Below are 288,358 nucleotides of genomic sequence, written 5' to 3'. Positions count from 1 at the left end.
TGGGGGAAGGGAGAAAGAGGGCAGTCCCTTATACCGCAATTATGGCCCTCTGCGAAGATACAGAGAGAGGAATCCAAAAGCATCACAAACTGATGTGATTAATTTGCAAGGAAATTGCTCCAAGAAGACACCCAGGAGCAGCTCCTGAGCTGGAGCTCTCGTGATTGACACCAGCTGAGCATCTGCCCCATGTCTACAGCCTGGTTGTGGTGTTGCCTGTGCGATATTTCCTTTCGACCTGAGCGAACCTGGAGCTGAGCGAATCATGGACTTTTCAGTTCCTTTTACTCAAATTTTTTCAAAGACCAGGTAGAGTTTTGGGGTGTTTTTCAGCCCCTCCTTCCCCCCACCATTAACTTACCTACATTCTGAAACAAAAGTCCAAATCGTTCATTACAATGTTTCCAGGGGGTGGATTCTTTTTCAGCTCACACGGTTTGTGAAGCCGGGCTAAATTCAGCAAATAGTGTCCATGCCCACCCCCACAACTGCATTATTTTTTGCAAACCTGCTAGATGGGGCAAAAGAGGTTCCTGTCTCCCTTCCTCCACTAAGCAAACCAAAGCCGGGGTGGTCAGAGCCCATAGCTGCTTTGAGCCGGGGGAGGGGGCGTGTGTGTGGCCCCAGCAGACATTGGTGCACTGAGGGCTCTGAGCTGAGACACACCCGGAGGAGGGGCTCAGAGAAGTGAAGGGGTTGTGCATCCAGTGTTTTGGAGGGCTGAGTGCTGCTCAGATGATGATGATCCTCGGGGAGGGGTGTAACGTCCTGGGGTGCAATCTTGGCAGGTTGTGTCACCGCTTGTCCTGTAACGCTGAGTGCTTTAAAATGCTCTGCGGTAGCTCCCTGCCTGGACGCTCGCAGCCAGCGGACAAGCGTGCGCTGACTGTCAGACTCCTGGGTGTCAGGACGGGGGCAGCTGCACACATGCTGAGCAGCAGAAATTTAAGCACTCTGGGGGCTTTATCCATGGGAGCTCTGGCACCAAGGGGATTTAAGTGCTGACAGGGTTATGCGGCAGCTGGGCAAGGGTTTTGAGGATCCAAAGTTTGGACTTCATCCCCTAAGCCCATTTGTGGATCTAGCCCCTAGGAGTCTCATGGAAAGCCAATAGATATTAGGTTCCTAAGTCACTTGGGCCCTTTTGAAAGTGTTCCCCTGAAACAGTAATTTCAGAGTCGCTTTTTTTCCCTTCCATGGACAGCAACACTGCTGGATTGTGTCCCCCACCCCCCACGGTCCCCTCACTGCCCAGAAACAATTGTCATGAGCAGATGCCCCGGGGAGGACTCTGAGCCTCTGCTCTGTAGGTGTTAGGGGTAGCCGGGCTGCTTACTCCCACTGCAGATAGGTCAGTGCTGATCTGGCTGCTACTGGGCACTGCCAGGCCAATGAGGACATGGCAGCCGAGCACCGGTAGCTCGCATCCTGCAGAGGGGAAAGGGGATAGGAGCTCATGAAGTGATGGCCCCCAATTGGCTGTCCATGGATCCTACCCTCTGACTCCTCTTCACAGGAACTATGGATCCTCAGCAGCACCCCCAGCAGAGGATGGGGGGGGTGGTGCGAGAAGCTTTAGGGAAGAAAGCAACCTTGCTGCGCGGGGCTGGTGAAGCCCCATGTTCCAATCCCTGCTCCGTTGCTGGCAGAGGGGGGATTTGAATACAGCTCTGCCCCAGTCTACCCACTGAGCTAAAGGCTGGGGCAGAGCGGAAGGCTGTGTGAAAGGCTTAGGCACCTGACTCCAGGAGAGGGTTCAGCATCTCACGCAGAGGGAGGGGCTCAGGCCCTGTGAGGGGCAGGGCTTTGGCCTCCCCTCGACAGTTCCTACTGGCTGACTGAGGGGCTCCCTGCTCAGCTCGCTGGTGTTCATGGATCAGACTCCTAGACACCCGTCTGTCCCCAGGCAAAGCAGGCCATATAGCTCTGGGCGCTATTGATCAAGTAATAGAGGGATGGACATCAAACCCCTAAGTATGGGCTTTTAAACCAAAGACCTTGCTGGATCGACCTGATTGCTTTTTTGGTAGCTGCGCAAAGCCATGCAGCAATGAAGGGAAAGGCCTGGAGTTTAATAAAGGATTTGAGACAGTGTCTTGCAAAATGGTCACCCTCAAAATTAATTCAGATCAGCTGGATATGAAAACTGGCTGAAGGACAGAAAACAGAGGCGACTGCCAAACTGCAAGCATCAGGGTGGGGCAAACGCTTATTGAGGGACCTCAGGGTTTGTTTCAGATTTGGTCTCATTAAGTGCCTTCATTAGTGATTTAGAAGAGGGAGCAAACAGCCCACTAATGAAACTGCCAGAGTCGATTAAATGGTGTTCTCTTGCTCATTGGCAGCCCCTCCCAGCCGGCTGATGTTAGCCATACGGGCAGAACAGAACACAAAAAGATTCAGCTTGGAAAAATACAGGCCACGGTAATGTAGGCCAGAAGTGGGGGAAGCTCCCTAAAAGTGAGGGGGCCACTGCTGCCCAAATGGTGGCCTCTCCCCCAGCACTACCCCTTCCCCTGAGGCCCCACCCTCGTGCCACCCATTCCCCGCAAGAACCCATCCCCTGCTCGCTCCTCTCCAGCCCCTCCTCTGGTCACTCGCCCTTCGGCCGGTACAAAGAGATGGGGCCATGGACCTCTTCCCCCCTCCCCCCCGCCCCATTCTGGCACCCCTGATGTCAGCCGCTTGCCCAACACCACTTGCAGTGAATGGGAGGGAGCAACCTGGACAGCAGCATTGAACTGAGACTTTGGGGAGCGAGTGGATGATCCATTCGACATGGGTTTCCAGTGTGATGGACGACCTGGGTTTGTACTGCATAGGCAGAAGCCCCGTGTCCTGGAGTGGGGTGGCAGCCAGCTCTCTCTAGATGGCTCTGGAATGGGGAGGGGGGTGCAGTTTTGTGGTTAAGGCACTGGCAGGGGATGCTAAACAGCTAGGTGCAATTTGAGGCTTTGTGCAGACTCTCTGTATGATGCTGTGACAATTTCTCTGCATCAGTTCCCCCTCTGCAAAGTGGGGAAAACAAAACTTCCTGTGTGTGTCTTGTCTGCTTAGACTGGCAGCTCTTCAGGGTAGGGGCTGTGTGTACCCGGGGACCCTGCTCTCGGTGGGCAGTTCTATTGCAAGACCAATAATACATTCAGCTCTAGGAGCCACATTCCCCGATGGATCTTGACAGATTGGAGGGAATTCATGGCAAAGCAGCTCTGCCGCTTAGGGGCAAAAGGGCCTGATCATGGACTGAGCAGAGGCTTAAATAGTTAATTATGAGTAGCTTGGCACACTAACCAGTAGAAGGGGAGCATCACCCATCTATCCAGAGAAGTGAATTTATTTCTGTACTGAAGGGTGGAAATCGCAAAGAGAGACAAGAATGGTTTCAGAGAGCACAAGTGGGTGGGATGCAAGTGGGTGAAATTAAGGAAGGGAAAACGAGTAATGACAGGAAGCGGTGAACATCGCCGAAATGTGAAAATCTAGGGAAGCTTCTGCTAGGGAAAAGGTGTGGTGTGTAGGGACCTCACAGCAAGTGAGCTAGAGAGAGACAGGGAGATAGGATAAAATTCTCACCCAATCTGAGTCGCTGGGAGTTGGGCTGGTTGAAAAATATCCATCTGAGCTGTTCATTAGTTTTGAGTTTTTAACAGAAAATTGGGTTGTCAGATGAACCAAAGTGAAACTAAACTAAAAGGGTCAGCTTTTTTGTTGTTGAAAAACTGAATGCCCTAAACGCAGGAAGTTTTCAGTTTCTAACCTCTGCTGGGTTCTGCTGGCACTTCATTGAAATCACCCTGCCTGCGAAATGTTTCCATTTATGACGAATTCACAAATTCCAGTGAAAAAAAATTTCTCCTCAGAATTTTTCTGACCTGCTTTAGTTTTGTGTTTGTACAGCACCTTGCACCACAGGGGGCTGGCCCATGACTGGGGCTCCTAGAGGCCACTGCCATACACATAATAAATAATAAGGCAGATGTGCACTTGGTTCCTGCATCAGACCCAGATCCCTGCTCTGTTCAGCAGGTATAATATCTAACATCCTGAAATGCTCAGCCGTATCTCTTTCCAACGCCTGTCTCCAGCCTGGAGGTTTGTTCTGCAGCTCTCTTAAAGAGTTATTATGTGCAGATAGTGAGCTCAGGAAATATCAAAGCAGCAGACTTCAAAGGCTCATGATCCGCACGGGTATGAAAGGAAGAGACAAAGCCCTCACATTGCCCCAAGTAAATTCAAACTAGTTCGAAGCAAGTCACTGGCTCTTTCACTGCATCCTGCCATTTATTCTTCTTCTCCACAAGTGTCAGAGCCCACTAGCTTCCTGCTGGTGAAAGATGTGTCTGGTGCTGCCACGGTCTATAACAAGGGCTGCATACTTGGGCTGGTGTGTGAATTGAAATGTGTCTGGTGTACTGGATTTGCTCTTGTGTCAGTCGGGAACAGCAACGTGGAAGGCAAAGCCTGAGTGAATATATAGCCTGGCACAGTGAGAACAATACTGGTGCATTGACTGAGACACACTCTTGTTCTGCAACAGCTGCATATGCAGGTAAAAGAAGTCAGGAAAGTGCATTTCACTCTGTCTTAGAGATGGGCCAAGACCAGAACCGTGAGCCTGAAATCCTTCGGGGGCTTTTTAGGAGAAGGACAGAGAGGGGAGATTCTAGTGTTGCCCCCCCGCACCCTGTCTCAACTTATCCCTACACCTTTGATTCAGTGTCAACACGCAATACTGGAAGACGGCGATTTTTCTGGTTTGCATTGTTGCCACAACACACACAATGGGGACACGCACACTAGAATGTTGTGAGATTTTTAGCCAAAGATGCTGGAAATCTCAAGGTAACATTTTCTTCTCTGAGGACCAGCATGTCATGAGCACAGCTCTCGACCCAACTCTGAGCCCTGCTTCCACCTCTGCCTGCGTTAAGTTCCAGGAGCACCACGCCCAGGGCAAGTGGCCAATGCAGGAGCCTCATCCCCCAAGCCCTGCAGAGAATGCTTTGGAAGAGCTCCAACAATCTGGTGCCATATCCAGTTTTTCACAGTACCCCACCTTGCCCAGCGCTATTGCAGGAAGCCGTGCTGATGGCAGCTAGTGCAAAGCCACCATGGGCCAGGAGACAGGCCTCTGAGCCATGGCCCAGGAGACACCCCAGAACTCACCCAGATCAAAGGAGGGACTCTGTGGGAGGGAGGCTGGATTCTGTTCCAAGCTCTGCCACTGACCTGATGTGTGACCTTTGGCAAGTCCTTTTCTCTGTTTCCCTGTGTCTGTCTTGTCTATTTAGAGTGTAAGCTCTAGGGAGCAGGCAGTATCTCTCGCCACGCCCAGCACAATGGGGCCCTGATCTCAGCCGGTGCCCGTAGGTGTCCCGGTGTTACCATGTGGCTGGCTGAGTGAGCAGACCTGAGTGCTCTGCCCAGCTCTGAGCCAGGTGGTGAGACAGCTTCTGATAAAGGCTGGAACGCGACTTGTCCCCTGCGCAAGCTCACACGGACGGAGGGACAAAATCACACACAGGGCTGGGCCGTCACTTCAGAAGCACAGCCCCTCTTTGGGGGCTGGGCGTGGGAAGGGGCCCCGTGGCGCTGGAAGGGTGTGGAGGTGTTCTGGTTCCCTATAGTCACTCCGGGAAATGAACCAGCTGGGATAGCACGTCTTGGCAGCTTCTTCCAGGACACAGTGTGCTTTGCCCCCATGGGAGCTCAGCTCTGCCAACGTGTACAGCTGCATTGTCATGGCAGAGCGCAGGGGAAGGCGTCAGGGCCGCCAGTCACTAGACGTGTCTCCCAGAGCCGGCAGGGGTAACTTGAGCCCGAGCATGACAACCTCTGCCTAGATAAGCCTCTTGAATTCAGGGCTTGCTTCATAGCAACTGGTGAGTCAGTGACTTGTTAATGCAGCTATTTCAGTGCAATGTAGACCTGCTCCCCAGTGGGTTTCGGCTGACTTCTCGCAGTGCAATCGCTGGAAATGGGGCATGGGAAATAAAAGTAAGTGCCGCGTGTCATGTCGAGGGAGCCTGACCACCTGGAATTTAAAAGGCATCTCAGTGTTTGCCGTACTGAGCTGAGACTTAATCAAGCTGAGCCAGTCAGCTTGCGACATCCACTTGAGCTTGATCTCCCATAGGTTTGAGTCTCTCACTTCGCACGGGAGGGCCAGGACAGCCAGGTCTGTCGCGGTGGCCAGCAATTGGAAGAGACGCATTTGTCCAGCAGCGTAGGGACTGCGCTGAGTCCGGCGAGAGCTGGGTTCTGACCCACTCTGACTGTGTGACCGCGAGTCAGTCATGAGACAGAGCTGAACTCCCACTGGCTCAGCTCCGAAATGGAGGTCGTAACACTCCCGCTTGTTTCCGTCTGCTCTTCCTAGGACCTCTCTAGAGCCTGGGAATGAAGAAGAGGAGGAACGGTCAACCTGTTTTTTGTTTTAATTCCCTTTTATCTCCAATAGCTAACAAACAGTGTGGAGAACGGATGTCCATTAGCCACCCTCTGAGCGCAACAGGTGCCCTGAGACACCCTTCCCCACGAGGTGCCCCAGCATAAGTAAGGAGGATGAGCCTTTACATTCCCGTTATTTCTAAGCTTCTAAAGAATAAGCACAGGGGGAGGAGGAGGGACACTTAGACCTCTCGATATGAATCACGGTGCACCTTAGGTTTTCAGCTTGCACTGTTATTACCTACCCCCTGGCCAGGCCTCCTTAGTAACCCAAACACTGCTTGGGCATGGTCTCTCTAGCACAAGGCTGCTGATTAGAGCCGGTCAGAAATTTGCCAACAGCTTTTCTGCCAGGGAAGCTGATCTGTCGAAAGTGCAAAACTTTGCGGAAGTGGATTGATGGAGACGAAGTTCCATTTGTTAGAAAAAAGGACCTTAAGTGTTTTGATGGAGGGAAGATGGAATGGTTGGACTTTCCATTTTTAAAGGACTTTGCTGTGAAATATTGGGTTAAAATATTCCATTTCTAAAGGACTTTGCTGTGAAATATTGGGTTAAAAATTTATTTTCTTAAATGTCAAAATTGGAAAGAAACATTTCAATGTATTTATATTGTTTGGGGGGAAATCTCAGTAGAAAATCCAGTTGGTGGCCAGTTCTATTACTGAGGTTTGGCTCATGGTCACCAAAAGGCCTTAAATATCCTACACCTCATGCCACCTTTATTTGGGTTCGGGTCCTTTGTACCAGTGCTTGGGCCAGCCGTCCTGGAGTTGCTTCCCTCACCTTCCCTTTGACTGGTCCCCTCTGGCAGTCGCATCTTCTCCAACTGATTTCCAACCCTTCTGAATAGCTGAACCTTCATCTTCCTGGCTAATGTGCAATTACACTATGGCCTTGGTGTCCATCTTCTGAGATGCACGTACAGCGCAGCCACTTGATAGCCAGGAGAGTAGAGAGGGGATGCCGGTACCACCTGGCAGCTCAGCAGAGGAGCTGCAAAGAGCACAGCAGGGCTGCAGCCAAGAGGGGTCCCTCCACTTAGTTTTTGGGAGGCTCTAGTGGCCTAGGTCTGAACGGCTAGTGCCTCCAATTCCATGGGCACCGCTGGCTTCTGTCGCTGGCCTGCAGGCTGGTTTCATGCAAGCTTTCCAACATATGAAAACTATCCTGCAGCTTGCTGGCCTGGAGGCCAGGTCTGCAAGTGCCAGCTGAGCCGTCGACCCGAAGTCCATTCTGTCATCAAAGGGCTCGCAAGCCCTTTGATCAAAGCGCGCTGGATGCTCCCCTGCCTCTCTTATCGAGCCAGGAGGTGAAGTTTGCCATTTTACCAATGTCCTAGCATATTTCCCAGTAATGCCCAGTGTTCCTGGTATGGCAATGGGCAGACTCTGCACTATTCTGTCTATAAGCGTATACATGATTTTAACTCTTATTTTGCATAGTGAAATATGTTTATTAGAAGTATTACAGCAGTACCTAGAGGCCCCAAATGAGATAGGGGCCCCATTGTGTGTGGCATCATGTACACACACACAATGAGAGACAGGCCCTGCCCCAAAGAGCTTACTGTCTAAACAGACAGGGCTGACCCAGGAGGAAGGGGAAACTGAGGCACAGAGTGACGCTGTGACTTGCCCAAGCTTGCCCAGCAGGTCAGAGCTGAGAATGGAACCCAGCGCTCCCAAGTCTTAGCCCAGGGCTCTGCTCATGGGGAAGGCAATAGCGCCTCCCTAAAAATTGCCATCTTGCTTCTCACAGATCGGCTGTACAGCTACATGAGAACACACGTGCTGCTGTGTCGTTGTCGGATATGCTGGGCAGCCATAAAGACGTTATATCATCATATTTATTATTGGGCTTATGGCAGCACCTAAGAACAAGGCCCCATTTCGCTAGTCTCTGTAGAATCACATAACTAGAAACAGTCCCTGCCCTGAAGAGTTTGCCATCTCAATAGCACAGACTAAGCCTGGTTTAAAATGGTCCTTTTCCATTAGCACTCTCACACCTTGGTCCAAACTGTGTAAACCGTCCTTCACAGTGCTGAGAATGTGCTTACCGGCAGCTAATCGTAAACTACCCGCCTGCCCCGAATATTAACATAGTGCGTGCATGATATGCACTGCACAGTGAAATCATCACCTTTGGCCTGTCGCTCTTGCAAAAACAAGCCCAAGAGATTGTTTTTTCCCATTGATTACCTCTTCGGAAACCCCAGCTCACAAGCATGACTTATGCAAAAATCCCTGGAGTGAAGGAATACATTTGCTTTTTAACATTGTAGTCAGATTTATGATGCTAATAATTGTTTCTTAAATGGGGTAAATCAGACTCAATCAAGCAGACGTGCCAGCTGCAGGGCACATTTTCTTTGCACCATGCAAAAATATTGAGTGTGGTGTTAATGGTGAACATTAATAATGCCATTAACCACAGACAGCATGGTGTTACTCATGCTTTTAAACCAGCATGCAGGGGCTGTTATTTCTTCAGGGAGATGGCTTATTGGATAAGATTCTCAGCCATGTCCTTTCTGGGATGATCTGCAACGCCACTCCATGACTCCTATGTGTATAAAAACAGAGACAAAAACATTCTGTTGTCTCCGAGGTCCCAGTTCAGCCCCAGCACAGGCTTAGCTGAATCAGGACCAAACTGCATAATCATAGAATCATAGAATATCAGGGTTGGAAGGGACCTCAGGAGGTCATCTAGTCCAAACCCCTGCTCAAAGCAGGACCAATCCCCAATCAAATCATCCCAGCCAGGTCTTTGTCAAGCCTGACCTTAAAAACATCTAAGGAAGGAGATTCTACCACCTCCCTAGGTAACGCATTCCAGTGTTTCACCACCCTCCTAGTGAAAAAGTTTTTCCTAATATCCAACCTAAACCTCCCCCACTGCAACTTGAGACCATTACTCCTTGTCCTGTCCTCTTCTACCACTGAGAATAGTCTAGAACCATCCTCTTTGGAACCCCCTTTCAGGTAGTTGAAAGCAGCTATCAAATCCCCCCTCATTCTTCTCTTCTGCAGACTAAACAATCCCAGTTCCCTCAGCCTCTCCTCATAAGTCATGTGTTCCAGACCCCTAATCATTTTTGTTGCCCTTCGCTGGACTCTCTCCAATTTATCCACATCCTTCTTGTAGTGTGGGGCCCAAAACTGGACACAGTACTCCAGATGAGGCCTCACCAATGTCGAATAGAGGGGAATGATCACATCCCTCGATCTGCTCGCTATGCCCCTACTTATACATCCCAAAATGCCATTGGCCTTCTTGGCAACAAGGGCACACTGCTGACTCATATCCAGCTTCTCGTCCACTGTCACCCCTAGGTCCTTTTCTGCAGAACTGTTGCCTAGCCATTCGGTCCCTAGTCTGTAGCTGTGCATTGGGTTCTTCTGTCCTAAGTGCAGGACCCTGCACTTATCCTTATTGAACCTCATCAGGTTTCTTTTGGCCCAATCTTCCAATTTGTCTAGGTCCCTCTGTATCCTATCCCTGCCCTCCAGCGTATCTACCACTCCTCCCAGTTTAGTATCATCCGCAAATTTGCTGAGAGTGCAATCCACACCATCCTCCAGATCATTTATGAAGATATTGAACAAAACCGGCCCCAGGACCGACCCCTGGGGCACTCCACTTGACACCGGCTGCCAACTAGACATGGAGCCATTGATCATACCCTTTGAGCCCGATAATCTAGCCAACTTTCTACCCACCTTATAGTGCATTCATCCAGCCCATACTTCTTTAACTTGCTGACAAGAATACTGTGGGAGACCGTGTCAAAAGCTTTGCTAAAGTCAAGAAACAATACATCCACTGCTTTCCCTTCATCCACAGAACCAGTAATCTCATCATAGAAGGCGATTAGATTAGTCAGGCATGACCTACCCTTGGTGAATCCATGCTGACTGTTCCTGATCACTTTCCTCTCCTCTAAGTGTTTCAGAATTGATTCCTTGAGGACCTGCTCCATGATTTTTCCAGGGACTGAGGTGAGGCTCAGTCTTTGCTCTCTGTTCCGCAAAACTACCGTGCATGGATTGCGTGCCTCGGAGAGTGTCCCAGGCAGGCTGAGGGCACGCAGAACTGAGTGCTGATGATAGTTAAGTCTGGTAAGGAGGGCTGTGTCTAAGCTGCAAAGTTCGCTTCTAGGTGAGGAGACTGTAGAGCTCAAGGCGCCAGGGTAGAATGCAGTGCGGTCCATAAAGAGCATTCTCAGTCCGGAGACCCGGCTATGGAAACAACTTACAGAGGAGATCTGGTGAATCCAGAGTCTGAGCGACGTTAGGAAACATTGCAAAACTTTCCTGTTTCTAAGGGCCTTTCCACCATCCGAATGACACGGACATCCCTTCTGCCTAACCCTTCCCCCGAAACCAAACCCCTAACCCCAAGCAGAGTGTTTACCCCAAAAAGGGAGAGGAGGCAGAGACTCCAGGAAGCCCATTCGGGACTTTGCTGGTGCTCTCTGCTTTGCATGGACAGTGCTCAGCTGGTACAGTGCTGGGCAGCGGGAGAAAACACCAAGATTCTCCCCATTCCCATGCTGCAGTAGTTAAGGCTGTCAGCATCACCACCAGAAAGCTATCCTGTCGGCACGGGACTCACCTCGTCACTCAAATTCTCCTTGCAGGCTGACGCCGATGAAGGAGGTCACGCTCTATTGTATTTTTGACGCTGTGTCTCTGGGGTGGTTGGGATGGGAAACTGGACTGTGTCTAAAATGATTGTTAACCTAGGAATAGCGGATGGGAGGGCACAGCCGCAAGCTTCCTACTAGGTTATCACTGGGATTGCCCATTGCACCTCCTCGCCCCAGCCGGGCCCTCTGCCCCACAGCAGGGGACATCCCCAAAGGGACATGGCTCCCAGGCCCCCTGGGGGGTGAGCGTGTGTTGTGTGTTCCCCTCAGTGCCTGAGCCACTCAGGCTCTTGGTTTGTTACAGCCCACAGCTCTTCAGCTCACGCTGTAGCAGCTCACACGAGGGAAGTCCCCGTTGCAATCCCCAGCGGGTCAGCCAAGATGGCAGCCGCCACAGTGACAATCCTCAGTGCTTCCTTCTCAGGAAAGGTGGCTAAATCTATACCAGGGACTCCACAGTAGCACTGCATTGACCCATCACCGCCAGGCTCCCTTCCCAGGCACCACGTCCCTCACCCCCATCCTGGCAGGCTCCCTGCCCCCACCCTTAATGAATCTGGACCAACTTCAGGGGCACATCCTCCGGTGGTGTCAATCAGCACAGCCGTGTTGGCGTCTATGTCGGCGGCAGGGATCATTTCTCTGGGGGGGGAGGGCGTGGAGAGTATTGCCCAGGGGGCCCTGGTCCATGGCTGGGCCCCCCAGCAGCTGCCGCCGTACAAATAATAAACAAGAGGGATATCCACAGCGCTCCCCAGCCTTGCCCGGAGCCTCTAGCCTGGCACCCGGCTGCTGCGCAATCTCAGTAATTGCTCTCCTTACTCCATCTTTCCAGGCGCTGTGGCTAGCGGCAGGAGCTGTTCGGATCTGCCTGGCGAATTCGTCTGGGGCTTTTAGAATCATCTAAGAGCCTGATCCACAGCTTGCGGAAATCAATAGGGGTCTTACCATTGACTTGACTGGGCTCTGGATCTGGGCCGTAACATGCCTTGGCCAGACCTGGGTGAATACCGACAAATAAAAAGGGTTTTATTTGTGCAAATAAAACCTGCCACTCCCCTAGGAAAATACACATGGCTCCTTTGCTCCACTTGCCACAAACATTTGAAGCAGCAGGTTGTCTGTGCTTACCGAGAGTGCTTATCCCCTAATGGGCATGCCTCCCTACTTCTCCCATTAGCCAGCAGCTGGGCGCCACGTTTACAGGCTAAAGGACAGCGCTGAGGAGAGCTAGGAGGTGCAGACCCTGCTATGGGCAGCTGTGCTACAGTCCCCAAAGCCCTCCGGCTGTGTTAGGTTTGCTGCCTGTGTGGCTTTGATATCGATAGGCTTTGGACCAGCCCTGGGCCAAATTAAAGTATGGGCACCCTAGGCCTGTGCCTATGGGCCCCCGCTCCCAAGGTTACGTGCGGGAGCAGACACCCAGCTTACTGGTTTTTTAAATATAAGTCTCTCGCCTTTTGGGTTGAAGCATGACCTGAGTGTAAACAATGCATCAACGTCTGCCTGAGTCTGCAGAGAGCCTGCGACACTAGCCCTGCGAGGGGTGAACGGCCCCACCCATCTCAGTGGGGGTTAATTCCAAGACCCAGCACTCCAGAGGGACCCCACAACCACCAATTGTTGTGTTGTGAGTGTGGCAGGAAAAGGAGAGAGAAGCAAACCTAACTCAGCCACCCAAGCAGATGCACCCCATTCACTGGGGTAAATAGTGCATGGTGGGGCCACTGCTGCCTCTGCTTTTCATGGACGGGGAGTGGGCCCCCCTGCTGCCCCCAGAGAGGAGGAGATGGCCCCATGCCTCTTTCCCGGCCTTCCTGGGAAAAGAGGGAGGCCCTGACACTCCATGTAGCGTAGGCTGCTACGGGGTGGAGCCAGAGGGTCCCATGTATGATGTGCCTGTGATGGGTTGGCTCACAGAAAACCCCTTGGGAACTGCCAGCTGATATGCTGAGACTATCCCTGAGCCTGTTTCCCCCGACAGCTTGGGACTTCAGTGCCCTGCCTGGTGTGAGCCAGACATGCCAGCCTGCTGCAAACCCAGACCCAGGTCTGACCACTTCTAGGGTGACCAGAGAGCAAAGGTGAACATTCAGGACAGGGGGTGGGGGATAATAGGAGCCTATATAAGAAAAAGACCCAAAAATCGGGACTGTCTCTATAAAATTGAGACATCTGGTCACCCTAACCACATCCCCCAAAAGCTGCAGGCTTAACTGAAAACAGCTTAAGAAGCGTGCCTGTCTCTAACACGCAGATGCCCAGCTCCCAATGGGGTCCAAATCCCAAATAAATCTATTTTACCCTGTATAAGCTTTATATTCATAAACTGTTCGCCCTCTATAACGTGATAGAGAGATATGCACAGCTGTTTCCCCCCCCCCCCCCAGGTATTAATACATACTTTGGGTGAATTAATAAGTAAAAAGTGATTTTATTAAATACAGAAAGTAGGATTTAAGTTTCAGAGTAACAGCCGTGTTAGTCTGTATTCGCAAAAAGAAAAGGAGGACTTGTGGCACCTTAGGACTAACCAATTTATTTAAGCATGAGCTTTCGTGAGCTACAGCTCACTTCATCGGATGCATGCTGTGGAAATCGCACAAGACATTTTATACACAGACACCATGAAACAATGCCTCCTCCCACCCCACTCTCCTGCTGGTAATAGCTTATCTAAAGTGATCATCAAGTTGGGCCATTTCCAGCACAATTCCAGGTTTTCTCACCCTCCGCCCTCCCACAAACAAACTCACTCTCTTGCTCGATGAAGTGAGCTGTAGCTCACGAAAGCTCACGCTTAAATAAATTGGTTAGTCTCTAAGGTGCCACAAGTCCTCCTTTTCTTTTTAGGATTTAAGTGGTTCCAAGTAATAACAGACAGAACAAAGTGAATTACCAAGCAAAATAAAATAAAACACACAAGTCTAAGCCGAGTACCGTAAGAAAACTGAATACAGATAAAATCTCACCCTCAGAAATGTTTCAATAAGCTTCTATCACAGACTGGATGCCTTCCTAGTCTGGGCACAATCCTTTCCCCTGGTACAGCCCTTGTTCCAGCTCAGGTAGTAACCAGGGGATTTCTCATGACTGCCACCTCCTTTGTTCCATTTCACCCCCTTATATAGCTTTTGCACAAGGCGGGAATCCTTTGTCCCTCTCTGGGTTCCCACCCCCCCTTCTCAATGGAAAAGCACCAGGTTTAAGATGGATTGCAGTTCAGATTACATGGTCACATGTCACTGTAGGACCCCAAGCCTTCATTCCTCCCAGCCTGACTTACAGGAAGGCCTGCCTGCAACCAGAGCCATCCACAGTCAATTGTCCTGGTTAATGGGAGCCATCAAGATTCCAAACCACCATTAACGGCCCACACTTTGCATAACTACAATAGGACCTCAGAGTTATATTTCATATTTCTAGTTTCAGATACAAGAGTGATACATTTATACAAATAGGATGACCACACTCAATAGATTATAAGCTTTGTAATGATACCTTACAAGAAACCTTTTGCATGGAGCATATTCCAGTTACATTACATTCACACTCATTAGCATATTTTCATAAAATCATATAGAGTGCAACGTCATAATGCCTAGGGCCCTGGATTGCTTTAATGCAGCCCTGCAGCAAGCCCACCATCTCCTTCTCTCCTAATGACCCCATAGTGAAGTCACGCGGGGTACAGCCCTGCTCTCTGCTCTTACCATTATATGATTCCGAGGCAGGTCGCGGGTTTGCATGTGCGGTTAGTTATGTCGTGCTAGAGACGTGACTTGCGCATGCAAATCTGGTTGGGTTTTTTTTTGCGTTTGCTGACAGGTTATTGGAAAGGACTTGTGCTGTTGCTCCCATTGACCTCAATGGCAAACATCTCCTGGACTTAGCATTTGGGGAAAGGCATAACTTGGTAATCTATAGCGTCCCAGGGAGAAATCTAACCACAGCAAGCACAGATTGCTACAAAAGGGACCTTTCTTCCTGTGAACTGCTCGCCTCTGCTCTCTGACAGGTTCTTTCCCTGTCTGCAGAAGGGGAAGTAGCAGGTGTTTGTTTTTCTAGAGCTGATCAAAAATCTTCCACCAAACTTTCTCTCATGGAAAAATGGCCTTGTTGTCTACAGGGAAATTTCAGTGTAAATGGCTGTTGTCAATGAAGGTTTTTTGGATTTTTGTCAAAAAACAATCATGGTTTCTGGCCCAAACATTTGGGGGTTCGCTTGCTGAAAGTGACGGGGAAATTGTCTTTCCAACCAAACCCCAAAACATTCCAAGAAAATTTTCAACCCAAAATGAAGATTTTTTTTTTCCTTTTTGTCAAATTTGGGGGAGGGCGACCTTTTCCTAATGAGCTCTCTTTCTCCTTATCTAGATCCAGGAAATAAAAATAGCAAAGCCACGTTCTCTCTTTTCGGCATCAAGCAGCTAGGGGACAGGGGAGATGAATTTTCTCCTTTTCCTAGGGAAGATCTTTCCACCCATCCCCAGCACGTACCCACCCTCTCTCTCTAGGAAACATGGACAAATTGGAGAGAATCCAGAGGACAGCAGCAAAAATGATCAAAAATTTAGAAACCAGGACCTATGAGGAAAGGTTAGAAAACAGGGCATGGTTGATGTGGAGAAAAGAAGACTAAGGGGGGACCTGTCAAGTGTTCAGATATGTTAAGGGCTGTTTTAAAGAGTACAGTGATCAATTGTTCTCCATTTCCACTGAAGGTAGGACAAGAGGTATTGGGCTTAATCTGCAGCAAGGGAGATTTAGATTAGATATTAGGAAAAACTTTCTAACTCTATGGATAGTTAAACTCTGGAACAGGCTTCCAAGTGGGGTTGTGGAATCCCCATCACTAGAGGTTTTGAAGAACAGATTGGACAAACACCTAACAGGGATGGTCTAGGTTCACTTGGTCCTGCCGCGGCGCAGGCGGGGCTGGTCTTGATGATTTCTTGAGGTTCCTTCCAGCCCTACATTTCTGTGATTCTCTGATTCTCAGTACCATTGAGCATTTCCTTAGCATACCTTCCCCGGTGTCTCTGAAGAAGCATTCCTCCTCGATGATCCTCACAGGACACATCCACACTGGCAGGTGTAATTCCCAATTTGGGTGGCTAAACATAGCAACGCGGCCATGGCAGAACAGGAGGTGACTCGGGGTGGCCACCTGCATATGGTCCCCTCCGAGATCCTACATACGTAGGCAGCTAGTCTGTGCTACCGTGGCCACACTGAGGTTTTTAGCATCCTTGCTCAATCAGAGCTCGCACGTGTCTGTCAATATGAGTTGGGAAGGACGCCGCCTGGCTGCAGCGTATGCAGGGAGAACGGGGCACGGGCAGAATTACTGATGGTGCTTCTCGAATGTGTTGGCAGGAAGGTGTCCCAGAATTCGGCCTCCCAGGAGGCCCACAGCTTTGTGCCAGGTACTGGGGCAACTGGCTGAGATCAGAGTCCTAGTGTCCTTCCTTAGCTTTCAGAGGTGCTCCCAGGGGGCTGCTCTCAAGCTAACCTTCGCCCTTAAGGAACAACTGCTTCCATTCACATCCTGGTATCAAAACAGGGGCAGAGAGTTACATGGGCCCGCGGTGCCCGGGCTGCAGCAATATTCAGGGCTGGGGGCCCAGCACCACCAATGTTTGAAGCTGGATCTCTCCCCCAGCCCTGCCTGGAGAGTCCCCTGGATCCCACCTGGAGCCCCACCCCCACCCCCCCGTGCTTGCCCTGGGCCCTGGAGCGTCCCTGTCTGATTAAAAGCGGGCGGCTGCCCTGCCACTCCGCGCGGCTCTCCTTTGCCTGCACTGCCACCGAAGGCTAGGCTGCACCTCGAGAGCAGGCTGAGGCAGCTGGCTGCTGCTGCCCCGGAGGGCGGGGAGTAGGGGCGAGGGGCACACATGATTGGCAGCCCTCCCCTCCGGCCGCACCCATCGGGAGGAGACGCCGGAAGAGACCTCTGGACCTCACTCACCTGAGAAGCTGCTGGGGCTTCCTTGAGTGTCTGACCCTGTGATCCTGCCCCCCCCAGCTTGCAGCCACAGGGCAAGGGGCAGCCCCCCTGCCCCCCATGAAGCTACAGTGTGGGGCAGCAGGCTGCAGCAGGGGAGGAAGCCACATTTGATGGCAGCCCCCTCCCCCTCCAGCACCCAACCACCACAGGGGAGGTGAGGGGGCTCCCTGGACCTGAGCACCTGGGGCTTGGGTGAGTGGAGTGACATCCTGCACCCCCGCCCTATCCATAGTCACTGCTTCTGCCCCATGCTGGGCAAGGGGCAGCCCCATCCCCCACCCCCAGTGAGGCTATGGTGTGGGGCATCAGTAGTGGGGGAGAGAGTTGGGGGGAATCCCCCTCTCTGGCCCTAGCCCCAGGGCAGCCTGTCTGCCCCCAAGCTCCTCATCCCCAGCCCTGACCCATCCCAGAGCCTGTGCCCCCAGCCAGAGCCCTCACCCTCTGCACCCCAAACCTCAGCCCCAGCCCTGAGCCCCCTCCTGCACCTCTGCCCCAGCCCAGATCCTGCACCGCAACTCCCTTCCAGAGCACATCCCCCACACCCACTCCTCCTGCCCGAGCCCAGACACCGCACCCCAATATTAACTTCCCAGAGCCTACCCCCTGCCCCAGCCTAAAGCCCACACCCAAACTTCCTCCCAGACCATCTCATGGTCACTGCCTCCCAGGTTCCCCTCCACTTTTGCTTCCCCTACTAATTCTTCCCGGTTTGTGAGCAGCAGGTCAAGAAGAGCTCTGCCCCTAGTTGGTTGCTCCAGCACTTGCACCAGGAAATTGTCCCCTACCCTTTCCAAAAACTTCCTGCATTGTCTGTGCACCGCTGTATTGCTCTCCCAGCAGATATCAGGGTGATTGAAGTCTCCCATGAGAACCAGGGCCTGTGATCTAGTAACTTCTGTGAGTTGCCGGAAGAAAGCCTCGTCCACCTCATCCCCCTGGTCCGGTGGTCTATAGCAGACTCCCACCACGACATCACCCTTGTTGCTCACACTTCTAAACTTAATCCAGAGACTGTCAGGTTTCTCTGTAGTTTCATACCGGAGCTCTGAGCAGTCATACTGCTCCCTTACATACAGTGCTACTCCCTCACCTTTTCTGCCCTGCCTGTCCTTTCTGGACAGTTTATATCCGTCCATGACAGTACTCCAGTCATGTGAGTTATCCCACCAAGTCTCTGTTATTTCAATCACATCATAATTCCTTGACTGTGCCAGGACTTCCAGTTCTCCCTGCTTCTTTCCCAGGCTTCTTGCATTTGTGTATAGGCACTTAAGATATCTCACTGATCATCCCACTTTCTTAGTATGAGGCAGGAGCCCTCCCCTCTTGCGCTCTCCTGCTCGTGCTTCCTCCCGGTATCCCACATCCCCACTTACCTCAGGGCTTGGGCCTCCTTCCCCCGGTGAACCTAGTTTAAAGCCCTCCTCACTAGGTTAGCCAGCCTGCTTGCGAAGATGCTTTTCCCTCTCTTTGTTAGGTGGAGCCCATCTCTGCCCAGCACTCCTCCTTCTTGGAACACCATCCCATGGTCAAAGAATCCAAAGCCTTCTCTCCGACACCACCTGCGTAGCCATTTGTTGACTTCCACGATTCGACGATCCCTACCCTGGCCTTTTCCTTCCACGGTGAGGATGGACGAGAACACCACTTGTGCCTCAAACTCCTTTATCCTTCTTCCCAGAGCCACGTAGTCTGCAGTGATCTGCTCAAGGTCATTCTTGGCAGTATCATTGGTGCCCACGTGGAGAAGCAGGAAGGGGTAGCAATCCGAGGGCTTGAAGAGTCTCGGCAGTCTCTCCGTCACATCGTGAATCCTAGCTCCTGGCAAGCAGCAGACTTCTCAGTTTTCCTGGTCAGGGTGGCAGATAGATGACTCAGTCCCCTGAGGAGGGAGTCCCCGACCACCACCACTCGCCTCCTTCTCTTGGGAGTGGTGGCCATGGAACTCCCTTCCCTAAGACAGTGCATCTCATGCCTTCCAATCGGTGGAGTCTCCTTCTGTTCCCTTCCCTCAGATGTATCATCTAGTCTACTCTCCGCATTAGTACCTGTGGAGAGAACATGAAAACGGTTGCTTACCTGTATCTGCGTTGCTGGTATATAGACGCTCCCCTTTCTTCTTCTGGAGGTCACATGATGCCAGATTTCTTCACCGTCCCTACTGTGCAGCCTGCTCTGAATCTTCAGAATGTTGTGCCCTTAGAAGCATATCCTGACGTCTGTCCAGGAAATCTTTAGTTTCTCTTATGCAACGCAGGGTCAATACTTGTTTCTCCAGACCTTGAACCTTCTCTTCCAATATGGAGACCAGCTTGCACTTTGTACAGACAAAGTTGCTTCTGTCCTATAGAAGAAAGACAAACATGGCACAACCTGTGCAGGTCACAACAGCTGAACAGTCCCCATCCATATTACCTTCCTTCTGTGAGCTTCCTCAGGTGTTGTAGTAACTACTCAGAGAAGCCTGCAAGATGAAAGCCTCAGTGGGCTCTCCCCAGGCAAACTCCCAGGCAAACTCCCGCTGTTAGCCTCTCCACTGTTTGCCGCTCAGCTGGTTCGCAGCTGACTGCCTTTTTATAAAATATCTAGGGGCTCCTTTCCATCAATACAACACAGAACCTGGGACAATTACACACCACCCCTGGGCGCCTCTGAGAGACAATACTTCCCCTCTTGCAAGCACAGAGTCTGAGTGTAGAAAAGAAACCCAACTAGCCATCAGGGGAGAGTTCATTCAGACCCTGCTTACATATAGGTGAAAGTCTTGCCTGTAGGGTCACTTCAATTCACAGGCTCTCACTGCAGATGGTGTAGGTCAATATTGCAGAGGGTCAGAGACTGGACCAAAATAAATGGAGGACACTGGCTACAAACAGAACAAAATCACAGCCAGAGCACCTTGTTAAGGTAACTTTCACTCCTAATAGTTATAACGTCTTTCCAAAGCCAAGGATTCCTTCTCGATTTGTGAGACTCAATCCAGTCATTGGTGTTTATAGCTCCAGGGCCAGAGAAAATGGAATGCAGTGACACATCCATGCTCTGGAATGCATTGTCGACGTTATTCTTGCTTAAAATTAAGTGCCTAAAGAATATGAAAGTATTTTCATTTTGCTTTCGGTTCTCTTCTATCCCCAACCAATTGTCAGATTTCTAAAGGAACATCAATTCACTAGGGCTTTTTCTCCCCCGTCAAACAGATAAGCTACAGCACTAACCAGTGTGTGGAGAAAAGCTTGTTTCATTCTAGTTCAGTATTGTGGTAATATCCTACACGATAAATGGTTTTGCTTTAAAACGAGCAGATCTCGAGTCAAACTCACTGGGGAATAAACTTGTGCTGACAAAGAAACAACCTGACCTAAGAATGTGAAATTATATAAAATCAGCATGAAGTAGCTGTGGCTGGAGTTTTAGTTTAGTCTGATGTCTGGGCCCTAGTCACAAAGGAGGCACAATAATGCTTGGGGCTGTATAAGTAGGGGCATTGCCAGCAGATCGAGGGACGTGATCGTTCCCCTCTATTCGACATTGGTGAGGCCTCATCTAGAGTACTGTGTCCAGTTTTGGGCCCCACACTACAGGAAGGATGTGGAAAAATTGGAAAACGTCCAGCGGAGGGCAACAAAAATGATTAGGGGACTGGAACACATGGCTTATGAGGAGAGGCTGAGGGAACTGGGATTGTTTAGTCTGCAGAAGAGAAGAATGAGGGGGGATTTGATAGCTGCTTTCAACTACCTGAAAGGGGGTTCCAGAGAGGATGGCTCTAGACTGTTCTCAGTGGTAGCAGATGACAGAACGAGGAGTAATGGTCTCAAGTTGCAGTGGGGGAGGTTTAGGTTAGATATTAGGAAAAACTTTTTCACTAGGTGGGTGGTAAACACTGGAATGCATTACCTAGGGAGGTGGTGGAATCTCCTTCCTTAGATGTTTTTAAGGTCAGGCTTGACAAAGCCCTGGCTGGGATGATTTAGTTGGGGATTGGTCCTGCTTTGAGCAGGGGGTTGGATTAGATGACCTCCTGAGGTCCCTTCCAACCCTGATATTCTAGGATTCTATGATTCTGTGATTGGGGACAGGAAACTTGGGCTGGAAACACCTACAGCATCATCTGTATTATATGTGTATTACCATAAAAACATATCACTAGCTTTCATTTGCTAGAAATACGAACTGCCTGGGTGGAGCGCAGGAAAATACTGTGTACTGTGTCCTTGCCTGTAATGCCATTAGAGCTTTGACACGAAAGAGAATCATTTAGTAGTCTACAATCCACCAGCGTACCCTAATTCTGACCACTTGCTCCGGCTAAACAAAGTTGGCGCTTGAGCTGATTGTACCCAGTTGGTTATTTCCTCGAGTCTTTAATAAACGGGGTAGAAGACGCATCACGGGCAAAGCATCGCTCCCTGAACTCGCTCAAGCCACTTTAAAGAAAGGAGTTTTGTTGATTTTTAAAAGCAATCTGAGTAGAATGACTGGCTAGACACCGATGACCCACGGTGCAGGGTCTCTTTTACAGGGTCGCAAGCTGGGCCCCGAAAGGCATTTCAGACTAGTGGACAGTTGTGATTACCTGGGCCTCAGGTTTTTCGCTGCACCTTTTAAAGCAGGGACTTCATTGAAAATAAAAGCCCCACAAGGGCTGGCGGTGGGGTTGTCTCACAAGGCCCCCTTCTGGCAACCTTAAAGCTGAGCGAGGGATACAACAGCCGAAACTCTCCTGCCCTGCTTGCAGCTGCAGTTGCCCCCGAGCAGGCCTTCAGCTCCAGCCCTGCCTCCTCTCTCTGGGGAAGTAAGGCACCAGCGGTGCAATCCAGGATCAGCCCTGGCCCTCAAGGAAGCACCAGGCTGCAGCTGTGGGTTGGCTCTGGCCAGCGAGTGAAAGGGAGGGAGGCCCCTGGCACGAGCACCTCCACGGGTAGCCAAGTTGCTGTGGTTTTCTGCTCAGTTCCCTTTCCCTAAGTTCCAGGCTGGAGCCATTATTTTTCTGCATAGCCCCCACATCCAGCCCTGGCACCGGAGACCCCAAGCTGTATTTAAAAGAGGGTTGTTCCCCCCCGAGGCCAGTTCGTTTGTAGTCTCTGGAAGCTGCGTGCCTGCCGAGCCCTCCCACTGGCCTGGAGTTCAGGGAAAGGAAGAGAAGTGCTTCTCCTGTGCCTCACAGGGTCCGTACCAGGCACTGTTCTGTGCAAATCTCCAGCACGACATTGCCAGCAAAGCACGTTCAGGCCTGCCTCAGAAGCAGAACATTTGCACCCAGACCCACAGGCCTGCAAACATTCGTGCTGGCGTTTAACTCGCCAGGCTGCAATTAGCCCTGGGAAACCAAAGTTCAGCACAGCCTTAATGCCTAGTCTAGGCAAAAAGTTCCCTTCTAGCTAGAGGGGACTGTCTTGGGACTGTCTTGCCTACATTGTCCTCCGGTGGTGGCTCTCTGGTCCTAAAGCAATGCAAGCTACTCAGGGTCACAGCTAATACAACCCTGTATCGGTGGCTGTTACGTTAAATTGGTGCCAGTAGTCCTCCTGCTGCTATCCCATGCTGCACTGGGAACTGCAGAAATGACCTGGTTCGTACACTGCAATGCTCTGGCACCATCTGGGGTTGCACGATACAACTGGGCAACTCTGGTGCAGAGACATAGGCCAGCGCTTTGCAGGACGGGGGTCTGAGTCTGCAATCCAGTTTTGTACATTACAGATATTATCCTCTTCCATCCCCATACACTGGTATCAATTCCTGAGATGGAAAACTGACGGGGGAGGGGAAACTCCTTCTTCACCGTGACAGGTTTCAGAGAAGCAGCTGTTAGTCTCTAAGGTGCCCCAAGTCCTCCTGTTCTTTTTGCAGATACAGACTAACACGGCTGCTACTCTGAAACCTGTCACGATGAAGAAGGAGTTTCCCCTCCCCCGTCAGTTTTCCATTTGCTCAAGAAACTCCCTGGAAAAGCACAGGAACAGATCTGTACAGACACATGCCTAGAACCCTGACCAGGGGTATTCTATTTGCTACCCAAGATCCATAAACCTGGAAATCCTGGACGCCCCATCATCTCAGGCATTGGCACCCTGACAGCAGGATTGTCTGGCTATGTAGACTCCCTCCTCAGGCCCTATGCTACCAGCACTCCCAGCTATCTTCGAGACACCACTGACTTCCTGAGGAAACTACAATCCATCGGTGATCTTCCTGATAACACCATCCTGGCCACTATGGATGTAGAAGCCCTCTACACCAACATTCCACACAAAGATGGACTACACGCCGTCAAGAACAGTATCCCCGATAATGTCACGGCAAACCTGGTGGCTGAACTTTGTGACTTTGTCCTCACCCATAACTATTTCACATTTGGGGACAATGTATACCTTCAAATCAGTGGCACTGCTATGGGTACCCACATGGCCCCACAGTATGCCAACATTTTTATGGCTGACTTAGAACAACGCTTCATCAGCTCTCGTCCCCTAATGTCCCTACTCTACTTGCGCTATATTGATGACATCTTCATCATCTGGACCCATGGAAAAGAAGCCATTGGGGAATTCCACCATGATTTCAACAATTTCCATCCCACCATCAACCTCAGCCTGGACCAGTCCACACAAGAGATCCACTTCCTGGACACTACGGTGCTAATAAGCGATGGTCACATAAACAGCACCCTATATCGGAAACCTACTGACCGCTATTCCTACCTACATGCCTCCAGCTTTCACCCTGACCACACCACACGATCCATCGTCTACAGCCAAGCTCTATGATACAACCGCATTTGCTCCAACCCCTCAGACAGAGACAAACACCTACAAGATCTCTATCAAGCATTCTTACAACTACAATACCCACCTGCTGAAGTGAAGAAACAGATTGACAGAGCCAGAAAAGTACCCAGAAGTCACCTACTACAGGACAGGCCCAACAAAGAAAATAACAGAACGCCACTAGCTGTCACCTACAGCCCCCAACTAAAATCTCTCCAGTGCATCATCAAAGATCTACAACCTATCCTGAAGGACGACCCATCACTCTCACGGATCTTGGGAGACAGGCCAGTCCTCGCTTACAGACAGGCCCCCCAACCTGAAGCAAATACTCACCAGCAACCACACACCATACAACAAAAACACTAACCCAGGAACCTATCCTTGCAACAAAGCGCGATGCCCACTGTGCCCACACATCTATTCAAGTGACACCATCATAGGACCTAATCACATCAACCATGCCATCAGGGGCTCGTTTACCTGCACATCTACCAATGTGATATATGCCATCACGTGCCAACAATGCCCCTCTGCCATGTACATTGGCCAAACCAGACAGTCTCTATGCAAAAGAATAAACGGACACATATCTGACATCAGGAATTATAACATTCAAAAACCGGTAGGAGAACACTTCAACCTCTCTGGTCACTCACTAATAGACTTAGAGGTGGCAAGTTTGCAACAGAAAAGCTTCAAAAACAGACTCCAACGAGAAACTGCTGAACTGCACTTAATTTGCAAATTATATATCATTAACTTGGGCTTGAATAGAGACTGGGAGTGGCTGGGTCATTACACAAATTGAATCTATCTCCCCACGTTAGGTATCCTCACACTTTCTTGTCAACTGTCTGAAATGGGCCCTCTTGATTATCACTACAAAGGGTTTTTTTCTCCTGCTGATAATAGCTCATCTTAATTAATTAGTCTCTTACAGTTGGTATGGCTACTTCCACCTTTTCACGTTCTCTGTATGTATATATATCTTCTTACTATATGTTCCATTCTATGCATCTGATGAAGTGGGCTGTACCCCACGAAAGCTTATGCTCAAATAAATTTCTTAGTCTCTAAGGTGCCACAAGTACTCCTGTTCCTTCTTCATCGGAAGTGGTGAATTACATCCCCCAGTGGCAAACAGTTACCTAAAATTTCATCCACTTAATTTTTTATTGCCAGCACTTCAAACCCAGATCTCCCTGGACGCATTGAAACAAACAAAGCAAATTAAAGCGTGAGCTGAACTGAGCTTCTGCTGTGTTAACTGTAGCTGAACGGGATCGGTAAATTGCAGGCAGACTCAATGGTATCAAAGCTAGTGTTGCAAGCCAGAGTTGCACAAATAAACACATTTCTTCAGTTCAAAGACAGGGGGTCGGGGACTTTGGCTTCTGTATTTTTGTTGTTTTGGGATGGAATGAGAGCAATTTCTTGGCATCATTTTTGAACAGGATATTAATGCTATAAAGGGGGGGGAGGGCTTCTCAAAGGCAACAGTTACAGCCATGCTGATGTTGGCTTGGATCACAGTCTAACTAATGATTTCTTCTGCTCCATCCTACTTCAGCAGGAATTGTGCTTTGCAGAAACACATGGATTTAGCTAGTCCTAGTCATGCACCAAATAACCCAAACCAGCTGAGCGCAGAGGGTTAACCAAAGCTGGCACTGATACAAATTAACTCATGATCACACAACCTCCCTGCTTCTCTCTTCGTTGAGCTTCTGAAACATATTTCGTTGCATTGCTCCATCGGAGGCTGGAAACCTACATTTGAAACACGGATGAAAGGGTTAAATGGCTTAAAGGTGATCTGCAAAGGTCAAAATAATGGGCTAGTGCCCTATTTTACATCTTTATGCATATACAGGAAGCCCAAAAGTTTTTAAGGCTATTTTTTCCCTGTTATTTATTTATTTATTTACATTAGAAACTCAGGCCCTGTCTAGCCTGGAAGACTCTATGAAGCCAAGAGAATGGATAGAAGTGATTTTCCAAGAGAGAAAACTTTTTAAAAATGCCTTCTCTTTTCAATTGCTCTTCAGAGCTTTGGGTCTTATTCTCCTCTGCTAGCCTAGAGTTAAAGCTGAGGGCTTGTCTACACCGCCGCTTAAGTCGAAGTAACTTACATCTCTCAGGAGTGTGAAAAAATCACACCCCTGTGCAACGTACCGTACATCGACTTGCAGCAGTGTCTACACCGCACTATGGCCAGGGGAGACGCTCTCCCACCGGCGTAGCTTCCGCCTCTCGTTGAGATGGAATAATTATGGCAACAGGAGAGCGCTCGCCCATTGACTTAGTTCATCTTCACCTGATGCGCTAAATCAAAGCCACTTCATTGATGCCACGGTGGCCGATTTAGCACGGTAGCGAAGACAAGCCCTTAGTGTGACGGTTCTCTTCCGTGATCTCAGACTTCTCAAAGACCACACATGATGTTAGCTCTTTACCTGACTAACTGCATGCTGCGGGCAGCCCCGTTTCTCAGGTTAGCATGGTATTAGCAATAAGCAAGCTGTGCAAAAATAATTTTTTTCTGGCTGGCTGGCAATTCCAAAAAAAAAAGAGGAGAAAAAATTGTTTTGAGTGGACATGAAAGCGAATTTTTTTTAAACATTTCCGCAAATCCAGAAATTTAAAAAACGATTTGGGGGTCACTCTGAGCATTTCAGTCACGCTCCAGTGAAATAGTTTGGTACATTTTGAGTTTTTTTAAGTGTATTTTTAAATGAAATCAAAGGAGATTTCTAAGCAAAGTCATTTCAAATCAAAATTTCTTTTCAAAAATGTTTCAATTTTTTCAGCTTTCTGTGCTAGGGTTTTTATTTTAACCAAAAGTTTGCGGAAACTGACATGAATTCACAAAACGTTTGGCCTGAACCTGCATTTTTTGCTAAAAAATAAAAGTTTTGATTGAAAAAATTTCTCCCAGCTCTGTTAATAAATTCATTGCGGCAATTCATTAAGGCAGTGAGTGAGTCGTAGATTATAAGGCCAGAAGAAACTACTGTGGTCATCCAGCCCGACCCCCTGGTGACAAATGGGCTGCCACTAAAACGGTTGCAGCTCACATACAAAGCTGTGATTTTGTTAAATCAATTTCCCCAAACGGAGGCCAAGAAAAGTAAGTGGTGGGGGGACAGGGGGAAGAAAAGACAGCTGGCCCATGCTAGTCAGATGTCAGTCGGTGACTGTAGAGTCTTGTCAAGCTAAAGCTGGCAGCCTCGCCCTGGCGGGCGGGAACACCTTTCTCCATGGACGTTCCCATCAGGCTGGACTGGGGAGCTGGAGGCAAGGTCAGTTAGAAAGGACATGTTGCCCTATCTCTACCAAGAGCAGGATGGGCAGAGGCTCTGTCTGATGAGCAGGGACTGGATCCAGGCTGGCTTAGGCACATTGCCAAAGGCTGAGGGTTGATGCTTTGCTGGCATGGCACCCATTAGACCTGCAATGTAGAGTGGAAAATAAGGAAAGGAACAGACACAGTGCTGTTGACCAAAGCCATCCATCATAGGAGCCCTCCGGGTTCCAGAACTCTCCCTCATCCATGTTTTGCCATCAGCTGTTATGGAAGCCATGGCAGGAAGGTTCCAAGTGTCCTGTGTCTCCTCATCACCAAGGCCTTGACTTGCCTGGGAAGTGTTTACATCTTGTATGCTCCAGGCGCACCTTCTCTTTGAGGGGTCTGTGCTTGGAGCAGCACAAGCTCTGGGTACCAAAACAAGTCCAGGAACATCACGCTCTCTTAGCATGGCTGGTCAACTAAATGCCTTCCCAGAATGCCATAGGTCTGAGGACGACAAAGTGTCCTGAAAGCAGGTGCTGGTGGGGCGGGAGTGTGTGTTCCACTATCACAACAGCACTTGTACAGCTTAGAGATGCCACCATCCTGAGGCAGAGGAGACTTGATAAGCTTGATCGGCGGTAAGTTTTCAAGGTTACTGTACGGAACTGGGTAGTGTGGATGGGAACTACTGCCCTCTGCTGGGTAAATTGAGAATTGCTCAATTGCATGTCAAACCCTGTACTGTTAATAGCAATTTCCCACCAACATGCAGTTCCAAGCCGCCGTGGTGTGCAACATTGTGAGAATTACTTCCTCAGGGCCAGTGGTACATTGCTGTATCTTTATCTCATCCTTTTGTGGGGAAACTTTCTGCTCTATTACCAAACTCTTTCAGCTCTGTCTGCCTGGATCACTTATCTTCCATGTTTCCTTTCTTGCGATTGGTATTGTGCCTTGAATATATTCCTTTAAAGATGCAGTCAGTGAGGGCTGTAGATGCAAGGTTATATACAAGGCCAAAGTGCCTTGATTTTGGATAGATCTGTTTGCTCCCTATTAATTGAGACAAATAGGAGAGCGATTGGCATTGCCGTTGCAGCACCTAAGCTGTCTGCTTGTGCCAGACCGATGACAAAGCAAAGGTACGGCACTACTGAAAGGCAGCACTGAACATCCCTTAAACCAAGCACCACATCCCACGGGCAGGCGTGGCACGCACATCTGGGAGAGAAGCCTTTGATAAACTCACAGCAAATCTAAGCCAGAGAGAGAATTACAAGGCACAAATACACCCTCCGGGCCCAACTCCCTTTGAAAGTCAAAGGGCTTTGGGCACCTGTCTCCCATTTGTGCATTGGAAAATCTTCCCCATAACTGTGAACCAATTTGAACTGTGCTGTTAACAGTAGCCGTTGGGTGGAGGCCAGGATGTGAGGACAAGACCCTACTATGTCTCTCAGCTTTTATCACCTTTGCTGTCCGGATTTATAGCATAGATTGGTTAGCAAAGGCTTTTTACAGGCTATTAGAGGAGCAGGCACCAGCATTATTATTTGAATAAAAGTGCAAGCCTGCAGGTCATTATATTGCTCTGGGGAGATTCTGCTGTTTGTTGATCAGCAATCTTACTGTTTCCTCCTTGATGGATAAGCTAGTTTCTAATAAAGAAGACCGATTCGTCCTGGCATATCAGAACTCTGACTATGCGTTTCTAATTCGTGCCCTCTGAAATTGCAAGCAGCACCTGGAAAACATTTATCATTCTCCTAGGCACTGCACAAATGATGACTGGCTGGGGGAAATTACATTGTAATCAAAATAGGGTGTGCACAGCTGGTTGTTCATTGGTTTGCTACCCTCAGGGATGTCAGTTCCAACCCAGACTAGATTAGATCAAACTAAAAAGCATCCCAGTTGCATAGCTGTAAAGGGGCCAAGGATCAATGAGTTTTCTGATTTCAGCTCCGAGCTGCAATTTCTCACATCCCACTGAACGACCTGTGCCAAGCGCAATGGACATCTCTGGCTTTTGAGATGATGCTGGCACTGAGTGAATGTTTACAAACTAAAATGGCCCTTGAGCCAGTTACAGTGGGTTTCCCCAGCCACCTTAAGACAGGTTGCTATAAGAGAAATGGAAGCCGATTGCAGCCCATTGGTCTACCTGGAGACAGCTTGTGAAATGGAAACAGTCAGAATCAGTCGCTCCGATTCCGAGTCAGTGGCCACGATTAACTGCTGAAAAACAGAGAATGGTACATCGATGTTTGTTGCTCTGTTTTATGAGTTAACTCAGGACTGCAGAGGTAGGAGCACATACTGTAACAGATGCACAAGATCGGAGGTTAAAGATAGCAGCTTGAAAATTAATCATGAGCTGAGATGTCAGCAGTGCAAAGATTCAGAGGCCATATGGCTGCTCCATGGGTTTGGTTTGCTGCACTATATCGTATACAAGCTCACGTTAAAAAATGCAAAGTCTTTAGCTCACTGTATTGCAAAGCTAACCTACACTACACACACACCCTGAAACAAACCCCAGAACAGGGGTCTTTGAAGTCTGCAGCAGATTGAAAGAACTAAGAAAGGGAAACTTCCATATTCATCACCATGCTGGCTTTGGAAGTCTTCCAGCTACTTACAGGCCAATATTTTAACCTTTTCATTGTCCGTCATAGCACTTTCGACTGATACTCTTTGGATCTGGGTCCTGTTCCCACCTTTGCCAGCGACACCTGAGCAAGTCATCGTCTACTTCCGGAAATTTATCAAAATAGCTATTCCAGGATAGTTACTTTGGTGTAAGCCCCCATGTGGACGTTTTAATCTGGAATAAGAGTGTCCACACAGGGAACTCTGAATGTGTCCTGCACCCTCAGACGTCACTTCGGGCACAAACAAGGCTCTGCCATCCCTCCATCCTAGACTGCTTGCTGTGATGTCCTGTGTCTTCAACCCAGGCCTGGGAGTCCCCAGAGAGCTGCCGCATCCTGGCCTCAACCCAATGGCTGCTGAAACCTGGTGGACTGCGAAGCGACTAGGGCTATAGCCCCAGCCAAGGCACCACGCAAGAGACCTCTGACTGGAGGGTCCCCTGGCTTCACCGATTGGTTCAACGACATTATTTGAGCCAGGAGGAGACACAGAAAGTTTGTCTGAGCAACAAGGCGGTTTCCTTTTGTGGCTGCATTGGATCCTGCTTGTGCCTGCCTCCCGCATCCAGCCCTGCTCCTGGTTCCTGCTCTGCTCCTGACTTACCCCTGCCTTCACTCCCGTTCCCACTGGGCTTGATCCTTGCCTCCCCTCCGGCCCGTACCCCTCACTCTCATCCTCGGGGACGTGTCCTGGCTCCGACCCCAGCTCTGACTTCCGACCCTGACTCCTGTTTGACTCTTGGCTCTGGCGTTTGGCATCTGACCTTGGCTCTGTCCCTCAGCTTCGATTCCTGGTTCTGACTCTGGCTGGGCCCCTGGCTCGGGTCACTAGCAGTTGACTCTGGTGCTGACCTTTGGCTTCATTCCCCAGCCTGTACACCTGCTCTGCCCACTAGACCTGACTGCCTACATCCCTAAGTCCCCTCAGTTTTCCCTCTCTGAGCAGCGTGCGATGAAGGGATTCTTTCTCTCGGCCCGTTCTGTGTGTTTCTCCAGCTGCCCAGCGGCATGCCTGCTGAGGCAGACGCTCTGGCCTCATTCATAACACGAGTTCATCTTACAGGGCAAGTTGTTACCGGATAATTATGCTGGAATAGCTATTGCAGTCAATGTTCTAGGGTAGAGAAGCCCTCGGTGCCCCCATCTGTAAAATGGGGGTCATCGTCCTTCAGTGGTCTGCACTAGCTACTTCAAATGTAACTGCTTTGAGGCGGGGATCGTGTCTTGCTCTGTGTACACGGAGCACTTAACGCAATGGGCCCTTGGTCTCAGATGGGGGCTTCATGCAGATAATTAATAATGTGCTTGGTGAGTGTGGCCGCACAAGCCCGATGGCCTGTTCCTGGGAATGAGGCAGCAAGGTCTGAATAGGCAGACTAGGGTTTTGGGACAGGCTGATGATGACTGCTGCCAGGGATTTGGCCCCAAATCTTCACCCACTATCCTTGCATGAGAACTGCTCCCTTCCACCTCCCTGCTCTTCTACCGTCCCTCAAGCCGGGAGCCTGCTGTGGAATTCAGCTCCGGGATGGCCTCTGTCTCTCTTTCCTCACACAGGAACCACTGGCCTATTTCCATGCCTCAGTAACATAACAGACGGGATGTGAGCCCTGGCACGGCAAGGAGGCGTGAGCTCACCCTCTAGCCTTCCTGCCATGCCTGCGAATGCCCATTCCACTGACTTTGCTAAGGCAGCGGGTCTTGGATTCAATTCGCTAAAGTAAAGCTTTCCATGGCATTAAACGCTGGCTTGGGGTCAGTCAGGTGTGAAGAAGATTCAATTAAAATCAGTAGGAGCAGCTAGAGCTTTCCTGCTAGAGGTGGGAAGAACACGTTAGGGGCTTAAATTGCCAATTACCTGTCTGTGCTGTAGGCATATGCCCAGCCTGCCTTCCCTTTATTAGGCTTATGTCTTTGCTCATCCTCATACTACTCGACTGTGACAAGGAGCTGATCTTCCAATGGACTAAACATGGCTGAGGGTTACTGAGGAGGAGCCCGAGGGAAGCTTCTGAAATTCGGCGTTGACCTGCACTCTCAGCCGATTCTTAGCATTTGAAGGGCAGCAGCACTAAGGGGCCTGTCCGAGAGCCAGAGCCCACGGTGCTAGCTGTTGTACAAGCAGGAACGAAGACACAAAGTGACAAACCCAAGGTCACGCAGCAGGCCAAAGCTGGGAACAGAACCCAGGTCTCTGGAATCCCAGGCCAGCTCACCATGCACTAGGCCATGCTCCCTCTTGGGTGGTGGCCTCCCTGCTAGAGCTGTTTATTCGTTCTGGGCCAACTCCTGACCATGCTGCGTACTGCGCCTGTCACAGACAGTTACCCCAGTGGCCGGGCCCAGTTGGACTCGACAGTTACCTTTCACATTTCCTGAGGCAAATCCCCCTCAGAACAGCCTACCGGGCGGCCTGTCCTCTCCCTCCTGTGCAAGGGGTGTGCAGTTCTGCCTCCAACTGCAAGCCAGACCACAAGAGATATTGCGGGTGGGGGAGTGCAGCTCTTCCCCAGCGTCTCAGCTGGAGGGGCAGGGTCCTGCCACACTGAGTAATCTGAGCAGCCCAGAGATACCTGGATGGCCAGGCAGCCTTGTTACAAGACAAGGTACAACAGGACAAGTGCAAGGACTAAACAGATAAGACAGGACGTGTTTTCACAAGAGCCAAGGGATCCAGTTCTGCACTGCCCTGCACCTTGTGTCGTCAGTCGCACCCCTGCAAAGTGGGTATCAATGGCTACCATTCTGACAGGCTCTCTGTTTGTGCCAGGGATGACGCCGGTTGCCAGGCCATGGAGGATCAGGTCCTACAGAGACAGCCATTGGGCTGACACCTCAAGAGAACAGGGGATAGGTTCTCTTCCAGGCTTGGGTGTACATGAGTTGGAATGGCTCCCTGGGTAATTCCCCCAGCACGGGGCTGATGCAGGCTGCCGAACATAACCTTTCCATGCAGTCCCCAGGGTGAGGTCAAGCTGGGGGCATGACAATTGTTATTCTGGTCTGCAGAGCACCCTCTAGGCAGCTATGAAAGGCTGTAGTAGGTCAGAGTATCCCATGGGGCTGCTCTAACTTGTGCCGGGGTCATATGGGAGCTGCCCTGGACTAGCCAGCTGAAAAGACAGCTTAATGCCACCTTTACCTTCCCCTGCCTGGGCTCAACTCCTGTGCTGAGTGTCTTAAGGGGTACAACAAAGAATCTGACCCTAGAGAACTAGTCAGTGGCAGTATTTTGGTCACTGGTCCTCATTACTTTATATCTAACAAACATATAGTAACTGGTAAAATTCGAACACAAATGTGGTAGCCCCTGGGTGAGATGTCTGACAACAGAGCAGTTTTCTTTTCAACTATGGACAAAGTAGATATGGTGTGGCCAACTTTATTATGAGTTTTGAGATGTTTGCTGTTTTCCTTAAAGCCCCACCTCCTGGAGTCATGTGATTAGATGACAATCTCAGTTTTCATGAGAAAAAAGAAAGTTTCTATCCCTGATGGTTGTGGATCAGAGCTGGAAAACATGCCCAAGAGAACCCGAAAGGCTCATAACCCAGAAGGCAAATAAAAAGAACCTCACACTTACTGTTTTTAAAAAGCTCATGACTGGCTAAAACAATCTCATGATCCGCGGGGCTAATGTTGAACAGTCAGAGCAGGTAATACCCTAGTTATTAACAGTATAGAAACCAATGTAAGGAGAATATTATGCCAGCTGTATGCATGGGCAAGACGCACTTCAGTCTGAGGTCCCAATGATATGGGCGTTCCACTGTACTATCAGTGAGTGGAGAATTCTGAACTCCCAGCGGGCCCCAGCGATCAGAAATCAGTCCTGCTGCCTCCAGAAGAGTAATCTGCTCTGCAGGAGGAAGGATTGCCTGACATCTTCCAGGTGTTATGGGAATCCCTGTGGGCCTCAACCTCCACTGCTTTGCAACCTGTGGAGTCACTTACACCCATACGGAGTCTGTTGCCTGCGTGTGTATGGAGAGTTCTGCTCTGGCAGCATTTCACAAGGACACGAATAATGGAGAATCGGGGCTGGAGCTGCAGCGGTGATGTATGCATTTCTCGTCCCCTCCCGCCCAGTAACGCAGAAACCCCTGCTACATCGCCCAAGCAGGTGCCATGAGACTGCTGGCCCAGCTGGCTGCGCATCAGAGCGAGAAGCTGTCGGGCAGATGCGAGGTGTGTCAGGGTCTTGCCAAGTGTAGACAAACCTAGTGAGAGTTCTGCCCCCAGCCTCAGTGGGAACAGGATGAGACAAGGAAAACGTCATTAGCAGCTTCTAAAGCCTCCATCAGCACAGTGTTCCAGAGTCTCCCAAGCTCAAGTTATCCTCACCCCACCCAGGAAATAGGACAGAGCTATATCCCCATTGGGCAGAGGGGGACTGAGGCACTGATCATAGAATATCAGGGTTGGAAGGGACCTCAGGAGGTCATCTAGTCCAACCCTCTGCTCAAAGCAGGACCAATCCCCACTTTTTGCCCCAGATCCCTAAATGGCCCCCTCAAGGATTGAACTCACAACCCTGGGTTTAGCAGGCTAATGCTCAAACCACTGAGCTATCCCTCCCCCTCAACTAGGGCCCATAGCACAACGGGACTGGGGCTTCTAACTTCCTTGCATTGATTTCAGTGGCAGTTAGGAGCCTAAATGCCTTTGGATCTGGGACTAAGTGATTTGCCCAAGGTCACACCTGAAGTCAGTGGCAGTGCAGGGAACTGAAGCCAGATTTCTATTTCCCATGACAGCACTTTCACCATGGGGCCATCTTTTCTCCAGCTTTGCACTCACCAAGCAACTAATCAGCTCTAAAGCAAATCATTGGCTTTAATTAGGGTGGCAAATTAGAATGCTTTGTAACCCTTATCTCTGTTTACCCGTTCGTGAGAAACACTCCATCCTGGTTGGGAAGCGCATCCTTCCTGCTTTGCATTCTGATCACACCCCAAGGAGCACGGCTCCGGCTAAATTAACCTCAAAGGAGTTCCTTTTGCTCGTTTGTTCTTTAGGTTTAACAGTAGCTCCTGTAATGTATTGCTTTGTGCTATACAGGTTTCCCTCTCTGGCAGTTAGCATGTATTTTCTTTATAATCTCAGCATGAAAGAAAGGGGAAGCCTTTATCCAGTCTGCCACCTCCATGCCAATTAGAAGGAAAGCTGATATTTTGATAGTGCAAAGGCACTGGGGTTTGGCATTTGATGCACTGGGTAATTCTGTTAATAGGATGCCCAGGAAGGCCCCGTCCTGCAGGCTGACCCATGCAGCTTCCTAGGACACAGGCACAGGGGTCTCAGGATTGGGACCAAAGCCACCTACCTGTTCCACCCAACACCCCAGTTCATAAAAACTGAGTCTGCAGAATCTAGCAAATAGAAAATCCCCTGTAGCCCTGCCAGCCAGACCATGCTGAATCACCAGTAGTACCTCTCGGGCTGAGATCACTGTAATCTGCAGGCAAGGAAAAGAAGTTTGTGGAGGCTAATTAAATACTTTGCTAAAGCCAGGCACACTTTGGAGAGGGCAGCACATTAGCCAGGGCTTGTTTTTACCCAAATATGTTCTTTCTCGCCGTTCCATAGTCGGTAGCACACCTTGTGATGCGGGGAAAGACGGCTAATTAAGCAGGCAGGGTGGGGGAGGCAGTTTACCCAGCGAGGAGAGCTGCACGGATGAAAGGGGTGGTGGGGTGGCCCAAGCAGCCCTGGAATGCGATTCCTTCCGAGCACGTGCTCAATGAGATGTAACGACGCTGACTTGGTGTGCAGCAGAATGTAGGAAGAAGAGCATGGAATGGATTTTGTTAACACTATCGAGCTGCTTGTGAATGATTTTGTGACTATACATATTGGTGACTTCTTTCTCAATACCCACAATACCCACAATACAATACAATACCCAGCTGGTGAAGTGAAGAAACAGATTGATAGAGACAGATGGGTACCCAGAAGTAACCTATTACAAGACAGGCCCGACAAAGAAAGTAACAGAACGTCACTAGCCGTCACCTTCAGCCCCCAACTAAAACCTCTCCAGAGCATCATCAAGGATCTACAACCTATCCTGAAGGCTGATCCCTCACTCTCACAGACCTTGGGAGACAGGCCAGTCCTCGCTTACAGACAGCCCCCCAACCTGAAGCAAATAACTCACCAGAAACTACACACAACACAACAAAAACACTAACCCAGGAACCAAACCCTGCAACAAACCCTGGTGCCAACTCTGTCTGCATATCTATTCAATGGACACCATTCGGGGGATGGATAGCTCAGTGGTTTGAGCATTGGCCTGCTAAACCCAGGGCTGTGAGTTCAATCCTTGAGGAGGCCATTTAGGGATCTGGGGCAAAAATTGGGGATTGGTCCTGCTTTGAGCAGGGGGTTGGACTAGATGACCTCCTGAGGTCCCTTCCAACCCTGATATTCCATGATTCTGTGATCATTGGACCCAACCACATCAGCCACACCATCAGGGGCTCGCTCACCTGCACATCTACCAGTGGGATATGTGCCAGCAATGCCCCTCTGTCATGTATATTGGCCAAACCAAACAGTCTCTACGCAAAAGCATAAATGGACACAAATCTGACATCAGGAATCATAACATTCAAAAACCAGTAGGAGAACACTTCAATCTCCCTGGTCACTCAATAACAGATGTAAAAGTGGCAATTCTTCAACAAAAAAACTTCAAAAACAGACTCCAAAAAGAAACTGCAGAACTGGAATTAATTTGCAAACTGGCCACCATCAAATTAGGCCTGAATAAAGCCTGGGAGTGGATGGGTCATTACAAAAACTAATTTTCCCCTACTGTTACTCACACCTTCTTGTCAACTGTTTAAAATGGGCCACCCTCATTACCACTCCAAAAGTGATTTTTCCTCACTTGGTATTCTACTGTTAATTGAATTGTCTCATTAGCACTGACCCCCCACTTGGTAAGGCAACTCCCATCTTTTCATGTACTGTGTATACATATACCTGCTACTCTATTTTCCACTCCATGCATCTGATGAAGTGGGTTCTAGCCCATGAAAGCTTATGCCCAAATAAATTTGTTAGTCTTCAAGGTGCCACAAGGATTCCTCATTGTTTTTGCTGATACAGACTAACACAGCTACCCCTCTAAATTCTTTCTCTGAATGTCACTGTAATTGGCAGTGAAAGTTGCTAGATTTGTCACTGGTCACTTTGACACTCATTTCCTCGCTACAGAAACCAAAAAGTCACTAAATTGAGCGATAAAGTAGCTCTTCGTTCCATGTATTTATTTACTGAGGGTGCCTCTTTGAAAGTCTGTTAAAAACACTTCAAATGTTCTGGAGAGATCACCACTTCTAACGGCTTCCCTCATTTGACAGCGGTTCTGCTGTATGTTTCAAAAGCAACTCCAAGCAGCTGCTCTGGATACTTTTCCATGTTTTATTACAATTCACACTAGTCAAAAGAATATGGATCGTCATGTCACAAGCTACTTTTCATTGTACCACACAGCATCTCCTTATCATTATGATCACAGGTACCCACTCACTAGGGTAATAACATCCCACCCTGCAATCCATAATCATTAGTGTGACATCTGTTGTATTTAATATTGAAGACTGCAACCAGGATGGCCTTGGCATGTGATTTTCAGAGGGAGAATTGAGAAATTAAAATGCAGAGATTAGATCTAGATGAATGAATACTGTTGCTCCTTTGGCCTGGGTGGTTAGCCAGCATTCAGGGCCTTGCAGAGTTGTTTCCGTTAGGAGGAGAAATTGATAATACGAGTCAGGTATTTCTTTGGTGAAGTCCTGTGTGCTTACAGAAAACATGCACAAAGTCCAGTTTGCCGGAAAGCTGCAGGAACAAAGAGCAGCAGTACCCTTGAGCAGAGATCCCCAAGCCTGCCTCTCCAGTGAGTTCTGTGTCCAAGAAGCTCTGTCTCTCTCCTTCTCAGGATCACACTCCTAACTGCTTCTCTGGCTTTCTGCTTCTAATGCCTATTTAGGCCAGATGTACACTAAAAAGTTAGGTTGACCCAGCCATGTCACTCAGGGATGTAAAAAATCCACACCCCTGAGAAACATAATTCAGCTGATCTCACCCCCAATGTAGACAGTGCTAGGTCAATGGAAGAATTCTTCCTTTGACCTAGCTACCAGCTCTCAGGGAGGCGGAAAACCCCTCCCGTCGCTATAGCGCGTGTCCGCACTGAAACGCAGCTGCAGTGTTTCTAGTGAAGACACAGCCAGATGCCCAAACCCATGCTCTTAGCCCCTGCCTTTGCAATTAGGGACATCCCTGTTAATCTACTTGGGTTAGTTTTCGTTCAGGCCTCAACATACCGCCCGTTTCCTTGGGCGGTGGCATCTATTCTTTCCAGCTATCTCACTATGTGAAGGGCTTAATTGCTCTTTCCATTTAGTCTGAAAAAAGGATGCTTAGCACACCCATCAGCTTCAACAAGATCTGTGAGTGTCTTTTGAGCACAGACTCACTTGATGGCAGGCATTCACACTGTCCAGCACAACAATGTGAAAAGATGCTTTGGTGGGACGGGGGTTATCAGTGGGCACTGCGCATTCTGCTCCGTAACCCTGCCCAGTGTGGCTGCAGGTATGTCTCTGCATGAATCTCCCATTTGACTTCACAATGAAGGGGAAACGCAGAGTCAAAAGAGCCACTCCTTACCCTGCCATAGTTTTGCTGTGATGCTCCCTCAGTTTCAGCTTTGTAAATACTCTCCAATTAATATGACAGCCGTAATCCTCCTTGACAGCCCGGTGTTCCGAGGGAGTTCTCGGCAAGACGCGTTGCCAGTGCTCATCCACTACAGCTCATCTGCGAGGTCTCATAAGACAAGGCACACAGGAGAGCAGTGATTTCACAGGCTCAGCATCTGCGGGACCACCCTGCCCTCAGATCAAGCTAAGCCCAGGGAGGGAGCATGGTAGGGCAAACCTTGGGAGCCCCCTTGCAGGTTGTGGCAGAAAGGCCAGCCTCAAGAGCGGGAGGCATTTGGGAGAGAAGAGTGTGACAGACCGAAAGAAAGCAGAACGCAAAGTGCCCTGGGATGGGATGAGCCAAAGAAGCAGCGGGGAAACAAGCAGCGTATTTCCATCCTTGAGCAAAGGGGGGTCTAGCACAAAGCTCTTGTCCCATCGCATGGCACGTGCGGCCTAACCTCTTCTCACTGGTTCTGTCCTTTCTGTTTGGCATGAAATTACACTTTCAGTCTTATGGCCGCCTGGCAGATGAAATACCATGGCAACAGCAGGCAAACGAACAGCAGGTATGATTGGTGCCCAGGGAGAGGATCCACTGGGGACCGACACCCGCGATCTGTTGTCGTGGCAGGTAGCAGCAGAGGTAATTGGGTGCGCTGCCCATGGAAGAACAGGAAGATCATTGCGCCTTAAAGTCCAGAGAGTTCGGAAGGACGCATAACATTAGCTCTAGCTAGGGTTGTACGTGGCAGCAATTCAGTAACGCTTAAAGCGCCCGCTGAGATCAGTGCCTCATTGTGCGAGGTGTTGCACACACACGTAGGAGACAGACCCTTCCCCCAAGAGCTTATGGTCTAACTCAACACGACATGACGTGCAAAGTCACACCATTCTCCTGACTCCTAGCCCAGTGTCTGACCCTCTGGACCACACTGCCTCTCCAGGATGTTACTCGTTGCCCACTAAGGTTAGAGGACAGCCCAGGATCCTCTTCTGCGTTTGGCAGACAGACCAAAGCACCTGGTGCCAACACCATATTTAAATCTAGTCCCAAATACAGTGCTTGCAGCTGGCTAAACCCTGATCAGAGGTTTTGGAGCAATCCAGAATAGGAAGCCCTGGCTGGGATGATTTACTTGGGGATCGGTCCTGCTTTGAGCAGGGGGTTGGACTAGATGACCTCCTGAGGTCCCTTCCAACCTTGATCTTCTATGATTCTAAGATCTTCCCAGCACTGGATCTACCTTTCAGGCAGGGAAAGATTTCCACTGCTGTGCACATGCTAGGAGAGGCACTGAGAATCAGGAGACTGCTCCTAGACCTCCCTAACGTTAGAAATTAGTGACTCTACCGTGTCCCTAATTGTATTCTGTACCCGCGATGTTCTGTGTTCTCATTGCCTTTGCACGGTATATGGTTGGAGATGATTAAACCAGTTGATACGGAATCAGTACAGAGTGTTTTAGTTTATCGCAGCAACTCCACGTGGCAAAGAAAAGGAAAAGAATGAGCCGGAACCGCCCCTGACCTTGCTTCAGAGGGAATATCACAGCTCATGAAGCTTCAAGCCAGAGCAGTGCAAATGGATCATGAAAATGATACAGATATGCAGGTTTCAGAGCACGTGTCTGAACATCCTTGTGACCAATCAGAGAGGGAAACATGAGAACGCTAGAGAGGAGGGAATGAATACAATGCTTACTGCTGGGGATATGAAGGAGGCTTAGACCCAGAGGAGCAAATTAATGAAATCACACTCTGGCTGCCTTTAAAAACAAATAGTCATTAACAGTAAACATCCAACATCATGGCCTCTCACAAGGGAGCACACGGCATGATTTCCTTGCAATGCCACTTGGCCCCAAGTTTGGTACCCATCCATCTATGCACTGACTGGAAATGTTACTTGTCAGAGAAACTCTGGCTAATGGGTAAACGTGAACAAAGAGAATAGCTGACTGAATCCCAATCAAATGGCTTTGTATTTTCCATGTCTGTGAGCTTTTCACCTCTCCTTTCAGCTCTGCTTACTCTCCATCAACTTTTAATGAGCAGAAACAAACGCTATGGGAAAATCGCAAATAGAAATAAACTCGCCCCAAAGGCAGACTCCACTTGGGTTTTAAAGAGGGATAAACAGGTGGTCCAGCTGATTGTATGGACTAAGAATAATGTGACAGTCTTTGGGGCTGAGACCATCTTTTTGTTCTAGGTTTACACAGTGCCTAGCACAAAAGGACTGGGGCCACAAATAAGATTGATGATGCCAGCGGGGACAATCAGATGCTTGTTATATGTGATTGTAAAATGTCGCTCATATCTGTGGAGCTATAGAAAAATAAGTGATATTTGGAGGCAAAGTAATACCTTGTATTTATATACTGTCTTTTCTCCAAGGAGATTAAAGGCTTTGCATTAGTTAAGGCCCACAACAATTCCTGAGGGGCAGCTAGTAGTGTACCCATTTTACATACGTGTAAAGCAAGGCAGAAAGTAGAAGGATGATTCAGTGGTGAGGGTGCTATCCTGGGATTCAGGAGACCTGGATTCAGTTCCCTGGTCTTCTACATGGTTCCTGTGCGACCTCAAGCAGCTCACTTGGTCTCTCTCTGCCTCAGTTTCCCATCTGTAAGGATAATCCTACCTCAAGGGGATGTGTGGGGATAAATGTATTAACGATTGTGAGGAGCTCAAATAGTGCAGCAACTGGGGCAAGAGAAGTACCTAAAAGAGAGGTTAAATCATTTTCCCAGGGTCTCTGTATGACTCAGGGAAAGGGAGAATCCAGGAGTCCTGCCTTTCAGCCACCTCATCCAATCATCAGACCTCCCTGCTCCACAGACAGAAACATTTCTTTGCCACACGCAGTTTTCCTTTTGGACGTGCTTCTTGGAAGCTCTCATGCTGCTGGATCACAGCGTGCTGGGTCTGAACGGGAGGATCAAAACATCCGGGGTCCTTTTTACACATGTGCAGCCTCCGAGGCCTGGCATCGGATGTCTGTCCCCAGCTAGTCCAAGGCAGCAAGCCAGCCTCTGAGTTGCCGACTGGAGAGTGTGTCCTAATTCCGTGCAGGAGAGATTGCCCAGCCAAGTTAAGATTGAGCCCAAGGGTGAATAGCTTTGAACTGAAGCCTCGAATGCTGAGGCGAGGAGAACGTGGGTGGATCATCACGTCACAGGAGATGCCTCCTCGAACGGAGAAGAACCTTCTCGGCCCATCCAAATACTGTGTGACACCAGAGTACAGGAGGGCTGGATTTCAAGGAACTGGGCCTCCAAGTGCCCTGATCAGCTTTGAAAATCTCACCGAAAAGCTGCACTGTGTAGGCCAGATTCTCAGCCCTCATTGACCTCAACAGAGCTACCCTGCTTCACGCCAGCTGGGGAGCTGCTCACCGGCTGCAATGGACGCTGAAGATCTGGCCCTTTGACTTCAGTAAAGTGGATTTCTAGGGCCTAACTCTGCTGCCTTGGTGCAGTCATCTTCCCCCACTGTCTGAAGCATAAGTGGTGTTATTCAGACAATCACATAGAATATCAGGGTTGGAAGGGATCTCAGGAGGTCATCTAGTCCAACCCCCTGCTCAAAGCAGGACCAATCCCCACTTTTTGCCCCAGATCCCTAAATGGCCCCCTCAAGGATTGAACTCACAACCCTGGGTTTAGCAGGTCAGTGCTCAAACCACTGAGCTATCCCTCCACCCATGCACGGCCGGTAGAGCCTCCCTTCGGGGAGACTAGCCCTCCGCCTCTTCTGTCCGTTCCCTGGGCTGGGAGCCCTGAGTGCCATCCCCCTCCCCAGAGGAGCCCTGGGCTGATTGGCGGCCCGAGCGCCTACCCACCTCAGCCAGAGGAGCCCCGAGTCCCCCCCACACCTGCCCGGAGAAACCCTGGGCCAGCCGCAGATGCAGCCACGCCGCATCTCCCCTCCCCTCCCCAGATCCCAAGCCTCCTGGGAAAAGCCGCAGCATGACAGAGTCTTTTCCCAAAGAAGAACTTGAGCTTTTGATATGCCCCATGCAGGTTCTGGGGTGGCTACGTAGGCAGTATGTGTTACTCAGCTTCCTGGTTCATCAATAATCTATCTGGAGTCCAGGGAGATTACTGATGAGCCCAAGAAACTGAATAGCGCATACCGCCTCCTCAGTCACCCCAGAACCTGCATGGGGCATAATAAAGCAAAAACTTCCCCTGCCAAACCCACATCCGGGAGTTGTGCAGCACGTGCCAGGGGAGACCTATTATACCCACCGCCCATGCATGCACCATGACATGCTGGGAATTTATGAGTCTCTCTCTCCATGGATAAGCTACTAACACATTATTAGTCATTAACTCGGGTGCAAGGAGGGCTCAGAGCTGGTCAGAGAACTGGGGCCTAGGTGCTCCTAGAAGTGTGTTTGGGTAGTTTGATACAGGCCAGGGGTGCAGTCAATGGGATATGGACTCCTAAGGATTTAGGGCCATTTTGAACATCTGCATTGAAGTGTTCCATTATCCCCGGTCACACGTGACATGTTAAATACAGAAATGGGTAATCCACAAGGGTGCTTCATAGCAGATCAGACGGCAGGTGCCTTTTAGCTCCTGAAGCTGCTGAGAAATGATTCTGTCCCGTCTCTCGGCGCGTCACCAGCTCACCGCCGAGGCTGAAAGCTGAGCAAACTGGACCCATGTCTGCAGAACGGGCACTGGTTTTGTTCCTACGCCAGAATTAACTCTTGGTGAGTGATGTGACATTCTCAGACAAGGGTAAGGAACAAATAACGTCACCAGCCGGAGAGCGAAGCCACTGCTGGGCAGCTGGCTGCTTGTTGATTGAGTGCTTGGCTTTTCAGAGGATTCTCTGCAGAGGTGAACGATCTCCGCGCCCCTGGAAACCGCTCAGATCTCCAGTTGCTCCAGGTTTAGAGCAGGCCTCCCTATTCCAGGGACTGCCACAGGTGCTGCCCAGCCCACTTGCTCGGGGGAATGCTCTCACAGGCAGGTTCTTCCCTGCCTCACTGAGCATCAGCCGCGGGCAGCCAGGGGAGAATCTCAAATGGGCCATGCGTCTTCAGGCAGCTCTTCCTGGCTGATGGCTTCCAGCTGGAGCTGAGCCAGGGACCAGAAAGGGGGTGACCGTGGGCAAATCCACCTAGCCTCTCTGTGGCCCTGAGCAAGGGTGGAAGAACCTCACCCATCGTCTGAAGGCAAAGAAGTGCACCCTCATCGCAGGAGACTTTCCATCCTCTGACCCCAGAAGGGCCTTATTTCATGTGAGCAAGGGAACAACCATCCGGGCCCCTGAAGAACCCTGCAGGAAAAAGAAGGAGCCACGGAGACCAGTCGTGAGCCACAAGGACCAGTCGTGAGCCATAGGGACCAGCTGTGAGCCATAGGGACCAGCTGTGAGCTGCAGTGACCAGTCATGAGCCGTCATGAGCCTTCTGCCATCTGCTTCAGAAGACACCATCAGGAAGAGGAGGCCTCAGGGCGGGATCAGAGGGCCGGAGTCAGCCAGTGACAAGGTGCTGGGCTCTGGAGAGCAGTGAAGGAGTCTGTGGCTGTGTCTCCCCTGGAGCTGGAGGGATAATTTGGAGCTTGTGGAGTCATACCCAGGCTAGCTCCAAGCGAGCTAGCGTGCTAACAGCAGCAGTGGCCCAAGTGCAATGGCGCATGCAGTGGGAGGAGCTAGTTGCCCGAGTAGGTATCTATGGTTTCCGACAGGATTGTATTTTGGGCAGCCAGTCCCTCCCTCCCCTCGCACTGCCGAGGCTACACTGCTATTTCTAGCATGGTGGCTTGATCAGAGCTAGCATGGGTCTGTCTCCTTCAGATAGAAATTACACCTCCAGCTCCAGATGCTCCTGCTACCTGTGAGCTGGATTGTGAACAGTGAGTATGAACTCATACCGCATCACAGTAATGTATAATAACAAACCTGGAGGGGAGCAGGTGCAAGCAAACCGGACAGAGAAACTGGCTGAGTCTCAACCAAAAAGCCCATGTTGATATAATCCAAAGACTGTTGAAATTATGCTTGGTAAAAACAGAAGATGTGGAACTGGAAATTAATGAACCAAAATTGTTGTGTCCGATATTAGGCCCAATTGGTGCACAAAATAATGAGGGGACGGGCAATTCCGCCTGTCACTCCCTTTCTGGGTCCTTAAAAGAATGAGATTTTGTGCGGAAAGGAAAAGAACAAAAGGAAGAACAGAGGGAGGCTACTGGAGTGAGCTTCACCAGCATGGCTGTCACCCCCACCATCTCCTGGGACCTGGGGCCTTCCTCACCCTGACCTTGAGAAACGTCCTGACCAGCCCAGCTGGAGAGAGGGGCCCAGGGACCTCATCACCCCACCAGCTCCAGCTGGATCCCAAACACCACCTGAGATGAGCAGCCTTTAACAACAGCAGCAGGGGCAGCACCAGTCTCTTCCCAGTGGGGGAGCTAAGGTTCACCTTAGCCTCTCCTTGCCATGAAGCCCCGACCCCTGCTCCTCTTCTCCCCCCTGACCAGGTCGGAAGCTGGAGTTGGACAGTGCAGGGCACTGGCTGCTTGCAGCCAGTAAGAGCCTACCAGGCCGGGGGGACCTGGTTCTGGGGTCAGCTGAGCTCTCAGAGAGCAGCAACTATGGGGGGCAGGGCCCAGGACCCTGGGCCGAAGCGGGTCAGTCCAGGCCACTGTGGGGACCCCTGGACCCTCCACCTGCCTTGGGCCCTGATGGGCAGGGATACGGGGAGAATACGGGGTGTTTCTTCTAAAACGCTCTCCAGCTCAAGGGCCAGGGAAGGAGGGATGTTGTTAAGCTGAAAGCCTCACTTAAAAACCTGTCAGTTAACACTTTACATTGCAAATGTTTTAACTGGTTTTCCTTCTTTTCCGTATCTTTAATAAAAGGGTGAAAAGATGTTTAATAATGTGTTTGCCATGGGCTGGAGCAGGCTGAGGGCTCTGTCTGTCCAACTGCAGACCTTCTTCACCACTCCTTAATGCTGCACAGGACCAGGATTATTTTAACACCTCTAGCCCATACATTCAATCTAAATTAGTACAACAGTGGGGCTGCCTGTCACAGCTCAATGGGCAGCCGGTGGTGCTGTGTGAAGGCTCGGACAGAGTTACCTTTTGCTGGATTTTTAGCCAATGTGGTCTCCTCTCAGTCTCCCTGATGGTACAGTTCTGATCTGCCCTGTAGTACGATAGCTGGGCACCTCCCATGCATTCATCTGAGCCACACCTCTGTGAGGCAGGGCGGTGCAGGTATCCGCATTGCACACATGGGTAACAGAGGCGCAGGAGAGGTGAAGTGACTTTTGCAGGGTCACACAGTCAGGCTGTAGCAGAGCAGGTAATTGTATTCCCAGGCTAGTGGCCTAAGCACTGACCCAGTCTTCCTTCCTGCTGCATTCAAACCCCTCCTGCCGGAATGCAGACCAGCATCCTTTAATAACTCTGTGTTTGAGTCCTCTCATTTGTGTGTTCACAGTCAAAACTGATAAAAGAAAATACATTTTCACACAACATGTAATTAGACAGTAGAACTCATTGCCACTGAATGTCATTGAGGCCAGGAAGTTAGCAAGCTTCAAAGAGAGATTGGACAGTTATAATGAACATCAAGAATATCCAGCATTATAAGAGTTAATACTCAAATTTTGGAAGGGTTATAAAACCTTGTGCTTCAGAGTTTAACTGAATCTGTAACCTTTAGGGGATAGAAAGAGACCTTCCCGGGGGGAAGGTTACCGCACATCTGCCTACCGCAGGGCTTTGTGCATCTTCCCCTGAAGCATCCGGTGCTACCCACTATTCAGCCAGATGGACAATCTGGCTGATCCTTTCTTGGAATTCCTGTGCAGTTGGTTTTATTTTGGCTTTGTTGTTGTTGTTTTTAAAGAAACAGTCTGTAAAAGAATAATGTGATAAGTTCACCTGTACAGCACCTGGCACAATGGGGCCTTAATCTCAGCTGGGCTTTCTGGAATACAAGTAATAATCAGGGCCGCCCAGGGAGGGGCCAGACAAATCAGGGCCAAACAAAGTGACGTTGCAACCTGACACACAGGGTCACAGCACCACTCACTGAAATCTGGTGGCCCGGCTCCCACAATGGGACAGGGAGTTGAGTCTAGCCCTGTGGAGCAGGAGCCAAGCTATTGTGCAGTGTGTGCTTTCCTTCCACCCCACCCCTCACCCCACCGTCCCGCAACTTCCCCTCCGTGGTATTTTTAAGGGGGGGGCTGCAGTTTCTGAGTTTGCCCTGGGTCCCCCACAATTTCTGTGCAGCCCTGATAATAATGTTCTTACTAGTCATTATTTTCTTGATTATTTTCAAATGCGAGTATGCTGAAAGTTCTTGTGCTATTTTGGTAATAATTGACTCACCGTGTAGTGACTCACTCCTAAATAGTCCACTTCTGTGGTTCAGTTTCATCTCTTTGATTTAGAGTAAGTCGAACTTTTAATATAGTGTAAAGATTATTACAAAAAAGTGAAACATGCCATCAATCCGCATATGAATTGGCAGGTTTTCTACTTTACAAATGATCTACTGGGAGCTTCCATTTATTTGACTCTGCAGAATTATAGACAACAAAATTATGAATAACTCTTTTGGCTTGAAAGTAAGGGGGAAAGAAGGAGCTTTTTGTAACCTTAATAGTTTTCCCATAAGATTTACATTTTCCTTAAATTTTGTTCCCCAGGACATAACTCTTAATATCATCTGAAAATGCTGTTTTCATCCCAAATTAAGATTGTATTGAAATCTTGCTGTGACAGCTCCATTGCTCTCAGCTGCTACAGATGTCACATCGGCTTTGCTACCAACACAACACACCTGTCTTAAGCAAATCAATCAGTCCTACCTAAAGTACTTCACTTTCTGAAAAACTGAGATAGGCAGAAATGTCAGACACAGCCCAACTGTCTGCAGGGGAAATTGGAAGCACGAGCCTACGTTTTAATTCTTAAAAGTGTTTTCTGATCAAATAATGAACGCATACACTTCAGAGAAGCGATGATGCTTTCCTGATCAGAAGCAGCTTTCTTCCAGAGTAATAATGATCCCATGAAGCTAAACTGTACAGTTTTTGGTGTTACTTAAAAAAACCCAAACACTAATGTAGAAGATAGGAATTGTGCGTCTATAAAAGTATAATGATAGGATTTTATACTTGGCTGTTATTTTAAATCCATTGTTATTGGTATGGAACTGATAATTGCCCAGGACTTTCGGAGTTCAGAGCTGCACATGAGTTTTTGGGTCAGGAAGAGGAAATTTTGGCTTGTCACAAATAAGCCATCTCTCAGCTCAAGACTAAACAAGGACCAACGTTTTCAGACCAAGGTTTCAGTCCATTGCTAGGTTCCTGGAACACTTTTAGCCAATTACCTATGGATTTAGTAGTTATACATTAGGCAGCAGGGTTTGAAATTTTTTAGCTGGAGAGGAGCAGAATGTTCAAAAGTGTCTAAGTGACTTAGGAGCCTAAATGCCATATTTTAAAGGGGCTTAGGTGCCTAACTCCTTTTGATTAGGAAATGTAAACTGAAGTGAGATTATTGCTCTGGTGTAGCTAACCCTTTCAGGAACCTCTATTTCATGAGTGTTTATTTCGGATGGAAATCATTCTCAGCAGTAAAAGTCAGGGGACACATGCGACCACATAGATCATTGTTGCAACCACTGTTATATATTTGCAACAAATCTTGTACAAAGGTTGTCAAGTAAGGTGTCTATGGAAAGGTTATGATTTACTGAATATGGTTATACTATTTGTATGCGTGTATCACTTTTGTATTTGAAACTATGGGTATTAGCTCTATACCCGGATTTCAAATGTTTGCTCCTGGGGTAACGCCCACAAGGTATTTAGCCTGCACATCTTGAAGGGACTATTCAGATTAAATGGTTCATCAAGGAGCATTTAAATCAAAGTGGAGGATGCCCACCTACCCTGAATGGACTGTCCTGTGAACGTGCTGTTGGAGGTATAGGTAATGACTTCTACTGTGACTAAGAGGAATCATGAATGGACATGTGACTTGCCCAGGTGACTCCAAACACCATCTTGTCACCTGTGATTTTCCACTAGCTGTGCTGAGGGCTTTGTTTGAAACAATGGGTTTCCCTCCACATGGCAGAAGCTATAAAAGGCCCTGGAAACATCTCCATTTTGCCTCTTTCCTATTCAAACCTCTGGACTATGGACTTATACTAATGGGAGCATTCTAACCAAGGGACTGAGGACCTTCCAATAATTTGGAAGCAACCAGAGACTTGACTTAAGCCAGCAGTTTATTCCATCACTGCTACAAGTCTGATCCAAGAACTTAGCAATTAATGAATGTATTTGATTCCCTTAACCAATTTTAACTCTCACCTTTCTTTCTTTCTTTCTTTCTTTCTTTCTTTCTTTCTTTCTTTCTTTCTTTCTTTCTTTCTTTCTAAATAAACCTTTAGATTTTAGATACTAAAGGATTGGCAACAGCGTGATTGTTGTGTAAGATCTGAGTTATATATTGACCTGGGTATGTGGCTGGTCCTCTGGGATCAGAAGAACCTTTTATTTGATTAAAGTGGTTTTAATAACCACTCATCTTTAAGTCTAGTGTTTTTGGAGGTGATACAAGGACTGGAATGCCTAAGGAAACTGCTGTTCTGACTTCTTGTTAGCCAGTGTGGTGAAACAGAAGTTTACTTTTGTTGATGATTTGGTCTATCTTATGGGAGAATAGCCATCAGTTTGGGGTGAGTCTGCCCTATTTCTCAGCAGTTTGTCCTGAATTTGGTATTCTCAGTTGTGACCCACAAAGGCACAGTTACAACAACACATTCATTTGGAATGCAGGCAACGTCGGGAGTGGAATGAACAAAGTCCCTGGAAAGGAGCTACAGTTTAGAGGGGTATCCCCAAGGTTGGAACCTAGCAACGTCACTGAGCCAACTAAATGTATTATGCTAACCCTGCGGTCATTGTAACCAAACCAATACGGCAGCTTGGGATGAATGCAGCCCAAAGAAAGCCCTTGTTAGTTGGAACTGATTTTGTTGTCTTGTTACAGGCATGGTCAGCTTCACTGGTTACAAATCACTTGGTTTTTCTTGTGTCCACTGCTTTTCTGCCAGCCAAACTATGCATGCTGACAACCGCCACGCTGCCTGAGTCCAGGCCTCCACCCGAAGGGGTGGGCATGTCTGGCTTTACCAGCAAATGCTCCGAGTGGAGAAACAGCTCACGCCAGTTCCCCGAACTAACTAAATTATACCAACAAAAGTACATTTTTGGAGCTATAACTACATCTACAGTGGGGCTTTTGCTGGCGCAGCTATGTCGGGTTGGGGGGGTGCGGTGGTTTTCATACTTCTGACCTCATTATGCCACCAAAACTTTTAAGTATAGCCCAGACCTAACTGTGATTCTTTAAGTGCATTCTGGGAAAATCGATATGATTCTGTACAGGTTCTTATATCGCCCTTGTCACCACAGGATCTGACCATCTTTCTGCAGCGCAATAAGTAACGTGGCTAACAGCTGTCACGCCTGGATCATTCGCTCTCCCAGCCTCTCCCCAGAGGGGGGGATGTGTGTGCAGTGGAGTGTTTTGTTCTGTTGAATAACTTGCGTGTTCCTACTGTTCTGGGTGTGAAGGATCAGGGGTTCTGAACCAGGGGAGCACGCGGACCCTGGTCACCAGCCAGCAGCTCACCCAACCCACTGGAGAAGGGCATAGTGGACAAAGTTCCCGATTGGGAGAGGCATCTGGCCCCACTGATTGGCTCGGATGCTCTACTTAAGTCAGAAGGAGGCTCAGGAAGTTGTCTGAGCAACTTGGTGAATCTGTGGGTGGCTGCTACTGTGGACCCTGACTTGCCTGAAACCTCAGCCTTGCCTTCCTGCCCTCCTTATCCCAGCTTCTCCTCCACTCCCAGTTCCTGCCTGGCTCCAGATCCCAGCTCCTCCCTCCTACCCCTGACTCCAGCTCCGGCTTGACCCTTGGCTTGACTCCTGACCCCTGGCTCCTGCCTCTGACCAGCCCCCGTCCTTACACTGTATTTGTTAGAGAGAGAAGGTCAGACCAGTGTGCCTGGCAGTGGGGCAGAACATAGCCTGGGTTGGGACGGTCCTGCATTCCTGGGGGAGTTCAGCTCACAGTCTGGGACTGGCTCCCAAGAGAGCTCGCTCTCCCCCACAAATGGTCTGTGCCCCTGAAGCAGAAGGTTCTGTGGTGCTGGGGGAGCGGAGTCGTCTCCTGCAGTTCTCGTTTCAGAGCTGGGCCCTGACCACTGAGCACCTTGAAGATAAGGACGAAGATCTTGAGCTTGACTTGCTGTTTTATGGGAAAGCAGCGAAGAGAGCAGAGGACACGGCTGTTCCTGACTGTGGGAGAAGGGAATGGTGTCGGGAGGACTTCAGCACATGGGGGCTCAAGCAGCCCAGTGGGTGGTGCACTCTGGGATGTCCTAACCCACAGAGACCTGGAGGAAGAGCCATTCAAAGTGATCACACAGACACAGGGAGGGGCACGGTCTCTCCTGCAGAAGAACAGTGTGACGGGACCAGCCCTACGCACCAGGCTAGGCTGCCCTGGTTGCTAACCCAGCTTTAAGCAGGTTGTGTGTGGGCGAAAACCACACTGAGAATCAACCAGATCAGTGTCTGGGGCACTCAAGGGGGCCAACTCTGTCTGTAGAGCCGACTCTTTGCTCCCCAGCTTTTGGGTCAGAGTTCCTCCGCTGTGCCTTCATATGGCAATAACTAACTACAGCACAGAGTAAGGCCGGTCCAAATGTTCTGTATTATTGGGTTACTAGCTAGGCATAAACGAAGTCTTGTTAACGACCCTTGTTTCTTTCAGAGTTTCATAAAATTTGGCATTGATTTTAAATATGTTCTTGTTAGGGTTGTAGGTAGGTTTCATGGAGAACCCCTCATCTTCTATGATTCTATGATCTCTTTTATAATTATTATTAACAGTAGCACCTGAAGACCTCAGCTGAGATCAGGGTTCCAATGTGCTAGGCACTGTACATACACAGAATAAGAGAGAGTTGTTATGATGAAGAGCTCACAATCTAAATAGACACAGGGTGGGAGGGGAAACAGAGGCACAGAGAGGGAAGTGATTTGCCCAAGTTCACCCATAGGTCACTGGCTGAGCCAGGGAAGGAAGGCAGGAAGGCAGGACTGCTGACTGCTGCTCCGATGTGCTGTCCATTAGACAGAGCCGCCCCGATAACTGTTATCGGAAGCCACAGCCCTGTGGTAGGGTCCATGCAGCCCTACTGCCTGGTTGCTTAGTGTGTGTCCCTATTCCGTGTCTTCCACTGTGCTAAATGCAGGTGACATACACTCCGATCCCGGGTTACGTGTACATGTCTGCTGCTGCCCGAGCTCTCTGGGTTGTAGGGGATGGAATACAGGAGTGTTTCAGGAAACTTAGCTAAGGAAAGGCTTAGGAGGAGGAGGAGTGACCAGGATTGCACGTGTGGTTTTAGCTCAGTTGTACAGAAGTTTTACAGCCCTGGGCTGATGTGCATGAGTTTCAGCAGAACCCGATTTCTGGTAAATCGGGTTCTAGCCAAACTAATCCCATAGCCCATCCTGGCAGCAGGTTGGGTGAGTTTTTCAGGTGGTTGTAAACTTCTTAAGAATAGGATAGCATGACTCCATCTTCGATGGCTAGATGGACCTTTGGTCTGACCCAATAGGGCCATTCTTATGTTCTTATATTCTGTTAAAGTGATTTTTAGAGGGCTGATTTATTACATAAGAACAGACATACTGAGTCAGACCAAAGGTCCATCTAGCCCAGTGTCCTGTCTTCCGACAGTGGCCAATCCCAGGTGACCCAGAGGAAATGAACAGAGCAGGTCGTCATCAAGTGATCCATCCCCTGTCGCCCATTCCCAGCTTCTGACAAACAGAGGCTAGGGTCACCATCCCTGCCCACCCTGGCTAATAGCCATTGATGAATGTAGCCTCCATTAATTTATCTAGTTCTTTTTTGAACCCTTTTATTGTCTTGGCCTTCACAACATCCTCTAGCAAAGAGTTCCATGGGTTAACTGGGTGTTGTGTGAAGAAATACTTCCTTTTGTTTGTTTTACACCTGCTGCTTATTAATTTCATTTGGTGACCCCTAGTTCTTGAGTTATGAAAAGGAGTAAATAACACTTCCTGATTTACTGATTTACACACCAGTCATGATTTTATAGTCATATCCCCCGTTAGGCATCTCTTTTCCTAGCTGAAAAGTCCTGGTCCTTTTAATCTCTCCTCATACGGAAGCTGTTCCATGCCCCTAATCATTTTTGTTGCCCTTTTCTGAACCTTTTTCAATTCCAATATATCTTTTTTGAGATGGGGTGACGACATCCAGGGCCAGATTAATTCTCCTGTGGGCCCGGGGCTGTTAGATTTTGTGGGGCCCCTGTCCAAGGGGATGCGGGCTCTGGGAGGGAGTTTGGGTGCAGGAGGGAGTATAGGCTCTAGGCTGGGGCAGGGGGTGGGGATGCAGGAGCGGGTCAGGGGGTTGACCCTTACCTCGGGCAGCTACTGAAAGCAACTGGCACAGCCCTCTGGCAGCGGCTCCTAGGAGGGGGGGCCAGGGGCTCTCCGTGGCGTGCCGCTGCCCGCAGGCACCGCCCCTGCAGCTCCCATTGGCTGCAGTTCCCGGCCAATGGGAGCTGCGGAATCACACACCCTCCCACCCCACGGGCCGCAGGGACATGCCGGCCGCTTCCGGGAATGGCTCAGAGCGAGGGCAGGCAGGAAGCCGCCTTAGCACCACTGCGCTGCTGATGGCAGCCGGGGCCCACAGGCCCTTTTAAATCACTAAGGCCCCCAGGGCAATTGTCCCCTTTGTCCCCCTGTCAGCAGGCCTGTTGCAGGGTCCCCCTTAGCCCAAGGCCCTGGGCTGCAGCCCCTAAAGCCCCTACTTTAATCTGGCCCTGACCACATCTGCATGAGGTATTCAAGATGTGGGCGTACTGTGGATTTATATAGAGGCAACATGATATTCTCTGTCTTATTACCTATCCCTTTCCTAATGAGTCCCCAGCATTCTGTTCACTTTTTTGACTGCCGCTGCACATTGAGTGGATGTTTTCAGAGAACTAACCACAATGACTCCAAGATCTCTTTCTTGAGTGGTAACAGCTAATTTAGACCCCATCATTTTATATGTATAGTTGGGATTATGTTTTCCAATGTGCATTGCTTTGCATTTATCAGCACTGAATTTCATCTGCCATTTTGTTGCCCAGTCACCCAGTTTTGTGAGATCCCTTTGTAACTCTTCACGGTCTGCTTTGGACTTAACTATCTTGAGTAGTTTTCTATCATCTGCAAATTTTGCCACCTCACTGTTTATCCCTTTTTCCAGATCATTTGTAAATATGTTGAATAGGACTGGTCCCAGTACTGACCCCTGGGGGACACCACTATTTACTTCTCTCCATTCTGAAAACTAATCATTTATTCCTACCCTTTGTTTCCTGTCTTTTAACCAGTTACTGATCCATGAGAGGACCTTCCCTGTTATCCCATGACAGCTTACTTTACTTCCTTTGGTGAGGGACCTTGTCAAAGGCTTTCTAAAAATCTAAGTACACTATGACAGGTTTCAGAGTAACAGCCATGTTAGTCTGTATTCGCAAAAAGAAAAGGAGTACTTGTGGCACCTTAGAGACTAACCAATTTATTTATTTACTCCTTTTCTAAGTACACTATATCCACTGGATCCCCCTTGTCCACATGCTTGTTGACCCCTTCAAAGAATTCTAATAGATTGGTGAGGCATGATTTCCCTTTACAAAAACCATGTTGAATCTTCCCCCAACAAATTGTGTTCGTTTATGTGTCTGACAATTCTGTTCTTTACTATAGTTTCAACCAGTTTTCCTGGTACTGAAGTCAGGCTTACTGGCCTGTAATTGCCAGGATCACCTCTGGAGCCCTTTTAAAAAATTGGCATCAAGTTAGCTATCCTCCAGTCATTTGGTACAGAAGCTGATTTAAATGATAGATTACAAACCACAATTAGTAGTTCTATAATTTCACATTTGAGCTCCTTTAGAACTCTTGGGTGAATCCCATCTGGTCCTGGTGACTTGTTTAATTTATCAGTTTGTTCCAAAACCTCCTCCAATGACATCTCGATCTGGGACAGTTCCTCAGATTTGTCACCTAAAAAGAATGGCTCAGGTTTGGGAATTTCCCTCACATCCTCAGCCGTAAAGACCAATGCAAAGAATTAATTTAGTTTCTCCACTAATTCAAAGAATTCATTTAGCTTATCATCCTGGAGTGCTCCTTTAGCATCTTGATTGTCCAGTGGCCCCACTGGTTATTTAGCAGCCTTCCTGCTTCTGATGTACTTAAAAAAATTTTTGCCATTACTTTTTGAGTCTTTGGCTAGCTGTTCTTCAAATTCTTTTTTGGCCTTCCTAGTTATATTTTTACACTTCATTTGCCAGTGTTTATGCTCCTTTCTATTTTCCTCACTAGGATTTAACTTCCAATTTTTAAAGGAGGCCTTTTTGCCTCTCACTGCTTCTTTTACTTTGTTGTTTAGCCACGGTGGCACTTTTTTGGTTCTCTTACTATGTTTTTTTAATTTGGGGTATACATTAAGCTGAGCCTCTTTTATGGTGTCTTTAAAAAGTTTCCATGCAGTTTGCAAGGATTTCACTTTTGGCACTGCACCTTTTAATTTCTGTTTCACTAACTTCCTCATTTTTGTGTAGTCCCCTTCTGAAATTAAGTGCTACAGTACTGGGCTGCTGTGGTGTTTTCCCCACCACAGGGATGTTAAATTTAATTATATTATGGTCACTATTACCAAGCGGTCCAGCTATAGTCTCCTATTGGATGAGATCCTGTGCGCCACTTAGGACTCAATCAAGAATTGCATCTCCTCTTGTGGGTTCCAGGACTAGCTGCTCCAAGCAGCAGTCATTTAAGGTGTCAAGAAACTTTGTCTCTGCATCCCGTCCTGAGGTGACATGTACCCAGTCAATATGGGGATAGTTGAAATCCCCCATTATTAGTGAGTTTTTTATTTTTATAGCCTTATTATTTAGACTTCTAGCATTTGTATATAAGCACTTAAAAAACTTGTCACTTTGTAGCTGTCTGCCATTACATGATGTAATTGAATGGGACTCTTTTTCATTTGACTGTTTCTCATCAGATCGTACCCGTATTTTATTATCTTCCCTTCTCTCATCCCTACTAGGACAAAGAACATCTCCATTAATAGATCCTCCCCTAAGGAATGTCTCTGTCCAAAACCCGTGTTCCTCCGCACCTGTCAGCTTTTCCCTGCCTTTAGTTTAAAAACTGCTCTACGACCTTTTTAATGTTAAGTGCCAGCAATCAGGTTCCATTTTGGTTTAGGTAGAGCCCATCCTTCCTGTATAGGCTCCCCCTCTCCCAAAAGCTTCCCTAGTTCCTAATAAATCTAAACCCCTCCTCCCTACACCATCGTCTCATCCATGCATCGAGACCCTGCAGTTCTGCCCATCCTGATAGTCTCTGATTCTATGCAATAAATCTGTTCCCCACATAAAATGCTGCAGCTGTCCAGTCTTCAGTTCTTGGTTATACCAAGTGTAAATCCATCAACTTCAACCCACTGCGTCCTTCCCACAAACCCACGGGGAGGCCAGGGAAAGGCTGCAGTAATTTACAGTGTTTCCCCTCTGTGGTTTGGCAGCTTTGCAGGCACCAGAAGCAGGACTCACGCTAGCCAGGGGCTACTGGGAACCAGGCTGCAGAGCTTAGGCAGGGTCCTTCACTGCCAGTGTATCCCACCAGGCCAACGCAATCTCGCATATTCGTCCCAGGATGTGAGCAGGCAGATCCTTCCCAGTATAAGAGTTTCATGCAATCCCACGATTAAAATCTGCAGGGCTGCATTCGAAGGCAAACGCAAAGAAAACTGAAGTGATGTAAGCAGGGAAGGTGCAAGAAGAGCTGCTGATTGAAACTTCAGGCGAGAAGCTGACGTAGAAGAAAGAATGCATGTACTTGGGAAGTTCCCTTACTACCATTGGAGAGAGGCAGCGAGAGCCCAGTGTGCATGGGCAGCAGTGGAAAAGGTGGTGGGAGAATTGTGGGGCCAACAACTAAGTAACAAACAGAAAGGAAAAGTGTACGCTGCATGTCTTTGTCCCTGCCTGCTCTGTGGTTTGGAAACAGTGGCTCTCACAGAGATGGAAGAAAAGAAGATACAAGTAGCAGAAAATAATATACTGAGGAGAATGGCAGGCCAGCAAAGGGCAGACAGAGTGCACATGGAAGAAATTAAGGGGAAGATGAACTTGGGAATCTTGATGATACATAGGCTGGAGAGCACATGTGTGAGGTGAGCTGGATTTGTGATAAGAATAGGAGAAGAATGACCAGCAAAGAAAGCATGGGAGGAAGAGGAGAGCAAGAAGGGACATGGAAGACTGAGGATACAATGAAAAGACTCTGAAGGGAAAAGGACTGGAACTCCAAGACCTCTGAAGACCAGGAGTGCCTAAGAACCATGGCCACCTCTCCCCCCGTGTAAATGGAATAGGAGTTGAGAAGTGAAATGAAGTGAGGACTGCATTCTGATCTCACTTTGCAGGAGTGAGAATCAGGAATAACTCCACTGATTTCAGTGGAGTGCAAATGGTTCCAGTGAGATCATAACCAGGGCTGTGAAATGAGGGTTATTCCTACATAGAGGGCAAAGTTGGTTTGTTGTTCTGAATCCAAATCCTTCCTGTGCTGCCAGATGCTGCTTAGGGCACAACGGAGGCTCTGCCATCCTGCCTAGCCTGGGCCTCTCTGTGCATGTCCTCTGTGTTTTGTCACTGTGGTGAGAATACGGTTACATTTGGCTGCCAGTTTCTGAGCATGAGGGAGATGGTTTGTGAGCTCCTGGGAGAGGAATTGTGTCACGCTGGTTCCAGTAACGATTGCAGGCAAGAACTGAAAACGGCGTCTTGTCCCAGTCTGCGTGTTCCATCCAGAGATATCGCCAGCTGTGGAAAATACCCACCAATGAATGACTATCTGTCTCTTTGCTTTGGTGAACTCTTTCACCTGACTTAATTGTGGGCTGGAATGCAATGCCAGCACCAGCTCATCTGGGAGATGACTTGTTTCCAGAAGACAGAGCAAGGCTTTCTCAGTGCTCCGAGCGACGGCTGGCACCACCACCCAATTCATAGCTTGATGGGCTCAGCTAAAGAACAACGTGACTAATGGAAACCCAGACACTACAGATGCTTTTCACATCTGCCACATAAATCCACCATTCATACAGCGGGCCTGATCCTCCACTCACTTACACTAGCCTGGTGCCAGGGGAGCACCACCGAAGTAAGGAGGTGCAGGGGATTGGAGTGAGGCACTCAGCTGATTTCTCAGTGGAGTCCATCACATGCTGTTATATACAGGAGGGAGGAAGCTGGTGATCCGGCCAAGGTGGAAGCTCGGAAGCTCAGGTAGGACTGATCACACTCAAGGATATTGATGCCCTGTCAAGGGAAATATTTACTGAAATAAATGGTCAAAAGATAAAAGATCCTCTGATCAGTACCAAAGCATCTCAGAAAACAACCTCCTCTCTGGTGAGCCTGTGGGCCGGACACACTGCAGCAATGTGCAGCAGTAGAGACGGGACCCAGGTCAAGCCACGCTGCGCATCGTGTCAGGAGCAGGCTTTGACACCTGCCCAGGCTTTTGGATGTAATATTGTACAGGCACGTGATGCTCTTCAGACTGGACACCTTGGATCGAGCCCTTACAAAGCACCAGGGACCGTGATGTGGGGGGGTCATGCCCATTGGTTGCTGCAGGAGTCAGGCCCAGTGATCAGAGCCGGAGACAAGGGTCAGAGCCAAGGGCCAGAGCTGGAGTCAGGAGTCAGGGCTGAGGGTCAGGCCTGGTTTTCCCCAGAGTGAGACAAGGTGGGGCAAGACTGGGATCAAGGCCAGAGCAGGAGTGGAACAAGGCTGGGAACGAGCAGGCAGAGGGGCTATTGCAGCCAGCGGTGAATGCTGGGAGCAGCTGCTGAACTGCTGCCGCTGGGCTTAGGAGCCGGTCTACTGATCCTTCCAGCCGCTCAGGCAGCCTGCTACAGGCCTGCTGCCCTCGTTAGGTTGCCTGGAGAGCGACTCTGCTGCAGGCCCTGATGCCTGACACAAAGGACCCTGTCAAAGTCCTTACTTCATGACCTGATGTGATCATCATGGGACAAGACAACAGCAGTGCCACCAAAGTCAACGAAGGGAAACAGGCATGAGACTGTAAGATCTTTGCGGCAGGGACTGTCTCTTACCATGTGTTTGTACAGCACCTAGCACAATGAGGCCCTGAGTTCAGCTGGAGCCTCTCAGCTTTACTGGAATGACAATACTTACCATTCAGCAGGTGCATAAGTGTTTGTAGGAGTGGAGCTGAGGCATGGGACTGAGCTCAGTCCAGGGGTAAGTTAGGTGTAGGGCAAGGTGAAGAGAAAAGAACTGTGGAGGGTTGTGAGAACAGAGCAAAGAGGAGGGCAGGAGGGCAGTGAATGGTAAAGAAGGTGGATTACAGGTCAGAGTTAAGGGGAAGTCAGTCTGGAAGAAAAGCATGGCAATTCCAAACTGGATAAGAACCAAACGGGGAGGGCGACATGAACCTGTCTCCTGGATTCCAAGGATCGCCTTGTGTCATAAATATAAAAGGAAGGGTAAACACCTTTAAATCCCTCCTGGCCAGAGGCAAAACCCTTTCACCTGTAAAGGGTTAAGAAGCTAAGACAACCTCGCTGGCACCTGACCAAAATGACCAATGAGGAGACGAGATACTTTCAAAGCTGGGGGGGGGGGACAAAGGGTTCTCTCTGTCTGTGTGATGCTTTTGCCAGGACCAGAGCAGGAATGCAGGTCAGAACTCCTGGAAAGGGTTAATAAGCAATCTAGTTAGATATGCGTTAGATTCTGTTTTGTTTAAAATAAGTTGTGCAGAATGGAATGGATATTCCTGTTTTTGTGTCTTTTTGTAACTTAAGGTTTTGCCTCAAGGGATTCTCTATGTTTTGAATCTGATTACCCTGTAAGGTATTTACCATCCTGATTTTACAGAGGTGATTCTTTTACTTTTTCTTCAATTAAAATTCTTCTTTTAAGAACCTGATTGCTTTTTCCTTGTTCTTAAGATCCAAGTGTTTGGGTCTGTGTTCACCTATTGGTGAGGATTTTTATCAAGCCTTCCCCAGAAAAGGGGGTGTAGGGCTTGGGAGGATTTTGTGGGGGAAAGATGTTTCCAAATGGGCTCTTTTCCTGTTATATATTTGTTAGATGTTTGGTGGTGGCAGCAATAAAATCCAGGGACAAAAGGTAAAATAGTTTGTACCTTGGGGAAGTTTTAACCTAAGCTGGTAAAAATAAGCTAGGGGGTTTCTCATGCAGGTCCCCACATCTGTACGCTAGAGTTCAGAGTGGGGAAGGAACCTTGACACCTTGCTATGGCACTGTGACTCCCCTGAGGGAGGCAGACATTTGCAGAAGTGGCCTTTAATTTGGGTGGCTCAATTGATGCATTAGGCCTGATTTTCAGAGGCACTGAGCACCCACAGCTCCCAGGCACCGTGGCTGGAGGACTGGGTGTTCAGCACTGCAAACAGACAGGAAAACCTCAAGCCTTTCAGGGTTTCTTTACACATCATAAAGCAGCGACTAAAACGCACAAGGTCAGTTTTTGTCAAAACCCTTTGCAACTCACCTTTTATGATGAGGGCCTTGTTGGACCAAGCCAATAGGTGAGTGACAGACCATGAGCGCGTGCACCTGAGCCAGTAATAAGCTTTCCTGCCCTCTCTCGTTAACATAATTGCCACCGTTTTTCTCCCAGACAGTTGCTTCACCCCCACGATCATTCAGTCCTTGCTCTCATAATGCTGGCTTTGCTGAAGTCGACAGTTAGACCAAAGCCCCAGCTTGTCACTGGCTGAGAACAAAGAGTTTGTCCCCACCCCCCGTAGGCTTCGAGATGGAGAATCAATGCTTTCCTGTTTGTCCCAGTTCAAAAGGAATCAGAGCTGGATGTGAGTTTGTAACATGCCCTCAGGGAGGTGAGCTCCCTTTAAAATACAGAGCAGTCAGAAATGATTATAGTTCTGCCATTGATTTACACTGTTGGCAAGGGAAAAAGCCCAAGAGAAGAAAGATAAAAATAAATGAGCGTTGTACAGAAGCAAAGCTTGTTAATAGGGAATGCAGGCCACATAGTTACAGAGAGATACTCATAGCCAGTTCTTTAGGAGATCACTGGTCTCAACTTCCTCTGACTGAGATTGTCAGCTCTTTGGGGCAGGGACCATTTCTTTGGTCTGTGTTTGTTCAGTGCCTAGCACGCTGGGGGCCTGGCCCACTCCTGGGCCTCCGAGGCACTATCGTAACACAAAATAAGAGTTTCAGATTACTTCATCTGTTTGAAAGTGCGGCCCCAGTCTGAACAGTGACTCTAGAGATGGTGTTGTGGGGTGGCATATTACTTATCATGAAAGACCTGATCGAGAAGAATGGTGAAACACTGGAGAGGGTTCAGAGAAGAGCCACGAGAAGGATTAAAGGATTAGAAACCAGGCCTGATAGTGAGAGAGTCATAGAGCTGAAACGCTTTAGCTTAACAAAGAGAACATTAAGGGGAGACTTGATCACAGTCTAAGTATCTACAAGGGGGACAAATATTTGACAATGTTCTTTTCAGTCTGTCAGAGAAAGATCTAACATGATCCAACGGCTGGAAATAAGGCATAGATTTTGAAGAGTGAGAGTAATTAACCATTGAACAATTTCCCAAGGGTTGTGGTGGATTCTACATCACTGACCATTTTTAAATCAAGACAGGATATTTTTTTAAGTGATCTGATCTAGGAAGGATTGTGGGGCAGGTCTCTGGCCTGTGCTATACAGGAGGGCTGACTAGATGGTCACAGTGATTCCTTCTGGCCTTGGAATCTCTTTATCTCTGATCCCAGACCCATTTGAGTCCGTGGAACAAATGGGAGGATCCCAAGGATCTGTAGACAAGGACTTTATTTTCTCATCCTGTCCCACTCCTGAAAACTGCTCTGTTTCAAGAACCTTGATCTGCCCTATTATTTCACTCTGTTAAAAGAGAGAGACTGGGGGAGATGGGGGCGGTGCTCAAAACCCTATATTGCATGCAGTTTGGTTACCCATTAAATCGAGGCGAGAGCAGTCTGTAACTACCATGGGGAGAGCAGCAATGCTCATTTTGTTATCCTAGGCCAGATCTACACTGGAAACTTGACAGGGCTTTTTTAATGACGCTTAGTGGTGGGGTAGACAAACCCCACACTAGGCAACACAGAGTTCATGAGCTAAGGTGGGCTCAGGGGGCCCTGCCCTGCTGCACCTTTGAAAGATGTCAGAATTGGAGGAAGGATCTTAAAAGGTCGAAACCCAACTCAGTTGATGGCAGACCAGTGAGCAGAGCAGGTCTTGAGCCCTCAGCTCCTGAAGCAAGGGCTGGCTAAAGGCAAACACTCAGCTGATCGCTGCCTGGCAACCCCTCCTGGAAGGAAAGGAGGAGCTGGTGTGGATCCTTTTGTGGTGGGACCGTACCTTTGCACCAGCCAGAAAGCCCAGCTGGGCCCACAGCTTTACAAAAGTCCTCTGAGGGAAGAGGGCTTCCCGACATCTCTGGGATGATTCATTTGGGTTTGTTCCTTTGCCAGCCCCTGGGTGGGGTGGACGATCTGTGGCTCAGGCAGAGGGTTGAGTCTCTTAAGACAAGACTGGCATGCTGAAACACCTAGACACATCACGGCAGCGGCCAGGGTGAGTGTGGGGCATGGCCCAGGGCCTAGAAGGCGTCCTGGCTTGGGAATTCCAGTGACACTCTCTCATGCTGGCAAAAGCCCTAATTAGATGCAGTTATACGGGTATTAAAGTGCTTTTGCCTAAATAGCTTATTTCGTTCCAGAAACTGGTATAAACTATGCTGGCCAGAGCACATTTGACAAGCTCTACCAGCAAACCTTCTCTAGTGTAGACTAGACCCCAGACAAACTTTTGCAACAACCTCAAAAACCTACGAGTCTGCCCCCTCCCGCCCCCCACCCCAATCCAGCTGCTCGCACTGTGGTGATTAGTTTTGCCATTGACTTCAAGGTGTAAAATTTTCAAAAGCACCTAAATAATTTAGGAGCCGACGTCCCTTTTGAAAATGGGACTTAGACACGTCGGAAAATTTTACCCAAAGTCCCAAGGAGTGGAGTGATGGTGTTCCCCCCTCTCTGCTAGTTATTGCTGCACTGTCCTGTAGGGTCACGTTCACAGCGGCGTTGTCAACAATCTGCCCCTTCCACCTCGGAGAGCGCTGCTTGAATTCAACCACCTGAATTGTTGGCGCCCTGTACATACCAGTACAGAATGTGGCAGGCTCCTCCTGGGGGAGCTCCGCTCACCTTAACGGGGAGGACTTTGGCCTCGCATGTTACCATCACAAAGTTACCAGAAGCAATTTCCTCCGACTTTGCCGTCTCAGTGGGGACGGTTCAATTCCTGCTTGGTGCAGATAAGTGGTGAAGAAACATCAGAGGCTGGCTGGATATGACAAACCTTGTCCTCAGACGCAATGGTAGGAACCTCTCTATCCTAGTCTTCTAATTCCATTCATAACCTAGCCGTGGCCGCTACAGTCTGTCCCTGCTGCTCTCGTTTTCATTCCATTTCATAAGATCCTCTTGTACCGCAGAGTTTGGAGTTCCTACGGCCAGATTAGGGAGCGATACCTCAGGGCAGCTGTAACATGAGCTGTCAAGCCCAGGCCAATAGATAAGCCTTAGGATGTGGCGGATGCCAGCGTACTCTCTGAGCGCTCCCACCTGCAGTGGAAAGTCCCGCCTGGCTCTCACGCCATATAAGTTTCTGCGTGTTCTAAGACCAAGCGTGTGAACGCAGTACACAGCCCTGTGTCAGCTTCACAGTGCCTTCTTCTCTCAAAGGCAACGTGGCGTCAAATACCAGAGCAATAATGCCAACACCAGATATGCCCCAGAAGATGTGTTTTACCTGTAAGCGGGCGAGCTGGAAGTGCGTGCGTAAACAGGCTCGGGCGCGTCTGGAATCCCTTCCAGGCACTTCTCTAACTCAACCCCATGTTTGCAGGTTTGGGTCCACAGTAGGGCTAGTAGAAACATTTGTGTATGACTTAGAGAAGTAAACGAGTGTGGTTAACCTGACTGGCTTCAAATCCTACTACTGCAATGAACAATGGGATCATTCCTGTAGCCCTTACTCAAGCGAGTGTGCCCGTTGACTCCAATGAGGCTGCTCGTCGAAGGAAAGGAGGCTGCAAGAAACACCTGGACTGAGCTGACCATGCAGATTTCATGCACATTTTACTAGTTTTTGATCCTGTTGCATTAGCTATATAGGGCTCCCCACCCCCGCACCCCACCACCCTGCATTGTGTATAATAATTTCATGTCTGCTACATATAAGTTGGGTAAAATGCCCACAAACTCTTCAATAACTAGCCCTTGGCATTTCAGCCTTTAGCGATTGTGTGGTTATTGTGTAATATGCCCATTTTCTGGAATAGTATTTAGAGGCAGCACTGAAGGGTCTGAGCAGTAGCAGATGGCGGGGCTTTGCAGGCCAGTTCCGACTGGAGGAGAAACCAATTATATGGAATCTAGGTATTTTCATAGTGTGACTTGTCGATTTACATTATAGACACCAGTCACTGAACAAAGTGGTCATAAGCAGAAGTGGTCATAAGCAACCAGAGGCGGATTACGGTTTTGTGGGACCCAGGGCCAGAGCAAGTGGGGGCCCTTCCCCACCCTTTCTGCCTGCAGTCCCCGCCCCTCCCCGGGGCTCCTGCAAGGGAGTGGGGTCAGGGTGCAGGGGCTTCCCCTACCCGCCCAGCGCTCCTGCCGGGGAGCACTGGGTGGAACGGGTCGGGGCGTGCGGGTGCCCATTTTTCCAGGGCCCCTCAGTTGGTCCCCTCATTGGCCCAGTGGCTAATCTGCCCCTGCAAGAAGTATGTAGGCAAACCCCTCCCTCTGAAATTTCAACCCAAATAGCAATGCCTGATTTCCTGGAAGCAACACTGCCCCCAGAACTGACTCTAGTTAGGGCGATCATGGCAGACAACAAACTCTCCTGCTGTTTGCAACAGCTCCCCAGAGAGACTACATCACAAATGCCCATACACCAGTATTTCTTCAAAGCCTGGCCACTGCTCTCACGCTAAGTGAAAAAAAAGCTTGTAAGACTGTGTGTAACAGGGCCTCCTGGGGACTCCCACCTCTTCTGGGTGCAGGGGCCATACACCTGCACAACTTGTGTTAATGGAGCAGTGCAGAGGTCTTCTGCACAAGGGTGGCTTTCATCCTAAATACATACTAGCTAAAGCCTCCAATACTCCTTATATCTGCCCCTCTATCCATGGAAGGGTGAGGGGAGCCAGTGTGACTCTTCTTGGCAGCCCCCTCCTGTATCAGGAAACCTGGTTACCTGCAACCCCTTACCCCTCTCTTCCTTCTCACAGGTCAGTCAGCAAGTCACGGGAAAAGACCTGAAGCACAACATGGAGGAGCATAATGTGGGCAATCTGCAGTCACCAATTCATTGCTTGCGGTCAGATCTGAGAGCCCCTGCTACGCAGAGATCATGGGCTCACGGATATAGGAATCTAACCCTGTCCAGCCAGATGCTGTCCCAATGTATCAGAGATTTCCTTCTACCCAATAGGGTGGAGCAGGTTTTATAAACATACCCCTAAAATCATAATGTGATTCCTAGATTTGGTGGACCGGCGGTGGCCAGTGGAGTAGGTCTCTCGGCTACGTGTAACACTGTGGGAGGGAGACTGAACATTAACGTTAACGAAGAGAGGGAAGAGCATCTTCGCAGGCAGGCTTGCTAACCTCGTGAAGAGGGCTTTAAACTAGGTTCGCCGGGGGATGGTGACCTAAGCCCAGAGGTAAGTGGGGGAGTGGGATACCAAGAGGAAACACAAGGAGGAGGGTACAAGACAGGAAGCCTCCTGATTCATGCTGAGAAAGTAGGGCAATCGGCTAGTTATCTTAGGTGCATGTACACGAATGCAAGAAGCCTAGGAAACAACCAGGAAGAATTGGAAGTCCTGGCACAGTCAAGGAACTATGATGTGACTGGAATAACAGAGACTTGGGGGGGGGTCACTCACATGACTGGAGCACTGTCATGGATGGGTATAAACTGTTCAGGAAGGACAGGTGCGAGAGGAAAGGTGGGGGAGTTGCATTGAATGTAAGAGAGCGGTATGATTGCTCAGAGCTCCAGCTTGAAACTGGAGAAAAGCCTGTTGAGAGTCTTTGGGTTAAGTTTAGAGGCGAGAGCAACAAGGATGATGTCGTGGTGGGCGTGTGCTATAGACCACCAGACCAGGAGGAGGAGGTAGACGAGGCTTTCTTTGGACAACTAACTGAAGTTTCCGGATCACAGGCCCTGGTTCTAATGGGGGACTTCAATCACCCTGACATCCGCTGGGAGAGCAATACAGCAGTGCAGAGACAATCCAGGAAGTTTTTGGAGAGTGTTGGGGACAAAGTCTGGTACATGTGCTGGTGGAACCAGTTAGGGGCTGTGCTCCTCTTGACCTGCTGCTCACAAACAGGGAACAATTGGTAGGGGAAGCAGAAGTGGGTGGCTACCTGGGCAGCAGTGACCGTGAGACGGCCGAGTTCAGGACCCTGACAAAAGGAAGAAAGGAGAGTAGCAAAATACGGACCCTGGACTTCAGAAAAGCAAACGTGGACACCCTCAGGGAACTGATGGGCAGGATCCCCCGGGAGGCTCATATGAAGGGGAAAGGAGTCTAGGAGAGTTGTCTGTATTTTAAAGAAGCCTTATTGAGGGTGCAGGAACAAACCATCCCAATGTGCAGAACGAATAGTAAATATGGTAGGTGACCGGCTTGGCTTAACAGTGAAATCTTCGGTGAGCTTAAACTCAAGAAGGAAGCTTACAAGAAGTGGAAACTTGGACAGATGACTAGGGAGGAGTATAAAAATATTGCTAGAGCATGCAGGGGTATAATCAGGAAGACCAAGGCACAATTGGAGTTGCAGCTAGCAAGGGACGTGAAGGGTAACAAGAAGGGTTTCTACAGCTTTGTTAGCAACAAGAAGAAGGTCAGGGAAAGTGTGGGACCCTTACTGAATGGGGGAGGCAACCTAGTGACAGATGATGGGGAAAAAGCTGAAGTACTCAATGCTTTTTCTGCCTTGGTCTTCACAGACAAGGTCAGCTCCCAGACTGCTGCACTGGGCAACACAGTACGGGGAGGAGGTGAGCAGCCCTCAGTGGTGAAAGAACAGGTTAAGGACTATTTAGAAAAGCTGGACGTGCACAAGTCCATGGGTCTAGATCTAATGCATCCAAGGGTGCTGAGGGAGTTGACTGATGTGATTGCAGAGCTATTGGCCATTATCTTTGGAAACTCGTGGCAATCAAGGGAGGTCCCGGATGACTGAAAAAGGCAAATGTAGTGCCCATATTTTAAAAAGAGAAAAAAGAGAACCCAGGGAACAACAGGCAAGTCAGCCTTACTTCAGGTCCTGGCAAAATCATGGAGCAGGTCCTCAAGGAATCCATTTTGAAGCACTTGGAGGAGAGGAAGGCAATCAGGAACGGTCAATATGGATTCACCAAGGGCAAGTCATGCCTAACCAACCTGATTGCCTTCTATGATGAGATAACTGGCACTGTGGATATGGGGAAAGCAGTGAATGTGATATATCTTGACTTTAGCAGAGCCTTTGATACGGTCTCCGACAGTATTCTTGCCAGCAAGTTAAAAAAGTATGGATTGGATGAATAGATTATAAAGTAGATAGAGAGATGGCTAGATTGTCGGGTTCAGTGAGTACTGATCAATGGCTCGATGTCTAGTTGGTAGCTGGTATCAAGCGGAGTGCCCCAGGGGGTCAGTCCTGGGGCCAGTTTTGTTCAAATCTTTATTAATGATCTGGATGATGGGATTAATTGCACTCTCAGCAAGTTCGCAAATGACACTAAACTGAGGGGAGAGGTAGATACGCTGGAGGGTAGGGATAGGGTCCAGAGTGACCTAGACAAATTGGAGGATTGGGCCAAAAGAAATCTGATGAGGTTCAACAAGGACAAGTGCAGAGTCCTGCACTTAGGAAGGAAGAATCCCATGTACCGCTCCAGGCTGGGGACCGACTGGCTAAGCAGGTGTTCTGCAGAAAAGGACCTGGGAATTACAGTGGACGAGAAGCTGGTTATGAGTCAACAGCGTGTCCTTGTTGCCAAGAAGGCTAGCGGCATATTGGGTTGCATTAGTAGGAGCATTGCCAGCAGATCGAGGGAAGTGATTATTCCCCTTTACTCGGCACTGGTGAGGCCACATCTGGAGTACTGCGTCCAGTGTTGGGCCCCGCATTACAGAAAGAATGTGGACAAACTGGAGAGAGTCCAGCGGAGGGCAACGGAACTGATTAGAGAGCTGGGGCACATGACTTGTGAGGAGAGGCTGAGGGAACTGGGTTTATTTAGTCTGCAGAAGAGAAGAGTGGGGTGGGGGCGGATTTGATAGCAGCCTTCAACTCCCTGAAGGGGAGTTTCAAAGAGGCTCAAGCTCGGTTGTTCTCAGTGGTGGCAGAAGACAGAACAAGGAGCAATGGTCTCAGGTTGCAGTGGAGGTCTAGGTTGGATATTAGGAAACACTATTTCACTAGGAGGGTGGTGAAGCACTGGAATGGGTTCCCTAGGGAGGTGGTAGAATCTCCATCCTTAGGAGTTTTTAAGGCCCGGCTTGACAAAGCCCTGGCTGGGATGATTTAGTGGGTGTTGGTCCTGCTTTGAGCAGGGGGTTGGACTAGGTTCTACATTCTGCTCTGTATTGATTTACCTGGGACTGAAGAAAATGCTGAGATGAAGTGGGTTATTTTTGAGTATGTAGAAACGAGAGTGAAATCTATTTATGTGGGTAACGGGAAATGAACCATTCATTAGTTGGTAGTGATGTAACGGAAATCTCAACGGGGGAGAAAAGGGAGCAACGTGTTGTTTATGGGGAGGGGTGCTGATTTTTTTTTCCTTCAGAGAGGCTCTTGCTGATGACATGAATTTGTTTGCTTTAATATATCCAGGTGGAAGAGTTTTCTGATACATTATTTAAGGCCTGAAAATAAATATTGGATGCTAGGGCTGTGCACGTGAAAGCTCAGAACAGCTCGTCTTCTCGCTCAATTATTGATGGTGCTTTCTGCTGACTTTGAGATGCTCCCAGATGCATGGGGGAGGCTCTTGGGTCATTGGCACGCCAGCTCCACTGCCCGCAGTCGACAGAACTCCTCACCCCACCGTGTAGTTGGGGCTTTTAGCACGGTGCTGTGCCTAGCACTTGGGGAGGCAGAGAATTTCCTTAAGATGATCATAAATGCTTAGCCACCATCACTAGCCTGCCCACTGCAAAATTTGTATCGGAAAGCACTGAAGATGATACAATAATTTAGTTACTGCGCTGGTTTAAATGACAGAGCAAGCTGTTTTCTAACCTAAGCAAAAAGGCAGAGGGCTGGCTATATGGTATAAAGGGGCAGAACAGTGAAGGAATTATAAGGTATGGGTTACCTGAATGCACGCATGCTATTAGAAAAGTTATATCAGTTATTTGTTACTAGATCATCCCACTCTTTTCACAAGGCCTGTGTCCAAAGCAATTGGTTCAGTGGTTCGTTCTGATTAAATAAAAAATAATTCCCAGCCACCCTACCATAGCGAGGCTCAAGCAATGGTTTTACCTTCACAACTGATGCAGCAATCCCAGAGCTCCCGGGGCTCTGAATTGCCAAGCCTAGAGGTGCCAGGACTCAGCCTCGGCAAGCCGTGACACAAATTAAGCACTGGTTATACAGGAGGTCAGACTAGATGATCACAGTGGTCCCTTCTGGCCGTGGGATCTACGAATGAACAAGCGAACATGCCAGGATGAAAGTGATTTGGATCCCAATGCTATAGGATTAGCTTCTTAGCTGGTATAAATTGTCTCAGTGCCATGGGAATTCATGATGACATGCCCCACATGGGGAAAGTCAGATAATTCTATGGGTGCCTTCCACACCTGAGGGTTAGGCTGGTCATCCATCAGTTTGAATAAATGACTGTACATAGGTCAGACAGTTACTGGGCTTTGTACACATGAAATTGCAGAGTGCCCATTTAGAAACTTTAGCACTATGGGTTTAATACCCTTTAAATCTGCCTCATTTGCTAGATGACAAAGTTGAGGTATAAAGTAGACAATGGCTTATGGACAAAGAAACTTATTTAACAACCCAAATGACATCTGAAAGGGGCACCATCGAAAAGTACAGGCCCAAAACGTGACCACTGATGTAAGCAGATGGATGAAGTCTTTTGGATTCTAAGGGTAACATCCTGGCCCTATTGGAGTTAATGGGAGCTTTGCCATTGACTTCACAGGAGCCAGGGTTTCACTCTAAGGGCTTGATTCGCCGCTGTGCTGTTCCACTCTTACATCCGTGTCACTCTACTGACGTCACTGGAAGTGCACCAGGATAAAACTGGTCTAACGCAGGAGTGAACCAGTGACTGAATAGCTGTCCTTTCTTTTTATAACTCAGACTATTGTATCATGAAGCATAGGTGCCAACTCTGAGGGTGCTCCAGGCTGGACTCACCCATGGGGAAAAATTAGTGGATGCTCTGCACCCACCAGCAGCCAAGCTCCTCTCACCCCCCGCCCCACCTCCTCCATCTCCTCCCCTGAGCGTGCCATGTACCCGCTCCTCCACCTACCTCCCAACGTTTCCCACCCAGCCGCCACCAAACAGCTGTTTGGCAGCGTTAGCACGCTCCGGGAGCGGGGGAGGAGCGGGAACATGGTGCACTCACGAGAGGAGGCAGGGAAGAGGCAGGGCCGGGGCGGGGATTTGGGGAAGAGGTCGGAATAGGGGCAGGGAGGGGGCGGAGTTGGGGCAGGGACTTTGGGGAAGGGGTTGCAATTGGGGAGGGGCAGGGCTGGGGCCTCATGGAAGGGATGGAGTGGGGGCGGGGCCAGGGGCAGAGGGGGGTCGAGGACCCATGGGAAAGAGGGAAAGTTGGTGCCTATGTCATGAAGAAATCAATAACCATACTTGCCACTGTTTTTGTGAAACCAAAACTTTTGATTTTGTGCTGCTTCTCTTTTTTCCTGTAGCTGCATTTACCCACATTAACAACTTTGTGTTAATTTCTGCTCTTATTTACACTGGTCTAAATCAGGAACAACTCTGTTAATTTCAGCAGAATTACATTTGAAGTAGATTAGTATGACAGCTCAGAATTTTGCCTAGTGTTATCAGATGTATTCAGACATCGCAGAAGGCAAATAATCCCGTTCCCCCTGAAACCCAGGGAGATCTCAGTGTTAGGACAAAATAGTTAAGGAGCAAACATTTTATTGTTAAGCTTCCAGGAAGGCATTGTAAAGAATGGGCAGTCAGAAATAAATCTATTAAAAAAAAATAAAAAGCTTTTTACCCTCTCCATAACTTGTCAATCAAATAAAATCAAATTTTGACTTGGCACAAGCATTCTTTAAAAAATATTCTTTCCACTTTAGTTTCTTTCCTGAGCAGTCAGCCAAACTGCTTGATTTACTGTGACCTTGAAACAATGAAGCATTGCAAGGCAAAGTCACTGATACAGAAAGGCAGCGTGTTTTAACATGCAATACGAACTCTTCAGGTCCCAGTCGGAAATAGCCAAGTGGTTATCTCTAATGGTTTAAATCTCATCCAAGCAGAACTTTTACAAGGCTGCCTTTGTTAAGAGCGTCATAAAAAGCACAATTTGTGGAAGTTTACATCACTGCTGTGTGGAATAGCACCTGGGATTACTATGTCAGCACCAAAGGCACGTCTGACATTTCACATCATTTTAGAGTGATATGCTTTAATTACAGTGCACTCTACCCTTCTGAGTTTGACACAGTCACTGACACAGGGCTATTGTGTTTTGGTGCCTAGCTCCTGCTTGCCTGACACTATGCTTCTTGGAACGGCAAGAGCTCTCTGGAATAGTCACAAAGGTTATCCGTGAGGGTGCTGTTACTGAGTGCATGGGGCATAGTATATTTCACGTGCAATGAACCGTTGCAAACACTTCATGATCTAAGGCCCAGTCCTCACACTGGAAGAACACAACACTTCTTGGAAGTAGGGTTGCCAACTTTCTACTTGCACAAAACCGAAGACCCTTGCCCCACCCCTGCCCCTCCTCTGAGGCCATGCCCCTTCTCTGAGGCCCTGCCCCCCAGTCACTACATCCTCCCCTCCATTGCTTGCTCTCCCCACCCTCACTCACTTGCTCATTTTCACCAGGCTGGCTCAGGGGGTTGGGGTGATGGAGGGGGTGAGGACTCTGGGTGGGGCCAGAAATGAGGAGTTCAGGGTGAGGGAGGGGGCTCTGGGCTGAGGCAATGGGTTGGGATGCGGGAGGGGATGAGGGCTCCACTTGGGGGTGTGGGCTCTAGGGTGGGGCCAGGGATGAGGGGTTTGGGGTGCAGGAGAGGGCTCCGGGCTGTGGAGTGGAGCCGAGGAGTTCGGAATATGGGCAGGAGCTTGGGGTGTGGGCTGGGGGTGCGGGTTCCAGGCTGTGGTGTGGGGCCGGGAATGAGGGATTTTGGGGTGCAGGAGGGGGCTCCGGACTGGGGCTGAGGGGTTCGGAGTGAGGGAGGGGGCTCCAGGCTGGGGCAGGGGGTTGGGGTGCGGGGGGGGGGGTGAGGGCTCCATCTGGGTGTGCGGACTCTGGGGTGGGGCTGGGGATGAGAGGTTTGGCGTGCAGGCAGGTGCTCTGGGCTGGGACCAAGGGGTTCAGAGGGCAGGAGGGAGATCAGGGTTATGGCTGGGGTAGGGGGGTTGGGGCATGGGAGGGGGTCAGGGGTGCAGGCTCCAGGCAGCGCTTACCTCAGGCAGCTCCCAGGTTCTCGCCAATGGGAGCTGCGGAGCTGGTGCTTGAGGTGGGGGGTAGTGCGCAGAGCCCCCTGGCTGCCCCTATGCCTAGGAGCCGGAGAACGAACATGCTGCTGCTTCCAGAAGCCGCGCAGAGCCACGGCAGGCATGGTGCCTGCCTTAGCTCCACTGTGCTGCTGACGGGACTTTTAACGGCCTGGTCAGTAGTGCTGACCGGAGCCGCCAGGGCCCCTTTTCGACTGGGCATTCCGGTCGAAAACCGGACACCTGACAACCCTACTTGGAAGGCAAACCTGCAGCCAGACCAGGGCTGCTCACTCAGCGGCTATGACTCACCCCTCCAGCAGCGCTGCCACCCCATCAGGAACCCTCCTGCTGCCTCGCGGTGTAACAGACTCCCAAGGCTCCCAGCCTGCTCTAGATCCGGTTCCCGTTCCTGCCACAGCCTTGCCTGAGCCCTGTTCCAGCCTGCCCTAGCCTTGTCCTTGCCCCACTCTGACCTTGCTCCAGCCCTGCATCTGCCTCCTGACCCCCAGGCCCTCAGACTGCAGCTTAGATCTTTGGCCTGCATCTGGACTCTGGCTACGATACTGATTAGGCTTGCTTATGAACTCTGACCTTGGTTCTGACCTGTCCCTGGACCCTGGTTCCAGCACTGCCCTTGGCCCAGTCCTGACCCTATGTCCAGCGTTGACCTTGCACTCCAACCACTAGGCCTGACTACCTGGAACCAGTGCCTGACACCTCTGCGCAGGGCTCCAATGTGAGAAAAGGAGCGATATGCTCCTGTGCATGACCCATGAGCTGAGCACCGCCCACTTGAGAAGCCCAAATCAGTTGCTGCTCTCAGGAGATCGTGCAGGTGTTCCAAACACGAGCCTGCGGAGTCGGCTGGCCTTCTCAGGTGTGGCTGCTCCTCTGTGGGTTCAGATTAATATGCAAGCAGTATAAACACAGGTCTCAGGCCCCAGCTCCTAGAGTGTATGTGATAGCATCGGAAGCTCAGCTGTCCTGTTTCTAACCTTCATGGTGGAGGAAAACAAGCTTGAAAATGTGATCCGTGTGTAACTGATATGGCAATGTCTTCCTGAGTCTGCAGGCAGGCTCCAGGAGCAGCCCTGACAGGCATCGTGGGAGCCACCTGGCCTCCACCCACCAGCTGAGAAAGTCAGACCCCCACAGCTCAGGAGATAGGTGCCAGTCTGGCTGAGATGGGCAGGGCTTCGATCCTCTGGTGGGCTCTGTAGGAATGATTCCCTCTTAGTGGTGCTCAGTGCCCCCACCTCATGGCTAGTGGCTAAGAGGATATCAGGCTGCTCCTCCTTCTAGGCAATGGGTTTAGGCCTCTCAGCTCAAGTCGTAGAGGCTTATGCTTTGGAGCTAGAAGTTCTGGGTTCATTCCCTGCTAACAACCCAACTGGAGGGCGGCTGCACAAGCCCCCACAGCCTGCATTTCAAGTGCTCAGTGTGTGCGGCCACATCGGAACACGAAAACATTGTGAAAAGATAGTCACCTCAATTCAATTCAGCGGCGGTCACTCACGCTAGTGGAAATAGGCCAAATCTGTCCAGAAAAGAAAAAAAAAAAAAAAAAACTTTACAAATGATTCACTTGTCTTTAGCTGGGACCCAGTCACCAGTGACCCTTGGATTTGTTTCAGCTTCTTCATATGATGAATGACTTTGGTTGCTTTTATTCTTTTATCCTTGAAATGAGCAGGAGGTTAGACCTGCAGGAGTGTCTTCCTGCGAGCTTATCGGGTGGAATTACCACCGCAATCCTTTGGAATGTCCTGTGTCTTATCTTGTCAAAGCACCACATTCTGTTGCCCTGGCGGCTGCAGGGGAGGGGATGAAAGCTCTTCCAAAGAGGCTTGACATTAGCTCCCTGGCCACAAAGGGCCAGCCCGCAGCCCGTAGGAATTCAGAGCGCTGGCTTGAATATCCCTGCCAGGCATCTGAACGGTCTGTTCCGTTGCCACCACTCAGTGGGCTCAGTGCAGGCCGCAGTGGTGAAATTCTCTGGCCCGTGTTATGTAGGAGTTTTGACCTACAGCTAGTCAGGCAGTTCTTGGCAAAACGATTTTTCATCAGAAATTGATGATTCATTGAAAGTTTTCACAGAAATGTAGCGGTTTCAATCCAACTTTCTTCAGGAAGGTTTCTCAGGTCCGGGATGGAATTTCTGGTCCAAAGCAGCAAGTAGGACCTATCCCAGCATAGCCAAAGGGTTAAGGCAGTGGTTCTCGAACTTCAGCAACCTGAGGACGCCCATTTTGATTTAAAAATTTTCGCGGATCCCCAAGCTGGCTTCTAATTTTCCTGGAGGTGCTCAACCCCCGCTCAGCCCCAGACCCCGCCCCCACTCCACCCCTTCCCCCCAGGCCCCACCCCCACCTTTTCCCACCCCCGCTCCACGCCTACCCCTCCTCTTCCCCACCTCTTTTTGCCCCCTCCCCTGAGCGTGTCCTGTCCCTGCTCCTCCCGCTCCCTCCCAGTGCCTCCTGCACGCCGCTGAACAGCTGTTCCCCGGCATGCAGAAGGCACAGGGAGAGAGGGGGAGGGGTTGATCAGCAGGGCCAGAAGCCCTGGACATGACTCCTGGAACCCCTGGAGTACCCTCGCAGACCCCAGTTTGAGAACCGCTGGGGTAAGGGGTGCGCCGGGATGTGATAGATCCAGATTCAAGTCCCTGCTCTGGCTGATTGGGAATAGGGGCTTGAACCGGGGTCTCCCAGGGAGCTGAGGTGGGGTGGGTCTCTCTTTTACTCAGGAATGTTTTGGAAGGGGCTCCTTTCCAGCCTGATGTTGAACGGAGACAAATGTTGAAACAAGAACATTTTCCCCAAAATAGAATTCTTGTTTTCCAGTCAGACTCAATGACCATCCGGGCCCTTCCTGGCCTTAAAACATATGAACCAACACTGTGCGCCCAAATCAGCCCCAACTAAACGAAAGGGAATTTTGTTGTATGGCCACATTTCGGCTGACTAGCTCAACTGGCTGCAGGAACCTGTTGTTTATTCGGGATGACTGGCCCTTAGCACTCACACGGCCAGGTTGCAACACTCTCTGTGTAACCGTTCTATGGCTGGAGTGGCGACCCTGTTCTCCCCCGACCTACAGCCCAAGGTGCTAGGGGTCACCGAGGCCATGCAGGGTCGCCTGCTGCATCTCCGGGTCCGTATAGAGGGGCTCATGGTTAACCTCATTAACGTCTATGCCCCGACATCGGGCCCGGAGCGGTTGCAATTCTATCAGCAGGCGTCTGCCTTCCTCGGCACCTTAGAGTCTCACGAGTGCCTGGTCCTGGGAGGGGATTTTAATACCACCCTCGAGGAGCGAGACCGCTCGGGGACCGAGCAGTGCCCGGCCGCCGTGGACACCCTCCGGGAGATAGCTGAACATCACTCCCTAGTGGACATCTGGCGTGACCACCACCCGGATGACACTTCCACGTTCACCTTTGTCCGGGTGGAAGCCCATCGGTCGAGCCACTCCCGGTTGGACCGCATTTATTTATCACGCTTCCATCTCTCACGAGCCCACTCCTCCAGCATTCGGCTGGCCCCATTTTCTGACCATCACCTAGCCACCGTGACAGCCTCCCTCTGTGCGGAGAGGCCGGGGCCAGCCTATTGGCATTTTAACAACAGCCCGTTGGAGGATGTGGGCTTCGTGACGTCCTTCCGGGAATTCTGGCTGGCCTGGGGAGGGCAGCGGCATGCCTTTCCCTCGGTGCGGCGATGGTGGGACCTGGGGAAGGTGCGCGCCCGGCTTTTCTGCCGCGACTACAGCTGGGGCACCAGCCGAAGGAGGGATGCGGCGATAGAGCAATTGGAACAGGAAGTCTTAGAGCTGGAGAGGTGTCTGGCCGCCAGCCCCGAAGACCCGCTTCTCTGCGGAGCATGCTGGGAGAAATGGGAGGAGCTCCGGGCCCTCAAGGACCATCGGGCCCTGGGCGCCTTTGTTCGATCCCGCATCTGCCTCCTTCAGGAAATGGATCGCAGCTCCTGCTTCTTCTATGCCCTGGAGAAAATGAGGGGGCCCAAGAAACACATCACCTGCGTCCTGGCAGAAGACGGCACCCCCCTCACGGATCCGGCGGAGATGTGCGGGAGGGCCAGGGCCTTCTACGCAGGTCTTTTCTCCCGGATCCGACCAACCCTAGCACTTGCAGAGTGCTTTGGGAGAAGCTCCCTACAGTCAGCATGAGCGACTGAGACCGGCTAGAGTTGCCTCTCACTCTGGCCGAGTTCTCGGAAGCCCTCCGTCGTATGCCCACTAATAAGTCTCCAGGCATGGATGGGCTGACCGTGGAGTTCTACTGTGTGTTTTGGGAAGTCCTCGGCCCAGACCTAGTCACCGCCTGGGCTGAGTCTTTGCAGAGCGGGGTCATCCCTCTTTCATGCAGGCGAGCTGTGCTCGCCTTATTGCCGAAGAAGGGGGACCTCTGCGATTTACAAAATTGACGTCCCGTCTCGCTCCTCAGCACAGACTACAAAATCGTAGCGAAAGCCATCTCGCTGCGGCTAGGGTCTGTGCTGGCGGACGTGATCCACCCAGACCAGACCTACACCGTCCCGGACCGCTAGTATGTTTGATAACCTATTTATGGTTCAGGACCTTTTGGAACTCGGGCGTAGAGACGGTCTGTCGTTCGCCCTCCTGTCCCTAGATCAGGAGAAGGCGTTCGATAGGGTGGACCACGGGTACATCCTGAGCACTCTGCGGGCGTTTGGCTTCGGACCCCAGTTTGTGGGTTTTCTCCGGGTGCTGTACACTTCCGCAGAGTGTCTGGTTAAGCTCAGCTGGACCCTGACCGAACCGGTCAGCTTCGGGCGAGGAGTATGGCAGGGGTGCTCCCTCTCGGGCCAGCTGTACGCTCTGGCGATCGAGCCCTTCCTCTGTCTCCTTCACAGGAGGTTGACAGGGTTGGTGCTGCGGGAGCTGGAGCTGCAGCTGGTCCTGTCGGTGTACGCTGATGATGTGCTCCTCGTGCTCCAGGACCCCAGCAACTTGGCACGTGTTGAGGCTTGCTAGGCCTTCTATTCGGCAGCCTCCTCCACCCAGGTCAACTGGGTCAAGAGCTCTGGCTTGGCGGTAGGAGACTGGCGGCAGGCGAGCTCCCTCCCACCTGCGCTTCAGACCATCCGGTGGAGCGCGGGTCCACTGCTCTACCTTGGCATTTACCTTTCTGCCACGCATCCCTCTCCGCCGGAAAACTGGGAAAATTTAGAGGGCGGGGTGATAGAGCGGCTCCGGAAATGGACGGGACTACTCCGATGTCTCTCCCTCTGAGGGCGAGCGCTGGTGCTTAATCAACTAGTCCTGTCCATGCTCTGGTACCAGCTCAACACCCTGGTCCCGGCCCCGGGTTTCCTGACCAACCTCCGGACATCGATTCTGGGGTTCTTTTGGTCAGGAACGCACTGGGCCCCTGTAGGGGTTCTCCATCTACACCTGAAGGAAGGAGGATAGGGCCTGAAGTGTCTACACACTCAGGTCCGTGTCTTCCACCTCCAGGCCCTACAGAGGCTCCTCTATGGTGCAGGCAGTTCGGCGTGGAGCACACTGGCGCACGCCATCCTGCGCCGCATCCGAGGGCTCCGATATGACCGGCAGCTCTTTTATCTCTGTCCGGGAGGTCTTCCGCGAGACCTCTCGGGGCTGCCGGTCTTCTACCAGGACCTCCTCCGGACTTGGAAACTGTTTTTAACAACCAGGTCCGTGGCGGCCACCGAGAGGGTAGATCTCCTCACGGAGCCCCTGCTACACAACCCCCAGCTCCTTGTGCAGGTGGCGGAGTCCCGCTCACTGCGCCAGAGGTTGGTCCTGGCAGAAGTCACGAGAGTCACGAGAGACCTCCTGGACTACGACCAGGGAGACTGGCTGGATCCCCTGACACTCGCCCGGCGCATGGGGCTCTCCAGACCTCACACCCCCCGGCGCGTACTTCAGGAAGTAAAGGCCGCTTTGCCGTCCACTGCTCGAGCTTACCTCGACCGGGTCCTGCTCGAGGGCACGCCCCGCCCACCCTCTACCCCAGGCCCGCTGGACCTTTTAATTGGACCCCTGCCCCTCAGACCCAATCGAGCCCTCACCTCTTCACTGCGAGCCGGCTGCATGAACTGCAGCCGGTACGCTTCCAAACCGCGCCAAGGAAACATCTATACACGCTCGTGCTCCACATCCTCCACACCCTCATCCTAGTGTCCCGCCCCGACACAAAGTGGCGAGACCTTCTGCCACCTTTGGAGGGTGAGCAGCCCCGGTGGGCCAGCCTATACTCCACCTTGGTTCCGAGGCCCTTCGGGGACATCAGTTGGCAGCTCCTTCATGGAGCTGTGAGCACGGGCACGTACTTGGCGTGTTTCACCCCCGTCCCAGATACTTGTCCCTTTTGTGGTGTGAGAGAAACCCTGGCGCACGTATATTTGGAGTGCGCCAGGCTGCAGCCCCTGTTCCAGCTCCTCACAAATCTCCTATTATGTTTTTGGTTGCATTTTTCCCCTCACCTTTTTATTTATGCACTCCCCATCCATGGCCTCACAAAGTCGCGGGATCTCCTAGTTAACCTCCTCCTGGCCCTGGCTAAAATGGCCATCTATAAAACCAGAGAGAGGAGGTTGGCCGATGGAGTTTCCTGTGACTGTGGGGCCATTTTCCGATCCTCGGTCCGTTCACGTATCCGGGCGGAGTTCCTCTGGGCGGCATCCACTGACTCCCTTGATGCTTTTGAGGAGCGGTGAGCGCTGTCCAAGGTTCTCTGCTCGTTGTCCCCATCTGGGTCCCTTTGTCTGACCCTTTGATTGGGGGAGAGAGTAAGGGACCCCAGCCCCAGCCATTGCTGCTGCGGACACCACCACCTTAGAGGGGTCCTTTCACACGTGGGTGCACGTGCCCCCCCCCCCGGATTGTCCACCCCACAGCCTGCCCCTCTTGTTGGGTGCTTTCAGAGGAGGGAATTGTTGGTGACACTCGGGCATGGCACCAGGTAACTCGAGGGGGTGGAAGACCACGAGAGTCGAGGAAGCCCCCCACTCCGGGCCCAGGCAAGCTTGAACACTTCCCTCCCCTGAAGCTAATGAGAAAACAATTGTGATTGGTTGCTGTGTTACACATTGCATATGCTGCTGTTTTTACTTTGTAAGTGTATTATGCAAATAAAAACATCTGGCCCGACCCTGTCACATTTCATCCTCTTTGCGCTTCCTTCCTGGGTCTTTTCTACCTACTGCCAAATGGGCTAAGCAGCCTCTTAGCTCTCCTCAGCCCAGCCCAATCCAGACACAGGTCTACTCTAGAGCAACTGATTGGAGTTGCAGTCACCAGAGTGCTGGATCAGCTGCTGTTGCCCAGCCGCCAAATTCTCTTACTTCACTTGAAAGAATCAGGCAGGGAAATTAAGCCCATTGCTTAGGACTGAAACCAAGAGAACTGGGTGTCACCCAAAACACGGAATTGTTTCTGCAGGCTGCTTGGGGAGACTGTTTGGCTGACAAAGGCCTCTGAAGTTGTTAATGGTATATATAAGGAGACCCAGGATCACCATCAGAGAAGACTTCTGCATCGCTGGTGTCAAGACTGATTCCCCACTCTGGCACTTCGAGTGCAGAAGGTGGGGCTCCACAAGGATTCTAAAAATTAATACTGGCCACTCCAGGCTTGTATTAAACTCCCAAGGTTACAGCTTCTCTCTGACCTTGGCTTGGTAAATGCTGCCACCACCCAAATGCAAAACCCCTTTTTGGAGCCCAGGAAGGCACACTTGGGAATTCCTTCCTGTGGGGTACTCTCAAGCCCTTTCACACCCCACCCCCCAAGGAAAAGCTGAGAAAGAAAACAAAGGAAATTAGCTGTTGCCACCAGCTAATTAAACAATATGCACAAACCTCTTAGGACACCAAAAATCCAATCCTGTTCTTTAAAAAGCTAAATTTTATTAAAAACAAAAAAGAAAGAAAATACATTTGGAACTTAGGCTTTTTGCTGGAAAGAAACCATTACAAAAATTAAGCATCAAGATCGCTCTCTTGAGGTTCAGCTTAAAGGTTACAAGCAAAACAAAAGCGTCTGGCGTTAGCACAGAGGAGTCCACAAGCCAGTAAGAAAAAAAAGAAATAACCCTGATCGCATCTTCCTAGACATTCCCTGATTACCTACCTATTTGGGGTTTCAGATAAGTAGGGCTGAGGTGATTTGATGCTTTTTCATTCCTGGTTTTAAAGCATTTTACAGCATAACTCCAGTGCTGTCCTGCTCTGTCCCCTCTCCCTGGAGAACAATAACAACAGACAAAGGGAAGGCTTTTTTCCCCCAATTTAAAAAGTTCTAGCCTTCCCATTGGCTTTTTTGGTCAGATGCCCACAGCCTTTCTTTTATCGGGGGGGGGGGGGCGGGATTTTTTTAACCCTTTACAGGTAAAGCAAGCAGCGAACAGCCACCAAGAGGGACTTTATAGCCAACTCGCTGGCTGGGTGTCCATAAAAGGGAGCTACCACTCCCCCCTGCCACCTTCATTTATCAAAAGAGGATGCAGATAGAGGGATGTGAGAGTCAGCCTCTGTCAAGAAAGTGCCTTCCTTCCAGCTGGTTGCCCGTGTTAATACAGGTGAGCAGGCACGGTGCTTAAAATATAAAAAAATACTATAAAAATATTCAGTGCTCTTGGAAAAATCCCTCCCTTGGTGTCTCCGGTTGGGCACCCAAAATTAGCTGACACATTTGCAAAGTTTAGCCCTCGTCTCTCGGTGTTTCAGTCCCCCTCCTGTTTTACAGAGATCGTGCTTTCCTATCTCTCCTGAGTGGTTTGCGGAAAAGTTCATTGACACATGGGCAGCACACCGATACTACGAGATACGGGCCATAACAAGGCCCACAAGGGGGCGGATGATGCTGTATCCAGAGCAGGGTTTGGTTGGTTTGTGGGAAGCCAGGCCTGGGGACCTAAGTTCTCTGTAAGTTGCATGACTGCAGAAGGCTATTAAGTGTCGTGCAGGCTCTCAGGGAACCCGCCCCTCCCCTGGTCCCAACCCAGCCCCGACCTGCCGCGGCCGGGGAACCCGCGGCCCCAGCCCCGGAGCTGCTCCAGCAGGGAGAGGCACCTCTCCCTTGCAGCCCAAGTGCTGCTGAGGGGAGAAAGAGATGGAGGGAGTCCTTCCCCGCTGTAGCCCCAGGGCAGCCTGCACCCCAAACCCCGCATCCCCAGCCGCACCCCCAGCTGGAGCCCTCACCTCCCTACCCCAACCCTCTGCCCCAGCCCTGAGCCCCTCATCCCCGGTCCCACCCCAGAGCCCGCACCCCCAGCTGGAGCCCTCACCCCCCCACACACACCCCAACCCTCTGCCTCAGCCCTGAGCCTCCTCCCACACACTGAACCCCTCGGCCCCACCCCCACCACATGAATTTTGTTATGTGCACCAATACGGAGGTGATGTGTGACAAAATTCATTCCCACATGGGTGGGAAAAATTAGAGGGAACACTGCTGGGGACTACACATGGAATGATGAAGCTGAAAAGAAACTCTGAGCAGCTGCCTCATTCCCTGAGCATTGTCCATCCTGTGCATTGAATGAGGCCTATGGAAAAAGATAATGTGTGATCATGTAACGAAAGACTGTCTCATAACGCATATGCACAAGGGGGCAGAATTAAGGTTGCACAAACAACTTAATTCTGGCATAGTTTAACTTTTGAGTGCTTGACATTGTGACCCGAATAATGCTTTTAATACAGTTTTTTCAATGTAATATGGTATAAAATGGCAAAGCAATACTATAACAGAAAAGGACAACACAAATCTATCCCTGATGATAGGAATGCTTTCACAGGGCCCATCAGTTCCCCACCTGGCATCTGCAGGTTTCCCATCAGTCTGGGAAAACCTCAGCCTAACTCCAGAAATGGAAAACATTCTCCCGTTACATCTTTTTATGAATTCTAAAGCTCAGAATTGCAATACATGCTGTAGGAGACGTTTGGTAGACCAGGGCTCTGCCTGTGTGATAGATCGCTATATTGCCTATAGCCTCCATTCCTCCGTGCTTTCTGTTTACTTTGTGAAGATAATATCACCATAAATCATCATCATACATCTCCTGATTGCTACTGTGACATTACGGATTGGGCCAGTGCTCCATCAGCTGTTTTTCCAACCATCATTACTACATGATATATGTCTGTGATCTCCCATGTATCCGCCAAGATTACTAAACCAATTCCTCACGCCCCATTTTATGTGCATCTGAGGCTTTAGGATTATTATTTTTTATCTTTCAACAATTAGAGGCTTTTGGGGGATGGATTTTGAGGGACATCTGTGCTTCTGGACAAAGCATGAAAGCAGTGGATGACTTCATCTATTTAGGCAGTAAACTGTCATGAAACAGGCACCGCGCATGCTAAGGAGAATTGGTTTAGCAGCCACAGCCATGAAGGAGCTGCAGAGGGTCTGGAGCCAAAAGAAGGTGAAATTATATATCAAAGTACGGATTTAGCAAACCTGCGTACTTGTGATCTTATATGGATCTGAACCCTGGGTGTTGCTTGCACAGGTCATCAGGTGGTTGGAGACATTCCATATGCATTGCCAGCAACAAGTACGGGGTTAAACGTGGTTTGACTTTATCAGTAATAGGGATGCTGTGACAGGGTGCTGGGTAAGGATTGCTTAACCAGCCCCCTGCCACACCAGCCCCAGTCAAGGAGAGTAGATTGGAGCTGGCTGAATAGGCCTTTGCCTGCCTGGCAACCAGCAACAGCTGCCAGGCTAATTAGCCAGGGTCTATAACAGGGCTGGGAGGGAGGAAGGAAAAGGAAAAGGAGGAGAGCTGGGGGGGAAGGACAGGCAGAGAGGGTTGAGTGGCTCTGGTCTGCTCCTTGTGAAGCCTGGCTGTGAAATCCTGTATATAGTACGGTAGTGGTGGGAAATAGCTATAAATAAAGTACACTGGTGACTGCATCAGCCTGAGGCATCCATGGCTGGTTTGAGAGGGCAGCAAGGGCAGAAGTTAGAGGGGCCCAGCTGCACCTCACTACAGATGCATCAGTGAGACCTGGCCCTGAGAGGACTGAAGTCGCTGTTGGCCACTGCTAGCTGGCCCTTTTTGGTGGTGTTGCCTGCCTCAGAGAGGAAGTCCCTGCATGTCGAGCTCTAAAGATCGGACCTGCGGTCAGGAGGGGACGCTACCCCGCTCTGTGATTAACCTGGCTGCACCAGATCAGTAATAACACTGGGAGCTCTGAGATGCCTGGAATAAAGCTGTACAGCGTGGTCAGGGACACTCAGCGCAACGGATCTCCGCAGTCTCAGTGGGGTAGGGGTTGGGGGGGGGTTTGCAGGCGGGATGTTAGATAGCACAGAGTGTTAAGTTACATGGGCCTCTTTCATCTCTGGAGCCAGTTTCGCTGATGTATATTTGGAGGAAGTGTCGATTTCAGTGGGCTTACTCTGTATTTACACTATTGTAGGGTGACCAGATAACTTGTGTGAAAAATCAGGGCAGGGGGTGGGGAGTAATAGGGCCCTATGTAAGGGAAAGGCCCTGGTACCAGGACAGTCCCTATAAAAGCAGGTCACCCTAACGAATTGAAGCTTGCCCTTGGGTTCATATCTGTCATACTGCATAGCATAGTCCCTTGCGGATGTTTGTCCTCATGCTAAAATCCGCTACACATATGTTTCCTATGGCAACTTGTATCTGCTAAGGAGAAGACCCAGGACTGGGTCAGCACTGAGCAGGGGTGTGCACAGGAATAAAAATCTGACTGCTTTTGGAAGGATACTTTCTGTGCCCGTGCAGCTGGCTAATACCCCCTCCGGCCAAGCGGCTGGAGGAGCTGGTTCTCCCCCCCGTGGCCCCAAGGCCAGAGATGTCATCTGCCACGCCGACCCCAGAGGAGTTCTGTGCCTCCACTGATGGGGGGGGGTCCATGCCCATGCTTGCCCCCCCCCCCCCCCCGCGCACACCCCGGTACTGAGTTTTGCACTCCAGGCCCAAAGGGCATACCTGACCTGTGGGAATTGGATGTGCAAGGAAACCAGGTATGGGGCTGCAAGAAATGGCCCCTTTCTAGCACTGGCCACAAGTCATGAGCGAGCTTGGAAAAGGTTGGCAGGACCGTTTAGAAGCTCACAGCTACAGAGGTTATTTCTGCTCACTCTTGGCTCTTTGTAACAGCACTAGAGCTGCAGCTGCTGCGATTCGAGGGTACTTCAGCAGTGTATTTTGGGAAATGGGGCTACAGCCTCGCTCAGAAACACTCACTGATTGAGGTCGTGTCGCATCCAAGATGGTTGGTCCGAAGGAGGATTACTGGGGAGGGAGACATCCCAGCAGTCAGGTCAGAATCCCTTTAGGGGGCACATGCTGTAAACACACGTATTATTCACTTGAGGCCTTTGGGTTTGACCAGGCTGGCTGTATCTCAATTCCAGCCCCTCCTCCGGCACAGGGTCAACACCCAAGTCAAGATGACCTTCTTAAATGCGAGTAGCTGCTCTTCTGTGCTTTGCTTTAGCAGCAGAGAGGGACACCAAAATGCCCATCCCATTACAGTGCCTGCACACGTCACCCTGCTACTGTGCAACTTCTCGCCTGGCCCCAATGTCATCAGTCTGTTCATTTTTGCCCTTGTTACAAATAATCATAGAATCATAGTATACCAGGGTTGGAAGGGACCTCAGGAGGTCATGTAGTCCAACCCCCTGCCCAGAGCAGGACCAATCCCCAACTAAGATCGGACTTGCAGTCAGGAGGGGACGCTACCCCGGTCTGTGATTAACCTGGCTGCACCAGATCAGTAATAACACTGGGAGCTCTGACATGCCTGGAATAAAGCTGTACAGTGTGGTACAGTGTGGTCAGGGACACTCAGTGCAACGCATAATAAATGTGGGGTCTTTCTGTTTCCCTTCTTGTTGTGAGCCCTTAGGGGTCATTTATTCCAGCTTTTCTCCACAACCAGGAGGACTAGAAACTGACATCTTTAGTGAAAGGTGATCTTCTCATCTCTGGGGCTTTAAGTAAAACACCAAACAGCGTGAGACTCATGATAAAATCGCGAGAGGTGGAAATGCTGTCATTAATTTGCTCTGAGCTGTGATCTTTACTGAAATGTCTGCAACAACGCTCTTGTATGTTTAACACCAACGAATCTGACATTACACCTGGCAGAGTAGGTAACAGCGACACACATTCTCCTAGCTCTCATAATGCTTGTCTATCCCCTTTGGAGTCCCGAATGGCTCTCACTGTGTTTGGTGTACCACCCACCTCCCACCCAGATCAGCAGCACGGCCTGGAGGAATGAAGGCCTGTCTTGCCTTTAACATGTCAATGCCTGTGTCAGCCAAGAGGGACTTAAGCTGTCACGGCAAGGGAACAAGTGCCAGGAATCTGAATCCAAGAGCTATGGGGAGAATTATAGAATCATAGGACTGGAAGGGACCTCGAGAGGTCGTCTAGTCCAGTCCCCTGCACCCATGGCAGGATTAAGTATTATCTAGACCATCCCTGACACGTGCTTGTCTAACCTGCCCTTAAAAACCTTCAATGATGGAGATTCCACAATTATTATTATTAGATTATTAGAAGCTAGTAATCAAGGCCAGACAGATATCAACAGAGCACCTAGGCCTCCGATTAGTGCTCTGATGTGTAAGGTCACTAAAGAGTCTGCAGGTGAAATCCTGGGTGGGACTTTTACCACTGACTTCAGTGGGACCAGGACTTCACCCTGAGCGCTCACAATAAACAGGCAGGACTGGGAGGCAGAGCATAGGACAGTGAGAAGTGCCGGGGGAGGGATGTCTCAGTGGTTTGAGCCTGCTAAACCCAGGGTTGTGAGTTCAATCGCTGAGGGGGCCATTTAGGGATCTGGAGCAAAAATTGGGGATTGGTCCTGCTTTGAGCGGGGGGTCGGACTAGATGACCTCCCCGAGGTCCCTTCCAACCGTGATAGTCTATGATTCTATGAGAAGTCACATCTGGTGCTCAGTATCACAGAACTAGGGAACAAATCCTAGAAAAGAGCCACTGGGTCCTGGATGAAGGAATAGAGAGGAGGCAGAGGCTTTCTCCCGTATAATGTGTAACTAGGGGCTATTCCAATGTTAGATCTGCAGAACAGTGTTCCTCTGAAAACCATACTGAGCACAAAGCCAGCTGGGATTAATGGCCAGGCTCATATGTGAAGTCGCTGAGGCTAAATGTGTAATTTAGGTGAGTAGGAGTTGGCCCCATGTGTACAAGTTCTTGAAATGCAGACTATGGAGGCCTGTCAGTACAAGAAGAGGGTTAGTTGTGAGCCTGACCATTCTTTCCTGGCTCTGCCTCCTGAGGACTGAGCCCGTGTTTGCATTGTGCAGCGTGAGGAGCTCAGGTAACCCCATGTAACTCAAGGCCTGGTGAAGGAGGCATAGATCTGAATACATTACTCGCTGCAGCAAAGAGCTTCTCAGATATTGAGCTGGGAGTTCAAATCATTTGCTTCACAGTGGACATGACTGTAGCTAACACTTCTGACAGATCATCATATTAAGTGGCCCTAATAATCTGTAACAGCTGTGCCTAACACAGGCAAGCATAATTATCAATTCAATTAACTACATTGAGAAATATAGAATAGCAGCGAACTTCATAAGTGAGGCGGGCTGTCACTTACCATGTGAAATGAACATGATCAACTGGGGTAAGACAAGACTGAAAACAGTCACCAATTTTGTTCAGACGCAGTTTTGATCCCACCCAGATCCAAATAAATGAGAAATTATCCCAGATTAGTCACTCCCTAGCACAATTAATACTCATTTGCGGTTCTGTTTCACTAAAGTCCCCCAAAGGATGCTGTGTGCACTTTCAGTTTTGCATGTGTGACCCGGGAACAGGGGAGATTTTTCTGGTGGCAAAACCTGGTTTTTGGAGATGGGAACATGTTTCTGAGGTGTGGCGTTTCCGGGGAGGGGCTGCTCTTTTAACCGAAGGGAACGCTACAGATCAGCGGGGTCCTGTCTGTGCAGCTCTGCCATCCACTTAAAGGCACACACATGCCCCCTTGCGCTCTTCAGTGGGTTTCCTGCAGCTGGATGGGACCTGCTTTGCCTGTCCCATGGGAATTGTTGAGATTTGAGAAAAAAAATCCTGTGCTGACTGACAGGGACAAGTCGAAATCTCGACATTTTCTGTAAATCAATAATCTGGAAAACCAATTGGAGTGAGTCAATTGAAACAGCTCTGATTCACAGACTCAGAGATACTAAGGGCAGAAAGGACCATTATGATCATCTAGTTTGACCTCCTGCACCACGCAGGCCACAGAATCTCACCCACCCACTCCTGCGATAAACCTCTCACCTGTGTCTGAGCTAGTGAAGTCCTCAAATTGTGGTTTAAAGACCTCAAGGAACAGAGAATCCTCCAGCAAGTGACCTGCGCCCCATGCTACAGAGGAAGGCGAAAAACCTCCAGGGCCTCTTCCAATCTGCCATGGAGGAAAATTCCTTCCCGACCCCAAATATGGTGATCAGCTGAACCCTGAGCATGTGGGCAAGATTCACCAGCCAGACACTCAGGAAAGAATTCTCTGTAGTAACTCAGATCCCACCCCATCTAACATCCCATCACAGGCCATTGGGCCTATTTACCATGAATAGTTAAAGATCAATTAATTGCCAAAATCATGTTATCCCATCATACCATCTCCTCCACTGGGCCTTTAAAAATAGTTTTGAGTATAAATTAATAAAAGTTGTTCAATGTTTCAAACGAAAAAAATAAAACTTTTCATTTATAAACGTTCAGAACTTTTTTTTTCCACATGTTTTAAACTGGGAGATGTATAGAAAATGACCCTTTCCTGCAAAGCTTCTGTTTTGACTAATCAGCATTTTCTGAGGAAAAATACTTGACTGGGAAATTCCTGATAAACTCCAGCCTTTATCTTCCCCACAGCTCTGTCGCCATTTTACAGAAGGAGAACGGAGTCCCGTGATACTGAGTTACTTGCTGCCAGTCAGATGGGAAATCTGTGGCAGATTAAGGTCTTCAGACTTGTGGGGCAGCCTCCAACCACTGGACCCTCCTGGCACATCACAGCTGGCACCCTGTAGCCGGCACAGCACAGACGGCTTTTGGCTAAGTGTAACTACTGAATTACCCTCTCCCACCTAAAGCTGGTCCCCTTTGGGTCATAGATGAAGGCCCTTGGTAGCGTAGCATAGGAAGCGTTTGCTGAATGTTGTACTTCTCTTTCTCCATAGAACAGTTTGCCCAGCATGCTCAATGACTGAAGTTAAACCAGGAGAGAATTTGGCACTCTGCTTCCGTATACATCTTTTGCTTTCTCTCAGGAGAATGGGTTTCAAAAACACTGGCACAAAGTAGCTAGAGAAATCTACAGCAAGTGTTGAATACTGTCCATCTGTAATGGGGCGCCTGCCCCACTCCAGGAGAGCAGGGGTTAAAAGCAGCCCTTGGAGAGGGCAGTGGCTGGGACCCAATTAGAAAAGGAGTGAGAACAGCTGAGGGAGGCTGGCTGGATAGCTGGCCCCAGGTGTGGCTAGCTCAATCAGGGCACAGCTGGCCCTGATAAGAGGGACTGTGACCCAGGAGACAGGAATCTCACTCCAGCCTTGGAGTGGGAAGGATCTAGCTGCCTGGGAGCACACGGACCTGAAGCCGAGCAGTGCTGCGGAAGGGCAGGCAGAGCTGGGGAGCTCTGGCCTGGCGAGTCCCCAGGCTGAGGCCTTGCTGAAGGCCAAAGGAGGTACTGGGGCTGCAGAGAGACAGCTGGACCAAGATAGGCAGCAGGTTCAACCCCCTTGCCAGTGATGAGTGGCCATTACAGATTGCAGTTTGCCCCAGAGAAAGGGGACTAGATGACGACTGGCAGTAGCCACTGAGGCAAGGTAGGTATAGAGGGTTGGGGGTTCCCCTGGGAGGGGAGACCCAGAGTGTGGGGGTACTGTGCTGGGCAGCACCCCAAGGGAAAGGGGCACCGAGGTCCAGGAGGGACACGGGGCCTGAGGCAGGAGAGACGCCGGCCAACAGGAGGTGCTCTGAGAGCTGGAATCAAGCTAATTCCTGGACGACCAGCAATGCACCGCAGTGGTGAGTCAGGGATCTGCTACAACATCCAAATGCAGACATACAGTCTCACTAGGTGACACACAGCCATTGAAACAGCAGTAGCTCCTGGGGCTCTGGCAAAAGGTGTTGGCACTTTCCCTTTCCAGTACATATTCTGCTTAGCTCTTCAGAACAAGATCCTCTGCACACCCCAGAGCTACTCTTTGTTCACACAGAAGTCACTGGGAGTTTAGAAGCCTGAGTAAGGTGAACAAGGGTTGGGCTAGAAACTGGCAATGGGCCTTTCTGTCACTCACCAAGTTCAGGTTTCAGAGTAGCAGTTGTGTTAGTCTGTCTTCGCAAAAAGAAAAGGAGTACTTGTGGCACCTTAGAGACTAACCAATTTATTTGAGCATAAGCTTTCGTGAGCTACAGCTCACTTCATCGGATGCATACTGTGTGTATAAAATGTCTTCTGTACTTTCCACAGTATGCAGCCAATGAAGTGAGCTGTAGCTCACGAAAGCTTATGCTCAAATAAATTGGTTAGTCTCTAAGGTGCTACAAGTACTCCTTCTCTTTTCACCAAGTTCAGCGGATTCACTTTGCCAGATAAGAAATCTGAGTGACGTGTAACTGCTGAGGACTACAGACTTGATCTAAAGTGTGTTGAAGTCTATGGCATTGTCTTCAGCGGATTGTGGGTCAGACTCCAAGGGCTAGTCTACACTAACAGCTGTGCCGCTGGAGTGCATCTGGTGAAGACGTGCTATGCCCACGAGAGAGCGTCTCCCCGTGACCTAAAGCTGGTGTGGACAGGGCTTTAAATGGATGTAACTTGTGTCACTCAGGGAGGTGACTTTTTCACGGTAGTGTAGACAAGCCCCAAATCTCTTAATCCAGTTCAGTATCACAATATAGCATGGGGCACAATTCATGTAGATTTCTGAATTTTTCTATTCTAATGCCTAATTTCAGGGTTAACAATAAACTGACATGGGCGCATTACAGTCATACCATTTCTTGTTCCTTTCATGCTATGCAGGGATAGTCTCTGAACAGGAGAGCCATCGTTCAATACCAGTAGTTTTCCCTTTCTCATTAGTGTGGAGCTTTCTTCCTATCTCTGATAAAATGGACTAATCTCGGCATTTAGTTCTAGATAGAACTGTCATTGAGCCATGGCATTTTTGCAGCTTCAGTCATTCTGCTGCCAGGAGAATATCCATCATGAACAAAACCTATTTTTGTTTGTGTAATTTAGGCTCGGGGAGGAAAATCAAGTCTGTATGGAAGGCAATGCCATTAACTCACATATTGCAATCATTCCAGCTCAGTCAACATGCTAAGCTGGCGAGCAAGGCTGGGGTTTATGATCTGATTGCTTACTTTATATCAGAGGAGGGGAAGGAAGACTTCAGATTGCTATTTAGCTCAAATACTTCATTTAAATATTACCGTTCCTTGTCAATCTCATTTCCTAAAGGGGAAAGGTATCCATTAGAGATCTATAATTCCAACGTGAAACACTTCCATATACAATTTCAGAACAAAAAGCTTCACTGCACACACTACTCTCCCTCTGGACAGAGGAGGAGAGTTGGTCACATCATTTAATGCACAGCTGGAAAGCACTCCGACACTATGAGGGGATAAGGGCGGTATATGGACCCCCCTCAGGCACACCTGAGCTGGCCAAGTCCCAGCCTGAGCTCCATTGCAGTGTGAGGCAGAGAACACATCTTCAGAGCTCTGTCTTCAGCCTCCAAAGACCGAATTTCTCTCTATAAATTATTGCCTGTCTGTATTCTAAACCAGCTATAATGTACCTGGCAAAGGTTCATCACTGCAGTGTCTGAGAGCCTCACAATCCTTAATGCGGCAAAGAGTCCTGTAGCACCTTATAGACTAACAGACGTGTTGGAGCATGAGCTTTCGTGGGTGAATACCCACTTTGTCGGATGCATGGAGTGGAAATTCCCAGAGGCAGGTATAAATATGCAAGTAAGAATCAGGCTAGGGATAAGGAGGTTAGTTCAATCAGGGAGGATGAGGCCCTCTTCTAGCAGTTGAGGTGTGAACACCAAGGGAGGAGAAACTGCTTTTGTAGTTGGCGAGCCACTCACAGTCTGTGTTTAATCCTGAGCTGACGGTGTCAAATTTGCAAATGAACTGAAGCTCAGCAGTTTCTCTTTGAAGTCTGGTCCTGAAGTTTTTTTGCTGCAGGATGGCTACCTTTAAATTTGCTAGTGTGTGTCCAGGGAGACTGAAGTGTTCTCCGACAGGTTTTTGTCTATTGCCATTCCTAATATCTGATTTGTGTCCATTTATCCTTTTACGCAGGGACTGTCCGGTTTGGCCGATGTACATAGCAGAGGGGCATTGCTGGCACATGATGGTGTATATTACATTGGTGGACGTGCAGGTGAATGAACCGGTGATGGTGTGGCTGATCTGATTAGGTCCCCTAGTGGTACCCCTAACTCACCCAGCAATATCGTCAATCTATCCAGCTAGACACTCAGCCCAGCAGAAAAGTCTGTCCTATCTTGGGGACACTCTTTCTGCCCCGCCACCCCCACAAACATGATACAGTTCTGTGGTGATCTGGAACCCTACTTTCGCTGTCTCCGACTCAAAGAATACTTTCAAGATAACACTGAACAGCGCACTGATACACAGATACCCTCCCACCAACAGCACAAGAAGAAGAACTCCACATGGACTCCTCCTGAGGGTTGAAATAACAGTCTGGACCTATACATAGAATGCTTCCACCGACGTGCACAGGCAGAAATTGTGGAAAAACAACATCTCTTGCCTCATAACTTAAGTCGTGCAGAACACAATGCCATCCACAGCCTCAGAAACAACCCTGACATTATAATCAAAGGGGCTGTTAAAGGAGGTGCTGTTGTCATCATGAACTACCAAAAGGAGGCTGCCAGACAACTCTCCAGTACCAAATCCTACAGGCCACTTTCCTCAGATCCCACTGAGGAATACACTAAGAAACTGCACCATCTACTCGGGACACTCCCTACACTAACGCAGGAACAAATCAACAAACCCTTAGAGCCCCGACTGGGGTTATTCTATCTACTACCCAAGATCCACAAACCCGGAAACCCTGGATGCCCCGTCATGTCGGGCACTGGCGCTCTCACTGAAGGACTGTCCGGATGTGTGGACTCTCTACTCAGGACCTATGCCACCAGCTATCTCTATGACACCACTGATTTCCTGAGAAAGCTACAATGCATTGATGATCTTCCAGAAAACACCATCCGAGCCACCATGGATGTAGAGGCTCTCTACACAAACATCCCACACACAGATGGAATACAAGCTGTCAGGAACAGTATTCGTGATGATGCCACAGCACAACTGGTTGCTGAGCTCTGTAACTTTATCCTCATGCACAATTATTTCAAATTTGGTGACAATATGTACCTCCAGACCAGTGGCTCCGCTATGGGCACCCGCATGGCCCCACAATATGCCGATATTTTTATGGCTGACCTGGAACAACGCTTCCTCAGCTCTCGTCCACTCACGGCCCTTCTCTACCTACGTTACATTGATGACATCTTCATCATCTGGACCCATGGGAAGGAAACCCTGGAAGAATTCCACCATGATTTCAACAGCTTCCACCCCACTATCAACCTCAGCCTGGACCAATCTACACGGGAGGTCCACTTCCTAGACACCACGGTGCAAATAAGTGACGGTCACGTTAACACCACCCTATACCGAAAACCCACTGACTGCTATGCCTACCTTCATGCCTCCAGCTTCCATCCCGGACACACCACACGATCCATTATCTACAGCCAAGCACTGAGGTACAACTGCATTTGCTCCAACCCCTCAGACAGAGACCAACACCTACAAGATCTTCACCAAGCATTCTCAAAACTACGATACCCGCATGAGGAAATAAGGAAACAGATCAACAGAGCCAGATGTGTACCCAGAAGCCTCCTGCTGTGAGACAAGCCCAAGAAAGAAACCAACAGAATTCCACTGGCCATCACATACAGTCCTCAGCTAAAACCTCTCCAACGCATCATCAGTGATCTACAACCCATCCTGGACAATGATCCCTCACTTTCACAGGCTTTGGGAGGCAGACCAGTCCTCGCCCACAGACAACCCGCCAACCTGAAGCATATTCTCACCAGCAACTAGACACTGCACCATAGTAACTCTAACTCAGGAACCAATCCATGCAACAAACCTCGATGCCAACTCTGCCCACATATCTACACCAGCGACACCATCACAGGACCTAACCAGATCAGCCACACCATCACCGGTTCATTCACCTGCACGTCCACCAATGTAATATATACCACCATGTGCCAGCAATGCCCCTCTGCTATGTACATCGGCCAAACTGGCCAGTCCCTACGTAAAAAGATAAACGGACACAAATCAGATATTAGGAATGGCAATAGACAAAAACCTGTCGGAGAACACTTCAGTCTCCCTGGACACACACTAGCAGATTTACAGGTAGCCATCCTGCAGCAAAAAAACTTCAGGACCAGACTTCAAAGAGAAACTGAGCTTCAGCTCATTTGCAAATTTGACACCATCAGCTCAGGATTAAACACAGACTGTGACTGGCTCGCCAACTACAAAAGCAGTTTCTCCTCCCTTGGTGTTCACATCTCAACTGCTAGAAGAGGGCCTCATCCTCCCTGATTGAGCTAACCTCCTTATCCCTAGCCTGATTCTTACTTGCATATTTATACCTGCCTCTGGGAATTTCCACTCCATGCATCCGACGAAGTGGGTATTCACCCACGAAAGCTCATGCTCCAGCACGTCTGTTAGTCTATAAGGTGCCACAGGACTCTTTGCCGCATCAAGGATTGTGAGGCTCTCAGACACTGCAGTGTAGCTCACGAAAGCTTATGCTCAAATAAATGTGTTAGTCTCTAAGGTGCCACAAGTCCTCCTGTTCTTTTCTCAGTAGCTAGTGTTGCTGCTGCTTTGGTAAGGGCTTCCCAGTGCCAGTTAGCACTGGTGGGGCGCATTGCCCTGCGGGGCTCACCGCAGTGCCGGGGGAACACGTATCTCACGCCCTCCGGCGGCATGCTGCAGTCTGATTACTGCTCCCGTCCCCCACACACCGTGTGCCCGGCCAGCTCCGCCAGCTGTAGGCAGCAGGGCGCTCAGGGGAGCTCTAGTTAAAATGCTGCCACCAAACTGAAGGGCTGAGAGGGACGAAGACCTTGGAGACAGGCCCGAGGAATGGCTGCCCGACCATGAGCCTGTGAACCAGAGCCTGGCCTGCACCCCCAAAGGGGCCTGAACCCGAGACTGTTCGGTTGTTGCCTGCCCCGGCCAGAAGGCTGCGGGCTATAGACTGTTTGCCTGCTCTGCCCTGCCCAGCCCAGAGCCCCACACTGTGGTTGCTTGCCCCAGCCAGGAGGCTGTGGGTCAAAGACTATGTAACTGCTCAGCCCACATGCAGGAGGCCTGAGCCCTAGACTGTGGCTATTTGCCCAGCCAGGAGGTTGAGACCATAGACTGTTTCAACCCCCACGCCCCAAGGGGCTGGAGTCATAGACTGTTGGTGTGCACCCCACCCAGGGACCGGGGATCCCTGCCACCGGGTGGTGTGCTGGGTCCTCCGGTGGGGACAGGAAGTGCCCATCGGGCAGTTGTGCGGCCGCAAGTCAGGCCACCCTGACAAATTTCCAGCCGATCTACTGATTTGCCGAAGCCGCCGGTAGGAGGCGGCCTGACCTTGATAGGGAGGAACCCTACAATGGGGCTTATCGAACTACTTCAAAAGAGCAAAAACTCCAGCTTTGCAATAGGCCAACATGGACCAGAACACACCTGGGGGAGGTGGTCCCTGGATTTCCCACTCAGGTCTCCAGGAACCCTGCGCTGGCCTAGTCGTATGCTCAGTATCCTGTTCGGGAAGCGAGCAGACACGTTTTGAGGAGAACGCAGCTTCCAGGAAATGTGTTTCCCCTGTGTTGCTGGCCCTTGCCGAGGCTATGAGAAAGCAGTACGGTTTAAATGGGACAACAAATGACGAGATTTCTTGGGTGTGATTCAGTATCCAATAAAGCCCTGGGGCTCTGAAGGTAGCAATGGGCAGACTGTTGCGTCTCTGGGCATCCCCATTTCCTGAAGGCTCTCGGCGTCGATCTGCTAAACAACCTGTGTGCTGCCGGTTGCAGGATCAGGAGCTACTGTGTTACTGTGATGCAGGAGTTAGGGCTGGTTGTGGCTTTTAGCCACTGTGCTATAGAACGCGACGTCCCTGGATGGGTCACTGGTAGTGAGGATTGAACCCAGGACTTCTGAATCCTAAAAGCACAAGTCTTTACTCCTTGGGATAAAGGACCTAGCCCCGTCAGCTCACTGGCTGGGGAAGGGGTGGCTCAGTGGTTTGAGCATTGGCCTGCTAAACCCAGGGTTGTGAGTTCAATCCTTGAGGGGGCCATTTAGGGATCTAGGGCAAAAATTGGGGATTGGTCCTGCTTTGAGCTGGGGGTTGGACTAGATGATCTCCTGAGGCCCCTTCCAACCCTGATATTCTATGATCCTATGAAGGCTCCTTGTCCCTCTCCAGTGTGTCTGAGAGCTGTGCTGGGTTAGCCTGGGTCACACCTCCACTGTGGACAGCAGAGACCTGCACCGACCCAGGCAAAGCACCAGAGCCTCTCGGCACCCTCCCACTCCTTTGCCCACCTGCTTAGCCCACAGTCTATAGCAGGGGTGGGCAAACTACGGCCTGCGGGCCGGATCTGGACCCACAGGGCTTTGGATCCGGACTGCGGGATTGCCCCCCTTGGTGCTGCAGGCCCCGCGCCGCTCTCAGAAGCGGCCGGCACCATGTCCCTGTGGCCTGGGGTGGGAAGAGGGCTCCATGCGTTGCCCTTTCCTCCAGGCACCACCCCCCGCAGCTCCCATTGGCCGGGAACAGGGAACCGCGGCCAACGGAAGCTTCGGGGGAGGTACCTGGAGGCGTGGCAAGGGCAGCATGTGGAGCCCTTTGCCCCCCCTCCCCTAGGGGCAACACAGGGACGTGGTGCTGACCGCTTCCTGGAGCGGCACGGCGTGGGGCCTGGGCCAGGGCCAGGGCAGGCACGGAGCCTGCCCTGGCCCCGGTGCGCGGCGCTGCCACCCCGGAGCCACTTTAGCTAAGCAGCGCCGGGCCGGAGCCCGAGCCCTTCCTGCATCCCACCCCCTAACTCCCTGCCCGAAGCCCCCTACCTGCACCCCGCACCTGTCCTGCACCCCAACCCCCTGCCCTCAGCCCCCTGCTGCACCCTGAACCCCCATGCACCCCAACCCCCTGTCCTGAGCCCCTCATACACCCCGCACCCCTCCTCTGCCCCAATCCCTTGCCCTGAGCCCGTTCCTGCACACCGCACCCCCTCCCGCACCCCAACCCCCTGTCCCGGTCCTGCATATCATAGAATCATAGAATATCAGGGTTGGAAGGGACCTCAGGAGGTCGTCTAGTCCAATCCCCTGCTCAAAGCAGGACCAATCCCCAACTAAATCATCCCAGCCAGGGCTTTATCAAGCCTGACCTTAAAAACTTCTAAGGAAGGAGATTCCACCACCTCCCTAGGTAACGCATTCCAGTGTTTCACCACTAGTGAAACTAGTGAAAAAGTTTTTCCTAATATCCAACCTAAAACTCCCCCACTGCAACTTGAGACCATTACTCCTTATTCAGTCATCTGCCACCACTGAGAACAGTCTAGAGCCATCCTCTTTGGAACCCCCTTTCAGGTAATTGAAAGCAGCTATCAAATCCCCCTTCATTCTTCTCTTCCGCAGACTAAACAATCCCAGTTCCCTCAGCCTCTCCTCATAACTCCTGTGTTCCAGTCCCCTAATCATTTTTGTTGCCCTCCGCTGGACTCTTTCCAGTTTTTCCTCATCCTTCTTGCAGTGTGGGGCCCAAAACTGGACACAGTACTCCAGATGAGGCCTCACCAATGTCAAATAGAGGGGAACGATCACATCCCTCGATCTGCTGGCAATGCCCCTACTTATACATCCCAAAATGCCATTGGCCTTCTTGGCAACAAGGACACACTGTTGACTCATATCCAGCTTCTCGTCCACTGTAACTCCTAGGTCCTTTTCTGCGGAACTGCTGCCTAGCCATTCGGTCCCTAGTCTGTAGTGGTGCATGGGATTCTTCTGTCCTAAGTGCAGGACTCTGCACTTGTCCTTGTTGAACCTCATCAGATTTCTTTTGGCCCAATCCTCTAATTTGTCTAGGGCCCTCTGTATCCTATCCCTACCCTCCAGCGTATCTACCTCTCCTCCCAGTTTAGTGTCATCTTCAAACTTGCTGAGGGTGCAATCCACACCATCCTCCAGATCATTTATGAAGATACTGAACAAAACCAGCCCGAGGACCGACCCTTGGGGCACTCCACTTGATACCGGCTGCCAACTAGACATGGAGCCATTGATCACTACCCGTTGAGTCCGACAATCTAGCCAACTTTCTATCCACCTTATAGTGCATTCATCCAGCCCATACTTCTTTAACTTGCTGGCAAGAATACTCTGGGAGACCGTGTCAAAAGCTTTGCTAATGTCAAGGAACAACACGTCCACTGCTTTCCCCTCATCCACAGAGCCAGTTATCTCGTCATAGAAGGCAATTAGATTAGTCAGGCATGACTTGCCCTTGATGAATCCATGCTGGCTGTTCCTGATCACTTTCCTCTCCTCTAAGTGCTTCAGAATTGATTCCTTGAGGACCTGCTCCATGACTTTTCCAGGGACTGAGGTGAGGCTGACTGGCCTGTAGTTCCCAGGATCCTCCTTCTTCCCTTTTTTAAAGATGGGCACTACATTAGCCTTTTTCCAGTCGTCCGGGACTTCCCCCAATCGGGATGAGTTTTCAAAGTTTTCAAAGATAATGGCCAATGGCTCTGCAATCACATCCGCCTACTCCTTTAGCACTCTCGGATGCAGCGCCTCCGGCCCCATGGATTTTATTTTGAGTTTAAATTATCCAGAGGTTACTCTCAGCAAGATTCCAGTGCCAACTTTGGGGGAACTAATTGCTCCTGATCAGGGTGGTGCACAGACGTTGTGCACTACCTGCATACCCTATTATACGCCGATATACTCAACCTAATTAGTTAATACACTCTCTGCTCTACATCGCTCCCTTGGTTCAGCGTCACGATCAGCTAATTCATAAGCTCTCCCCAAATTGCCAGGCTTTTATCTGATTTTGAAATGGCAGCTCTTTGCTTCTAGTTTTACCTTGATAGGGCTTTAAATTCCTGAATAGCACATGTCTAAAAGAGCATGCATAAAGGGACTGGATATTTCATGGGATTAGTAATGGGATATGGAGCCTTTTATCTCTAGCTAGATAGTTTAAATCCAGCCCAGGTCAATAGTGATTTACAGCCATGGATTCTCAGCAGCCTATAGGAAAAGAGCACGGTCGCCTCTCTCCAGTTGCTAGGCAAGAGGTATGCATCTCACAAATGCTGCAGCAGGGAGGCATTGGGGCTCTGTGGATAGGCCCCTGGACTGGGAGTCCGGAGCTGTGGGGTGTGAATGGGGCCTCTCAGTGCTTCTGTAATACCTGTAATTAACAGTCCAAGTCATGTTCTTGTGTACAGTCGCAGCAGCAGCGGAAGTGGGAACCCTCTGTCCTGCTGGTCTCACGAGCCAGACAGAAGCACTGTGATAGGATGAGGCTGCCGCTTGCCACCCCGCTGCTTATGCTGTGTGGAGAACGGAGGTCTGCTTCCCTTCCAGGGGCACTGCGTTCACCCCCCAAACAGCCCCAAAGGGCTTTATTAAAGAGGAGGATGAACGGCTGCAGGGCTACTCTCTTCCAATTGTGCATGGTGTGAGGCTCTGTGGGGTTAGAACTGCCCGGTGCAGTGAGGCCGAGGAGGTAGGGCATTGCATGGGAACTCAGGAGACCTGGGTTCTAGTCCCAGCTCTGCCACTAACTTCCTGGGTGACTTCAGGCAAATCCTGTCCCTCCTGCGTGCCTCAGTTTCCCTGTCTGTAAAGTGGGGTGATGATACTGCCCTCCTCTGTAAAGCACTTTGAGGCCTACTGATGAAGACGGCTCTATAAGAGCTAGGTATTCTCATCATTACCTCCGCCCCAGTGAAGCTGCCCAGTATGTGAAATCTGGAGAAGACAAGCAACAAGAGACCACTGGTGGTGTGTGGAAAGCCACTACACGCAGCCTGCGATGAGCTGACTGCAGACAGAGGGTGGCTGGGGGGAATGGAGGGAGGAGAAGGGTCAGGCTGAGGAGAAGGATGGGATGACATCAGAGAGAGCAGGGTGAAAAATGCAAACCTCATTCAGACTGAACCTCCAGGCCTTTTGTTGGCTCACCCATTAGTGCAGTGATCAGCAACATGCAGCAAAAGGAATTCAACCAATTCAAGGAACCCTTTCATTGGCTTTGCTGATTTCTGCCTATGTCTAAAAAAATCATTTCCCACAGTGGGAGTGGGAATTTATCCTTACACAGCTGGTTATTTAATGTCATACCAGTGCAGGCAATCGGCATTAATATATATCAGAGCAAAGTTCCCTGCTATCGCAGATCAATGCAGTAAGCCTCGGGCCAAGGATCTGAAATGAAAAGAGCATGATAGCCCCAGCTGTTAGGTGGATTGGCCTAGAAGTCCATTGTGTGCATCTCCTCTGCCACAGTGTTCACGGACAATGTTCATTTTGCATATATTTGCCACTTGGCAGTTCAGCTGACATCATCTCAAATTCATTGGGCTAGACAGAAATGCATACACTCCCACACTTCAGCGAGTATCCAGGCGGACATTTCCCTTCACCTTGGGGTACTGCACTAAAAATCTCAAAAAAGATTTCCCCGTGTAGTGCGTCAAACGATTGGTTTTCCCATTAGCCACTTTACTTAGTGGAAATCTTGTGTAATGTAGGTAATGCAGAGCTGGGATCGGAATCAAAAACGGTGGCTGGACGAAGAGAGGAGGAACTCGCATCCACAGGAGAGCGTTGTGCTGGAGACGTACGTTTTTCCTGTTTTCATGACAGCCCAGCGTAATCTCATGCAGAAAACAAAGCAGAAACCTCTGTTTGGGGAGCCTGGCAGTCAGAGGATGGCTCTTCTGTTGCCCTTTGGGAATAAATAGAGGGTTGTTTCTTATTAGCCACCTGCTGAAGCAATATTTGAACAAATCAATCCATGTTGACCCAGTATCAGCGATGCTAAGGGCACGTCTGCCCCGGAGCAGGAAGGGAAGGAGCCATCCAGGCTAGCGCTGGTGGAGCTGGGGCACTAAACATAGACGTGTAGCGAGGGTAGCACAAGCAGCCGGCCACCTGAGTACGTAGGCAGGGCCTCGGAAGGGATCGTGCTTGGGGGGGAGCCTCTCCTGCCACTCGTGTCGCCACAGCGACATTTTGATTTGTAATGTGTTCGCTCCATATGAGCAAGCATGTCTGTGTCTCCTCGAGCTGAGAGTGCGCCCCCAGCTTGAAGGCTAGATGTACCCCTAAAAGGCACCCCACGCACCCCGCAGCCCAAACTTGGATGCTCAGAATGGCTATGCTCTTTTTGGTACATGACCTCAGAGCCCAAAGCTCAGCCCCAGATCAGTGCATGCTGCCACCTGGGCTAGCCAGGGGATTTATTCAGCAGGATTCGTACCCCGCTCTGAGCCGCCTTGGGTGCACGGGCGGACGGCAGGAGGAATCTGGGCTGGGTATCATGGAAAACTGATGTGCATGGGTTCTCCTTCCTCAGGGCTGCTCTGCAAGCCTTTGATAGAGGGAGGGGATGCTGCTTTATCAGCCTGACCTTTCCTCTGAATGGTTTAACCCACCACAAGGGCCCCATAGGTGCCTGCTGGATCTGCAAGGCCCCCGAAGCTCTGGAGCGTGCACTGCTTCAGCCTCTCTGTTCTTTGGCTCGCACTAGTTCATGTTTAAACACAGAGAAAACGTTCACAAAGGCCAGGCCAGATGCCGCTTGTCTGCCACCGTAATGCAAACGCAACGCACGCTGGCCGCCCCCGCTCTGCTGCCATTAAAAGCCCAAGGGAGCTTAGCCGCTGCCCGCAATGGAGGAACAGGCTCTGTCCTAGTGAATGGTGCTTTTAAAAGGGGTCAATAAAGCAGCAAATTGCACAGCGTGCCACAGCGTTTACCAGGGCAATCACTGATCCACGGGGACACACAATGAATTTCCACGAAGGGGCAGGTCAGCCTGGTTGGAATAGATTCTTCCGGATCACTTGTTGGATTTGCTGCACGCATGAAGCTCTATTAAAAGTGCTGTTCTAGAGAAGTGTTCGGTTTCACTGCTCCGGAAAGCAATTTGCATGATGACATACCAGGATTCACTGGCATCGTGATACCAAAAAGTGAGAATGGGGCAAAACAGTCACGTTCAACACATTCCAATGCACGCCAATGACCTGATGGGAGGTTTGTCGTTAACGTCAACAGGGCTGGGGTTTCGCCATAGATATATAGTTGTGAGTATCTGGCAAATATTGGTGTGTGTATGGCTTTAGGAACTCCGTGTCGGTGCTGCACAGCCATCGAGCCATTAATGCAAAACAGTGAGCGTCTTTCTGCGCTCCACCTTCAAGTGTTTGGGTGGTATTTTCAGAAGCACCTGGGTGGTATTTTCAAAAAGTGCTCAGCACTGAAATCAATGGGGGCAGAGGTCTGTCACCAATAAGAGCTTTTGAAAACCCACCATTTGTGCCCAGTGATGCTGTAGCACCTTAAAATATTTAGCCCTATCCAAACCTTATGTCTTTGGAGTCCTCTGTTCCATTGTTAACTACATTTCCCGAAGTGGCGTCAGCAGCTCCAGCCAGGATAAGAAAGGGGCGGGTGTGCTCTTATGAATAACAGGCATATCTTAGTGAAACTGGCCCCTTCCCAATTAATACTTAGGTGAAATGAAGGCAATGTAATGGATTAAATCTATTTTCAATTCAATTTATTAAGAAGTTCTGCTTAAATAATTGATGGGCACCACAGGGAAACAGTGTTATAGAAAGTCCTCAATGAACTTTAGCTTGGCGTTCCTCTAAGCTTATTTTCAGTTTCTTATAAACACATGGCCTTGTTATAGCATCCGGTTTGAGCCTAATTGCTCCAAAGTATCACTTCCTGAAGTGTTCCCCACACGGGAAACGCAAACAACACGGTTTCAAAGGTGAAAAGGTTCTAAAACGGGGAGGCAGAGTATGGAAATTGAACTAGTCCAGAGCTCTTTGCCTTTTGGATTCTAGTGCTGAAACGCCTGTTTCCTGACATTATTGCTCAATAATATGGCTACTGTTGTTCCATACCTGCCAAGGTTAAGCACCCCTGAAAAGTGTCCTCAGAAAGGAAGGACACGAAGTCAGAAGCCAGGCCAAGCAGAACAGATACTGTTAGCACACATGCTGCCTTCTGATCTGGCTAACAGGCTCTTGGGTGGGAAGGGCTGCAGTACAGCACCATGGGAATATGTGGAACTCGGGAAGAAGGGCTCGTCTGGAGTTCCTGCTTTCCAGGTCAGTGTAGCTCACGCCAACGGACTGATCCAATGGCTACTGACATCAGTGGGAGCTTTTCACTTGGCTTCAGTGGGCTTTGGAGCAGGCCTTAAGAGAGTGTGGTTCTTGACTGGACCACAGAGGAGGATAAGAGTCTACTACAGCTACATGCGACAGGGGCTGCTTCTTTACCTCAAGCAAGCGATGCTCAGTTAGCTTAGTTAGTACTAAAGGTTGCAGCTTCTAACCCCACTGAAGGCCCAGGCAAGGTCTCATACAAGCTCTTTAGCACACGGCTGCCCATAACAGCAACAGAAGCAGAATCAAGCCACAGCCTCTTGGCAGCTTGTGGCCCTGCTAATTTTCAGACTGATTCAGGTAATAACTATTCAGCACTGTGGCCATTACAAGTCTGTCTCCTGACTGTGGTTTGATACGTATTTTCCTTTAATGTTACTAAATAGTCAGTGCCCTTGGCTAATGCCCCAAATCCCGTGTTTGCAAAGGACGGCTGTAATAACGGGGCTATCCACAAGCGGCAACACTTCGCATCAGCCCTTCATAACAAACAGAATAACAGCTGAAGTACATTCATAGGCGAGAGAAATGTATGAAATACACAGAATTCTGGTGGTGTGCTGTACATGGGCGTCTGCACGTGTCCAAGCAGGGCAAACGCAAGGCTGTGTTTGCCAGCTCTGATTCTAGCTCCAAACAATGCAGTGAGACCCAGGCTTATATGTGCATCAGATGACTGATACCTATTCACGCCCACCATGCAGCAGCAGGAGCGATCCATGTGGACTGCTGTGTTGGGGGCTGCATTGGCCAGAATATGGGTGTATATTTATACTTCCTTTGCCTCTATCTATAGGCTACGGCAAGGCACCTAAAATAGCCTTGCAGCCCTGCTCAGCCTAGTTGGTCAGCAGTCTTTGGTGCATGATTTAGTGATTTTAAATTAAATAGACTAGTTAAACTGTTTAATTTAAGAGTGACTTTACATTTTACTGGGTTCATTAAAGTAAACTTTGGTTTATCATAGTAAATCTCCACAGGTCTAATTCACAAAGTTCTTTAACTGAAATACCCCCTCCCCCATACACCAGTTTCACAGAGGAAAATTCCTATGTTGAGCCACATTTGGCCAATAAACTACTACATTGCCAGTCTGATATCCCTGACCTTCCAATGGTCCAAAGAGGCCAACCAGGAAGAATCATTAAGCATTGCCATGTAAATCCCCAGGCAGCCACATGGGGCTAGATTCGCCACTTGGCTACATTCACCTGCACTGCTAGAGTGGTGGGAACTGGCCGGAAAAGGCCAGTGGAGGATTCCCCGTACACAAGGGGTCTCTCCTCTGGTGTATAGCTGTGTTATGAGTCAGTTACCCCCCTGGCCCTGGTGCAGTGGGTGTGTCGGGGGAACGGGAGTCTGCGATGAGGTGTGGAGAAGCAGAGTTCTACTGTGCCGGCCCTCCGCTGCTGTAAGGTCACTTAGACGCTGGACAACAGAGGTGTAAATTATCACTTCTTTTCCACAGCTCTGATTTATGCCAGTGGTGGGTGGCGCAGCATTTCGGAGCTGCAGCTGGCGCCTTACAGCTTCCCATTCTCCTGTGGGTGAGGGGAGCTCGGATGCAGTTAGAGAACTGAGCCTGAGCTGTTTGTCAAAAAAACCCAGGATATCTGGCTCCATTCAAATATCATACACCAAAAACCTAGCCCCACATGACTGGTTTCAATTAGAGCACGGCGTGAGCTAGCTGTGGGGAAGTTTGCTTTGATAAATCCAAATCTACAGTGTAAGCTAGCTCTTAAATTAACTTTGCACTGTTTACATAGTTCATTTAATTAACAATCAGCGTATGATGCGCCAAAAACTATTGATCAGCTGGGCTGAGCAGGGCGGCAAAAGCTATTTGAGGTGACTTGTCTCAGCCACTTGTTTGGCAGTGTAGGGAATCGGTTTAACTATTCACTCCAGCTAAAGCATACTGTGCTCCTGCAAACAATTCAGTTAGGTGCATCAGGAGGCAGCACCAGGGACAGGAAATTAATAATCACAATGAACAGGAACCAAATTAAAATCAGGAAAAAACAAATGGGGGGGCAGGGAGGGAAAGAAGAGATATTTGCCACTTTGTGTTCGGCTTTAGACAAAGACCTGCACTCCCATTGGTCAGCTACTTCTGCTTGAAACCTCATTGCTTTTACTGAGCAACACACAGCGGCGGTCTATGAAAAATGCAAATGACCTTCGGGAGATGAATTTATCATATATGTCGTAGTTGCTCTCCGAGCATGATGACACCTGCGCAGATCGCTCAGACTAAGAAACACTCTACGTTGAAGGGCTCTGACTCTCATTTACACTAAGGCCCCTTTACAGGCTCTGGAAGCTTTTTCTTCTTCTCAATTAACCAGTCTTCCCCAAAATCCCTCAGGACGATGCTGTTCTCCCCCACATATTCCAGAGCAGGCCGGCCAGGTCAGACGTCATCAGAATTGAGCCTCCATCACTGCAGGATATTAAACGTGCGTTTTTTACTTATTATTCTCCATGTAGTAGAAAGAGGGCCTGAGCCTTGAGTCAGAGGTCAGTTACGAGGCCTGAGGCCTGAGGCCTGGGCTAAAGTACTAGTCTACACTTTGCTGATCTGAAGCAAAGTCAGTTTGTGAGCAAGAGGCAGGCCCTGCTCACAGAATCTGGCAAGAACAGGGCTGATACTGCAGAAACACACAGTCCTAAGTAGTGCTAGGGACAAGAATATACATAAGCAAGGGTCCCAGATCCACAAAGGTATTTAGACTCCTAACTTCTATTGATTTCAATGCAGATCTGGGCCAAAGTACCTTTCTGCCACTCCTTCAGAGACACTGGCCATACTAAGAAATCCCCAGACACCTAAACCTTTTCTATCAGGGGGTGGGGAATTCCATTTTATCCTATAGATTTTGGGCTATGTAGGTATGCAAATATGCAAGGGGGGGAAGGAGGAATGAGGAACCCATATAATCTTGGTCCGAGCACTCCAGACACAAGTGCTAGAGTTGACAGCCCAACGATGATACGGTGAGCCACGACATCGGCCATTTTTTCTGCACTGGCTCCAGAAAAGGATCAACACAGGGGCTTGAATGTAATGTCCCAGCTTCTGCGCTGGGCCACCCTCTGCCAGAGCTCCTGGAGGTGTGGACACATAAAGGTCGCAGGGGCCAGTACAGACCTCTTATTTGTTCCTTTTGGGACCAGTTTCTGCCCCACCCCAACCCCTGTCACTTGGGTTGTGCAATACCTTATTCTGAGAGCAGCTCTGTTCATTTCAATGGGACGCCTCAGACATTGAGGCCCTGCCCAGTAGCAGTGAGAGGGATGGAATCTGCCCCTTACCTGACGAGTTTCACTTAGCGTAAGGTTTCAGAGTAACAGCCGTGTTAGTCTGTATTCGCAAAAAGAAAAGGAGTCCTTGTGGCACCTTAGAGACTAACCAATTTATTTGAGCATGAGCTTTCGTGAGCTACAGCTCACTTCATCGGATGCATCCGATGAAGTGAGCTGTAGCTCACGAAAGCTCATGCTCAAATAAATTGGTTAGTCTCTAAGGTGCCACAAGGACTCCTTTACTTAGCGTAAGTTCCACCAAGATAGCTCCAGGGCTGGGGAGGCCTTTAACAGCCAAGTCTCAGTAGGGCTTGCTAATTCTGGACCTTGGTTTTGGGTGTCGAACTTGAGGCAGTTGGTACCTGAGATTCAGTGGTGTTGAGGACCTGCCTGGAAAATCTGGGTCAAGGTGGAGTCTCATGCTGAGTACAAAGTTAGGGTCTGATCAAACATCCATTGGAGCCAATGAGAGGTTTTCCACTTACTTCAATGGCTTTGAACCAGCTCAGAGTGAATCATAGAATCATAGGACTGGAAGGGACCTTGAGAGGTCATCTAGTCCATTCCCCTGCACTCATGGCAGGATTAAGTATTATCTAGACCATTCCTGATAGGTGTTTGTTTAACCTACTCTTAAGAATCTCCAGTGATGGAGATTCCACAACCTCCCTAGGCAATTTATTCCAGTGCTTAACAGCCCTGATAGTTAGGAAGTTTTTCCTAATGTCCAACCTTGCTGCAATTTAAGCCCATTGCTTCTTGTTCTATCCTCAGAGGTTAAGATAAACATTTTTTCTCCCTCCACCTTTTAACAACCTTTTACGTACTTCAAAACTGTTATCATGTCCCCACTCAGTCTTCTCTTTTCCAGACTAAACAAACCCAGTTTTTTCAATCTTCCCTCATAAGTCATGTTTTCTAGACCTTTAATCATTTTTGTTGCTCTTCTCTGGACTCTCTCCAATTTGTCCACACCTTTCCTGAAATGTGGCACCCAGAACTGGACACAATACTCCAGTGGAGGCCTAATCAGCGCAGAGTAGAGTGGAAGAATTACTTCTCATGTCTTGCTTACAACACTCCTGCTAATACATCCCAGAATGATGTTTGCTTTTTTTGCAACAGCGTTACACTGTTGACTCATATTTAGCTTGTGGTCCACTATGACCCCCAGATCCCTTTCTGCAGTACTCCTTCCTAGGCAGTCATTTCCCATTTTGTATGTGCGCAACTGATTGTTCCTTCCTAAATGGAGTACTTTGCATTTGTCCTTATTGAATTTCATCCTATTTACTTCAGATCATTTCTCCAGTTTGTCCAGTTCATTTTGAATTTTAATCCTATCCTCCTAAGCACTTGCAACCCCTCCCAGCTTGGTATTGTCCGCAAACTTTATAAGTGTACTCTCTATGCCGTTATCTAAATCATTGAAGATATTGAACAGAACCAGTCCCATAACTGATCCCCATGGGACCCCACTTGTTCTGTCCTTCCAGCATGACGGTGAACCACTGATAACTACTCTCTGGGAATGGTTTTCCAACCAGTTTTGCTTTACTAAATTCAAGATATACCATGTCTACCGCTTCCCCCTATCCACAAGGCTTATTACTCAGTCAAAGAAAGCTATCAGGTTGGTTTGACACAATTTGTTCTTGACAAATCCATGCAGACTTACTTATCACCTCATTATCTTTGCAAATTGATTGCTTAATTATTTGCTTCATTATCTTTGCTCCATTATCTTACATAAATTAAGCTGACTGGTCTGTAATTCCCCGGGTTGTCCTTATTTCTCTTTTTATAGATGGGCATTATATTTGCCCTTTTCCAGTCTTCTGGAATCTCTCCCGTCTTCCATGACTTTTAATGGCTCAGATATCTCCTCAGTCAGCTCCTTGAGAATTCTAGGACACATTTCATCAGGCCCTGGTGACTAGAAGACATCTAATTTGGCTAAGTAATTTTTAACTTGTTCTTTTCCTATCTTTGCCTCTAATCCTACCTCATTTTCACTGACATTCACTATATTAGAGGTCCAAACACCACCAACCTTCTTGGTGAAAACCGAAATAAAGAAGTCATTAAGCACCTCTGCCATTTCCACATTTTCTGTTATTGTTTTTCCCTCCTCATTGAGTAACGGGCCTACCCTGTTCTTGGTCTTCCTCTTGCCTCTAATATATTTCTAGAATGTTTTCTTCTTACCCTTTATGTCTCTAGCTAGTTTGAGCTCGTTTTGTGCCTTGGCCTTTCTAATTTTGTCCCTACGTACTTTTGTTATTTGTTTATATTCATCCTTTGTAATGTGACCTAGTTTCCACTTTGGGTAGGGCTCTTTTTTTTTATTTTTAGATCATTGAAGATCTCCTGGTTAAGCCAGGGTGGTCTCTTGCCATACTTCCTGTCTTTCCTATGCAGTGGGATAGTTTGCTCTTGTGCCCTTAATAATGTCTCTTTGAAAAACTGCCAACTGTCGTCAATTGTTTTTCCTCTTAGACTTGCTTCCCAAGGGATCTTACCTCCCAACTCCCTGAGTTTGCTAAAGTCTGCCTTCTTGAAATCCATTGTCTTTATTTTGTTGTTTTCCCTCCTACAATTCCTTAGAATCATGAACTCTGTCATTTCATGATCACTTCTACCCAAGCTGCCTTCCACTTTCAAACTCTCAACCAGTTCCTCCCTATTTGTCAAAATCAAATCTAGAACAGCCTCTCCCCAGTATCTTTCTCCGCCTTCTGAGATAAAAAATGGTCTCCTATACATTCCAAGAACTTGTTGGATAATCTGGGCCCTGCTGTGTTGTTTTCCCAACAGATGTCTGAGTAGCTGAAGTCCCCCATCACCACCAAGTCCTGGGCTTTGGCTGATTTTGTTAGTTGTTTAAAAAAAGCCTCACCCACCTCTTCTTTCTGGTTAGCTGGTCTGTAGTAGACCCCAACCATGACATCACCCTTGGTTTTTACCCCTTTTATCCTGACCCAGAGACTTTCAGCAAGTCTGTCTCCTATTTCCATCTCAACCTCAGTCCAAGTGTGTACGTTTTTAATATATAAGGCAACACCTCCTCCCTTTTTTCCCTGCTAGTCCTTCCTGAGCAAGCTGTACCCTTCTAAACCAATATTCCAGTCATGCGGATTATCCCACTAGGTCTCTGTGATGCCAACTATGTCATAGTTGTGTTTATTTACTAGCATTTCGAGTTCTTCCTGCTTATTCCCCATACTTCTCGCATTAGTACACAGACTTCTAGATACTAATTTGATTCCCCCCCGCCCCCACACAGTTCTGTCTTCTCTCCTTTATCCCTGCTATAACAGCTTTGGCCCCGGGTACACACCTATCTTGGTTCTTTGGCATGTGGCTTTATCAGTAATGTCACCACAGTAAGGAAGCATTCTTTTAGTAGAGTACCATAAACAACACTGATTATCTCATTTTCTCTTCCATTTGACAAGGGTCGTATTTCCTTCCCTACAGAGCTGTGGTTTTCTACTGCAGGAATAACCTTTCAGAGTCATGTCTGACATCTCTGAAGCTACAGCTAGTTCTCGGCTTGTCTTTGCAATTCTGATTTCCTTCCTTACTTTGGGGCAGCATCTTCCTGCTCCTGTTGACAGAGTTTATTTATTTATTTTTCTATTTCTAGGTTCTAGGTTCTTTCTACTTTTATTTTTCTAAGTGCCCCACTGTCTTTTTGGAATGCATTCTACATTTCTCCCTTGCATTTGCCATTGTAGTGTTGTATATTTCAGTGACAAATCTATTACACCAGAAGGAAGGGTTTCATGAGTTTGGACATTCTGTTTCTTTTAGCTCTTCTGTTATACAGAGGTAGCTAATTTGGAAGAGTTAATTACAGCCTAGGTAGCTGTATTTGGTTTTCAGCCTCAATCAAGCATGGCTACATTTTCCATGCCACCCTAACGGCTCGATAAATTCTAATTTGCTTAGACTGCTCTTAGTCATTAGCTAAATCTAAGTCTCTTGAAGGAAGCAAAATCAACTTGGCCCTGTATAAAACATGTCTAGTATCTAATATTTCATTTACCTTTGTAGTTTTAACTATGGGAGAGATTTTTCTCTCTACTACCTGCTAAAACGCTTCTAGGATGGGATCCTGCAAAGTACTGATCATTCTGGCCCCGGTCCTGCAAAGCACCTAAGATCATGCTTAATAGTATCAGTACATGAGGAGTCCCATTGACTTTACAAATACTTAAAGTTAAGCATGGGCTTAAATGCTTCACTGGATCACGGCCAGAGGACTCAAGATCGAGCTTTTGCTCCCCACCTATATTTTATTCTCGAAAAGTATCAAGGAATGCTGCGTACCTTGACGGCAACGTGCAATGGGAAAAGGGGACCTGGGCCCGCGTTTTGTTTCTTTGTGAAGAATAAAGACACGATTTTCTACACACACACACACACACACACACAAAATGTTCCCCTGCTCGTTTATTGCACTGGAAATTCATGTATTGCCAGCACACATCATAGAACTGAAACCTGATTAGTTTAAAGGGAAAGTGATTGGAAAAGGTTCAGAAAAGGGCAACAAAAATGATTAGGGGTATAGAACGGCTTCCGTATGAGGAGAGATTATTAAGACTGGGACTTTTCAGCTTGGAAAAGAGACGGCTAAGGGGAGATATGATTAAGATCTATAAAATCATGACTGGTATAGAGAAAGTAGATAAGGAAGTGTTGTTTACTACTTCTCATAACACAAGAACTAGGAGTCACCAATTGAAATTAATAGGCAGCAGGTTTAAAACAAATAAAAGGAAGCATTTCTTCACACAATGCACAGTCAACCTGTGGAACTTCTTGCCAGAGGATGTTGTGAAGGCCAAGACCATAACAGGGTTCAAAAAAGAACTAGATACATTCATGGAGGATAGGTTTCAGAGTAGCAGCCGTGTTAGTTTGTATCTGCAAAAAGAACAGGAGTACTTGTGGCTCCTTAGAGACTAACAAATTTATTAGCGCATAAGCTTTTGTGGGCTACAGCTCACTTCATCAGATGCATAGAATGGAACATATAGTAAGAAGATATATGGAGGACAGGTCCATCAATGGCTATTAGCCAGGATGGGCAGTGGTGGCTAATGTTTGCTAGAAGCTGGGAATGAGCGACAGGGGATGGATCATTTGATGATTACCTGTTCTGTTCATTCCCTGTGGGACACCTGGCACTGGCCACTGTCGGAAGACAAGATACTGGGCTAGATGGACCTTTGGTCTGACCCAGTAGGGCCATTCTTATTTTTGCACTAAGTATTGGAAAGTGGTTGGGTCTGGCTCTCACTTGTACCGAGGCCTTTCCACACCATGCCATTACTCTCCACCATTCAAAAACCATGAGTTTGGTCTCACAAGATCATGGCTTTAAAAATCATGAGTCTTAAAAAGCAAACCAGACCGTACATTTGGTTTCTTTTATTAGTATTTGCCTGCTGGTGTGGAGCATACAGGGTTCATGTTTTCAAGCTTTCCTCTGCAGCCATGAAGGTGAGAAACTTATTTTTATTTTTGAATGAAAGCTGAGATTCTCCCATAATACCAGGAGTTTGGGCTTTAAGAAAAACAACAAGCTGACAATGCTGCCACTGACAGTACGAAGGGGCCTTAAAGTGGGAATATATTACATGTACGCTCACTTTCAGACCCTATTACCCTGCTGGCGCCCCGTAAAGACGCCTTAATGTAAAGGAGGCTCTGCCACTTTATTTGTGTTTAATGCAAATGACTTGAAAAAACAGCTGGAAAAAATGCTATTTTGTGGGTCACCTGCTGCATCGCAGCCATGTCCCTGTAATCTCTCAGCTGAATCTTTTAAAGATCATTTCAGGTGGTAATCTTTGCCTCCCCAATCAACCTGACCACAGAATTAGCTTTCTAAGCCTCCGTGGGATCCCTTTTGAGTATACGAACCTGGCTAAATTTGACTTCAAACCTCACAGCTCTGAAAGAATGGGAGCAGATCAGGAAGACAGTAACTCCGTTGTCAACTCTCACGTTTTAACCATGAGTCTCACGACATTTGGTGTTTTCCTGAAAGCCCTGCCGGAATTAAGTGATTATGGGAGAACCCCAGCTTTCACTTTTTCTAGCCCCCATGGTTGCAGAGGAATGCTTGAATGCCTGACTGTGACTCTAACAGCTCAGAAAACAGAAGGTAAATAAACAGAAACCCAAACTTATTATTTCTAGACATCTCTTGATTTTTGAGCCTATCCTGTGATTTTTGTCATTTTAAACTGCTTGGGATTAGCAGTACTGTGCTAAGAGGGTGGATCCAGGCAGCCTGGCTATCAAGGTCAGGCAAGAAGCTACCTTAAATTTAGCTCTGGTAGCAGAGAGTAAGTTTCCAGTAATCAAAATGCCTCTGCAATCCTAGCGGAAAGTGTCGACAGTCCCAGATTTCAGACTCAATAGCTATCCGGGGGCGGGACAGGAGCATCAATGTCCGAATCAGCTCTAGCAGACACCCATCATGTACTGGGAGGAGAAAGCTACAGATGTTGAAAAGTCCTGCCTCCAACTCAGTACGCAATGCCTGGCTCTCCCTGATGGAGTGGAAAATCCCTGTCCAACAAGCGCTTTCTGAACAGATCCCAAAACCAGTGGGGCTAAAGATAAAGGAGAATAAATTCAAAATAGATACAGCCCACCTGGTGCTAAATGCAGATGCAAGATGACATCCATACCCACAGAGCAGTAGTTAGGTGCCTATAAAACTTAAGGGACAATCAACCTGATTGAGAGGCAGTACAGCCTAATGGACGGAGCACTGGATTAGCAGTCAGAAGACCTGCCATTGACCTGCTCTGTCACTTTGGGCAAGGCCCTTTCCCTCACTATTTCCCCTCCCACTCTTTGCCTGCCTTGTCTATTTAGATTGTAAACTCCGGCTTGTGATGTGTTTCCACAGTGCCTAACACATGAGAGCCCTGAGCTCACCTGGTGTTACTGCAACACAAGTAATGACTAATAACAATATGGTCTTTTCAGAGTAACAGCCGTGTTAGTCTGTATTCGCAAAAAGAAAAGGAGTACTTGTGGCACCTTAGAGACTAACCAATTTATTTGAGCATGAGCTTTCGTGAGCTACAGCTCACTTCATCAGATGCATACCGTGGAAAATACAGAAGATGTTTTTATACACACAGACCATGAAAAAATGGGTGTTTATCACTACAAAAGGTTTTCTCTCCCCCCACCCCACTCTCCTGCTGGTAATAGGGTCCTGATATTCACAATGATTAAACCTGACATCTGACCAAGACAGTTTGGGTTAAACTCAGGTTTTAGCTCTTACTTGAGGATGCATCTTACCTCACAGATGAGTGACTGGCATACCCACCCTCGGAAGTTTGAATGTCCTAATTCACCTTTTGCCATGATCCAGTGTGTTGAATAGCAAACACACTAATCTGTGTCACAGTTCTCGGAGAGCTCTGTCTGCCGGAAACATACAAGGAGATCATATTGCTAGGGGAAGAAGAGGTGGGGTAGAGGCACACCTCAAGGGTGGTCCCAGCCTCTGGTGGACCCCCAATCTCAAGGTCAGACCTGCTGCTCCTCCCCAGGGGGAGGGAAATCCTTCCTCCTATTGAAGAGTTGGAAGTGTTTTCCTCCATCTGGCCCACTATTTTTAATCCTAGTATTATGATTGTGTTTATTGTGTTCAGTGGCATAATGTCTCCATGGCCTATAATGTGCAGGGAGTAAGACTAGAGGATCTAATGGTCTTTTCTGGCTTTAAAAAATCTATGAACAGTCCCTGCTAACCTCCCAGATCCACCAAGAAAACATTTTGAATGCGAACACCACAGATCTCCTTTTAATACCGTCTTTTAAGTTTACTGGCCAAGGCAACAGCCTTGTTCCAGAGGGTCACATGCTCCTGGCAGATCCATGAACTAATTTTCATCAAAGGACCCTCTGCAACATAAATATCTGGAAGGGCCATTTGCTGCGGAAATACTTTTGTTACTAATAAATGCTGGGAAACGAAAAGATCTGCACTAGCACTGCTAGAATGGAGAAGTGTTTTCAGCACGGTTCGAGGGGGTGATGGTCTCTGAATCCTTACCAGCCAGCCCGAAAGAAGCCAGACTGTCACTCTGAGAGTTGCATACAAAAGTTGCACCAGTTTAACTAAAGTTGTGATTCTCTTTGGGAAGGGAGGCGGTTGGTTTTTTTCTCCTGTGAAAATAATTGATGAAAACTTTTATTTGCTTTGATTTTTTGGCGGGGGGTGGGTTCATTGTAAGTGTACAAGTGCAGACTACACAGATGGAACCAGTTTTTAACCAGTGTACGTGTGTCAATACAGGGGTTTGAACTGGTTTAACAACATTGGTTTTTAGACCCATTTAAGTAAAATACGTGCAACTGCTGTGTGTAGACAAGCCCACACTCTGCTTCCTGCTGCCCCCTTGTGTTTGTGTGTGTGGGTAATCCATTCTTCCCCTGCCCCTGCTGTGCTGGCTGGTACCACTACTCAGCCTTGCTCCCCTCCTCCTCCTGTTCCCCACACTCACCCTGGTGATGCAGGAAGGGGGGTAAAGTACTGGTCCCTCACTGGGCAGATGAGCAGGCCAAAAATGATCCATCCATGAAATTCACTAATTAACCAAAAGCTTTTGTAAGCCAGGAGCATGTTCACAAAGGGGTTTGTGTCTTTTGAGGTTTTTTTGTTTTTTGTTTTATAAAACATTTCTGCTCTTCCCCCCCAATATTGTTCCCTCTTCCTCCTTCCATTTTTCTATTGGAAAAAGTGGGGAAAGGTTCCTGTGTCCTCTCCCTTGCACGGAGGCTCGTGTGCACGGTTCCCATATCCTCTCCCTTGCACGGAGGCTCGTGTGCACAGTTCCCCATCCTCTCCCTTGCACGGAGGCTCGTGTGCACGGTTCCCCTATCCTCTCTCTTGCACGGAGGCTCGTGTGCACGGTTCCCCTGTCCTCTCCCTTGCACGGAGGCTCGTGTGCACGGTTCCCCTATCCTCTCTCTTGCACGGAGGCTCGTGTGCACGGTTCCCCTGTCCTCTCCCTTGCACGGAGGCTCGTGTGCACGGTTCCCCTGTCCTCCCCCTTGCACGGAGGCTCGTGTGCACGGTTCCCCTGTCCTCTCCCTTGCACGGAGGCTCGTGTGCACGGTTCCCCTGTCCTCTCCCTTGCACGGAGGCTCGTGTGCACGTTCCCCTGTCCTCTCCCTTGCACGGAGGCTCGTGTGCACGGTTCCCCTGTCCTCTCCCTTGCACAGGCGCTCCGGCATGCACGGTCCCTTGTCTTCTCCCTTGCACGGTCCCCCCTTCCTTCCCCTCGCAGGGGGCTCGCGCGCCCGGCTCCCGTGTCCTCCCCCTTGCAGCGGGGCTCGCCCTACCCGCTACCCCGGCCCCTTCCCTGCCGGCTCCACTGCCTGACCAGTCCCCCCCCGCGCACGTGGGCACCGTGCCGCCCGCTCCGCCCCCGGCCGTGCGAGTGGCCGCCGCTGGCGCCGCCCTCTGCCGGCCCCGCCCGTGACATCAGCGCGGCTCCCCCGGCCGGCCGGGGCCGGGCTGGCTGCGCTGGGGCGGGGCCGCTGCTCCTCCGCGCCGGGCACCGTGCGCCGCGGCCATCGCAGGGAGCAGCGCGCGGCCCCGGGTAAGGCGGGGCGCCCGGCCCCGTTCGCATCGCGCCCGGGGCGTGTGTAAACGGGGAGTGGGTTGCTCTGGAGTCAGGGAAGCGGGTGGGCTGTAAGTGGGGAGTAATCCGGGAGTGCGGGCTGGTGTAAACGGGGAGTGGGTTGCTCTGGAGTCAGGGCAGCTGGTGGGCTGTAAGTGGGGAGTAATCCGGGAGTGCGGGCTGGTGTAAACGGGGAGTGGGTTGCTCTGGAGTCAGGGCTGCTGGTGGGCTGTAAATGAGGAGTAATCCGGGAGTGCGGGCGGGTGTAAACGGGGAGTGGGTTGCTCTGGAGTCAGGGCAGCGGGTGGGCTGTAAGTGGGGAGTAATCCGGGAGTGCGGGCTGGTGTAAACGGGGAGTGGGTTGCTCTGGAGTCAGGGCAGCGGGTGGGCTGTAAGTGGGGAGTAATCCGGGAGTGCGGGCTGGTGTAAACGGGGAGTGGGTTGCTCTGGAGTCAGGGCTGCTGGTGGGCTGTAAGTGGGGAGTAATCCGGGAGTGCGGGCTGGTGTAAACGGGGAGTGGGTTGCTCTGGAGTCAGGGCAGCGGGTGGGCTGTAAGTGGGGAGTAATCCGGGAGTGCGGGCTGGTGTAAACGGGGAGTGGGTTGCTCTGGAGTCAGGGCTGCTGATGGGCTGTAAGTGGGGAGTAATCCGGGAGTGCGGGCTGGTGTAAACGGGGAGTGGGTTGCTCTGGAGTCAGGGCAGCTGGTGGGCTGTAAATGAGGAGTAAACGGGGAGTGGGTTGCTCTGGAGTCAGGGCAGCGGGTGGGCTGTAAATGGGGAGTAATCCGGGAGTGCGGGCTGGTGTAAACGGGGAGTGGGTTGCTCTGGAGTCAGGGCAGCGGGTGGGCTGTAAATGGGGAGTAATCCGGGAGTGCGGGCTGGTGTAAACGGGGAGTGGGTTGCTCTGGAGTCAGGGCTGCTGGTGGGCTGTAAGTGGGGAGTAATCCGGGAGTGCGGGCTGGTGTAAACGGGGAGTGGGTTGCTCTGGAGTCAGGGCAGTTGGTGGGCTGTAAATGGGGAGTAATCCGGGAGTGCGGGCTGGTGTAAACGGGGAGTGGGTTGCTCTGGAGTCAGGGCAGCGGGTGGGCTGTAAGTGGGGAGTAATCCGGGAGTGCGGGCTGGTGTAAACGGGGAGTGGGTTGCTCTGGAGTCAGGGCAGCGGGTGGGCTGTAAGTGGGGAGTAATCCGGGAGTGCGGGCTGGTGTAAACGGGGAGTGGGTTGCTCTGGAGTCAGGGCAGCGGGTGGGCTGTAAGTGGGGAGTAATCCGGGAGTGCGGGCTGGTGTAAACGGGGTGTGGATTGCTCTGGAGTCAGGACAGTTGGTGGGCTGTAAATGGGGAAGAAACTCCTGGAGAGTCTGGGCCAGTGTAAAGGGTGCGTGTGTATGACTGATGCAGTTAGTGCTGCTGCTGTGGAGTGAATGGGGACTGAAGTCCCTGGGGTCAGGGCTGGTGTAAACAGGGAGGTGACTTAGAGCACCCCCCAGGCTGTCAGCCAGAGGGGAGTGGGGCGCTCTGCGGTGGTGTGTCTCTGGGAGGGTCAAACTCCATGTTTTGGTCCATCCCCCCCAGCCTCCTGTCATGTGAGGCTTGTCTTGGGGTTTTAGCAAATGAAACCCAAGGGGGTGGGGGCGTCAGCTGGGTTTGGGGGCTGCCCGGGGGAACATTGCTTTCTCAGTCCTCAAAGTTCCCCTTTCCTGCACACTTCGGTGGCTTGTCCATGTTTTAAAGGAGTTTTAGTTCCTGGTCATTTGTGTCTGAAGCACGAGGGTGGGTCTCCTCTTGGCTTCCCCTGCCAGCCTCTGAGCTCAGGGACAGGATCTTCCCTTAAAGAGGGATTTGGGAGGTAACTTGCACTGTGGTGGTCTTGGGTTTATTACTGTCATGGGGAGATGGGGGAGGGGAGCAGCTGCATCGAAAGCCCTGCCTGTTTTCTGGGCTTCACACCAGAAATCTTCATTGGGGAAGGAGGAATGAGAGAGGTTTTCCCAGGCTCTGCTTGAGCTAAACCTGCATGTGGAAGTACTGCCAAAGAGTAATGCAGCATCATATTAAACTTTTATCACTGGTTAGCTGTGGTCTGGTTCAATACACAATATCACTTTGTTCCTGGTTATGCTCTACTTTGTGTCATAAAAATTAAGGAGAACTAAGTTTATTGGTATTCGCTGTTTAAAGGGGTAAAAGATTAAATAAGTTCAGCTAATAGCATTTTGAGTGCAACAGTAAACCAAGGGGGGGGGGGAGGATCTCCGACATAGTTTCCCTGAAATCAAATCCATTTACACCAGCCGAGGATCTGCGGGGGGGTCTCTAAAACATAGTCTTTTTCTTTATCAAAGGCAGTTTCTCTGTTCAGAGGTTTGCTTTGTTTTGGTATCCTCAGATGGAAGGGAGGTCTTGAATTTTCAAAGGATGATTTGTTTTGTTGTCACAGCCTGTGTGAGGTAACAACACCTTTATACAAAAAAATACTCTTAAATCCTTATTATTTCGTCAAATTAAATGGCATTGTATGGAGACAGAAACTGTATTAGGCTGTTATTGAGGTTCTTTGTATTCTCTTGGGAAACACTGGTTTTAAGTTGCCTCCGAAGCATTCGTTTGTGTAAAGGAAATGTAAAAACGTTAGTTTTCAGACAGGGAAAACGGGTTTCTCATACTTGTGGAATATTATGTTTTTGAAGGACCTAAAACTTCTGTAGGAGTGCTGGAATCTTAAACCATCCCAATTGCTAGCCAACGCCGTACGGATGCTGAGTGTGTGTGTGTGTGTCATCTTCCTCATCAATAAATGTTACGACAGCAGTTGTTGAGTAACTTAACTCTGCCAAACTTCTACTGTATATAACAGAGGAAGCTCTTTCCACTAGTTCTCTTAAAACACTTGTGCAGTCCTCCAATAGGAAAGTGAGCCTGATTTGGTACGTAGTCAGTTCTGTAGATCTGTGTCTTTTAGAAAACTAAGCTACATTTTTAACGTACATTGTAAAATGATGATCGTTCTGTGTGGAAGGTCCCTTAGCATTCATCTCCTGTGGTTAACCCTTTGTAGCTAAGGGGTGCTTTACAAATATTGATGAACAGTCTAACCCCAAAGAGAGAGAGGAGCCGTGCTGCCCAGTGGATGGAGTACAGGACTGGGAGTCAGGAGAACTAGGTTCTATTCCCAGCCCTGCCACTGGCCTGCTGGGTGACCTTGGGCAAGTCATTTCACCTCTGTGACTCACTCCCCTGTCCCGATGACTGTCTTGTCTGTTTAAACGGAGCGGTTGTAGCAGCAGGGTCTCTCTGTCCCTGTTTGTACATAGCACTGTGGGGCTTCAGTCTCAGTTGGGGTTTCGAGGTGCTGCTGTTACACACAAAGCCCTGGCTGGGATGATTTAGTTGGGGTTGGTCCTGCTTCGAGCAGGGGGTTGGACTAGATGACCTCCCGAGGTCCCTTCCAACCCTGATATTCTATGATTCTATAGTAATAAAAAGTTGACATTTTGTGAAGGCCCTAAAATGACTCAGGTTATTTCTGCACTTTGCATTTCTGAACAGACAAAGCAAGTTCCAAGTGTCTGTACAATAGTGTCTGGCTCTTAAACTGGCTCACTGTTCCCAGATATTGTCCATTCTGTTAAGAAACCCCAACCTCTTGTCAAGACCAAACTTCCTGTGATTGCTCCTTTGGTCAAGCAGGGCCTAGGCACGCTTTCCATCAGATCTCACTGTCATGGGAAGCTGCTAAGACTGTTGCCAGGCACATAATCATGTGCTGTTTGTGACTAATAATTAATTGCATCTAGTTCTCTTTTCGTATCAGTCGGACTACAGGAAACGCTGACTACGAAGGACCCTTCAATAACAACAGATGGTGCCGTAGTTCTTTCTAAAATGCAATGTGGATTTGGAAACAAGTGCTAATCCTCTCTTTATGATGGCTCTGACCCTTGTTATGTCTTACATCTGATCAGTTCAGGCCTAAGATTGAGAGGGCGGGTCTGATTTCTTGCTTATCTCAGTGGTTCAGTATTGGGACATCCCCAGTATCCCGGCTTTCTAGGCTGTTGCACTGAACGTGTCCGAGAAGCTGCTGTTCCATGGCTCCTGCTTGATCCTGCATTTCAGACAGTTACATTCTGCAGGACCTGCGTTAGCCTGGGAAATGGAGCCTTGCCCCAAGTTTTACTTGGTAGCAAGATGTTTCATCTCAGGAGTGACGTTTGCACTTCAGATGTTTGTGTTGGAGGTGAATAAATAACAGATCCTAAATGTGGAGTCGGATGGTGTGGGTGGAGCTCTCAGTCCCTCTCAGAAGTTTGGGGTGCACATTTGGAAGTTACCTTGGAAGCTTCCCCTGATCCTGGAATTTGGAAACTTTAAAAAATGGTTTGAAGACTTTAGTCTATTTCCACCCCTCCCCTTTGTTTCTCAGAACTCGATCTATTAAAACACCAAATTTAAAAATGTCATTCGTAGAAGGGGGAGCAGAAAGCCCCCTGAGAACTGTGGACAATAGACTTCTTAAGGGTCCCTGGAATAGCAGAGAGATGCCTACAGCTGTTCATCTGGTGGCGTTCCCTCCTTGCTCCTTAATTCCCTCCATGGCTGGGTGCTTTGCACTAAATTGCTGGGTATTCATATTGCAAGCAGTGGGAGTTTTGTATTCAAGGCCCAAAGCAAACAGTAAACGCAGGGACAAAGTGGGAACTGCTGAATTTTGTCATCGGAGCCTGAAGTTGTTGCCTGTCAGGGTGTGCTACCTGGCTACTGCTGCTTTGGGCGTGGGGAAGAGGTGAGGTCTGTGGGTTAGGGGTGGAGGGACAGGGTGGGGTAGGATTTGCCAAAGAGAGGTTACATGTTGTTGTGGTTATCTATCTAGCACCCAGACTAATACTAGCTGCTTTACCGATAAGTAGAATAGACACAATCTCTCCCCTGAAGGTTTCAGAGTAACAGCCGTGTTAGTCTGTATTCGCAAAAAGAAAAGGAGTACTTGTGGCACCTTAGAGAGTAACCAGTTTATTTGAGCGTAAGCTTTCGTGAGCTAAAGAGCTCACTAAGGGCCTGCACCAGAGCCCGCTGGAGTCAGCTGGAATTCTTCAATTCACTTCAGCGGGCTTTGGCTCCCGTCCTAATTACAGGCATGACCCGAGCAGCCCCGGAAAGAATGGGCTGCAATAATATGGCTGTGGGGCTCTGTGCATTTTTATACCTATTTCTTGATGATCTTATTATACATTAAATATGGTGCGTGCGCACTGCCCAGCCACCTTCCATGTTTCTGCTGACCCGCTTCCGTGGAGCAGGAGTTGTTCCACTTCCATCTGTGCCAGAGCTCCCATCTGATGACCATCCCTTCGATTCGATTACCACAGCAGTGTGGAGTGGGCAGGGATGGCTCTTCCCCTAACAAAGGGGGGTTTGTATAAGGACAGGCTGATCTTTTTTCATGTTTCTTGATGTGATGCTCCCGGAGCCGGCACACTGAGCCAAACTTCCCTCGTGATGCAGTGAGTCTGTCCTCGTTGGCTTGGCTGTTGCCGCTTCTGTGCGGCAGGGTGTCATGGAGTGATGTAGGCGTGTGGACGACGCTCCACACGTTGCTTGAAATATAACTTGCTTGCTAAATGCACTGGCAAAATGAGACTCCAGCTCTGTAATGTCTGACATTATTCCTCCTGTTTCTTCCCCAAGAACTGGAATCCAACCCTCAAGCCAGAGGGTGTGAGAATAGGCTGCCCCCATGACGCAGAAATGCTGGTCTAGGGGACAGGCCTTGCACAATACCCTGAAGGTTGGTTAAATGCAGGTTCTGTCTGAGGAAATCTCTGCCAGCTGGGTGAGGCTTACGTGTTGTGGGTGATAATCAGCTACCAAAATAAACGTCTCTCCAAAGCACCAATCTTAAAGATATATGTCGGTGCTTCTCTGTTGCCCTCATCTGCCAGTTGTTTGACCGTTGCTTAGATTTAAGAAGTTGTATCTTCTCCTTCACCCTTTTTGTTTGCATTGTGGTGGTTAGATCATGTTAACGGAGGGCTTCAATACAAGTGGTGAGAGAACCTCCTTCTGGATTAGTGCAGGCTTTGAGTTATTTTGTTTCTGTAGTTCTTCACCCAGGCCTGCAGTCACCTTAACCATCTGTGTCACTTCACTAGTACTGCTTGTGTGAATCCAGTCCTGTGCCTGAGATCCAATTCAACAGTGTGCTTAGATCTAAGGAAGTGAATAGGCCAGATGGGTGAAATCCTGGCCTTGCAAAAGTAAATGGCAAAACAGGCATTGGTTGCACTGGGTCAGGATTTAGCTCATTGACGCTGGTGGGATGGCTCACCTGCTTGAAGCTGCGTGGGTGCACAGGTGTCTTGCTTGAGGGTTTGCAGGACATTATACAGGGCAACATCTTCCATTTGTGTAAACTACCGTAGCTCTGGTGAAATCAGTGGGGCTGTGCCAGCTTAAACCCTTAGCTGGAGTAATCTCTCTGAGGTATGCGTAGAGGTTAAAATAGCAGCCTAGCACTGTCTTCCCAGAGAAACTTTTCTCTTAGTGAAATTACTTCTGATGCTGAAGAGTGGTTTGACTCCTTGATAAGCTGACAAGGTGGGTGAGGTAATGTACGCTATTTACCTCGCCCAGCTTGTCTCTTGTACCAACACAGCTACAGCATCCCTGAGAGGTTTTAATTTTTGGCCTGTTGATAGCTAAACTTCCTCTGTTTGCTGCTAAATCTTCTTTGTTTGTTTAGCCAAAGTGCACAATTGATGTGACTGGAGGGCCGAGAGTTGCTGTATTTTGGGTCACACACAGGAGGACTCTGTACCGTGTGTGGGGACTGCTTCAAAGCTAATGGGTGTGTGTAACCCACTGATCAGTGGGTGTCAACAGCATGCTCTCTGCGCCTCTTCCAAAGAGGATACTAATCTCTTACTGTTCTCAGCTTGAGAGCCTAGCTCCAGCTGTAGAGACTCCTGCTCTGAGTTGGGAGGTCCCTTGTCCAGTCCTGGGTGTCAGCCAAGATGGCAATTGCCATGTTTTCATTGACTTTGGATCCGACCCTCATGCTTTTGCCAAGTGATGCTGGTGTGATTCATGTGCTGTGGAGAGGAGCTCTTCCTCCTTGGGTGCTTCCAGCTTTCCGAGAGAGGGCTCACGTGTCAAAGAGCCATCATTTAGAGCGGCTATACAGGCAATTCATAGCCTGGAGTAGGCGTGCCAGAGAAATAGCATCATAAATTCTGTCTCCAGACTTCGAGAGAAATAGTCTGGTTGACTCAGGGGAAAAAAATCTACAAGCTACACTGAATAGCTCAGTGCAGATGTGTGGCTAACGTGCAGCAACTGTTAAAGCAACCACGCTGTGCCTAGATTCTCTAAAAATGGGCTAGAGAATAAGTCAGTTCTCTGATGCCCTGTAGCGTGATGGTTTGGCTGTCATCTGAACACTGTGTTTAGTTCAGGCTACCTCGCCTCATGAAATACATAAAGGATTGAAAAGGCTTGCTTGCAGAAAAGCAAATAGCATGATTAGAGCCATGGCTGAGTGTATACACTGTGTAATGAGATCATAAAATTGGGATTAATTAGCCTAGAAAGAGAACTTGTGTGAGGGAGGGGGATGTAATGACGGATATAATAACAAGGGCTCGCTACTCTTTCTTAATACGCAGCTAAAGAGATCACTCAGTGAAACTGTAAGCCATTACATCTGAAACTAGCAGAAGGAACCACTCTTCAAATACACCTAGATGGTGTATTATTAGGGGAAGCTATTCCTTTGGTCCACCACTTGACTGTTGAGGTATAAGTGTTGCCTACCTTTTGCATTGCTACTTAGGGAGTCTAGTAACATCAGGTGGAAGATGTGTTGAAGAAATCGAGAGGATACAGCTTGCAAAAAATGTATCCAATGTCTTCCAAAGACTTTAGTGGTGTTGAGATTGAAAGCTACGTATCTGCATTAGATTGCTGAAGTGCTACATATGGATGTAAGTGCTCGACACTGAGACACGACTCAGTGTTCTAACCTGGTCAAAAATTAGCTGGATGACCAAAACTATGAAGGGCAATGAGAAAGATGAGTTTAAAAGGAGCACAGTTACTTGAGACCCTAGGTGAAAAATAACATCTTTCAGTGGACATGTAGCTTGTCGATTGCAGAGCGACTTGATTCCAGCACTCGTACTGTCGGGCAAGATGGCAGGGAAACCAGGAAGAAGACGACGGAGCCAGCTAGGTCAGAAATCTCACCAGATTGGCTGGTATCCAAAGGATGGTGGAAGTTTTATAATTCTGTCGCAACTGTAGAAGATGGAAGGTGGTGGTGGACGGCCTTCATGTTGGAGATGTCGCTGGGAGGGATAGTGTGTGGGAGCCACTGCCAAATAGCTTTGGGATTTTTAAAAAAGAATCTGATCACATTGCACCTTTGAAACACTGTTGCTTAACCTCTTCCATGCCAGGATCTAGCAGTATGGGAAGGATAAGGGGGGGTGGGGGTGACCCTCTGCTGTAGGACGCTTGCAGCTATGCAAGCTGTTAGAAAATGCGGATACATGGTGCTTTTATCAGCAGATCTCAAAGCACTCTACAAAGGAGGTCAGCATCATAACCTCCCACTTACACATGGGGAAACTGAGGCACGCAGTGGGGGGAAGTGACTTGCCTGGCATCACTCAGCTGGCCAAAGGCAGAGCTGGGAATAGAACCCAGGCCTTCCAATACCAGCCCAGTGCTGTACACACACTGCCTCTGACTGGAACAAGGGGAAGTCTAACCTTGCTGTTTGAAATGGGCATAATCTTATTGCTTGCGAGATGCAGGAAGTAATTTGTTCCTGTCTCATGACTTTCCATAAGTGGGTAGGTGCATGAATTGGAAGACTCTGCTGCTTTAAAATAGAATTGCTGTTGTTTTTAATCAAATATACATTAGGATCGTACATTATGCAGTGATTAAACCCAGTCCTTGACGCTGTGCTTGACAACATAATTCTATTTTCACTTTAAGCAGAAATCGGTTTGTAAAACAAAAAATTTTTTTTAACCTGCTGGATTATTCAGATGAGACTGTTTAATCTAATTCTTTAATAATAGCATATTATTTTAAAAAAAAGGGAAAAAAAAGAAATGCATTTAAATATAACAAGAAGCCATTCATTAATTGTATTATAACATGTAAACCTTTCTGTGCTGAGGCAATTAGTTTATGTATGAAGTGCTACTTATGCAGCATTGGAGGTCAGGGAAAATATGAACATAACCTCATCTAGAAAAAGAGCATCTTCAGGCCTTTTTTTTCCAAGGGGGTGTTGCAAGTTGTATTGCATTCATATTTGGCACAAAGACTCAGAATTTTGAAAAGCTGATGCCTTTGAAATAAATAGAAAAAGTACATACCTAATCGCGTGTTCTGATGCTCTTGCTATATTTTTTCCCCCTTTGCCCCCAGTCTTAGTGCCTGAGCTTTGCAAACAGCAGGCAAGCTGGATATTGACCTACCTCAAGGCAGACCCTGGTTGAACTTCATGGAAAAGGGTATAATATTGTTCAACAACATTGGCGTAGAGAGCGCTCAGGGGTTTCTTGAATAAAAACTGGAACGTTAGGCAAGCTTTTCAGAAACGCTGGCCAACAAAGAAAAGCGCCCTAGTTGCTATTTGCCCGCGGTTCTCTACCCACAGTGATATCTGCGAGAACGCTTACCTGCTGCTGTAGCTCACTGGTGAATGGATGGTTCGGGTCCCTCTCTGTGTCCACTCCACAGAGGCAATGAGTCTGTCACAGCCCCAGCTCTTGGGACCTTTTTTCTGTGTAGCTCAAGCTGTAGCAGCTTATACTTTTAGCTCTGGCTCACATGGTGGCTGTCATTGTGGGTAAACGTTGACTTCTTGGTGACTGACTGCTGCTGGTTCACAACAGGAGGATCAGTCTCCAAAACCTACTTGTGGTTATTCCAGGAAAAATGTCATTCATTGTAATTGTTGCATCTGCTGGGCTTCCCAGTCTCATTTAGCTTCGTTAAGGGACAGAAGAGTCTGGATTAAACATCTTCCTATTGTCCCAACTGTTAATATAGTGACATCAATGGGGCCATACTGATTTGCACCAACCAAGGATCTGGCCCTGTGTCTTGGCAAGATAGCAGTGGCTGCTCAAGTAATGCCACGCCTGTCTGCTTTTATAGGGGGGCCTGGCTGCGGAGTGAAATGTTAATGGTGCAGTTCTAGGACACTTTACTGTGCAGCGTTTCCCTTTGCAAAGTATTTTTATGTGGTAGCTGCTAGCGTTGTTTGTTGCATGGCAACTATTTGAGGCCAAGTCACATACCCGATGATTGATTGATTGATGGGGTGGGGTCAGAGCAGGTGAGAAGGGCTGTGGGATGGGTGTGTACACATCACTTCAGGCAATTGATGATTATTTATATTACAGTAGTACATAGAGACTCTGAGACTGAGGCTCTATTGTGCAAGGCCTGTACATACACAGGGAGAGACCTCCCCCGCTCTGAAGAGCGGGCAATCAAAATAACCCATGCAGACAATGGGTGGGTAGGGAAACAATGCACAGAAGGGTAAAGTGTCTTAGCCAAGGTCTCACATCAGACCAATGGAAGAGCCAGGAGCAGAATCCAAGTGTTCTGGCTTACAGTCCACTGTTCTATCCACTAGGCCCTGCCGCTTCCCCACATTCAGCGCACATGAATGCTTTCAGCTGCTAATGCATAACTTAAAGAAATACTTGAACAGTAAGAGGGTGATCAGTCAGCTGGTAACTCTGTCTGCACCGGGAATTGCTGTCAAATGAGACTTCTTAAATTCTAAACAATGTTTAGTTTTGCTCTAATATTAGCTTATGTATTTGTAAGGAGCAGATTGCGATACACAGCTGTAATGTCGTTGCCTGGCTTTCTCTACAAGGGCTGGAATTGCTATCTACCATTTTCTTACTACATGTGAGTAAAGCATGAATACAACATCTGTATTCACCCCGCTAACACACCAGCCTTCAGGCCCTGGTTTTCATTGTCAGGGGCTGCGGAAGGTGATGTAACATCTTTCAATCCATGGAGGGGATAAAGGACGCAGACCGTGCTGGCACAAGAGACCTCTCTCTCCACTTCCGCTTCTTCCCCCTGCAAATCCTCCATCTAGGTGATTTAGAAGAGTAACACTGGTCGACTTATAAATGTAAGCGTGTCAGAGGGCACCGCTCTGGCTCTCGGTGGCTGTTTTCTCTTGCAGCATTCACCACTGAGGGTGTGAATCTGATCTATGTACCTGCAGTACCCAGAGGGTTCATGTATTGACATAAAGGACAGCCCTGTGTCTAATTAACAAGCTGCAGAATGTATAACTTTCAGAAATATGAATTACAGCCTGTGTTCTGTAGGAGGCAATAAACAATAAGACCTAAAAGTGCCTTCAGGAGCTGAAATGGCTTCTCTTTCTAGTTGTAGTAGATGCTTTCAGATACTCTTTTTTTTTTTCTTCAATTTTTTGCCCAACTCTCATTTTCTCTGTAAGCTCCCTCCTCTTTCCTCCCAACCCAAATACCCATCTTCTGAGACGCAAGGCGAGAGCTTTATTCTCAGCAGCTCAAACAGTTGAATTTGGTTTTAGTGGGTTTTTTTTCCTACTCAGGTTGTGTCTTGGCATTTTACCAAGTAATCTGACAACACAGCAACCTTTGGGCACTCCAGCAATAGACACATTGTCTTGCATATTAGAGCCTGTTTCATTGAGGGGTGACTTTGAGAATATTAGGGTTCCCCTCACATTTAACTTCCATCTGTCGACACCAAGGAGACCTCTGTTTGCTCTGTCCCCGGCAGGATAACCTCTCAGCCTGTGCAGCACTGTCCCTAGCATGGGACTTAAACTCACAACTCTGTGGTCCAGCCCGAGGGCAAAAGTGCTACCTATTCAGACACGCTTAAGAAGAGTATGTCTTAGGAAAAGGGATTTGGTCAACAGCATGCACGCTCATTAGTGAGCTGATCTATGGTTAAGGTTGAACTAGCTTCCTGTTAGGCCGGTGTTACCATCTCATGACTTGTTTTTGGTTGGTACTGTGACATTTGGTGGCCGTCTTTAAGTTACAGCTCCTGGGGTCAAGTGATTTCATTCGACATTGGTGAGGCCTCATCTGGAGTACTGTGTCCAGTTTTGGGCCCCACACTACAAGAAGGATGTGGAAAAATTGGAAAGGACCTGCGGAGGGCAACAAAAATGATTAGGGGACTGGAACACATGACTTATGAGGCGAGGCTGAGGGAACTGGGATTGTTTAGTCTGCGGAAGAGAAGAATGAGGGGGGATTTGATAGCTGCTTTCAACTACCTGAAAGGGAGTTTCAAAGAGAATGGATCTAGACTGTTCTCAGTGGTAGCTGATGACAGAAGAAGGAGTAATGGTCTCAAGTTGCAGTGGGGGAGGTTTAGGTTGGATATTAGGAAAAACTTTTTCACTAGGAGGGTTGTGAAACACTGGAATGTGTTACCTAGGGAGGTGGTGGAATCTCCTTCCTTAGATATTTTTAAGGTCAGGCTTGACAGAGCCCTGGCTGGGATGATTTAGTTGGGGATTGGCCCTACTTTGAGCAGGGGGTTGGACTAGATGACCTCCTGAGGTCCCTTCCAACCCTGATATTCTATGATTCTATGATTTCAGCTTGCTTTTATTTTTGTAAATGAAAGTTTCTGTTCTTTATGCTTGCAGAGAGAAGCTTGCAGTTTTGAACCAGGTGCATGTGACGTTGCACTCTGTATGATTTTATGAAAATATGCTAATTAGTGTGAATATAATGTAACTGGAATATGCTCCATGCAAAAGGTTTCTTGTAAGATATCACTACAAAGCTTATAATCTACTGAGTGTGGTCATCCTATTTGTATAAGTGTATCACTCTTGTATCTGGCACTAGAAATATGAAATATAACTCTAAGGCCCTATTGTAGTTCTGCAAAGTGTGGGCCATTAATGGTGGTTTGGAATCTTGATGGCTCCCACCAACCAGGACAATTGACTGTGGATGGCTCTGGTTGCAGGCAGGCCTTCCTGTGAGTCAGGCTGGGAGGAATGAAGGCTTGGGGTCTCACAGGACATATGACCATGTCACCTGCTACTGGAATCCATCTTAAACCTGGTGCTTTTCCATTTAGAAGGAGCGGTGGGAACCCAGAGAGGGACAAAGGATTCCCGCCTTGTCAAAAGCTATATAAGGGGGTGGAACGGAACAAAGGAGGTGGCAGTCATGAGAAATCCCCTAGCTACCACCTGAGCTGGAACAAGGGCTGTACCAGGGGAAAGAATTGTGCCCAGACTAGGAAGGCGTCCACTCTGTGATAGAAGCTTATTGAAACATCTGAGGGTGAGATTTTTGTCTGTATTCAGTTTTCTTACTGTATTAGGCATAGACTTGCGTGTTTTATTTTATTTTGTTTGGTAATTTCCTTTGTTCTGTCATTACTTGGAACCACTTAAATCCTACTTTTTGTATTTAATAAAATCACTTTTTACTTATTAATTAACCCAGATTATGTATTAATACCTTGGGGGGGGGGGGAACAGCTGTGCTTATCTCTCTATCAGTGTTATAGAGGATGAACAATCTATGAGTTTACCCTGTATAAGCTTTATACAGGGTAAAACGGATTTATTTGGGGTTTGGACCACATTGGGAGCTGGGTATCTGAGTGTTGGAGACAGGAACACTCCTTAAGCTGCTTTCAGTTAAGCCTGCAGTTTGTGGGATGTTGTTCAGACCTGGGTCTGTGTTTGTAGCCGGCAAGCGTGTCTGGCACAACCAGGCAGGGTTCTGGAGTCCCAAATTGGCACGGAAAGCAGGGGCAGAAGTAGTCTTGGCACATCAGTTGGCAGCCCAAGGGGGTTTCTGTGATGCAACCCATCACAGTGCACACTAAAGACTCTAAGTAGCCGGCAAACACAAAGGACCCTAATGTTTTTCTTACGATTTCTTTGGGAGGGGTCTGATGTGATTTTTTTTTTTGAAATGGTTGAGGTTGGCTGTGCTGTTAGCTTGATATTTTCAAGCATTCCTCTTTCAAACTTGTTTGGAAATGCAATGATCCGACACTTTGCAAGCTGCATCTCATCCAAAGATGGTGGTTTTTCTGGGACACTTGGTTAACAATCAGAAAAGGAGTTTTAAAGTTAAGCAGCTGATTCTCCTCTGTTATACGAGTGTAATTCCATTGAGTTCATTGGAGCCGCTCTTGAGCGGAGCATCAAGCCCATGTTGTCTTCAAAATATATCTGATGAGGTGGTGGTTTGTACTGTGGTTAGCGTATAGGGGCAGTAATTAAAGATCAAGGCTGCATTGTGCAAAGCACTTCAGATACACACCGTGTGTAACTTTTAAAATTCGCATTAACATGTCTTGATGTAGAAACTCCAAATTTGTTTTGTCTGCCTTACTGAGAGATGCCTCTTTGGTATTTTTAGGAGGCTAGTGGGGCAAGTGTTTGTGTGTGTGTGTAGTAACATGCAAACTAACTTGCGAGGGTACTGATCTTAGGTAGGCCGGGGAGTGGTTAATGGTGGTTACTGAGTTACTGTGCCTCTTGGGAATTAATCTACTGGTAACATGTTGTTTTGATTGTCATTCACACTTTTGCACAATATGGGAGCAGTATAGCAGTTGAACAGAGGTGTTCGGTCCTGTCTACAGTAGAAACTTTTAATTGGAAAAGTCCTATTATAGAGGCAATTTATATTGTAATATAAAAGAGCTTCTGCTGGTATACCTTATTTCGTTCAGTGAATGGGTATAAGATAGGCTTGGAAGGTTTGGAGTTTTATCAGTAAGTATTGATATGTGCTGCTATCTCTCTACACATGCATACTGGTGACCACTGAAATTTACAGGTAGCCAAAGCTAGAAAAACGCTGTTTGAGAACTTATTAGCGTTTGCTTTAAAGCTATTCTTTTTGTATCTTTTGAGGTGTGGTGCTGACAATTTGTTTTAATGGTTATGAAGCTTTAACTTCTTGAATCTCAATGTCTGCTGTCCCTAATTATTGTCCCCCAATTTTCTGCAACTGTGAAAATTTAAATGCTTTTAAATGCAGATCTTGTTCACTGAAATTATATATAAAATTTAATTCTCCCGCGCCTAGCTGTAGGGACAGAAGCACTCTCCTGGGCGTGTATAAGCTGCATCAACCCTCGGAGGGTTTGTTGGTATAGCTAAGGGTATGTCTGCGCAGCAGGTGTGAGTCATAATTGACGGCTTGGGCAGATGTACTCAGGCAGGCTCTGCTCGAGGTGAAAAGGTGTGTGGGGCCGTGGCCCGGCCCGGGTTGGTGCTTGGTCAGCTGCTCGTGCCATCGTGGCCGCGCTGCCGTTTTTAGGCGCCAGCTGGAGCAGAGCTAGTGTATGTGCGTCTACCTGTACTGAGAATTACATCTCCCAACTGCAGTGCAGACACACCACGATCCCACTAAAGCCTTTCTCGTGTAGACCTGGCCCAGGCCAGGCGAGGCTGGAGGAAATGACAAAGGATTATGTCAGGTTTCAGAGTAACAGCCGTGTTAGTCTGTATTTGCAAAAAGAAAAAGAGGACTTGTGGCATCTTAGAGACTAACCAATTTATTTGAGTATGAGCTTTCGTGAGCTACAGCTCACTTCATCTGATGCAAACTTCAAATCCAGACTCCTGGAAGTTTGCATCCGATGAAGTGAGCTGTAGCTCACGAAAGCTCATGCTCAAATAAATTGGTTAGTCTCTAAGGTGCCACAAGTCCTCCTTTTCTTTTTGCGAAAGGATTATGTGGCACTGGAGAATAGACTGGATCTCTTAACACATCATTTTCAGATAATCTGGTGTTTGAGGCTTTTTTCAAGGATGTGGAATGTAAGGAAAGTGTCTGCGTGATTTGGAGGAGGCTTTAGCTGGATTCCATTGGGAAAGGTTTCAGCCTCAACGCTTTTGGCCTCACTTTCTTGTGAGGTGATTAAGGGCGGGAGGCTGTTGTTAGGGGGTCGTCTTTCTGCTTTGCCTGGTTGTTAATGTGTTTGATTATTTTTGCCGCTTGGTGGTCATCACTTACTGCTGGGAGGTCAATGAAGTGGTAAGGCCCCTAGAACATTTTTTTTATTGTTAAAAGAAATCAATTTGGGATCTAGTGCTAAAAACTTCTAAGCTCATTTACATGGTTATTTTAAGTTTGCTTTATACTGCACAAGATGCCGCTGTACCTGAATCCTGGTGAAGATAATGCTTGAGGACGACTGGCCAAAGGAATTCATATATTTAAAATGTGGCAGATAAATAGAGAGAAGGTGGGTGAGGGAATATCTTTTATTGGGCTAACTTGTTTTGGTGAAAGACAAGCTTTCAAGCTTACCTAGAGCTCTCCTGCAAGTCTGGGTAAATATAGTTACATATTGCTATCTTCGTTTGCATGATTCTGACAGGTGCATACAGATGGAGGATGAGAAATAACTTTATAGCTATATTTTATATATATATTTTCAAAATATAGGTTTGAGGCTTAGTTATTTTCTCGTCTGCCTGCATTTGTCTAGGCACTTACGTAGGCTGCAGGGCCAGTCAGATCTGTCCATTAGAAATCATCTTAAACTGCCAGTGGAAATTTGCAGTAGGAGAATTCTCTGGGTTACATAATATTCTTCAGCCTTTTAAATTATTTCCTTCCCATCCTCTTTATGGTTTCAGACCACCCTTGCTCCACTGAATGTAACTGTGGATATTCTTCAGAGTACTGGCATTCTTTTGATGGGGCCATCGTTACCACAAAATTAAACCATACGTTCTAGTTGACTCAGAATATCTTTGAAGTGTAACCAGGGACGTTTGCTATGGTATATGTTCATTATGCTGGGATGGTTCCCTGTAGTGATATCACGTAGGCGACTGCACGTCGCAGAGTAACCCGGTATGAAATGGTCGCATTGCGCTCTGCGTATTCCCCAGACCATTAAATGTGTCCGCTCTCCGACAGTAAAAAGAAAAGGAGTACTTGTGGCACCTTAGAGACTAACCAGTTTATTTGAGCATGAGCTTTCGTGAGCTACAGCTTACTTCATCGGATGCATAGCATATCGTGGAAACTGCAGAAGACATTATATACACACAGAGACCATGAAACAAAACTTCCTCCCACCCCACTCCCCCGCTGGCAACAGTGTAAATGTAGTGGTTCCCTGCCTAGTCAGCCTGCTCTGACTCTCAGTAAGATCCAAGAGGCCTTTATTGGGAGGGAGACACTTGGAAGGCCGTTTGTAGGGGGCCTTATCTGAAGAGATATGGAAGTTTCTGTGTAGACAGGATTTCTTAGGTAATAAAATGTCAGTTGAATGACACAGTGAACATCTATGTTTATGGCTCACTCAGCTGAAAAATAATTCAGAAATGAGCTGTTCTAGCTTTGCTCACTGACTTACCTAAGCAGGTCCCACAGGCTTCAGCCAACTCACGATTAGGTTTACTTTTTTTATTGTTGCTGAAATTAATATTGTCTTTGTCATGCCACCAGGACAGGATGTCTTCAGACAGTGCTTTGTAAACCACATGCTGGTCAGTTAACAGCATGAGAAACTTCCCAGGTTTAAAAGGCAGGATTTCAAGAGAGACCCGCTTTTTTCTAAACTTAAGGGACCATTAATACTTATGCCTGTTCGTTGCTTAATATTGCAAGATCCTCCTTTCAGACTCTAATGCGAACTCAAATTCAGGGCTTTGCTTCACGGTGCATAAAAATCAGTTTACGTTTTTTCCCCCTGTAAAATAAACCTGTTTTAAAATGAAGTCTGAAATAATACAAAATATGTGAAGGCCCAATCTTATGATGATCTCTTAAACTATTTTAAATAAGACATAAACATGCTGAATCAATGAGCCCTCTCAAAAACTTTGAGTTAAAGGCTGCTTTTCTATATAAAGAAAATATCTGTCTTGTGCGGTCAAGCTTTATAAATAGACAGGATAGGTCATGTACTGTATTAAGAGCTTGATCCTGTGGGAGTCCCAGAGGCTGTGCTATTGGATGAAAGAGACAAAGTCATCAGAGGCATTGGGACCCGGCCTCTGATTTCAGGAGACACCATCCTGTATTTCATCAGGATCATCCCTTAAGCCCCGCCTGGTGGTTTCACGCTCCTGTTTTGTAGCTTTTGCTTGCCTAAGCACTAATGGGCTCAGTTCTCAAATTAATACTTCTGACTCCACCCACCAGGGAAACACGTTCCAAGACTCCGTTTGGTTGTAATCAGCTTGTTTTAACAGCTATATTCACCTTTCTTTAGAAAATAACTAAAGTACAAATGGAAAAGTTGACTAAAATCAATGATTTAAATTGCCTGGATTTAAATCAATCCGCCCTGCTTTGCTGTAGTTATAAACTGGGCTTTGATCCCAATTGAAGTGATCAACCATCATTCAGTTAAAAGAAAAGGAGGACTTGTGGCACCTTAGAGACTAACCAATTTATTTGAGCATGAGCTTTCGTGAGCTACAGCTCACTTCATCGGATGCATTCAGTGGAAAGCTTATGCTCAAATAAATTGGTTAGTCTCTAAGGTGCCACAAGTCCTCCTTTTCTTTTTGCGAATACAGACTAACACGGCTGCTGCTCTGAAACCCATCATTCATTTGTTTCATGTTCTTGACTTTAAATTTGTTTTTTGCTGATGTGTCAAAATATACATTGAGAAACAGGACTGATAAAATTTATTGCTAGATGCTGTTGCATGAAGTCTGTCATGCTGTTATCTTGAATTTTGGCAGTTTGCAGTGGCTGGATATTGCCAAGTTGGCCAAGTGAATAAAAATAATCTATTTCAATTATGAGTTCAAGTCCTGTGTTAATGGGAGAAGTTAAACTTTAACATTTGGACTGTTCAAACGTTCACATAAAGCTAGGAGAAAACTATTGGACTAGCTCCTGCGGTTGGAGAATTGTGAGAGCTATAATTAAACAAAATGAAACTTTATTCCTGCAACTGATCCTGTTGCCAAAAAACAGCAACTAACTTGAGGGGAAAAAAAAAAACAAAAGTCAGCCTTGCCAAATCATTTCCTCACATTCATGGCATTTCCTTTCTTTCTTTCTCTTCTCACCACCCTCTTTCCCAGTCAATAGCATCCTGACTGTAGCATTTAAAAACTGAAATCTGATCAGTGATACCCAGGGTGGAGCTGGCTTCAAAATGAATGTGCAGGGTTCTCTAGCTGGAAGTCAGGGTAGGCTCTGAACTGTGGAAATTTAGGGAGCTGTTCCCCTTTCCTCCAACCATAAAAAACAACATGGTTGCAAATCCTTTGTGAGAAGAAAACAAGAATTTCTATATACAGTGTCACTGGTGGAAGTGGAACTGTGAGCTAACTTGAAGTCTGTAATAAAGTGTGGAAGATATTCCTAATGAATCCAGTCTGTAAATAATTAATTGTTGACAACCTGCCACTCTTGTGAAGAAACACACAATGCAGGCAACTGGAACTTCTACCAGCAGGCCCTAGTGAATGATGCTTTGTTCCTCTGTGTTTGGGGAGATATTATTTGTAGCATTATCTGCCTCCAGAAGATACAGTTTCCTAGTATAGTACTCGCTGCCATTTTAATCCACCAAGGGCTGGATTAACTAGGGGAGAAGGTGTATTTTTGAACATGTTGGCTAATGTGTATTTGTTTAGGGTTGACCTGTACCAGCTAACGTGTTTAAAATGCAGCTAGGTCTGTCTACATCAGAGTAGTCTTTAAACATTAACACCTTGTTAAAATACACTTTTATCCTAGCCTAGGCAAGCCCTTGAAGATTGCCACAGTCATGCAAAAGCAGCTATTTTGTGCACAGCAGTTAGCAGGTAGGTGAAATGTCTGTGGACTGTGTATTTGAGAAGGTGTGTAGACTAAGGGCTTGTCTGTGCTACCCGCCGGATTGGTGGGCAGCGATCGATCCAGCAGGGGTCGATTTTATCGCATCTAGTATAGACGCGATACCCCGCTGAGCGCGCTCCCGTAGACTCCGGCACACCACCAGAATGAGAAGCGTAAGCGGCATCGTCGGGAGAGCGTCAGCTGTCAACTTACTGCATTGAAGACACCACGTTCAGGAGATCTAGGTATGTCGACTTCAACTACGCTATTCACGTAGCTGAAGTTGCGTATCTTAGATCAACCCTGTGTGGTAGTGTAGACAAGCCCATGGTGATTGGGAGAAAAGCCTAGAGAAAAACGTAATTGAGACTGAAAAAATGGTGCTTACACCAAATCATTATATTTTTTTAATGTTTGCCACAAAAGCATGTTTAAGAGGCAAAATTTGGCTTGTAATCTCCCTTCCTGTGTCCCCCGTCCCCCCCCCCCACACAGACAAGCCAGCCTCAGAAGACTTTGGATGGGCTATTACCAGCAGGAGAGTGAGTTTGTGTGGGGGGGGGGGCGGAGGGTGAGAAAACCTGGATTTGTGCTGGAAATGGCCCAACTTGATGATCACCTTAGATAAGCTATTACCAGCAGGAGAGTGGGGTGGGAGGAGGTATTGTTTCATGGTCTCTGTGCATATAATGTCTTCTGCAGTTTCCACAGTATGCATCCGACGAAGTGAGCCGTAGCTCACGAAAGCTCATGCTCAAATAAATTGGTTAGTCTCTAAGGTGCCACAGGTACTCCTTTTCTTTTTGCGAATACAGCCTAACATGGCTGTTACTCTGAAACCTTTCAGAAGAACTGTCTTCTTAAATGCTGGAGAAGGCATTGCCTGTTTTTTGCGACATTCGAGTAAAGCCTTGTGCAGATCTTCTCTTCGTCACCAGAAGTTTTTTTTTAAGAAGTTGACACTTGAGAAGGGTAGGTTTCAGAGTAGCAGCCATGTCAGTCTGTATTCGCAAAAAGAAAAGGAGGACTTGTGGCACCTTAGAGACTAACCAATTTATTTGAGCATGAGCTTTCCACTGAATGCATCCGATGAAGTGAGCTGTAGCTCACGAAAGCTTATGCTCAAATAAATTGGTTAGTCTCTAAGGTGCCACAAGTCCTCCTTTTCTTTTTGAGAAGGGTAATGATCGATACCTCCTTTCTCTGGGGGGGGTGTCTCTGCTCACTCCTCCAGTACTATGTGGTGTACCTTGGGTAAGTGTTACACTGAGAGTGACCAGGTGTCCTGATTTTATAGGGACAATCCTGATATTTGGGGCTTTGTCTTATATAGGCGTCTATTACTTCCTACCCCATGTCCGGATTCTTCACGCTTGCTGTCTGGTCAGTCTAGTTACACCTGCATACCACGAGGGGACTGTGGATCAGACCTCCGGCTGGGGCGAGTGGGTCCTTGCTATAATGCAGTCAGTGGAGCCGCCCTGCTTTAAATCAGCTGAGGGACTGGTCCTCGCTCCTCTCAGAAAGGTCTTGAACCAAAGCACGCAAACATCAATAAGACTTTCCCTGAACTTCCATGGCTTTGGGATCAGATACGCTTGCGTATTCTACTTCAGTCCCGCTCTAGGGTCTCTTGCTGAGGTGTTCAGGAAACTGGCTGCAATATTTTTGTGATGGGACTCTTGAGTAGCTGTATTAAAATTTCTGTGGACTTGGGAAAGACTGGACGCAGAGGCTCAGATGGCTGCCACCTCTTGGCAACATTGGATTCTTGGCACTGATTGTCAGGTTTGTCCCTCTACCAGACATTTCCCACTCTACGGGAAGTAGGGTCTTTACCAGGTGCAGTTGGAGGGTCCAGACACGGAGTGGAGGCAAAAACGCATCTCTCACTGAAAATAGCATGTACCGTGTACTTTAAAAAGCATTCTGTGTGCATTTGCACGTTATAATGAATACGCATTAACTAGCTTTTCAGACCCTAGCATCGGGTTTGATTGGCCAGGCAGAAAACTGGTATGTAGCTTGGTTTGTTCCTTTTAAAAAAAGGAATTGCTTAAATCTCTGCAAGCTTGTTGGAGACTGTCAAGTTTCTGTTCTGACATTCTCCTCGAAAAGCAAGGCTGAAATTCTCCTGCCGCCTCTCACCTTCTCTGCGGGCCTTTGAAAAACCTTAGGCCTTATTGACACATGCGCTTACCCTGACTTTGTCTGGTTTCATTATAAACCAGTGCAAACCCTTGTGTGGACATGCTTGCTCCGGTTTAGCTTAAACCTCTGCATAATCGATTTTAAGCTAACTTGACTTAAACCAAAATAATTATTGATGCGTTTGCACCAGTTGAGCTAAATTGGTTAATCACACCTGTATTTAGACTGGTGCAGCTTTCTTGTGTGGATAAGGCCCAACTCAGGATTGTTACTTTAATCCTTGGGTGAAGATCCCCAGACCTGAGTGATATTGAGTCTCACATTTGTTTCAGCTGTTTGTGGTGATTTCCTGCAACGGGACTGGGCCATCCAATCCAGCCACCTTCTTAAGCTTGTTTTAAAATTTCCAGTGCTTATCAGGATATGGGTGTGGACAGGCTGGTGAGAGACTCTTTTGAAATCTCAAAAAGAAAAGGAGTACTTTTCTTTTTGCGAATACAGACTAACACGGCTGCTACTCAGAAACCTGTTTTGAAATCTGCATTGTTGAAAAACTGCTTTGAAATCGGAAGATCTCCACAAATCTGTGGATAGAGAACTTTAAAGCTCCTTGGAAAAGCCTGGTCAGAGTGTGTATGGTACCATCCTTGAGAATGTCTGTCTCCTTTTTGTTCTGCATCAGAGCTGCTCTGTCCCTAGCAGAGGCCTGGATGAAACTCCCTTCGACACCTCTGAATGCTCCTCAGTCATTGCTAGGCAAGTGACTGTTGAGAGACAAAGTATTTGCTCCCCGTGGGAGCTAGAGATGTTGGCTCCACAGCAACGTACCTCAAGTGTCCTGCTTCAGTACTGCTGGCTAAGGTGGTCTTGACCACCTTGTTGTCCCAAACTCCCACGATGTAGGAACTAGGGCTGTTGATTAATTGCAGTTAACTCTCACGATTAACTCAAAAATTAATAGCAATTAAAAAAATTAATCATGATTTATCACAATTTTAACCACCCTGTTAAACAATAGAATACCAGTTGAAATGTATTCAATATTTTTGGATGTTTTTCTACATTTTCAATTATATTAATTTCAATTACAACACATAATACAAAGTGTACAGTGCTCACTTTATATTATTGTTACATAACTGCACTCAAAAACAAAACAGTGTAAAATTTCAGAGTCTACAAGTCCACTCAGTCCTACTTCTTGTTCAGCCAATCGCTAAGACAAACAAGTTTGTTTACATTTACAGGACCTAATGCTGCCCGCTTTTTATTTACAATGTCACCTGAAAGTGAGAACAAGCGTTTACATGGCACTTCTGTAGCTGGCCATTGCAAGGTATTTATGTGCCAGATATGCTAAACGTTCATATGTCCCTTCATGCTTTGACCACCATGCCAGAGGACATGTGTCCATGCTGATTGTGTTCTTTTAAAAAAAAAAAATGCGTTAATTAAATTTGTGACTGAACTCCTTGAGGGAGAATTGTATGTCTCGTGCTCTGTGATTGTACCCCCTTTCTGCCATATATTTTATGTTATAGCAGTCTCAGATGATGACCCAGCACATGTTTGTTTTAAGAACACTTTCACTGCGGATTTGACAAAACACAAAGAAAGTACCAATGTGCGATTTCTAAAGATAGCTACAGAACTTGACCCAAGGTTTAAGAATCTGAAGTGCCTTCCAAAATCTGAGAGGGATGAGGTGTGGATTATGCCTTCAGAAGTCTTAAAAGAGCAACACTCTCTGATGCAGAAACTACAGAACCCGAACCACCAAAAAAGAAAATCAGCCTTCTGCTGGTGGCATCTGACTCAATTGATGAAAATGAACATGCGTCGGTCTGCTCTGCTTTGGATCTTTATCGAGCAGAACCCATCATCAGCATGGATGCGTGTCCTCTGGAATGGTGCTTGAAGCATAAAGAGACATGTGAATCTTTAGCATGTCTGGCATGTAAATAGCTTGCGACACCAGCTACAACAGTGCCATGCGAACTTCTGTTCTCACTTTCAGGTGACCTTGTAAACAAGAAGCAGGCAGAATTGTCTCCTGCAAATGTAAACAAACTTGTTTGTCTTAGCAATTGGCTGAACAAGAAGTAAGACTGAGTGGACTTGTAGGCTCTAAAGTTTTATGTGGTGTTTTTGAATGCAGTTTTTTGTACATAATTCTACATTTGTAAGTTCAACTTTCATGATAAAGAGATTGCACTACAGTACTTGTATGAGGTGAATTGAAAAATATTTTTTTTACAGTGCAAATATTTGTAATATAAATATAAAGTGAGCACTGTACACTTTGTATTCTGTGTTGTAATTTAAATCAATATATTTGAAAATGTTGAAAAAAATCCAAAAATATTTAAATAAATGGTATTTTCTTATTTAACGGTGCAATTAATTTTTTTAATTGCTTGACAGCCCTAGTAGGAACGTTGCTCATGGCTTGTCATGTGGGCAGCACGCTAGTGGAGCGGAAGGATGGGCTTGTGTTTAAGGCGCTAGGAGTTATGGGTACTATTCCTCGCTCTGCATCTTTGCGCAAGCTACTTACCTTCCGTGCTTCTGTTCTGTACAATGCAGTTAATGCATCCCCGTCTCCTAGGGCTGCAGTGAGGGTAGAATGTTGCTCCTACAATGAGGGTCATCTAGATGATAGCAGTAGCTTTTGTAAGCTACGTGGACCCAGTGGCATGTGAGCTGTGGTTGTGTAGAGGTGGGAAATGGGGCAGCAAGTGGGGTGGAAAAGGGGGGATGTGGTGGTCCACATTTCAGAGGCTGGTATCCCACAGTGAGATGTCAAAAGCCAGGCCTGGGGCAGGGGAGGACAGGGTCAGAAGAGTGCAGAGCTGGCTCTCTCATATGTCATCTCTCTGGCCAGTTCTCGTTTGTGGGCTGTAGCTACAGAAAACCGACCAATGTCCCGGGGAGGAAGGGGGGTTGCATGACATGGACAAAGTGTATATTTTTGCTGAAAAGGTCTTGCTTTTGGACCTAACTAAATGAAATTTTAAAGGGAAACCAACTGCTTCAAATCAAACTTGTTTAACAACCGAACAAAACACAATCTCCTCCCCCAACGAATGCGATGTAACTTCAGCCTGCAGGTCCTAGGGATCTGTCCCTGAGCCCTCCTGACACCCACATTTTCCATCTGCAGGTGTGTCTCTCCTCTGCAGCTGGGTAAGACTTGCACTGGCCATGGAAGCAGACTACACAAAGGGCTGTCAAACACACAGAAAAAAATTCAGATAATTGCGGCACTGTTGTTTTGTATTCCGTAGTGTCTGGGAGCCCTTGGTGTGGACCAGAACCCCATTGTTTTGTGCGCGTTTGTAATGGCACCCTGGGCCAGGACACCTCTGTGGGCATTGAATTCCACCTCTAGAAGCATAATCCTTCATCATTTAAGCTGAAGGACCGTGTCCCTGGGCTTGGAAGCAGTAGCTGGCTCAAACCTCTCTCTGTGGACCAGCCACTAGAGGGGGACAAAGCCACAATGCGTTAATGTGGGTTTGTTACTTCCTTCTCTCATAGCAGATCTCTGGTATTAGCTGAACATAAGACTGGCCGTATTGGGTCAGGGCAGTGGTCCATCTAGCCCAGTATCCTGTCTTCCGGCAGTGGCCAGATGCTTTATTGGGAGTGAACAGAACAGGCCAACTTATTGAGTGATCCATCCAGCCCTGTCTTCTGGCAGCGGCATGTTACATTTTATAGCATACGTGTCCATATAAGGTATATACAGAATCTTTCCTTTTGTCCTCTCCTCTTCAGCTGCCTGGACTCAGAAATTACTGCTGAGCAATTGCAATGTGAAATCAGGTTTCAGAGTAGCAGCTGTGTTAGTCTGTATTCGCAAAAAGAAAAGGAGTACTTGTGGCACCTTAGAGACTAACCAGTTTATTTGAGCATAAGCTTTTGTGAGCTACAGCTCACTTCATCGGATGTGAAATCAGTGAGTGTTGAAGTAATTGTTCCCGTATTTCATATTGCTATTGAGGCGTGGCTTGGAAAGCCAAGGTACCAATTTAATAGCTCCGGGTATCATGCCTTTTGGAAAGATTCATGAAGAACTGGACATGAAAGTGAATCACTGCAGGAAACGTTCTAATGGTGTCAGTTAGCCAGGCAGTCCATCCGGACTCTGGCAGTGTTCAGCTAAACCCTGTGTAACGGGTCAGAGCTGTGCCCGTTAGCAATCCGGGGTCACTCACCCGTGAGTCTCTTCTCCTGTGTGCGTGCTTGGTGCTGTGATCCTGTAGCGATGGGACAGGCACCGAGTGCCTAGATGCTTTTTCATTTTCTATTTGCTGGAGCGTTTTCTGATCCAGAGGCTTTTCCCATTTGACCATGTTTAAAATGTAACCTTTTCCTGGTGGTGTATGCGTCTCAGGGAGTGGACACTGGGTGAATCGGAGCAGGCTGAGGTTTCTGGATCCAGAGGGAAATCTTCTACCCATCTCTTTTATACCTCTACCTTCAAGCCTCTATTAGAAGATGCTACACGCAGCCTTCAAAGCTCACTTCCATCGCCCTTCGACAGGCCAGCAGAGCACTTGTAAGCTAGACTAGAAGCATCTTGCTTTCCCCTCCCCACAGGCTGCGACGGAGCATGTGGCATATAATAAATCTTCACGGAGCCCATTGCCAGTGTATTCTGCTCCTTTAATTGACTGCACAGTAAACACATGTCGGCAGTTCTCCAGTGGAAAACCTGACACCCCTCCAAGTGTACATTGTCAGCCAATTCAGTAATAATTGCATATAGGCACTAAAACCCAGCACCCAGAATAGCTACAGGGGATATGTTAACCTTGTCCGCCCGCTTTTGGGAGCGAGTGATCTGGACTTTGGCTTTGCTAAGTAGTGCCGGCATTGTCTTGTCAAAGTTATTGTCGCTACGTAGCCCTGCCTACATCTGAAATCGACCGGTTCCAGAGCATCCCAGGAGAACCTCATCTCTGCCAGAAATCAACCAGTAGCTGGGTTTTTCTCATGGGGTTGGTGTGACTCCAAAGAGGTGGTTAAAATCCTTTGGGCTTGGCTGTTGGGGATATAGTGGAACAAGGAAATTTAAATGTCACTTGACAGGTGGCCAGTGACTCTTCCCCAGCATTTGGTGCGTGCAGCATTTCCCTCTGCGTGGGCTGGAGAGAGGCAAGCTCATCTGCACCCACATTTTCCCTGTCCAGCCTGATGGAATAGCCTGGCGGCAACTTTAAGGTGTGATTACCAGCATACATGGGAAAGCAGCAGCTGTTACTGTGGCTGTTAATAGGAGCCATTGAAACACGCACAGGTTCAGATTCCAGGATGCGAGGCATGACCAGGCATGGTGAGGGAAAGCTTAGGCCAGCATGCTTCTTGGGCAGAGGAATGTGCCCGGCACCTGAGCTGGGGAAGAGTGGGGGCGGAGTGGCCCTCTTTCTATAAATGCATTTTCACGGCAGCAGAAGTGAAGTGGCCTTTGCATCTTACCTCTAGCTCTCTCAGTTCGCTTACAGTGCAAATGGGGGTTGGAATGCCTTGTGTTAATAACTTCTCTGGGGAGACCTACACTTGGCATCCCGTTGGTCAGGTCGGAAGAAAACTTCAGAGTGGACAAATTTACCATCGCTATAAAAGGGCCACTTCCTTTTTAAAAATGAGCACTTCCTCCAGCGCGGTGGCTGGACATGGTCATGGGTAGCGCTCGATTGGCTGAGCTAAATATTTATTTATAGACTGTCAGACCTTCGGACTGTTTCTGCAGCACAGTGGGGGTCTGAGCGCTGTTGATCCAAAGGCATTGCTGGAATAAATCTGATTGATAAATGTACCAGAGCTCAAAAAATCTTCAGACACATGGTATCAGGAAGCTGATCTAAAAGATCAATGTGGCGGGAGGTCACTACTGAGATCTTGGGGGCAGCACCCTGCTCAGAAACCCCCTGTGCCCTGTTAGTGATTGGCTTGAGCATAGTCCCGACTTTGATATCAAGGTTTCACCTGATAGGTGTCTGGAAGCATATTTGTTCTGTAAACATAAAACAATTATTCTGTCCATGCCAACTTGTTAATGAATTACAGCTCTTCTTAAATACCCACTGTTGTCATCAGCCAGTTAGAGAGAGGTATGTGTTTGAGAACAGTAGTAGATGGTATGCTTATCAGAAAGACCTTATCTAGAGTTGTGGGGTAATAATTCGTATAAGAGCTAAGTGCTGTTGGCCTCTTCAGTAGATCTCAAAGCACTTTACAAAGGAGAATTTTCAGAGCAGCAGCCGTGTTAGTCTGTATTCGCAAAAAGAAAAGGAGTACTTGTGGCACCTTAGAGATGAACAAATTTATTTGAGCATAAGCTTTCGTGAGCTACAGCTTACTTCATCCGATGAAGTGAGCTGTAGCTCACGAAAGCTTGTGCTCAAATAAATTTGTTTGTCTCTTAGGTGCCACAAGTACTCCTTTTCTTTTTACAAAGGAGAAGTTAGTCTTCTTATCCCCCATTTCACAAATGGGGAAACTGAGGCATGGGGCAGGAAAGTGACTTTCTCAGGGTCACCCAGTAGCCCAAGTGGCAGAGCTGGGAATAGAACCCAGGTCTCCTGAGCCCCAGTCCAGGTCCCTGTCTCTGGCCACACAGCCTCCTAATGCTCACTCTAGCTTCTTACAACGAGAGTAAGATGTTTGATTCACTATTTCAGATAAGAAATGAAAATCTAATTCTGCCACCTTTTAATCGCACTGAGCTGTACCATACCCCCCAGATTGCAAACAGCCCCGGGTAGATTGCGGGGACAAAGTAAAGGTACAGCTTAATGTGAGTAAAAGGGGCAGAATGCAGTTCCTAGTGGAAACTGAGTGGCATCCGAACTTCTGCTCTCGCCTTGCTAGTGTTGGTAACGAGCGCTCATGCTAAGGAGGTGCTGTCTGTGTGTGGGGAGAAAATCTTGGATTGTAAGTCACTGCCCCTTTTTAGTCCTTCATTTTACCATCTCCTACAATAGCGGAAGGAAAATATGTTTTGGAGAATTCCTACATAGCTGGAATTTCTGTCCTTCGCTGTTGTCACCTCACAAGATATTTGTGTACAAACACACAGCTTCCAGTGTGTAATTAGAACTGGGCCTGTGGCATGTGTGTGAGACCTCTCTTGCTGAATCTCAGCTTGGTCTCTAGCTAAGATAACACCTTGCAGGGCTTCAGAGAGAGATCTCAATATGTTTCCCACCCCTGGGAAAAGAGGAAGATGGGTGGTAATTAAAAATCAATCTTTTTTGTGTAAATTGAAGGGCTGCGTGCGTGTTCGGCTGCGAATCTTGCTGCTCCTTTAGTGCTGCAAACCTCGTGCCCTTCTTTAGTTACAGACACATCGTGGTAGGTTGTGCTGCTCCTGGCCAGAGTTAGGTCCACGGTTATTGCGGATATTTCTAGAACTTCCCCTAAGAGATCAGCTCTCTCAGTAATGGCAGAGTCAGGCTTTTTCTCCTTGTATGTACGCTAGCTCTCAGCAGCACCGGAGCACTGCCCGGGAACTTTATGCTGCGAGGATGAGCAGAGCAAATAAAGCGCTAAGGGAGACTATACGCTGCTCCAAGGCTGGATCTGTTCGATTTAGTAGGTGTGCCAGGGAGCTGTTCTGAGCCTTGAACTGTGGCTGAGGCCCCTGGTAATTTCCGTTAGCAGCGAACTGCAGCGCTGATTGCAAACTGCGTATAAAGGGCTGCTTGAACTCCTTCTGTAAAGCAAAACACTTCGTTAGTGCTAACCGGTGTTAATGTGGCAATATGGTAGCAGACTCAAGGATTGGGAAATTCCAAACGCACCCTTTTTGCGCCTCAGGGTGGGGCTTTAAGGGTCCTAGGTTTGTGTCCCCTTTTTGTGCTGCTTTACTTGTAAAGAAAACTTGATTTTTTTTTTAAATAAATGACCTTAGAAATCATTGGGAGGGTGAAGATTTTCCCCTTCTTCCTGGCTTAGCTGGAGGACTCGTTGCTCTAATATTTGAAAAGATAACCTAATGATATCTTCTGGGCTTAGACCAGCTGTGGGAACTCCCAAAGGTCGGTGATGGGACTCTAGATGGGGAGGGCTCTGAGTTACTACAGAAAATTCTTTCTCAGGTATCTGCCTGGTGGGTCTCACCTACGTGCTCAGGGTTTAACTGATGGCCCTGTTTGGGGTTGGGAAGGAATTACCCTCCCCCCCCCGCAGCATGGGGCATGGGTCACTTGTAGGTTTAAACTACAGTAGAACCTCAGTTATGAACATCTCAGAAACGAAGGCTTTTCATAACTCTGAAATGTTCCAACTCTGAACAAAACGTTTGGGTTGTTCTTTCAAAAGTTTACAATTAACGTTGACTTAATACAGCTTTGAAACTTTGCTGTGCAGAAGAAAAATGCTATTTTCCCTTCACTTTTTTCAGTAGTTTACATTTAACACAGCACTGTACTGTATTCTCCTCCCCTCCCCCCCCCCCCCCCCCCAGCTGCTGCCTGATTGCATACTTCTGGTTCCAAATGGGGTGTGTGGTTGACTGGTCTGTTCGTAACTCTGGTGTTCATAACTCTGAGGTTCTACTGTGGTGTAAATGGTGGGTTCTCTGTAACCTGAAGTCTTTAAACCATGATTTGAGGACTTCAGTAACTCAGCCAGGGGTTAGGGGTCTGTTACAGGAGTGGATGGGAGAGGTTCTGTGGCCTGCATTGTGCAGGAGGTCAGACTAGATGATCATGATGGTCTTTTCTGACCTTAAAGTCTAACTGTTCTGCCTCAAGGTAGATGTTTGGGAAAGTTCTGGGTAAGCAACTGCTGGACTAGGGGTGGACGCAGAGACGTCCAGACAGGATTTGGCAACTTCGCATGTAATTACCCTATATTGCAGAGTTCCCAACCACTGCAGTTAGTTGCTCAGCAGTTCCCATCCTAACCCTCCTCACCTCGCTTTCCTAAATACCTTTTGGAGCAGAATTTACTAGCCTTGTTCTTCCCAAGGGAATTAAGGCTCCTTTCTTTGTGCAAAGTTTGAGGAATATCTTACTCCATTTTTGTGAGGTGGAAGGGGGAAAGTGGAGAAGGACTTTTATCCCACTTGAAAATCTTCGAGTGTTACTTCTCTTGAACAGAGCTGCTCTGTGGTCTGTCAGAAACACCGTGGAGCCCCAGTTCTGTGGGTACATCCCTGTGTGTCTGCAGAGCCCCACTGGTCAATGCGTGTCTGCGCAGATGCCGGATTCCTCCCTGCTGGGGCCCAGGTTTTACAGCAGGAAGGTGCTGTGAACGTCCCTCTTCTCACTGGCGATCAGACCTCCAGAGAGGCAGCATGGCCTAGTAGCTGTGGCCCTGGACTGGGATCCAGGAGGCCCATGTTCTGTTCCTGGCTCTGCCACTCCCTTCCTGTAGGACCTTGGGCAAGTCACTTCACCTCTCTGTGCTGCTGTTTCCCCTCCCACCCTCTGTTTTGTCTATTTGGATTATAAACTCTTTGGGCCCAGGACTGTCTCTGTGCTTGCACAGTGCCTAGCACAACAGAGCCTTGATTCTGGCTGCAGCCTCTAGGCATAACATAAATAAGCACTGCATGGTGTGATCCCTCTGTAAGATGGCTTTGATTTTGTCCAAGCGTAGGGCAACTTGACTTGTGTCGTGAGCACACCCCAGAGGCTTGTGGCCTGAAGCCAGGAGCTGTGTGCTCGGACCCAGCGTGTGCACAGCTTGGGGAAGTGCGTGCTGGCCAAAGCAGATGAAAAAGCAGCTGTTGGGCTTTGTAGATAGCTGCGGAGGAGAACTGCAAAACAATCCCTTACGCCCGGAATCAGAAAGGAGGGCCCAGACGCAGCAGCGTTGGCCCTGCTGTGCCCGTTGCCGTCGGTGAGAGTACTCCCCGTGAATGTGTGTGTTCCCTGAGGCGAGCAAAGCATACACAGCCTGGCCCGCCTCCCAGCCACCCCTTTCATATTTATTGTACATCTTAGTGACCAGCTGTGCAGCAGTACAAAGGAAACTTATTGTTGGCAATGCACCAGCTCATTCTTCTCCTGTTTTTGTTACATGTCTGTTGGGAGCTATTTGTAGTTATTGTGTTGGATAACACTGTTCCCTGCACCATGCTGTTCTGTCAAGGGGGTGCGGGGGGTGAGTGGAGGACTCTGTACATGAACATCCTGGAGAAATTGAGACTCCTGGTCCGGATGTTGCCCAAAACATTTGGGGTTGGAGAAATTTATTGCTTTAAGGGCAAACTGGATCGTTTTGGAGGCTAGGCAGTGAAGAAACCCTGATTATGGAGCTAGCGTTTTAATTCTGTATGTGGAAGAGGTGAGGCTGACTTCTCAAAGGAGCCTACGCGGGGGGCTAGGTGCCCAAATTTTAATGGAATTTAGGCTTAAATTTCCTTGGGCTCCTTTAGAAAGCCTGTAGAGGCCCCCGCTTTCCCAGGTCGCACCTGCAGTGTGCCTGCGCTCACCCAACCCGCTCGCTTGCCTGCATGCAGGGGATGGAATCTTGTGAAAATCTGCCCCCAAATTAGGCTTAGTCTGTAACTTTTAAAGCCGGCGTTTGTGAGTTGGTTCCTCTCAGCGACCTGCTGAAGCCCTGATCCTGTAACTAACTCATTGAAGCCACAGGGCTCAAACTGCTTGCACAGGAGGGCACGTGCTGCGCCAGGTACTTGCCACCCTTATGCTAGCTAGCACCTTATTCTGCAAGTAGTCCTGTTGGCTTGAGTGGAACTGTGCTGATTGGTACCAGCTGAGGGTCTGGCCTCCTTTCTCCTTATTCATGGCTCCTTACTCCTGCTGTCTGTCAGAATCTAGCATTTAGATGGAGATTTTTCAATGCTGCCTAGGGGATTTGGGATACCCAACTTCTGTTTGTTTTAATGGGCACTGGGAGGCCACATCCCTTGGGCTGAGACTTCTGAGCTGCTGTAAATTTATTTTTGTCTGCTTTAAAAATCTTGCAGCTCGCTATTATCTAGGCCTTGGGAGAGCGATTTTGGGTGCATTCGTACTCATCCAGCGTGGTGTCTTGCAGGGTTGTTGGCGAGAAAAGAAGTACCATGACAACGCTGCTCACCCCTACCGTGCTTAAGCATGACAGATCTTTTTTGTTTTTGTTTTTTTTCTCCCCACCCATTCCTGGCCTCCAGCGAGGCGTGAGCACCCGTCACATCTCCCAAGCACCAGTCCGGACACCCGCGGTGGACCTTGGCCCCGGAGTTGAGCCCCATTCAATGGACAGCATTAGTAGCAGCCACACAATAGCATTGTCCATGTGGAACTGGCTGCCTGATGAAGTGGACTCGCCTTGCGTAGCCAGTGTGGAGCTCTGCAGCCTCTTCTCGCTCTTTCTTTCACCTTCCCGTGTGACCCAGTGCCGTGCTGATGTAGCGTGTTAAGTGAGATTGCGTCTGTGGCTGCTGATTTTGATGAGCTTGGTCAGAGGCGTATACGCAAAGAGCCTCTTTCTCTTCCCCTCTGGAGGCCTGGTGTTGGGAGAACTGGAGAGAAGTGATGCTCCTACAAACCTTTTCCATTTGGAATTAGGTGGGAATAAAATTCTGAGATCATCTCCCAAAATTCATCGCGGGGGGGGGGGCAGTGTAGCACGGAACACCCCCCACCACACCCCCCAGTTAGACTTCCACAGAAGTCAGTTTGTCTGCAGACTTTGGAGTTGGGTTAGATCTTGGTAGGATCTAGTCTGTCACTTTGTAGCTTTCTCAGAACAAGGTACCGAGAAGCAAGTGCAGTATGTCAGTAGTGGCTGCCCTAGAGTCTTGGGTACAAGGCCTGCTACCTCTCTGCCATGTGACAGTGATCACCATGTGTGTGCATCTTACAGCTGTCATCAGGAAAGTCTTTGGAGGAAGGGATGTGGAGTGAATGACTGTGTTTAAACAAACCCGCTCGGCCTTGGGTTAGTGCAATGTGAGAAAAGATCAATGTCCTGGTAGGTGTTGAAACCTGATGTGCTTGAACTGTGACCTGATATTTTGGCTTGAGATATTTCTGTGCAAACCTCATCATTAGCATTGCGTCTGCTGTGGGAATTTTGTTTCTAGGAGAATTTTTGGCCTGGATGGCTTGTAGCTTATGAAGGATCAGCTGTGAAGCAAAAAACAAATGTTTAAAAATCTAGTATGTAGCAATTTTTGATCAGGTATTGCAGTAGGTTTCTAGGTGTGCAGAGACGTTTCTGTTTATCTCTTTTGTTTTAAAGCTTTGTTACTAATGTGGTACCTGAAATAACTGGGATTTATGTTATATGATGATGATGATTATAAGTAAGCGAAAAGGCCTTCTTACCAGCTGTATTTTTCTAAAACTTTTTGTATTTGCTTGTGTGTGGTGAATCTGGATTGTTGGCTGCCTGAGGAGGAAGCCCAATCAGCAGAAATCCTAATTACATCTCTGAACTCTCTAACTTACTTGAATTTAAAAATCATATAGGAAAGACACACTGATATTTTTTTCTGCAAAAATGATTGCTGCTTTGAAATCAGGACAAGCACGGTTGAACATCAGTGTTAGCTACAAAAGGGTTTGGCTTATGATCCTAGAGCTCTGTTCTTTTCTTCAAATGAATAATACAAAAGAAAATGTATAAAAACCTTCCCCCAAAAAAGTGCGTTTTAAGTTTTTCATATTGTGCCTTCTGCCTCTTTGACATAATAAAACTCCAGCCTGTAAAACTTGCAATTGGCTTTTTTCTGATCATCACAGTATGTTCTTTACTCTGAAGTACTAAAATATTAAGAGAGTACATTGAAACTGACTGTGACAATGCTAAATTATCAATTAAAAAATCCGGGGTCTGCTGTGAATTCATCCAGCGTTTAGGGTTATTTCTTTGTACATATCCTGTTAGATATAATGTTGGTTTGCCGATAGACAGAATGTATGCAGAAATCCTGCTGAATTCCTTTATCTGCTGAACTTCTCTTGAAACCTCCATTTCTATCTGCTGTAGCTCAATGCAACATAATCTCGCAGAGACTATCTGTTTTTACGTTAGGAATGGTTTGCCAGTATAGCTGTACTGTATAGCTCAGGGGTGGCCAGCCTGAGCCTGAGAAGGAGCCAGAATGTACCAATGTACATTGCCAAAGAGCCACAGTAATACGTCAGCAGCCCCCCATCAGCTCCCCCACCCTGCTCCCAGTGTCTCCCACTTACCGGCAGCTCTGCCGATCAGTGCCGCCTTCTCCCTCCCTGCACCGCCCGATCAGCTGTTTTGTGGCATGCAGGAGGCTCTGGAGGGATGGGGGAGGAGCGAGGGCACTGCAGGCTTAGGGGAGGGGGCAGGAAGGGGTGGAGTGGGGGCAGGGACTGGCAGAGCAAGGGGCTGAGCAGTGAGCACCCCGCGGCACGTTGGAAAGTTGGTGCCTGTAGCTCCAGCCCCGGAGTCTGTGCCTATACAAGGAGCCGCATGTGTCTCTGGAGCCCCAGGTTGGCCACCCCTGGTGTAGCCATACCAGCCAACCTGCCCAGTGGGGGCGCAGCTTGGACTGGCAAAAGCACTCTCACAGCTTTATTTCTTTGTACTACCATAGCGACTAGGAGCCGAAATATGAACCAGGACCTGTTGTGCTAGGTGCTCTACAAACCGAACAAAGAGAAGGTCCCTGCCCCCCCCGGAGCTTCCAACCTAAGTAGCAGTTCAGCGGGTGAAATATGCGATGCCGTCATGTGCTGGTATAACTGCAGCTATGCTAGCGATGTAGCTGGTGTAGGTGTCCTTAAACTAAAAAAAGAGTCCTCCCAACTGACCTGGCAAAAGTTTCTAGCACAGCCCCAAACTATGCAACCTCCAAATGATTTCAAAATAAATTCCGAAACAATAGGCTTGGCATTCACTGGCTCCCTCCCCCCTCCACCCCCCCGAGTAGGGTGGAGTAACTGTGGTGCAGTATTGCTGACCCCAAGCAGTCGAAACCTGAGATTTAAAACAATAATAAATGTTGGGTAGTTTTTATCTGCCTTCTGATTCTGGAGCTGTTAGAGGTCACATTTTCCAGCTTCCTCTGCAAGTGTGAGAGCTAGAAGACTGCTGAGATTTACATGCGGCAGGTAACTTCAGTAGCCAGGGCTACAAGAGAGACACTCAAGAAGCTGAGACTTGCAGGAAAGTAGCAAGAGCTGGAGATGTGGGTTGGGTGCAGTGTCAGAGTGGGGTGTGTTGGTTTTGTATGTTTTAAGCAACTTAATTTTTTCTCTAACTATAAGTGTCCTGACAGGTTTCAGAGTAGCAGCCGTGTTAGTCTGTATTCACAAAAAGAAAAGGATGAATTGAGCTGTAGCTCACGAAAGCTTATGCTCAAATTTGTTAGTCTCTAAGGTGCCCCAAGTACTCCTTTTCTATAAGTGTCCTGCTTCAGTTCGGTTTCTAGGTGTAGAGCTCTCCTGTACTCTGGGATGTTTCTCTCTTTTTAGAGAGCTCCATTTAAAATAATTGGAAGAAGCTATCCGCATCGCTGTATCAAGGTACTTTGTACACAGATAAGTCTCATCTAATTTTGGTTACAAGAGCACTTAAGGTCTCTGACCCACTGGCTCCAATGTCTGCCCCAAGCAGGATCTCTAAGGGCTTGTCTAAGCACCTGAGTTGTACCAGTATAATGAATCCCAGTCTAGATTCAGTGACACGGGTATCAGCACCTTTCCTCTGCCTGTAAACTGATGGAATGAGCTATATTGGGTATAAGGTACCTTTTTTTATACTGGTATAAACACATCCACACTATGGGTTGTATTAGTATAAGTAGATTCCTTGCACCCCTAATTGGTATAGCAGTACAAAAAAAACCACGTACCGGCCAGGCCTTGGGGTTTGAGCCTGCAGAAACGTATGCACCTCCGTCAACAGCTCCGATGGAACTAGTTGCATGAGTAAAGCTGTACACACATCCTTTCAGGGTCGGGGCCTTCGGTGGCCAGCCTTTGATCTTCTTCTTGGGGAATCTGTGCCATTGCTGCTGAAGGGAAAGTACCACGTGTCCTGCTTATTCACTGTTCCAGGACAGATGCCGCAGGCTGTGCCCCATCACAACAACACAAGTTAAAAACCCATCTACTTTTCTTGCAGCTTTCGCCATCTCTCTGGCTGGCTGTTGGTAACTTTTATGGACGAGGTCTGTGGTGGTGTAAAAATATTTTCCCGTAACAGCTCAGCTTTTACTCCTCTGCCGGATCCTGGGGTTAAGTCACCACAGTCCCGTGTCTGAGAGCGGAGTCTGTTGCCACAGAAGTCCTTGCGTTATTCCCCTGACACAGGAAAAGAGTGGGAGCCCCGGGGCGCACGCTAAAGGGCTCTGCAGCTCGGCTGGCACACCTGTTCACAGCGGATGGGAAAGGCCATCCAGTCAGAATGCAGAGGAGTTGAAAGGAGGTGCACTGTTGGGCAGGTATAAAGGACCGCAGAAGATGCTAGTGCAACAGAGCGTTTGTAAATAAACCCCTGGCGAATGGTTAGCAAAATGGTGAGGAATGCTAGTCCCGACGCCTGACAGGTAAATGCCTGTGTTGGATTTTTACTCCGCTGAAACAGGTCTCTTCGGGGGATGGATTATTCGTTCAGAAGCGGCCGGCAGGAAGCGGTGGGGACACAGCGGCTTGAGAGGTGCAGAACTCCAGGCGGGATGTGGGAGGCGACTCCTGCGGCATGAACTCTGCTTACGAGAGTGTCGGGGTCACGTGGCAGTGCAGGGGGGAGACTTGCACAGCTTTCAAGCGCAGGTGTAGGATACCCGGAGCCTGGCCCCCACGCTAAACATACACAGCTATGTGTTTAAACGAACTCCGTTGACTTCAGTGGGACTTAAGCATGCGTTTAATTGCTTTGCTGGATTCGAGCCTGAGTGTAAGACATGCACCTAACATTGACGCACTCGTTACCATTAACGTACTGGGTCTGGCTGAGTCAACACCATTTACCTTTCCACAACGCCTATCAAGCTTGTCCTCAGCTCTCTCTGCTCACTTCCTGTGGAACAGTGAGCCAAGCTCTCAACCCTCTTCAAGGCGGGCCGGGCCCAGAGCGTCTAAGAGATCTCCTGAAGCTGTGGGGTGAGGACTGTGAATAACAATTCGGCTTCACAAGCACCAACGGTGCTTCAGGCGAAAAGGGTGAAGCTCGTCTGTGCCGGGGGTCGGCCCTCGCGTGAGGAACCAGCTCCCACAGAAACCAGGGCCAACCCAGAACCGCTCCACCTTCCTCGTGAAGTGCGCATTTGAAAAATGAGCTCAAAATCCCTCCTGGTCATGCAGTTCTTGCCCTGCTGAGAGGATGAGGGAGAGAATGAACCACATGTGATGGGCATTAGTTGTGTCACTCAGTGCATGATGGGACGGCGCTGGGATACTACCTTGAGGAGAGTTGTCGGAGAACCTGTATAGACTAGATTGCCTTCTTTATTGGAAGGCAACTCCACAGAGCAAGAAACTCAAGCAAAAAATATTTTAAATGTGTGGGGTTTCTTGTGAACTTCAAGCACATTTTAGATGTTGCTTTAGCTCTGCCAGTCTGTATTCAGGAAAGACTGACTCTGGGATTTAAGCCCTGACTCGGCACGGCCAGTGCCTAACTTGAAGCACATGAATAGTTCCACTGAAGTCTGTGGGATCACAACTAGCTGCCCCCAGTTGCGGGCAGCCGATGAGCCTGTTTGTGCCCCTGTTGATATGAACCTGAGAAGGACCAAGGCTAAACAGTAAAATCTTGGGGCTTGTCGACATGGGGAGCTAAGCTGAATTTACAGCGTGTTTGTTCCAACGCTTTAAACCCCTGCGTGGAGACGCTGTTGCAGAAGTAGTGTCCATAGTTCAGTTTAGCCTGATTCACTATAAGCTAAAGGCAGCTAAAGCCACTTCACTTCTGACATGAGGGCATCCCCATGGTTCTAATGAGATTTGAAGCACTGTGAATTCGCACCTTTAGTTAGTTTGGCTTCACTCCCCTGGGAGTCCTCCTTTTAGAAGCGAGCTTGTCTCCATTTTCTTTTCCCATTTAAATCTATCTTTTATCTGATATCCTGGCCTGTGAGGAGACTTAGAAGCCCTTACGCTGTTTCCAGGGTCTTGTCAGGTTTGCTAAAGAAACAATGCACGCTTGTTTTTGACAGTGTACCACTGTTACTGATAGGTAAGTGCTGCAGGAGAAACCACATGGGTAAAGGCTTGTGTGCACTTGGAAACTTCCTGACATAGCTATTCTGGAATAACTCCCTGTGTGCAAGCTCTTATTCCAGAATAGTTTTTCAGTAAATTCCCAAAGGTAGACAAGCCCTTAGTCAACCAGAAGCAGACTGAAGGTAAACCAAAATAATCCTCACTTAAACTGAAATCAGATTGGCTGCTTAGACTTTTGCACTTGTTGACTACATCTTTCTAAAATTACAGCTTAAACTGGAACTGATGCATCTTTCTGGAGACAAGCTTTTGGGATTAGCCCCTAAGGTTTGAATTGGAGAGCTCCTCAGGCAATGCCTAAGGCTGAGGGGAAGGAGTGAAACCCAGAGAGGACTAAAACTTCTGCTCATCAGAAAAGCTGTGGAAAAGGCAGCCTCAAAGGTGCTGATTTGTAAATGGATCTCGTGACTCTGTGGTTAATGAGTGAACAATAATACTGAGCAGCATTTGCCATCTGTAGATGTCCCAACAGTTCACAAAGGTGGGTAAGTGTCTTCATCTCAATATATACAAGTAGGTAAACTGAGGCACGGATTGCCCAAACTGTTACACAGTCAGTCCCAACTCAGAGCCAGGAACTTAAAAAGCCAAATCTCCTGAGTCCATCATGTGCCGTAAGACTTTCAGCTACCTCTAGTGGAAAAGAAGCACCGTGGGTGGGTTCCCAGATGGCATTCTATATTTAAGGGGGGTTTCATGAGCCTCAATGTCGTACACCAGGCTGATGAGCATTGCTTGTTGCATCTAGCATGTGTTGATGGCACCTGGGAATCTTCGTGTTTAGAGTGGGGCTGCATGGGCAGAGCAGTGAACTTGGAACAAAGTCACTTACCCATAGTCAGTTAGATTCGCTTCCTTCCTGGCCCATCGTCGTGCGTTCACGAGAAAACACTGCTAGTTATGCCAACCAGTTAAGGTACTCGAGGCCCAGGTATAGCAAAAACATCATCTTGCAAATGTAACGATCAGTGTGGCTCACTTCAAGGTGCTGTTTTCAGAAGAGATGTGATTAAAAGTCATGTTTGGATTAGCTTTTGATTTAAACACATCTACTGTCCGTTGTCTGAATGCCAAATAGCCCTGGCTCAAATATAGAGGACAGTCCCTAGCGGTATTTGGAGTAGCTGTAGGTAGGGTGTAATCCACTAAAAGATAAACTGAGATCAGTACCTGGAATAATTAAATCGTATGTAAGAACATTAAATCAAGGTTAAGCTTTTAAAGAAGCTATTACTCGACTGAATTTTTTTTTCCTGTCTGATAATCCAAAAAGGTTTATTTGCCAGCAAGAAAATGAGAGGTAAATTGAGAACGCGTAGCGTCCAGATAGACCATCCAGGAGATGGGGTACCAGTGCAACCTGTGGACCAAGACTCTAAGAAAAAAGGGTCCCTGAGTCTATATCTCGACCACTCGTTTAGGTGTCTGGTTTTCAAAAGTGCTCGGCATCCAGCCCATCACCCCGTCCGCCTCCCACACCTGCTCGTTGTGCCTGTCTGAACTCGAGGTGTGTTAGTGATGGGTGATCTCTGATGGCATAGAGAAGGGCCCAAGTTCAGATGTCAGCCCAAACCCATCCTGGATGGTATGTAAAGTAAGGCTTGGCCTACACTTAAAAGTTAGGGCAGCATAACGATGGCATTTGGGTGTGAAAAATGCACACCCCCGAGTGACACCGCTATGCCAATCTCCCCTCCGGGGTATTTGCAGGTGGGTCGATGGATGATTCTTCCCATGACCTAGCTACCACCGCTCGGGAGGGTGGATTACGTACGTTGATGGGGAAAACCTCTTCCATCACCGTAGGAAGTATACCCCCTGCAGCTCCGTCATTGTGTTGCCATAGCCCCTGTAGTGCAGACACCCGCCTGAGACCGGAAAGCTGATGAGAACTGGTATTATTTCAGTGCTTTCAGTCAGGCCAGAGACTCTGAGGCCAGCCTTTCCCAGGGAGCGTCAGCCTTTCTGATCCCCTGGCAGTTGTGAGTTAAACTGTTGTGTAAACCCCCAAGGTGCTGTTTCTGGGCAAAGGTTCAGCTGGAAGGAGGCTGCGAGGAGCCGGCTGACAGCCGCTGCTCGTAGGTGGGTGCTGCTGTGGCAGTGTCTGTTGGCATTCATCTAGCTTGAGAAATGCTGACTGGAGGCCCGGTGCTAGCAATCTGATTCAGCAGAAATGTGCTCTCGGGAGGCTGGTGTGACACTCTGCTCTTCGCGTTCCTCGAGCCCGCTGCACGTTTGGCCCTTCGTTATGCTTGTGCCATGTGGTAGACTGTCTTTAGTATCCCTTAGCGCATTTGAAGGGAGCGTCACTAAAAGGAGCTCGCTCTCTCTCCCTGCCTGTCAGTGTCCATTAGTCGCTTGCCAGTGGGTTGCTTCCTCCATTGTGCCTAGTGTCAAAAGTAAGGACAACAGTGCCTTGATGAGGAACAGGCTGCTGGCAAACATACTTTCTTGGAATATGTTCCATCCTTTTGTGGGAGTATCTGACTGGGAACGAACCATGTAAGCGATTAGGGAGAACGGTCATTGATAGGACAGTGGGGGGCTTTTAATAGCTACGTGGGCACATTACAAACTCACTGAGGCTTAATGAGGATGGACATACTGGGAAAAAAATAGCCCAGAATGAAAGGGGTCTCCCAAACCCATTGGGATTGACCAGTGTGGTAGGTCTCTGGGCGGCGTAAGCGCCATAGCCACATGCTTAAAATCCTAGAACCATAGGGTTAGAAGGGACCGCAAGAGCCATCTAGTCTAACCCCCTGCCAGGATGCGGGGTTTATGTCATCTCTAAACCATCCAAGACAGATGGCTGTCCAGTCTCCTCTTGGAAACCTCCAGGGAAGGAGCTTCCATGACCTCCCTAGGCAGTCTGTTCCAGTGTCCCACTGTTCTCACAGTTAGGAAGTTTTTCCTGAGATTTAATCTAAATCTGCTCTGCTCTGATTTGAACCCACTGCCTCTTGTCCTGCCCTCTTTGGCAAGAGAGAACAATTTTTCTCCATCTTTTTTTTTATGGCAGCCTTTCAAGTACTTGAAGACCGCTGTCATGTCACCCCCTTAATCTCCTCTTTTCCAAACTAAACATACCCAGTTCTTCAGCCTTTGCTCATCTGGCTTGTGTTCCATCCCTTTGATCATCTTTGTCACTCACCTCTGGATCCTTTCCAGCTTCTCTACATCCTTTCTAGATAATGGTGACCAAAACTGGCCACAGTAGAGTAGAGCGGTCTGTAACCTCGCGTGACTTGCATGCTATGCCTCTGTTAATGCAACCTAAAATTGCACTTGCTTTTTGCAACAGCATCACATTGGTCACTCAGATGCTTAAAACTGCAGTTGCAAGAGCCCAGTGAGGGATGCTTTCAATTCTCTGCACAAACAGCTGTAAGGCATCCAGGTTTACAGTGACAGATACGATATGGGTGCGGCAGCAGGCTTCTTCTCGTCAGATGTCTAGTGTCTGTAGCCTTGGACTGAAATACACATTGTGGCCATTCTGAACTTTCACGATGCCAAGAAACAGCCTGAAGCAGGGCTCTTGTCCAAGCTCTGTGAGCAAAGACCAAATGAATCCCCTCAGAGGGGTGTGGAGGGGAGTACTTAACCTGCGAATCTTTGACCAAAAGGTTGTTAATGTTAAAGAGGGCTTGTAAGCCAAGGATTCAGGACACTGATTATTCAGCCATCATTGAAGTACTTCCCTGGCTACGCATACAGCAGGGGGTGAGAATTTATGACAATGTCTTTTTAGAATAATCACTGTTTCCGTAGCTTCAAGGCCATGCATGCAGGTGTGCATGCACCCCAAAGGGGCCGACTCTGTGCATTGTTGTTCAGGGTCTTTGCTAGTATCGCCAACAACTGACGAAACTGTCTGCAGAGGCTGTAAATGTCTTCAAAGATTAGACACCACAGCAGGAATTATGGCCCGCTGGATAGGGCATAAAATGGGACATCAGGAATCCTGGGTTAAAGGCCTTGCTTGGACTGATTTACTTTGGTGTTGGGCAAGTCAGTTAATCTCTGGGCAGGATATTCAAAAGCACTCAGCACTGCCCAAATGCTGTTCCTGTTGAAGCTGGAAGGAGTTCTCCTGCTGACCTCAAAGGGAGCAGAGTTAGCCATCAGGTGCTTCTCAAGAATCCCACCCTCAGTGTCCAAGTTTCCTTGTCTGTAAAAACGTGGATAGAGATACTTATTTTACCCTCTTCTTGTAAAGTCTTTTGGGGGTCTGTGGATTATAAATGCTCTATACTCAGCATTTATGTGTTCATTGTCAGTTGATAATTCCAGCAAATTCCTAGGGCAAATTATTAGCAGGCTAAGACAGGTGTTACTAGGTGGTGCTGTTATACTTAATTCTCCACGTTTCTTTCCTCTGTGTGTAAACAAATGGTTAGTCTTGGGAAGACATGCTGTGTATTATGCAAGATTCTCAGTAGAGGGAACTGTGCAAGCAGCAGAAAAGTTTGCACTCTGCCTTGGTCTCTTATTAGAGTGAATTCTTGAGGTGAGGTTGCTTCCTAGGAAGTGGGCACAGGAGCTTGGCTGAGGTTCCAGGAAGCAGTGGATTCCTGCATGCTGTTTGTGACTGCCTCTGTTCCAGGACTGCTGTATGTTTGTAAATAAAGCAACTTCCACTTAGGGTACACCCAGACTCCACGTCACTGACATATCCTCTGCTGGGGAGCTGACTTGTGAGGTCCTGGATGCCTGCTAATGCTCGGCAAAGGACAGTGCTGGTGTCAGAAGGGACAGTACAACCTTCCTGTGAACATGGAAGTTTTTGTGTATCCAGGGAATCAAAGCTGTGGCTGCCAGTGGTATTTAGGATTTCAGTACCTGCTGATCGGTATTGAAAACAGCTGTGGGCACTAGTGTACGCAGGCATCAGAAAGGGTTGTTGGTTTTTTTTGAGTATTCTATGTGCTGGGCACCTCCCCTGCAAGGAAGGTAGGAGGGCCTTATCCTGAGGAGTGTACAGCTCTGATCTGACAGGACTGCAAGTGAGGGTCATGAATGGACAAGGAGAGGAGGAGGATGGTCAGAGCTCCCCTTTCCTCCGTAGGGTGTGGCCACGCCTTCCTGGTTTGATTCCTTTCTTAAGAAAGTCTTCGTTTCGTGTTTGGTTTCTAAGGGGTGCGGCAGATGGGAACTTTCAGGGGGAGTTTGAATGCACCAGGTGAGGTGGCTTGGATAATGGGCAGGAGGGATTGCAGACATAGGAGGCGGCATGGAAGAAGCTACCGAGGTGCCTGTGGAAGGAGGAGGTGACAGATGGGCATCCCGGGTGAGACTGGTTGCAATGCCAAAGGAGAATAAATCAGAGATGTGAGCGGGGCAGGCTGATGCAGGGCTTTGAAGGCAGGGATATTTATCGCCTGGTGCCCGGTGGAAGCAATGACCCTAGCCAGTGCTAATAACTCTAAAATCATCCAAAGAAAATCCGTTTATTCTCACTCTGCACCCCCAACGTGTAGTTTCCCAAAGACCCAAGACTGTAGGAAAATCATGGCCTGGGCAATGCTAGGTGTGAGTTTTACTAGGGCATCCTGGTAGAGGGGGGGATAGCTCAGTGGTTTGAGCATTGGTTGTGAGTTCAATCCTTGAGGGGGCCATTTAGGGATCGGGGGCAAAAATTGGGGATTGGCCCTGCTTTGAGCAGGGGGCTGGACTAGATGACCTCCTGAGGTCCCTTCCAACCCTGATATTCTATGATTCTAAGTAGCAGCTCAATGAAAATCTTATAAAAAGAGGTTAAAAATAGTCGCTTAAGAAGTGGCTGGAGCTGGGAGGGACCTGTGGTTTCATTTTAAGCTTGAGGGATGTAGAGCTCTTCTCCAAATGGATCTGAATTCTGAAAGGGTTTAGAGGGTTTACAAAATTCAAGCTCCTTCTTCCTTTTAAACCCACCTCTCCCCCCAAAAACCATTCCAGAAACCACCTCCTCCACTCCCGCAAAGCCTCCCAGGTTCCATGCAGCTAGAGCCCTGTGCCGCCAGTAAGATTTCTGCAGGCTTCACGGCCTTGTTCAGAGTTGGTGGTGTTGAAGAGGATGATCCCATTTTTGAGGAAGTGGAAAAAGGGAGTTGTTCCCTCTTCTATTCTCTGAGGTTTCCATGTAATAGCTCTTCCTGTCACTTGCTGTGGCCATGATAAATCACACGCCCACCCACCAGCTTGGTTTCCAGTACGACTTCATTGTGACTGAAAATAGCTCATTGTTGGAATGAAACAAGTGACTTATCCTAGCGTTTCTCTGAAGCTGTTTCCACCTATTCTCCATGCCTGGAGTGATCAGGGGGCTCAGTCTGGCATCCCAGGCATGCAGCTGGGTGAATCTCTAGTGCTTTCTCTTGCATACCTTCCCCTTTCTCTCTCACGGAAGGGGCTGGTTTCCCAGCCTTACCGATGGGAACAGGCAGTGAGCTGCTCTCTGATGTGACAGCGATTGGTCACAGCTAAGCATGGCCTGCTTCTTTTTACCAAGACAAAGAATGTGTTCTCTGGGGGAGATGGACAGAGCTCTGAACCTCTGTGGCTGAATGAGTGAAATCCGCCCTGTTCCAGTGTTGCCTGATTTAGGATGTGCTAATATTAATTCAATTGATCTAGTTTATTTTAATTGATATTAATAATTATTAATATTAATTAGTATGGGTCTTAGGCTTGCCAATCTGGTTGATCAGAAGATAAAAGTTCTTGTTCCGAGTCAGGCTTCACAGAATTTACAGAGGTCCCTTGGGGGTATGACGGGAAGCTCACACTGAGACAGATATAGCCTTAAAGACTTTTTATTAAAATCAGTAATAGAAGGTAAGTGGTAAAATAACCAGAGTTACAAAGTTGCATCCGACGAAGTGGGTATTCACCCACGAAAGCTTATGCTCCAATACGTCTGTTAGTCTATAAGGTGCCACAGGACTCTTTGCCAAAGTTACAATTGCATTACTAAAAAAAGAACAGGAGTGCTTGTGGCACCTTAGAGACTAACAGTGAGCTACAGCTCACTTCATCGGATGCATTCAGTGGAAAATACAGTGGGGAGATTTATATACACAGAGAACATGAAACAATGGGTGTTACCATACACACTGTAAGGAGAGTGATCAGGTAAGGTGACAGATTTCAGAGTAGCAGCCGGGTTAGTCTGTATCCAGAAAAAGAAAAGGAGGACTTGTGGCACCTTAGAGACTAACAAATTTATTTGAGCATAAGCTTTCGTGAGAAGTGAGCTGTAGCTTACGAAAGCTTATGCTCAAATAAATTTTAGTCTCTAAGGTGCCACAAATCCTCCTTTTCTTTTTGCAGGTAAGGTGAGCTATTACCAGCAGGAGAGTGGGGCGGGGGGGAGAGAAACCTTTGTAGTGATAATCAAGGTGGGCCATTTCCAGCAGTTGACAAGTAAAAGAGTAAATGGACACAAATCAGACGTCAAGAATTATAACATTCAAAAACCAGTTGGAGAACACTTCAATCTCTTTGGTCACTTGATTACAGACCTAAAAGTGGCAATCCTTCAACAAAAAAACTTCAAAAACAGACTCCAACGAGAGACTGCTGAATTGGAATTAATTTGCAAACTGGATACAATTAACTTAGGCTTGAATAAAGACTGGGAGTGGATGGGTCATTACACAAAGTAAAACTATTTTCCCCATGTTTATTCCCCCCCCTCCCCCCCGCTGTTCCTCAGATGTTCTTGTCAACTGCTGGAAATGGCCCACCTTGATCATCACTACAAAAGTTTCCGCCCTCCTCCCCCCTGCTGGTAATAGCTCACCTTAAGTGATCATTCTCGTTACAGTGTGTATGGTAACACCCATTGTTTCATGTTCTCTGTGTATATAAATCTCCCCACTGTATTTTCCACTGAATGCATCCAATGACGTGAGCTGTAGCTCATGAAAGCTTATGCTCAAATAAATTGGTTAGTCTCTAAGGTGCCACAAGTACTCCTTTTCTTTTTGCGGATACAGACTAACACTGCTGCTACTCTGAAAATTGCATTACTGCTATGCAAAAGATATATACTATAGTATAGTATTATATGCAACAAAGCTTTGGTTAATATACTCACACCCTTCTTTGATAACCTGGTGGTAAGAGACACAGGACCAGCCTTGCGGTTCAGGTTTCTCAGTTCTTGAGTGAGGGATGCAGTGCTTAGACAAAACTAATGCTAAGAGCTATTAAAGAGAACTTAGGGTTTACTTGACAAACTTAAACTTAAAATCAAAACCTAATAAACAAACTAAGAATAAAACTTAGGGAGACCAAGCTTATCCTAGTTCCCTTGAAACTTAGTTTAAGAAAAACAAGTATAGCCTACCAATAGTAACAGGTTTCAGAGTAGCAGCCGTGTTAGTCTGTATTTGCAAAAAGAAAAGGAGTACTTGTGGCACCTTAGAGACTAACATACAAACCATGAAAAAATGGGTGTTTACCACTACAAAAGGTTTTCTCTCTCCCACCCCACTCTCCTGCTGGTTTGTATGTATAAGAACATCTTCTGTATTTTCCACAGTATGCATCCGATGAAGTGAGCTGTAGCTCACGAAAGCTTATGCTCAAATAAATTGGTTAGTCTCTAAGGTGCCACAAGTACTCCTTTTCTTTCTACAAATAGTAGTAGTCCTAGTAGATAGAATAAAATAAAATAGGAGTGAGTGAAAGTAAGTAAGATAGAGTAAGTGAGAATGGAGTACTCTCTCGAGGTGGGTCACCTCTTTTATAGGGCAAAGTGCCGTAAATCCTTCCTCCTATGCCCAAATTTCATTCCTCACCCACAAAAGGTTACCCCATAGACTAGTATATTTGTGCGTATTGATGACCGGTATATATGCACATAAGTTTCCTTGTGGTGTACCTGTTAAGTCTGTGGGTACAACATTGAACCCCCCCCCCGCCCCCATGCCATTCTCCATTGTCTGTTGGTCTAGATAAAAGGTCATAGACATGTGTGGATACTTATCTATTTAGGTAACAAGATATAGGTCAACTTCTTTTCTGGGTAAAAGGTCTTCATATAGATGTGCTAACTTTGCCTTCGCTTAACATACAGGATATGACCTGTAGGTCTCTTGCGTTACAGCCAAACTTACTTTAATATAAATCTATAAACCTATTACAATAAACCTAACTTAAACTATAAGAAAAGATCGATCTATCGATATATATATAATAAGCAAGCAGGTTAGTCCTATAGGCTACACCAGGGGGACCCAGCACTGCAGTGGTTCAGCGTCGCTTAGCCTGTATACGAACGTACTGTACCCAAAAGCTAGTGCAGAGACTCCCAAGAGAGAGAGTGGGGCTGTGGAATCCTCTGGGGGCAAACAGAATTCCTTACCCGGGGCTCCCTGGGGAAGGTTTTTACTGGGCTGTGAGTTTTTAGCCTTTGTTTGTGTATGGCTGCTCATTATACACCTGACTCAGCTGTATTTTGAGGGATGGAAGGGTACCAAGCCAGTTTTGGAAGTGCTGGGATCAGATCACTTGCAGGCCTTCTTTAAACATGTTGGGGCAGATGGCATATGAACACTTCCAGCTGTAGAGCAGTGTTTCTCAAACGGGGGGGGGGGGGGTCCCGATCCAAAAAGAGGTTTCCAAGCTATTGTAGGGGGGTCACGAGATGGTGTGGTATTGCCACCCTTACTTCTGTGCTGCTGCGGGTGGAGGTGTTGCCTTCAGAGCTGGTGGCAGGAGCGTGGCAGCTGCTGGCGGGGCACCCGGCTCTGAAGGCAGCACCACCCCAGCATCAGTACAGAAGTAAGGGTGGTGTGGTATGGTACTGCTGCAACCTCCTTCCCCACCCCCAGCAGTGTCCTCTATTTGAGAACTTGAAATATGGTCACCCTACTTTACACTTTTTGAAAGGCTTCAGTGCCTCTGACCTCAGGGATAATTGTTTATTTAGTGTGTGCATAGTTGTCTAGCCAAGCGATGGCATCTTCAGTGGCATGATGCAGTTCTTCTAGGCCACTAGGCCATTATCTTCTAGGGGTAATGATTACATGCTTCATTTAGTGCTCCTATGAGTACGTAGAGTAATTTGCTATCACTTTTTTTGGAGGGGGGTCGTCAAAGCCTGAAATATTTTCAAAGGAGGGCCCCAGCAAAAATAGCTTGAGAACCCCTGTTGCAGAGACTTTTTTTGCTCTGGGTGAGCCGTGCCCAAGGCTATTGTCCTTCTCCTGAACCGTCCTTAGCTCTTGAATTTGTCCCCTGCCCAGCTTGTCACAGAGCTCAGGGGAATAGCACGCTTGGTGAGAGCAGAGGAGTAGGCATCTCTGGGCTTAGTTTTGCGAGGGCATAGGGTAGGTTCCAAATGCCCTGGCACCATGTAGAGGCTCTAAAAGGAATGTTTTGCTTGGGCCAACTGTACTGAATTTTCTCTGATTTCGTTTTAAGCTAAGCAAGTTCAGGCCTGGTTCAAAGCGCTTGGAGAGGTAAGAGTGTAAACCAGCCAGTTCGGTAGCAAAGATACTGGGATCATTGCTTGCTTTCAGCTCCCAGCGACTACAGAGTCCGAAGTGCAGCATGAGACCTGGGCTTGATTCCTGCTCCCTAGTATTTCCATGACTAAAATGATAACTACGTAGCCTGCAGCCATACTTTCTCCATGCTGTGATCTTGTCAGAGCTCCTAAGCTAACCGAGATAGGGCCTGGTCAGACCTTGGGTGGCTGACTCTCCAAGGGAAAAGACAAATCAGAGGCGCACCATGATTGCATTCCTCAATGCATCCGTATTTTAGTCTCCATTTAGAGGCTTTTCTGTGGCACTCATCCCTGTAGTCACCGAGCAGCTCACATGCATTGATAAAGCTGTCCTCCTACCCCGTGAGGCAGGGAATTTATTTTTAAACCCATTATACAGATGCAACACTTAAGGTTGGCCAATACTGAACACTCAGGTCAATATAGCTACAGCGGTGAGGGGGAGGAAAAATCTTCATCTCTTCACTCCGTAGCTGTGCCGACCTACCCTCTGGGGTAGATGCAGCCAGGTCAATGGATGAATGTTTCCATAGACCTGCCTACTGCCACTCAGGGAGCTGGAGTTCTTACAGCAATGGGAAAGCCACTTGCGTCACACAAAATTCAGAGGGAACCATTGACTGTGCTCCTCCTGTCTAACCGCTCTGATACGTGGAGGAGTCGTGGAGGGAGGTCTCTCAACACTCGGACTCAAGGGGCTAATCAACACTTCTGCCACAGAGTTCTTTCTGTATTGTAGGTGAGAACTGCCTCCCATAGTCTACCTTCTTTGCGTCAGTGCTAAATATATGTCCCCAGGTTAGGGTTATAATAGATGCAGGGTGTGGAAGCGCGATTAAGAACAGCCTGTGGTTAGCTTCTCCACCCCGTCCTGCTGAATGTAATTGTCTCCTCCCGGTGCACCCTGATGGGCGTGGGGATGATTCGCACAACAGTTGTTAATTTATGCCTTGCAGCAGCAGATCCAGGCCAGATGCCTCTGCTCTTCTTGTTACTTTCCTGTTAGCTAATAATCGCACGTTGGCAGGCGCTAGGCCCAGTCTGCACACGGCGCAGGGACGGGGTGGGGGTGGGACTGGGGCGGGGAGGTAGCTCGTTCCACAATCTCTCACGATCCCTTGGAGCAAGGCGTCTGTTCACCTGGTGTGGGCACAATAAGGACCCACCCTCTGTTTCCTCTCTTGGAGCTTTGTCCCAGTTTCTGTGGCTTTTCTTTTTAACAGACCAGTTTCTGGAGTCGCACGTTTGCTGTAACTTCTATTGATTCAGTTTTTCACACTCAGGCCTTTGTGGGGTCACTTGGCATGAGCAGTGCTCCTTAGACGTCCCCTCTCTTCCTAGTCGGGAGGGATGTCCCCTACGTGCCTACCTGTCCCCTGGGTGCTAGGGATTCTTAAGGGGCCCTGCTCCCCAGAGCTCCTAGTGTTGTGGTCTCTGTAGCAGCGGGAGTCCGTAACTTCCCTTCAGGCAGTTGCTGCTAATGCAGGAGTCTACCTGGTTAGGGTTCTCCCTGCAGGTAGGAAGAGTGTCTCTCTCAATCGAGGCCCTAAACACTCCCCTCCCAGCATTCCTGTTTGCTCTTCCTTCAGAAAGATCAAGACAGGCGATTTATTGGTCCTGACCAATAACTTCATGAATCAAGTGCCATTTGTGGGTAGAACAGCACTCTTAAGCAATTCTAGGTCACCCCCGTCGCCCATGTTGTCAGTGTTACGGGGCACAGTAATAGCGGAGTAAGGCAGGACATCGAGACTTAGGTTCAACGGGCCAACGAGGAATTGGACATACGGCACTGGGGCCGTGTTCATGTTGTCAGAACAACCTTTGCTTTTGGAGCTCCCTACTCTGAGTGAGTGCCAGATCTCGCTATCTTAATGCTGGCTTAATGTTAGGATTTTGTGTTTGTGTTTTTAGGCCTTGAAGGAGAACTGAACCCTATAATTCGGAGGTAATCGGCTCATAAACCTTAAAGGCTCATCTGCCTTTGCCAGCAGAGCTGGGAAATTCCATGCCTGAACAGCTATGCACTTTGCTAGCAAACGTGATGTGCCCATCCTAGAATTTCTGATGCTGCCATACTTTCAGACGTGCCTAACTGTATTCTAAAACTAGATTTTTATTTCAAACTTTGAGAATCACATACTGCTAATGTAATGTGTGACAAGTGTAACACTTTTGTGTATTACCATAGCAACTACAAGTGCCAGTCCTGGCTTAGGACCCTGGTGTGTTAGGCATTATACACAAACAGAAGGAAAAAAGTCCCTTGCCACTGGAGTTTTTCTGTTTGAAATGAAGGTAGCTAGAATATATATATTTTTCTGAACTGGGAACAGTGTGTTTGTCCTCCCAGAATTCAAACAGCTAACAAGATTTTACTCAAACATTACTCCCAAAAATCCTCTTATGGGCCAAAGCCATGCTGAAGAAACTGGGCTCTTATGGGCCAAAGCTAAACTGGAGAGTAACAATTTCTACACCCATTTTCACTTTGTGACTCAGTCTCCCTTCCAGTCCTTTAATGCCCATGTGGCTGCTATCCTACCCCCTTTAACAAACCAGCTAACTTGCGGTACGGAGGATTTCAGGGACAATGAGGCTCAGTCCCAGCTCCCAGTCCCCTGCTCTAACCACTGACGTTTGCTAAAGCAGAAGTCCCAAAGGGAATGCAACTGCTTGCTTCGTGGTATGATAGGCAAACTTTCGATTGCACCATGGAGAGGGTGGGCAGCCCTGGTCTTTGTCCATTGTGTCAATAAGAGGGATGGAGAGGAAGAAACCTGGGCCTGTGGGCTGGTTGGAATCCTCATAGACCAACTTGCAGACACTTCTTCAGATCAGCCTGTCTATCCCTGTAGGTTCCAAGGTCTCTCAGCACCTTAGTAGTCACAGCTGGGAACAGAACGAGCTCTCCTGTTCTCTGGTCTAGAGAGAGCAAACTTTTTTTCATATATGCATGTGGTTCTGAGCATTTGCATTAGTATTCTGTCTCTTGATTGAATTCTTTGAATGTCAGATGTTTGACCTGTACTTTTTTTAATGGGGGCGGGAATAAAACTTGTTTGAGATCACCATCTAACAGGTGTTTAGCTAGCTATGCTGGGGTTCTGTCGCAAGTTGTTGGTCTAGGTGCAGGAACTGCTGGGTGATCTTCTCTGGCCTGTTATATGAGAGGTCAGACTAGCTGGCTATAATAATCCATTGTGTCCGTGAAGTCTATGAACCATGGTATATAATAATGAAACACAAACTTGTATTTCATTTGCTCTTTTGTCAAATGCGCTGTGACTGTGTGTGACAGACTAGCATGCGTATAATTGCTTTATTACTGGCTCTGGTGCTGTAGAATTACAGGACATGTGCTAGTTGACCTGGGAGGAGAGTGCTTTTTATGGCATTATAAACTCTACAAAGGACCAGGTTAACACTGCTGCACAGAGTATATTGCCAGAGATTTAGCCCTCTGTGACCCTGATGAAATTCAGTGATTTGTCTCCGAGGTTCTTAGTTAAGGTCCCCTGGCGCCCATATCTATGTTAACCAATGCTCCTCTGGCAGAATGAGTGTATCCCGGCTAATTGTACCATTCAGTGCCTGGGTAAACATTTTTGCATCAGCAGTGAGTGGAAGGCTTGTAGAGATGGTGGCTCTGTTCGCACAGTGTGGAAGACTGAGCTAAATTTGCAACAGGAGAGTCCAATAAAGACTGTTTAGAAACCAAGGCCGTGCACGGTGATGGATCGCCTGCCTGCCTTGGGCTGGGACGTTCAATCAGAAAAAGGCTGAAGCACATGGCTAGGTGTTCGGGGATCTGAAGGTCTCTTCCCAGCTCTGCTGTGGGCTGCGTATGACACCTGGGAGACAAGCCGCTTAGTCTCTCTGGGCCTCAGTTTCCCCATGTGTTGAAACTGACACGCTGCCCCCACCAGGCTGGATTAGTTGTTTGTGACAATGCTTTGAGATCCTCAGCTGAGAAGTGCAGAGTATTGTTGCTGCTTTAAATGGTCTCCAGGAAAATATTTTTCCCTATGACACCAGAGGGGTGCCAGGTGTTCGGTCTCAGGTTGCGAACGATAGAGGGTCATCATAACACTCCACATTTCAGAAGAGGTTATTGAGCCGGCTTATTCTGGATTTTATCCTAGGAATGTCATTCTGTGTACTACCCTTCTCAAAGTACAGAAAACACTGATTTAAATCAGGGCATTTATCTCCATTCAGTCTGTGCCAATCCCAGTAGGTTGTACTTTTACCCTTTAGAAATTTCAGCTTCCTTCTATTCTTCCAAAGCTCTGCACGTCCTTTTCCATTTCTGCTGCTGTGAATCGCGTTCCCAGGACTGTAAAGCACTCTTCTCTCTCGCCCTGTGAAGAAGCAACTTTCACTGCACTGATTTGAGGACTGCTCTCATAGAGGCCCATTGTACTGTTCTTAAGTGGAGGGTCTAGCCTGTACTTTTTTCTTTAGTTGGGATATTTGCCAAAAATCCCTTTTCCTATATTTATTCTGGCAAAGAGAAAATTGGTGGGAACAAGGCTGTAGCAGTAGGTGCTCCAAGTTCCTGACTGTTTTGTCATGGTTAGAAAGTCTCTCTGATCCCCTCCTGTTAATAACTTTTCCCTTTCTCCCATATCCCCAACCTCTGCTTTCTCAATGTCTGCCTAGAGACTACACTAAGGCCCCAATCCTGCGAAGCACATGCTGAATATAATGGGGCTACGCATGCTTAAAGCTTAGCATGTGTTTAGGTGCCATGGTGGATCGAGGGCTAATTCAAGAAACCTTTTTAATCGACCACCGTGTGTATTTTTTGTGTGTAGTTTGCTATTGAGGAGTTCACATACTTTGCATAATCTATATTGAGAATACTTGAACCAGTTTCCAGAATAGCTTTGTTATTTCAGACCTTGTGACAGAATGGATTTCACCAGTTTCTGCAATGGACAAGTGCAATTACACCCACCCTGGGTTTTATATAGCCACTGACTCAATAGTTTATTGGTGGTGAAGCCTGGATGATATAACTAAAACCAATGAGAAGGGGCCTTTTGGAAATCATTAAAGCAGTCCCACTAAACTCATGGAGGATGAATTTTCAAAGGTGCCTGATCTGTATTTAGCCACCTGAATATCTATTTTAGCATTGACTTTCAATGGGATTTGAGCAGCTAAATCACTTAATCCTACCCATCATTTTTATTTTGAATCATAATTCACTGAACTGAGAGCTTTAATCCTCGATTCTCTTTCCCTTTCCTCCTGGCTCTGGGAGGAGCTGGATGCCACTTGCTCTGCAATAATTTTGTTTTAATGTTTGCAGTTTTTTCCACATTAGCTGTGTCTGGTTGAGTCTCTTTGGAAGCGCCAAATCCTCAGACTTTTTTGGTCCCTTGCTTTGAAACTGAAATCGCAGAGAAAAGGGTTAGTCACATTAATAAAGAGCCCTAACTGGAAGTGACTTTCGGCTCCGGTGTTCAGTGGTGCCGTTAGGGAGAGGATAGAATATGAGAGTGTACGGTTTCCTTCTGGTTTACTCCAGCTCCTAGTACTGACAAACGGGAGTAGCACTTGTGCAATAAGACAGAGCCAGTACTACAGGCCAACATTTTCAAACCTGAGTGCCTAAACCGTAGGCCCTGATGTAGCATGTGCTTAACTTTAAGCCTGTGTTTAAGTCGCATTAAGTTGGTCAGGTATAAGCATATTCTTAAAAGCTTTGAACAGGGATGGAATTACTCATATACTTAAAGTTAAGCAAGTGTTTAAGTGTCTTGTGTAATCCATATTGCGGTACCAAAATGGATGTGGCCTGATTTTCCCTCCCAATCAGCCATTTCCATGTAGGAGCCTAACTTTAAGCCCCCAGGTTTGAAAACTTTGGCCACTGTATACCAAGACTTGAGATCCATGGCAGGCTGTCGGAGAGCCCAGCCGCCTCATCTTGGTGGAAGGAACAAGAAGCGTTTGAGGTTTTCCCAGATTAGTTTGTTCTGAAATTCATTACAGAATGGGTGAGGGAGTATGCAGTTATGCAACACCCATTCTGGCCACACAATCATGCTGGAAAGGCATAACAAGTGGGGTTCTGCAGGGATCAGTTCTGGGTCTGGTTCTGTTCAATATCTTCATCAGTGATTTAGATAATGGCATAGAAAGTACACTGATAAAGTTTGCAGATGGTACCAAGCTGGGAGGGGTTTCAAGTGCTTTGGAGGATAGGATTATGATTCAAGATGATCTGGAAAACTAGAGAAATAGTCTGAAGTAAGTGGAGCACAAGATAAATATCGGTCAACAGTGTAGCACTATTGCAAAAAAACTGATCATCATTCTGGAATGTATTAGCAGAAGTGTTGTAAGACATGAGAAGTAATTCTTCCGCTCTACTCTGTGCTGATTAGGCCTCAATTGGAGTATTGTGTCCAGTCCTGGGAGCCACATTTCAGGAAAGATGTGGACAAATTGGAGAGAGTCCAGAGAAGAGCAACAAAATGATTAAAGGTCTAGAAAACATGACCTGTGAGGGAAGATTGAAAAAATTGGGTTTAAGTCTGGAAAAGAGAAGACTGAGAGGAGACATGATGATACTTTTCAAGTACGTAAAAGGTTGTTACAAGGAGAAGGGAGAAAAATCGTTCTTTTTGACCTCTGAGGATAGGGCAAGAAGCAAGGGGCTTAAATTTCAGCAAGGGAGGTTTAGGTTGGACATTAGGAAAAACTTCCTAATTATCAGGGCAATTAACCACTGGGATAAATTGCCTAGGGAGGTTGTGGAATCTCCATCATTGGAGATTAAGAGCAGGTTGGACAAACACCTGCCAGGGATGGTCTAGATAACACTTAGTCCTGCCATGAGTGCAGGGGACTGGACTAGATGACCTCTTGAGGTCCCTTCCAGCTCTGATTATATGAGGATAACTGGCACAAAACAAGGCCCCGAACCTGCAGTTTGTTGTGCTTGTGCACTGTTTTGTATTGCAGTGGCTTGTGGGAGTTTTAGGCGTGGACTGGTACCCCTGTGGGTGCTGCTCAAACACGGAACAAAAAGACAGGCCCTGCCCTGGGGGTTGGCTCCTGGGCGCTTTGCAGGATCGTGGCCCAAGTCTCTGAGATTTTTCATGTAACTGACATGCATGTAAACCATGACGTTCTTCCTGTTTTCTGGTCAGGTAGTATAGCTCAACTGAAGAGCCTCCCTCTTGCTTAGTCTAACCATTGCTCATTTCCTGTTCTGCCCTGTGGAGAATCATGGGCTTTTCAGGTGTGCTCAGCTCCCGCTGAGAAGAACATGAGCTGCTGGGCGCTGAGTGGTCTGGAGGATCTGGCCTCTTGTTCAGACATCGAAACAGGGAGTGTTCGCAGAGCTCTGCTCCCCATCTTTTAAAAGAGACTCCGAGGCCACCTTTTCAACAATCAGTCAAACATGTAAGCAGTGCAGTAAGGAAGTGGAACTGAGTTGCACTCCAGAGGGGCGCTCCCATAGGCAGCGCCCGTGCTATGCCAGTGGCGAGTGACTGTCCCTGCTCTGGACCGAGAGTTTTCACGGCCGTCTCATCCCGGAACACTCCCACGTTTGTCCTTTGTTCACAGAAAACTTCATATTTCTGCATGTTAATTTGCTTCTCGGCTGTGTCACGGTTCTCTTTCCGTCTGAGCATTTCAGCTCTTATCTCAAGCCTTCAGCCTGCTCACTCCACTTCCAGCCTGCTTGTTGGGGCAGCGCGGCTCGGTGTGATTCTGCCCTGCTGTGGGCAGTCTTTGGAGGAGCGGGGAATGTGTCCTGTTGGGACCGCACTGTTGGCGCCAGGTTGTTAGGTTGAATTGTGAAAGGGGAGGAGAATCTGATTAGGAATCCTGTGCTTTATTCCATTAGTCCCTCTACTTCCTGCAGCTCAGGCTTTTTAAAATGAGTGAATTGGATTAAAATATCCTCCTTTGTTCTATCCTACCAGCTGCTCCAGAAACCTTATCGCTGGATGCATGGGAGTTCATATTAGCCTGTTGTTATATCTACAGAGAACCTGCATTTAACTTCATCTTCTAAGAAAAGTTTTTGTACATCTTTGAAGGAGAAAATATTTTTTTGTGCTTTATAAATCTGAGAATTAAGGGGACAGTATCCAACATCACATTATCCCTCCTTCTGTCATCATTCCATTGTTTGGGTGCTCCTGCTGCCAAGTGGGGAATTTACCGTTGTTCCTGTTTATTGATGGGTACAGGCATGGAGACACCATAGAGGTAGGGTGGTCAGGATTCATTGGGGCAGGCTTCCCAACCCCAAACAGGCGGTAAAGAGTTAGGCCCAGAAAATCATGAGTGGCTTGAAAATTGTGAGTTTTTAAAAAGTTATAAATTTGAGGCTATTCTAGTTTTTTGAACTTTTTAAAGGTGCACTTGAGTCACATTTTCAAACTTTTCTTTGCAGCCGTGAGTGCTCCGAACTTTTAGTTTTCATTGAAAATAAATAAACTGTACCCAGACCTGAAGAAGAGCTCTGCAAGTCCGAAAGCTGGTCTCTTTCCCTGGCAGAACTTGGATCCAAGATATTACCTCACCCACCTTGTCTCATCATCACCTGCCTCCTGGAGCTGGGGGTTTTAGGTGGAACATCAGTATCGTGAGTGTTAGCAATGCTGGGTGGGATTAAGGTGCCAGATCGTCAGCTGGTGTAAAACAGGGTAGTGCCATTGAAGTCTATGAAGCTATGCTGATTTACACCAGAGTCCTAAAGTTTAAGGCCAGAACAGACAGGAAGACAGACCAGATGAACTGCCGGTGTAGCACCAGCCACCACCAACACCCCCTCAGCTGTGAAACTGCCGGAGGACAGGTAAAATCAGGAGCTCTCATAGGGGAGGGATAGCTCAGTGGTTTGAGCACTGGCCTGCTAAACCCAGGATTGTGAGTTCAATCCTTGAGGGGGCCATGTAGGGATCTGGGGCAAAAAAAAATTGGGGATTGGTCCTGCTTTGAGCAGGGGTTTGGACTAGATGACCTCCTGAGGTCCCTTCCAACCCTGATATTCTATGATTCTAAACTTAAGTGTGAAGTAAGTCTTTGGGCTCCTTGCCAGCTGTGACTGGCTGTTACAGACACCTGGAGCCTCTGGCAGAGCATTCATGTCTTCATGCAGCCAAGGGCGTAGACTGCTGTTGGAAATCCACCCACTTTATTCTGTAAATAAGAGCTCCCTCTTCCACCAGCCTAGGGGATTATCTGACCCTTCTTTGAGCCCATCTCTGTGGAGTCTGAGGGAAGTGAGATTGCCTGGGCATAGCTGAGGGCAGGATTTTGCCTGTGGGATTTTTTCAGTGGTTGTGAGGGATCCATGGGGCAGAAGTAAATCTAGCTTGTCTAACAGCTCGGGTTGGGTTTGCAAAGCAAATCTTTTCACTTGTGAACTGTGCCACTTGCTCTGGAAATCATTGAAACACAAGAAACTTGGCACCCCTGCAAAAGCTATTGTTTATCTCTTCTCTAGTTAGAATTGCAACTGCGGTTGCAACAAAAGGGCAGGGGTGGAGTGGAATATATGACTTAGAAATCTGTTTTGTGTTATCAAATCGTTAGCAACAAATTGTTTTTAAATGATATATAACCCTTGACCATGTCCATCTAGTACTTCCCTGCAAAATCAAAGATAAGCTGCAAAGTTCAAAAAAAAAAGAAGCACATTCTATTCATTGCTCCCATCTGATGTATAAAGATGGCCTCAAAATCTTTGTTTTAGGGTTTGTCTACCTGGAGAAACTGAGGAAGCATTGCATTTCCATTGTAACTATTCCACTTTAGCTATTTCGGAGTAACTCCCTCAATAGCTACAGCACGATAAATTCACACTCTGTTCTAGTCCCCTTGTAAACAAGCATTTAGATTTGACAAAGTTGCAATGTAGATGTCAGTCTAGGATTTAACCTATTTCCTATATCCAGCCCTTCAAATAGTCTCTTCCAGCAAAGATTTTGAAGGAAAGCCCTGTTTAAAATCAGTTTTCTCCCTAAAAAAGTTGAATTTTGCACATCTTTATACATGGTACAGATGCTCCCCCCCCCAGCAAAGGTTAAGGCTGTGCATACGTTGTTAAATATAGTGGCAGCTGTCTAGGGGGCCAGGAGTGTGATTTAAAGTTACGAGACTAAAGATGTGGAGTTTGCCACTGACAATTGAAGGATGAAACCAAGGGCAGGTCTAGGACTTCGGTGGAGAGGCTACCTATGCCAACAGGAGGGATTCTTCCATCGGTGTAGGTACTCCACCTTCCCAAGAGGAGGTAGCTAGGTGTCAACTTAGTGCTATCTACTCCAGGAGTTAAATTGATTTCACTGTGTTGCTCAGGGGGGTGGATTTTTCACACCCTGGAGTGATGTGGTTATACCAGCCTACTTTACTAGTGGAGACCTGGCTCTAGAGTAGACAGCAGTCCTCAAATCTCAAGAAGATGCGGTGTAATCTCCTTCCCACAAAGACAGCATCTCTCCTGTTTCCATTGAAGAATGGCATTGCTAGATTGGCCAATTTACACATCTCCAACTGACGTTTTTGGAGTTTTTTTGGAGTAAAAGGCAAACTTCTTAAATCTTCCATGTCTCCATAAACTCTGTTGGAAGCCTTTAACTAGTAGAAAATTCCCCACCTGTATTCTAGCTAACAGCAGTCTTGTGACCTGGGGCATGTTCTGGTGTTGGTTTCCACTCTGACCTTTCATGAGTCACTGGCTTCAGCTTCCTTGCTTCTCCAGTAAGTACAGAATATGTGTCTCACGGGGGCCTGGCAGTTAATGCAGGGCCTGCATGACCGCCACAACATCCATGTGAGTCAACATCCATGTGCCACAACATCCATGCAAACCCCTAATGCAGACACGCAGTGCTGGTGCAAAGTGAGGATTGCACTAGTGTAATTCACCGGGGTGGTTACCATCTGTACAAGCACCAGTGCAGTTAAACTGGGCCTAAAGAACCTGAATGTAGACAGAACCTACCTCTTCATTGTAAAGAGACTTGGAGGTGACAGAATGGTTACTGGTATTTTATTTAGCGCAGAACATGAGTGTGGGGTTTTTGTTTGTTTGTTTGTTTGTTTTTTTTTTGCTTGAAAATTTTGTTGATGTAGGCAGAACTTCAAGAAGTCTAGCTTGAATAGCAATCTGGCCGTTACACAATAAACTCTTGAGATGAAGCATGACCAACTAATCACAGGTAATTTTGGAAGTACGGTGCTGACAGCTGAAGCTCCTCTATCTAGAAAATGTGGGTCCTTTATAAACTTAACAACCTGAAATTCAGTGAAATAAGCTTTCTGTGACTAGTCGTGTTACGTTGAGAATTTTTGTAACTGGAAATTGAAATAAAAACACAAACGGTCTTTAAGTAAAATATTGACTAGAATGAGCATTTCTGAGATTGTCATGACGGTATTTTAGAAAATTAATTCCCAACCATGAAACTATTCACTTTTTTCTCTGTATATTGCCTAAATTTTCACGCTTTTCTACATTCCCATACTTCTTTATCCTTGCACTTTCATCTCCCAATACTTCTAGCCAACTTTTAACTGATTTTTAAGTAAGAGAAACGATAAATAGAAAACCAGCCTTGCAAAGGGATCATCACATTGTGTTAAAAATTAAGAATTGCTTAAATAAGGCACTAAGTGGTTACGGCAGCATCAAGTCTGCAGCTGAGCACCATATTTTGACTTTAAAAGGTACGCCCTCATGTATATTTAGGGCAGCAAAGCAAACTGGACACAAGTAGGCTCTTCTCAGCAGTTTCTGTATTCATATGTGAGCTGCTTAGAGTCAGCAGAAGATGGAGTATTGTTTGATAAAATTAGGAAGACACTGACCTAGCACTTAAGTTCTGATGGATGCCTGGCCCCACCTGTCTGTCACAGATCCTGGGCTTCACAGCTTCAAAAATGGAATGGGGAAGTATGCAAGGAGAGAAGGGGAAGGCAGTAGCACTTTGCTAAGCTGTAATTCTGGGGTCTTAGTGTGGATCCACTGCTCCGGAAAAGGCATATTTGTTTTATTGAAAGCTCCTCCCACTGACCTGTTGGAACCAACCAAAAAAATAAACATATTTCTCCCCCTGCCCTTCCCCTCCAAAAAAGATGAACTCCATTCCACTGGTGCAGAGAGAAGTAGCCATGATGTTATGATCTATGTTCAGAGTAGATGATCCATTGCAAGAATAAGCGTGTTGTGAACAAAGGATGAAAGAATGAACAGGTTGGGGTTTTCCCATTCATTTGTACCATTTAGGCTTTGTCTTCACTGCAAAAATGATGTGGTCTTAACAGGAGTTCACTAACTTGCGAGAAAATCCCAGTGAAGACGAGGCAGTTGGACTTTTCTCCGAAGTTAGATTAAGGTAACCCTTCGACTCTGGTAGTCTTTAGTTCAACCTGCGTGAAAACTTGACTGCCTTGTCTTTGCTAGGATTTTAACGCTAGTTTACCAGCTCGAGGTAAGAACACACCTTCCTCCCCAGCGACCTAGTGAAGTCAAGCCCTTAACATAGATGCAACTATTGCCCAATACTCTCTCTGCTTTTAACTGAAGACGAATTAAATGCTGCAAAACTGCCACAATAGCCAGGCAAGTTAAGGGGAAAAATAAACCCCGTTCATGATTTCATTCTCCAGACTTTCATTTATACAACCAATCTCAAACTGTTGGCATTTGTTGTTAGTTCCTTATTTTAAATGCATCCCCTTTTTCTTTTGAAGAGGAGGCTCTTGGGCTCCAGTATCTTCCCCATTTCCCCAAAATGTTTCTTCATTTATGGTTTTTAAACCTAATCAGCTTAGGGCAGAACACAAATCTACCTTACTTGGCCATAACCTTGAGAGAAAGGGAGAGAGACACTACGGTTGTTTGAGAAGCGCCACTGTGGGCTCTCCATGCCCATGCGCCTCCCATCAGAGGCATGTTAGTGGTATCTGTTCGACCTGCACAGGCGCCCTCCGCTTCCTCCTGCCCCGTTCCAAAGCTGTCAGGCGAACTGCCCTCCGTTCCTCCTCAGCCATCTCAGCCTCAACTAGAGCTGTAGGGCATCTGCCTTGAGCCTGCCTCGGCTCCAGCGGCTGCAGGCTTTGCAGGTGCAGCCCATGGGGCCGCCTGGGCCTAGAGCTGCTGCTGAACCCCTTGTTCTGCAGTGTGGGGTTTGTGCACCCCATCACAGAGCTAGAATTCCCTTACTAGGTCAGGGGGATTGGAATTTGGCCCTCCACCCGGGTGTTGGGCTTTTACCTGGTAGGACTAAACAACTTCAGAAGTCTCCTAGACTGCTTGTTTCCATTGCAGATAGATCTAAACGCTCCACAATTTCCACCCAAATAGTATCAAGGTGGATCTGGATGTATTAATAAAAATATAAGACTGGCCATAGTGGGTCAGGCCAGTGGTCCATCTAGACCAGTATCCTGTCTTCCAATAGTGGCCAGTGCCAGGTGCTTCAGAGGGAGTGAACAGAACAGGGCAATTTATTGAGTGATCCATCCCGTCATCCAGGCCCAGCTTCTAGCAGTCGGAGGTTTAGGGACATCCAGAACATGGGGTTGCACCCCTGACCATTTTGGTTAATAGCTATTGATGGACCTATTCTCCATCAACTTATCTAATTCTTTTCTGAACCAAGTTATACTTTTGGCCTTCACAACATCCCCCAGCAGTGAGTTCCCATGGGTTGAGTGTGCGTTGTGAAGAAGTACTTTGTTAGTTTTAAGCCTGCTGCCTCCTAATTTCATTGGGTGACCCCTGGTTCATGTTCAAGGGGTAAATAACCCTCCCCTCACTTTCTCCACCCCATTCATGATTTTACGGACTGTCGCAGTCGTCTCTTTCCTAAGCTGAACAGTCCTAGTCTTTTCCATCTCTTCTCAGATGGAAGCTGTGCCATCCCCCTAGTCCTATGTATATTTTTAGAAGGGGCAACCAGAATTACATGCAGTATTCAGGGTGTGGACGTGCTGTGGATTTATAGAGCGGCGTTATGTTGGTTTTTGTCGTCTTATCTCTCCCTTTCTTTAATCGTTCCCAACATTCTGTTAACTTTTATGACTGCTGCTGCACATTGAGCAGATATTTTCGGAGAACTATTCACAAGGACTCCAAGATCTTTCTTAGGTGGCAACAGCTAATTTAGACCCCATCACTTTCGATGTTTTCTAAAATACATTACTTTACATTAAAATACAAAGCCAAGGAAAGTGTGGGCCCCTTACTGAATGAGGGAGGCAACCTAGTGACAGAGGATGTGGAAAAAGCTAATGTACTCAATGCTTTTTTTGCCTCTGTCTTCACAAACAAGGTCAGCTCCCAGACTGCTGCGCTGGGCATCACAGCATGGGGAGTAGATGGCCAGCCCTCAGTGGAGAAAGAGGTGGTTAGGGACTATTTAGAAAAGCTGGACGTGCACAAGTCCATGGGGCCGGACGAGTTGCATCCGAGAGTGCTAAAGGAATTGGCGGCTGTGATTGCAGAGCCATTGGCCATTATCTTTGAAAACTCGTGGCGATCGGGGGAAGTCCCGGATGACTGGAAAAAGGCTAATGTAGTGCCAATCTTTAAAAAAGGGAAGGAGGAGGATCCTGGGAACTACAGGTCAGTCAGCCTCACCTCAGTCCCTGGAAAAATCATGGAGCAGGTCCTCAAAAAATCAATCCTGAAGCACTTACATGAGAGGAAAGTGATCAGGAACAGTGAGCATGGATTCACCAAGGGAAGGTCATGCCTGACTAATCTAATCGCCTTCTATGATGAGATTACTGGTTCTGTGGATGAAGGGAAAGCAGTGGATGTATTGTTTCTTGACTTTAGCAAAACTTTTGACACGATCTCCCACAGTATTCTTGTCAGCAAGTTAAAGAAGTATAGGCTGGATGAATGCACTATAAGGTGGGTAGAAAGTTAGCTAGATTGTCGGGCTCAACGGGTAGTGATCAATGGCTCCATGTCTAGTTGGCAGCCGGTGTCAAGTGGAGTGCCCCAGGGGTCGGTCCTGGGGCCGGTTTTGTTCAATATCTTCATAAATGATGTGGAGGATGGTGTGGATTGCACTCTCAGCAAATTTGCGGATGATACTAAACTAGGAGGAGTGGTAGATACGCTGGAGGGCAGGGATAGGATACAGAGGGACCTAGACAAATTGGAGGATTGGGCCAAAAGAAATCTGATGAGGTTCAATAAGGATAAGTGCAGGGTCCTGCACTTAGGACGGAAGAACCCAATGCACCGCTACAGACTAGGGACCGAATGGCTAGGCAGCAGTTCTGCGGAAAAGGACCTAGGGGTGACAGTGGACGAGAAGCTGGTTATGAGTCAGCAGTGTGCCCTTGTTGCCAAGAAGGCCAATGGCATTTTGGGATGTATAAGTAGGGGCATAGCGAGCAGATCGAGGGACGTGATCGTTCCCCTCTATTCGACATTGGTGAGGCCTCATCTGGAGTACTGTGTCCAGTTTTGGGCCCCACACTACAAGAAGGATGTGGATAAATTGGAGAGAGTCCAGCGAAGGGCAACAAAAATGATTAGGGGTCTGGAACACATGACTTATGAGGAGAGGCTGAGAGAATTGGGATTGTTTAGTCTGCAGAAGAGAAGAATGAGGGGGGATTTGATAGCTACTTTCAAGTACCTGAGAGGTGGTTCCAGAGAGGATGGTTCTAGACTATTCTCAGTGGTAGAAGAGGACAGGACAAGGAGTAATGGTCTCAAGTTGCAGTGGGGGAGGTTTAGGTTGGATATTAGGAAAAACTTTTTCACCAAGAGGGTGGTGAAACACTGGAGTGTGTTACCTAGGGAGGTGGTAGAATCTCCTTCCTTAGAAGTTTTTAAGGTTAGGCTTGACAAAGCCCTGGCTGGGATTATTTAATTGGGGATTGGTCCTGCTTTGAGCAGGGGGTTGGACTAGATGACCTCCTGAGGTCCCTTCCAACCCTGATATTCTATGATTCTACTTTGCATTTATCAACATTGAATTTCATCTGCCATTGTGTTGCCCAGTCACTCAGTTTTGTGAGATCCCTTTGTAACTCTTCGTGTCCACTTTGGGCCTAACTATCTTGAGTAATTTATGTATCCGCAGCAAACTTTGCCACGACACTGGTTACCCCTTTTTTCCAGATCATTTATGAACATGTTGAACAAGACCGGTTCCCGTACAAACTCCTGGGGGACCCCACTAGTTAAGTCTTTCCACTGTGAAAACTGACCATTTATTCCTGCCCTTTGTTCCCTACTTTTAGCCAGTTACTGATCCATGAGAGGACTTTTCCTCTTATCCCCGTCAGCTTCCTTTGCGTAAGAGCCTTTGGTGAGGGAACTTGTCGCAGGCTTTCTGGAAGTCCAGGTGCCCTGTACCCACTATGCTGCTGCATGGTATGCTGCTGCCAGCATTCAGCCTCCTCCTGGGGGTGTTTACCACATCGTAGGGGGAGCAATCACCATCTGTGGCCTTGTGGAAAGACGTTGCAGGTTCTGAGATCTGCAGAGCCGCTACATGGTTTCACATACATACTCTCTTCAGCACTGTGCTCTGGTCTCTGCCTCTAGAGCTGGTACAGCAGTTGGCAACGCGGTTTTGTCTTCAGTTCGGGACCCGATTTATGATGCTCCCTCCTCTCTGCGGGGAAACTGCTTGGGAGTCACCTGAAGAGGAGCATTCATAGGGACACTACTCAACGGAGAGGTTACCCACTGGAGTTCTTCCAGATGTGTCCCTCTCTGCACACTCCACTACCAGTCATCCTTCCCCTCTGCTTCAGAGTTTCCTCTTCGGGGCTTTCGGTAGGGAAGGAACTGAGGGTAGTTTGCTTGTGCAGCCCTGTATAGCCTCGGTGTGGGGCCTGAGGTTGTGTAGGGCAAACATGTGAGCCGAACGGATCCTGCTAATGAAAGTCTGCACTCAAAGGTGCATTGGGCACCTGAAAAGGAGCACCCAGAAGAGAGACATCTCGCACTACGACTAGTGCACTAGTGCGCAGCGTGAGTAACCTCTTCTTTTTACTGTCCAGAGTAGCCTCCCGTCTCTGTTGGGGGGGGGGGGAGGCGAGTACTAGTACATTGGGGTTAATGCGGCTTCATTTTAATCAAAATAGTCTACGTAAAGTCAAGCCTGTGCATGTGGAGCTTGCTTTGCAAATCTGTATGTGCTCTGCAGGGGCGAGTGTTCCACCTGAGGCGTGCTGGAAACTCACAAGTCACGTGGCTAACTCATCCTTGCATTGTCTGAGCTACTTTCCCTTCTTTCCTATGATCTGAACATCTGATTGATGTGTTTCCTGACTGCCATGATGAAGGAATGGAAGGTCTTATGGTTAAGACACTGGATTTTGCTGGGTTCGGTGACTAGCCCTGCTGTGCAATCTGGCGCAAGTTACTTCATCTCGCTGTACCACAATTGCTCATCTGCAAAATGGAAATAATACTGCTTTTCTCCCGCCGTTTGTCTGTCGAGCCTGTATAGACTGTAAACTTCTTGGGGGAAGGAATTGTCTCTTCCAGTGTGTATGCACAGTGGGCTCCTGGTTTTGGCTGTGTTGTCTGGGCACCACTTGAATATTAATGTAGGTCAATAGTCTGAGGTTTCCAATCGGGTATGGAGAATTTGAAACTTGTGCAAATCCTCTTGGCCTTTGTGATCCGCGTCACCAAGGCTACTTGTTAAACAAAGCCAGAGACTAATGTCCACCTGTGCTCATTTCATAACCCCATCCTTGTACTTGCCTTGGTGAGGTGTTTCCCTGTTCTTAGTCAAACTGAATTCCTGTCTGCCTGGAAAAGCTAGTGGTAATGATCCATCATCTGGGATGGGTGAAACACATACCTAGCAATATGGGTTATCAGCTAAAGTCACTTGAGCTTGTCAGAGCACACATGGCTCTTGAATGTGGTATCTGCAGCCCATATAGAAGACTTGAGGAAACAAAAATAGACTGTACGAGCTAAGATGACGAATGGTGAATGCAGGTTTCTTTCATGCGTCTAATTTAAGAATTCCAGACGGTATCTCCTTTATAGATAAATGGCTTAGCTCTTTGAGATCCAAGAAGGGAGGAGAAGATTAAAACAGACTGACCTCACATTACTGCATTTCTCAGAGGCTGGAGTATACGTTAGACTGTCTTCTGTAGAATGTGATAGGGTTATGTGTCAGTGTTACATATAGCAAAAATATCTTGGGTGAAATCCTGGCCCCCATTCAAGTCAATGGCATTCCATGGGGGCTGAGGGGAGGAGTTAGGGGTTCATCCCTTATGGCAATTTAGCGTGTGTTATTTTTGGAAAATGATATGTTGCGTAAAACTTTCCAAAGGGCCTGAGTTCCACTTCCCCAAGCTGACATGGCCCGAAGTCTCATTGATTCCCTTATGCAAATGGGACTTGGATTCCTTACTCAGTCACATGCTTTTCAAAACTGTACTCCTTATCTATTTGGCATAGCAACACAGAATTTAGTAGCTGTTTCTCACTTGCACAAGTTTTCTTTGACGCTTGCAAATGAGCTCTGTAATTCGCACATCCTGTCTGTGTTGCTGCTTTCTAAATTTAAAACTTGGAACTAGTTTCATAGTTGCCTGCAAAAGAGTGTTAATTTCATTAGTGATTCCTGAAGACAAGGAAGGATTATGTAGGACTGGGTGTGCAAGGAAGGAGAAATCAAATGACTTGGATAAGAACTCGATTCACAGCTTTCAGGCTACTGTGTTTTTAAAAATAACAAGAGGTGCTACAGAGGGGGGCTCTTAACCTTCCAGTGGGAATGTTTGTGTGAGTGAGAGAGTGGGAAACAGGGATGATTGGAAGAGCTGGCTGAATTATTTTGTTCAAAGCTTTTAACTAAAAGCAGCTCCCTCCTCCCCCGACAGTCTTCCCTTGGAGAATTTTCAGATGTTTTTTAAACAAATGACCAGAATGGGAAGACAACCCCTGCCCCCCCCCCCCCAAAAAGGGGGGGAGAAGCAGGACAGAAAGGCAGAAAGGGTGAGACGCAAAAGCCAAAAAATGCAACACTTTTCCGAGAACATGTTAATTTTGATCAGCGCTCCCAAGCAGGTGCCGTATGAAAACAAATGGCTCCTGGTGGTTAATGGCAGGGAAGGGAGCGCTTGGTGATTTTATGGCTAGAGCTAGAGAGTTGGGATTATTGAATGGCTTCTAAAGCCGCAGAAGGGCTGGGTGGTAAGTCTCCAGTCTGCTCTGAGTTGGGGGCAGGCCAGAGCCTCACTGCGCCAGGAGCAGACGAGAGGACAAATGATGGTGTGGGGCCTGGTCTCCACTTAAAGATGAGGTTGACATAGCTGTGGGGCTGAGGGCTGACACAGATGCTCACACCTGAGCACCGTTGTTAAGCCAACCTGAGCCCCGGTGGGGATATGGCTCAGTCAGTAGAGGAAGTCTGTCACCTGATGACAGAGTAGAATTTGCTTTTAGGGAGACTAACTTCACCCCCAGGGTGAGATCCACACTCCTCCTGTGGCCCCCTAGCTCTGCTCCAACCTTCTTGTGGGGAACAGGGGACCCTGAAAGGCGTGTATCTGGAGGATTCCCCGGCACACGTGCTGCAGAAGATCTCTAAGGTGGCTGCATCTTTTGCTCCCACCTGCCCCCCCAATTCCAGCCCAAAGGGGCATGTTGGATAAGGGGTGTGTCACGGTGAGGCCGCTGCTGTGGAGAATCCAGGCGGCCCAGAGGAGGCTGTCATGACATAGGGCCCCCCAGCTGGCGAAATAAATCAAGGGCTTGTCCAGCCCCTAGACAGCTTAAAACCCTCGTTAGTCCTCTCCTCTGGGGCTGCACCGTTGGTGCTGAGGCGTGGGTCAGCGTTCAGTGCTGCTGTCTCTGCTGTTAGAACTGTGCCTGCTCGGGGGAAAAGGGAGTCTCACGGGGAAAACAATGTTCTCTCTGATGTGCTGAGAAGGGTGGCGGCTGCCTGCTTCACTTTGTTCAGGCACTTGGTTACAATGTTCATCCGCTGTTTGTTTGCAGTCTGCAGAACAGTTTGTTCTTACAAACACATCACACACAAACACAGCCTTATAAATCAAACTACCTCCAAGCCAAGCACTGGCCTGGCATGTGCAATGTAAATTGGCGGCCGAAACAAGCTGAAGTGTAGAGATACTGTTTAATAAAAATAGCTGCAAGAAAAGAAACAACTTGGAACTACGTGCCCCCTGAAATCGCAACGCTTTGGATCACTACAAGTTTTGGCAGTGCTGAATGTAGATTACAAACTGTCCAGGCCAGGGACCTCGTCTCTCCCTGTGTGTTCACACAGAGCCTAGCACTGTGGGACCCCAGTCTCAGAGCCATGAGGTGGCAAGCCGCTCAGGGAAAGTTGAATGTATAGCTGAAGAGGATATAAAATCAATACGTTCTCTACAGAAATACTCTGTCCTGTTCTTGTTTGGGTCATTCAGTACCTAATTCTAAAATTTTACTCTTATTTTTTTTGGTCTTTTTTTTGCATTGTTTTAACTTCTCATGTAATCGTTAGACCTCCCTGTGGCAGATCACAGAAACCCCCTCAGGACTGCCAGCTGACTAGCTCTGAGCCCATTTTCCCTGGCAGCTTGTGACTTCAGAACCTTCCCTTGTTTGAGCCAGACACGCTAACCTGTTACAAACACAGACCCAGGTCTGAACAATGTCCCCCAGAAGCTGCAGGCTTAACTGAAAACAGCCTGTCTCCAACACTCAGATACCCAGCTCCCAGTGGGGTCCAAACCCCCCAAAAATCCATTTTATCCTGTATAAAGCTTATACAGGGAAACTCATAGATTGTTCACCCTTTATAACACTGATAGAGAGAGAGATGCACAGCTGTTTGCCCCCCACCCCCAGGCATTAATACATACTCTGGGTTAATTAATAAGTAAAAAGTGATTTTATTAAGTACAAAAAGTAGGATTCAAGTGGTTCCAAGTAATGACAGAACAAAGGAAATTACCAAACAAAATAAAATAAAACACGCAAGTCTATGCCTAATACAGTAAGAAAACTGAATATAGACAAAAATCTCACCCTCAGAGATGTTTCAATAAGCTTCTATCACAGACTGGACACCTTCCTAGTCTGGGCACAATTCTTTCCCCTGGTTCAGCCCTTGTTCCAGCTCAGGAGGTAGCTAGGGGATTTCTCATGACTGCCACCTCCTTTGTTCTGTTCCACCCCCTTATATAGCTATTCACAAGGAGGGAATCCTTTGTCCCTCTCTGGGTTCCTACCCCTCCTTCTCAATGGAAAAGCACCAGGTTTAAGATGGATTCCAGTTCAGGTGACATGGTCATATGTCCTGTGAGACCCCAAGCCTTCATTCCTCCCAGCCTGACTCACAGGAAGGCCTGCCTGCAACCAGAGCCATCCATAGTCAATTGTCCTGGTTGATGGGAGCCATCAAGATTCCAAACCACCATTAATGGCCCACACTTTGCATAACTACAATAGGACCTCAGAGTTATATTTCATATTTCTAGTTTCAGATACAAGAGTAACACATTTATACAAATAGGATGACCAGACTCAATAGATTATAAGCTTTGTAATGATACCTTACAAGAGACCTTTTGTATGGAGCATATTCCAGTTACATTAAATTCACACTCATTAGCATATTTTCATAAAATCATATAGAGTGCAACGTCACACTCCCTTTATCCTTTGTAGACAAACATCGAAGGGCAGATCCTTAGTTGGTGAAAACTATCATAGCCCCATTTAAACCAAGCTTACCCGAGCTGAGGCTGAGTGGTGTTAATAGGCCCCTCTGTCATAAACATAATTCAGGGTCAACCAAGAATGTGGCCCCACTGTGCCAGGCCGTTTTCAAACACACAGTAGCCCACAGTCTGACCAGCCAAACAGACGAGCCAGACCCAGGGTGGTGAAAGGGTAGAACCCCCCTGCAGAGTGGAGTGAGCAGTGGGATGGTGGCAAACAGCATGATAGTGCCAGGATTTTGGGGGGTGCCTGGGTTTACTTAGGAAGAGGTCAGCTACATGGAAAGAAAACAGGGAAGGGGGTGAGAGCAGGAGTGTTGGTGCAGATAGACAATCAGCACAGGGTAGAGTCCAGTCAAAGGCTGAATGTCCCTGCTTGGCTGCTTCTGCAGCTGTTCCCGTTCCCTGGAGTCTCGGGCTGGTTCCTCTTGGCACTTCTCCCCCACGAACACACGGGGTGGGGGCAGTGGGGCATCCTCCAGAATGTGGGGGATGGGGTGGCCCATGTTCTGGGTCCATGGGTTGCTGGGGGGACAGGCGGCCCGTGGCTGGACCCTACTTTATTTCCTCTCCCTCAGTGCAGCAGTCCCTGTTTTGGCTTCTGCCTCTATCCACTGGAGACACTGCCCCCGGCCCATTATTTCGTTTGGGAGAGGGAGGGCGGTTGCTGATTAAGACAAACCATTCTAGTTCTTGCCTAATGTAGTTCTAGATCAGTTTATTTGTAAGGATCCCAGGTATAACTTGCTCCCCCCAAATTAAAATGTACAGTGGAAATACTGCCACAGTTGATCACCTCCTAGAATTCTAGCCACTGTCAGTACACGGAATCGTCTGAGAATCAGTACCGTCGAACCGCCGAGTGACGAGCCCCTCGGGAATGGAGGTCATTCGTAACTGAACAAAACATTAGGGTTGTTCTTTCAAAAGTTTACAATTGAACAGTACCTTAATACAGCTTTGAAACTTTACTATGCAGAAGAAAAATGCTGCTTTCAACCATCTTAATTTAAATGAAACAAGTGCAGAAAGTTTCCTTACCTCGTCAAATATTTTTATTAAAACTTTCCCTTTGTTTTTTTAGTAGTTTATGTTTAGCACAATACTGTACTGTATTTTTTTTTCTTTGCTGCTGCCTGATTGTATACTTCCAGTTCCAAATGAGGTGTGTGGTTGACTGATCATTTCAGAACTCTAAGAATCTATTGTACACATTTTTTTAATTTGGGCAATGCGTTCTGCTAACGATACCCCCCACAAGTGCAGCGCAGCCAGTTTACAGATGGCAGCGAACCTCAAGATCAAATTACAACTTTGGTTTGTAATCCAGGACTGTGCATTCTTTGAAAATGATTGCTTCCATGTCTTTGATTTCAGTGGTTGAGTAATCAGAGAATGCACATCTTTATCTCTTTCTAAATAATGGGAGTCAGGGGAGGAGATCATACATGTGTATGTGAATCACAGATGGATTATTGAACTTGTCATACAAGAAATGGAATGCTTTACGATGCCCGAGGAGACATGATACAAGATCATTAATATCCACGCTAACGGTGGAATCAGTTTGGGTATTTTGTAGTGTTCACAAAGCACTTTCGTTTCCTTGGTCGGCGTGGAAGGCGAAGGGATGTGATATTTGATGGGCATTCGTATTCCGATTTACATAGGTCAGGAGGACCTCCGAGCTGTACAAGTTACTAAAAGGGTTCTAGGTGTTGTCCTTTATGGCCAAAGCAGTTAGCCACTGAGGGCCTTGCTAGGTTGTTTAGGATGAGAAATAGATTGAACTGGTTGCAAAACACTGATCTGAGGAAACGAAATGTGTTCTTGATTCTGTTACAGTTTCAACAAAACTCAGGCAGGCAGCGTCCACTGGAAGTATGCTGGATTCCTTATGGCCTGCTGGGGACCCCAGGTTCCAGGGTCTGCAAATCTGAGACAGCCCCACCATTTGGGCTACCCTGGGGTCCAGCCATGGAGCCTGGCAGCCATGACTGGAGCAGGGGCTGTCAGGTTAGCCTGTCTACCTGCTGCCGATTGGGGCAGCTAGAAGCCCTAGCACCGTCCAGGACTTCTGGGCAGCCCCACCATGCCAGGTTCCTGACTCCCTGCTTAAAGACAAGAGCCTGAAAGCCCATGGAGCCCTGGGTCAAGCCAGGGCTCTGCTCCCAGGTCTACAGCAGGGAAGCTTGGAAGACCTGAGAACCCAGATCAACTGGGGCTCTCTGAGCTGCCTGAAGGCAGTGCATCCAGCTTCCAGGGTCCAAGACAGCTCCGCATGCAGACTGGCCAGGGACCCCAGGGCTTACAGACTCCTGGAGCCGCAGACCCTGGCAGCAGCAGCTCCCCTGAAACTGATGATGGCAGTTTCAGTTGTTGCTTTTCAGTGAGTGGCAGCAGCTAAGCTGACAAGCATGTAATTTTGCATATTTCATCTCAGAAACAATGTTTTGGTGTCTCTACAACAAAGGGTTCGGCATTACTGGAAGTTTTGGAAAAAATTGTTGAAAAACAGATTTTGGAAAATCTAAACTTCTGGTGCAATGAAAATCCTGAATTTTGGCCAGCCCTGAGGTTGAGGCAGGTGGTACTTTGTGTACATTCATTGTAAAGAAACAGGACTGAATCTAAGTTCTGTTTGCCTGAACACAGTAGGAACAAAGAACCGGCAGTTTCTTTACACAGTTTCCAAGCTCTCTTCTCCAGTCAGTTCTATGCCACAAGGAGCTCTGTCCCTCTGCTGGCCTCACTCACCCTACTGCCTCCCTCTCTTACTGTTGCAACCCAGCCCTGTGTTTGCAATCAGTCCCAGAGGACCCCGCAGCTCACATGGCTTAACACACCTTCCACCATAATACGAGTAAGTATTGGGGGCCTGTGAGTAAATAGACCTTTCTGCGTCAGGGCATGAGCTTTCAGCAGGGACCTCCCATGACCCTCTTTGACGAACTAGTACATAGAGACCAGACCCAGAGGATCCCTGTAACCCTGATGCACCCCTGAACCCTTTGCCAGTTGGCATCAATGGGTCCTTGGCTCACAGTCATCCCATCACCGTGGAAAAGAAAAAGACTTTTTGTTTGGGGGACTAGTATTAAAGAGCAGAGTGTTTGTCCGGTTGCTCAGTATAAACAGAACTGAGGGTAAGCCGGGGGAATGAGCCTCATGCTTGCTTCCCTGAATTCATTGGGAGTAAAACTCTGCACACGGTAGCTGGGGTTTCACGTTGTTTGTTATAATGGGGGGATGTTACCTCCACTGACATGCCCCCTTTCCGATGAGAGGGGAGGGTGCAGCCCTGTATAGCAGCTAATTGCACTGTTAAGAGAAACTGTCGCCAGTGGGCGTGCGAATTTCTTTTGGTTATTCTTTCTTCTGCCTCGTGGGGCACTGGGGCTTAATTAATCTATAAAAGCGCTTGGAGATTTGTCCTTCAAAGCTGCTATATACATGCAAAGTCTCGTGATGATTGGACATCTCTCCCCTCCAGTTAAGCAGTTTGCTTCCTTAACGTTCCCTCTCCCTCCCCCCTCTGAGTGACCGAGGTTGGGCCCACGCCTCACGGCAGCTGATGGCGCTCTCCCAGCAGCAGGTGCAAAGGGATGTGCTGTGAGCTGGAGCAGCGCAGTACAGGGGGAGAGCATCTCTGTGCGTTCGTGTTTCTCACTCTTCTGCCTTTTAACACAAGTCGCTAAGGCTGGACTCTCTTTGTGTAGTGTGGTGTAGTGGTTAGAGCACTGGACAGCGTCTGGGAGACCTGCCTTCTCTTCCCCCACTGGCCGGCGGTCTGACCTTCCCCACTCTGTTCTCCTCTTTGCCTGGCTGTAAAAGGAGGATCGTGACAGTGACTTCCTTTGTAAAGCTGCTTGAAGATCTGCGGCTGAGAACAACTCCCAGGGGAGTAGGGGCCAGCCCTGTAAAAACTGGGTGTTATACTGTTAACATTTCACATCATGATGATCAGGGATCCTAGTTTTCCATGATAAACCCCCCAAAGTTCTGATTTAAAAAACCATAAAATTCTGCGTTGTTCCACCATTAAAATGAAACGCTGAACTTTAGTGGCCTAGCCACAATATCTCTCTGTATCAATTGACCCACAATGTTTTATTGATAAATTTACAATTTTAAACCGACAGCCCGAGCCCCGTCCATTCTCCTGATTATCCGAGTTTTTGATTATCCGATCTGGTCCCACTTAGATAGGATCATCGGGGTTCCACTGTAAAATGTGTTAGTTTTTGCCCAAAATGTAAAAACTAACAATTCTCTCTAAAAACGCAAATTACGTGGTTTTTCTGTGGCAAACTGATTTCCAGGGTCCCTGTTGCTGATCACTTCCAACCCCCACCCTACCATGACACACATTTTAAAACAACATTTGAAACTGTTTCTGAACATACTGCTTAAGGTTGTAGACCAGTTCCCACCCTGCTTCCACAGTCACCAAACATCAAAGGATTTTACACACACACACACACACACACACACACACACACACACACACACACACACACACACACTCACTCACTCACTCTCTTCTAGTTTTTAACACACACACACACACACACACACACTCACTCACTCACTCACTCACTCTCTTCTAGTTTTTACCCAGTAAACACTAAGATGTTGGGGCCAGGTCCTCAGCTGGTGTAGACCCTCAGCTGCCCTTTGGTTTTACAGCAGCGTTGAGGGGCTGATGTGAAGTCAGTGGACTTCAGACCAGGCGCAAGCATGCTTTTCTCCCAAAGGTGTCTTCAGCAAGCTGCTGCCTGCCAGTGGCAGACGCCGGCGTGGGCGGTTCTAGTAGAGTTATTTATGAGGTAATTTTAAGAACCCTGCCGTGAGTGATGTGGAGAAGTAACTACCTTGTCTTTCACTGCACACCGTGGCTTTCTGTTCATTTACAGTCTCTTTTTTTAAAATAGATCAGTAAGACCAGGGCCGGCTCTAGGCACCAGCAAACCAAGCAGGTGCTTGGAGCGGCCCATTTCTGGGGGCGGCATTCCGGCGCCGGCCATGCCGCCCCTCGAAATGTGCCCTCGCCGCCGCCACTCCGCTTCTCCCCCCCTCCCTCCCAGGTTTCGCGCGGCAAGCCTGGGAGGGAGGGGGGAGAAGCCGAGCGGCGGGGCGCTCGGGGGAGGCGGCAGTGGTGGAGCGGAGGCGAGCTGGGGCGGGGAGGGGTTCCTCTCCCCCCCCATTACTTCCTGCGCTCCCCCCCACCCTCGCTCCCCTCCGCTCCGCCTGCTCCCCTGAACGCGCTGCCTCCCCCTCGCCTGAAAGGGAGGGGGAGAAGTGGAGCGGCGGCCTGTTCAGGGGAGCAGGCGGCACGGAGGTGAGCGAGGGCGGAGGGTTGCAGGGGGGAGCTGCAGGAAGCAATGAGGGGGGAATGCGGCACGCCCGGGGAGGAGGCGGGGCCGGGGATTTGGGGAAGGGGCGGAGGCGGGGGGGGGGCATGAGAAAAAAAAAAAGCAGGGGCGGCCAAAAAATTTTTTGCTTGAGGCAGCAAAAATCCTAGAGCCGGCCCTGAGTAAGACCTAATGGATCTAGCAGTGGCTTTGCTCATGACACCGTTCCAGTAGTTGGAGCATCTCCATTGCTGCCAATACGATAGGACCTCAGTTGTAGTGGCTGGGGTCCTATCTGGTCTCTTACCATCGACACCAAGGGAAATGTGTGTTGCCCGCTTAACTGTAGACTCTACACAGAGTGCCTGCTGGCCTCTGTGTCCCCCTGCCACACCGACTGTATTGCTGCTATATGCACAAGGGATGTGTTGATAACCCCCAAAATTTTAGATGACCTGTCCACCTGCTAAAATTGTATAAGTCCTTTAACAACCTTCTGTCAAGGAGTTCAGAATTAGCTTGTCCTACTGTACAAAGGAATTAGGGCATCTATGAATGTTCCATTTCCATGCTGCAAAGTCAAGCCCATGGCAGTAGCGTTTACCTCAGTAATCAAATCATGACCATTTGATGTGGGAAAGGCCTATGTTATCTGGTCTAGTCTCAATCCTGCATTGGTGGGTTCCCTTCAACTGGGGGTCATGAGCTGACAGCCTCCACCCCCAAACCCTGCTTTGCCTCCCTCATTTACAATAGTGTTCAATATTTAAAAAAAAAAAGTGGGTTTTTAATTTGGGGGGGGTCACTCTCAGAGGCTTGCTGTGTGAAAGGGGTCACCAATACAAAAGTCTGAGAACCACTGAGTCAGCTAATAGTGAGGGGGGGAAAACCTACAAATAACTTCTGTGATTTATCAGATTTTAAAATTTCCTCTCTGTCGGCGGCAGGGCCCAGATGAAAGTACAGGTCGTTGCAATTGCTCCATCTGGATACAATGGGAACTGTCCCTTTCAAATCCCGCCAGCCACATCATAACCTGCCCTATCAATAGGGTTTTAAACGACTCAGAAAGATATTATTTGCTGCTGTTCTGGCCGCGTTGGTCCCAGGATGGTGAGAGACACAAGGTGGGTGAAATAATATTTTTTATTGGAGCAACTTCTGTTGGTGGAAGGGAGAAGCTTTTGAGCTTCATGGAGCTCTTCCTCAGGTCTGGGGAAGGTAGCCAGAGCAATATTATTCATATCTCAAACAAACAAGGGTTGATAATGGGCATGCGTTATCAGCAGCATGAGTTGACCTCAGATGGTGTCTCAGCACACAAATGCAGAATTTTGAGTGTGTGAAGTTTAGCAAAATGACAACGTTTCAGCAACTCTCACACTGTTTCAGCACCTCTCTCGCTCTCTCCATTATAGGACAGCCCAGAATATCTTTTGACTGTAGGCGGAGAAAGGATCGATGCTTTCTTTGCCGCTGCCCCTTAAGGGGATGGGTTGTTGATAATAAATTGATAATGCACTTGTTGTCAGCCGGGTAGATGGTCTGGGGCTAGACTTACAGATTGTGTAGTTTGGATGGTGGAATTTTGGAAAGTGGACTGGCAAAGTTTCATAAACTTCTTTTTACAGAGGTGTTTTAATCTGTCGTGCTTATTTCACATGCTTCCCTCTTCCCTCCAGGTGGTGGAATGGGAAACCTATTCAGAAATGCTACCTTGTTGCTGTCAGAAAAATCCTGTAGTATTAAAGGCATGGTCTTTAGGACATGCCTCAGACTCTCCAGGTGAGAGACTGTTTTGCCCCTATCCCATCTCTGTCAAGAGCAACCTCGGCCAGAAGCTCTGTCTGCGAGTGAGCTTATTGTGCCTCAAAGGGCATCCTTCAACCTTGCAGGAGTTTGAGGTTATTCGGGGCCTGGCCGTTTTCATTAGGCTGAGAAAATTGGTAATATAAGTCAGGTATTCTTTGACGCAGTTCTGTTTGTTTATGCAGATTGCACACAAAGGAACAAACAGCGGGCAATCTCCTTGTTCCAAAGTCCAAGCCTGTTTTGCAGGCAGTCCTCTGCCCAAAGAAGCTCTTGGCTTAGTTGTAGGGCTTCTCTCAGTCTGCTTGCTTCCCTTGGCTTTCTGGTTCCTTGCTGCTTCTGATGCATGTGCAGCTGAACCAATCAATGACTCGGTCCCAGGAAAACCTCTCCTATTTTCCTGAATTAGTTCTTGCTCAGGCCTTCCCCTGAAGTCCAGCACCTTCGGAGATGGATAGCTCAGTGGTTTGAGCATTGGCCTGCTATAAACCCAGGGTTGTGAGCTCAATCCTTGAGGGGGCCATTTAGGGATCTGGGGCAAAAATTGGGGATTGGCCCTGCTTTGAGCAGGGGGTTGGACTAGATGACCTCCTGAGGTCCCTTCCATCCATGATATTCTGTGGTTCTGATTCTATGGCGTCTGGTGTTTGAGCTCTACTTCATAAAGAAGCTGAAATGTCTCTTCCATCTAGCTGAGTGGTGGCTAGCATGCCCGTCAGCTTCAGAGAGAGCTGTGATTGCCAGTAGATCAGATGCTTGCTGGCAGCCAATAACTTCCCCAGCACAACAGTATCTTATGCCCCGCAGTCATGCGGAAGAATACAGGCACTGGATTATCAACGGGGTCAGTAATATTTCACGCAGCTCTTGATATGTTGCAAACCGCTGTTTGCTTTGAAATCTGTAATAACAAGGTGTTGGGCCAGTTCCTCGCCTGATGGAAGCTAGAGTTATGCCGACTTATAGTGGAGCTGTGTCGATCCTCACTGGTTGAGGATCTGACCCTGCATATCCATGGCCAGTATTGGTGGATCTCAAAGCACAGTACACCTGTATACGCATAATAGTTTGCTGTCTTTAGGCTTTCATTTCTGTGATCTGTTTTCTCCTAAGCCCGGTATTTTGGGAATGCAAATGTGTTTTGTCATAGCTTTTCTATGTGAAGACAGATATCCTTTTGAAAAGCATTGTCACTCTCGAGGTTGTAATTTTCGTAAAGAGCATTGATTGTTTTTCCTCTGCGTTGGTTATTGACAGCGCAAATGGATGCCAAACTGTAACGGTCCTGCAAGTTACTTTTAAAATAATTGAAGGCTGATATCTGTCTCTAACTGTCCCAGGATGCAGACTCTTGGAGAAAATGAAGAGAAATCTAACAAAAGCAAACTGCGGGGGAGGGGCGAAAAGCTTTTGTGTGAGTCAGTTAAACTGAGGACGGAGTGTGAATTTGAATACTGTGATTGAACATCTCATCTCTGTGCTGCACTTTTTAACTTGCTTGGGCTGCAAACCAACTAGCATTAATGCAGACCCTAGCTCGGTTATTAAGCAAACTTGTAAAGTGTGCAAGTAATTCCTGTGGTCCCTTTGGGCTTTTGGGAGGAATAAAATGAGAACATCCCCAACACCTGCTGTAGTCTGATTACTGATTTTCAGGTTGTTAAACAGTCCCTGGTTGTGTGTAGCTTCTGTGTTCTGCATTATGGGTCTAACATGTTTATTTGCAATATATTGTTTAACCACTAGAGGGCTCTGTTCTGCACAGTGTTCCAGACAGAGCACAGCCCTTGGTAAACAGACTGACCAGGCTGGAGCTCGAACTGCTGTTGGAAATCTTTCAGAGTAGCAGCCGTGTTAGTCTGTATTCACAAAAAGAACAGGAGGACTTGTGACACCTTAGAGACTAACCAGTTTATTTGAGCAGAAGCTCTCTTGAGCTACAGCTCACTTCATCAGATGCCTTCAGAAATCTGTTTGCTTTAGTTGTAGAACGGGGCTGCTTTTTAATTGGGTACCACCTACTGCAGAAGTTCTGTGACATCATGTATTACTCACTTCAGTGTTATGAAAAAAATTTACTGTCCATGAAACCAAACACCAAATTTGTGGGAAAATGGTTCAAATCTCACTTGGGTTCATGCATTTCCCTCTCCTTTCACCCTACATTTTCCTTCCTCTCCAGGGAGGAAGATATTGTTTGTTGTTTCTGAACTTTCCCCCAAGTATGAAGCAGCATGTCAGACAGTCTGTCGTCCTTCTCCCTCTCTGTGGTCTGTTATACCATTCTGCCACCTCTTGTCTCCCACTGGCAATGGTCAGACGAGCCCACTGAGGAGGAGATGGAGTTCCTTAGGATGCATCCATTGTTTCCCACATCCATTCAGGATGCTGTGGGTAAACAAATTGGGTTGCTTTTCCTGTTCTCTTTTTAACTTCTTTTGAAGGAGTGCCTGCACCACTGTTGTCTCCAAGCCCACCTGTGTCTCTGATTTCCCAACAAGCATCCCCCACTCCCAGGCTGTCTGCTCTTTGTTCTTGCAAGTTGATTGTTCCTGGCTGGAGGCGACGACCTGATTCCAGATGGTGGTTTGCCTTGTATCGGAGTTTAGAAGCACAGGGTTCATGTGATTTTCGCAACACTGCCAACCCCAAACCTTCAAAATTCAGGAGTCAAGCCCCCCAAAAATATGAGATGGGCTTAAAAATTGATTCTTAAATTGATTTATTTGCCTTCTGGCTTGTGTCTTTAGGGTGTGCTTGGAACACATTTTTGGGCTTTTTTTCCCCCCTCCACACTATTATGATGGCTAGAAACTTTTTGATGAAATCTGAGATTCCCACGTGCTTACGTAAGTCTAGAAGCTGGGGCATGAATGAACTTAACGTTGCGAGACTTGTGATACAAACACAGGAGTTGGCAACACTGGTTTCAGAGTAGCAGCCGTGTTAGTCTGTATCCGCAAAAAGAAAAGGAGGACTTGTGGCACCTTAGAGACTAACCAATTTATTTAAGCATAAGCTTTCGTGAGCTACAGCTCACTTCATCGGATGCAAGTGAGCTGTAGCTCACGAAAGCTTATGCTCAAATAAATTGGTTAGTCTCTAAGGTGCCACAAGTCCTCCTTCTCTTTTTTCTGGTTTTATAGTTATTTATATTAAATTATGAGCAACTGATTGAAACTGATCTGCCACGGGGGGCACATGTAACAATATGCATAGTTATAAAAGCCAGTTTCCCCCAAATCAGCATCTCTGCTGCAAGTTTGCTCGTGTTGCCTGGTTAACGTGCCCATAATACCTGCTAACAGATTTGAGCTAGCAAGGCTGCTTCCAGACTGATTTGAGAGGATTTGGGGTTTTGTGTGGGAGTCTGTTAAAACTGGGATCACACCGAGGTACTTTATACTGCGGAAGAGTGTCAGACTCAGAACAGAGGCTGTACTTGAGCTTGATGAGTGTATAAGCTTTAAATTCACACTCCATTCAGATGGACTTACAGGCCTAACATGTCTTCACAGCTGGAAAGATTAGTTTTTAGGAAGCGTGTTTTCTGGAAAATGCAAGAATATGCATGAAGATTCTAAATCTGGGAAGTTTGCAACTGCTGGACCGTGGTAGATGTGGCTAACACGTTCCTATTAATGGGAATCCAGTCCTACGTCAGCTCCTGTGTCTGTGTCCTGCTACTGCATGGAGGTTTCTCTTCTCACTAAGGAATGGCCCCTTACTTTTTGTTGTTTTTAAGGCTCAGATAAATTGGTTAGTCTCTAAGGTGCCACAAATACTCCTTTTCTTTTTACTTTTTGTTGGCCATTCATACCCAGTGAGGCATATCAGTAGCCTGAAAGTGATCACTCTAAGGCGGTGGCTCTCAACCTTTCCGGACTACTTTCCGCCTTTCCGGATTAGTTGTCTTGCGTACGCCCAAGTTTCACCTCACTTAAAGACTACTTGCTTACAAAATCAGACATAAAAATACAAAAGTTTCGCAGCACACTGTTACTGACAAATTTACTTTCTCATTTTTGCCATGTAATTAAAATAAATCAATTGGAAGATAAATACTGTGCTTACCTTTCAGTGTGTAGTATATAAAGCAGTATAGACAAGTCATTGTATCCGAGTAGCCGCCCTGTTAGTCTGTATTCGCAAAAAGAAAAGGAGTACTTGTGGCACCTTAGCGACTAACAAATTTATTGAGCTGTAGCTCACGAAAGCTTATGCTCAAATAAATTGGTTAGTCTCTAAGGCGCCACAAGTACTCCTTTTCTTTTTAAGTCATTGTATGAAATTTTAGTTTGTACTGACTTTGCTAGTGCTTTTTATGTGGCCTTTCATAAAACTAGGCAAATCTCTAGGTGAGTTGACGTACCCCCTGGAAGGCCTCTGTGTACCCTCAGGGGTATGTGTACCCCTGGTTGAGAGCCACTGCCCTAAGGTACTACAGATGTTTTGTGGAGACCGTAACTGGGGAAATTGTTAGGTGTTTCCAAGAAGTAGTTAAACTGAGCTACCAGTGCATTCTTGATGTATGTTTGTGATTTGGATGCTGTTTATCTGTCACAGTAATACCTGGTCTGCGTGTCAATTTTGTGTTATAATTGTCTGTTGGGGGATCATTTATACACTGAAACAGCCCTGAGTATGGACAATTATACTGTTACCTTATAATGATACCCTAGCATTTATGTAATACTTTTGATCTGTAGCTCTCAAAGCACTTTACAAAGGAGGCCAGTATCATCCCCATTTTACAGATGGGGATACTGAGGCACAACAACTTGTCCAGGTTCATCTAGCAGGCCAGTGGCAGAGCAAAGAATAGAACGCAGGTCTCCTGACTCCCAGTCCAGTGCTCTATCCTCTAGACCAAACTTCTCCCATCTCCCCTTTTTTTGTTCAGCAACTGCTATGCAAATATAAAGATGCTTTATAGAGCTATAACTACATCCACACTAGAGGGGTTGCGTCACTTCAGTTATACTAATATAGTTCTGTTGGTACTACTTTACTGTAGACAAGGCCTAAGTGTAGCTTCATCACAATTTTGGTGTGACTTGGGAAGCCTATCAGAGGCTTTATTTTGCTTCATTACAAATAAGGCCATGCTCCTGTCTTCGGAGATGTGACCCAGTTACTAGAGTCCTAGAGGGACAACCTAGATCATCAGTCTGACCTCCTGTATGTCCACCAACACCACCCGGCACCCACACACTGCACCCCACAACCAGAATGAGACTAGGGTGACCAGATAGCAAGTGTTAAAAATCAGGACGGGGTTGGGGTAAATAGGTGCCTATATAAGAAAAAGCCCCCCAAATCAGGACTCTTCCTATGAAATCAGGACATCTGGTCACTCTAAATGAGACCAAAAGACGACAGGAGGGTGGACTGTTACGTGCCACGGGCAGAGAATGGGAGGGACTGACTGGCACAGGTGTCTGAAACCCCTGTAATGCCAGCAAAATGATTGAGATATACCCAGTTAATGCTGGTGAGTGACCCGCACTGCACACCGCAGAGGAAGGCGAACCCTTCCCTGCGCCACCCCACCCCCGGTCCCTGCCAATCTGACCTGGTGGAAATTCCTTCAAGACCCCACATATGGTGATCAGTGAGACCGTGCTCCTGAGAGAGAGAGACACTGCTCAGAGCCCTGGCCCACCCCCCAATATCTCATCCCATCCCCCCAATACATTTTAATAGCTAAATTCAGAGAATTCCCTCGGCTACTCGTGAGACACTCAGTGTCTAGGTCTAAAATGGAAAGACATTAGCTGCACTGCTGTCCGTGCTGCTCTGCCTGTCTGCTCCACACTTAGCAGATGTATAAATCCTGATCTCAAAGCGCACGCTTCAGGGAAGTAGGATTCTTGGTTATCTCGATGCCCTGCCTACAGTATTTAAAAACAACCCGGTAGATTGACAGCATAGTGTGTGACTGTTTGGAATAGGCGTTCATGCCCGTGTGATCACAAAGCAACACATTAGTTTAGTCTGGGAGAGTTATTCTAAGGTTGCTTCAGTGCAGAAGTTTGCATTAGATCCATGTTTCAGATCTCGTTTTGGGGAAATTGATGGATGTGTCCCCAAGGTCAGGAGCGGTGTCTTTGCGTATACTTGTGTAGCACTAAGTGTACGAAAGGTAGGCTTCATTTTGGGTCTATTCGTCTTCCCCTCCATGCGATCGTTTTAGTACACGTGCACTCAACTTGTGTAGCGTGTGCTTGTGAAAGTAAAGGTTTGTTTCTCTCTTCATGGCTTGTTGGCTAAAGTTTTCTGGTTGAGAATGCTGGTGAATGGAAGGGTCCAGCTGGCTGAATGGCAAGTAAATTATCCTTTTCCCTTGGGAAACCCCTATGCTTCTCTGGGTTGCTACTTTAATGAATGCTAGTTGAATTATTGACTGTCAGGCTTGCCCTGATAGCCAGGATGTGGTTAGTATGGGGATGGGCAGCAACAAAGCTATTCCAAATCAGCCATGCAGATCTGAAGATGTTATCTAAACCTTATTTCTCCTTTATGTGAGAGATTCATGAGCAAGAGAGTTCTGTAGCAATTGTTACGCTTGTTCACCGAGGCGTCTTACAGCTGGACTATTAATACACCTTTCTGTAGCATTGCTTGCTGCGAAAGGCTCGCCTCCACGCTGAGGGACAGGAAAGGTTACACCCTTCTGCTGGTATCGCTGCCAATAAATAAATGCAGGGTACGCTTGGATTAATTGTATGTCCCAAAAATTAGCAATGTGTAAATTTACTCTTTTAAAGGCACAGCTTTCCACAGTTCTTCTCCCCGACAACCCCATCTTCCCTTCTTGTCGATGGAGTTACTTTTCTCTGTGTTGTCTTGCCTGACCCAAACCTTTTGATCAATAGAGTCTGTTGTTCCAACTCGAGCTCAGTTTATCAGTTTATTTGTAAATCTCTGAGTCGAAACTCTGGAATGTTAGTGGCATGTCCTGAAACAATGTCATTAAAACAAAAATTACACAAACTTGGGGGTAATCTTCTGTCCAAACCTGGTGCATCCCTCCCCTTTCATTAGCCACATTCCAGACATGCTGAGATGGGAAAGATTGTGGGGAAACACATTGAATTCAAGTGTTTTGTGTTTCAACCTTTAGTTCTCAAATGTAAGTTTCCTTTCATTGCATTCCAGCAAAAGCACTCTATCCTTCAGGGCACACTCCTTCCTCCTGGGAGAAACTCAGCAGTTAACATTCAGCCTCAGCCAGGATGGTTAGAGGCCTAAAAAGCGTGTCTTCATGTTTCCTATTATCTCACTGTTCCTATCAAAGCCCTGCCCCATCTAAGGGGTTCTGATTTGTGTGTATTTCCTACAAGTTACAAGTCTTGTTTTTTTTCCCATTTGTGAGCAGAGAGTTTAAAAGAAAAGTATTGGAAGCAACTTCAACTTTGTCTGGGCTGCTGACTCTCAATGTCAAATCATTCTAATTTTTGGTATGATTTACGTGTGCTGTGTTAGGCAGAGCCAGTGGGAGGGCTGAGGAAGGATGGTCCAGTGGGTAGCACTCTTGCCTAAGACTTGGGAGACCAGGGATGAATTCCCTGCTCCTCCACAGTTGTCTTGTGTGAATTAGGCAAATGACTTGGTCTTGGTCTCCGCTTAAATGTTATCTCGGCATATCCATGCTGGTGCGGGAGGTGAAAAAATCACCCCGACTGATATAACTATGCAGACTGCCATCCTCCAGCCCCCCCCGTGTACACACACCCATGTCGACAGAGAAGTACTTCTGTGGGCGTTGCTAACGTCCTTGATAGAGGTGCTGTTCCTCCACGGACAGAATATCTTCTGTTGGCGTAGGCCATGTCTTCCCGTGCAGGCTACGTCTGCATGGCTAGGTCAACTTAAGCTTCCTAGTGTAGACAGACCCTTAGCTGCTTTCTCCCTCAGTTGCCCATCTGTACAATGGGGGTAATAGCACTGCCCTACCCCACAAAGTTCTTGAGAATAAATACCTCAAAGATGGTGAGGTGCCCAGGTGCTAGGGTGACGAGGCAGCTGTTTGAGAGACAGTGTGGTCTAGTCTATTGGGCCTGGACTGGGCATCAGGAAACACGGATTCTGCTTCCAGCTCTGCTCTGTGACCTGTGGCAAGACACTTCAGCCCCCCTTCCCTTCCCATCCTCTACCTGTCTTGCTTCATTACAGCATACATTCTTTGGGGCCCGGGCTGTCGTGTTTGTACAGCACCTAGCACAGTGGAGCTACGGTATTGGTAAGGACATCTAGGTGCTTCTGGGGTACCAGTGTAATAATGAAGACAGCTGGCTTCAAAGAGATGGCATTTAATTGGGAGTGGGGGGGAAGAGTATATAGTTTCTGCGGTCTCAAGTGAAAACAGTGTCCAGTCTCATCAGTAATGGGCAGGAGAAATATACCATAAGCAGAATGGGCATATGTTGTGCTAGGCAGGCCAGACAACGAATGCCAAGAGTGTTATCTACAGTGGAATTGCACGTAGGTTGGTGTCTGGTGCAAATGAATAAAATATATTTCATACACTCTGTCAGCTTCTATGCTGCTGTATTCCTGCTATCTCCGGAGCTGGGAGGTCTGTTTGAATTCCCATCTGCAGCCTGCGCACCTAGCCAGCAGAGTGCTGCGGCTGCCGTCCTAAGTACATCCATGGGCGAGGATCTCTAAGCACTCCGCACCATAATCTCTGGAGCTCCAGAACATGCTTTGATCAATCATGCAGGAGTGGCTGTCCGTCTCCTGGGTGGTGTGGGCACTCCCAGGATGGAGAGCTATTTTGTGCCAGGTGATGGCTTCCAGCAGTCTGCAGCTGTTTAGTTTTCTCCCTTGATTCTGGGATATTTATCCAGCTGGTTCTGGGTGCCGTGACTCTCACCTGTCTGATACTCCCCTCTTGAGTAAATAGATTGCTTTATTTGGTGGGGGGTTTTGTTCAAAGATATTTGTATAGGAAGCTTCCTCCACCACCCAGGATGCTCAGTCTACGCACGGCACTGGGCCAGTTGATCAGCACTTGGCCTACACTGGGCACTTCTATCGATACAACTACGTGTCTCAGGAGTGTGAAAAATCCGCAACCCGAGAGACGTAGCTATGCTGCCCTGACCCCGGTGTAGACAGGGCTAGGTCGACGGGAGAAGCTGTTGCCGCTCAGGGAGGTGGATTAACTATGCTGACAAGAGAACCCCTCCCGTTAGTGTCGACATGGAAGCACACCAGCAGTGCAGCTGTGCCACGGGAGCAATTTCAGTGTAGGTGTACCTGAAGTCTTCACAAAGAGGGTGGAGAAGTGTGTGTAGCCTGGTTATGCCCCCGTCATCTCTGTGTAAATGAGCATAAGCGTGACATGGAATGGGAGGCCGAGGTTTGCGTTATCCTTTTCTTCATGACTCTACTGGTACCTGCATTTTAAAGCCTCTGAAAGGACTCCAAAAATACCTGAGGTGCAATTGTTTAAACCTTCCCCCACCCACACCCCGCTTGGTTTGCAAAGCCACCTCCATTAGATCAATCCTGCTTCCTTTGCTCCTCTTTCTTCCTGCAGGTCGGCTCTGCACTACTTATCCCAGGAGCCTGCGAGGCCCATCCTAGATTTGCTGCTGTTGGGCATTAGGAAATATGCTGCTGTCCATCTAAGAATTCATTTGGGATGTCTTGCTGCAAAAAAAAAAAAAAGAGAGAGAGAGAGAGAGCACGCCACAGAGAGGCTGAAATTAAAGAGATCACCAGGAGCAACTTCCTTTGGATGAGGTTATGGTTCTAATTAACCTAGGAGTCTGCTGGGGAAAGCTCCAAGTTCTAAGAACATAGCCATAGTGGCTTGAAAACTTCATGCGAAACCAACGCAGCAAGGGTCACTCTTTGTTTTGATGGGAGTTTCAGGGCTGGTTAGGGTAGGGATGCAGTGTAGTTGTAGCTGTCAGTCCCAGGACATTAGAGAGACCAGAGCAGCTTCTGTTGGGAGAGGCAAGCTTTCGAGCCACGCAGAGCTCTTCTTTAGGTTGGTGTGGGCCACTTCAGGTCTGGTGGGTTGTGAAAAGTGGTTTCTAATTGTGCAATGGCCAGTGCCACTCAGTTTGCACGTAGCAGACCAGTGAGGTGTTGGAAATCTTTGCAAGGGCTGAGGTGGAATGGAGCACGGGCCCTAAATCCAATTACCAGCCATGTGGCACCAGGGCCAGACCTAAGGGGAGTTTCTCAAAATGACTAATACAGATTGCTCTACCTGGTTTGATTAGAGCCTCCCAGAGTAGGGAGGGGAGAAAAGAAAAGGAAGCTTGAGGCTATATAAGCCCAAACAAAGAGCTCTTGCTTTGCTTTTCCAGTAAGCCTTTTCTGTGTCAGCAGCACACGTCTGTCTAGATTGGGTCTCAAAGATCACAGAATATCAGGGTTGGAAGGGACCTCAGGAGGTCATCTAGTCCATCCCCCAAGATAAGGTTGTAAGTCTTCACTATAACTCTGCCTCTTCCTTTGTGATGAAGTTTTTGCACTATATCCCAGCAGTCTTTTTAGAGAGCTCTTAGAATGGGTGATCCATTCTATTGCACATTTCCTGCTTTGTGTATATGGGACGTGTGCACAGCTGTGATATAGACCTGGAGGTTCGTCAAAGTGTTTGGGCTGTCTTACGAGCCAGTCCTGAATGGATATGGCATTGGGGTCATTGGGAGAGATGTCTGGAGCTGATATTCTGCTTTTCTGTGAAGAAACGAAACTCTGTTCCGGCCAGGAAGCTGGAGTGAAAGATGCGCCTTATGAAAGAAACTGTACTTGGGAGTGAGGTTTTGGGATTCTCTTCTCAGCTCTGCCATTAACACGTTTTGTCTTTGGGCAGACAATGAAAGATCTGTGCCTTGGTTTACACATCTATATAATGGACATATAAAATATGTTTTAGAAACCCAACCACCACCTTGGCCTTACCCACCTGTTAGAAGGGGGAAGTTGCAGAGATTTCTACCAGGTTGTTGTCTCTGGACCCTGCAGGAAAATTATGCTTGATATTTCTCGCTGCTTTCCAAAGGGTTTGGAATGGCAGCCATGAAACTGACCAGAATCTCATGTTAATTTCACGATGTGGCACCTAGGAGTAGCTGCAGAAGCTCTTGCTCTGAGCAGTGATGAAGGCGATGTTGATCTGGTTCACATTTGGAAGGAAGATCCCTTGTAACCACAAGGGCTAGACATTAAGCTATGTTGCATTAGAGCTTAAATCTTGTAGGAATGGGGTCTGAGGATCCAGTACTTGCTAGGGAAAGCTCTTGAGTATGTCTGGATTTTTCAAGCCAAGTATAGTAATCGAAGCCGGATTAACTTTTTGTGGGCCTCGCGCCCAACTTGTTTGTGGACCCCGAAGGGGGCAGTGGAGAGTGGTGCAGGGGGGTCGGTCTCTGGAGCGAGGGGCTGGCCGGGGGCCTGGCATGGGCGGCCCTGCTCCACCCAGCCCAGTGAGAGGGCACTATTTACAAACCGGCAGTTGCCAGATGCACAGTGGCCCACCCAGCCTTGTGCTGCCAGCATGCCCCTTCCCCTCCTGGGTGGGCCCATGCCACGCACAGAGCCCCCCCCACCCAACACTGGAACAGCCCTCCAATTCCCTATGGCCAGAGCCACCCCCCGCACCCACTATGCCCAGCGCCCCCCCCAGACCCTGCCACAAATGCACAGCGTCCTGCACAACACCACCCCTGCCCAGCGCCCCGCCACAACTGCACAGCACCCCACACAAAACCCCCACTCCCTAGTGCTTCAGCACACACAGATCCCGCCCTCACAGCCCAGCACCCCCCCCCCCACCCCACCGCCCGCCCTCCAGACATCCATGCCCTGCCTCCCAGCCGCATTCACCGGCCCTGCTGGGAGGCAACTCTCTCTGCCGGGCTGAGCCGCCAGTGCAGGTCCCGGGACAGGGAGTCGCTCTGGCCCCCTCGGTGTGATCAGCCAGGCCAGGGCCTGCCCCAGCCAGCCTCCCCCAGGACCCACTTGCCTGGGGGGGCCCAGCCAAGCCCCCGACACTGTCCTGTCCTCTCCCCCCGCCTCCCCCCCCCCCCCCCCGCATGCATTCTGCACCAGTCCCAGGCAGCTCAGCGCCTGGGAGACAGGTGGGGCCCCACAGGTGGTGGGAAGCAGAGGCTGCCCAGAGCCAGAGGTGCGCTGGGGTCTGGCCAGGGGGCAGAGAGAAGCCAGCGGATGGGGCCGGGGGTGAAGAGGAGACTTGGCCGGCAGGCCAAGAGGAGCAAGAGGTGGGTGGAGCCAGTGGGGTCTCAGGCCGCAGGGCAGACTGGGGTCCCTTCTGAGCATGGGTCCGGCTCCATGGCACCACGGGCGCCATTGTAAACTTGGCACTGATAGTAACTGGTGCGTAGCAAAGGGAAGCAGGTAATGACTTCACTTGAGGGAAACGTTAGAACTCAATGTTTGAAGAAGTAAGTGTTGACCATTTCCTTCAGTACCTATTTCTCGGGGCAAATTTTGTTTTTGTAGACTGATATTTTGATACTAGAAATGAAAATCTGATGCTGATGCTCTAATCCTTTCCCTTTCCTGAGGTATGCAACCCCGCAATTAACAGAAACATGAGTTTCCACATATTGAAGTGTCACGAGCTCCTTCCCCTTTGTGAGAAAAGAAAAAACAGGAATACTGTTCATAGCTGTCCTGTGGCCATGGTAGAAGAGGGTTCGAGATCCTCTGTGCTGCAGCCTAAAGGGAAGTGGGCAGGGTTACTTATTTCCCTTGTTTGCTGTGGTAACAATGCACAATGTTAATCTGGGAAGTCCATGCATGTTTAAGTTACAAGTGCTCTGGATTTTTTCATTAGAAGTACCTGGAAATCTTTGTCCGCTGCTTTAAACATGACGTTAGAATTTTAACTTAAAGTACAGTAAAAAATTAACAAGGCTGTGGAGTTAAAGGTACAGAGAAGAGAAACTTTTCACCTCTGAGCAAGTCAGAAAGCAGAGATTTACCTAATGAGTGATGTTCCAGGAGCCCCCTTTCTCCCACTCACGGGCCAGCGTAGAACGGTCACGAATCTGTGTGGGAAGGAACACTTAACAGCGTCTCTGCAAGCCTGGAACCACAGAGCGTGGGATACAGGTTGGAGGTGAGGTAGCTAGTGCTAATGATCTGTCACTGCCTCAAGCACCAAACTTGCCAAAAAACTGGGCTGTCTGTACAACCGGTTGTCCGAATGTAGTACGCCACTGACTTGGGCACGTATTAATCCCTCTTACGACCTACCTACCTGATGCTGTGTGCTTTGTGCCAATGTGCTTTGTGCCAATGGCTGGTGTTCCTCTGTATGGCAGATTTCACTTGTGCCTGTTGGGTTTGCAGTGGGTTACTAATGGATCATTACGGTGCAAGTACCGTCCTGGGGCAGCGTGGCTGCACTGCTGATAGGTAGTCTCTGGGATCAGCTGTTTCCGTGTCCTCTCACAAGCCGGCTGTGGAAGACACGTGACACTTAGCCGTTCTCTTGCCTGCAGGACACATGAGATTTAAGCGTTCCAGCGCCTGCCTTTGCAGTGTCTGTATTTCAATATATTCTAAAGCCCGGGAACTCTCAGTACTGAAGTCTTAACGAGAAATGTCAGGAAGATCCTGGTACTTCAATAGGAGGCAGGAACAGCGTGGTTTGACTTGCAGAAAATGACTCCAAGAGTGCACTCAGTGAGTTGACTCTAATTTGGCATTTCAGGATCTACCGCTCAAGACCCCATAGTTTACAATCCCATAGTACGTATTGTAACAGACCCTACAGTATAGTGCCTCTGAGTGGGAAGGAAGGGCTAATTTATAACCCTGAGAACTGACACCCTGAACTGGTCCTTAAAGGAAGGAGCATTGGTTACATTCTGCAAAAAAGAGACTACGTTATCAGCAGTAAGAAATGAGGCCCAAAGTCCAGTTGTCCTCAGTAGCAGAGATTTTAGCTCCTCAGAACTGGTGGCTTTTGCTAGGAGCGGTGTTAGAGAGCTTATTCCTTCACTCTCCCACTTCCCTGGTCCTTCTCGCATGAACAGAGAGCAACAATACCCGAAGTCCAAAGGTGCAAACAATTCAATGTTTATTGGGGTGAACTTCCAGCAAGCTTAAATACAAGTTCCTTTTTCCTTATTTTCGAATCCCAACTTACTTCCTGTTTGCCCCTAATTTATATAGTAATACTCTTAGCTATTCCTTAACCAGTCATTCTACTGAAATTTAACTAACCAATCCTAACATATTGTAACATGATTAGCTAACCAATTATATCCCACCACAATAATTAGATTACACCCAGCAAAATTAATTATACAGCAGACAGAAACAATCACAGAACCAGACAGAGATTATACAGACAAACAATAGCAAAGTGGGAACTATAATGACAAAACAATACAGAAGTGAGGATTTCACATCCCAGCTATTGATAAGTGAGGTCTTGCCAGACAGGATGCTATCAAACTAAGTTTCCTTTTACATTTTCTAGGCACTTCCCTTTCTCTGGAGGTGATAGGAATACAATCCTGTCCTGATAGTGCCTGACAGCTCAATAGCACCTTATTTCAATGTGACTAGTTTAGAATGTGAGGATGTGACCGTTCGCTTCCCAGCTTATGGCTGCCTCTGCTGCTTAGCCTAAGAACAGGGCCTCAAACTGTCACAGGAAGAGAAGGCCCTTACACCAGCAGACAGTGATTTTGATTCTTTCTTTTATACCTCTAGAACTAGCCAAGTGATAAGAATACCCCTAAATTCTTAAAGTACAGGCCTTTACAGACAGGCCTGAATATCTATATCCTAACACTCCACCCCTTTTTTTTTCTTTTTCTTTTGGGATCCTCCTGCCCAGGTATCCCTGGAAAAACATAGGACATATGGCGACACATTTCCTGATAGGGCCAGGCATCAAGGTGGAAGGTGTCGATGCTCCATCTGTCCCACTGCCCCTTGTGTAGTACCATGCCCTGCACCTTCTCTCGTACGGGCATACTACACCTATTCCAATTAGTGTTCCAGACTTCCCAGTATAGTGGGCCCGAGAAGGTTGGGTCCGGGTTGTCTAGTACACTTGTGGGGTTTGGAGGGCTTATTACATCACTTATAGGTTATAATTAGTGGCTGTTCTCTAGGGGGTTGTGCCCCCCTTGATCGTTTCCATATGCAATGTAACACACACATAGTTAACAATACACCAGTTGCTATGATAATCCACAGCAACACCGAGAGTCCTGACCACTGCAGTATGGTCCAACATCCTGGCCACCACCAAAAACACTGCTTCTCCTCCTTTGATAAGGTTAAAATTTTGTCAGCGCCATCCTGTAGTGTGTATTGTAAGTGTGTCCAACTCTTGGCGCTTGCAGCAAGTTGCTCTTGTAATCTTTATGTAGTTTTGTCCATATTGTGTGTCCATTGAATATCCACAGTGAAATTTGGTATTGTCCAAACCAATTCAACTACTTGGTACGGTATGGGGTAGTAGGTGCTGGTTCGATTGTTTACAACGATTTAAGTCCACTGATCCACTGGTGCACCACAGTCCAGGTGGCAGTGTATAGAAGTTCATAATTTTGTCATACACTGGAAGAATTTTGCCTCCTAGTGTTATATTTCAGGATTGCATACATTCCCAACGGAATACACCGTACCCCATATACATTACCCCTAAATGCGCCCCCTTTGCAATAGGCCATTGATCCTGCTCCTCCATAGTCATAGGAGAGGGGCACATCCATATTCCTCCTCTGGATATACAACTGCTTAATGTGATGACAGTCCAATTTACCCCATTCCACCCCCCCCCCCTCACCTATTCCCTAGTGGCTCCCAACGTGCTCCCCCTTCCCTGCTTACTCCCATAGGGTTCAAGGGAACCACCTTATTTGCATTTCCTTCCCATGGTATCATAGTAACAATTACACAAGAACTGTCCCCACAGGTCGGGGATGTTATTTTCCAGGTAGATGGGTATGTTTTTGCAATTGTGGATAGATATGGGCTAGCCTCCCGATTTAATACTGAAGGCCATTGTTCTGACCAAGCATCTCTCATAATATCCATTAACATTATTAACTGAACATTTTGAATACCTACGCACACTTCTCCCCATGTTAGTCTTCTGAAGCCCTCCTCTACCCACATCACCAAGTCCCCTGCCCAATGAGTTAACTGCAAGTTTACCTCTACTGCTGTCCTCCACCCTGTGGCAACTGCTGACAGTTGCTGTGCCATTAATTCATTAATTTGTTGTTGAAATTTCACATTTTGGCTTACTAATTGTTTGGTTACCCACTCGTCCCCCAGATTCCATGTACCCAGCATAGTGTTCCCAGCTGCCCACAATCCCCTTTTCCGACGATTCCAGGTGTGTCCCCTCACCCATGCATTGAATTGTTGTTTCAGTCCTTTTATGTACATACTACAATTAGGATGGATTTGGTCCACACACCATTCCTTGGGGCGTACCACCCATGTAATAGAGTGAAAGGACACGTTAAAAAGTGCTGGCTGCACCTACTCCCACAATGGCTCCCAGACATTTGCTCATCGGGGAATATTCTTGGCTCCAGGCTGTGGCTGTGACCACTTTAAATTTGGATTCTTCCAACTTGGCATCCGTATCACCTGTAGGGTTACATTCTGTAAAATGGTTAACTCATCGTACACCCAGCGTCCCAAAGGGGATTTTACGCCTAATGTAATATGTACATAACAATCACACCTTCGGGGATTATCTTCCATGGAAGTACCATTGTGGTTACATATGGTAACATCACACCCTAAATGTGGGGCCCTATTTTCCCAAGAGGGTTCATTTGCTCCAGGAGACCAGAGGATTATATTCTTTGGACCCTCTGTAACAAACCACATAGCTGGGTAACTGTGTTTTCCACTATCATTAATCATGGCAGCACCCAGGGAGTACCATGCGATATTTCCTGATAAATTTGATATTCTCCACCTGGTTGGGATTCCCCCATCTAATCCATAAACCATATACCGACACTGCCAAATTCCTGTTGGAATATTAGTATTAGTGGTACATCTTTCTATGGGGAGATTCTCATAGTCTTCATTAGCTTTATTACCACAGGTTGCATGTGTAGCCGTCCATGTGTTTCCTCCTTTTGACACTTCACATCGTGGGATCTGAATAGAATTTGTAAATGTGACAATTGTGATTAGCACTAGTAATTGTTCCATCCAGGGCCAGGGAATTTTCATCCTTTTCTCCTTTTTGAATTAACCTGTAATACATACATAACAAAATTTACACGTCCCCTTTCCCAATTCCCTGTTTGTACCTTTTTATTTGCGTGCAGTGAACCCACTCCCGTCCTCCATTCTCTGTACCCAGTAATAGCAGACTGGGCCCTAATTGGTCAAGGACAAGATAGGGGCCCTTCCATTTAGGAGCTGGGAATGGATGGTGTTGACCTGGAATCTTGTACATCACTAGATCTCCCACCATGGGTAGATTACGCTCCCCAGGCAGGTCATACCATGCTTTGACTCTTGCTGCTCCTTGCTCGTCTCGCCAGGCCACCGCCTGCTGTACTTGTTTTACATGGTCGATTAAAGTTAAAATCCATTCTTGTGTTAAGGCATGTGTAGTGACTTCCCCAGGTACTGGGGCAAGTAGATTTTCCCACCGTTCCATAGGCCTTCCCATGAGAGCTTCATATGGAGAAAATCCTGTGCCCTTTGATTCTCAGGCCCTTATTCTCATTAAGACAAAGGGCAGTAACTGTGACCAGTTTTTTCCTCCGATTTCCACTCCCTTTCTTGCTCACTTTTAATGGTGCGGTTCATGCGTTCCACCTGCCCCGCAGCCTGGGGGTGATAAGTAATATGGAACAACTGTGTGATTCCAGTGAGGGCTGATAGCTCCCCTAACAGATCTGACCGAAAAGCAGCTCCTTGGTCTGAGTCAATCACCTTTGGGACCCCCCAGCGAGTGAATATCTCATTTACCAGTATTGTAGCAGTTACCCGGGCAGTTTGATACTTTGTGGGCAAAGCTTCCACCCACCGGCTGAAAGCATCCACTACCACCAACATGAATCGGTTTTTTCTGTGATCTGGTGGTAGGGGTCCTGTGTAATCAATCTGTATTCTTTCCCATGGTCCCCTTGGGGTTTGTCTCATTAATTCTCCCCTTAGCACTTTGTGAGGTGGGCTGTGCCTGGCACAGTCCAAACAACATTCCAGATGTGATTTTAAATCAGCTGCCATTCCTGGCCACCAGCACAACCTTTTTAAAGTTCCCAGTGCCTCCTCAAACCCGGGGTGTCCCCCTGCCAAGCTTCCATACACCCAGCTTAAGAAAGCCGTCCGACTTCCCTGAGGGCACAACATTACCGGTCCCTCAATTGTTAAGACACACCAAATCCCTTCCATTAGTTCCACCTTTGGCACATGCCTGTCCCCAAGTTTCATGATGCCTTCCAGTGCTGGGTCAGATTCCTGCAACTCTCGAATTCGCCCTCCCCGATCTGTATCCACCCCGCTTCCTGTTAACACTGCTACTGGCACTCTCTCTTCTGGCTCCCAGGGCCATGGGGGTGCCTCTGTTGCAGCCTGCCTGGCCTCTACATCAGCCAGATTATTTCCTTTGCTTAGGGGTCCTGTTTTCTTGTGTGCCTTTACCTTTACCACACTGATCCGTGTAAAACAGTGACTCAGCTCCTCCACTCGCTTCCACCAGGTAGCATGCTTGATTGTGGAGCCGTCTGTTGCCCTGAAATGATTATCTGCCCACCATCTCAGCATTAATGTGGCACCACGAAATACATAATCTGAATCTACCACCACCCAACATTCTGGCTCCAATTTGGGATCCACTTCATTTAAAGCTGTTAGCAAGGCTGCCAGTTCTGCCTCCTGAGCTGACTTTGCTTCTAGTGAGAAACCAATGGTGCTGACTGTCTCATTTCCTCTGATTCCCACAACAGCTAAGCCTGCAGTTTTCTGTCCCCCTTGATACCTACAACTTCCATCCAAAAACCATACCAGTGTCCCCTCTTTTACCTGATTGGGATTAGCCGCCCGAAACACCTGATGTTGGGTTTTACCTGGGCTGGCTTCACATTGGTGTGGGGTGCCAGCCAGATGTAATCCGGCTACCCAGACTGTGGGTTCCTTTCACACCTCTGCGGTAATGTTTTCTGCCTGTAGAGCCAGCAACCATTTAGCAATACGCTGCCCACTCACTTGTCCCTGTAAGATAGTGTGCATGTTTAACAGCCGCAGGGGGTCAGGATGAGATCGGACTATGATTTTCTGCATTCCCGTAAGGTATTTAAATTTCCCTACCCCCCAGTAGGTGCACAACAGCACCTTTTCACACCATCCATACTTCAATTCCACAGCACTCAAAAGTCGAGAAGCAAAGGCCACAGGTCGGTCCTTTGCTCCATACTCCTGTGTTAATGCACAACCAATGGTAGTGTCCGATACCAAAGGATACAGATAAAAGAATTTCTCCCCATCCGGGGAGGCCAGCACTGGAGCACTGGCCAGGTTTTCCTTTAGCACTCTCACTACCTCAGTACACTCTTCTGACCATTCCCAAGTTGAGGCTCGGGTTAGGTCAAATAGAGGCTGAGCTATTTCTGCATAATTGGCCACAAAATCCCTGCAAAATCCAGTTAGACCCAGAAAACTTTGCAAGCTTTTAACATCCGTAGGCAGTGGCAGGGACTGGATCAGTTGCACCCGTCCCTTATCGATTTCCCTTCCCATCTGAGACACTTCCACTCCTAAGTAGGTCACTCTTGTCTGTCCCATCTGAGCCTTTTTCCCATTGACCTTCAACCCTGCTCTTGCCAAAGCTTGCAGGACCTGCTCAGTTAGTTCCCTCTCTTCTTCCTCTGTCCCTGACATTAGCAACAGGTCGTCTACATATTGTATGCACCTTGCTGAATCCACCCCCTCCAGAGCCTGTCTCATGTATCTGTGAAAAATTGCAGGGGAGTCCCTATATCCCTGGGGTAGGACTGTCCAGCAGAATTGTCTGCCCTCCCATGTGAATGCAGTTTTATACTGACACGAGGTAGCTAGTAGCAGAGACCAAAACCCATTAGCTATGTCCAAAACAGTGAAAATTCGGAATTGGGGTCCAATACGGGCCAACATTTCAGGGTACGCTGCCACCACTGAGGCTGGCGAATTGGCCAGAGCATTTAGTGCCCTGTAGTCCACAGTGAGGCGCCAGGTACCATTTGGCTTCCTCACGGGCCACACAGCAGCATTACAAGGGGATGCAACTGCCCGGATCAGTCCCCTCTGTTCCAACTCCCCAATAGTTGCCCCCACCTCTGCCAATGCCTCCCGAGGAATAGGGTACTGTTTCTGTGGGGGAGGGTCCCCTCCCTCCATCAGTATCTCCATGCTGCCCCTACCACAATCCAGGTTATCCTTCGCCCACACAGGGATGTGTTCCCACCTAGCCGGGGGTGGTGGGAGGGCATGTGCCGCTTTAATGGTCATAGTGGCTATCCCCATGGGAATGGTATAGCCCTGACCGTCCTGCGTTTGCCCCAGTAAACACACCCAATTGGCTAAATCCAGTACAAGTCCCAGTTTGTGTAAATCTCCTGCCCCCAACAGATTAAGCATATCATTACAACCCCACATAATCTCCCCTTCCCCCCAGATTCCTTTGATTTGTCCCCGCCTCAGGGTTAACTGTGTCTCCCCTCCTGTTGCCCCTACAATTGTCACAGTCCCTTCTGAGGGTCTCCCCTGCCCCCATGTGGTTAAACTGATGGCTGCTCCAGTGTCTATCAAAAAATCCCTCATGGGACTCCCTTCGATTGCCCCCTGGAGCGTGGGGCGACCAGATGCATCCCGTCCTAAACTGAGAACATGGACAGGACGCCTCCCAGGGCACCCCTAAGTTGCAGCACCCACCTCTGTCCCTCCCACTTGTTCATGGGGGGACCGGGGGTCCTGGCACCGAACACATTCCTGTCTCCATGCAAAATTGTGTGTCTGGCATTTCAGGCAGTCCCAGTCCCTTGGCCTCCGGGACCACTTTCCCCCTGATCTGGTAAGATCATGGGTAGTCAGTTTAGCCTGCAGTCTCTGGATCTGTTGCTCTATAGCTGCCCGCTCGTCCCTGACTACCCTCCCACAGCCGCGAACTCTCCCTCTACCTCCTCCTCTCCAGGCTGACCCACTCCTTTCCACCTTGTATTGATCCCCCGCAGTAATAGCATGGACTGGCTCTTCCACCTGATGCATATGCCTCCACACATCTGCCTGTTCCAGAAACTGGGGTAGCTGATTGGGAGCAAGTTCAGGGTGCTGCAACCTTAAATGCCCCACGAACTGCGGCTCGCTCAGCTCCAACCATTTCTCCAGCAATTCCACGCCCCTACCCTGCTCCACACCCCCACCAGGTCCCGATGCCCCTGCCTGTGGCATCACCCATGGACCATCCAGGGGATCCACCCAGCACCGTGCCCATGCCTGTATGCGATTAAGTGTATCACGCCCTGTTTCCCCCGGGATTTGCTTCATCTTATTCATCCCCGCAGTACGAGAGTACACCCCAAACAAGTGTTTTGCCACCTGTCCGGGGATTAGAAATGGGTGTGCCACTCCTGCCACATCGATTCCCAAGGTACCTCGTCCCAAAAGACTACGCCATAAGATCACCTGGTCCTCACGAGTTAGACCCTCCATCTCCCTGCCCACCTCCACTAGCCACAGCACAAACTGATCCCAATCATCCCGGGGTACCTTTCTCAAACGGCCCAGTACTGCCTCCCGGTCCTTCAGGGACAAGGGGCGGATTTCTGCCTGTTCTACTACTTGTGGGGCATGGTCCCCCCACCCCGCAACCGGGGCCACTGTTCCTGCCTCCTGCAGTTCCTCCTGGGTAGCCTCTCTCGCAGCGGCTGTAACTGTGGATGGCCGGCTTACAACATCCACCGGCAGTGGTGGGTAGAGTGTTTTTTCAGGGTAGGGTGGTGGAGGTGTCTCCTTCAGTTCCATTAGTGGGGCGGATGGTTTGGGGTCCCCAAGTCCATTGCCCCCATGTTTACAATGATACAATTCCTCCTCTAAGTCTCCTACTCTCCCCAGCAGTTCGTCCCTCTCTCTCCGGATTGCCTCACAAGACTCCTCTGTCCGTGCAGCATCCCATGCCTTCAAATCCGCTACCTCTACTGCTAACACAGATTTTTCTGTTAAAATCCGTTGCTGATCCACAATCCCCTCCAAATCCTTAATGTGTTGGAGGAGATCAGCTTCCCTTTTTACCCAGTATGCCAACCCAGCACACAAACCTTGTAATACTATTCCCTTTTTCCTACACTCCTTTCCCTTGGGGTCTCCCAAAACCTCTCCCATCTCCTTCTCAATCTCATCCCAGGTGAACCCCTGCACCTGGTATGGGCCCTGATTCTTCCTTATCCATTTGTTCAAAAAATCCGTTACCCCAGCTTGCCAGAACCCGCAACTACCATCACGAGAGTTCGCCATACCCCCTCCAAGCAGCTGCGTGGACTGTTGGGGAGGGGGACTTACAGGCTGCCACTCACCTATCCAATGCGATGTATCCAAGTCACGGCACCAAGATGTTAGAGAGCTTATTCCTTCACTCTCCCACTTCCCTGGTCCTTCTCGCATGAACAGAGAGCAACAATACCCGAAGTCCAAAGGTGCAAACAATTCAATGTTTATTGGGGTGAACTTCCAGCAAGCTTAAATACAAGTTCCTTTTTCCTTATTTTCGAATCCCAACTTACTTCCTGTTTGCCCCTAATTTATATAGTAATATTCTTAGCTATACCTTAACCAATCATTCTACTGAAATTTAACTAACCAATCCTAACATTGTAACATGATTAGCTAACCAATTATATCCCACCACCTTAATTAGTTTACACCCAGCAAAATTAATTATACAGCAGACAGGAACAATCACAGAACCAGACAGAGATTATACAGACAGACAATAGCAAAGTGGGAACTATAATGACAAAACAATACAGAAGTGAGGATTTCACATCCCAGCTATTGATAAGTGAGTTCTTGCCAGACAGGATGCTATCAAACTAAGTTTCCTTTTACATTTTCTAGGCACTTCCCTTTCTCTGGAGGTGATAGGAATACAATCCTGTCCTGATAGTGCCTGACAGCTCAATAGCACCTTATTTCAATGTGACTAGTTTGGAAAGTGAGGATGTGACCGTTCGCTTCCTAGCTTATGGCTGCCTCTGCTGCTTAGCCAAAGGCCTTAGCCTAAGAACAGGCCTCAAACTGTCACAGGAAGAGAAGGCCCTTACACCAGCAGACAGTGATTTTGATTCTTTCTTTTATACCTCTAGAACTAGCCAAGTGATAAGAATACCCCTAAATTCTTAAAGTACAGGCCTTTACAGACAGGCCTGAATATCTATATCCGAACAAGCGGTACAGGAGTTAGTTCTTGATGCCCAAGAAGAATTCAGGAACTGTTTTTCTGTTTGTAAGTGGTACGTGTAGCACCTGTGATCGGGGCCCCGTTGTGCTAGACACATGGGAGGAGACACCCCTATCCACAAGAGCTTGAACCAGAACCTCTTCAGTTGCAGCTCAGTGCTGCAATCACATGCTCATCCTTTCTACAGCCACCTGATTACTTCTCCAAGTGAGCCGTGAATGCCTACGCTAACCAGCTCTTTTATTCTCCCTTCAGGTTCTTCAGGCTGTAAAAGTTGCATCTGGACACCGTCCTCTTGGCAGCTGGAATTTGCCACGCTAGATGGTATAGCGCCTGCAGCAAGAACCCCGAGAGGAAACATGGCCCACTAGCGTTTCCCAGGACAGGGCAAATTTTCAGGATGGCAGCTCAGAGGATTCGTGCTGCCAACTCCAGTGGCCTCCCACGCTGCAAGTCCGAGGGGACACTGATCGACCTCAGCGAAGGGTTTTCAGAAACCAGCTTTAGTGACGTCAAAGGTGAGCAGAATTTTGCAGCATTTGATATTTGTATTGCAGTAGCAGGTGGAGGCCCTGACTAAGACCAGTGTCCCACGGCATTAGGCTCTGTATGCACATATAATACAGTACTGGACAAGACGTACAAAGGGGGCTTGGGGAGAAAGGAATGGTGGTAAACTGACTCCTCAGGTGGGAAGTGAAGGGGTGAAGTGACATGCTCAAGGTCACACAAGGAGTCTGTGGCAGAACTAGGAACTGAACCTCAATCTTCTGAGTCCTAGTCTAGTCCCTTAACCAGCACCGATCGCCTTCCCCTGCAGTTTGTTTTCCCTAATTTTCTAGTTTAAAATGTCTCCTCCTTAGGGGGTCAGCGTTTTGAGGGGGTTTTGTAAACACTTAGAAAGACCTGGGATCTTCCACACTGACGGGAGCACTCGGTGTCAAGGCAGTTTGGATTCAAGGGCTCTGTGAACACAGACCCTAACCGGTATGGTGGAAGCAATTGAAAATAGACTAGGCTCCTGACTGATTTCCGTTGTCATCTCCTGAAAGGGCCACTTTCAACTAGTTTGTTACAGTTGTGTTTAGTTCATTATCTAACAAACATTGATTTGCAAGTGGCAGGAAAGTAGTTTGTGCAGTTTCCTTCTTTACCCACAGTCAGCCTATGGAGCTCATTGCCAGGGGATGTTGGCAGACTGAAAGTACAACTGGGTTCAAAACCGAATGAGATAAGGTAATGGAGGATAGGTCTACCAATGGCTATTAGCCAAGATGGTCAGGGACGCAACCCCATGCTCTGGGTGTCCCTGGCCTCTGACTGCCAGAAGCTGGGACTGGATGACAGAGGATGGATCACTCGAAATTGCCCTGTTCAGTTCACTCCCTCTGAAGCACCTGGCACCGGTCACTGTGGGAAGACAGGATGCTGGACTAGACCCAGTATGGTCGTTTGTATGTTCTTTGGGGGCAGCGGGTTGGCCTGGTACAAATGGAACTGAAACAAACATGGTTTTTGTTTAGCAATGGTGACTTACGATCTTGCTTAAGTGCTACTTCTCCTTCAGTGGGTTGGCTCTGTTCCTTGTCAATCAGCGGCCAGGCATTCCAGCCCTCTTCTCGTTTCCCTCACTGGAAGCAAGTGGCTGCAGAATAACTCTTGTGTTCTAGTTAGGGGGCTAGCTGGACAGAGGGAGAAGATGTATCCTTGGCTGAGCTGCTCTCCCCTCCCTGGCCTGTGGGGCTCGTTACACGAAATGGCAGAGCCATCCTCCAGCTCCAGGCTGCCCCTTACGCATGCAGAAGGACAGCGATGGGCCTTCCACTGCGGCACTAACCACGGGCCTCGTACGCATCCCCTCCTTCCTGGAACATGTCCGTTTTATCTTGCAACAAATGAATTGGTTAGTGAATAATCAAAAATGAGAACGAAACCCACAGCGCCCACTACTGAGGCGAGTGTAGGGGGAGGATTGGAAATGGATCGTCAGCCAAAAGCGATGGTTGTCCTTGGGATTGTGCAGATGGTGGTGACACACACGTGACTTGGCATCTTTGGAGAAAACCGCTCACCTTCGGGTCTCCCAGCGCAGCATAAAGCATCAAGTGGGGACCAACTCCTCATGCAGTCCTGAAACATGTCCCAACAGCAGAATAAACCATCTCCATTTTGCCCACTTGGCATCTGTGAGAGATGTGGCCTTTTGCCAGGCTCTAATAATTACTCTTTGTTTCCACCGGATACTAGTGGCAAAGGTCCTTGTGACTCATCTGCTGCTGCTTACACAGATGGCTTGGTGTTTTCTTCTAGACCAGCTTGCTGACCCAGTTCTTTGTCAGCTTCGTACCTTGAGTACTGTGAAGCTCAGGCGGCCCGTACAGCTGGGGGGGTGATGTGGACAGAAGAAGAAAAACAACTAGAAAAGTTTGAGTGTTCTCTTGGCAGCCATATACAGAGGACGAAGAAATGCTCATTTCCAATCTTTCCTTAATCCATTTCTTCCTTCGCTTTCCCCACATGCCCTTTGAAAGTCACAAGTCCTAATGGCAGGCTGCACTCCCGCGATGGAGCAGTCCTGGCATGAGTTTTCATGCGGTAAGACAATGCAGACTCTGTAGCTCACACAACATTGGCAGTATTGCCAACTTCAAGCATTCAAAAATCATGAGTCAGGCCACACACAATCGTGAGATTTCAAAAGAGAGGAACCCCCCCCACCCCATATTATTTGCTTTTACAGCTTCTGAGTCTTTAGGGTGTCCTTGAACTGTGTTTTCTTGTATTTTACTGCAACCATAAGGGGTAGGAACTTACCTTTTTTACAGTGAAAGATGAGATTTTTCCCCTAATCGCATGACTTTGGGACTTTAAAATGATCTTTCATGAGCTTTATGATGAGATCGTAAGAGTTGGCGACGCTGACAGTTTGCCTGATGAAGGAATGTAAAGGGCTATTTACGTTATTTTGGAATAAGGTAGGATATGAATGTATCTAGCTGTTCTGGAATAACTCCCCTTGGGGGGGAGGGATAGCTCAGTGGTTTGAGCATTGGCCTGCTGAACCCAGGGTTTTGAGTTCAATCCTGGGGGGGGAGGGGCATTTAGGGATCTGGGGCAAAAATTGGGGATTGGTCCTGTTTTGAGCAGGGGGTTGGACTAGATGATCTCCTGAGGTCCCTTCCAACCCCGATATTCTATGATTCCAGAACAGTTATTCTGTACTAGCTATGGCAGTCAGTTTCCCCGTGTATACAAGCCCTAAGACTGGGGCCAAACTTCAGGGCAGCCTTTAATGTGGGAATACCTGTGTCATTAGCACTTTAGCTCTGTAATTCAGAGACCCCGGTGCTGAGCCTGCGGAGTAACCACACAATACTGATTTCTTTGGAACTTGCTCTTCACCCAGCTTTAGGCTCCTAGTGTGATTTTTACTTGTTTCCCCTCCCTTCCCTCCGTGAGCACAAGTGTCCACACCTCCCCGAAGTAAAGAACATCTCCCTACTCCCATATAATGTACTGAACAATGCGTAAGTTTAACCTGCTTGTTTGTTGGCTGGAGGCTGACTGCTTCCTTGCTTCATCGCTCTTAGGCTGAATCCTAGAATGGCATTAACCATTCCCTACCACTTGTTTACATTAAATACATCAGTGGAAGCACTTTCATTTATGAACAGACAATTTATCTTAAAGATGCGGCAGCTTCAAACCTGTTTGCAATTCCTCCAATTCCATTAAGGCGGGGAATGGTACAGAGTAGCTAATGTCCAACTAGGAAAGGTATGTGCTATCAATGTGGCTTCTTTACCTTTTCTTCGCACAGAAGCAGGGAATGTTTAAGAGCTTTCCCCAAGGAGAACCAGGTGTTGGGGTTTCTTCTTTCCCCAGTGAAGTACACTCTAAGAAAACGGAATGTAATGGACGTTTGGATGCTTTTTAAAATAATCTGATTGTACCCAGCACAGTGCCAGATAATCTCGCCACTGGCTTAGTCTAAATGAGCCGTGAGAAATAATTTCAGTTACAATGACGCAAATGCTGGCAAATGATAGGTGTCGTTAAAAGCAACAACAAAACCCCCCATTGATGGCTTTGTTTCAAGAGTAGCCAAATGTCGAATTTAATATCAAAAGTCATTGTAGCTATCAGCTGGGGTTTTGTTTGAAAATGTTAACTGAGTAGATTGTTTAACGTTGTGATTCAGCCAGGCATTTGCGTTTGGTGTCTCCACACTAGTCCTATTGAGTTGTGTTAAAAACATGGTGTTCGTATCGGGTTTGTTGAACCCTAGTTGCGGTGCCCTCTGGGTACATGCTCCTGGAGCAGAGTATTCTGGGAGTTAAGGCCACTGCAGGATCAAGTGGGTATGTCTACAGTGCAAAAAACAAACAAAAAACAACAAAAACCCCACATAGCAGTGAGTCGCAGAGCCTGGATCTACAGACTCAAGATATGTCTACACTAGAAATGCGACAGCAGGACAGCTGCAGTACTGCATGGTAGACACTACAGCATCAGATGCTGTTCTTCCATCACTGTAGTAAATCCACCTCTCCAAGACACAGTAGCTAGGTTGATGGAAGAATTATTTTGTTGACATCGCAGTATCTACATTGGGGCTGAGGTCGGCTGCATTATTTTAAATCAAAGTTGCAGAAGCTACCTGAAACCTGTATCCCAAGTTAGGGGAAAAAGTTCTTAGGGAAGGGTTGCAGGCCAAGATGAATGAACAAGCATCTCAAACAGATTATTAAGAGAAAGCAGACAGCCAAGAGGAATAGAAGAAGGGATGGATCCGCAAGGAAAGCTACTTCTTGGAGGTCAGAAAGTGTAGGGGAAAGTGAGACCTGTCAAAAGCCAAACAGTTAGACTTTGCAATGGGAATTAAAACCAATAGTAAAAAGTTCTGTAAAAAGAAAACACAAAGAAGTGGGACTGCTAAACACTGAGGATGGGGTGGAGATTAAAGATAATCTAGGCATGGCCCGACACCAAAATGAATATATTGCCTCACTTTTTAATGAGGCTAATGAAGAGTTTGGGGTAGTGGCAGGGTGGCTAATGGTAACGAGGATATGAAGTAGAAATTACCACATCCGAGGAGGGAGTCAAAGTCAAACAGTTTAATGGGACCAAACTGGGGGGCCCAGATAATCTCCATCCAAGACTATTAAAGGAACTGGCACATGAAACTGCAAGTCCAATAGCAAAGATTTTTAATGAATCTGAAAACTCTGGAGGTCGTACCCTGTGACTGGAGAATTATTAATACAGGACCTATTTTTAAGAAAGGTGGGGGAAAGTGATCCAGGAAACTACAGGCCTGTTAGTTTGACCTCAATTGTATGCAAGGTCTTAAAACAAATTTTGAAACAGAAAGTAGTTGAGGACATAGTGGTGAATGGTAATTGGGATAAAATGCAACACGGTTTTACGAAAGGTTGACCATGCCAGGCCAACCTGATCACTATCTTTGAGAAGATTTTTGTAGAGAAAGGAAATGCAGTAGATCTAATCTACCTGGATCTCAGTAAGACATTTGATACAGTTCCACGTGGGAAATTAATAGTGGTATTAATCTCCATCTAGTTGCAGTGCCCTCTGGGTACATGCTCCTGGAGCAGAGCATTCAGGGAGTTACCCGCATGACCCTGCATGTGTTCAGGCTCCTAGCAGCATTGTGGGAATGATGGCAATATTCACTGAGTTCCAGATCATTCTGAAAAACTAATGTCTGCGTGCGATTTGTATACTGTAGCAGAGGAATAGGCTCCATCTGGGTCAGAGGTTTTGTGCGTGGCGAGGTCCATTTGCATTGGGAAGCCAGTAGACCAAGTTGTCTGTCAAATTCTTGAATTGGGGGGCGGGGGGGAGGGAACGGGACTGTGAGCAACATTCACAGCTTCTTTACACTTTTTTTTCTTCTATTCAATCAGACCTGCCGCCGCGCGGGCGTGCCGGAGGGCAAGGGGTGCGGCTGGAGGATGTGGAGCTGTGCAGTGCTCCTAAACTGTGGAGGAGCACAGCATCACTCCTACACGGCTTAGGAGATCTTCATGACAGGGGCTTTTCCTCCTGTGCCAGAAGGGGAAGGTAATGCCAGTGCAGAGCTCCTGGGTCCGTCCCATGAGGGTGGAGCACCGAGGTGTCCCGGATGGCTCTTGCCACATTCTGCAAACGTGCCGCTGCTCGTCCCGAGAGTGTGTTGCTTTCCTCTGTTCTGCTACCTACCTCTGAGAGCTAACAGCTGGTAACTAAGCCCAGGTGAAATCCTGGTGAAGACAAGGTAGTTTAAAAACGAGTTAGCAAGTCAAGATGGAGTATGGGGGGGCCTAGAGTTTACCTCAACTTCCTAACTCATGTTAAACCTGCCTTGTCTTCACTAGGGTTCCCCTGTTAGCTAACACGAGTTCAGAAGACAGCTCTTTACATAGTGAAGACCAGGCCTCCCACACTTACAGTGAAGCACATGCTTAAAAGTTTGGCTGGATTGGTGTGTGGATGCCCAGCACCCTGCAGGATCGGGTCTCTACAGAGCAGTTGATTTAGATACTCAGCGGATGCTTCATATCCAGAAGTGATCTAGAGAAAAGATGCAGCTATGGCTAGTATCTAGTGACGTTAGTGGAATTAACAGAGCAAACCCCGGCCTCTGTTCAGAGCTGGGTGGCCAAGTCACGAAGTCATGGCGGCTCAGTTAACTACCTGAGACCAGGGACAGCACAGCTGCGCTGGTAGAATTGGTGCCAGGTAGAGAAGTAGCTAGTAACCCAGAGCGATGGCTGCACCTCACACAGGTTTCACAGCGTTTAATTGAGTTAATGGCCACTTCATAGCGGGATGCCAGAAAGATTTCACAGGGGGTTTATATGTCGCACTGACAATAAATGTGGGTTGGGGACAGTTAATTCCCCGCCCGCCCCCACATGCACCATCTCTCTCTCTCCTCTCCCCTCTTCCTGTTTCTGACGGAGTGGGAAATGCTCTGGTCAAAGCATTGCTTTCTGCCCAGCGGCACTGGATAAAGCTGTCATTCCTTCTCTCCTTGTTGTTACAGTCAGTAAATAAATGGACTTTGCAAAGTGGAGGGCTAAGATCCCTGTCCTCAAATTAAGATTCCAGAATTGTCACTGTGTGTGTGCCGTCTAGATATTTCCTCACCTACCTTGTCACTGTCTGTGTGACTCTGAAGCCTGGAACATCTGAGTCAGGTGGGGAGTGCTGGAAACAGCTGCAAGCCTGGGTGAGGGCTCTTTTTGTTCTGAACGTCACCAGACTCAGTCATCCCTGGGATTCGCAGGCTGTTACCGTCCAGTTTGTCAGTTCTGAGACATGTTTGGCTTTTTTACCCACATAACTGTACTGTCACAGGGGTTTTCACCTAGTTCACAGTGTATTCATTAAGGGAACCAACTCCCACAGCTCCTTAAAGCTCCAAGAATATGGCATAGAACTTGGACATAAACCATTCCCAATCATAAGTAGAGAGGAACATAGGCATATTGCTCCTTTGTTTTTTTCCTTAATATTTTATTTCAAAAGTGGCATTTCTCCGTGGTTGAAGGGGAAGAAAATCCCCATAAGTTTCATTTCCCATAATTAAAGATCTCAGAGTGTTTTTTAAGTTTGATCATGGCTTGTCATCTGGAATTTTCAGCGATAGTAACAGCTCTTTGGCATTGGCTTATACTGTCAAGCCCCATCTTTGCAGGAGTTTTGAGTCCTTAAACTTTATAAAGTTTCTAGAATTACAGTAGCGGGGCTACATTTTTGTATTTAAAGTATGATGTTCTCCCGTCTTGGGTAGCACAAGGCAACAGCAGAAAGCAAAGGGGACCACTAAGGCTCTCAAAGAAAACAAACATTTAAGTTTCAACCATGTTTCCTTTTTGTGCCTATGTTACTTCAGGGAGCATCACGTCAGTGTGTAATATTGTACACCATATGTGCTGCAATAGCAAAGAGCTAGCAGAGGTGTTTAAAGACCTCTTGTGAGCTTTACTTTTGAATTCTTTACTGATTTAACAGCGTCATGTTGCAAAATATGGCTTATCAAAATAACCTTTCAAGTGTCTTCTCTGTCTTTAAAACCGTTTATATTCAGGCAGCATAGAATTACATTGGGCTAGTGGCTTTATGCGTACATGAATCTGGGAGTCACTGTTATGACCCTTTTATTTTGAGGGGCGGGATCTTGGTTCTGCCTCAGCCTTGATACTGAGATAATCCAGTTTGAACAATTTTTAAAAAATAGATATTAGCCCCTATTTTTTTTTTTTGGCTGTGTATACTTACAAAAGTGGACTTTTTTCCCTTAGGCATAAATCTCTTTGGTTTGTCTAGCAAGATAACAAATGTTTGAATGCTGGTGACCGATCCAAGTTTTACTTTAGCATTTATTGCAGCAAACACGGTCTAACTGTGGATGCAAAAAGCTGACGCAAGGCTGCCTATCTGTGGGCTATATTGTATTGGTTTAGGTTTGTATCAGGAGCTCTATTAGTGTGGCAAAATACTGTGCAGTTTGGCCTGCAGCTGAAGACTACCCTGGAAATGAGTTTGGAAACACTGGTTCATTCTTGATAATACAGCAGTGGTAAGCTGCAGTGTTTATTTTGGGAGGACCCATTACATGGACCTCTCTTTGGACATGGAGTTAATTTTTATTAAATAGCCTTGAAATGCAAACGTTGGGGAAGGGGAGGGGAAAGCTGACAACACGCTGGTTTTGGTCGGAACACGCACAAAAAAAGCACGGAACTCTGTAGCAAGTGACTAGCACTTCAACTGAGAAAAGCACACCTAGATCAGAGGACTAGTTGAAGGATTGATTTTTAGTCTGTCGGTATCTGTCCTTGTAAATAAATCCTAAAATCTTTTGTTTAATAAAAAAAAAAAAAAGTCTCCTTCCACACTCACAATTCAGGGGAACAAGAATTTTAGAAGGTTGGTATTTTGTTTACATCACTCTTGATCATCAGAGACCTGAGGAAGAGTGCCGTGTAAGCTCAAGAGCTTGTCTTGAGCCCCATTAAATCATCTGCTTTTTGTGCCATTTATCAGAGCCTTTTCCTTCTTTCTGCTCACCGACTTAAGAGCAGGGAGTGCCAAATTCTCCCATGCAAAAGGTTGTGAGGACCTTAATTGAAAGGGGAGGTAGTGTGGTCTAGTTGGTAAAATACTGGACTGGGAATCAGGAGTCCTGGGTTCTGGTCCCGATTCTGCCACTGGGCTGCTGGGTGATGTTGGCCAAGTCACATCTCTGGTTTCCCTTCAGCCCTTGGGCTGTCTGGTCTCTTTAGATTGTAAGATCTTTAGGGCAGAAGCTCTCTCTCACTACGTATCAAAGCATCCGAAGTACTGGGTGGGTACATTTTAAAGAGATTAAAAAGTAAAATAATCAGATATGATAAAACTTGTGTTAGGCCTTCACTGGTCAAAGAAATTGGATTGCTTTTCCAAGATGAAGGTTTAGTAAATAAGTGTTATGACTTCTGCAGGTTGCTTGTGACACTTGTTTCTTTTCACTTTGCAGTGCCTTCTCCTAGTGCCTTGCTGGTAGACAATCCCACGCCTTTTGTAAATGCAAAGGAAGTTGTCGCAATCAAGGACTATTGCCCAACTAACTTCACAACCTTAAAGTTCTCCAAGGGTGACCACCTCTATGTCTTGGATACCTCGGGAGGCGAGTGGTGGTATGCTCACAATACCACGGAAATGGGTTACATACCTTCCTCCTACGTCCAGCCTGTAAACTACCGCAACTCATCCTTCACTGACAGTGGCATGATAGACAATCTGCTTGAAAGCCCTGACGAAGGAGTCAGAGAGCTAGATCTGCTTGGAGAGTGGACTGACGTAAAGAGAAACTCTGCCAACACCTACAGTAACAACCCTTTCTTAAACGGGGTCCAGACCAACCCGTTTCTGAATGGAAACTTGCAAATAACACCCAGCTCAGACAAAGAGTGCACCCCCAAAACCACTGTGGACTTACTGCTGTTTGACACGGCAGCTCCTCTGTTTACAGGGGCCGGTTCTGCAATGAACAGCAGCATGGGTAACATCTTTGTTGAACTTCCATCCACAAATGGATTGGAGTTTGAACAGCCTGTGAGGCGGGACAATCCCTTCTTCAGAAGTAAACGCTCGTACAGTTTGTCGGAGCTGTCTGTCCTTCAGGCAAAATCGGAAATACCAGCATCGTCGGGGTTTTTTACTGGATTAAAATCTCCTACCCCAGAGCAGTTCCAGAGCAGGGAAGATTTTAGAACTGCCTGGCTGAACCACAGGAAGCTGGCACGGTCGTGCCACGACCTGGACTTGCTTGGCCAGAACCCTGGCTGGGGTCAGACACAACCTGTGGAGACCAACATCGTCTGCAAGCTGGATAGTTCTGGTGGAGCAGTTCAGCTCCCAGATACTAACATCAGCATCCATGTGCCAGAAGGACATGTCTTGCCGGGGGAAACGCAGCAGATCTCCATGAAAGCCCTGTTAGACCCGCCCCTGGAGCTCAACAGTGACAAATGCAGCACCATAAGCCCGGTGCTGGAGATTAAACTGAGCAACTTGGAGGTAAAAACGTTCATCATGTTGGAGATGAAAGTGTCGGCGGAGGTCAAGAATGACATCGTGAGTCAGAGCTTGGTGGGACTACAGTGCCTGCGGAGTGACACAAAAGAGGGACCCTATACGCCAATGCAACTCAGCTATTCTTATGGAGACACGATACAGGTGCAACTGGATAACCTGGAACCTTGTATGTACATAGCTGTTGTGGCCCAAGGACAGAACGTCATATATCCTTACACAGTCTGGGACTACATCAGTAAAAAGATCACAGTGGGTGTCTATGGCCCCAAACACATACATCCTTCTTTTAAAACCATAGTGGCTATTTTTGGACATGAGTGTGCGCCAAAGACTCTCTTAGTGACCGAGGTTACGCGGCAAATCCACGGTGTGGCGCCCGTGGCCCTGCAGCTGTGGGGCAAGCACCAGTTCACTCTGGCCCGGCCGCAGGACCTGAAACTCTGCATGTTTTCCAACATGACTAATTACGAGGTGAAGGCCAGCGAACAAGCCAAAATCGTCAGAGGCTTCCAGATGAAGCTGGGGAAAGTCAGCCGCCTCATCTTCCCAATCATGTCCCATGACTTCAATGAGCTCTCGGACTTCACATTGAGGATACAGGTCAAGGATGACAAGGACGCCATATTGACCCAGTTCTGCGTGCAAACACCACAGCCACCTCCTAAAAGTGCCGTCAAGTCCACTGGGCAGAGAAGGTTCCTCAAGAAGAATGAGGTTGGGAAGATCATTCTGTCCTCCCTGGCTGCCACTAGCAAATATCCTGCCTTTCAGGAGCGGCCGGTTGCGAGCCTGAAGTATGGCAAACTGCTTAAAACTGTAGTGCGCCAAAACAAGAACCATTATTTACTGGAATATAAGAAAGGAGATGTCATCGCGCTGCTCAGTGAAGAGAAGATCAAACTGAAAGGCCAGCTGTGGACCAAGGAATGGTACATTGGCTACTACCAAGGAAAAATTGGCCTTGTTCATGCCAAAAACGTGCTAGTGGTTGGGAAAGTCAAGCCCTGCTATTTTTCTGGACCTGATCTCACCACCAGTGCATTGCTTGAGCAAATCCTGAGGCCTTGCAAATTTCTGACCTACATCTACGCCTCAGTCAGGACTCTGCTTATGGAGAACATCAGCAGCTGGCGCTCGTTCGCAGACGCCTTGGGGTACGTGAACTTGCCGCTCACTTTCTTCTGTCGAGCGGAACTGGACAGCGAGTCGGAACGGGTAGCCTCGGTGCTGGAGAAGCTGAAAGAAGACTGCAATAATACTGAGAACAAGGAGAGGAAATCTTTCCAGAAGGAGCTAATGGCGGTGAGTACTCAGCCTGCCAGAAAGGTTCTTAATCTATTAAGAAATGTGTTCTGAATTGGGGGCAGAAGCAGGAATGCAATTCTTTGTAAACAGTCCATACAAATGAAAGTACATCCGAATGTGTGGGTTTTTGCAGCATATTTTGATGGGAAACTGGCCATCCTTCACTGTATTCCTATTACAGCAGGGCCTAGAAATCCCCAAGTGGGATCAGGGGCCCAGTGTGCTAGGTGCTGTACATACTCATAGAGAAAGTCCTTACCCTGAATAGCTAACATAGAAAGGAGACACAGAGAGGTGAAATGACTTGTCCAAGTCACACACCAGGTCAGTGGCTACCTGGTAATACAACCCAGGTCTCCTGACATTCCTTCCACTGCAGTATCCAATAGACAGCTTTGCCTCTCAGTGGAGGTCAGTGAAAACGACTTAACTGCTAGGGCAATTTATAAATCTTCTATTCCCTAACAGTGTAGGGAATTATCGTGATCGTAAAGCATAGTGGGGCACTGCACCCTAGCTGCAGTGAAACATGCTCTCTGTTCCACAGTTTAAAATGTTAATCAAAATGCAAATGAAGCTGTATCTCCAGATTGGAGGGTGGGGCATTTATGGTTACACAGCTATAGAGGCACTTCACAATCCTTCTCTCATTGAGTGGTGGACACTATATGTTCAGAGCCTCTATGGGATTTTAGGCAGATACGTAGACGTGTGTGTTTCATTTTAAAAGTAGCTGGTCCAAAGCCCATTGAAGTAATTTGCAGTTATTCAACTAGCTTCAGTAGTCTTTGGCTTTAAAGTGGTCATCAGTGCTAAAATGGGGAGTTTAATTCTCCTCTGAAGCCAGGAATAAATATGTACTTTAAGAAATATCGTGAAGAGCTCCTAGTCATGGAGGTGAAGCAACTTAAAACAAAGAGTTTTAAAAGTTTGTTGGGCATCAACAGCTGTTTGGAGGTTTTATGTGAAAGCTTGTAATAAGACACAACAAACTGGCTTATAGCAAGAAATTAAAAACAACTCCTGTACTGGAATACACTGGTTAACTGTCAATTAAAAAACCTCTTGCACTTGCAAAGGCTTCTTATAAAGATTGCAACTGGGAAGAGAGAATTCTGCATCTTCACTTATATAGGATTTTAAAAAGCCTGTTTTTTAATCAAGATTTTCCTGCTGGTTATTTTTAATCAGGAACCTGTTTGCAGTTTCCCTTTCCCTGAACATCATTTAAGCATATTAGGTAGATCATGTGATTGTAGCAGCTTGAATTTAGGTGGCTCATTCTGAACAATGGAGTACTCGTACGGTATCAGAGGGGTAGCCATGTTAGCCATGTTAGTCATACAGGGGTAGCCATGTTAGCCATGTTAGTCATACAGGGGTAGCCATGTTAGTCATACAGAACATCTGAAAATATGGCTTATCCAGCAATGTTCTAATAAACTTCTGTTTGCATTCAGGGGAAACTTGAATCCTGTGATTCTCGCTTAAATGCCCTTAAAAAATCTCACTGAAAATTTGTTGTCGCAGAGCAGATCTCTGTGTGGTTCAGAGGAAACAAGCCAAAGACGTTCAGGGCTTGTATTTTAGACAAGCTTTGTGGCACTCCTTTTCCTTGAATTGGTGTCTTTCACAAAAGCAGATAACTAGGCAACATCAAATCACATTTTTAAAATGGAAACTTCACTATTGAATAGCAAAAGCTTCTTTTGGTGGTTTCAGGCTTAGGAACTAAATTATTCGTAGACAAAATGGGTCGAAATGTGTAATAACTCACATCTTTGTCATTTAATAGGAGTGGTGAATGTTGAGGATTAGGTGTAAACTTTAGCTCACTTCATCGGATGAATGCATCCAATGAAGTGAGCTGTAGCTCACGAAAGCTTATGCTCAAATAAATTGGTTAGTCTCTAAGGTGCCACAAGTACTCCTTTTCTTTTTGCGAATACAGACTAACACGGCTGTTACTCTGAAACCGGTGTAAACTTTGTTCGTTATCATGAAGAAAGGATGTAGTTGAGTAATGGCTCCCCCAATCTAGCGTGTGCAGGGTTTCATTTGTGACTGTTCCCTCTGATAGAATTGAAAAAGCTCTTTTCAAAACTCCTACCTAATTTTGATATCACTATGGAGAATGGGAAAATATTGGACCCCAAAGAGAGAAACTTTGAGTTTTACTGGAATTCACATGATCATGGGAGCTGCCTAATGAACTAATTAAAAGTGAATAAATCATAAAATTAGGGTTGAACTTTTCAAAACCATTTAGAGCATTTTGAAACATCAGCTATTAAGTCTGATGTATCATAGAATCATAGACTATCAGGGTTGGAAGGGACCTCAGGAGGTCATCTAGTCCAGCCCCCTGCTCAGAGCAGGACCAATCCCCGACTAAATCCCCTGGATTGCTTTGAATAGCTCAGTCAAGGTTTCCTCAAATTCAGGTATGTTCTTTGTTGTAACTTCACAGTGAAAGTTGCTCATAACATTGTTTGAGGAAAACTTAAAATAGTGCTGTCGAACGAGAGCTTGCTGTGACAGAGAGACGGGTTTAGACGTATTTAAATTGCCACTTTGATCCTTTGTAAATCATCCCATAATCTGCCATGTTAAAGTTTTGATAACTAAGTTCCCGTAGTTTAAACTAGCAGCCATGCAGAGTCTGTACAGAAGCCAGCCGACAGGAAGAGAAGCGGCAGGTGGACAAGAAATTATATTAAATGGAAAATTTTAGGCTTAAACAAGGACAAAGCAAGGATGGCAAATGCTGCGTGGGTGAGGGAGGGGACTGAAGTTAGGTTGAGGTCCAAGAAAGATGCTGGGTTCCTGAATCCTGCACAGGGTTATATATTGTGGTGCATGGAGGTGGGGGAAGGCCAGGAATCAGGTTTTCAAGTTTTCTTTCCTTCCTGCCACACCATTCCAGCTCTGCTGCTCTATTGTTAGGGTGACGGAGAGCTGCCAGGCGCATCCCTCTGCTCCGTGGATGAAGATTTCTGACAGGAGCAACATTTTTAGCTGAAGTGGCTTAAAGCTGTAGCGTCCCCTTCTGCTTTGATAACTTATGAAGTCTAGCAGAGATGCAGGCTGTGGAGTGAACGTGGAGAGGCTTTGCCTAGGAACTAGCTCAGATCTGCAACAGGCATTTTCAAGACTCTTTATTGTCCACTTGAGCCAGGGCGTCTCCTTGCTCAGTTGTGCAGTTCCTAACACCCCTGACTACGCAGAAGTAGCAAAACATCAGTCTGTTACTACTGGCATGGACCGTTCGCCTCAGTGGGGAGAATGAGAATGAAGAGGAGTAGGGGGAAGGGTTTTACACAGGCCAGGATTCTCATTCGTGCAGAAACCTGGTGTAGTCTTGCCCCCATCTCTGCTCCCAGCCACGTATGTTCCATTCTTCTCCAGTCAATGAGAGAATATTCTGTCCCTGCACTTCCTCTCTATGCTTCCCAAGAGACTGAAAGGCCTTCCTTCCCTTTGCTTAATATATCAGCTTTTTGTTACTTCGAGTACAGGTGCTACTTTATTTTATTTTTTGCATCATAGGACTGGAAGGGACCTTGAGAGATCATCTAGTCCAGTCCCCTGGCCTCCAGGTAGGGCTAAGTATTACCTAGACCACCCCTGACAGGTGTTTGTCCCACCTGCTCTTAAAAATCGGCCATGGCAGGCACTCCATCTGCCTTTTACCTAACTACCTGTTTAGACTGCAGTTTAAATTGCCATCCACCAGAGAAAGGATCCTCTTCATACCTGCTTGTGGCGTTCCTCCAGTTGGGTCTTTAAGTGCAGGCAACAATCTTGCTTGAGCCTGTGGGAGTGGGCCTGTGACTGGGACACGAAGTTCCATTCACCTTTGTACAGAAGGGCATTGATAGGAATGGAAAATGGCATCCCAAATGCTGAACTGCCTCGAGATCGTTGAAAAGCTTCAATGCACAAGCTCTTACTCAAAGGAAAAGCAACCCTTAAGAAGGGTTCTTGCTGAGAAGGCCTCTGCTCAAAAGGAAAAGGATATGGATGCATTTTAAAAAAAAAAAAAAAACCTGGTATGTAATAAAAGAACAAAGAAACACAAAGTCTACTTTAAGGAAGGGACAGGTAGAAAGGAATTCAGACAAAATCCTTGATGCGGAAAGCCAAATGGGGCAGGCTACTCAAGGGCCGTGAGCTATTTTTATAGCTGAAAAGAGAAATATTGTTAGGTGCGGGGCAGTACTGTGAGATCAAACCACTAATCCAAAGGGAACAGATGTAGGATGTAAGAATGCCAAGATGAACCTCTGTTTCCCATTGACAGGCCAGTTTAATCCATCCCTAACTTCAGCACCGTCTGGTGATCATGACCATTCCCCAGGGCTCTCCCAGACTCTCTTCTGCTTCAAAAGCAAAAACAGGTTTGGGGGTTCCCCCCCTCTTTGCTGCTGAGGGAATTCTTCATTCAAAATTGAGGGTGGCGTTTTCAGGCAAATGAGCATCTAAAAATGGAAGAGAGAATTTGAAAAAATCCATGGGCTCCCATCTTTCTGCAATCTTACAGGGATATACTTGCAATCAGTTCTTTCCTTCAGGCCAAATTCTGTTCCTCAATGTGGGCCCTCGCAGATGTTCAGCAGATGTATTTTTCCCTTTACTTATTTCCTAGGGGTACCAGAATCCCTGGCCTCTTGGGGAATTATTGAGCTTCCTCTAAAAATAACCAAGTTTGTCTTGCTTTTTGAATGCAGCTTTTTTTAAAGTCCTGATCCAGAAAGTGAGACATTACACAGGCAGTTTCGCTTGGAGCAGGGTCGTCCAACCCTCGCCAGTGTGGGTTGGTTTTTTTAAATAATTCTTAGTTACATAGAAGTTTCCTGATCCCTGTGAACTGTGCGCGCAGCTCACACGTGCAAAGAAGCGTACAAAACGAAGCCAGGAACCCAATTAGGAGGATGGCAGGAGAGATCGGAACAGTCTTATGTAACTTTAGAAGAGTTCAGAACCACTGGAAGGGTTTATAGCTCAGAGAGTCTATTGCCTGCTGTTATCCCAGCTGTCAAAGACTGAATCCCAAAAGTTGAAAAGTGACGGCTAGGAGCTTTTGGGTCCCAGCTAGAGGCACCTTGGGCCGGTGTTCAGTTTTTGGATGCCTGATTTTTCATGGCATGCTGACCAAAGGACCCGGAATCACTAATCTGCTGAAAATTTCGGCTGGAGCTTTCTGGTTAAAACAGATCCAGCTCGAAGTAAACAGGACTTAAAAAGTCAGCTGCCACCTGAGCTCTGCAAAAACCACTCTGGCTAAAGGTCTGCGTTCCCAGCCGAGCTTACTTGGGCAATGGGCACCGCAGTCTGGGCCACCGGGTTAGCCTAGCCTGGATGTGAGCAGCCACATGGCAAGGCCCTGCCCAAGGTACTGTGTCCTCCTCACGGGTGCTGCGCTCGCTGGGTGCGTTGCTAGGACTTCTGGGGACATATCCCATGGTTCTTTGTGCTGCTCTGATCCCCATCCCCCCTCCCTCCCCCCCCACCCCCCCACCGGTGAATTGTGGACTAGGTGTCTGTCCTTCTGGCCATGTGGGGGAATTGTGGGAAGGCACTGGAGGACTGTCAGCACTGAGTGATTTAGCCTGCGTCCTTGCTGCAAAGTGGGCGCGTTACCAGTCGGAGCGTAAGTGGCACCACGCTCCAGCCAGGCCAGTTTGCCCAAGTTTAAAGCACCACCAAACTCAGGTGAAAGGGGTTTTATGTGTGGACAGAGGGGTGGGGAGTGAGGGGCATAACCGTCCAGACTAAGTGCGGGGAGGACGTATCCTGAGTGGTAAACTGGATAGAGTTTTTGCTGCTGCTGTGATCTGTGCTGGCTACTGCATTTCCAGGTGAAGTATAAGATGCTGACTTGACTTGAAAAGCCCTAAATACTTTGGATACCTCAAAGATTGCGTCTTTTCCAGTGTGTTCCTGGGGCAGTTTGGATCATCTGAGTTGCTCCAGCGAACAGCCCCTCTTGCTATAAATGAGACAGAGCTGGTGGCAAGACATCCTCGTGGCAGGGGGGTTTGGCCCTGGACTGTACATTCCTCCCTGTGGTTCCTCTAGGCCTGGATTTGGTGACATTAGGGTGTGCTGCGTGACTTTGCTGACTGGGGAAGTTGTGTGAGTGTGGAGGTGGGAAGGTAGAAGGTTCTCTGGCAGTGGTTTTCAAACTTTTTTTCTGGTGACCCAGTTGAAAAAAATGGTTGATACCTGCAACCCAATGGAGCTGGGGATGAGGGGCTTGGGGTGTGGGAGGGGCTCAGGGCTGGGGCAGAGGGTAGGGGTACACAGGTGACGGCTGTGGGGTGGGGCCGGGAATGAGGGGGGCAGGGGGTTGGAGTGCAGGAGGGGGTCAGGGCTCTGATCTGGGGGTGCAGGTTCGGGGGTGGGGCTGGGGATGAGGGGTTTGGGGCGCTCAGGGCTGGGGCAGAGGATTGGGCACAGGCTTACCTCGGGCAGCTCCCGGTCAGCGGTGCAGCGGGGGTGCTAAGGCAGACTTCCTGCCTGTCCTGGCACTGTGGACCGCCCTGCGCCCCGGAAGCAGCCAGCAGCAGGTCCGGCTCCTAGGCAGAGGCACGCAAGTGGCTCCACCCAGCTCCCATCTGCAGGTACTGCCCCCCAGCTCCCATTGGCTGGGAACCGGCCAGTGGGAGTGCGGAGCCAGTGCTAGGGGCAGCTTGCAGAGCCCCGTGTGCCCCCGTCTAGGAGCCAGACATGCTGCTGGCTGCTTCCAGGGCACTGCGCAGTATCAGAACAGGTAGGATCTACCCTGCCTTAGCCTGGCAGCACCTCCAATGGGACTTTTAACAGCCCGGTCGGAGGTACTGACCAAAGCTGTCATGACCCACAGTTTGAAAACCACTGCTCTATGGGGTTAAGAAGGTGGTTATGATTTTGTCTTAGAAACAGCCTGTTTTCAGTGTAGTTTTGTTTAATGGATGTAAATGGACTCTTTATAAGACTGAAATACTATATTTACTCATCTTCTTAAATGCTTCAGGAGCTCTTATAGTTTGCTTTATTGCATTGAAGAACTGTAGTAGTTAAATGGGTTTTACTTTGGACTCATTGTCTTTGGCTCTAAAGGGCTGTGCCTCACCTAAGTGAGAAGGAAAGGATGAAAACGCTCTCTGTCTGAGTATTCACAAGATAATGAAATAACAGTGAGAATTGCTAGTTGCAAAAGCCTACTGCTCCCAAAGAGTCTGAAATCTCTTGGATCGCTAGTACCAACCCCAGCCTTCTGCTCGAAGGCTTCAGTCCACTTAAGGTTTTTGACTGTGAAAGATCCTATTGATAAAAGGTGGGATCGCATCCTAGAGAAAGTGGACACCTCTTCAGAAATCAGAGTTTTAGATGTATAATCCTCCTGTGCTTCCAGAGCTTGATCTAAGGAAAGACCCAAGGCATGAGAATTCAGGGGTAATATTTTTTTAAAATTTAAAAAATGGTGATTTCTCTTGGATCCATTGATATGATTTTTCTTTTCTGTCCAGTATCTGATCACAAGAAGAACCTCTTGGATTAAACTCTGATCTCACATTTCACTTCAAAATTGTTTTTTGGTTTGGAAAAGGAATAAAGGCTTCTCTAATCCTAAAGTCAAGAAAAATGACTTTCCAAAAGTGAAGGAGCAATGTGCAAAACTAGCGACCTATAAATAGTTTGGAATGGAAGTACTTCTCAAAACAATGAGTGGTAAAGTTTGCAGGTGACACGCAGATTGGGGGAGTGGTAAATAATGAAGAGAAGGGGTTGCTGATTCAGAGCCATCTGGATCACTTGTTAAGCGGGGCTCAAGCAAACAATTTGTTTTAATATGCCGAAATGCAAATAGATGTATCTAGGAACAGAGTGTAGACTGTATTTACAAGATGGGGGAACTCTCTCCTGGGAAGGAAGGACTCTGGGGTCATGGTGAATAATCAATTGAACATGCCCTCCCAGTGCTATGCGATGGCCAAAAGGGCAAGTGCAATCCTTGGATGCACAAACAGGATTCTTGAGTAAGGGTGGAGAGAATTTTTTTTAATCTCTGTATCTGGCAATGGTGCATGCCGGTACTGCTGGAATCCTGTGTCCAGTTCTGGTGTCCGCAGTTCAAGAAGGAGGTTGATAAATTGGATGATATGAATGATAAATTTGATCATTCTTGTGGAAGAGCCACAAGAAGTGGAAGTTTTAGAAACCGTGCCTTATAGTGATGGACTCAAAGAACTCGGTATATTTAGCTTCATAAAGAGAAGGTTGACTTGATTAGTCTATAAATACCTACATGGGGGAAAATATTCCTCAGTGGGCCTAGCAGAGAAGGTCGAACATGACCCAATGTTTGGAAGCTGAAGCTAGACAAATTCAGACTGGAAATAAGGGGTAAAATTTTAACAGAGAGAGTTATTAACCACTGAAAGAATTTACCAAGCGTTGTGGTAGATTCTCTTTCACTAGCTATTTTTAAATCAAGATTGACTGTTCTGAAAAAGCTCGGCTCTAGTTCCATAAGGAATTATTCTGAGGGAGTTCTCTGGCCTGTATTATGCAGGAGATCAGACTAGATGATCGCACATCTTGGGCCTGGGCATTCGACTCTCTAAGTTGATGAGGCAAAAAAGTGAACTTCGTGTCATCATCCAGGCTTCTTGATAATAGTCAGTTTTTCATCTAGCATTAGCAGTAATGCCTGAGGAGGAAAAGGGACAGTCTTCAGAAGCTAGGCCATCCACTCAAATAGATAACTCTTTCACAACCTCCCCTGCAAAGATGATGTCAAAATCAGAAAAGACACTTGTTAGGGGGCTTATTCCTTCACCCTCTCACATCCCTGGTCCTTCTTGCATAAACAGAGAGCAACAATACCCTAAGTCCGAAGGTGCAAACAATTCAATGTTTATTGGGGTGATCTTCCAGCAAGCTTAAATCAGTTTCTTTTTCCTTATTTTCGAATCCCAACTTACTTCCTGTTTTCCCCTGATTTATATAGTAATATTCTTAGCTATATGTAACATAATTAGCTAACCCAATTATATTCCACCACCTACATTAGTTTACACCCAACAAAATTAATTATACAGCAAACAAAAACAATTACAAAACCAGACAAAAACCATGCAAATAAACAACAACAAAGTAAAAACTATAATAACAAAACAATACAAAAGTAAAAATTTTACAACTACATCTATAAAAACATAAGGGTTTCCCAACTGTGTTTATTAAGTAAAGTTCTTATCAAACAAAAACCATTAAACTAAATTTCCTTTTACATCTTCTAGGCTCTTCCCTTTCTCTGAAGGTAATAAATCGAGTCACCTTTCTAACAGCCCCAGATTGCCTTATTTCAATCTAACTAGTTTGAAATGTAAGAATGTAACCATACTTTACCCAGTTTATGGCTGCTCCCACTGCTTCGCCAAAGGCCTTAGCTTAAAAACAGGGCCTCAGACTGTCTCAGTAAAAAAAAAAAAAAAAAGGCCCTTACACAAGCAAACAGCAGTTTTAATTCTTTCTTTTATACCTCTTTAACCAGCTAAATAATAATCATTAGACCTACTTTCTTAGAGTACAGGCCTTTACAGAACAGGCCTGAATATCTATATCCTAACAACACTGGCATGTCTCAGTCTAGGAAGAGCAGAAAATAAGTTCCTGACTCGGTGAAGCCCTAAAGCATGTGCTGAAGTGCCCTGCTCAGCTGAGGCCTACGGGTGGTACCCAGACCCACTAAAGACAAAGGGCACTGCAGAATCGGTTCAGAACAGTAGAGCAATTCTGGTTTCCTTCGGTATTAAGATGCCCAGCGTGCTCCTAGTTCAGAGGCCTCGTACGTACTCACGGTCCACGTCAGGCCTCGGTTAGAGAATGGGTAACACTTTCTGAGGTGGCATTTTTCGAAGTGACATAGGCACTTATCTGCTTCTTAACATTTTGCCCAGCAGCTCAGCATGTCCTACAAGCTGAAGTTGCTGCTAGAAAGAGCAATGAAGTGAAACTCCAGTGGATTCACTAAGCAGTAACTACACTGCCAGGCTCTTCAGAGTTGTATCTGTGAGATAATGACTTCCCTTTGGAATTTCTGGTGTTTTTATCATTCTAGCCCTTTCTAGCGATATGTTGCTTTCCTGAAATTCAGTATTTCAGGGTGCTACTAGTTATGCTAGAAGAGAAGAAAATCACAGCGTGTTATAACTTCTCTTGCACAGTACGATGGTTAGCCCAGTACTGAGGTTTATACAAAAAATGAATTTTCCATCCCATTAAATCCGGCCGTTTGCATTGTTGTTGTTGAACTCAGACCTCTGGAAACGTGTTCTGGCACTGCTGATGTCCTCAGAGTAACAGGTATGTTCTAGGGACAAAGTAGGCACAGACCTCATGCTGCAGCTTCGGAGTAGCAGAGAGGTGAAGGCGGCCTCACGCCTCCTTTGCACCATCTGCATTCTGGGCTGGTGCGGGGCCAAAACTGCTATGGTGTAAGTTTGAGCAGGTCGCCATAGTGCTGGGTGCTACCAGGCTTGCTCCCTGGGGCAGCGTCGGGTCATGCATGTGGCCCTACTGTGTGCATGCCGGGGGAATTCTCTCCTGACCAGCTGAGGCCCCTATATGCTGATACTGTTATATAGGGGCCAGGGTGGAGGCAAGACCCAACTAAGAATTAAGGGGCCTGATGCAGTTCACACATGATTGTTGGTGGGAATCTTTCCACTGGGAAAAAATCAGGCCCTAGATGATTGTCCCAATGCATCGAACATGCATGAGCTGAGAAGGCAAAGGAATAGCTTGCCCATGACCTCCCATCCCAAGGGCACTGCAGCAGCGTTCTACCCACCTCTTGGGCTTAGCCCCAGTCAGCTGAAGTAGCCCAAAGCTGCAGAGCAGCAACATGGGACTCTCTCCAAAGCTTCTCAACGTTAATATGGACATAGAACATCTGCACATGTGGTTTTGGCTGCAAGGTTCTTAGTGTTTAAATTCCAGGAGGAAGCTACATTCCTCAATCAGGCAAAATGATGCCACAGCACTTGTTTAGCACAGGTGAAATGCACAAAATAAAAGGTATGGGGTAGTAGCCCTCTCTGACCCAACTGCTGGTTATAATCAAAGGGCAGCTGCTTTTGATGCTAAGCTTTTAGGTTCTCCCATTACTTGTGCAGAGGGTAAAGGTTCCTGTGTCCCAACATAGTTGTTTATAATCATGCTTTCATTTAGAACTGTTCCAGAATCTACACTTCCTGTTTTAAAAAATAAATATCCTCCCGTGCTTCTGACTGATTGTGAAAATCACTTTCACAGTGTGTCCAGCGTACCTGACACTGGGGGACCTGCCACAGTTACCAGACAGCCTAGCAGCAGATGACCTCTGTCCTTTCGGACAGCATGAGGAGTATGCTTATGTCAGCAGGGCACTAATTCAGTGTGGACATTGGAAAGCTAATGGCCTTCTCCAGCCTGGGCTGTACTGGCAGATCCTGCAATGGGGTGGGGTGGGGATGTTAGATGGGGTGGGATCTGAGTTACCCAGGAAAGAATTTTCCGTGGTATCTGGCTGGTGAATCTTGCCCATTTGCTCAGGGTTTAGCTGATCACCATATTTGGGGTCGGGAAGGAATTTTCCTCCAGGGCAGATTGGAAGAGGCCCTGGAGGTTTTTTGCCTTCCTCTGTAGCATGGGGCACGGAGGATTCTCTGCTCCTTGAAGTCTTTAAACCATGATTTGAGGACTTCAGTAGCTCAGACATAGGTGAGAGGTTTTTTGCAGGAGTGGGTGGGTGAAATTCGGTGCCTGCGTTGTGCAGGAGGTCGGACTAGATGATCAAAATGGTGCCTTCTGACCTTAGTATCTACGAATCAGCTAGTGACTGTCAAGGTATTTTGGAGTGTGGACTAAGGAGTATTGCCCTCCTAGCTGAAATTTACGGTCACTTCTGCCCATGTCCAAAGGTGGAGAGAGAGAGAGATGTATTCTCCAGTGCGCAAAGCATGGCTTGTCTCCAACCCCGTCGCTTCCCCCTGCCCTTGGCCACAGGGCAACTGGGCGTGTTCAATACAAAAGTCCATAGCGCCCTGAAAATCAAAAGCTTGGGCAGAGTAGAACTAAAGTGATGATACTATAAAACGGGGAGGGATGCTATGCTGGGGGGCAGGAGGAGGGGAGAGGGTGTGGGATTGGGGCCATGTCAAGCTGGATTTCCTGTTGCATAACTTGGGTCTGGCATGCTGAATGGAAAACGTGGCCTCATTGATAACATCTGCTTAGGTAAGAACTTACTTCAAAGACATCAGTAGCCAGGAGTGGAGCAGAAGTGTCACATGACACCAGGGGGCCGCAGTTTCTAATGCAGGGGGCGGGGGTGAACTCACATCCCAGCTGTCTGGCTAGAGCTCCTGGCCCTAGAGAAATCCAATGTACAAAGCAGAGTAACATCCCCCTTCCTTCCTGGATTGTTCTCAAAGGCAGTGGGTGGTTTTTCCATCATAGCTTTACTTTAGATCACTCCTTTATTATTTAGTATGCATCCGATGAAGTGAGCTGTAGCTCACGAAAGCTTATGCTCAAATAAATTGGTTAGTCTCGAAGGTGCCACAAGTACTCCTTTTCTTTTTGCGAATACAGACTAACACGGCTGTTACTCTGAATCCTTTATTATAGCATCTCTGTAGAGCGCTGGGTATTCTAATAGTGAAAATTACTGTACCACCACTGCCTCCCCTGCTAGCTACCTTTATTTACGGCACTGCAGAAAGATGGGACGCGGACTAATATGTAGTAATGTTCTCCAATGCGTCACAATGCTTTGAACCTCTGGAGTGCTGGGCAACTTCAATGGCATCAGGAGTCATTAACTAAGACAAAATATTCTGCATTCCATAACTACTTCCATCTGGGCTGGTAGGGCGGTTGGCACCGAGGAGTGGGTGTGAGTTCACCATGACCACCTAGCAAGTCAGTGTCAGAGCCATGAGCAGGACACCAGGGATCAGCCAGGACAACAGGTCAGCTGCGTTGCAAACTTCGTCACTTCTCTCACACCAAGTGCATCTTCCCATCCTCTAGGCAGGATGCCAGCCGCGTCGCTGACCATATGAGCCGATGGAGAATCAGGCCCCTGGCTTTCTCACCCTCTGCAATTAGCGCTGTCTCCTTTGGGGATACAAATGGATTTTCCATAAATTGAAATGAGTCTTGCGTGCGGAGAAGAGTCACTAAATTAATCTGAGGAGGGGAGGTGAAATTTGCATGATTCTGCAAACACCATCGTGTTGCTAAATAGCAGCCAAAGCTTTGTACTGAATTCCCCTCTGGGCAATCCACTCCCCTTTTGCTCAGATGCTATTTTCCATGATTAGAAGATTGGAAATGGGATTCTGCCTTTCTGAGCTGGGATGCAAATGCTGTCTCTCTAGATGTCTTTTAAATGTGTTTTTGTCTGCACTGCTTTGAAATATCATTTGAATATCAAACCCCGTTCTGTGCGGCGCTGCATGCTAGTCTGGTAGCAGGGATGAGAGGAGCTCTGAGGGTAATGAATACTTTGAAGACCGTTGTCAGTGTAGTGCTTTCAAGCAGTGACAATAATAGTACAGCCATGTTCAGGCCACTGATTTATCCTGATGTCTGTGGAAACCAGAATATTTTGAGTGTATTTTAAGAGATGAATCTGTGTTTTGCTATCTTGTATTGAGGTCGGGGGAGGGGCAAGTGTAGCTAGAAAAAAGCCTGATTCGGCATTAAGGTCTGTTGTGACCCTGTTAATCCCAGCTGGACCAGTAATCGCTTTGAAAGCAAAGGTATCTGTGATTTAATTGTATGTGTTTTTGCAGCAAAGGGGATGAGCTGTCCAAAGGCCAGAGATGATCTGGAGCAGTTGCTCTTGCTGTCCTGATTTGTGGGCCTTTGCGGAGGGGGGTGTGTGAGAGAGACTCATGGACTCTTTCTGATATAGATGCACAAGGACGAAACATCACTCTGCTGCTGTGAACGTGTCCTGCCCCACACGCCCCCGGGTGCCTCTCACGTTTTTCACCGCTCTCAATCCTGTGTGTCACACTTGAGCTGCTAGTGCTGTGGTTCTACAATCTTCCGTTCGTCTCTTAGAGACTCTCCCTCCTGGCCCCTTGCTCATTCATGCCCAGCCTTGCCTGCAGACCACCCACCCAGGCCGGCCCTCGCTGTTCTGTCCTGCTCGGCGGCAGGCTCCGCTTGGCCTTCCCCGTGCTCGGGAACAAAGCAAGGAAGCTCCCTGTAGTGCTGCAGCACAAGGGTTCGCTATGAGCCAGAGGCCTGAGTCTCCCCGGCCTTGCAGCATGGCTCGTTGTTCCCCCGTGCGTAATGGGTGTAAAACTCCACCCTTCTGATCTGCTGGTGTCGTGCCTCGGCTGCGCTCCCACAGCTCCCGTACGCATGACAACAGGAGGCCCCAGGCAGAGGACAGTGGTCACGTAGAGAGAGAAGAACCCGCTTTGATTCACTCTTGGGATTCAGCCCAAGGGGGCTGCCTTCGCTGGCTGGGAATCCCCAGCCGTATTTACTGGGGTATTTACAGGGCCCTGATGGCCCTGGCCTGGTTTTAGTGCTGGACAGACTCTGGAAATTAGAATTCTTGTCTCCTTTTTAATCTATCAAGTTCTTTCACTTATTGCATCGTTCCCTTCAGCATTCTGCAGAAGGGGCAAGGTGGGGGCAGGGGTTGGTCCCATAATCCCCTTCTCTCTCCTCAACCCATCACCCCATCTACTTGGATTGTGGCTGCTTTTCTCGGTCACCCACCCTCCCTTCTCTGTCTCTACTCCAAGCCTCTTCTGTGAACGCTAAGTCTTCAGCTGGCTTTACTTTGCTGCCCTGGCCTGGCTTCGCTTTCAGCCATGTTCCCATCAGGGGCTCGTGACTCGCACCCTCAGTACAACAGCACGTTTGTGCTGACTTTTTATATATTTTGATCTGTCCTCACACTTTCCTTTCACAATTTTGGTGCCTTTATGTATCTATAACTCATAATATGCTAGCTGTAGCAGGAGGGTGAAGCTGCCGCTGGTTAAGGGACAGCTGGGGTTTTAGCACCGAGAGAAGCAATCCAGGGCTGGCGGAGAAGTACCTGAGCTGGGTGTTTCTGCTAAAATGATCAGAGGTGACATGAGCGACATGGATATTCTAGTCATCTGTAGGTTTCAGAGTTAATCCACTGAGATGAATTGGGGCCGTTCACACTTCTAGATACATATTGCTTTGGGTTGCTCCTAAGACTTGGTGGCATCCATGTACTCGTAGTTCATCTGGAAAAGTCTCTTTCCCTGCCAGGAAGGCTCGAAACATCCAGAAAAGCTGAGATCCTGTGGCATGCTCCTGCAAGGAAGAGGGGGTCCTTCCGCGAATTCTGTGGACTCCACAGACATCAGTAATATGCCTCTTACTTAAAAACTGGTTTAAGATCTGCAGTTGCAAGGAGTTTCACAGGCGCCCTAAAACAAGTATTGTAATTATGGCTGTCTGTAAGAGAATAATTTACTAATTTTCATTAATTGATGTGTAAGCACCCATGGGTGTGCACGCTGGGTGTGTTTGTGGATGTAAACATAGTCAGGATGAGCTCTACCCTGACATCTGGTGGTGAGTTATGGTAGATTGTGGAAAAGAACTTCAGGGGCTGATCTCATTTGCATAGGCACACCCACCCCGCCTAGATGGTCACTTTGGCTGCTGTAGGAGCCCCAGTTTCTTTGTTGTTGGGGCAGGAAGAATAAACTGTTGTTGTTCTGATTATGTGAATCAAGGACAGTGGACCTGTACTTGGCCTTTTGTTATGATGGAGGGACTCACCATCAACTAAGCAGACCCTTGCTAGGCAAGGGTCATGGGTTCCAAAACCCAGTGAATTTAGAGAGGCTGGGGACAGGTATTAATGCCTGGTGGTATGGGCCCCTGGTGAGGGCCTTACATGCCAATTGCATCTTCTCCTCTCTCCATTATGGAATATCAGAGCTAGTTTTGATTCCACTAGGAGTCTAGTTACAGGCTGCTGAGCTGAATTCACTTTGGGCCAATGGTGCACCAGCAGAGAGGCTCCCCTACTACAAGCTGAAATCACTAAAGAGCTGAAATCACTGAGCGTTGTGTCATAGGGGCCGGTTTTGTTCAATATCTTCATAAATGATCTGGAGGATGGTGTGGATTGCACTCTCAGCAAATTTGCAGATGATACTAAACTGGGAGGAGTGGTAGATACGCTGGAGGGCAGGGATAGGATACAGAGGGACCTAGACAAATTGGAGGATTGGGCCAAAAGAAACCTGATGCGGTTCAATAAGGATAAGTGCAGGGTCCTGCACTTAGGACAGAAGAACCCAATGCACAGCTACAGACTAGGGACCGAATGGCTAGGCAGCAGTTCTGCGGAAAAGGACCTAGGGGTGACAGTGGACGAGAAGCTGGATGAGAGTCAGCAGTGTGCCCTTGTTGCCAAGAAGGCCAATGGCATTTTGGGATGTATAAGTAGGGGCATAGCGAGCAGATCGAGGGACGTGATCGTTCCCCTCTATTCGACATTGGTGAGGCCTCATCTGGAGTACTGTGTCCAGTTTTGGGCCCCACACTACAAGAAGGATGTGGATAAATTGGAGAGAGTCCAGCAAAGGGCAACAAAAATGATTAGGGGTCTGGAACACATGACTTATGAGGAGAGGCTGAGGGAACTGGGATTGTTTAGTCTGCAGAAGAGAAGAATGAGGGGGGATTTGATAGCTGCTTTCAACTACCTGAGAGGTGGTTCCAGAGAGGATGGTTCTAGACTATTCTCAGTGGTAGAAGAGGACAGGTCAAGGAGTAATGGTCTCAAGTTGCAATGGGGGAGGTTTAGGTTGGATATTAGGAAAAACTTTTTCACTAGGAGGGTGGTGAAACACTGGAATGCGTTACCTAGGGAGGTGGTAGAATCTCCTTCCTTGGAAGTTTTTAAGGTCAGGCTTGACAAAGCCTTGGCTGGGATGATTTGATTGGGGTTTGGTCCTGCTTTGAGCAGGGGGTTGGACTAGATGACCTCCTGAGGTCCCTTCCAACCCTGATATTCTATGATTCTATGATAAGTGTGGGGGGCTGAAGATATTTTGTGGAGTGGCTTGTGGGATGGCTGGTGGAGCAGAGCGGAGTCCCACAGAGAGGAGGGGTAGTCAGCTTTGGACCACGTAAGATACCCATTAACCCCCCCCATTTCCACCCAGGTTGGGAAGTAAAACTCTGCAGATAAACTTTTGAACTCTGAGGCTGCACTGACCAGGGACAGAGACTTTTGGGTTGTTGGACTTTTGGGACTTTGGGTGATTTTTGGGTTGCTGGACTCAAGAACCAAAAAGAAAGGACACGGCCCAATTTGCTTGGGGTGGGTTTTTGCTCATGGTTTGTGTTATGAATCCTGTTGGTGGTGGTTCCCCAACATAATGCCACCTTGTCTCTCTGTTATTAAAAGGCTTTTGCTACACTCAGACTCTGTGCTTGCAAGAGGGGAAGTATTGCCTCTTAGGGGGTGGTATATATTTGTCCCAGGTCACTGGGTGGGGGCACGAGCTGGTTTTGCATTGTGTTACTGGAACGGAACCCCAAGATACTGAACCCGGCCCTTGTTGCTGTCAGCTCTGATGGGCAGAAGGGTTACATGTACAATATATAACTGGTCCCTGTGCCAAACTAGACAGCATTTTCTCAGCCAGACTTTTAGAGAAATAAATAAATTCTATTTTGACTGCTTACAGATAAGATGGCATAGTAAAAAAAGGGGACTGTTTTCTTTCAATATTTGGCTTTATGATGACTTCTCTGTAAATGAGTCTTTGGATAATTCTCAGAGTCTGCGTGTCTACTTCATTTAACCCACGCTGCTTGTGGCTTGCCATTAGACTTAACTATCCATTCAAATGACTAAAGCATAAAGAGGCAGCAATCTTTTGTCTCCTCGAGGCATCTTTTCTCCTGAACATCCCTGCCATGGCTTGCTTGGAGAAGAGACCAGAGTGGCTTGCTGCAGTGTTTGCTAAGTAGTGGGTAGTTTCTGTGTTTGTACATATGTAATTAACTCAAATTGTCTAGGAAACACAGCGAAATGCTTGTGTTCAAGTGCAATTAGTGACTCAGCCTTGCCACTGCAAAGCCAGGCTTTCTTCCTCCCTAGCTGATTTGCAGCATTGAGGAGCAGGAGAGTCGGAGCCCCTGGTAAAGATCTGGCCTTTGGGCCCTGAAATGGTGGGATTGCTGAGCCCGAAAGGCAGCAGAGGCAGCCCAGCTGCTTAGCCAAGGGACTCTGGGAGCACGTCTGAAGAGAGCCTGGCCCCCCTACACCACGAGCCCTGGGCTCTGAGTATACCCCCTAGTGCTGTGACAAGCACAGTGTGCATGAGGAGCGGTGGGCTGCGAGAGGGGCGTTCTCCTTGTATCAGCTGCTGCGTGATCTAGGGCACTCTTGCTTCGGATGCTGAGGTCCCGTGTTTGCTGCCTGCAGAGGACTCATCCAGGGGTCGCTGCACACAGGTGATTATGCAGAGAGAGTGCTCTCTCAGCTGAGACCGTAGGTGTGTTTGTTAGTTAACTACTACAGTTCACACTTGTTCAGTGTACTGAATTTGTGCTTGAACTGTTGTTTGGCAGTTTCCAGGAGACGGCCCGGAGGCGAAAACGCTGGTTCCAATCCCCTGTGGGAAGGTCTTAAGTCTTCCTTGGGAAATGATGGCACTGACCCAATTGGCTTGATACAACAGTGTCGCTCCAGAGTTCGGGCCCATCACTGCAGGATGTGCCAGTATATTTCTGCAGCTCATCACTCTCCTATCTGAGCAGTTTATAACACTTATAAAGTTTTATACGCCTTCATTTCTTACCTTGTTTGCTTAACACAAGAGTTTATTACTTCCGTTGTTGATACGGGAATACAGTGAGAGCTCTGGTTAGAAGAGCTAACGCAATTCCACACCCATAACTTGATTGCAGTCCTCCTTCCCTCTGCCTCCGCTTACCAGAGAATAAGACAATGCAAGTGCTCTGTAGCTGCTTTCTAGAGGGTTCATTTCAAAAGGCAGGCAGGCAGGAGGGGGGATTATCAGGGGTAGCAGGATAGACTCTTAGGTGATAAATATGTGAGCCTCTGGGAACTTCGCGCTGAGAGATTTGGTAGTTTAAAGCTTAGGAACTAGACATAAATTTTATCTCTTCCTAGGGTGCTGTTCTCTATGGTGTCAGCAGTATGATTTTCTCCTTGGGATGTAGATATGGGGGTTGAATATGCAAAGGAAACAAACCTTTTGGCAATTTGAGGAAGTATTTTATTGCTTGTAGCACATTCACGTACAAGCATGTTTAAGTTAAAATGCCGCTGGGGGATTTTATCCACTTGGCCTCCCTTTCGGTCTGCGTGCATTTCCAGTATTGTGTGTATTCCCGATACTGTTGAGCTGAGTCCCTGTTAGAGTTCTTTGACATGTTCTGCGTTGGGTAGCTCTGGAACCACAACCTTCACTCTGCCTGTCTCGAGACACCTGCCTTTTATCTCTCAAGAACAGAGGGCACCCAATGAATCTGAAAGGCAACAAACCTTAAAACTGAGCAAAGGAAATGAATGAAACCAGTGGAACTCATTGCCACAAGATGTCCCTGAGGCCAAGGGCTTAGGAGATAAAGAATGATTACACTGGTGGATGTTCTCATCTACAGTTAATCGTTTTTTAAATCCTGTGTAAATAAGGGATATAAACTCTCATACTTCAGAGCACAAATCAGTCTCTAACTGCCTGAGGCTAAGATGAGATTTTCCTCATAGGTAGGTAATTGTCCATGAATGGGTTATTGCATAATCTCTGAAACATCTGGTACTGGCCAGTTTTGCAGCCAGCATGCTGGACTAGATGGAGCATAAGTTTGATTCGGGCTGGCATTTCTATGTTCAATAAGGACAAATGCAAAGTACTCCAGTTAGGAAGGAACAATCAGTTGCACACGTACAAAATGGGAAACGACTGCCTAGGAAGGAGTACTGCGGAAAGGGATCTTGAGGTCATAATGGATCACAAGCTAAATATGAGTCAACAGTGTAACACTGTTGCAAAAAAAGCAAACATGATTCTGGGATGTATTAGCAGGAGTGTTGTAAGCAAGACACGGAAAGTAATTCTTCCACTCTGCTCCACGCTGATTAAGACTCAACTGGAGTATTGTGTCCAGTTCTGGGCACCACATTTCAAGAAAGAGGTGGACAAATTGGAGAAAGTCCAGAGAAGAGCAACAGAAATGATTAAAGGTCTAGAAAACATGATCTATGAGGGAAGATTGAAAAAACTGGGTTTGTTTCAGTCTGGAGAAGAGGAGACATTACAGTTTTTGTTACAAGGAGGAGGGAGGTAAATTGTTCGCAGCCTCTGAGGATAGGACAAGACGCAGTGGGCTTAAACTGCAACAAAGGCGGTTTAGGTTGGACATTAGGAAAAACTTCCTAACTGTCAGAGTGGTTAAGCACTGGAATAAATTGCCTAGGGAGGTTGTGGAATCTCCATCATTGGAGATTAAGAGCAGGTTGGACAAACTCCTGTCAGAGATGGTCTAGAAGATAATACTTAGTCCTGCCATGAGTGCAGGGGACTGACTAGATGACCTCTCAAGGTCCCTTCCAGTCCTACGGTTCTGTGATTTTGTGTTGTTCATTACTATTAAAGCCCTTAATTTCCTAGGCCAGTTGGAATGTCATGGGCAAGAGTCCTACTTGGCACTTACAGGCCGGTTTCTGCAGGTTGCATCCCTGTTTGCTCAGTCCTGTGCAAAGCCAGGCTGTGGTCTCATGGTGTTGAGTCTTCAATGTCACTGGAATTCTGGATTCATTCAACGTCCGTCGTGGACTGGTCAAAGACTGGCGAGGCTGGAGAGTGTCCCTAGGTTAAGCGACCCCAGAGAAGCGTTTTCAGAAAGCACAGCTTGTAAATCAAGTTTCAGAGTAACAGCCGTGTTAGTCTGTATTTGCAAAAAGAAAAGGAGTACTTGTGGCATCTTACAGACTAACCAATTTATTTGAGCATGAGCTTTCGTGAGCATCCGATGAAGTGAGCTGTAGCTGTAGCTCACGAAAGCTCATGCTCAAATAAATTGGTTAGTCTCTAAGGTGCCACAAGTACTCCTTTTCTTCTTGTAAATCAATAAACTCTCCTCTTAAGAGTTTCAAGTCTCATGAACAGAAAGTTAGTGTGTGCCGAATGAAAGCCATGTAATGTGAGCCAGAGTCCTCAGCAAAATGACTGACTGCTTCCTTCACACCATCTAAATCTCTGACTTGCCCAGGCAACTGGCTGGCACTGGCATCGGATCTAGACCTCGTCTTCTCGGCATTGGCATGCGGCTCTTAGCTAGCAGATGTTCCTGTTATTAACAAGTACCTGGATGCATTTATTCCTTGTACCCTCTTTTTCTCTGTAGTGAAAGCGTTGTTCTGTTCTTCTATCACTATCACCCCAGTGTATTTTGACCATGTTGAGTTAATTGTCTTTATTACATGCTGCTATTTTTCTCAGTTCTTACAGGCTTAAACTGCAGTATGGAGCTAAATATCTAGTGCGTTTGCCTGGCAGATCTGGCACCCAGCTCTGCCTCTAAAATCGAGGCAGAGTGCTTTATCCACTTAATGAGAAAAGGAGTACTTGTGGCACCTTGGAGACTAACCAATTTGAGCATAAGCTTTCGTGAGCTACAGCTCACTTCATCGGATGCATAAAGTGGAAAGTGCAGTGAGGAGATTTTATATATACACACAGACCATGAAAAAATATACATTGTAAGGAGAGTGATCACTTAAGATGAGCTATTACCAGCAGGAGAGTGGGGTGGGGGGAGAGAGAACCTTTTGAAGTGGTAATCAAGGTGGGCCATTTCCAGGAGTTAACAAGAATGTCTGAGGAACAGTGGCGGGGGTGGGGGGGAGGAATAAACAAGGGGAAATAGTTTCACTTAGTATAATGACTCAACCACTCCCAGTCTCTATTCAAGCCTAAGTTAATTGTATCCAATTTGCAAATTAATTCTAATTCGGCAGTCTCTCGTTGGAATCTGTTTTCGAAGTTTTTTTGTTGAAGGTTAGTCACTTTGAGATCAGAAATCGAGTGACCAGAGAGATTGAAGTGTTCTCCGACTGGTTTATGAATGTTATAATTCTTGACATCTGATTTGTGTCCATTTATTCTTTTACGTAGAGACTGTCCAGTTTGACCAATGTACGTGGCAGAGGGGCATTGCTGGCACATGATGGCATATATCACATTGGTAGATGTGCAGGTGAACGAGCCTCTGACAGTGTGGCTGATGTGATTAGGCCCTGTGATGGTGTCCCCTGAATAGATATGTAGGCACAGTTGGCAACGGGCTTTGTTGCAAGGATAGGTTCCTGGGTTAATGGTTCTGTTGTGTGGTGTGTGGTTGCTGGTGAGTATTTGTTTCAGGTTGGGGGGCTGTCTGTAGGCAGGGACTGGCCTGTTTCCCAAGATTTGTGAGAGTGATAGGTCATCCTTCAGGATAGGTTGTAGATCCTTGATGATGCGTTGGAGAGGTTTTAGTTGGGGGCTGAAGGTGATGGCTAGTGGCGTTCTATTACTTTCTTTGTTGGGCCTGTCCTGTAGTAGGTGACTTCTGGGTACCCTTCTGGCTCTGTCAATCTGTTTCTTCAGTTCAGCAGGTGGGTATTGTAGTTGTAAGAATGCTTGGTAGAGATCTTGTAGGTGTTTGTCTCTGTCTGAGGGGTTGGAGCAAATGCGGTTGTATCGCAGAGCTTGGCTGTAGACAATGGATGGTGTGGTGTGGTCTGGGTGAAAGCTGGAGGCATGTAGGTAGGAATAGCGGTCAGTAGGTTTCCGGTATAGGGTGGTGGTTATGTGACCATCACTTATTAGCACTGTATTGTCCAGGAAGTCGATCTCTTGTGTGGACTGGACCAGGCTGAGATTGATGGTGGGATGGAAATGGTTGAAATCATGGTGGAGTTCCTCAAGGGCTTCTTTTCCATTGGTCCAGATGATGATGTCATCAATATAGCGCAAGTAGAGAGCGGGCATTAGGGGACGAGAGCTGAGGAAGCGTTGTTCTAAGTCAGCCATAAAAATGTTGGCATACTGTGGGGCCATGCGGGTACCCATAGCAGTGCCGCTGATTTGAAGGTATACATTGTCCCCAAATGTGAAATAATTGTGTGAGGACAAAGTCCCAAAGTTCAGCCACCAGGTTAGCCGTGACATTATTGGGGATAGTGTTCCTGATGGCTTGTAGTCCATCTTTGTGTGGAATGTTGGTGTAGAGGGCTTCTACATCCTTAGTACATAGTACATTCTACACTTTCCACGGTATGCATCCGAAGAAGTGAGCTGTAGCTCACGAAAGCTTATGCTCAAATAAATTGGTTAGTCTCTAAGGTGCCACAAGTACTCCTTTACTTTTTACATCCATAGTGGCCAGGATGGTGTTTTCAGGAAGATCACCGATGGATTGTAGTTTCCTCAGGAAGTCAGTGGTGTCTCAAAGATAGCTGGGAGTGCTGGTAGCATAGGGCCTGAGGAGGGAGTCTACATAGCCAGACAATCCTGCTATCAGGGTGCCAATGCCTGAGATGATGGGGCGCCCAGGATTTCTAGGTTTATGAATCTTGGGTAGCAGATAGAATAACCCAGGTCGGGGTTCCAGGGGTATGTCTGTGCGGATTTGTTCTTGTGCTTTTTCAGGGAGTTTCTTGAGCAAATGCTGTAGTTTCTTTTGGTAACCCTCAGTGGGATCAGAGGGTAATGGCTTGTAGAAAGTGGTGTTGGAGAGCTGCCGAGCAGCCTCTTGTTCATATTCCGACCTATTCATGATGACAACAGCACCTCCTTTGTCAGCCTTTTTGATTATGATGTCAGAGTTGTTTCTGAGGCTGTGGATGGCATTGTGTTCTGCACGGCTGAGGTTATGGGGCAAGTGATGCTGCTTTTCCACAATTTCAGCCCGTGCACGTTGGCAGAAGCACTCTATGTAGAAGTCCAGTCTGCTGTTTCGACCTTCAGGAGGAGTCCACCTAGAATCCTTCTTTTTGTAGTGTTGGTAGGAAGGTCTCTGTGGATTAGTATGTTGTTCAGAGGTGTGTTGGGAATATTCCTTGAGTCGGAGACGTCAAAAATAGGATTCTAGGTCACCACAGAACTGTATCATGTTCGTGGGGGAGGAGGGGCAGAAGGAGAGGCCCCGAGACAGGACAGCTGCTTCTGCTGGGCTAAGAGTATAGTTGGATAGATTAACAATATTGCTGGGTGGGTTAAGGAAACCATTGCTGTGGCCCCTTGTGGCATGTAGTAGTTTAGATAATTTAGTGTCCTTTTTCTTTTGTAGAGAAGCAAAGTTAGTGTTGTAAATGGCTTGTCTAGTTTTAGTAAAGTCCAGCCACGAGGAAGTTTGTGTGGAAGGTTGTTTTTTTTTATGAGAGTATCCAGTTTTGAGAGCTCATTCTTAATCTTTCCCTGTTTGCTGTAGAGGATGTTGATCCGGTGGTTCCGCAGTTTCTTTGAGAGCGTGTGGCACAAGCTGTCAGCATAGTCTGTGTGGTAGGTAGATTGTAATGGATTTTTTACCTTCAGTCCTTTTGGTACGATGTCCATCTGTTTGCATTTGGAAAGGAAGGTGATGTCTGTCTATCTGTATCTGTACAGGTTTGTTCATGAAGTTGATAGATTTCCTCTCCATACGGCTAAATGCAGTGCCCTGCATAATGACACGGCTGCTACTCTGAAACCACTTAATGAGACAATTCTTCCCGCAGGTCCAGTGACCGTATTTCACCACCTGTTGTATGGGGGAGGGGAGTTAATGATTGATTAAAGAGATTTCCCTATGTACACAGCTGGGGTTATTTAACCAGCCGTGCAGCCAGAAAGGGGAATGCAAGACTTGACTTGCTGCTGGGTTTCAGAGAAGGGGAGATTGAGTTGGATTTTGGTAGGGATGGCCTTGGCTTCCTTCTCTCACAGGCTTTATCACCTCCGTGGTTAAGAGCAAAGAAGGAAGTGTTGCTGTCATTGTAGAAATGAGTTGTCACTGTTCTCAGCTGTTGCTAGGCCAGAGTGCCAGGAGAACACAGTCTGTGGCTGCTAGAAGATGAAACCTTGGGACTGTAGCTGACCTTTACTTGGTTTGCTCTGTCTTCTCTCAGGCCTTGCTGAAAATGGACTGCCAGGGGCTGGTCGTCAGGCTCATTCAGGACTTTGTGCTCCTGACCACGGCCGTGGAAGTGGCTCAGCGCTGGAGGGAGCTGGCAGAGAAGCTAGCCAAGGTCTCCAAACAACAGATGGATGCCTACGAAGCCCCCCACCGAGACAGGAATGGAGTGGTGGACAGTGAGGTGAGACTAGATTTGAAAATCCCTTAAAGCCCTGCAGTGTGACTGGTGGTGTGCAATAGCCTGGTTTCAGCTACCTTTTTTGTTTTTTTGGCTGAGGTGTCAGCAAATAAGAATGCTCCTTTGGCGATGGCAAGCCAGAGCAAGGTTCCTTCCCATCGGGAGATGTAAGTGTGCCTGAAAGTGGCCCCTAGAGGAGAAGCTCCATTGATCTTTGAGTCTGAGAAGCTGCCTGCAGGGGGAGCGAGTGTTTCCTCTTCACAATTGTCCAATTTTCCCTTTCTGAAAGGGAGGCAAATCACAGTGTGTTCCTGCTGATGGCTCGTGATGCCCTGATTGACACTCACACCCTCCCCCCACACACACACCCACCTCTATGGGAGTGGAGCAATGAACCTGCCAGTGTAGGCTCAGTACTCACATCTCACAGGGTGGTTTTGGTTTGGGGTGGGCTGGACGCTGGTCAGTTTCAGTCATCTCTCTGCTGCTCCTTTAAAAAGAAATAACACCTCAATGACTGACTGAAATCCTGGGGTCACTTCAGTTTGAATAACTTTTGACCCACCCTCTTATGCTGCCCTCTGGCTTGAGCTGAGGTTTTTCCCCAAACCGGGGGCTCTTGTGGGGTTCATTGTTCACATTTTGTTAGGGGAAATAGGGATCGGTATGCTGGGCTGAGATCTGACCACGGCAGGCTTCTAGCCGTCATCCTCTTCCCCACAGGTCCAGCTTTGCACAGCTTGGCTGGGCGTGCTGCAGGGTTGTGGCAGCAGGGTCGCCTTGCTATGAAGCATCACGAGCTGATGAGCAAACAGCCCGACTCTGGACTTGGGCCCTGATTCAGCAAAGCGCAGGCTTGAGCCTCACTGAAGTTGATGGCATTTAAACGAGGGCTGTCGAGTAATCGCAGTTAACTCACGCAATTAACTCAAAAAAAAAAAATTGTGATTAAAAAAAATTCAGCAATAGAATACCAATTGAAATGTATTAAATGTTTTGGATTTTTTTCTACTTTTTCAAATATATTGATTTCTATTACAACACAGAATACAAAGTGTACGGTGCTCACTTTATATTATTTTTATTATAAATATTTGTACTGTAAAATAAACCAAAGAAATAGTATTTTTCAGTTCATCTCATACAAGTATTGTAGTGTGCAATCTCTGTTCTGAACAATTTCAGAGTAGCAGCCGTGTTCGTCTGTATCCGCAAAAAGAACAGGAGTACTTGTGGCACCTTAGAGACTAACCAATTCATTTGAGCATAAGCTTTCATGAGCTACAGCTCACTTCATCGGATGCATAGAATGGAACATATAGTAAGAAGATATATATATACATACAGAGAACATGAAAAGGTGGAAGTTGCCATACCAACTGTAAGAGGTTAATTAATTAAGATGAGCGATTATCAGCAGGAGAAAAAAAACTTTTGTAGTGATAATCAAGATGAATCAATTGAATCTATTTTCCCATGTTTTGAATCTATTTTGCCACAACTTGCCAGCAAGTTAAAGAAGTATGGGCTGGATGAATGGACTAGACGGTGGATAGAAAGCTGGCTACATCGTCGGGCTCAACGGGTAGTGATCAATGGCTTCATGTCTAGTTGGCAGCCGGTATCAAGCGGAGTGCCCCAAGGGTCAGTCCTGGGGCCAGTTTTGTTCAATATCTTCATTAATGATCTGGAGGATGGCGTGGATTGCACCCTCAGCAAGTTTGCAGATGATACTAAACTGGGAGGAAAAGTAGATACGCTGGAGGGTAGGGATAGGATACAGAGGGACCTAGACAAATTGGAAGATTGGGCCAAAAGAAATCTGATGAGGTTCAACAAGGACAAGTGCAGAGTCCTGCACTTACGACGGAAGAATCCCATGCACCGCTACAGACTAGGGACCGAATGGCTCGGCAGCAGTTCTGCAGAAAAGACCCTAGGGGTGACAGTGGATGAGAAACTGGATATGAGTCAACAGCGTGCCCTTGTTGCCAAGAAGGCCAATGGCATTTTGGGATGTATATGTAGGGGCACTGCCAGCAGATTGAGGGATGTGATCGTTCCCCTCTATTCGACATTGGTGAGGCCTCATCTGGAGTACTGTGTCCAGTTTTGGGCCCCACACTACAAGAAGGATGTGGAAAAATTGGAAAGAGTCCAGTGGAGGGCAACAAAAATTATTAGGGGACTGGAACACATGACTTATGAGGAGAAGCTGAGGGAACTGGGATTGTTTAGTCTGCAGAAGAGAAGAGTGAGGGGGGATTTGATAGCTGCTTTCAACTACCTGAAAGGGGGTTCCAAAGAGGATGGATCTAGACTGTTCTGAGTGCTAGCAGATGACCGAACAAGGAGTAATGGTCTCAAGTTGCAGTGGGGGAGGTTTAGGTTGGATATTAGGAAAAACTTTTTCACTAGGAGGGTGGTGAAAAACTGGAATGGGTTACCTAGGGAGGTGGTGGAATCTCCTTCCTTTGAGGGTTTTTAAGGTCAGGCTTGACAAAGCCCTGGCTGGGATGATTTAGTTGGGGATTGGCCCTGCTTTGAGCAGGGGGTTGGACTAGATGACCTCCTGAGGTCCCTTCCAACCCTGATATTCTGTGATTCTATGTTAAGTATCCTCATGCCTTCTTGTCAACTGTCTGAAATGGGCCCTCTTGATAACCACTACAAAAGTTTTTTTTTCTCCTGCTGATAATAGCTCATCTTAATTAATTAGCCTCTTAGAGTTGGTATGGCAACTTCCACCTTTTCATGTTCTCTGTATGTATATATTTCTTCTTTCTATATTTCCATCTATGCATCTGATGAAGTGGGCTGTAGCCCACAAAAGCTTATGCTCAAATACATTTGTTAGTCTCTAAGGTGCCACAAGTATCCTTTTCTTTCTGTTGTGAAAGTGGAACTTACAAATGTAGGGTTTTTTTGTTATAAACATAACTGCACTCAAAAACAAAACAATGTAAAACTTTAGAGCTTACAAGTCCACTCAGTCCTACTTCTTGTTCAGCCAACCGCTAAGACAAACAAGTTTGTTTACATTTACGGGACATAATACCGCCTGCTTCTTATTTACAACATCACCTGAAAGTGAGAACAGGCGTTCGCACTGCATGTTTGTAGCTGGCATTGCAAGTTTATGTGCCAGATATGCTAAACATTCATACGTCTCTTCATGCTTCAGCCACCGTTCCGAGGACCTGCTTCCATGCTGATGATACTCGTTAAAAACAAAAAAAGCGTTAATTAAATTATACTATTCTCCCCCAAGGAGTTCAGTCAATCTCCTGCTCTGTTTTACCTGCACTCTGCCATATATTTCATGTTCTAGCAGTCTCGGATGATGACCCAGCACATGTTGTTCATTTTAAGAACACTTTCACTGCAGATTTCACAAAACGCAAAGAAGATATCAATGTGAGATTTCTAAAGATAGATACAGCACTCAACCCAAGGTTTAAGAATCTGAAGTGCTGTCCAAAATCTGAGAGGGATGATGAGGTGCGGAGCATTTGCTCAGAAGTCTTAAAAGAGCAACACTCCTACGCGGAAACTACAGAACCCGAACCACCAAAAAAGAAAATCAAGCTTCTGCTGGTGGCATCTGACTCAGATGATGAAAACGAACATGCGTCCATCTGCACTGTTTTGGATCATTATCGAGCAGAACCTCTCATTAGCATGGAGGCATGCCCTTTAGAATGGTGGTTGCGAAGCATGAAGGAACATATGTATCTTTAGCGAATCTAGCATGTAAATATCTTGTGACGCTGGCTAAAACATTGCCATGTGAACACCTGTTCTCACTTTCAGGTGACATTGTAAACAAGAAGTGGACAGCATTATCTCCTGCAAATGTAAACAAACTTGTTTGTCTGAGTGACTGACTGAACAAGAAGTAGGACTGAGTGGACTTTTGTAGACTCTAAAGTTTTACATGGTTTTATTTTTAAATGCAGTGTTTTTGTACATAATTCTACATCTGTAAGTTCAACTTTCATGATAAAGAGATTGTATTACAGTACTAGTATGAGGTGAATTCTTTTGTTTTTATAGCACAAATATTTGTAATAAAAAATAAGTATAGAGTACTGTACGCTTTGTGTTCTGTTGTAATTGAAATCAATATATTTGAAAATGAAGAAAACATCCATAAATATTTAAATAAATGGTATTCTATTAACAGTGCGATTAATCGTGTGATTAATTTTTTTAATTGCTTGACAGCCCTAATTTAAACACTTGCTTGAAGCTGAATGTGTGCAAGTCCCTTGCTGAATAGGTAGGGCCCTACCAAATTCACAGCTATGAACAACGCATCACAGACCGTGAAATCTGGTCTTTTGTGTGCTTTTACCCTATGCTATACAGATTTCACGGGGGGAGACCAGAGTTTCTCAAATTGTGTCCTGACCCAAAAGGGAGTTGCGAGGGGTCACAAGGTTATTTTAGACGGGGGCAGGGGGGGCGGTATTGCCAACATTCTGCACTGCTGCCTTCAGAACTGGGTGGCCGGAGAGCGGCGGCTGCTGACCGAGGGCCCAGCTCTGCCGGCAGCAGCGCAGAAGTAAGGGTGGCAGTCCCACACCGGGCCGTCCTTCCTTCTACATCGCTGCCGGCGGCGGCTCTGCCTTCAGAGCTGGGCGTCCGGCCTGCAGCCACTGCTCTCCAGCTGTCCAGCTCTGAAGGCAGCACCAGCAGCGCAGAAGTAAGGGTAGCAGAACCGCAAAGCCCCATACGCTAACCTTGCGACTCCCACCACACAACTCATTTTAGGGTCAGGACCCCTACAATTACAATCTCCTGAAATTTCAGATTTAAATAGCTGAAAGCATGATTTTACAACTTTTAAAATCCTATGACTGTGAAATTGACCAAAATGGACCTTGAATTTGGTAGGGCCCTATGAATCGGGATGGACGTAAGCGCTTTGCTGAATGGGCAAATATCACGCTCCAGTGTTGTGTGTTCTCCAAAGCATTCAGTCAGGCCAGAGCCCGTTCTGGTATTGCCATTCCCGTGCCCCGAAGCAGCCACAGAAATTCCCAGCAAACTGCTACGTTTCTGTAGCAGAGCAGTGTCTAGTCTAAGTAACAAGAACAGATCTCTCAATTCTGTTTGTGTTTGCTGTCTTTTTGTCTCTCCGGCATGGAACACAGGCCATGTGGAAACCAGCCTACGACTTTCTGCTAACCTGGAGCAACCAGATTGGAGATAGCTACCGAGATGTCATCCAGGAGCTGCACATAGGGCTGGATAAGATGAAGAACCCCATCACCAAGCGCTGGAAACATTTAACAGGAACCCTGATCTTAGTCAATTCCTTGGACATACTCCGTGCAGCCGCCTTTAGCCCTCCAGACCATGAAGATTTTGCCATCTGATGGCGGGGATTCCTGACATGTTTAAATCTTCCTGGTTTTAGCCAAGGACAAAGAACAGGTGGGAGCTGACAAAAGGCCAAAGTTTGAATGTTCGCGCTGGGACTGGAATCGCACAGTGAAGCGGGACCTCTTTTGAGTGTTCTCCCTCATGTAGAAAGAGTCCAGAAGAGCTGGGTTTTCTCTGCTGGGGGGTTGATACCAGTTACACCACTTTCTATTTGTAAAGTTTAACAGTGGGGGGGAACCCCACGCTTATTTTTTAGACATTTGCAAATAAATATCTAATTTTGTAATGAGCAACAAAGGTTGAAACCACTTTGATGGGAGAAATGTTGCATTTTTACGTTGTGTAGGAACTTTTTTAAATGATCACTTCTGAAATTGACCATGAATCATGTAAATATGTATTTAAAACAAAGCACATTGTGACTTTCTCCTTTCCCTTCCCTCAACCCCCCCACCCCTTATAAGGTTTTCTATAGTGTGAGACTCTGGAATCACTGTTTTATATTCACCATTGCAGTAACTCTGAACCTCCTGCAGCCCTGAGAAAGTGTTAAAAGAAAAGCAGGTGTACTTGTTTTCCCAGTAGCTCTCTCTGATCTGTTTTTTTATAAATACACTTTTTCTAATGTCTGGATCTGGAAATACACAATACCTATTTTTCAAATGTACCACTGCAGTTCTTAACTTGAAGAGTCAGTGCTGCCTTAGCACTCAGGCAAAGGGGGGCATCCCTCCTGCTGGCTGCTACAATTAGCATTCTGGAAGGAGCCGAAAAGATTTCTGGTTCAGTGGCGTTCCCTCCCTTTCTTCCCTCTTTATCTTTTTTAGGGACTTTAACTACAAAGCTGCCAGTCTCCTTGAAGGTAACTTTTCTCTCTGCTGGGGACCTGCGTGCTCCAGAAGTGGTCAGGAGAGAAGAGCCGTATTAGACGTCATTTTAAAAAAATGTCTTTGCTAAGTTGGGATATGATCCAAAGCTCATTGGAGTCCGTGGGAGGTATTATGTTGACTTAGGTGCCATTTCAGTCAGGCTCTTGAAGTTTTAGGGTCTGATCCAAAGACCATTCAAGTTGGTGGTGAGACTACCAGTGACTTCCCTGAGCTTTGGACTGGGCCCCTCAAGGCTACTGACCTCCAGTCTGCCATGTAAATAATCCTCGGTCAGAGAAATGGTTACACTGAGCTGAAATCTTACCCCTTCTGTGAACAGCCACCTCCCTTTTGAATGATCCTCTCTCCCGCCACCTCTGAAATGTTTCACACGGAGGGAAAACATATTTTTGCACAGAACGAAGACGTTTATTTTGAGTGTGAAATCACATAAAATAACAGTGCCCCACGCAGTGAAAAACTGATGAAAACGTTCCCTATTAAACCTGTTTCTGCTGGGTTGATCACCGAGATTGGAAGTCTATTTTTATTCCTTGAGCTTTATATCGACGAGCGAGAGGTTGGTGTGACCTTGCTAGAAGCATCGTGGTCTTGTATTGACGGATCCATGATCACAGGTTTCCAGGAGATAATGGCGCAATTCTTTTTTCTCCATTGTCAAGTTCTTGTAGAGGAGGCAACAGCTGGCGTCAGTCATCCATCCACCAGTGGGTTTGCTCTGAACAGTTTTTTGCTGGCTGGCATCACAGGACCGTCTCATCCAGTGTCTAAAATAAAAACTGCTTGGTGCAGTCTGCCTGCACCACACGACAGGCAGACCTTAGAAATATTCTTGTGACCCCAAGTGACTTGTGTGTCCAGGCAGGCGCTCCCAGAATCTCCCGAGAGTAGGGCGACAAGTGAGACACGTGTGGCTTCTGGGAACCCCGCTCCTCCAAAGAACGGAGACACAGTTTAATGGAGACTGTGCCTCAAATTTCCCCTCCAAATGTTACCCTGAAAGAATTTCCCTTCGAAACAAGTCTCCCACTAATGAAGAATAGCACCTTAATTTCATGGATTTTCTCCTCAGGGGCTTTAAGGCATTTCCTATGCAACTTATCATAGCACAGAGTTAAAACCTGGCAGGCAGTGACGCTCACATGCGGGCTCCTTTTTTTGTTGTTGTTGAAAGGGACAGACCACCTTAAATATTTTTTCATGCACCAACCTGAACGCTACGTGGACATGCTGGAATCCTTGTGTAACGGAAGCCGAAGTTCAGTGCATTCCAAAAGCCTCTGACTGGCCGTAGAGAGCAGACCTGCCTAAAGAGTTCACTCTGCCAAATGACGCCATGTGCATCAGCAGAGAGCTTGTAAGTAGTTGTTCAAAGCACAGACTTGTTGTGTTCTTCACCAAGCTAGCTGTTTAAAAGGCCCTGATCCTGCCAGTGGGTCTGCAGAGGCCTGGGCAGAGCTTGCTGAATGGCTTCAACAGGGGCTTTGCACAGGAATCTCGTTGGAGAATTACGGTCTAACCTACTTCAGATGAAGACAGTGGGGAAGCAGGGTGGCCGTATCACTCTTACAGCAGCGTTTAATCTACCTGGCAGATGCTTTAGCCTCCTGGGATTCTTACAAGGTGGGAAATTACTGGCTAGTTTTGTTTTCCCAGATTTTCTGACTACCTCAGGTCCTGTATGCCCAGCTGGACATTTCAACGGAAGCCGAAACCTACCATTCTACCCCAGCCTAGTCTGTTCTTCCCCCTCCTGGAGAATCATTTGAGCCCAAACAACTGCAATGGTTTGGAATGAGTCGGTGTAATCACTGCGTGATTTCCCCCCCACCCCCCCTTAATTTAAAAATCCGCCTCCCTTCACACACTAAAATCCACGTGTCCGTTCAGATGCCTGTCACCCACCACTGTCAGGCCCTGCCGTGGAGCATTGGGCTGGACGTTGCATTACTTTGGTATGGACAGCAATTGCTTATTGTACTTAACAGCTAATGTTTTTAAAAACTCTTTGGGAAATATATTACAATTAAAGCTGTTGTTTGAACACTCCGGAGAGGTCTCGATATGCTCTGTTTCCTGGGAAGTCGCCTCCGTCATAGGATTGTCTTGGTGCATGGAACCTCTCTGGGTTCCCACTGGATGATCTCTTCCTCCAGCAGCTGGTTGACCCATTAGCCCCCCTCCCATCCCTGGCATACCTGACAGAAACAAAATCAATATCTAGGAAACTGTCCGTGAAGCTTTGTGCCTTCATCAAATTCTCAGCCAAGTTCTACTTCCCTCCTCGAAAGCAGCTCATCAAAACCAGAGCGGGGCTGCAACTTGACAGTCAAATATCTGCATAGGTTTAATTTTTTTCCAAGCTGTAAAATCATTTGCATTCCCCATCCCCCCACCCCACGCTGGTATTTGCATTTAAATACTAGACAGACCTACAATATTTGACTTTTAAAAATGAGAGGCACTTTGGCGGAGAAATGACTACGTGTGCTGCAGACATTTGTATTACTCAGCTGCTTCTCTTGCATTTTTCTGGCCGGAGAAAACAATCAGATAATTCATCACTCTTGGAAGGTTCCTGTAAAGCCCCCGAGGAAGAGGAATGTGTGTGTGAAAATTCAGACAACGCTAGAGCAATTCCCCAAGATTCACCTGTGGTGTTACTGGCCCAATAGCACTGAGTGTGACCGCAATGATAGAACAGTTTCTGGTTTTTTACCTGAACAGTCGAACACCCGCTGGTTCCCACCTGTGGGCTGTCAGGTGGTTGTTAACAATCTAAGGAAAGGTTTCAGAGTAACAGCCGTGTTAGTCTGTATTCGCAAAAAGAAAAGGAGTACTTGTGGCACCTTAGAGACTAACCAATTTATTTGAGCATGAGCTTTCGTGAGCTACAGCTCACTTCATCGGATGCATACTGTGGAAACTGCAGAAGACATTATATACACAGAGACCATGAAACAATACCTCCTCCCACCCCACTCTCCTGAGTCCCCTTGAGGACTCCACCCTCCTGTCTGGCAGAGTCCTCGTAACCCCAACAAGGCTGGGCCCAGGATTCCTGGGAGGCTCGACCCCCCCCAACCCTGCTGTGGTCACCTAGGATAGGGGCTAGGATGTCCCCACTCCGGGGTACTCTCTCTGCACTGGGTACTTCCCTGATCATTTCATACAATTTAAAGCAAATACAAGTTGTTTAATTAACAATTAATTTAAAAAAAGAACAAGGAAAAATGGGAAAGGTTAAAGGAAACACATCACCTCGCCCTGTGGCAGGGAACATCACAAACAGTGTCTCTAGACGTCAGGGCAGTTCACAGTCTGTTCCTTGTAGGTCCCAGGCCCCTTCTCCGGCCCTGGCTGTGCTGCAGGGTTGGACACTGGCAATGGCCAGACCCCTCCAGCCTTTGGGCGGTGGGACCCTTCTTCCCACCGTCAGCCCCACGTCGGGTTAAGATCCCCCTCTCAGTCTGGCCTGCAAGGACCCTTGGCTGGGGGTGTCTTTCTGCGCTGGGCCCATTGCCCAGGGTCCCCCCTTGGCTGGCCCCAGTTGCTCACCACACCTGGCTCTGTGGCTGCAGCTCTGCTCCCAGCACAGGATCTGCTCCCCCTGGGCTGCGTCTGTGACTCTGCTCCCAACTCTGACCTGCTTCCTGGGCTGCTTTTCTGGTCCCTCTGGATCTGGCCCAGCTCTGCTCCCCAGCTCAGCTCGGGCCCCTGTTTTCTCCTTAGCTTGGCCCCACTCTGTCTGACCCAGGCAAATCCAGCTCACACAGAGGACAGGACCTCCCTGGCCTCCTGACTCCCTGATTAGCCTGCCCGCCCTGTGATTCAGGCTGACCTGGCGTGTTGGCCTCTCCCCATTGTTCTTGGGGACTGACAGTCTCAGGGTCCTGGTTTCCCATCGACCCTTCCCCCTTTGAGTACTGGGAGCTAGCAACCAAAACACCCCCACAGAATGTTAGTAAGGGGGCAACAATTCCTTACACATAACACCAGCCCATTAGGCCTACTTCAGGACAGCGTTGCCCAGTCTTGTGACTTTCAACGTGACCCAAGTGATATTTGATGTTCTTAAAGCCCCAGCTCCTGGAGTCAGAAGATCATCTGAGAATCTCAGTTTACCTCTCTCCTGAAATGAAAATGTCTAGCACAGCGTTTCAGCTTCTCAGCACAAGGGGGAAATCTTGAAAATGTGATCACTACAGGCGCAAAACCAGCCGGCATTGAAAAGAACCCACAACTTTTTGTCAATTTCACAATTTTTAAGTATGATTTGGGATGGGGGGAGGGGCTGGACTCATGAGCTAGAATAGTTGGTATTGGCTGGTGGGTGTTGGCAAGGTAAAGGCAGGGATATTAATCCATCCCCTTTGTGAGCATTAAATGAATTCCCCAAATCCAAATGCTGCAAATGGAAGGTTTGCAAAGCCGCAGCTCAGTGGAAATGTTTGTAAGAAGATCCTGGGTGTCTGCCCAGTGCTGTTTGGCTGACCCTTCCTTGGCCTTGGCTTTCAGAGGGAACGTGCCTTTGGAGAGCTAGTGGGACCTCAGCAAAACTGAACAGTCCTGGACCACAGGAAAACTCATCCAGGCCATTCAAAAGAGCCACTAACAGGAGGCTGTGGGCTCAGAGTCTGCACAATGCACTAGTACGCTATAAAGGCCAGATTTCCAGTGGTAATCGTGTGTTCATACGTCTGACCCATGATCACAGATATCTGGACGGGGAGAAGGGGTGTGCATTGGGTATATTCACTGTAGCTTGGAAGTGTGGCCGCACAGAACTGGATGACTTAATGGGTTGCTTCTTCGGCAGCCCTCCTCCCTGTGAGGGTCACTTGGGAGATTTTACTGATGTTCCCCCTGCAGAGCCCAGGGGGCTCAGGGAGCGAGTCTGATCCTCCATGTGTCACCAGCTGTTCGCTAAGCTCCACTTCCCTCCCTCTGCTGGAGCACCGCGATGCCCAGGGCTTGCACAGGTGTCCGCAATGGTATGACATGAAGGCAATGGAGTTGCACAGATGCAACAGGGCATAATCTTTATTACTGGGGAGTGGGATGACCATACGCCCTGTTTTGGCCAGGACAGTCCCTTTTTTAGGCCCTGTCCCGGCTGTCCCAACTTTTTTGGCAAAACTGGGCATTTGTCCCGTTTGCTCTTGCCAACTATTGCGGGGTGGGACCCTAGCGGGGCACAGAGGAATGGGGGGGGGCAGCAAGTGGCAACACCAGCCCTGCACTGGAGGGAGGGCTAGGGAGAGCAGCTTGGGCCAGCCGGCCCTGTGGGCAGGCAGCAAGGGAACTTGGACCACCAGCCCTGCAGGCAGGATGAAAGGGGGCCGCAGGGACGGGAGGGGGCTCGTGGGCAGCAGGCTGGCTTGCAGGGCCAGCCCTGTATGCGGTGGGGGGGCTCAGGCCGGCCCCGTGCTAGTTGCAAAGGGGTCCTCAGGTTGGCTCTGTGTGGGTGGGAGGTTGGAGGTCTCAGGCAGTCTGGGGGCTGAGGCTGGCTCAGGGGGAGGAGGACTTCAACCCAGCCCTGAGCGGGAAAGGGAGGAGCTCAGGCCAGCCTGGGGGTATCCCGTTTTCCCTTTTGGGAAAATATGATCACCCTACCAGGGAGGTCAGAGGGAAAGCGGCTAACTAGAGGTTCTAGGAGGTCAGGCTACAAGACTGGTTTCAGAGTGTTAGTCTGTGTTTGAGTGTTAGTCAGCAGCCGTGTTAGTCTGTATTCGCCAGACGAACAGAGGACTTGTGGCACCTTAGAGACTAACCAACTTATTTGAGCATGAGCTTTCGTGAGCATCCGATGAAGCTGTAGCTAAGGTGCCACAAGGACGCCGCCTCTTTTTGAGACTACAAGACAGTGGCCCCTTCTGGCCTTGGAATCTAGGAATAAACGAGAACCTGAGAAAATTGGTACCGTGCCCTGTCCCCCGCCCCCGAAATACAAAGCCCCCACCCCAGAATCACCTCTCCTGTTCTGGCCGTTCTGCACCAACAACGGGCCAGCTGAGAATTCCCCTGGGGCAGGGGAGCCCTGAGCTGGCATGAAGTGGTGAAGCTGGCTCCTGCACCGAGTGCCTTCCCACACCATGGCACTGGGGCGTGCCGCGGGGAAGCAGCCTGTGGTCCCACGTGGGGCGTGTCAGTAACGTACTGGAGCCCGGGCTGGAAGGGGAGGTGAGGTGGAGAATGTTTGGCTGGTGATGATACAAGCGTTTTCCCAGCCAGCTAGTGGTGGGGCATTGGCAGTAGCCTCAGGCAGCTGGCTTGGCCCTGCTTCCAGTTTGCGGTTGGTTCATGGTTGGCAGGGGGAAGCTGCACATGAGTCTGCGCATTGCTCCACAAGGAAGGGGATGGGATTCGCAAACCCGTGTGTGGAGAGCTTCAGCTGAACTAACCTGGTGCCTAGATAAAGACAATGGAGGTCGACTGGTCTTGGGGTTTGATTACAAGTCTTAGTACAGCTCAGAGGGGTAATGGCGGGGGGGGGGGGGTTCTAAGCATTTTGCTTGGAATATCTGCTTGTCCCTGGAACCCCTGGTGAATCAGCCTTTCATCCATCCAGCATAAATATAAGGTATAGTATGCAGCAGCATCTGGGGAGGGGAGAGGAGGGGAGGGAAGTGGATTTTACATCCTGGTCCTGCCTATTCTTAAGAAATGTTAAAGATCTTCAGGAATCCGCTTTTTTGGCCTTTGTGCCCTAGTGAGGGGAAGAGAAATGTTTGGCTTTGTGCTGCGATCTGCTTGGCTGCCCCCTGTTCTGCCCAGAGGTGGCTGCATTTCACTGGAGCTGCCCTTCAGTCGCCCTCAGGCTGAGAAGCGATCTGTGAGCGTAAGGCACTGCAGGAGAAGCTGCCTTGGTCGTGCTGATTGTCTTTCAAGCGGCTTCTCTCCTGCTACGTTTTTATCCCTCCCTCCTCACCGGGGTCTCTTCCTCCACTCCACATTGCTGCTCACTGGAGGTGAGACGTTTCATGAAAACACGGAGCCGGAGAATGCAACGAATTGCTGTTGGAAGTTCTCTTGTATTGGGCCCAGTTCCTGAGCCATAACGATCCCTTTGCAGGCGTTGGCCGATAAAGGCATACCAGGAATACATGCAACAACAATGCGGCCGTCTCTCCATGCCTCTCTGACGCACTATGCTCGAAGAGAGACCGTACTAGTAGATAGAGCTCAGAAACTGCCTAATGCAGCTATGCACTTGCGTGTCGGTGTCTATTTATGAAATCCAAGAACCTACCCCAGCGAGAAGCCACGGCTGGCACCAGCCCATTCTGTATTATTTTTTAACTGGTATTTTAAAGCTGAAACTTCTCCCAATCTCCCACTGCCCCATGTGTCCGATCTATATTGTCAGTTTTTCTTAGCCCAGGGGACTGTCTGTGTGTCGTGCCAAGTGCCCTGGAGGTGCTTACTGGGCAGTAATTAATCCGCTTCCTTACTGGTCTGTTTCACGGACCAACAGTCAAATGTGAGATCCTTTTCGATGCTATTCTGCAGGCTCTGCGGAAAGATGCCTGCGTCCCTTGGCGAAAGGGAACGGCATTAACTGGAGCAGCAAAGCCTGTTTAATGTAAAAGGCAAACAAGTGACACCTGCAGCTAGGACCTGCTCTGTTCTGAAGCCTTGGCTGTCAGACACTCCCTGGCTGCCCTGTCCCATGTTCAATAGGCAGAGTGAACTTTGATGCAGAAAGTCTGCGTAGCTGTTGTGCCTAATGGTTACCCTGGTCAAAGCAAGCTAGTGCCCCAGCCAGCCAGCGTCCTGGCCTGCAGCACTTTCGCTGGGGCGGGACTGCGCTCATCTCTAACAGGCTGCCCCATCCTTCGAGCCGGGGGTTGGACTAGATGACTTCCTAGGCCTGAGGTCTCTTCCAACCCTCATCTTCCACGATGCTATGAAGAACAGGAGGACTTGTGGCACCTTAGAGACTAACAAGAATGCATCTGATGAAGTGAGCTGTAGCTCACGAAAGCTTAGGCTCCAATAAATTGGTTCGTCTCTAAGGTGCCCCAAGTCCTCCTGTTCTTTTCGCGAATACAGACAAACACGGCTGCTGCTCTGAAACCTGACACGATTCCATGAACTCCCTGCTCTGCATTAAAGGTGCTGTTCTCCCAAACTACCACAAGGGGCGCTGTCTCCTAGCAGGGAGGGCAGCTGTTCACCCTGCGTGCGGGTGCTGTCTCCATGTGCTTCAGCTCCAGAGGGCAGGAGCAGCCGCGTGCACAGGGAGGTGGGTGGGAGTGGATCCCTTCATCTCTCCTGGGGGGTGGGGAAGGAGGAACAGAGGATTTGTGAGAGGAGGGAGTGGGAAGAGCACAGTCCATATTATGCACTCACATGCTATCATGACTGCACAGAATGCCCCTTGCAAAGCTCTAATTGTTTTTCGTTCCTGACTGCAGCAAGGCACAGATGGCCGATAATTAATAGACCATCCAGCCCCCTGCTTCTTAAACAATCCTGGCATGTCTGAGCCAGGGGCTCCCTTTTTTCCCCTCATGGGCCCAGATGACCTCAATCAACATAATCGGCCCTGATCCTTCGTCAAAAGTGGGTTCTGCTACTGCAAATTAATGGAGCCCGTCCTCCTCTTTTGCACTGCGGCTCCCACTGCAGATTAGTGGCTATCTCCCAACCACATCTCTGATCATCAGATTCCTCACTTGGATAACAGGCTTTCTGGAGAGTTTTTTAGGGATGGCATTTTTGCAATGTCTGCCTTAATGCCGTGTGTGTAATTTGGCTACAAAAATCGGGGCTTTCCAAGCTGTAAATAGGCTGACCAGATGTCCCGATTTTATAGGGACAGTCCCGATTTTGGGGTCTTTTTCTTATATAGGCTCCTATTACCCTCCACCCCAGTCCTGATTTTTCACACTTGCTGTCTGGTCACCCCAGCTGTAAATGACCACCTGGTTTTATTAGAAATATTGCTTGAGTCACAGAAAACCTAAGGCGGGATAAAGTTGCAAACCACAAGGGACAAATGAGCCACAAGTGGTGAACAAGACAATAATTACAAGCATTATCCTATAACCATAATAGAGTGCTAAGTATGTAATGTTATTCATGAAGGCAATGGAGGAAAGGACAAAAAAATTAGCAGCTTGCATATTAGAATCCGCATGTGTAATGAAAGGAAGGCAAAGAGCGTGATGTGGGGAAACATTTTCCCAGTGTTTCATATGAGTAAGATTTTCCATAAGGCTATTCACACTTTGCCAAAAAAAGGAGTTTGGTTGAATTCAGCACAGCAAGTGAATTGTCTGGTATGAGTCAATAACAAGTCCCTCTTCTTACTCTGCCTTCCCTTATCTAATCTGCTCCCTCGGATGTATTTCTAAAGCACCCATGGCAGGGAACTACGACGCTCTCACTTTATCGTCCCCCCCCCCCCCCCCCGAAGAGTAAGGAAAACTGACCCTTTATGACAAAAGCTGGACATAGTGCAAGAGTAGCTCTGGAGTGTAATTAACCGTGGGTTTGTGCCCCACTTTGGATTCCCCCCTGCTGAACGTTAATTAAAGCTTTCAGCAATTGCTTTGTGAAGTCACGTCTGGTACAGACTAAGTCACCGGACACATTCTGGTCCCCAGCTGAGAGAAATAAAGGAACCATGGAAGGTTGCTTAGCAACGGATGCAGCTTGCTTTACCAGTGCCTGTCACTGGGCTTTCCTTCCTTCAGTTCCTCAGCTTAGCGTCTGAGCGCTGAAGGGACGAGGATGGGCCTGTAAATGGGTTCAGAGCCCTTGTTTTTGCCAAGGTCATTTCAGTGGCAAAAATGTTATGTAAAATAGCCATCCGTTGCATGGCTCAGCAGTTATTTACCCCCGCTGATTTTGTCCTGTAGATAGAAGTGTGTTTTCTACTGGCATCTGTAAGGGGGTACTTTGTTGCCCCTTTCCCCTCCTTAGTCTGTGTGTTTTAGCTAGTTAAGAGAAGTCTGGGGGTTGAGTTCGGACCAGGCATGTTGCAGATTGGCCAGGTGAGTTTCAGGCCCCTCAGCCCTGACCTCCAGCCATACCATAGCTTTCACGAACGTGGGCGCTGCTGGTGCCTATTTTGCCACATTGAGGGAGTGATGCATTACCCACGGCCACTGGGACAAACTTACTGCACTTTATTTTCACTGGTGGTTTAAAGCGGGGTCTTAATGTGCTCTCCATTTGCTCACTCAGATTCACCTAGGCAATGAACTGGGGGGCCGGGGGGTTGCCAGATCCCCTGGATGTGACACACGGGTTGGCTGGCAGTCTGTTCTCTGCAAGGGTTCGGCACTCTGGAATGCCGCCTTGTCCCTGATCCAAACAGCCCAGAGAGTTAGTGCGATTGAGGTGCTGGCTGATGGGTGGTGGGATAGGATTTGAACAGGACCTGCCACCTGGCAGAAGGTGGGAGCTGATCCCAAATTTTGTACCTGGTTCTGGAATTTTAAACCATCAGATCCTGGCTATGTGGCCTTATTATTCTGACTGGAAAGAAAAGCAATAAAATAACACTTGTTACTGCCCATAAATGAAGGGCCGAATGTGACCTAAAATTGTACCATCTGGCTTCACCTCCGCCTGAACTCTGTCTCTTGTGATGCCCGCACGCAGAGCCCTTTGCCTGGCAGTGGGATTTCTGCCTCGGGGTGCGATCTTTGATTTTTTCCTCTTCCCTTCCAGATGTCTCAGCGCCCTTTGCTAGTTTCTTTCTTGGAGATCTGCCTTTGGCATGCTGTTCCAGATAGCTCAGTGATGAGTGCGATGGAGAATATTCCTAGTGAGGTCAGGAGAAGGGGAGGAAAGGGGTTGTAGTTTGCTTTTATTTGTAAAGCATGCTTTCTGTTCCCTCCACAAAACAAAGGCTAATGCTGCTAAGTGGCACCACACTGCTGCTAACCCCTAGCTTATATATCCCGCTCCTCACCCAGAGATCTCCGAGCATTTACACAGCAGGTCAGTTTCCCTATTCTCATTTCACAGAGGCAGAGAAAGGTGAAGTGACTCAGACATGGTCACCCAGCAGGCCAGTGGCAAAATCCAGATCTCCTGAGTCCCAGTCCAGTGCTCTAGGCACTACAGCCTGAGTCTGCTTTTAGCTGCACAAACCATAGCAGTGCCCAGCTCCTTCCCACACTGCCCTGCCAACACGCCTTAGACCTGCCCTACAGAGGTGACCTCTACAGGTAAGAAGTATCCATATCGCATCAGCTCTGAGGTGACTCTGTGTGTGTGTGACAGAGAGAGGTGAGGCTATATGGGAAGCTACTACACGAAAAATGATTGGGGTTGGCAGAATTTTGTATTTTATTTTAATTTTGACAGCTAATAGGGATGTTTATTTTTAAGCATTTTTTCCCCAGTTTTCATTGATTTAAATGTTTACAGCTGTGGGAAATTACGAGGAGTAAGACAATTGGGGGGTCAGACAGTAATTGTTTAATGACAGGAGATGTTGAGATTCAAGAAGTTAAAGCTTTATAACTGTTAAAACACACATGGTCAGCATCACATGTCAAAATCTACAAAGTGAATAGCCTTACATCAAACCCGCATAAGTTATCCAGCAGCCTGTTTCTTTCTTTGTCTCTCTGTAAATGCTGATTATTATCAATGGAAATGCTTTTTTGCTGGTTTGTGCATGGTGAAATCAACACTTACCGACATTTACTGATTAAAAAATTGAATCCCTCCAAACCCCACCGCGATCTCCCTGTTTCCCAGCAATTGTGTGGCTGCAGGAGCGCCAGCAATGATGCAGAGTCTGGCTCAGGCAGTTTTGCCAGGGGCTTAAAAACCCTGTTCTGTTGAGCAAAGCAGGGCTTCATGGCCCAGTGGAAAAAAACCCCGAGGATGGTCTACACTCACTCTTACCGGAGGGTTTCAAAGTCCATGGGGGTTGGACACTGCATAGGGGCTTTTGAAAATTGCTCCCAATGCTCTAGCTGGTGCTTGGGCAACTGGAAAAGGGACATTGGTTTCTAGTGTAGACAGAGCCTTGTGCACTAGGAACAGTTCAGTTAGGGTAACAAACAGCTGTGTGATAACTTGTCACTGCAGACCTGGGTCACACCCACTCCAGCAGCCTGGCAGCTCCTGCCAGTCCCTGAGCTGTCGCCCTTTTCTGCTCCCAGTACTTACTCTGCAGGTTCTCCTGGGATGGTTCTTTTCCTTGGCAGAACTTGACTTTGTGACTGGCCCATTTCAGCCCGTTGCTCTCTCCAGATCTCCTCACTTAACTAGAAATAACACTCGTGTCTATAAATGCATCTGTAGGTGATAATTAATCCCTGCCCTGCGTTCTGCAGCAGACAGCCTGGTTAAGAATATCTCGCTCCTTACAGTCAGGTCTGCCCTCCCAGACAAAAAGAAAAGGAGTACTTGTGGCACCTTAGAGACTAACCAATTTATTTGAGCATAAGCTTTCATGAGCTACAGCTCACTTCATCGGATGCATCACGAAATGCTCACGAAAGCTTATGCTCAAATAAATTGGTTAGTCTCTAAGGTGCCACAAGTCCTCCTTTTCTTTTTGCGAATCCAGACTAACACGGCTGTTACTCTGAAACCTCCCAGACAGTCATCCATGCGAACTCAAAGGGCTGTTCTGTTGCACGACCAGTGAAGAGACTTGATGCGGCGCCTACAGTCCTGGGAACTGTATTTCCAGCTTTGCACTTGTGATCATCCTTTGGGTACCGGGACACGTGCAGGCGCTGCAGGTGGAATGCAAGATGCCATGTGGAAAGCTGAAATTCTTACCCATGGAAATAGACGTGGCCAACTCTTTCATGGCAGTAGCAAGGCCTTTTCACTAGTGTATTGCAGACGTTGGGGCAAGTAGCTGAGAGATTTTTTTGTTTTGAGGGGTTAGAAAAAATGCAGCTAATATGATGTATTGAGTTGTCTCATTGGTCACAGGTCAGATCAACAGTACACACACTCCCCCTCTGCGATCCACCAAGGGCATCCACCTGGGGATCCCAGCTCCTCAGCCCGCATCTCTCTCCCTCCTGATAGGGGGTCTTCCTGGCTGCCCAGCTCCCTGCCTAAAGAGACCAGTTTCTGTCCTTGGCTGACTCTTTGAAGGCTTAGAAGAGCTGTAATTCCTGCAATTACATTACCACACAGCTATCTATAAGCAAGCACCTTTATTCTTCTGGTGAAAATATTCCAGAGAAAACACTAAACCCAACAAAAGAACCTACATGAATGATAAAAAGCTTATAAGAGGTCATCCCAACTCCAGCCTCAAGCTCTGGTAGATGAAGGCCTTCAAAACCACACCTGGGGTTTCCCCTATGATTCAAGTTGGTAAGTGTTTCAGATCCCCCCCCCGCCAGGTTACACAGAGTCACAGCCCACAACCATACTGAATTCATTTAATACAACGGACCCCCAAAGATCCTCACACTTCATTCAATGAAGTCTCTCCAGGCCAGGGCCGGATTAATGCAGGGGCTTTTGGGGCGGCAGCCCTGGGCTAAGGGGGACCATGGCACAGCAGGGCTCAGGCAGGCTGCCTGCATGATGTGGCCCCACGCTGCTCCTGGAAGCAGCTGGCTGCTGGAATGTCTCTGTGGCCCCTGGTGGGGGGAGGGGAGGCAGCTCCGCGCGCTGCCCCGCCTCCAGCACCGTTCCCGCAGCTTCCATTGGCTGGTTCCCGGCCAATGGGAGCTCTGGGGGCAGTGCTTGTGGGCGTGGGCAGCACACGTTGACACGCTGTCCCCCTCCCCCCAGGGGCGCACAGAGACCTGCCAGCAGCCGGCCGCTTCCGGGAGTGGCGTGGGACCATGGCATGCAGGCAGCCTGCCTGAGCCCTGCTGCGCCGTGGGCTGGGGGCCACCTGTGGTAAGTGCCTCCCAGTCAGAGCCTGTGCCTTGCACCCAAACTCCCTCCCAGACCCTGCACCCCAACCCCCTGCCCCAGGTCAGAATCCCCCTCCTGCACCCAAACTCCCTCCCAGAAAGAAACTAATATAGCTGCTGTTCTAAGGTAAGAAGTAGGCTATTTTGAATAAACTTAACTATACTTGACATGTTTTAAGACTGAAATGTAACCACAGACCAGCTTTATGTTAATTAAAAGGCAAGTTTAATATAGTGTTAATAGCCTCAGTGCCATAATTGTGATCATTTTGCTTCAGATTAGGAAGAAGACTTGTATACAGGGCCCCACAAAATCTAGTCAGCTCGGGCCCATGGGAGAGTTAATCTGACCCTGCTCCAGGCTATGGCAGGAAATTGCCATCTCTGTCACAGCAACGTCTGGAGAGATGAGCACAGGAACCAGGTGGTCTTAAATCCTAATCCTAGCTCTGCCACTGAGTCACTCCATTGCCCTGAGCAAGTTGCTTCATCTTTCTGACCGTTTCCCAATCTGTAAACCGGGGAGGAGAACGTTTAACCTCCAATTTAGCCAGCATGTTTTACAGATCAATGAGTTAACATCTCAGTGCTCTGTACATATAAAGTGCTATCAAAATGCCAGGTGTTCTAGAAGTATTTAAAACCCCAAACAAAGGGGAACCTTCTACTGTACATAGCCCTCTTACTGTTAAATGGTGCAGCATGGGCCAGTTTCTTTAGTAGCTCGAAGGCTGTGCCTCCCGGTTGATTTCAGCGGGGCTACTGGCAGTGCGTGAAATTAGCATGTGTCTAGATCTGGGTAGGATCAGGCTCTGACTGTGGAGGACCAGTTCACTAGCAGGAATGTTGGTGGACACCATGAAGATAAATTTCACCATTCTAAATCTGAGAGTTGGGAAGCCAATGAGAACCCAATCTTAGCACAGCTGCCTGTGATGTGTGTAGAGTCAAAGCAAACAAATGTCTGTCCACGTTCAAATATTAACTAGTCCAACAGAAACAAACCACCGGAGAACAATTGGCAGGCCCAGAGTTCATCCCTCGAGTTGCCTGGTACCTAATTTTGAATAATGAATAAATCTGACTGAAACTGGATCTTGTTCACAGGCAACTCTCAAACCAAAAAGGCAAAATTCACTGATTTGCCCAGAGCTAATGATTATGCAGACTTGGCTGTCACCTGGGCTCAGATTTTGCGATTGCCCAGCCAGAGACTCAAGCTAGCATCCTTGCATTTTTAAACATTAGATTAATGGTTTTTATTGTGTTTGTGTAGCATGCGGTTGTAGGGATTCTTCTGATATATGCAAACACATCGCATTTTAAACTCAGTGATGCTTTCACTTTTGGGGCTCTGATGGGAGAGGGAAATGACATGAGTTTGGAGGAGTTTTTCCCCATAAAAGCCCTTCTATCCGCAGAAGGCGCCAGGGTCTGAGCTGCCCTCCAGCCCTGAGGCGCAGTGAAGGATTCCCAGCCATTTGGCTCTCTAAAGAGGTTATGTTCTGAGTACAGTGAAACTGGTGCTGGTATGGTCACATGTAAAGGGGCTGTGTCAGATGCCAGTCATGGGATCTTACCCTTTGTGATGCATCTGCGGCTTTTTCCTCCCCCCCAAACATAAAGGGAGAGGGAAATGACTCAGAGCTGTTTAACTAGCAGTGGTTTCTAGACTGCAGGGCTTTTTGTGCGTGTCTCCGGGTGGGGGGCTTCCTATGTAGGGGAAAGGGAAAGAGCAGTTTCTCACTTGCAAATGGTGATCCACCCTCCCCATCAGATATTTATGGGTTTTTGTTGTTGTGAGCAGGGCTACCATGAGGTGAACTGAGGCGGATGCCTCAGGTGCCAGACTGTGGAGGGGGGGAGCCACTAGGAGCCAGAGTGTAGAAAACTGTGTCTGCTCCTGGTTCTCTCTGCTCTAGATGCACAGAGACGGGGGAGTGCTGTGCTGGAGGAAGGAGGGCACAAGAGACAGAACAGGCAGGCAGGAGAAAAGGTGAGAGGGAATAACAGAAAGCTGCAGGGGGAGAGAGGAGGAGGAGCGTCTTATGTACCTCTCTAGCCCCCCCAGGAGCCTGGACTGATTAACCCCAGCTCTCAGGGCGCTTCCTGTTTCCTGCTGCTTCCCGGAACCCACTTGAGGAGAGCAGGCCATCAACTGAAGTAGTAGGAGCCAGTTAGGCCCTTAAGACGCTGATCTCTTCCCTCACTCAGGCCCTGCTACCAGCCTGCTTATTTGTCCCCTTCAGTTGAGTGTTGAGAGCCACTCTAGCTGGCACAGAACAGCAGCCATGAATGAAAAAAGAAAACGCCCCTCTGGGGCAGCATTCAGAAAAAGAAAGAAAGCAAAGGAAGCTTTTCTATCTAAGCAGGAAGGAGCTCTCCTAAGATACATAGACACAAATGTTCACGGTGGACCTTCCGGCCCTAGGGGGGAGGTGAGTGGTGAGGAGATGCCTGATCTTCCACTAGAGTGCAGGTGACCTGGCAATTACTGGAGCATCCATATCTCCATCTCAAATGGATGTAACCATGCACGTTCCTGAAGAAAAGTGTAGATCAGAGAAGAGTGTGGTGGAGGCAAAAGAAACAGCTGCTGCTGAGTTTAGTTCCTTAAGTCTAGATGATTCAGGACCGTGGACCCACTTGAGCAGTAGCCTGAAGGTCTTCCTTGTACTGCATGGACCACAGCAAGTGGAAAAACTTCCTGTTCCCAAAAGACAATGAAAATAGAAGTTTCCATCCAACACATTACTGGTGTGAAATCCCCAATGGTGACAAAGCAGAGAGGCCATGGCTTATGTACTCAAAAACCCAGAATGCTGTATACTGTTTTTGTTGCAAGCTCTTCCAGTCTAATGTTCCAGACACACTGGGTTCTACAGGAACAAAGGACTGGAAAAATCTGGCTAGAAATCTGGCATGCCATGAGAAGGCAGCAAATCAGCAGAGAGCATTCCATAGGTGGAAAGAGCTTGAGATGAGACTAAGGTTAAAGGTCACCATAGATGATCAGCATCAAGAGAAGATTGCATCAGAGTCTCTTTACTGGCAAAATGTTCTGAAAAGGCTCATTGCCGTTGTGAGAATGCTTGCGACCCAAACCCTAGCACTGCGTGGCACTTCAGATCCGCTGTATGTGCCAAACAATGGAAACGTCCTTAACATTGTGGAGCTGATGGCTGAGTTTGATGCTGTACTCCAGGAGCATCTAGGAAGGGTCACCACCCAAGGAATGTACACACACCACTACCTTGGAAAAACAATTCAAAATGAGATACAGTTACAGGCAACAAAAGTCAAACAGAAGATTGTGGCAGATCTGAAGTCAGCAAGATATTACTCTGTTATTCTGGACTGCACACCGGACATCAGCCGTACGGAACAAATGATTTTAATGGTGCGTTTTGTAACAATAACAGAACCTAGTGAAAATGTCCCTGCAATGGTGACTGTCAGAGCATTTTCTAGATTTTAGTGATGATTGATGATACTACAGGAGCTGGCATGATAAATGTGCTTCTTAAAAAGCTAGAAGAGACGGGAATTGCGATAGCTGACATGAGAGGTCAGGGCTGCGATAATGGTGCCAACATGAAAGGAAAGAACAGAGGAGTGCAGACATGGATCTGAGAGTTAAACCCTTGAGCTTTTTTGTCCCATGCAGTTCTCATTCATTGAACTTGGTGGTCAGTGATGCAGCATCAGCTTCTAGTGAGGCTGCTGAATTTTTTAGTGTAATTCAAAGCATTGATGTATTTTTCTCTGCATCAACTCATCGATGGCAAATTTTGAAGCAACATCTGGGAACATCCTCTCAGACACTGAAATCACTGAGTGCCACACAATGGGAAGGTTGAGTGGAGGCAATAAAGCCTATCAAACACCAAATTTGGAAGATAGATGATTCAATAGTTGCCATTATGGAGGATAATGCTATGACAGGAACTGTTCATGGGAGAACAGTGGCAGAGGGAAATGGAATCACCAGAAAAATACATAACTTCAAATTTCTGTGTGGCTTAGTGTTGTGGCATGACATACTGTTTGAAATAAATCTTGTAAGCAAGAGACTCCAAGGTGTTGACCTTGATATATCTGGAGCAATGGAACAACTGGACAAAGCAAAGTCATACCTACAGTCTTACCTGTCAGATGAGCGATTTCAAAATATTCTGAAGAGTGCACAGAAATTGGCAGAGGAACTTCACACTGAAGCTATTTTCCACCCATTCAAGAATACAAGAGTCACCGAAGAAGACATTTTGATTATGAGGCACAGGATAATCCCATAAGAGACGCAAACAACAATTCAAAGTTTAATTCTTTAACCAGGTGCTAGACTGTGCAATACAGTCAGTTGAAGAACGTTTCATGCAGCTCAAGGAACACAGCAGTGTATTTGGGATGTTGTATGATATTCCAAAACTCCTCACTATACCTGAAGAAGACCTACACCAGCAATGCAGGGCACTGGAGACAGTGCTGACATGATGACATGCGCGATATCGATGCGAGTGATTTAGGTGATGAACTGAAAGCCCTTTCAAGATACATTTCAGCAGGATCAACTCCAAAGGCTGTTCTGGAATATTATGTGCACAAATAAGATGACCACCCTCTTTCCAAATGCTTTTGTTGCTTTGTGCATACTTCTAACACTTCCTGTAACAGTTGCCAGTGGAGAATGCAGCTTCTCCAAGCTGAAGTTAATAAAAACACATCTACTTTCCACAATGACACAGGAGAGGCTGGTCGGCCTTGCAACCATCTCAATAGAGCATGAGCTGGCCCAGACTGTGGATCTTCAACAGGAAGCAGTTCAAATCTTTGGAACCAAGAAGGCACGGAAAGCACCACTTTGATTATTCAAACAGATAAAAATGCCAGTATTTGCTATGCAGACAAGAAAAGTTACATTTGCTGTTCAGGCGTTTGAAAGTTAAGTGTTACTTACAATTTTTGAACAAGGCATTTTAAGTTGTTAGTTCTCCTTTATTGGGGTAGGTAGCAGAGCAGCACCATGAGAGGAGTAGAACAGGAAGAAGGCAGAACTGAGACCTTTCAAAGTTTTGGCCCAAGCAAGGGGGCATCATTTGAGCTCCCAGTCTCAGGTGCCAAAATGTTGTGGGCCAGCCCTGGTTGTGAGTTCAGAAATGTGCTAGATCTGTACCCTTCTCTCCCCTCCCCCGGAAAGGAGCCACTCCCAAGATACGGCGCTGCACTCAGCCCTCCCCCCTGCTTTCTCCAAGTGGAGGGGATGACATGAGCTCCAGAGCAGCATCACTCCTTCCCCTCTGCCCCAGCCTGTGGAATGCCCTCCGTGCCAGCCAGGAGCTGGGGCTGTGTGGGTTTGTCTGGGGTGTACCAAGGCAGTGTTAATGGGAGCTGGGGACTGGCTTCTGCATAGACCCACAGGGTTAGAAGGGCCTGCCAGGGTCAACCCCCTGCCAAGATGCAGGACTTGTTGTGTCTAAACCATCCAAGACCAATGGCTATCCAGCCTCCTCTTCAAAACCTCCAGGGAAGGAGCTTCCACAACGTTCCGAGGCAGTCTGTTCCATTATCTAACTGTTCAGGTATGTTGGCAACAAGAAGAAAGTCAAGGAAAGTGTGGGCCCCTTACTGAATGAGGGAGGCAACCTAGTGACAGAGGATGTGGAAAAAGCTAATGTACTCAATGCTTTTTTTGCCTCTGTCTTCACGAACAAGGTCAACTCCCAGAATACTGCACTGGGCAGCACAGCATGGGGAGGAGGTGACCAGCCCTCTGTGGAGAAAGAAGTGGTTTGGGACTATTTAGAAAAGCTGGACGTGCACAAGTCCATGGGGCCGGATGCGTTGCATCCGAGAATGCTAAAGGAGTTGGCGGATGTGATTGCGGAGCCATTGTCCATTATCTTTGAAAACTTATGGGGATCGGTGGAGGTCCCGGACGACTGGAAAAAGGCTAATGTAGTGCCCATCTTTAAAAAAGGGAAGAAGGAGGAATCCTGGGAACTACAGGCCAGTCAGTCTCACCTCAGTCCCCAGAAAAATCATGGAGCAGGTCCTCAAGGAATCAATTCTGAAGCACTTAGAGGAGAGGAAAGTGATCAGGAACAGTCAGCATGGATTCACCAAGGGCAAGTCATGCCTGACTAATCTAATTGCCTTCTATGACGAGATAACTGGTTCTGTGGATGAAGGGAAAGCAGTGGACGTGGTGTTCCTTGACTTTAGCAAAGCTTTTGACACTGTCTCCCACAGTATTCTTGCCAGCAAGTTAAAGTAGTATGGGCTGGATGAATGCACTATAAGGTGGGTAGAAAGTTGGCTAGATCGTCGGGCTCAACGGGTAGTGATCAATGGCTCCATGTCTAGTTGGCAGCCAGTATCAAGCGGAGTGCCCCAAGGGTCGGTCCTGGGGCCGGTTTTGTTCAATATCTTCATTAATGATCTGGAGGATGGTGTGGATTGCACCCTCAGCAAGTTTGCAGATGACACTAAACTGGGAGGAGTGGTAGATACGCTGGGGGGATAGGGATAGAATACAGAGGGACCTAGACAAATTGGAGGATTGGGCCAAAAATATATGAGTCCACTGTGTGCCTTTGTTGCCAAGAAGGCCAGTGGCATTTTGGGATGTATAAGTAGGGGCATTGCCAGCAGATCGAGGGACGTGATCGTTCCACTCTATTTGACATTGGTGAGGCTTCATCTGGAGTACTGTGTCCAGTTTTGGGCCCCACACTACAAGAAGGATGTGGAAAAATTGGAGAGAGTCCAGCGGAGGGCAACAAAAATGATTAGGGGACTGGAACACATGACTTATGAGGAGAGGCTGAGGGAACTGGGATTGTTTAGTCTGCGGAAGAGAAGAATGAGGGGGGATTTGATAGGTGCTTTCAACTACCTGAAAGGGGGTTCCAAAGAGGATGGATCTAGACTGTTCTCAGTGGTAGTGGATGACAGGACAAGGAGTAATGGTCTCAAGTTGCAGTGGGGGAGATTTAGGTTGGATATGAGAAAAAACTTTTTCGCTAGGAGGGTGGTGAAACACTGGAATGCGTTACCTAGGGAGGTGGTGGAATCTCCTTCCTTAGAAGTTTTTAAGGTCAGGCTTGACAAAGCCCTGGCTGGGATGATTTAAATGGGGATTGGTCCTGCTTTGAGCAGGGGGTTGGACTAGATGACCTCCTGAGGTCCCTTCCAACGCTGATATTCTATGATTCTTTTACCTGAGATTTAATCTAAATCTGCCATACTGTATTTTGAACCCATTGCCTCTTGGCCTGCCCTCTATGGCAAAAGAGAACAACTTTTCTCCATCTTTTTTATGGCAGCCTTTCAAGTATCTGAACACCGCTATTGTGTCCCCCCCCTTAATCTCCTCTTTTCCAAACTAAACATACCCAGTTCCTTCAGCCTTTGATCATCTGGCTCGTGATCCATCCCTTTGATCTTCGTCACTCACCTCTGGATCCTTTCCAGCTTCTCTACATCCTTTCTGTGCAGCGGCGACCAAAACTGGACTCCAGCTGAGGCTTTTCTGTTTTTTATCCTTACCATTGTGACTCTGGATGTCTCTGTTAAAATAACCCAACAGCATCCTCGATTCTTAAGTGGGGGGAAAACAACTGTGCAGAGGCGTTAAATGTGCAGTGGAAGTGGTGTGAGTTTTGCAAAACGGAGGCCTATTCTGAGTGAATAATATTTGGAAGTGATGCATTTGCCAAGGACCGTGATGGGATTTTAGCTGCAGAGGGCTTGTTAGGGTGCTTAGAAGCCACATGGCTAACAATCCCACCCTGCCCTTTGGAAACTCAGTCCCCTAAGGGGAGAAGAGAAGTATTCAGTCTGAAGCACTGACAGAATTCATTGCCAGGGCTGGAGCGTGGCTTACGGCCAAAGCAGATCAAGCATAGAAATGACTTCTGACATGGTGCTTAAGTCCTGCAGCCCAAGATCGGTACCTGGGCCTGATCAAACAGGTAAAGCTGCCCCCACTGAGTGAAGCATGGGATCAATGAGGCATCTGGTGCCTGCTTGCTTCTCTCACACCACTTGTGTATTTGCCTACAGGGCAGAGCGACAGCCAAACATTTCTTTAGAGGTGGAAAGTCAAAGGTTCGCTGCCTGCAGAGCTCGCAGAAGGCGTCTCGACCCTGCTTCACACACCGTGAATCTCTGCTTCTGCAGCTCAGGGTTTCCTCCCTGTTCCTGCCCAGACCTGAACTCAGGGTTCAGTTTCCCCAGCAACAGCAGATGACAGTGATGCCATGAGCGGCAAGTGCCTGGCTCGGACGTTTGTCCTGCCCTTAGCTGTTACCAGGGAACAGGCTGCTGGACGAAGGCGTCAGCAGCTCAGCGAAGGGGCGTTTGGGCTTCAAAGGTTTGGCTTGGCGACATGTTCATGGCACTTGAGTCGTCCCCGCAGAGGCCAACCCTGCTCACCAATGCTTTCCATCTGAGGTACAGACCTCAGTGCCTTTGTAGGGAGCATAATTACCAACCCGCTCCCTGATTGTCCTTCAGAGCAAAGACCCGAGCTCAGGAAAGGCTCGCTTAGGAGCTGCCTCCCATACCTACCTTGCAGGGGAGTTAAGGGGGCTGGGGAAAGTGTAAGGCACTGCCTCATTCCCCTGTATGGGATACCTGCTTTGCTGGTCCATGCATGGGGGATGGGGAGGGCTATAGCTGCTACCAGGCAGTGTTGCCTAATGGATCGAGCACAAGAGTGGGACTCAGGAGACCCGGCTCTGCCACTGATCTGCTGGGTGACCTTGGGCAAGTGCCTTTACCCCTCAGTGCCTCCGTTTCCCCCTCTGTAAAACGGGGCTAATGATACCGTGATCTCCTTTGTAAAGCACTTTGAGAGATGTTGATAAGGACTACCATAGAAACATAGAACATCAGGGTTGGAAGGGACCTCAGGAGGTCATCTAGTCCAACCCCCTGCACAAAGCAGGACCAATCCCCAACTAAATCATCCCAGCCAGGGCTTTGTCAAGCCTGACCTTAAAACCCTCAAAGGAAGGAGATTCCACCACCTCCCTAGGTAATGCATTCCAGTGCTTCACCACTCTCCTACTGAAAAAGTTTTTCCTAATATCCAACCTAAATCTCCCCCACTGCAACTTGAGGCCATTACTCCTTGTTCTGTCATCTGCTACCACTGAGAACAGTCTAGATCCATCCTCTTTGGAACCCCCTTTCACCAATGTCGAATAGAGGGGAACGATCACATCCCTCGATCTGCTGGCAATGCCCCTACTTATACATCCCAAAATGCCATTGGCCTTCTTGGCAGCAAGGGCACACTGTTGACTCATATCCAGCTTCTCGTCCACTGTAACCCCTAAGTCCTTTTCTGCAGAACTGCTGCCGAGCCATTCGGTCCCTAGTCTGCAGCGGTGCATGGGATTCTTCCGTCCTAAATGCAGGACTCTGCACTTGTCCTTGTTGAACCTCATCAGATTTCTTTTGGCCCAATCCTCCAATTTGTCTAGGGCCCTCTGTATCCTATCCCTACCCTCCAGCGTATCTACCTCTTCTCCCAGTTTAGTGTCATCTGCAAACTTGCTGAGGGTGCAATCCACACCATCCTCCAGATCATTAATGAAGATATTGAACAAAACCGGCCCCAGGACCGACCCTTGGGGCACTCTGCTTGATACCGGCTGCCAACTAGGCATGGAGCCATTGATCACTACCCGTTGAGCCCAACGATGTAGCTAGCTTTCTATCCACCTTATAGTGCATTCATCCAGCCCATACTTCTTTAACTTGCTGACAAGAATACTGTGGGAGACTGTATCAAAAGCTTTGCTAAAGTCAAGGAATAAAATGTCCACTGCTTTCCCCTCATCCACAGAGCCAGTTATCTCGTCATAGAAGGCAATTAGATTAGTCAGGCATGACTTGCCCTTGGTGAATCCATGCTGACTGTTCCTGATCACTTTCCTCTCCTCTAAGTGCTTCAGAATTGATTCCTTGAGGACCTGCTCCATGATTTTTCTGGGGACTGAGGTGAGGCTGACTGGCCTGTAGTTCCCAGGATCCTCCGTCTTCCCTTTTTAAAAGATGGGCACTACATTAGCCTTTTTCCAGTTGTCCGGGACTTCCCCCGATCGCCATGAGTTTTCAAAGATAATGGCCAGTGGCTCTGCAATCACATCTGCCAACTCCTTTAGCACTCTCGGATGCAGCGCATCCGGCCCCATGGACTTGTGCTCGTCCAGCTTCTCTAAATAGTCCCGAACCACTTCTTCGTTCACAGAGGTCTGGTCATCTCCTCCCCATGCTGTGCTGCCCAGTGCAGCAGTCTGGGAGCTGACCTTGTTCGTGAAGACAGAGGCAAAAAAAGCATTGAGTACATTAGCTTTTTCCACGTCCTCTGTCACTAGGTTGCCTCCCTCATTCAGTCAGGGGCCCACACTTTCCTTGACTTTCTTCTTGTTGCTAACATACCTGAAGAAACCCTTCTTGTTACTCTTAACATCTCTTGCTAGCTGCAACTCTAGGTGTGATTTGGCCTTCCTGATTTCACTCCTGCATGCCCGAGCAATATTTTTATACTCATCCCTGGTCATTTGTCCAAACTTCCACTTCTTGTAAGCTTCTTTCTTGTGTTTAAGATCAGCAAGGATTTCACTGTTAAGCCAAGCTGGTCGCCTGCCATATTTACTACTCTTTCTACACATCGGGATGGTTTGTCCCTGTAACCTCAATAAGGATTCTTTAAAATACAGCCAGCTCTCCTGGACTCTTTTCCCCCTCATATCAAAGTATTGTTATTTATTCATCCTCTTCCCAGGCAGGGGTGTGGACAGTGTGCTGGCCAGGGTGAGGCGTAGGTGGATCCTCAGCTCTGTCCCCTCACATGCCAGCCAGCACGGAGGGGGAAAGCCTCTGCCCTGCTGCAGGTGCTGTACAGCTCCACGCTGACAGCCTGCAAGGTGCCAATCGGCTGTAACAGAACGGGGCTGATCCCTTCACACAGCCACACTGGAAATGTTCCTTACTCCCCGAACGAGGCTCACAGTTCAGGCCTCTATTCTGCTTGACCCAGCCACTCAAAGGTATTTAAGCCCCTGACTCCCATTGATTCCAGTGGGAGTTTGGCACCTACCTACCTTTGAGGCTCTGGGCCCCAATGACTTAGGACCTTAGCTCCAAGGGCCGGGGCGTGTGATGGCAGCAGCGTTTTGCTTTGGACCAGAATCGGAAAACAAGAGTGTCACTCAGCTGAGCGTTGGGAGCATCGGCTGCTTTTAACTCCGGGGATCTGAGGGAGGAAAGGGCTGTGGCAGCCGGGAGAATTGCTGCGTGATGCCAGGCACTGATGTTACCGGAATACGTCAGAAATCTCCTGCAACGCGCCTGAGGAAATGAAAGTAGCTGGTAGCCTTGGAATCTGAGGCTTTTAACACTGGCCTGACTCTCCCTTCGCAGTCCGAGGTGTTGGCTTCTCTCGAAGCAGCACTGGTGCTGGGTGGCAGGGAGTGTGAAGGAATAAGGAGTTGAGGGGTCAGAGGCCCTGGTGGATTGCTGCTGCGGGAACTGCTCCAGAAAACCAAACAGATGAGCGGGGAGAGAGGTTGGGAGTCTGGATTGCTAAAACAAGAGCCAGGAAAGCTGGTTACTGGAAATAAAAGTGTGAGAGACTAACCAGGGGAGAAGACTGTTTTGCTTCCCCAGACATTGAAGTAAGTATTTGATCGGTTTATTAAGAAGGCTCAATTAAAGAAACTACCCCAGTTGAAAAATAGCTGGAAAATTCCTTGAGAAAGCCTGGCTGGATTAACAGCTGTACCAATTGATTAACCGTGTATTAAAACATAGTAATCCCGCATTAGCCTTTCACAAACTCTTGAGAAATGGATCCTTAATATAAAATGCGACTGGCTATTTCATAATAGTTCATTTGGTGCCAGCGGAACAAAGGGAACAAAGTTTGCCCAGAAGCTGTGTGAACAGTCCCGAGCGATGTCATCGCTGGGTTCTAGGACACAGTCCTGATCCTGCAAAGCCACTCCATCCATAGTTGTGGGGACATGCCCACAGCTATGTCTATGGGTATGCCAGCACTGCAGTTAGACTCCTGAGGCTGGTCTGTGCCAGCTGGCTCTGGCAGCGGGGCTGTTTAATTGTGGTTTAGACATCCCAGCTCTGGGACTTCCTCACCTCGCAGGATCCTCGAGCCCGGGTCCCGGCCCGAGGTTCGCTGCAACTAAACAACGCTGCGAGTTTGCATCAGCTGGCATGGGCCAGCTGCAGGGTTTTAATGGCACTGTAGACGTACCCAGTGGGGCTCCCCCCGCAGGATCAGGAGACCATCCAGGGAATTGGCCAGCAGATCATGGAGACCAATATTTCCAAACAGGGAGGTTACACTCCTAGCGGCCTCCTATTTTGCACAGGAATGACTTTGCACTGACACACTGGTCTGGCCCTACTGCTCCTCCATGCTGGTTGTTGGGTTCAGATGCAGGATGATTTCTGGAGGCTTCCTCTCTTGAACCTGAGTTGATTTATATTGCGCAGTTGCCCCCAGGAATGCTTCATCACATTGGAATGTGCATCAACTTCAGACCCAGCCAGATACCTGAGTGGCTGAATCAGCAGCAGATACCAGCCCTTACTGCTTCATGTTGCCATGCAGGGAGGAAAGTAGCTCCATGCCAGCGAAGGTCTTTTGTGGTTCATTATGGTCTGAAAA

The 288,358-nt window shown here is 47.9% G+C and overlaps 1 protein-coding gene across 7 annotated transcripts; it reads left to right on the top strand.

Annotated features, from left to right (window-relative positions):
• Positions 1–116,044: 116,044 nt before the first annotated feature.
• On the top strand, positions 116,045–263,833 carry SH3BP4 (SH3 domain binding protein 4). Of its 7 annotated transcripts, none has more exons than XM_043525260.1 (6): positions 116,085–116,197; positions 155,611–155,881; positions 218,486–218,748; positions 227,763–230,125; positions 255,318–255,506; positions 260,663–263,833. In XM_043525260.1, exons 3-6 carry the CDS (start codon positions 218,631–218,633, stop codon positions 260,885–260,887), a joined length of 2,895 nt encoding a protein of 964 aa, XP_043381195.1. In that variant the 5' UTR covers positions 116,085–116,197; positions 155,611–155,881; positions 218,486–218,630; the 3' UTR covers positions 260,888–263,833. The 7 variants fall into 7 exon arrangements, with proteins under 7 accessions (XP_037768549.1, XP_043381195.1, XP_043381196.1 ...); XM_043525261.1 differs by having other exon boundaries at positions 116,098–116,197; positions 155,611–155,781; XM_037912621.2 differs by lacking the exon at positions 155,611–155,881 and having other exon boundaries at positions 116,045–116,197.
• The last annotated feature ends 24,525 nt before the right edge of the window (positions 263,834–288,358 follow it).

Source organism: Chelonia mydas, chromosome 11, assembly GCF_015237465.2.
Source record: "Chelonia mydas isolate rCheMyd1 chromosome 11, rCheMyd1.pri.v2, whole genome shotgun sequence".
Taxonomy (NCBI): domain Eukaryota; kingdom Metazoa; phylum Chordata; order Testudines; family Cheloniidae; genus Chelonia; species Chelonia mydas.
This window is presented reverse-complemented; position numbering and strand designations above follow the sequence as displayed.

Bases quoted from the DNA above. Each gene is read 5' to 3' on its own strand.
- SH3BP4 (XM_037912621.2), top strand. From the start codon at position 218,631: ATGGCAGCTCAGAGGATTCGTGCTGCCAACTCCAGTGGCCTCCCACGC. The intron at 218,749-227,762 runs GTGAGCAGAATT...TTCACTTTGCAG, and splicing joins CAGCTTTAGTGACGTCAAAG to TGCCTTCTCCTAGTGCCTTG. The intron at 230,126-255,317 runs GTGAGTACTCAG...GTCTTCTCTCAG, and splicing joins TCCAGAAGGAGCTAATGGCG to GCCTTGCTGAAAATGGACTG.